This window comes from Pseudonaja textilis, chromosome 4, assembly GCF_049901715.1.
Source record: "Pseudonaja textilis isolate UNSWEBS1 chromosome 4, rPseTex1.2, whole genome shotgun sequence".
Taxonomy (NCBI): Eukaryota; Metazoa; Chordata; class Lepidosauria; order Squamata; family Elapidae; genus Pseudonaja; species Pseudonaja textilis.
Window position 1 is genome coordinate 51803480 of NC_141993.1, and position 239161 is coordinate 52042640.

The 239161-nt window shown below is 37.6% G+C and overlaps 1 protein-coding gene and 1 long non-coding RNA gene across 3 annotated transcripts; one reads left to right on the forward strand and one right to left on the reverse strand.

The window, feature by feature from the left end:
- Positions 1-26042: 26042 nt before the first annotated feature.
- Positions 26043-221594, forward strand: HS6ST1 (heparan sulfate 6-O-sulfotransferase 1). Its single transcript, XM_026701278.2, has 2 exons — positions 26043-29534; positions 214805-221594. The coding sequence occupies exons 1-2, from the start codon at positions 29017-29019 to the stop codon at positions 215511-215513; spliced, it is 1227 nt and encodes a 408-aa protein (XP_026557063.1). The 5' UTR covers positions 26043-29016; the 3' UTR covers positions 215514-221594.
- Positions 71605-84784, reverse strand: LOC148125831 (uncharacterized). Of its 2 annotated transcripts, XR_015743534.1 has the most exons (4): positions 84516-84784; positions 75357-75528; positions 74171-74383; positions 71605-73236 (listed from the first exon to the last, which is right to left on the reverse strand). It is a non-coding gene; the product is annotated as an uncharacterized LOC148125831 (long non-coding RNA). The 2 variants fall into 2 exon arrangements; XR_015743535.1 differs by lacking the exon at positions 74171-74383.
- Positions 221595-239161: the final 17567 nt, after the last annotated feature.

Below are 239161 nucleotides of genomic sequence, written 5' to 3' on the forward strand. Positions count from 1 at the left end.
TTATAAGCAATTGACAAAAATTAATAAATAAATACAAAATAAATAAAAATAATCTTCCAAGCACTCACCAAATTCAATCCTATTTCATTTTTGGTAATCAACCAAAATGTTGTTATTGTTTCCTTGTTCATTTGAGATTTATTTTAATGGGATTTCCAACAACTGAACTGAACTAGTGAATTTTTCTTGCAAAGTAGAGGTAAACCTCGACTTATGACCACAGTTCAGCTGCAAATTTATGTTGCTAAGAGAGACATTTTAAGTGGATTTCCCCTCCTTTTTACAACCTTTCTTGCCACAGCTGTTAAGTGAATCATTGCAGTTGGTAAGTTAGTAACCCACGGTTGTTAAATGAATCTAGTTTTCCCACTGATTTTCCTTCTCAAAAAGTCACAAAAGGTGATCACATGATCCCGGGGTACTGCAGCCATCAAAAATATGAGTCAGTTGCCAATTGTCTGACTTTTGATTATGGGACCATGGGGAGGTTGCAATGGCCATAAGTGTGAAAAATAGTCATAGTGTAAAACTTTTTTTCAGTGATGTTATAACTTTGAATAGTCACTAAATGAATGGTTGTAAGTCGAGGACTACCTGCATATGTTTTGACTGAGCTATGGTACGTTTCTGTTATGGCTGCAGAAATCTGGATAATCACTAGGCAACCCCAGGCATAGAGAAAACCCAAATTCATTGTTGCCATCTACTTGCCTAGACGTTTATTTTTAGATATACAGTACATAATCTTTGGATATGGAACATCTTTATGTCTTCTCGCTATTTTTTCTTGCTAACTTGTCTTGCATTGGTTGCTTTGTAGAGAGAGAAATTTATATTGGGCAAACCTAATCACTAAACTTTGTTGGTGAGTTATTCCCTTCCTAATTACCACCACCCCATTCCAAACATTATGTCAAGCCCTGCAAGACTAACCAGGGGTGGGATTCAAATTTTTAACAACAGGTTCTGTGGGCGTGGCTTGGTGGTCATGTGACTGGGTGAACATAGCTTGGTAGTCATGTTATTGGCTGGGTGTGGCGAACTCAATATCACTCACATCGAGGCACGCATCTCCTTGTCTGGCCTCTCATGACTGTAGGGATGCTGCAATAGTTGTAAGTGTGAAAAATGGTCATGTCACTTTTTTCAGTGCCATTGTAACTTTGAACGGTCACTCCACACAGGCAAAGTACCAGCAAAGGAGGGGAAAAGAACTCCAGAGATGTTCCTGAGACAGGAAGTCTAGTACCTTTTGGAATGCTTCCAGAAAATACTGTGCAATGAGCGTTGTTTATTATAGCAATTTCATGGAGTAGCCAGGTAACTTCATCATCCTTTATTCTTCAGCCCATGCTTCATGTTTATCTTTTAACATTTTCTCTAAGAAGGTTGAAAATCCATGTGTGCAGAAAAAACAAACCACTAAAAAAACCAACAAATATGCAATTTCCAATGGTTTTCCAAAGTATATATGATGGATTTACACCAAATCAGTAACAGTAACAATTATTTTTATCAATAATATTTTTCTCCTATAGAAGTTTTTGAGTGGATCCATATCATCACAATCAGTTTCTTCTCCAAAATATCTTAGCTTGCATTTTTTTTAAATGCCATATTTTTACAAATTAAAAATAACACGTATTAGCTAGCTTTACTCTTGGCCTTTAATTCTCCATTCAGATTTCAGATCCAGATTTTTCTGGACCTTTTTTTTTTTTTTTGCCAACTCATAGATAGGAGACCTGCTGGCAGGCACAAAAATCTGTATTATTAGATTATTTTTGTTTCACACAATCAGCAATGAATTGATATTTTGTATTTTTGGAGTTCCAGGATTTCTGCACAGGTAAATACTTGTGGTTGCAAGCGATTGATCCACTTAGGATATGAAAGTTGTTTCAGCTAATATTAAGGGTGCACTCTAATCCACTTTAGACATGAAAACCAATTGATTGAGTTTCTCTCTCAACCATAAAGTCGTGTGTGTGTGTGCGTGTAAATTATTCAAGAAATCTCTTGCTCTGTAAATTGTAAGGTCAGGTTTTTTCTCAGCTTCGGGTTTGGGCCTTCAGTTGTGCTACATACCCTCACCAAATTTTAACTCTCAAAAATATTACAGAGTATGACATTAAAAACAACTGGAGGGCATGATATTAGAAAAGACTAGTTATGTTTGAGCGTATAGTAATGTGGGTGAAAGAGTGCTATAGTCTTCTTATAGATGCTTAGATATAATTTCATGGGCTTCCTTTTTCTTCATTTTGCTTATAACACTGGGAAATATCATTTTTAATGTTGCAGTTATGTTTAATCCTTAGTTTGGTTTGACCAAACTCCTGTTGCAGCATCCAATATAATTTAATGTAATGCTATGCAAGTAGTCAGTCAAGAATTAAAAAGAAGCCAATACCAGGTTTTAAAGAAGTAAACAAACCACCAAGTCTTGCAAATCTCCATGTTGTCACAGGATGTTGATGATCTTACAAAATGTTTAATTTTACATTTTCATTAATTTTTAATATTGAGGTTCATGCTATGACATAATGGGATGATGCTCATTAATCAAAAAGCTTGCCTGCTCCTGATCATTTCATTGTTTCTCTTAGATGTACAAGGAAATTGTGGTGCTTTTAGATGAAGCAGAAAATGAAAGATAAACATTTACTCAGTGTCCAGGATAAATGATTTATTCTTAGTTCGAGCATGTGTTTTATATTAATGGATTCTGAAGTGATATTTATAAATACCTCTTTCTGCAGAATAGTTTTTCGTCAATTTCTTTAAAATATCTTCTCTGATACATTGCACTTGTCAAATGCATGATCTAGCCTCCCAAATGGTGGTGGAGAATTTGCTATATTCTTTCACTGATAGAAGAAGTGAACTTTTGTTCTGTATGTCTGGAAACAAATTAGCTTTATATACATAATTCCCAGGGCTCAGTTACAGAAAAGTATCTAATGACAGCAATCCTGTTGTCTCCTTTTCTCTTCTCACTGTGCTGAATAACAGAACCTGGTTACTTTTCAGTGATACTGTAAAGTGGAGCAACTTTTTCCAGGTAACAGTGGAAGAGAGGTTACCTATAAGCAGGAATACAAGTGCCTGATTGGTGGGAGTAGACATGTTTGAAATGTTGAGTGTGTGCACAATGCCATTTAAGCTTCACTTTAGGCAGTTAAATGTCTTAGGCTGACACTAGATAATTGTTTCACAAAGGGATTACAGAGATAATCATGATTACGTCCAAGGAAATGTCATGGTTTCTCTACAGAGTTGACATCCTGATGGCCTGGTCTACGTGATAGTTCTTTAGCCTTAGAATTTGTAGTGATGTCTTGGATAAAACTATAGTAACTCTGTTATCTCTGCAAGAAGGAGGGTGCCCTCCCAAGCATTTTTTTTTTCCAGCAGCAACTGAAGCTTGTCTAGCCTGAACAAAATTGCTGTGGGCTCATAGATGTTTGATCTCTGAGCAGTTTATTGAAACTGGAAAACAGCTAAGAATGAACGAATAACAGGCTCAGTTTATCCCAGGATAGACGCTAAGTGGAGCAAATATTACTTAAGGAAATGTTAAAGCCGGATGACAGGTGTACCATTTTATCTTTACATCTTTGATGTAAAGGATTGCCAAAGTACCAGCCTTCTGAAAGTGTCCTTTTTGTGGAATCATTTCCAACGCTGGCTGAATGAAAAAGAACTTTAAAGAATCATCTGTAGGCAAAGAAAAAACCTCGGGAAAAAAAGCCTTTTTGCTGATTCACTTTGACAGAAGATTGAGGAAGCATGCAAGCTGCATATATTTGACATTTGACACATTTAGTTTTAAAATTAAAAAGTATAATAAATAAAATTTGACAATATGTCTAGGTTTTTGGAAACTTGAATTATGGGACTGTGCCATTTTAATATATCTTGTTTCCTATATAGCCACTAATCTGCTCAGGTTTGCAAATCAAATGGTCTCTTTTTATTTAGAGAGCTCATTGGTTTGCTCTGACCTGTCTAGGTTAGTCAAAACATTTTCTTTGCCCTGCCAAACATAAGGTATGCTTAAGCAAGCCACTGTTGTGTACTTTGTTACCTTATGGTTGGGGATTATGGAAATTAAAATTGAATTCATCTGGAGGGAATCAGGCTGGGGAGAATCAAATTGAATGTCAGTCAAGAATTGTTGTTTTAATTTTTTTTCTTAAACACAGTTATGTATTGTAGAATGATCTCACTCCTACATACCACACCAGGTCTACCCTACTTTACCAATCCCACTGGGGACGGGATGAATGCAGCAAGTTGTATAAATACATACATGTGTGGGATATTTGGGTGTGTAGGGTGTATCTTTGTGTCATCTTTGTATAATTTGGCATCTTCAGATACTGCTGCTGTTATTAGATTATTGTTATCAGTATCATTAACCTTGGGGTGTTGACATGGCATTCTGGCATTTTTTATTTTGAGAGCAGTGCATCAGAATTTCATTTTAAGGTGTGCCATTATGTATCCAGGAAAATGACAGTAAAAGCTATTTGATTCAATTCAATTGCTTTCAGTGGTATTGCTACCCACATCATTATTATTTTTTCCTCATTCTTTCAATCAGGGCAAAAAAAAGGAAATTAATCACTTCATAATGAATGAAACATACACATATACAGAGAGAGAGAGAGACAGAGACAGAGAGACAGAGAGACAGAGAATTAAATTAATTTATTTAAAAAAATAAAAAACCCAATCTTTGTATGGCATCTGAAAGATCAGAAAGTAAGTGGGTCAACTACTTTTGAGAAAAACTCATTTCAAGGGAGCTGGTTACTGTATCTCAATGTAAGAGAACACCAGAGCAGAGCCTCCAAAAATTACCTTCAAATTGTGCCATAAAATGATGTGTTTTAGATTAATACCTAGACTTTTGAATTGGGATTGGAATTTGGGGGCTGGTAAAGTTAGTGTAAAAATGACATTAGAGTAATAGGTTCCTAACAATCTGTTCTATTTACTCCTATTACTACAGTATTTGATCGTAACTAAAGTTTGGGCTATCTTCAAGGGCAGACCATATCTTAAAACTTGTTTAAGTTACAGGATTCTTGTCAAACTGATAGATCACATGAGTTATTAATCTACTTGTTAAAACCACAAGCTGTCTTAAGCAGCATTTTGCTATTTAATCATGTAAACTGCTTTTGATATTTTTGTAGAGGCCTATCTGATAGCAAGATAATAAGGCTTATAAATAATGTATCTTTACAGTATGTCATCTTCACATTTTTACTGAGTTTTTCTTTTCAGAACCTAGTTTATTTTGCCAAAAGTCCCCATTTAATACTGCCACTGAATTAGTATGCCTAAGAGAAAAGAATTATGTTCCTTGAGCTCACTCTGGGAAGAACAATGCGGACAGAGGAAAAACAAATCAGCATGTATACCAATATCAAGATTCGAATAAGCATAAATATAAAGCATAAAACATAAGCATAAAGTACAGAACTGTAGACAAGTTCATTATGCATGCATGCCAGTTTGGCCCTGCATCAATGATCAGCCCACTCCACCACCACAAAAAAAGCTGTCAACTATAATGCCCATATTTAATCAGCATTAAGATCAAATACAATGAGTCATTACATGGTAGTTTGTAGGTATAAGTCATCTCTGATGCCTGCACTAGCACCCATTCTTGGCTCTCATACTAATAGTTCATCTGTGCCATAAATTAGAGAGATCCATATATTATTTTGAAGCAAGAAGGAGTCCAGTATTTTTTAGTACATCTTTTTATATAATATATTTTATTAAAGTTTTAAAATACAAAGATAAAAAACTACGGTAATACAAACTAAGAAAAAAAGTAAAAATAAACGATTAAAACTGCTGAGAAAAATAAAATGCAAATATAAAGAAGTCACTTCTTCCTTCATCAAGGCAAGTAGAAACAATTTCAATAACTTATCAGCTTCTCTCACACTTCAGCAAAGAATGTCTTCTTTCCATGTCATCTGTAAACAAATTCTAAAGCTTTGTCATTTAGTTCTAATCAGCAAAAAGTTCTTTACCAGAAATAACAACATATATATATTGACAGTAATCAAATAGATCAGTTACATACTCCTTTCCTTACTTTTAGCACAGTAACTTATCATTTACTCCAAAATTACAATTAAAAATCTCTTCTTCCCGTATCTTATCTCTTATTTATAAACAAAGGTCTCTTATTTATAAAACAAAGGCCTGAATGATGAGGCTTTAAAGGCTCATCATTCAGACTTAGTATTTTTTTAAAAACGCATTAAGAGCTACCGGAAACAACATATTAAGAATCTTTATCTTTAATCCCTTTTTAATCTTAATTATTTTAAAATTAATAATTTTAATCTTATTTCATTCGATATTTTAACCTTAATGAAATAAGCTCATTTTGTAATCCTTTCTTTCATTTTCAACACCATAACATCATTTTTTCTGAAAATGTAAAATAAAAAATATCCTTCTTTCCATATTCTATCTGCAAACAAATATTTAAAGCCTTGTCCTTTAGACCTGCTGAAGAAATATCCATTAAGAGCTACTAGGAAAAATATACCTATTAGCATTGATCACATAAGCCAACTTTATATTTACTCTTTTGGTTTTAAAAATCTTGATGTTTATTCCCGGTAAACAGTGACACAACTGCTGATTTCTTTTCATCTCCTTTTTGTTTTTTCTCAGAAAGTCCTTCCTGACAAGATTACATCTCTTTTGTAACTCCAGGATAAGAAAGTTGTCCAAGTCACTCTTCTGATGTATTATTTCTGTGTAACTTTTAACTATTAAGACTTCAACCAGTTTCATTTGTAGATTCAGTGTAATATCATTTTTAAATCCAAATCAAAACCAGTCAGCTTCTCACTTGTATCCACTTCTATCTCTTCTTTAAACCCATAAAAATGGGTTTAAAAGAAGACAATTTAGTAGAAAACAATCTTAAGAAATTTCTGAGTGCATTGTTTCCAAATATCTGCAAATTCTTCCAAAGTTGAAATGTTTTTCCTATGCTGTGTTACAGTAGATGGTCTCTTCTCCTTTAATTAAAATCTTTATTGTTTCAAGTTGTCTCTAGTGTCCATCCTTCAAAGTTTCTTTTCATATTTTTTTCTAATCCACAACATTTTCCCGTAAGATTTATTAAATTTAGATTTGAAATCTTTACATATATATTTAATAAGATTTTAATTATAAATAATCAAAATATTATTTCCAATTCATCTGTCCTCTTAGTCCATTTATAATTTTCAGAAATCAATGTTCCAATCAGCCTTCTGCTGTATATTTCAGAATAAAAATTTAAATTCTTAAATTTCCATGAAATTTCTTTCCCTGTCGATTGAAGAAAAATTACCTGGCATGAGGAAATTTCTGATTCTGAAGGTTTTGAAGCATCCAAAAAGCAATTAACAAGCAATTTCCTAAAGTAATTAAAAGAGGAAGTGGGTGAGTTCACTGCCCATTTGAAGGCTCAAATGGCTTGGGCAAAGCTGATTGTTCCTCAGCTCCCAGATCTTTAAAACCTTATGTCAAATTACAGATTAACAGAGTTGGAAAGGACCTTGTAGGTTATCTAGTCCAACCACCCCACCCAAGCAGGAGATCCTACACCAGGGGTCCTCAAACTTTTTAAACAGGGGGCCAATCCACGGTCCTTCACATTGTTGCGGGGGCAGACTGGCTGTGTGGGCATGGCTATGTGGGCATGTGACTGGGTGGGCATGGCCAATTTAGCAATCTTGCCACTTGCCTAACTTTGAAGCAGCTTCAGATTTCTTAAAACTCAGGAAACTCAATTTTTGCAGCAATTCTCCTCAGGCCCAAGAAGCTTACAATCAACAAGTCTCTCTCCTTCTCCCTCTCCCTCTCCCTCTGTCTCTCTATGAGATGAGGACAAGCTGTTGCTTAGGCAGGGTGGTTTCTGGAAACATTCAGGATGGGCTCCAAAGCCACGATCTCCCGCACACTCCCTTCCCTTCCCACTTAGGGCAGGTTCTGGAAATACCCAGGAAGGATTTCGATTCCACCATCTCCCACGCACTCCCCTCTCTCCCTGCATGCACCAGTCGTCCAGCTGCCAGTATCACCCCTCTGCCAGCTCGCCCTCCCCTCATCCCAAACTGCACGCTTCAGCCTTACTGTTACAAGCAACAGTGAGCAGAAGTATGCAGAAGTGCAGCTGCATTCTGCAAGGTATATATTAGGACAACAGCTGTAGGAGGGGTGATGAGGGCAGTGGGAAAGGCCAGCCAAGCAAGGAGTGGGTGGGAGGCAAGAGACGGGGTTTAATCCCACCACTACGTGGGCCAGATAGATTGTGTCAGCGGGCCATACACAGCCCATGTGTCATAGTTTGAAAATCCCTGCCCTACACCATTTCTGACAAATGGCAGTCCAATCTCTTCTTGAAAGCCTCCAATAAAGAAGTTCCCACAACTTCTGAAGGCAAGCTGTTCCCTTGGTTAATTGTTCTCACTGTCAGAAAATTTGTCCTTATTTCTAGGTTGAATCTCTCCTTGATCAGTTTCCATCCATTATTCCTTGTCTTCTAGTTACCAATGTTTTACAATCTCCTTGAGAGGCACCTCTGTGTAGAACACTTGTGGTCTTTCCCTTCATCCAAAGAGGAATTTTGAGGTTCTCATTCATTTGCAGCTCCCTATTCTTCTATGATTGTCAGTTCCACTGAAAGCAGAGCCATCTTCACTTCACCATTGTTATCGAAGAAGTCCAGGTTTGTTTTAATACATCTGAACACACTCTGAGAAGACAATGATTGAGTCTATTTAGTTTGAGTTTAGCATATTAAAAAGTCATCCAATGGTGGTTTTTTCAGTAAACTATACTCAAACAGACCATTATTTGGCATAATAGACAAATCCAACCAACATCAAAAAGAAAAGCTGAATAGCATCTTTTGAAAGACAGATTTCTTGTCTTTCTATTCTAAAAGTATTTGAAAATGACTGCAAAATGTCAACGGTATTTTTAAGCTAGATTCTGTTATTTTTTTTGCCATGTTTCAATATAAGGCACTGCACAAATGAGAATTACAAATTCATCACAATGCATCATGTAGGAAAGCAAAGTTTGAAGTAGGAACTACAAGAAAAGTTAAATCCTTCCAAAGGTTTGTGTTGTCCTCTTTTTAGAAATGGATGTTCAGCATTTTTCGTATCATTGTCTCCATTTCAAAAACAAGAAATTCTGCCTTTGCCCCTTCACTTTCCATTTTATTTTTCTTCTTCCACAGGCATGTCCTTCTGTCAAAAGTGCACAAAGGACAACGTGTCTGCTTTCCATCTGAATGCCTTTCACTTTCTACAAAGGAAAGGAAAAAACAAGTAAACATCGCATTTAGAAGCACATTGTGCTTTGCACCCCACCAAATGGACAGTTGTAAATTGCTCCCACTAAAGCTTTTGCATGGCTACAGAATCTGAAGTGGAGGCCCACCAAGCATTGTTCAGGGTTTTGTGTGTGTTTGTGAGAGTTGCTACAATTTACATCTGATGGGAACATCTGCTGCCATAAGACGTGTGCAACCATTTCTCTGCAATGCTTTTTCCTGAATTTTTCTCCATATTCTCCTTTCAACTTTGGGTGAGGCACACACTGTGCCATTTTATTTGCTCTTTAGCATATCTTATCTCCCTGAGAGCCTCCTTTGCTAATTCTAGTTGAAGCATGTACCTTCACCATCGGTATTCATGAGTTCTCAAGTGGCTATATAGTGCCAATAATACCATGCTATGGCACTGAGGGAAGTTATCTAAAATAATAACAATATCTGGTAATGTTCAGTTGTACATTGTGGCACAAAATGAATAAGACCAGTAAAATTAACTTAGTCAAAATTTTAAGGAAATAAAAATGGCTGCTTTTAATAGCTGAAGTTTTTAACCTTCTTGATTGAGTTAAGAATTTTAAAGCTGAGCCCACAGCAGTGGTTCGGCCGACGATCAGCTGAGAGCTCCGATGATCTGCAGAGAGGAGAAAGAAGAGAAAAGTGCAGATCGGCCCTCCCACCTGCCCCTGCGCTTTTCTCTCCTTTATCCTCTTAGCTGATTGGTGCAGCAGAGCCTCAGCTGGTGTTTGGAAAGCTGCACACATGCATGCACACACACACACACACACATGCGAAGTGCGTGATGACCAACCTGGAGGGAAACTGGTAGAATCCCACTACTGGCCCACAGTTCAAGAAAGGCTGCTCTTGTCTCAACTGGGTCTAAAAGAATGGGCTTTGAGAAAGCTGTCCATATATACTAGAACCAGAAGAATCTTTCTCTTCTACAATCTTCCCACAAAGACTGTCAGTGGTTGAACTCCTGCTGTAATACACATTTCTACCTGTTGAATCAACTGCTCCCTCATAAATGATCAGGACAGAAGCATGAGTAAGTAGAACCCTGGCTTCTTTGAGTACCATTTGATGCATTCCACACACATATGAGAAATTTAAAATATTACTGTATCACATTTATTGGGACTGTGAAGACATCACTGCAGTTCCTGCTATTCCATGCACCCAGTAACTATGAAAGCTGGAACTTGCATAAAGAGGACCTTGAGACTAAACATAACAATTTTGTAAACATAGCCCACATGCAACGAGGCTAACATAAAATATGGGCGCAAGCCCATATTACAAAAGAATAAGAGAGGAACATTCTTCCTCTGTCTGATAAACACAGACCATGCACACAGCAAGCCCAATATGAGGAATGGGTGTCAGACTTCTCCCCTTGCAACAGTTAATTTAAGGTACAAGAACCTTCAATCTCTGATTAAAAGTATTTAATCAAATTGGTTCTAATTCAAGTTCGTCTCACAAGAGCTCTTAAGCCCCTTGCCTATCACAGCAAAGAAAAGCAACTGGTTATAAATCACAAGAAAACCCCCAAGTGACAGTCTTCTCCAACAGCACTGAACTTCATAGGTGGTAATAGACAATTGGGTTGTAAAACAAGTTAAGTGTTTTAAATATCCAGGAATCATTTTCCAATCCTCTAAAAGAAGGTAGCTCTAGTTAACTTTGCCTCTGACTTAAAGGACTACAGCAGCAATTTTAAGACTTTATCACACACAAAGAGAAAAATTTATTTTTTCAGCTTCAGCTCCTTATATTTTAAAATGAATGCAGTCAGGTTTTTAAATTGGTTACTCTGGACACCTAGAATTGAGTCTTGAGGTTACATTTTTAAGAACAGTAGCTAAACTCTGACAAGCAGTAAAATTCACTTGGCTAAACCCTAATTTGATTCTACCTCCAACTGAGCTGCTTCCTCAAATAACGTCTGATAGGTATGGATCTACTTAGTAGAAAAGCATCACAAGGAAATTGCTGTTCTGTGGCCTTTCCCATGAACTTCTGTTGCATTCTTGTATTGAAAAAGCTAAGAAGGTCATTAAGCAGTTGACTTAATGATACAGAAATTCAGAATGACCTCAGTCATGTTACAAGGATTTATTGGTCTTCAAGAGTTCTCCAGAGACATTCTCTCATAGACTATCTATGACTCTTACTTATTCTAAATATTGCTGGACATTTACCAGGGGCCATTTCAATGTTCCCTTCCACAATTTTAAAGGGAATGTATATAATACTCTAGCTTTCCAAACAAAGCAGGAGAGATTGACATGACTCTGATATTCAAAGATTACTTCAGCTCAGATTATCCTGAATAATTTTATGTAAGCTATTTATTGGCAGATATAGACCCTAATATGTTATATAGTACCTATACAGTTGTAAAATTCTACTATTTGGCAACAAGAATTCAGCAGAACACTGTACTATCATAGTTTTCATGTCCTGGCTTCAGCAAAGGAGATAAATGCCCATGCAACTGGCAAGCTAGATGTAAACACAGTGCGGGCACTTGGAGACAAGACTTGGAGGGGTGCTGGGATAGAAAATATTGTGAAAGAGGTTTGGTTTAAAAATGTAGCAAGGCAGGGAAATAAGGGGAGGCATGAAGAGAATGTTGACATTGTGGTTGGAGCAATGCATTTGAAGCTTGTGAAGGCATCAGGAAAGCTTAGCAGGAGAAACAGCAGCAGATGGGTGGGAAAGGTGGCAGAAGCACAGTGGGAAGCAGAAGAAAGAATATGCATGTGTGCATGACAGCTTACTGGAGGCTGGAAAGACATTAAGCCAGATCAGTCAATCTGTAATCTCAAAACCAGTTGTGGGATTCAAAAATGTTTACTACAAGTTCTGACTTCCGGTTTGAGCTTCTTCGGCGACTGACCCAAACTGCAAAGACTTTGATCCATGCTTGTTGCTGGAGTGCCCCGAGCCGGCTGGTTTGAGGGCTAAGCCACCCTGTAGAGGTGGTGAAGAAGGGGGAAACTGCCTGCAGGGTTGAGGAGAGCCGCATCTCTCCTCCCCAGCTGGCCATTACTCCCTTTCCCAAAGGTGGTTGTAGCGGTGGTCAGAATTGGCCACCACAAAGAAGAACTCAACCAGAAAAGAATGTGCGGGAGGAAGATAAGAAGAGAAAGTTTTAGTTGACCGGGTCAAACAGCAAAAGCAACAAATAAGGTACCCTGGAATTTAAATTTAATAACATTGTTCTCAAAGAAGATTTTGAAGCTGCGAAGGAGAGAAGGGAAAGGATTAGGGTTTTTTTTTCTTCCCTTACTTATACTGACAGCTAAGAGACTTAAGCAAGAAACTGAAAAAAATCCACTTTGATATTAATAGGCATCTAAGCTGAAAATAAAAGTCAAAGGGAGAACAAAGATTTCTGGATATTTAAAAGTTTTTAAAAAGCAGGAAAGGAGAAAAAAAAAGAATAAAAGGGCAGGATCTGGAAAAATGGAGGAGACTGCCTGGAACTAAGGAATGGAACTGTAACTAAAAGGAACTTACAGTGAAATTTTAACAAGATTCCTCAAAGATACATTTTAACTGAAACTTGGTAACAAAATAATAGAACCCTGGGAAGAGAAAGTGGAAAAAAGAAGCAAGAAGAAACAGCCTTGGATTATTTGGATTACTTGGTGATTTTTGGTTTTTGCATCTGGATAACTAAAATTAACCGGGTGGTTGTTTAAAAGTTTTTAAAATGGTATCACTCTTAGAAGAACTGAAAACGGAACTTTAAAAATGGAAAGAAGATGCACAAGAAGGGAGAGGTTCTTTTGGCTTTGTATTTCAATTCTTAGAAATGGAGATCTGGAACTATGAGAAAAACAACAAGAAGAAGCTTGCAGAACAAGAAGATTGGGACAAAGAAGAAGCCATCTTTAATGATCAAATAATTTTAAGTGGGGGGGGGAATAAAAGGGGGGAAAGAGAGTGAAAGGTTTAAGACTAGAAAAAACAACCAAAAAGAAGAAGAAGAATTTGAAAGATAAGTATAATATTAGAAAGCAACAGAAGAGGGGATTACAGATGAGAGAGTTAGAAGTAGAGAGATGAGGGGGTAAAAAGGGGAGGGAGAAGAAGAGGGGGAAGAAGGCAAGGAAAAGAAGCTGTAAAAGACAGAAACAAGAAATGGAGAATCAGGGAAAAGATATAAGGATTGTAACCATAAGTTTGTTTAGAAATAATGGGTGAAAATTTAAAATGCAAAAGGGATTCTGCAAAGGTACATAAGATAGCATTGTTATATTATAAACAGAAATAATTTTAGAAAATATGATTAAAATTATGGATAAAATATTTACTGTAAGGTAGTTGAATGTTTGGTAATAAATAAATGAATTAAAATGGTTGAGAGAATTAAATGGGAACATTTTTAATTATTAGTAATGATTTATAAAAATATAAGTGAGAAATATGGAAAAAAAAGAATTAACTATGAAAAGTTTATAAGTGTTCCCAAGGAAGTATGATATTTAATTGAAAAGAAATGTTAAAGATGTTAAGATTTTAATGAATATTCATGATAGAATTGAATTGGAATGGAATGTGTGCTTTATTTACATATATAAATTCTGCTTGGTACATTCTTAAAATAAAGAAATATGTATATATATATATATATATATATATATATATATATATATAGAGAGAGAGAGAGAGAGAGAGAGAGAGAGAGAGAGAGAGAGAGAGGGCACATTCCATTCCAATTCAATTCTATCATGAATATTCATATATATAATATTCATATATATATATTCTTTTTAAGAATATAGTGTGTATTTTAAGAATGTACCAAGCAGAATTCGACTGGAAGTTATGTATTATATTGAATGCTATAATCTTAAGGGTATACATTGAAGCTTAAATAAGAGTTTGAATGGATAAAATTAAAAGATATAAAGGTGTCATACTCCAATTGGTAACTTCAGGGAAAAATTTGTTTAATAAGAGAAGATAATATGAAATTGAAACAGGACAGACAAAAGTATAAATATAATGATTTGAATTGAGATGAGATAATTAAAATAAAGTTGAGAAAATTAAAAGAAGGGGAAACTATGTAGAAAATATAAAACTGTAATAAGATATGGAATAGAATATAAAAATGAGCATGAAATTGAGTTTGGTGTCTGTATGAAGAAGTGATAACCTGGGACCACGCTATTTTCAAAAAAGATGTTTTATGTGTATTTTGTTTTTGTGAAACCCCAAAAAAAAATTTCAAAAAAAAATGTTTACTACTACTTCATGGGTGTGGTTTGGTGGGTGTGGCTATGTGGTCATGTGACTGAATAGGCATGGCTATGTGGCCGTGTGACTGGGGTGGTCAAAAGACAGAAACTCACTTTCTGGAGCAGGGGGTTGGACTAGGTATATTCCAGCCCTGGATTGCTGTGCTGTTTCAAAGCATCCTCTGAAGCTGCATCTAGTGGCAAGGTTTGCGTTCCTTCCTTCCTCTCCTTTTTTCCCTCCCTCCCTCTCTCCCTTCATCCTTTTCTTTCTTTTTCTTTTTTTCTTTCTCTTTCTTGCTTCCTTCCATCCCTTTCTTTCTCCCACCCCTCCCTCTTTCTTTCTCTTCCTTTTTTTCTTTTGCAGCGCCCCCTGTGCCCCGTTTTTGGCCTAGTGGGCCTCAGGGAAGCCTGCTGTGAGCAAAAACAGGCCACGGGACGGTGCAGCACCTCCTGCACCTCTGTGGGCCTAGTGGGTCACAGGAAGCACTTGAAAAAGCATTTTGAAGTGAGGGGGGGAATCAGTTATGCCGCGTGATTTAGATTAGCTAGAAAGCAAGAAATCCGATGATTTCCTGCTTTTTAGCTAATCTAAATCGTGCTGCACAGCTGATGGTCACCCAGTTGATAGTTGGAAATGCCAGTTCAGCTGAACCTGGCCTAACCAGTAGAATACAACCATTGCACAAAACAGTCCATGTCTTGAAAAGTTTCAAGGAAGGAGCCCAGAGACTTGGTCAGGAATGTGCCATGGTTGGAAATGTAACAGGAGTCCAGAATAAGAATATACAAAGTACAGAACCAGACGCCAAAGTGGGCTTTCTCTTCCTTGTCAAGCATGCATAGCTGAAGTTTTTCTTGCTCAGCAGCTGCCAATAATGAAGTACTACTAGGCTTGTTTGCATGATCCGGGTCTGGCTGCTTACTCACAAGGCATTTATTTTTATAGGTGCGGGATTCCAGGCCAGGAGTGTGCTTCTTAGCACCTGTGTTGGCTAAAGATGGATGAGTGATGGCCGAGAGAAATCTGAGAGGGTATCAGCATTTAATTCAGTGGTGCTGAATCTGCAGGTGCAGTGCCCAGTGAGATTTGATCTGCCTGCATCTTCTAGCCTGGCTCCATTAATACTAATGTGAACCATGTATTACATAAATACAGGACAATTTTATACCACCCTATTGCTTTCTAATGCCAACCCTGCAATAACATACAATGTGGTCAGGTTCTGGACAGCAGTGCTCAAAATTCGTAAGATGTTAATATGTGCTAAATACTAGATTTAATGAGCACTTAGCTCTCTATGTGCTTTTGTACCTTAATATATCTTCCATATATTAATCATTTATACTCTTCTATATTCCTCTAACGTTCTCTTTCTTTTAGATTCTCATTTCTAAACATGCATTTAATTTCAGGGGTCCTTGGTGTTCTCTGAGCTTGGTTATTTACCAGCACTGATGATGTTTGGGTAATGAAACATCTGCAAGAAAATAAAGAAGCTCAGAGAAGACCAAGGACTCCTCATGTCAACCCTGATCTACAAATATTCTCATTTAATGGTATTTAATTTTTAATTCATGCATATTTTATATTTTCTGGCTTTTTATAATTTGTTTAGATTTTTATTTTTACTCTTGATGCTTTTCTAATGACTGAACCCAACCTTCCTTACGCTAGCCTGGAAAGATTTCATTTGACCTATGTGTTATGGCTTGACTTTAGGTATTGTCGTGTTCATTCATTTCTATTGTTTGTATGTCAGGTTGTATTTTGATGCAAGAGCCTAATAAAGTATACTCAATTTGATTAGAGAGAAGATAGGGGTTATAGCCCAAGAATTTCAGAGAAAGTCCTACTTTCAAATGAGTTTCCTATATACAAGCAATTTTAGTCGAACAAAACTTTCATTTTCTCCTGATATATGAGGCTAGAAGCAGGGGTGGGATTCTACCAGTTCGCATCTATTCGCTAGAACCAGTTGTTAACATTCTAAGCAGTTTGGAGAACCGGTTGTTAGAAGAAATTACTGTCCTAACCCTGTAAGGAAGGAAGGAAGGAAACATTCTGGTGCTGCTTACAGAAACTGCCTCTCCGTTAACCCTTATTACATTCTTGGTTGACTTCCTGTCTCAGAAACTTCTCTGGAGTTTTTTCCCCTCCTTTGCTGGTACTTTGCTTGTGTGAAATGACCATTCAAAGTTACAATGGCACTGAAAAAAGTGACTTATGACCATTTTTCACACTTATGACTGTTGCAGCATCCCCACAGTCATGAGACGCCAGGTAAGGAGATGCGGGCCTCGATGTGAGTGATATTGAGTTGGCCACACCCAGCCAATAACATGACCACCAAGCCATGTCCACCCAGTCACATGACCACCCAGCCAACCCACCACCTAAGCCACGCCCACAGAACCAGTTGTTAAAATTTTTGAATTCCACCCCTGGCTAGAAGCCTCTTCTTTGATTAAGGAGAAGCGTTCCACATCTATTTACTATACTGATAATTATCATTCCTTTCAATATACAATGAACAAAGTAATTTTTCATAAAGTATTCAAGCAGATCTTTTCCTGTTGTGGTCCAAAGCAATCATGTGGCCTATGATTTTCAACTTCCTATCCCCCTAAAAAAATCCACCCCATATTTCATCTTTCCCTACTGCTCTTGTTGTGACCAGCTAGACAGTCCCTTACTCCTTTCTGCCCCATCATTCCCTCTCGTCACTGTGGAGGAAAAGGGAAAGTTTGAGATGGAGCACACTTTGGTTTCTTGTCATTGCTGGGGCAGACAAGAGCATTTCATCTCAAAAGAAAGGCTCTTTTGACACTGATTGCTCCTGGGAAACGATGACAAATGTCATGCATCCCACCTGTACCATCACTTCCAGGTACGATTTTTCAAATTCCCAGGTCCCCCAATCATACAAGGTGGCAATCTATGGCATCCTAACTTCTGAAGGAGGAAAGTCTGGAGCACCTGAGTGATATTGTGCTAATCCTATAGCAAATCCTGAGGGAATGTTTTTGTTTGTCTGTTCCTTTGTTTGCTTACTACATTTGTAACTGCCCTATTTCAAAAGGTCTTATGATGGTATACATTTAAAATAACAGGCACAATGACAATTAACAATAGATCAATATAACAACAAAATCTATAAAGCCATATATACCCAATGTCAAACAGAAATCTAAAGTTAATATGAATACACCAGCAACACAGACACACACACAAAGACATCCACAGATACCCACAGACACATCCAGACACACACACACACACACACACACACACACACACACATATAAATATACCTAAATAGAGCGCTAATGAATATATGCCAAACCTCAAATGTTTTTCAAGCTCTTTTCAAAGGTACCAGCTGGATCACTAGTGAAAAGCTGTTTCATGATGAATGTTGTCACCCTCTCCTCCCAAAAGACACCTCTCTCTCTTGCTTTCCCCATATAAGTCATGGAGAAGAGAACATGCAGTATATCCCCTTGAATCAAGTTTACAATTTGGTACTAATCAAGTTTTGCCCCTTTTGAAATAAGTTGCTGTACAATCCATATATCAACCCATTTGTAAGTCAATACTAGCATTTTAATCGTACCCAGAAACCTAATGGAGAGAAATGCAACACCCTCAACAACAGGTATTATATGCAAATAGTGGTTCTGATCCAATACAACTCAGGAGCTGTGGCTCCCCGTTTGGGAGAAGTTGCCTGGCTTAGGCACCCAGGTGAACAGGGATGGTTCTTGTGGATATCTTTCTGCCCTTTCTCCTGAAACATTAGTTTATATGGCAAAGGAGTTGGGCTTGTAAATAAAGAGTTAGTTACACAAGGCCAGAGGGGAAAATCTGACTAGTTGATGAGGGTGGGTAGATTGTAGAGAGTGATGGTGTTAGGTCCGTGGGAAAGGAGAAACTGAAGACAATGCATTTTCTACTATTGTGGGAAAGAATGCAGAAACACTGTAGCCTTTTAAGGGGAGGTGGGAAATTGAGAACAGGAAAACCAGATTTGAATTGGCTAGAGAGCTGTGCAAGAAAAGGGGTAGAGTAGTTTGAAGAGAGAGAGAGAAAGAGAGAACTTCTCTGTCAATCAGTGCTGTTCAGTTGTCTTACTTAGCCATTAATCTGCTTGCAATAAAGATTAGCCATGACTTGATTCCTTGAGAAAGCAGCCACAACTGAATTCCTGAACAAGAAGGTCTGACAATAAAGGATCTGGCTAAGGTTAAGAACAAAATAGTGACTATAGTAGCTGAAAGAGGGGGTTACCACACAGTCTAGGGGATGGATGTGATATTCAGGTAATTCAGAATTACAGAATGATGATTCTTTGCAATAGTATTAGACATGTACATAAATCCCTACTCCCACCCCACACACAAATGCACAATTCTAGAAACTGAACTGGCACAACAGGTAGCAACATCTAGCCACCCTATTGATTCTGAAAAACCTAATCGTGGTCAGACCTGATTGATTGCTGAATAGGAGAAATCTTTCAGAAAATTCCAGAGCCCTATATTAAATTCAGAAGTTGGCAAATATTCAAAATAAAGCAATGACAAACTACTACTATATTGTTACCAGGAAAATAGCATGTATTGCATGTGTCCAAATGCTGTGGTCATTTGGAGCTTAGTTTCATTTAAATTGGGTCTTCCTGTTTACATACCAAATATCTTCCAGCACTTCAGCAGACACTTCATTCCAGACATTGAACTGGAAATCACAAGCTTTCTAGTGGTGATTTGTATTAATTGCCTCATTTTGTATAACAACATCCCCACTTTCTAGCTTGCAATTGAGTCTCATAGCTTACACCAACTTGGTGCCATCTAGGGGTGTTGGATTATATCACAGGTCACACCCCCAAAGAGCAAATAAAACTGAAGAGTATAAATCTTTTCCTATTGGCAATTTCTTTCTCCATGCCCCTGCTTATTGAAGTGGATTAGAACATGCCAAAGAACTCTTTTAATTTGATTAAACATTAATTAGGAGCAATTTGAATATTGTAAATAAGATGGTTTTGTTGTTGTTCATGTTTCATGTTTCTTAATACTCAAGATCTGATTTCATGCTATATAAAAGGGTGTCTTTAAATGCTTAACACAATCACATCTACAGAATGAGTGCGGAAAATCCCATAATTTTATAACATCAGCTGGTTTATAAACATATCAAAATTATTGCTGACAGTGCTGCCCTCATGCTCTGCAAGCCAGCACTACACAGACTTTGGAATTCCAAGAGTAAGACTCACAGGTTGATCTCTTGTTTCTCAGATACGAAGCTCTGCCTAATGAAAGGAAGGGAGGAGTTTCTTCAGGTCAACCTACCAAGCAAAAACAAGCAAACAAACAAACCCTACAGAAGTAGATTTCCCTTCTGCAACTTCTTTCATGAAGACTCTCCATTTAATTGCTTATCAAAACAATTGATGGTCAGTCAAATACTAAAATACTTTACATTGCTTAGATGTTGAAAGAAAAATTACAACAATATATCTAAAAAGCATTGTAACAGGCAATTACAATGGTCAAATACTAACATTGCAATTCAGCGTGCATGCACACACACACAAACACATTGCAAACATAAAATCTATAAGGGTCTTGGTAACTTAATGTCTGCCTTTGCAAGACAGTGGATCTTACTGCTACAAAATTAACCTGATTTGGAGCTATTTGTCATTAATGACATAATTAATGCTGTGTTTGTTCAGAAATGATATTTTCACACATAAGAAACATACAGTATATTAATCAGATACATTACTTATGCATATGCTCTCTACTCTAGTTTCTATTGCTCCTTTTAATTTCTTTTTTTAATTGATCTATATTAATTGATCTATATTAAAATAACTTCAGTTGAGAACTGTAGCATGCCATGCTAGACCATTGTTTCCCTCTAAGAACTATTCTGTTGTTGCTCAAGAACAACATTGGACATTGTGTGTGTATACGCATTACAGTACTACATATCCATTTACAGTACTCTCTGTTCCTTTTATCCTCTCTCATTCATTTCCTTCACTTTCAGCACTATTAGCAAAAAGAAAAGAATCGCTGGGAAACACTCAGCAACTGCACAATTCCAAGGACACCAAGTGCTGTGCGAAGTGGTTATTAATTTATGGGAAGAATAGGAAGAAAAGGCTACAGATTGGACCACCATGGCTATGAAGAGGCACTTGCCCGTTTACACGGGCAGCAGGCAATCAACTGTTTTGTGTTATTTCTACTTGTATGCAGTAAAGATCCTGCTGAACAGCGTCTATGAGACTTCTGTTGAGTCCTAACCTAGAAATGGGAGTAGCCGTATAAACTCAGCTCTGCATTTATTGCTGGGTCTGGTCAGGATTACAGGTTCCTGCTAAAATTACCTGCAAGTGAAACCTATGGGGCAATGCTGTGGCTTTCCTTTTCCTTCAACTCACAACATTTTAAGCTTTGGCCTCTCTTTCTTTTTAAATTGTAACACTTGATTTAAGGATCATTATGCTCCAAGGAAAATTTTCTTTTAACAGCTTCTGCTTTTATCGTTTTTGCTTTTGCTTACAATCCATTTCATAATATCTATGTACTTTTTGGACCTTGGAAAAGCATGCTGGGGAACCAAACATTGTTAGCAATAGCCCCCCCAAAAAACATACCTGTTTTTTATTTCATTTATATTTTATTACACTTAAATGGAATTAATTATTGGAGGTTTCCATGGCAATCCTTCTTAAACTATTTTCCTTGAACTATGTTCTGTAACCTGAAGATGTTCCACTAACTGATTCCAAGTTCCAAGAAAATATTTCAGTATGCAAAAAAGCATTTTATCATGAATGAAAAGGAAGTGTTGGCACATCGTGCCTCAGACTTCATATTGAAGCAACCAAAAGAAAAAGAACCATGATTAAAAGATTTTTTCAATAAAGTTCACAGAGAATATGAGTTTTAGGTGAAAAAGCACCAAAACACCTATCCTTTCCTTCAGCATAACTTAAAATAGTGGAACCAATATCAAATATAAAAATAGGCTCAGTTTAACCAATTTTATACTTCAGAGATGAATTAAGTATGCCAACAAGTGAAAAATCAAATATCTTATTAAGATTTATAATAAGTGTGCAATGTAAATGGATTGCCCTTCCCACAGCCCAAAGGTTGATATTGCAGCATTGGAAAAATAAATGTATGGCCCAATTTATTCTGTAGATTCATTTGCCACTTGAGAGCAGGATGTCTACAGATATAGACTTTGTATGGACAAGTAAGATAAAACATGGGACTCATTTATACAAACTATAACAATCTTGTATAAATGTATTAGAAATGTAAATGTGCTTGGATAATAATTGCATTAAATAACTATATATAGACCTGTAACTATTTACAGCTAAAATGATACATTATACTTTTTTATTTTTTGTTGCATTATTCCCGACTCTTAAAAGAACTCCTTCAATGTGTTTTTTTAATTTTCTTTGACAATGCATACATATTTATCTTTGTGTTTTTTCCATTTCTGTCATTGCTTTAAAAGCAATAAAACACTAAAATATAAGAAGTGTATAAAAATGTAAGGAAAAACAAAGAATACTATATGTTTTCAATGTTTCTTTTATAAAATGAACTGTCACACTGTGTACCACATTGATATATAGTTTTATGCCACAGTTTTGAAAAGTGTAACAAATCCTGCTCTAAGAACTATATTTGCAACTTTCAGGATTCTCCTATTGTATGGCTTTGTTCTAGAAGGATAAATATCCTGTGAGGCTGCTCTGATACTTTTTCCTCATATCCCTATAGTCTATCCTTACAGCTGTTCCAAGCCTAAATAAAATAACATATCTAGAAGATTTATTGCCTTTTCTATGCACTGGCTATAACTTTTATTTGCTGATTATTGTCAACAGAATACCATGTATTTTGACAACAACTTTCCAAATCAAACCAAAAGCTCTGAGCATTTAACATACTGATGCCTTCTATAGCTTCAGATGAATCAAATCAATGTATGGAGTGAATCAGAAGGTAAATGTATTAAACAGTATTTGTCAACAAATTTAATAATAATCATGCAAATGAGTGGTTAGGAATTTGAAAGACTAAAAAGGAGATTCAAATATAATCCATTTTTTCCAGCCACCTACTTAATTTCTCCAGCTATGGGTTTCATCCAGATTAAGTTTAAGTTCACAAGTGGCTCAGCTTCTTGCTAATAGCTACAAAGCTTTCATCTTGAATGATTTGCTGCACTTATGTTTCCTAGAAATTTATCCTTACTTTATTGGGTAGTTTAAATGAATGCTTCCCAAGATGAACCTCGTGCCCCAGAGTCCAAGTTTAACATATTTACCATATTCAATTGTTCATCTCCTATGTTCCAGACACACAATATCTTTCCACTTTATCCTCATAATACCAATACTACTACCTAAATCCAAATGTATTGCCTGCTGTAATGGAAGAAATAGTAGCCAAACATCTTCCTTTAATGGAAGAAATAGTAGTCTAACACTTACACCTTACTACATTGAGGAACTATTGAGAAGTGGTAACTGTGATATATAAATAACAACAGATACATCTCAAACCAGCTAATGGAAACAAACCAGAAGACAAAGCAGCATACGTAGTATAGAATAGAATATCTTATGAAGATAGAATTAGACCAAGAGGTGGACCAAAAGAATTCAGGTAGATAGCCAGAGGGTAGCCACTCTTAGCCCTTGAAGTAGCCATTTAGTTTCATGAATGGGCCTGACTTTTGGGATTGATGAGAGCTCACGAGGCTATTATTAACGGCTGCTATGCTATTTGTCCAAAGGATCCTTTGAGATACTCAGTGGACTGGCACCCCTTTGGGTCATATCAAATTCTCATAAAGATGAAACAGAAAATGTAGGAATGCTGAGGGGCCAAGAAGAAATTCTTTTCCTATTTATTATCTCCAATTTTATTTTTTTCCTCGCCACAACCAATTCTCTGTTGAGGTCTCACCAGGAAAAAAATCCATCTTATCTAAACCTTAGCGATCTATTCTATTCTTTGCCCATTCCTGCAGTATTTAGGAATCTTATAACGATGTTCAAGTCTTCAGCTTTATTTTTGCTTTGAACTTTAGGACAACATAAAATATCTCATTAAAGAACAAATTCTGTTACAAATGAAGGTTAAAAAAGTGAACAGTGTATTTTTTCAAGGCATAGTCTAGACCTTAGACTGTCCTGAATATAATGATCAGATCCTAACATTTAGCATAATCCTGTTTAACAGTAAATTAGAATCAAAGCATTGCTTCAGACTAGTTACTCAAGTAATCTTGCTAAAATAACATACAGCTTATTTAGTTTTAACACTGGAACATATCAAGAATGATATTCTTGTAGTGAATTCAAAGAAGGTTATGATTTTTTTATATTTATTACAAGGCAAATATTAATACTAATCTTAGTAGATGAAATACCTTAGGATAGAATAACATGTAACACAGACTGAAAACCTAAAATCAAGAAGCTGGCCTAGGAAATGTGAAGAGACCAAAAGAATGAGCAAAAACTTCTGATATCAAATATCCCTGACTACTGTTGAAAAAGACTTTGGGGTGCCATTTAACTTTTGAAGAGGACAAGCTAAACTTCTGTTTAAGTAGATAGACTGGGCCCATTTAGATGGAACATTTGTAGAATTGTCTTTATGTGCATATGATCCTTATACTGAATACTGTGAGGAAACAAACATCATTACCTAGGATCAAGTATTTGAGATGGGCAGTGATATAAAACTGATTATGAATATATAATCAATCAATCAATAAAATTAGTTAGCTATTATAATGCCCTTTGCCTTACACTGAAAAAATTCTGCATGCAGTAATACAAGACTTACAACAAATTGTATTGATACATTTTTATTCTGCATAACTAACCAGTTCTTGTTGGTTTTTCCATCTTTTTGATTAGTCATCAATATATTGTAAATAAACCATTTTCATATTGGTTTCATGCTTCTTATTTGTTGGTAACTCATTCTATAGTAAATACACTTTCTTACAATTAACACTCAGTGGGTTATTCTACCAGTTATGTACTTTTACAACCAAAGGCAAAACATCAATTCCACAATCTCCTTTGTGGCTCTTTATAGTCTCACATTTATTTCAACCGCTTACATAAAATAGTGCATAAATGCCAGCACTCCCCAAATCAAAACATTAACTCCCAAATGTAAATAAAGCTTATTTCTCCACTGTTTCTTCTTTCATTATGAAGATATCATTGCTCTCAAATATCGTACACAAAATGGGTACCATACCCATACACAAACCCTTTGCGTTTGTTTAAGAAAATGACATTAAATATGACATTCTTTGTGTGATTATTTGAGTACTGTGAAAGATTAATGTTTGCTGATTTGAAAAGAGAAGAGTTGCATAATTCATCATTCCTCTTCACAAGCACCTATCCAGGGCAAAAGTGTCACTTGGCCTTTGAAGAAATATGTGGAATTACAACAAATCAGTGTCAGTTTCATTCATTTCAGTTTATATGATTTATCTCATTTTACTAGCATTGTGTTTTCCCATCATATTAAACACTATGATCTAGCAAGTTTACATAGGACTGGGAATGTGTACCAGGGGTGGGATTCAAGTTTTTTAACAACTGGTTCTGTGGGCGTGGCTTAGTTGGTGGTCATGTGACTGGCTGGGTGTGGCCAACTCAACATCACTCACATCGAGGTACGCATCCCCTCGCCTGTCCTCTCATGACTGTGGGGATGCTGCAACAATTGTACATGTGGAAAATGGTCATAAGTCACTTTTTTCAGTGCCATTGTAACTTTGAGTGGTCACTCTACACAAGCCAAGTACCAGCAAAGGAGGGGAAAAAAACTCCAGAGACGTTCCTGAGACAGGAAGTCTAGTCCTGCCAAGAATGTATAATAAGGGTTAACGGAGAGGCAGTTTCTGTAAGCAACCCCAGAATGTTTCCTTCCTGCCTTCCTTGCAGGATTAGGCCAGTAATTTCTTCTAACAACCAGTTCTCTGAACTGCTTAGAGTGTTAACATCCGGTTCTAGTGAATAGGTGCGAACTGGTAGAATCCCACCCCTGATGTGTATCCGAGGCTTGGGGTGGGATGGGGGGATACATGTGGCCCTGGAATCTCAGGTCATACAATCCTGCTTTATATTTAATGATTAGGAAAGCTGAATAGGAAACCTACCAGTTGCCTATGTACTAATAGAAAGGATTTATGTTTGACATTGTTATTATATTTTCCTTCAAGCCATTATATAAACAGAGAACAATTTTTAGCCAGAGAGGGAGAGCGGGAGGCTGAAGGAAGGAGAGAGGGAGACCAAGCTTTTGTAGATCGATAAGTAGGCAAATTTTTATTACAGTTTTTGACCAACATGTAAACTTTCATATATTTTCTGCCTCTCTTTTCTACCTGACCGTTATATTGAACCTTTATCCCTATTTTCGCCAAGGACACTCTCATACAGGAGACTGTGGGGAGCTCATGCATGAAGAGGATGAGGCGTGACATTCTCTCCCCAGCCCCCACTCTGATATGGACTTGCTAGAACGTGTGGAACCAAGTCTTTTTATATGATAGAATGCTACAGATGATGCCATCTATAAACCCCCAATAGGAAAATAATACTAAAAACACTTGGCTGTCTCCGGCGTTGGTAATAATAGGCATAAAAAAATGATTTGGCGTCCATGGATCTTTTCCTCTTAGAACATTGCTAAACCTGCTGCCTGAAATTCCCAGCACTCCTAGCCAAGATGGCCTTCTCTGGGAAGGGTGTCAAATGCCATTCATTCTGTATAACAGTTTGGAGGGCTTCACAGTGGCATTACAGGATGCAAAACTATTGGGGAATCTCATCCATTTCCCCAGGACTGCACACTAATTCCAAACATAGCAGCAACCCTCTTTTAGAGGGAAGCTTGTAAAAAAATAAATAAGTAGGGAAGTTGTTGAAATCTCCAAACAGACCTTTCTTCTCCAGCCTTTAACAACAATAATACCAAAGGCTATTTTTATACAAAGTAGTCCAGTACAAACCCATGCACTGACAGCCACATTCATGTAAACTCCTTCCCCCCAATGATGTGTAGCATATTAAGAGAAGTACCGTACATTTTCCTCAAACTTTATTTTACTATGAGATTCTAGTTGTTCTACATTTTTATTATTTATTTATTAAAGTTATATGGCTGCTCATCTTGCAAAACATAGCATTCCCTATTCATTTTTCATTCTCATAATTCTGCCTTTGTGACATCAGAAGAACAACTCTTTGTGACATCACAATGAAAAGATTACTGCGATTGATGGGATGAGGCAGAGACTTGGGAGACAAAGGAAGAGGAAAATTGTTTCTCATAACATTCCTTTTCTGCTTTCACTTTCTTTAAAGACATTCCTAAAGCAATGAAAATATGCCTTCTTTAACTAAGCTGAAAGCAGTATTACAAGCTAATTTTTTAGTGATAAATTCCAAAAGTGGCCCTACTATTAGTTGGAATGAGGCAGTTGTCCAAGGCGATAATGGCTGAAAAGGCAGCAAGCCACTAGAGAAAAAAGATGGATGCCACAATAGTTTTATTTATGCCCTCCAGGGAAAGGTCTGCTGCTCTAAAAGAAAATCCTGAATACTTCTCAGGATAATTTACAGCTTTTGCACATGGTTTGAAAAAGATTTCCCTTTTCATCTCACACAAAATAATTTTGGACTAGCCATTCTAGTTTGAATCTTCAAACCATTCAATATGGGTCTGATTCAGCAATCAACTGTATCTCTATTACAAAGTAAACTCAATGAATGTGGTGGGATTCTGTCCAAAGGATAATGGAGCTCTGAATTTTCTCATTTGATCACTTATTTTGATGGCATCTGCAAAACGCAAAACAAGCCTTTTAAGACGTTTGTTAAGTATGTGAAAGATCTCTGGATCGAATCATGCCATTCATAAGTACAAAAATAAAAATGCTGATTATAATTATTAGAGAAAAGTGTCTTTATGGATCATTCCCAAACAGCCTTCAAGAGAAACCTTTTCAGAATCCTTAACAGTATTAAACATCATTATTTGTCTTGTTCAAGATAATATTCTAACTTTTAAAGTAAAACTGCTTATCTAAATGTTGCGGGTTTTTTTTTTTAGGAACTAAAAGTTTTCTATTGCATTACTGTGCATCGGATTGTCAACCAATTCCTGAGTTTGTAATGAAGAATGGTATATAAATTTTCAGATAAAGATGACTGCGGTAATTGACTTTCGGGTCTCTTTTGATTCATCGTTCAGTTTCATGCCAGGTAAAAGTAGCACCTGTTGAAGAATCGTGCAATTGTTCAAAAGCTCTTGAGAAGGAGGAGGGCAACCCGAGAAGATAATACTGTAGAACCTGGATCCCGGGGTGGGTCTTCCTTTAATTAGAAAAGCGAGCAAAATAGATTTCGCGACTGAAGAACAGGCGGTCCCTTCCTTTCTCCTGGATCTGGAGCGGAGGGGGAGAAGCGAGATCAGATCGCCAGTTCTGAATTCAAGGGATATCATTGCTCTTGAAGGTGAAGATCGGTAACCGCGCTTCCCCATTGGTAGGCTTTGGTTCTGTAAAAGAGGAAGTGGAGAACTCCCCAAAACATCGCAGCCGCCGCCGCCGCCGCCGCCGCCGCAGCAGCAGCGCGCGCACGCCCAAAATTTCTACGGGCGGGCGCTTGCAACTTCGGAGCCTCCAGAACTGCTGCCTTTGCGGCGTGCCCGTGTTTGCTGCCGCCGCGACTGCTCTCCCGTCTCCAGTGCGCGCTTGGAGCTGCTCAGAGAAGTGAGTGGAGACGGCGCTGTGCATGCTGGGCTCAGATCATGGTGGGGCTTGGCAATAGGAAGCCAGGCAGGAAGGAGTCGAACTAGCGTGCATCGGCGAGCGAGGCAGCGCTAGACGGAGGGCTTTGCGGATCGTGTGAGCCGATCGGCTGGCTTGATTGGAGCTGGAGTGAAGAAAGGGGAAGCAAAGTCCCGTAGGCAGAGGCGGGACGGGGCTGCGAGGGAGGCGGAACCGGGGGAGGGGGTCATTTGGAACCGCGCTGTACGCGCCCCCCTCCCCCGTCTTCGCCTCCCCCTTTTGCCGATCTGACTGAAGGAGAAGAGGAAAAAAAGGAGAGGGGCAGGGAATCCCCGCTTCTTGCAAAGGGAGGCGCCGGTTGGGTTGTCGGTGCTGGCGCGTGAAGCAAAGCCGAGACAAGAGGAGCGTATTTCGGCGCCGCTGCCAACCCCTCCAGGAACAGCCGCCGCCGCCGCCGCCGCCTCCCCATTGCCGGGAGATGGTGGCATATGAAGCGCGCTGGAAGGACCATGGTTGAAAGGAACAGCAAGTTCCTGCTGATCGTGGCGGGGTCGGTGTGTTTCATGCTCATCCTGTACCAGTATGTGGGGCCGGGGCTGAGTCTGGGCTCGCCGAGCGGCCGCTCGTACCAGGATGAGCTGGACCTCTTCCCCACTCCGGACCCGCACTACGTCAAGAAGTACTACTTCCCCGTGCGGGAGTTGGAGCGCCAGCTGGCCTTCGACATGAAGGGCGACGACGTGATCGTCTTCCTGCACATCCAGAAGACGGGCGGCACCACCTTCGGCCGCCACCTGGTGCAAAACGTGCGTCTCGAAGTCCCCTGCGACTGCCGGCCCGGGCAGAAGAAATGCACCTGCTACCGGCCCAACCGCCGGGAGACCTGGCTCTTCTCGCGCTTCTCCACGGGCTGGAGCTGCGGGCTTCACGCCGACTGGACCGAGCTCACCAACTGCGTGCCCGGCGTCCTGGACAAGCGAGAGAGCGCCGCGGTCAAACCTCCCAGGTGAGACGGGAAGGGGAAGCTCCTTCGCGCAGTGATCTCTTCCCCCCCCCCCCATCACGTCCATGTCTTTTCCATGTCTTATTTATAGTTCTCCCCAACTGCGGACCTCTGTGTTTCTTCACTACAACCTTGTTAGGTGGGCTAGAGGCAGCAGTAAACCCCAAGGTCAGCCAGTGAGCTTCAGGCTTCTCTGAGCCTGGGTGTTGGGTAGAGGGTTCCCTTTGGAGTTCCCTTTGCTAATCTGATACTCTGACTACTATCTGTACTTCACAAGTCACCCGATGCCAGGAGCTTCTTGTTGAACCTCTCCAAGCTTGGCAGTTTCCATAGCTGACTTATGCCAACTACTTTGCTCAGCAGGCTGATGGCTGAGGGAAAGATACAGTTAGCCCATGGCCCAGCTGGCCCCTGACTCTTCCAGCCAAAGCCTTAGCTTGCAATTTTGCTTCGCATTTACTGCACTGTTGTGACTCACTCTCACTGCTGGCTGCTTTTGTCATCAAGCTCAGAATCAAATGTTGAACTGTTTCTCTACTTACCTAGCTCCCTGTTCCATTCTCATTCTCCCCCCACCCCTCCTCTGCGTTTGCTCTGCCCTCTGTTCTCAGCGTGCAACTTAGTCCTGAGACTTGGTGTTCAGGGCAGTTGGTGCCTCTTTCCTCTCTTCTTGCCCATTTATGAGACACACATTAGGAAGCCCCCCCCCCCCTCATTCCTCTTCATGTGCTTGTGGAAGAAAGGCGGGGGGGGGGAGTTGCACCTATGGAATTTCTGTGTCTCATGCAGCTGCTAAGCCTTTGAAAGGAATGAAGGCAGAAGGAATTGTATCAATCCCATATACTTGGCCTGCCTTTCTCTATATTGTGCTCATTGACCCCATAGCCCTTTCTTTTCCATATATTCTAGTCATCCACAATTCATGCACAAATTGCCTTCTGTTGGAACTCTTCTTTCCTGCTTTAGACACTCTGGAACTGGCTTTCCTCATATAAAATCTCAGGATTTCCCTGAGATTTTAACTCTTTTTCTCTCAGAGGTTTAGTGTGTACCTCATCAATCTTACTGTAGCGGACAGGGATCCTGAGAATGTGTGGAATGTATGTCCATTACAGTCAGTCTCCATTCACCCAGAATAAGGGGCAGAAGTTCAGGGTCCCATTTAAGAGCTTTCAGGAAAATGAGTAGCTGAAGGTTGTTGGTTTTCTTTTTTTACTTTAGATGTGAAATGCTACCTCTTGTCTACTTCATTTCGCACATTTTAACAAGTTCCCTTCATTTGATTTGGGGTTTCACGCATGTGTACATGAATAAGATATGAATCTTATTTCTCCAAATCTGGGTCTTTGTCAACAATAAAGCTTTCCATTGTTAACCATTGACGGTGTTAACCCTTTTCATTCTCAAAGCTATCCTTATTTTTCTGCATTATGGCACATATAGAAGAAACACTAAGAATGACCTCTTGCCAGATTCCTCTATATCTTTTATAGACTTTTGTTTTACTTTTGGGGGGGGTGTGTGTGTTAATATTGGCTGCTGTCTTTGTACATGTTTGCTGATTGAAATAGCTCTTCTCTATTATCCATTCCTATCCAGTTAATGAATGCCAGGCCTAATTCATAGAAATGCACAGAATTCTTGTTTGTACATAGTTATTTTATACCTGTGCTTTTTAGCTAAGTAACTTTTCTTTTAGGTTGTCCTGTTGATCATTCGTGCATTTACCCTACATGCCTGCTGGATTCTCCCCATGTTGGGGGATTCTCCCCCATTTTCCTTTTATAGATGGCATTAATCTTCTTAAGCATCCTTTATTCCTGTCCTAGAGACATATCTTTTTCTCGTAGCCACATTAATTCCTAAAACACCTTTCATCTTCTCATTATGGTTTCCTTTTTCCTGGATTGCCAAGGTTTTCGGAGGTAGATAAAAAATCCAGCTAAAAACATTCCACCCTGTTATATTCTAGTCGTCCACAATTCGTGCACAAATTGCTTCCATCTACAGTCATTTAACTTAAAGGTTATCTGTATGTATGTACTGTATGTATGTATGTATTCATGTATGTATGTATGTATTTGTGTATGTATGTATGTATGTGTGTATGTATGTATGTATGTATGTAGTATCTTTTGGCCTGCCTTATGAAGTGATTCAATTTTTCTCTTCCATGATGGGTGTTATTCTTTAAATCATCTGAAGTGCTTCTATTTCCTTACTATCATGTTAAAAGATTTATTGTTTGCTTGGCAACCTATCGTAAGTCATTAATTCCTGCTACTTTTTAGAGCCTTGCTCTCAAACACAGCTCCCCTAGTGCCATACAGTTTTATGTTCATGTGTGCGGTCCATATATATTGGTTGTATCCTCTATAATCCTTCCAGTGAGTAGGGAGTCTTCGGAAGCAGAACAAAGCATATTTGTCTTATCTCTGCTGCACAGCCCATTTATTTCTCCCCACTTTTCCCCATTTGTTAGACTTGTTCAGCATGGGATACTGCGTGCAGTTATTAATTATGCGTATTGATTATTCTGTTGTTGCTATCTTTTCAATGCACCTTGGTCAAATTTTGATGAATTGTTCTAATTGCCCTATAATTTGATTTTATATAAGCTGACTCAGGAATATCATATCAAGAAACTTATCCAAAAGAGTTCCCTTTCTGCAAAGACAAATATATGTGAATACTGGCATCCTCTGTATACATTGCTACTTGATGAAGCATTGTAAATGAATAATCGTTTCATGTTATTGGAACTTTTATGTTAACCCCCCCCCACTCCTAAAAAAAACCCTAAACAAACAACTTTGGTTTGCAAATTATCAGTAGATAAAGTCGATTTATGGGCAGATATTGTTGCATGTTTCTCTTATTTAAATTTATACTTAAATCCTATTCTTACATGGCTTTCCATTCTTAGAACAATGAAATGCTTGGATAGCGAAAAGCCAAGTTGCAGGTTTTGCTGTGTGTTTGGGGATAATAGTGGCCCAAAATTGTTTGCTTTGCCTGAATAGACTTAAGGACTTTGGAGCTATGTTGAATCTACAATGAAGTTTACAAAATAACTGATCAAATAGCTTGTTTTTATAACGAGTCTCGGTTTTTCTTTTCTCTGGGATCTAATGCTATTAAGATCATTTTCTAGGGGTTTAATAATAATAAGTAAGCATGCATAAGATTGCAGTCCTAAATTAAAATATTGCCAGGTTTACGATTTCTCATGTACACATTCAGATACTGAGTTTGGCTTATCCTTTTAACCTTTTTCATGATGTCCTGAAAAAAATGACTGTATTGAAGCATCAATAGCATTATGGAGGTTTAGTAATCTTATTGCTCCAAGCCATCCTCAATGAATAAGCATCATCCTTGCCATTCATTAACTCTGAACTGGATAGTGTTTTGTATATTAAGAATAAACAAGAATTGTTGACTGACTTTGTAATATTGCTGTGTCACGTAGGCCTATTGTATAGTAGTTCAATTTAGCTTGTCCACAAAAAGATAACATTTCTCCTGCCTGTAATGAAACCTGGCTTCATAAACAAGAGCTGTTTATGTAAAACCACTGGTGAAGTAGATTTCCTTTGTAAGGGATTCATTCTTGCGTTATTTCCACTTACAGTGGTGGCTGTATCGTTTCATTTTGCCGCTTTGAATAATGTATCTAGGGTAATGGAACAACCTATGTTTTCATGTCTGGCACACATTATAGGGCCTGCTGGGAGCAGGAAAATTCATTGGGGGATAATCTTTTATTGAAACAGCTTCTGCCATTGAAGTATGCACAGTATTTTGGGATTCCTGGAGCTTTCATCTGGTCAATGGAATTCTGTTGCTGTTGACAATTTTATTTCGAACAGCAGCAGAAATATTTGTCCAGATGCATTTCACTTAAAGAACTCTTTGCTTGTAGTCCTTAAGCAAACATATTGGAAAGAAAGGATAGGATGTGGGTGGTTTAGTAGGACAGGATTCCATATATGACTGCTTGAAGGGACATCAATACTTGAGTCTCCTCAAATACACCTGCTGGTCCTACATTTTTGAATTGAGATATCAGTCTCTTCTGTTTCCTAATTTGCTATTCAGTAATGCGGAAAAGCTGTATTTCTGGAAAGAAAGGACTCGTGCTTCCTTAATGCATCTTCTCAGTGTCTTACAGGTATTCTTGAAGGTCATTCACTAGTGCTCATAAATGCATACGAATCATCAGCTAAAAGATTATTAACCCTGGAAGTAGTGCCGTTTTAGCATTGCTAAGTGTATCATTCTACATTCTGGGAGCTTCTGTGCACTTTCTGCATCCAGAATGCAACAGCTTTTACAGTTTTCCTACTCCAGGTTGGTCTTGATAATAGCAATACCTTTTTCACAGAGACACTTGAATTGATTCTCCTCTTTGTTAGGCCTATATAGTGGTATCACACTAACCTAATTGTTTATTTTTAAGTGTTGTTTTGTTTTGGAGAAGGGGGAATATTGTTAGACAATTGCAGTTCTTACATTATGCTAAGAATTATCATTTCTTTACTCTGCAGATTTTTTTTTTTAAGAATAACACTGTGACTTGCTGGAGTGAGATTATTTAAAGCACATTTGGTGGTGTTGTACTCTTACAAAGTAGCTGCAGTAATGAGCATGACAAGTCACAGAATGCTCATTTGTTAGAAATGCAAACTAACCCCCGCCTCCCATATTGCCTATCATTGCAGATTGGTATGCATTTGGGAAGGGTTACTTGCCTTTTTTTCTGGCTGCACAGCATAGAGCATGCTGGGCTGGAACCATCCATCATGTTGAATTTCAAAGAATATCTGTGGGCCCAATATGGGGTCCATAGACATTCTAAATAATGAAGATGCTGAAATCTGGTACTCTGCATTAAGAATACTGGTATCTTGCCCTTGTTTTGCATTAAAATGATCTTAATAAAATTAGCATCAAGGCACATTCATCGGCACATTGATCTCTATTTGATATGAGTATAGGTATGGAATTACATAGGGCACATAGGACATTTCCCAGAAATGTCATGCAACAACCAACATCCCTCTAGCATTAGGCTTGAAAAGCCCAAAGCAATATGTCCTTTAAGCTGTGAAAAAGGTGGGGAGAAAAGCACTGGATTTACACAGTAGTGAGTTGAGAAGGGATTGATTCTTATATTGAGAGAAAGGAATCAATTTCAAGTGACTTCATCCTTGTATGCAATGAAGATTCTTACCTCGCCATACCATATTTCAGTAGTTTCTGCTAATTTAGAGACAGAGAATGCCTGCATGAGAACATGCTTCCAGGGGTTCTTCAAGATCGTCTCCTTTCTGCTGTGCTCTGCCCTAAGCAGACATGAATTCCAAATTCCAGTTTTCTGTTTTGCCATACTTCAGGCATAGTTGAAAATGGACTCAGGCACATTTGGTAGCCTTGATTCCTCCTTTCAGGGGTTATAGTTTTCCTTCACAGAAAAGACAGGGAAGTATGAATCTTTTAAGAACCATGGGATTCTTAATTCAAATAAGCCTTCTAGACCTCAAGTGTAGCTCACTTTTTCTCAGACATTGCTGATTTGCAGCATATGTGTTTATTATGGTGATTAGGATAGTAGGACTCTTGGGGAACATGACATTAAGATTCTCTCCCCCCACCCCCAGCAGGTATTTTTCTTCATGGGGGGGGGGGACGACGACGACATGAAGAACATCCATTTTGGTTTGTAAAGGATTGACTGAGCATTCTTCTTAAACTCCTTGGAGCAGCCAATTGATATGGATTGCCATATTTTGCTGCTGAAAACAGAATATGTCAGTTTTCTCCTATGCTTTCTCTCCCACTTCCTCAGTTTCTTAGCTTCCTTCTCCCTACATTACCCTTTTTAATTAATGAGTTTCTGTCACAGCTTTGCTTAATCTTGGTTTTGTGCTCTCATTAACAAAAATCTGTCGCAAAAATCTGCCTGCTGAGCCTTTCATAGAAGTTCTTATTGCTGGCAAAACCACTGGGAACATCTCCTACATATCAATAATATCAAATAATAACATTATTTGATATAAATAATATCAAATAATAACATTAATACCACTAGTAAAAATAAATCTATCAAATGACAGCTGTCTGATTAGAATTGCCCACAAGGATCTAAGTAGAAATAAATTCCTCTGGCTAAAAGCTTAAATATTGGTAAATGAATCTTATCAAGTTTTTCTGGCAAACAGTGCTTTGTTCATTAAGTCAGAAGGAACATTTGTGGCACATTTTCTTTGAATGTTGTAGGTGTATTTTCACAGCTTGTTATCATTTTCTCTTTTCTTGCTGCAAATTTATTTTCTGTCCATTTAGAAGCTCCAGATGAATCACTTCCAAAAAACTAGGCTTTTTTTGGGGGGGGGGCGGGGCGGCGGCAGGGGAATCTTACATATGCAGCTCATATATACAAGTCTAGGCTCATCCTCTGCTGAGAATTCTGAGCAACAAATTTTTATACTGGATGGGGAAACAGCAAGTTGCAACTCCAAATTTCTTTTCTTGCAGTCTTCAAAGTCATCTTCTGCTGCAAATCCATATTCGTTTTTGTCATTAAAAATTATATCGGTGTATAACACAGAAAAGATCCAGATCTGTTTCTTCCTCTCTAATATTTTTTTTTTTAAATTTTGGGAATAGAATGAAAATCCTAACTTTATTCTAAGTCTTGTGCTTCCTTCTTCAGCTTCTGTTTAGTTTAACTGATAGATTTCAGGATTCTAAGAAAAGTCAGATTGATCCAGTGAATTTACATCTCGGCAGTCCCACAAATTAGGAAGTAGAATTATTTAATTTCTCATTAGCATACTGAAGTGAATTGCATGTTTACTGTGGACAACACACTAATTGTTATTAATGTTGAAATCAGAACTGGCCACAAGCTTTTAATATTAAGTAGGGGTAGTGGCCTTTGGACCAAATATAACCCCAGCATTGTATTTGCCTCTGCAGCCCCCTAAGATTGCATTACTGAAAATCTATGGCAAAATGACCAAATTTCAGTCAAAGTTTAGATCCGTTTGTAGTTGGTGTAAGGATGGAAATGACCTGACATTTTTAACCCCGTTTCTAGTATTGTTACATTGTTACCAGGTGGTTCCTGTGGACTTTAAGATGATTTGGAAGCTGAGTTTTTGCCCTTGCTTACTCAAACTTTTGTCTTTCTGGATTTACAGGCTCTAATGATTCACTTACGTGTCTCAGACCATTTTAAGTATTGTTCTTATTTTTGAATATGAAGCTTCAAAGATAGAATCATCTTTCAAAAAATTGGTTTCATCAATGAATAAAATCCAGTCTTTCAATTCACAGTTTTAATTTTTTTTTAATTATGACTTCCCTTAATTGGACTGAATTTCAAGTTATGTGTTGAAAAAGCACTCCATAAATGACTCCATAAAGTTCCGAGGATTGCACAGAACAGAAGCAGAAATAAACATTCCTGTATTCCACTACCATCTGTACACATCAATCTCCAAGTAGCACTCAGTGAAACTTATAGCGGCTTCCTGTTAAAGCCTTTGTTTCTTCCCAGTTCTAGTTTTTTTTAAGCATTGCGTAAGTATGCATTCATAAAGTATGCATTGAAAAATAGTTTTTGCTTCCTCTGTAACTTCCTTAATTTTGAGCTTTGTATGCATACTTGCGCCATTCTGTCACAGAATTCAGCTGCTGACCTAGGGAATTTCTCACTTTCTGTAAAAGTGAAAGAAACCTGTGCTGATTCTCCTAAAAATAAAAAGACTACTACAACTACTATTACTACGAATATACCTATATATAAAACTATTGCTACTAATACAACTGTTAAGTGTATTTAGAGTCTTCAGAAAGAATAGTTTTCATAAAGTAAATACAGTAATCTGCAGGCTGTGAAATTCTCAGCCCCTTTTTGAAGCCTTCTAACTCTTTCCTAATGAATGGTATTGCATCCGCTGAGACATTACCCTATCCTTTAAATAGACAAATTGGCAGGGAATGTAGCAATAACACTGGAGAACACTGTTCCAGTTGGATGCCAGTTTGGGGGTTGCGCGTTGGGGATTTGGAAGAAGTAGTGTCAAGGTTGATAGCTTTTGGGAACTACTGAGGGGCAGAATTAAAACAACTGCTGGAGGTTTATGGAAGTACATGTGGTGGTAGTATGACATGCTGAAAGTCAAACAGAGCGCAAGAAATTATCCAAGATTGCAGAAAACTTTAAGGCTAAGTGGGGATTTAACTTAAGAGTATCTTTAAGCAGATGCTAATTCCACTGAATAGAAAATTGTTAATTTTCCAGTTGATATTTGATCTCAACATTAGCATGACCACTGGTTAGAGTCAGTTGGAACTGTGGCCAATCTAAATGTGCTCTTTTCTGTTGAACTATGCTGAGGTTCAGTCTCCCATTTCCTTTGCTTTTTTTAAAAAAATCTTTAACTGTAATGTACTTGCTACTTGGTCTTTTTGAACTTCCCTTGATTTCTTACTACTTTATTTATTTAATTCATTGAGAAGTGTTTCTTGATTGGTCATAAAATCCAGTGTAAATTAATTTATGATAAACTCATTTTTCTCAACCTTATATTCAGGGGTGGGATTCTACTGGTTCAAACCGGTTCTATAGAACCGGTTGATACGGTTCTGTGCAGTTCAGAGAACTGCCAAATCATGCCACTGGCTGGCCCCTCCCCACCCTCCCTGCCCAACTCAGTCATTTCTTATCTTGCATGCGCGCCATACAACTTTCCTGTGTTGTGCCTTCGCCTAATTTTTGGTAAGTTGCTATTTTTCCTTTTTGTTCCCCCTGACGATCAGCTGTTCAGACTATCAGCTGTGCCGTGTGATTTAGAAATCGTCAGATTTCTTGCTTTCTAGCTAATCTAAATCAGTGTTGTGCTGCTTGCCTTCTCCCAGGAAGCTTCCCTGAGGCCTAGTCAGGGGTGGAATTCAGGGGGTTGTGGGGGGAAAAATGGCCTGAGAATGGAGCTGAACCTTCCTTAGAACTGAAGCTTCTATTTTTCAGTACAGACTCAGGCAGCAGATTACAGAAAGGTAGATCTGTGAGTGACTCTGATTCTGCAAGCAACTCAATCTGCCTGCCTGCTTTGCCTGATTTTGGGTAAAAGTTGCTCTTTTTATATATATAAAAAATCAATATTTACATACATGGTGTGTTGTGAGTTAATTTTGTGAGTTTGTTTGCTAGAAAATTTTATGAGTTTGCTTGCAAGCAAATTTTATGTGACAGACTCAGGCAGCAGATTGCAGAAAGATAATCTGTGAGTGACTCTGTGATTCTGCCTGCCTACTTTGCCTGATTTGGGGTAAAAGTTGCTCTTTTATAAATAAAAAATTCTATTTTTACATAAATATTTACAATATTTACATACAAGCCACGCCTAGCCAGTCATGTGACTTCCAAGCCACACCCACAAATTAGACCATGCCCACAGAACTGGTTAAGAAATTTGAATCCCACCCTTGCTTATATTCTCCAGATGAACAAATTTCAATTCCCATAACTCCTTAGCCATGATTGATTGTCAAAAAAAGTAACAGAAGTTGACGCCCAATATATCTTGAGGAGCATCAGAATTAAGGAACTGTAAAATATTGTGAAATTTCTTCGGTCAAGTGGGCACAATTGGGGTTATAAAGTCTTTATGACAAAAATTGCATTTGGAAATCCATCCTTGTTTTACGTAATATTTATGTTATTCTTGTAATTGTTGAATAGTTAGATCTATATCTGCTTTTTCAGATGGGTAAATTTGAAGCTGAATTTGCAATAGTGTATCAGATGTGATAATCTTTTAAAGTCATGAATAACAAAGGAGTGCTTGGATTCTCCTCCACGGCTGTTTTCCAGTGACTATTGAGGGTGGGAGTCATTGTTTTGATAGAATCAAACCAACTGTCTTTGTTTTCAGTCCTGATAATTTTTTTGAATATGGTGATACTCAAGCTGGCAAGGAGATAACATTTCCGCTGGATACTTCCAAAGCAACGAAGAAAAGAGCAACACTGACCTTAATAAAAGATTGGAAAGAAGGTTGCTTGTTACCACAAATTAATTTGGTTCTGAAACGAAATATATTTATTCATGAACTTGGCATAGTTTTTGCAAAACATTTCCCCTTCTTCAGTGGGAAAAATTTTAAGAATATGCTTCTCTTACTGAGATCAGTGGGATATTTAAAGTATTTAACTGGCTGAATAATGCTATTTTTCTCCACCGTCCCTGTGGGAACTATAATAATTGATTTGTCAATGCAATATCTGGTTATTTTAATTCTCCAGGAACAGCTTTTTTCCCTTGTTTAATTTTCAGTGAAGAAATTGGAGCATGAGAAGGAAATAGATTATTTTTTTAGACAATCCTTTTGTGGAGCATTGCCATGTGGCCACAATACAAACGATGCAAGAGCATATATGTTGGAATATGTCAGATGTAAATGTTTTCAGTGCTATACAGCTGGGCAAAGAATGGATCTAAAAGGGTATTGCACATTATAGTTGTGCTTTTAAAGTTGTAGCACCGTTTCGGCAGAATCTCATCAGAATCTCATCTGCCATCATCAGGCTTCTGTATTGTGTTCGTCTGTATATATAATTATGTTGAGAGCCACATGAGAAAAAATGATCCAAACTTGTTATATAGGGGAAAAAATGTCATTTGTACATCCGATTATTTTTTTTTCATTAATTTAACCTTTTTAAAATAAGATTTCTTATTTAAGCATTTATGCATTTGTCTGTGAAACCAACCTTTCTCAACTTATGGAATGGAACAACTCTTCATGTTTGTGGGTAAATAGACATATATTTTGTTGAATAGGGCACAGTGTTCAGATCTGTCAAGGTCCTTCTGGATCTTGAGTCTTTCTTCTAATCTTCTTCCTCCCAGCTTGGTGTCATTTGCAAATATGATGAATTCCACTTTTATCTCCTCATTTATGAAATTATGAAAGAGTACTGGGCCTAAGACAGAACCTTGGGGTATCCCACTGCATGCTTCCCTCCATGTAGATGTAGTTCCATTGAAGACAACACATTGAATGCAATTTGTTTGCCAGTTACAAATCCATCTGATGGTGATACTGTCTAACCCACATTATTCTATTTTACTAAAAAATAGGTTGTAGAGTACTTTGTCACATGCCTTATTGAAGTCTAAATATAGTATGTCCATAACGTTTAGCTGCTCCATTGTTTAGTTACTTCGTCAAAGAAGCAGTAAAATTTGTTTAGCATGGTCTGTTTTTGACAACCCATGTTGGCTTCTAGTAATAGCTTTGCTTGCTACTAAGTGTACACAAATCCATTTCTTAATTATCTTTACCAGTATCTTCCCAAGTATTGATGTCAGGCTTATTGGTCTTAGTTTCCTGGATCCATTTTTTCCTTTTTTGAATATGGGAACCACATCAGCTCTTTTTGAGTCCTGTGGTAGTACCTTGGTGCTCCATGATCTTTGAAAGTTATGATTCAGTGGTACTGAGATCACATCCTCCAGTTCCTTCAGAACCTTGGGGTGTAATCTATCTGGTTCTGGTGATTTGAACTTGTCTAGATTGAACATGTATTGTTTTATCATTTTCCTGCCTATTTTGCCTTGAATTCTTAATCTATCTTTAATGGTCAGTAGGTTAGTGAATCCATTGTTTCCTTGACTTTTTTGTTTTTTGTTTACATGTAAACAAAAGGGAACAGGGGGTTCTATATGTAACCATGTTGATTTCTTCATGGAGATCTTATTTTTCTTTTTCAATGGTGTTGTGCTAGACTGGGTTTTTATAATCTCATTCCCAAACTCTCTAAATTTGTTGAAATCATCTGTCTTAAATCCTAAAATACTGGTTTTATTTTATTTTATTGTTTGTGTCTGCATTATATCGAATTCCAATATGACATGGTCACTCTTCCCCAAAATTCCCACAATTTCAAGTCATTCTATTATTTTATCTCTATTTCTAAGAATTAAGTCCCATATAGCTAACATCTAGTTCCCTTTTTTACCTTTTAGGAGACAAAGTTATCTTCTAGTAGTGTTTTTGATCTCCCTCTAGGTCAGTGATGGCTAATCTTTTCAGCACCAAGTGTCCAAAGTGCACGTACGCATCCCCCAAATGCAATGTGTGCGTGCACCCCACACGTGCAGCCCACCCTGTGCATGTGTGTGCAGCCCCCACGCTTGTGTGCATGACCCCTGTGTGTTTGACCCACAGATGCACTGCAACCCACGTGTGTGCCCCACCCCATGCATGCACATGTGACCCTGTGCAAGTGCTTCGCCCCTGCACATGTGCCCCCCATGTGTGTGCTTCGCCCCTGCACATGCATGCACGAAACCCACACACAACCCATCCCCCATGAATGCACGGCAGAGACCCGAAGACCAGCTGGCTGATGGGAGGTGCACACATGCACGGCAGAGCTGAGCTGGGGTGACGGCTTGCATGCCTAGAGAGAGGGCTCTGCGTTCCACCTCTGGCATGCATGCCATAGGTTCTCCATCACAGCTCTAGGTGCAGAGGTTGTGTCATAGTTGATATCAGGATAATTAAAGTTTCCCATTACTGTTGCAGTGTGCTTCTTACACACCTTAGCTAAGTGATAACGAAAAGTTCATCTATTCCTTCTGTTTGGTTTGATTGATCTGTAGTATTCACCTATGATGGGTATCAGCAACCCGTAGCTCCAAAGCTGCATGTGGGTCTTTGGGTCCTCTGCTCCGGCTCCCTGGCTCATCACTGGCTGGCCCCGCCTCTTGCCCTTCCCTCACAAGCACTTATCGCCTGCCCTGAGAAGGGAAAGGTGGCGGTGGCAGATGGAGACTCACTCCATATTCCAGAGCGGGAGTGAAGCGCCCCTCTACTTGCCTCTTCTTCTGGCCCTTGTTGGTGCTGCATGCATCTCCGCTGCTCTGGAAGACACATGACTTTCTCTCTGCCCAAGGCATTGAATGGCCTTGGGGCTAATGCCACTGTTCTTATGGCCTCCAGGGCCTGCTCACTGCTCTTGCAGTGCCTTATGCAGCACACTTAAATTTAGTGTGCTTCACAATGGGGGAGACTGCATCCCCTCCTCCTCCTGGAGCCCATTACGACGCAGTGCATTGACTTCAGCTGGGCCGGGCCAGGCCAATCTCTTGGGGTGGAGAGAAAGTTATGCGTCTTCCTGATTGGCCGATGTGTGCGCAGCACCAAGGGCTGGAAGAAGAGGCAAGTAGAGGGGCACTTCACTCCTGCTCTGGAATATGGAGTGAGTTCCATCCATTGCTGTCTCCCTTCCCTTCTCAGGGCAGGTGAAGAGTGAGTGGGAGGGGAGGGCAAGGGGCAGGGCCAGCCATTGGTGGGTTCAGCCAACAGGAAGCCATAGCAGGGGGACAAAAGAGTTGCATTTATCTGGGAACCTGAAATGACTCTTGATTTAAATCATATGGTAGAAAAAGAAAGAACATCAGCAAAAACAAAAAACAAAACCCCCCACAACCCTCGCCTGTTTTTGGAAGTGGTTCAAGAGGGAACACACACATACGCATACACATACACATACACATATATATATATGAGATGAGAGAGAGAGAGAATTGAGAGAGAGAGATGAGAGAGGAAGGGAGAAAGAGAGACAGATGAGAGGGAGGGAGAGAGAGGTGAGAGAGAAAGATGATAGAGAGAGATAAGAAGGAGAAAGATGAGAGAAGGAGTGGGATTCTATTGGTTCTGTCTGGCACTGTAGAACCGGTAGCTCTGAAGAGCAGCAGACACAGAACCGGTTCTGTGTCTGCTGCTGTTTGGCCCACCTGCGCTCTGGCTCTTACCTGTCCTTTATTTCTTGCTTTTTCACCCTCAGTTGCTTTGCATAGCACAGCTGTGGTTGAAAAAGCAGGAAAAAAGTGCTTTTTCAAATGCTGTGCACCAGCGCACAGTGCTGCTCAGCTGTCTGGGTAGCTCAGCAGTTTGTTAATTGCATGTGTGCATCAGGCATGCATGTACACAAAGCGTTCATGCACGCGCGACACATAACCACTGAACTGGTAGTTACACCATTCGGATCCCACCCCTGGATAAGAGGGAGTGGGAGAGAGAGAGAGACAGACAGAAAGAAATGAGAGAGAAAGAGGGAGAAAGATAGAGACAGAAAGAGATACCTGTTTCCCAGAGAAAAGAATTTACCGGGAGCCACAAAACCTGGGTAGGCGTGGCTGTGGGGGAGTCATGTGACTGGGTGGGAGTGAGTGATGTTGAGTTGGCCATACCCAGACAGGTTTTGTGGCTCCCAGTGTTTTCTTTTCTGTGGGAAATAGGTCCAAATAGCTCTTTGAGTGTTTAAGGTTGCACACCCCTGACCTATGACAATATTATTGAATTTTCATTGTTGTTGCTTTGCATTTCTATGTAGTGTAGCTATCTCTTATATATAAATCAACTCCATCTCTTACTTTATTATGCCTGTTTCTTTTGAACAATTGAGTCCCTCAAACTGTATGGTTCCCCTCATGTGTTTCATCCCACAAAGTTTTGGTAATGATTACAATGTTTATACATATATGTGCACTCATGTGCTTTAAGTTCATCATGTTTGTTCTTCATACTTTGAGTGTTAGTGTATAAGCATCTGACTCCTTTTTGACTGACCCCGTGTTTACTTTCTACATCTCCTATTTTGTGTTGGAGTTCCCCTTCTTTCATGCCACTTGGTTGTTTGTTCAGAGATTTATGCTTGGCATTAGTTTCTAAAAGTTGCACTCCCTCAGCCCTTCAGATAAGGTAAGACAGTTGATTTCCAAAGATATTCTTCCTAGTTATTGTGAGGTATTAGAGTTGAGGTAGCCCATTCCCTTGCCAGAAGTTCTCTCATCGTCACCATCTCCAAAGTCAGTGGATAATTTCAAAAGTTCTGTGTTCCCTGATTGTATGTCTACCTTGGGAGCACAGAAGAAAATACCACCTATGCACCCATCTCTTTGGCTTTCATTTCTAGCTGCTCATAGTCTCTTGATCCAGGAGCATATTCTATATTTTCCTTTGTGTGATGAATTTTAATGTTAGTATATCTTGTGCATGCATTACTTTGGAGATGCAACATCTGATTTCTCAATAAAATTATATTACAAAGGTTAATTGCTGCTGAAAGTAAACAGCATTTTGAGCAAAAGACTAAAAAGGGAAATACAGTTTTTCTCATAGAGTAAAATTTGTCTGTTGTCAGAATCAAGATTTCTTACAGATACTTGTCTGGCATATCTATAATATGAAGGAAATTATAGCTTGTTATAATTGGCTGTCTATTAGCAATTATTACATGTATGGAATGCTAGAAATATTTGAAAGCATTATTTATACAAGCATGTGTAATAATTCCATCAGAACTGTAGTTTGGAATATGTCTGTTGTATGCTTAAGTGCCTCTTTATTGTGCTTCAAAAACAATTATAGCTAAGATGGTTTGTGAAAAAATTCCATAGTTGAGTTAGGACCAACTCAAGTGTTCCCAAGAATTCTTCATCAAGCAATAGGAATGAGGAAAGAAGAAAAGTTAAACCAGATGTTTCAGGCATGCAGTGTGCCGTTCAAAGATGGTTGCAGGAATGGATTAATCAGGAATGGATGCAATTTCCCTGATAAATGGTGTTGGAGTTCAAAAAGCTTGTAAAATTCTTTTGTGCCTTTTTGAGTAGGCCTAATAAAGCATTATCCAATTACAAATTTGAGGTGTTTTGATAATGGTATGTTGGTTTATTTTTAAAATATATCACATTGCTTGTAAAACCCTGTTTCGTTATATCATAGTCTCTAGAAATGTTCAAACCTTTTTTCCCTAGATGCCTTCTGATTAAGTTAAGCTGTGTGAATGTTTCTTTTCCCTAGGAAGGATTGTGTGGCTCTTGTCTTGATCTTAATTGAAAAGTGATTTGCTTTCTAGCCATGCATCTTAAAGCATTCTATACTGCTGATGGCTTAGTATTACCTTTGGGACTGTTGATCTGTACCAAGTGCTAACCAATAAACTTAAAGGAATTTTGATCAGAGTAGTAATACAAGAAGACCTCAACAATTGAACAGAGGGGAAAAGTGCTTTCTCAATATGGTCCTTGGAGGTGAGTAGATGAGACAATTATCTTTAACCATATATTCTAAACAGTTACATCTCCATATGTTCTCTTTAATCACAGCTATTGAATTTCTGTCTGAATAGTTGTTGATTTTATATAGATATCTGAAATGTCTCTAAATTTACTCCACTCTGTCCTCTTTTGTGTTCATGCTAAGCTCAACTTAATAGCTGAAAACCCCTTTGGAGATGCAGTTCTTGGCAAATGTCTTTCATCTTTAAGAAGAAAATGGTGATTTACAATTAGTAATTTCATGTTAATATCACATCTTATTGCATAACTCCAGCTAATGAATTACAGTAGTGATTCTTAGATTATGCCTTAGTATAATTTACAATAGTACATTTTATTCGTTGTATTTTTGTACTTGTAAAAAAAAATCCTGTTTGCAAAGTGTTTGTTTTCATAGCTATATAAAAACAATAAAGAAATATAAATATATGCATTTTAAATGAAATAATAAACTTTTTGCAGTGACAGAAGTTTTAAATATTTTTTTATATTAAACATAGATAAAATTTACAATATTCACTAAAAAATTAATATTCTGATGTTTTTTTATAAAGTTAAGCAATTTCCAGAATAGAATTAAGTCCAACAGTTTGAAACATTTTAATATTGTATTCAGCACCAGAAAGACTTGGACGTTCTCTCTACACAAAGCATTCAGACAAACAAAAGAGAGCCAGTTTGGTCCAGTGGTTAAGACACCAGCTGGAGAGGGCAAGACTTGAGTTCGAACCGCACCTTAGCCATGAAAGCCAGCTGAGTGACTTTGGGCCAGTCACTCTCTCTCAGCCACCTCACAGGATTGTTGTTTTGGGGAAAATAGAAGTATGAATATGTTTGAATATGTTTGACACCTTGAGTTATTTGTAAAAATAGCAAAGGCAGAAAATAAATAAAACTAAACAATAGATGTTTTGAGCACATGTTAAAAAATGAAACTGATACACCGTAATTTCAAACAGCATCCTGAAAGTCTATGTGCAACTTATAAATGTTTTAAGCCTGGCCACTCTTGCCATAAAATATTATATAGATAGGATTATTGTGTGTGTTTTTCAGAATCTGGTGCTTTGTTTTATTAAATAGCCTCATAAGGCCATGGAAGCAGCACCCAAATGACATTTGGTCACATTTTGTTTTGCTTCCAAGTCCTTTCATTGCCTACCATCTATCTCGGGCAATTTCCCTTACGCTGTCAAATCTTGTCAATACAAAAGCTATCTGTGTGCATGTTGGGGTGTGCATGTGCATTATAGATCTGTGGCCCTTTTCTCCCTTTAGTAACGATTGCTGCTAGGAGATTAGTGACAGCATTGCAAACCTTGGGGTGGGGAGAAAGAGATCAATGTTGCATTGCTGAGACAAGCTAGGGGAGATTGCTGGCTCATCAGTTCCTGGCCTCTCTCGCTTTTCCTAATGGAAGCAATGGATGGTCTTCAGCAAAAACATTAAACTGTAATCATAATCGGTCAGCTATTCCTTCTGCTCACATACTTTAAATCAGAAAAGACAGGATTAATCTTACCCTTCCTCCTTCCTCTCCCCTGGCTTTTAAAGCTCCTTTTAAGTGGGTTTCTCCAGAGGAAAGTGGCAACTACAAATTGGGTTGCTGCATAGGAAGCAAGAATGAATAGTTTTATCCTGTCTAAAGCTGTGCCTGTCTGCTGAAATGAATCGCTTTCTCAGAACAAACATGTTTAGTGCCCCTTGTCAGGGCAACTGCAAGCCAACTTCTAGAATCCTCTGGTTTCTGGGGAAGGCCTGTGAATACGCTTGCTTTCCTAATTCAACTAACTAATTAGTTACTCTGTCATTATGTCTCAGACTGACAGAAAATGTAAGGGTGAGTTTTATTTTGAGTGTTGGGATATGAATGAGTGCAGTGGTTCTGCTCTGGCTAGCCTGGATTTTGTTTTTCTCTTATGTCATTATGTGGATGATGTGATGATACATAAATGACAAGCCTATAGCCTACTGATCGCTCACCCAGGTTTTTTCCCATCAGCTAGACCAGATATGCAGATCTGAGACCCCAAAACTTCATTGGCTCCTGCTCATGTACAGTCTTGAGGCTGCTCAGATTTTAATCAACTCTACATTTCATATGATAAAAAATAAAATGATTAAATATGTAGGAAGTTCTCAGGTGAGCTGCATTTTAATGATTGAACTGTATTTTCATTACATTTTCATCAACCCAAATTTAATGTTTATTCTGGCTCTGCCCACCTAGCTTTTCAATTTTACTTTGGTATACCACTCAAAACCAAATGAGGTCTCAGGTAAAAAATTTCCATGTGAAAAAATGGCAGATATTTGTACATGTCGAGACATAAAGTTAAAAGAAATGTTTACTTCCAACAAAATATAGGTTAGTGTCACCATCCTGTCTTTTTCTGGTGGATCAGTGTTAAGCCACAAAACTAAATTACGCTTGGATAGCATTTGGTCAGTATCTAGAACGATTGACTAAGTATACAGTGTAGCTCACTTTGTTCATTAGATTGTTTCATTCAGTGTTTTCTTTCTTCCAAATTAAAGTGGAAGTAAAGTAAATTAAGTCAAATTTTACTTACAATAATATCCTGACATCTCTTCCCCCACCCCTGCAAAGAACAATAATCTTATAGTAAAAGAAAACTAGAATAGCCAACTGATCAAATTGCTCTTCGGGGTACATAGGAAAATCCAACTTTTCTCTTAATAGACAACATATTATTCTAAATACTAAGGCTTAATTTTAAATTGCTTTTCAATTCTCATAAGTGGTGCAGAATATTTTCTAATAACCTCCTCTCTAGTTGCAGTCCTCTGCAAATTCCGCATCATTCTCAAAGCATCTGTAGGCCCCTGAGAGCATTTTGGCGGGGGAGGGGCTGCCAAATCTGCAGAGGAAAAGGAAAAGGCAAAGGCATGAGCCCAGAATCTGTTTCATTCCTGGAAAGAAAATAACGATTAAGCCACATCCTTATGTTTCTATAAGTAAGAACCAAATCTTTAAGAAAAATATTCAGAACATTATTGACTAGTAGGTCAAATACATTTCAAAGTAATTATTTATCTCTTTATTGATCTTGGTTTGTTCCAAAAAAAGCATCATTCAATAAAATTAAAGACTACTAAACACTGTACATTATGCAAAATGTACCTAAAATCTACTTACTTGGTTGTATTTAAATGTTTTAAACTAATACAGGTAGTCCTTGAGTTACAACCCCAATTGAGCCCAAAATTTCTGTTGCTTGGTGAATTCAATGAATTTTGCCCCATTTTATGACCTTTCTTGCCAGAGTTGTTAAGTGAATCATTGCAGTTGTTAAGTTAACGACATGGTTGTTAAGTGAATCTGGCTTCCCCACTAACTTTGCTTGTCAGAAGTTCGCAAAAACTGATCACATGATCCCGAGACACTGCAACTGCCATAAATATGACTCAGCTCTGAATTTGGTCACTAAATAAACTGTTGTAAGTCGAGGACTACCTGTATTTGAAAAGTGAAAAGTAGATTTATTTACCCTTTTATTATAAATTCAGCTTGTTTATACATTCATTTCTTCACCAGTGTCCCAGTTTGGAGTAGTGGTCAAAGCACCAGGTTAGAAAGCCGGACACTGTGAGTTTTAGTCCTGCCTTAAGTGTGAAGGTAGCTGGGTAACCTTGGGCCAATTACTCCTTTCTCAGATACAGGAAGAAGGCAAACCACTTCCAAAAATGTTGCCAAAAAAATGGCAAGATAGATGCCAGGAGTTAAAACTGATGTGAAATCACAGTTTTTTCTTTATATTCATTAGCATGAGCAGTAATTTGATTTGATCTGATACTCCCCACCCCGCCAAAAAAACCAAATAAGGCATCCAAGCAAGGATGTCTGCTTTTTTCCATTTTATTCTATTTTGTTTTTTCATTGTATAACATACAGTATTAAGAAAAAGAATATTTCCATTCTGAAGGTCAAAAGATAAACCCTGCAATAAATTTGTTTTGAAGCTGGAATGCTCATTTTTCATTATGTCCAAATCAAGATGTACTCTTGTAATTTAAATTAAATCATTTACTCAATAGCTGGTTTTGAAGTTATTTTCATAAATCTTTTGTTATATTAAACAACATAGAGTGAGTTTCAAAAAGCTTCCAGACTTCATATCAGTACGGTAGAATTGTCTTTGCTGCTTTCTTAATTTACCTGATAAATACATAATAAAATTGAGTATTCAACAAATCTTGTAATGTAGAGATGATGCAGAGAAAGTGTGAATTTAGTTCCCAATCACTAATCATTACATTTCTATAGAAAAGCAGTTATTTGTCTCATCTACAAACATCTTTATTATGGTCATTGATCAAAACCATATATAGTTTTGTAAACATTTATGTGACCGTATTTAAGTGAGCTCATTTTTGTGAACTCAAATGGAAATACATAAACAATTGTAATTAAATTAGGACAAACTAAGCTGTTCTTTCTGAGAGTCTGTCTCAGTCAGAAACTGTTCTGAAAACTTCTTACATCTGTATTACTCCACAGAAGCTTGGATGAAATTTGCTCTGTCCCACCCACCACAGACATTCAGATCTACCACTTCCGATACAATTCATTTATTTAAATTTTCCTCCCTTCTATTTTCTTTTTATTTAGTTCCATGCTGAGGAATGACCTTGCTTAGTGTTAGGGTCCACAAGAAAATAAAACCAAGCTGTTGTTTCAATTCGCATTCTGGACTGGGTTGTAAAATGTTCTGTTTCCTGATTCCATGCTTTTGGTGTTTTCCATTGATCATATTTAAATGGATTATAAACAGAAAGAGGAAAAATACTGACTAATATAACATTTACAGCAATTGCTAGTTTCTTTTTTGTAGCTGAAATTTGCCTAACTTTGTGCACAATTAATAGGAATCAATTACGGTGCTTTTATGAAAATTTGAAAAATGTCCCATATAGTAAATATTTTTTTTGCTGACATGGCCCAGTTTGAAAGCAACTGTCCCCAACTTGTTCCTTCCTGATGCTTTACTTTGGTTTTACTTTGTGAAAGAGGATTGAACCTAAGGCTTTTTAGTGTGGAAAACCTTGATGAAAGCTGATCACTAATTCAATGCTATAGCTTCCCTCTTTCTCTTTAGAAGCTCCAGGTAAGGAACTTAAAGCACTTTAACAAATCATACTAAACTTTGGAGTCAGGCAATGTCTAAATTTAATGAAATAAATATCTATACTCTGTTCAGTTTTGCTTTTTCTAAATGTGTTGTATGAACAAAAATATTTTGATGGTAAATTATGACCAATGACAACAATCTGTTCATAGGCCAGTATTTCTGGAACAAACTACAAAAGTAGGTGGCACCAGTAAAAAAAAAAATCAATGTATTTAATTTTAATTTAAAGTACAATTAAATTAGCTAAGTATGGTTTATATTATTATCCTCCATATATCTTCCTTCTTCTGTTGTCAGGCTAAAATCACAATTCAGCAGAAAACTTTTGAAGTTCCCAGACCATATCCAAGGCTATTGGGGACTGTATGGCCACCTAAAGGTTTCTGCTTTATAATTCAGCTGGTGAGCTTCATGATCTCTTAGTTGCTCAAAGACAAAAGCTGATACTCTTCCATCTCTTATTTTTGCCTGAAGCAGGTTGAGACACTTGAGTTCCATGGAATTTGCCTTTTGGAACTTGGAAAGGGAATCAAGACAACAGAAAAGCTGTTGTTTTTTTCACGACTTTCCATGCAGTAGGCACAGGTCAGAACAAGCAAAAAGATTCTTTTCAATGGATCAAATTTTTCTATCCACATCTTCCCTCCTAAATTTCATAAGAAGGATAAGAAAGAATAAGAATATGAATGGTGGCTATTACAAGAACTGGTTTATTTTGTTTGAAATAGAGAAACCAGGATAGTCAAAAGGAAGAGTGTATCCTTATGAATCCTTTCCCTGTGGCAGCATTGACTTTATTCTATAGTGTGTAGGGGAAAGAAAGCAAGATAATGCTTCCCAGGTTCCCACAACCTTAGGGTATTCATTTATCTCTCATAAATAGATAAAATATAACAGTTAAAGATTTCTCACACCTCCAGTGGAGAGTGACAAATGTTTTTTTCCTTCTTTTCTGTCCTTTTGAAAGACCTGCATCATACTGTACTTTTAGAAAGTGTGTGTGGAGTGAAGTGCAAAATCACTGCAAGCTAAGCAGATTATTTGGTTCATGAACAGCAGTTGCCTCTTGATAAGCCCAGGGCATGTGTACAGTTTATTTGTGCCAGGTTTCTGATTTGAGAAAGCATCCATGGAATAAGTATATCTCAAACCAAAATGGGCCATGTCCTCAAAGAACATAGTCTTAAAAGGTGCTGTAGAGTTGGATGGATCTGTAAAGTTGATTGAAAGTTATTTCTCAGTTATATTTCAGTCTTTTTAATGCTATATTTTTATAAATTAAAAATGTTCACTTAGAGATGACAATAATGAAGAAATTGACACCTAAGAAATGTAGGTTCCAAACTCAGGGAGAAAGAAACCAGATTGCTTGATCAGGATTGTAATTGTAAAATTCGCATTATTTTCATTAATAAGAAGTGAGTTGAAACGAGATAGAGTATGAATTTTATTCAGTATTCAGAAACCACCAGTCCCTTAGCAGGAATGTTGCCTTTCTCCTTGTACATCCTCTGGTTGTGCTTATGAAACAGAACTTCAGGCACAGATGCAGGTCTTATAAATTCAGTCTGACGGGCAGAGTGGATGGAATTGTTTGCTTGGCCTCCAGCTAGAAAAGCCACAGATCTCTACTGTAGGCTTTGCAGCACTGAAAAATAAATAAAATAAGCCATTGCGTTTGTTTAGTATCTTTGCATTTCTCATGCATAAAGATCTTTTAATCTTGGTCATGGTAATTGAGCTGTCGGTGGAAAACTCAGACAGTAAACTTTTTAAGTGTAGATTTTTCTGTTGCAGTAGGTGAATTTAAGCTTAATTATATATTAACCGAAAATGATATTTAGTAAAAATGTATTTTTGCTTTAAAACTGTTTTTTCCTTTATTTCCCCGAAAATGTCACTGTGATATAAATTACTTTCCAAAACAATAATGTAATACTTGCCTGGATTCCAGAGCATGTTCCTGCCCATAATATATAGTGTTCCTTATTGGTAAAATAATTTATCTATATTAAATGTATATCTCGCTTTTTTTTCTAAATAAATTCAGTTCAATTTACAACATTAAAACAAGATACAACGGTTGGATACCTCTCAATAGAATTTTACAGGTTGTAGTTTCCAAGCAAGTTTCATTAGCAGCATACTGCAGCTGTCTAGTCTGGAGGTAGCTAGACTAATCATGGAAGTCTAAATGGGAAAAGGTTCATCACCACTGGTATGAATGAACATCAATGTTCATTCAGGAGGCACTTCACCCTAATAGATAGCACCCAAAGCCCAGTCACATTGCTAGCTGGCTATTTCTGTTCTGTTTTGACTTTGTTGTAGCTTATCATGTCCTGTCTAATTCTTCATACCTAACCTTAGCATCAGATTAGAAAGAAGGCAGATTAACTGCATATTGATGCCCACATGTTTAGATTACTTCAGATTCCTATAGAACAGGGGTCATCAGCCTTGTGGACCTCAGGGACCAACAAACTCATCATTTTAAATCCCATGGACCAGAAACCCTGGGAAAATCCCCAAAAAAGTCTGCAGGAAAATTCCCCACCCCGTTTTTCTACCAATCGATCATTCTTTATTTGGGATCACAGGATACTGTCTCCAGGTCCATTCTCAGGGAGAGGGAGGGAGGGAGAGAGAGGGGGGGAAGAAGGGAGAGACTTTTGGCTTCATGCAAGGAAAGCAGAAACAGCAGAAGTCTTTCTTTCTATCCCCCAAACTCCGCCAGAAATGAATCTTTGTGAGACTTGTCATACTGGTGCAGCCTCTTGGAGCAGGATACCTTGCAGGGTCCCAAAGACTCATTTCTGGTGGAGTTTGGGGTAGAGAAATAAAAACCTTTGCTGTTGTCCTTGTGTGCAGCCAAAAGCAGAAGAAGAAAGAAATAGAAAGAAGCAGCCCGGTGGCCAGGCCAGGTGCGTGGGGCGCGTGCGGCAAATTCCCCCCTCTGCCCTTTCCCCCCTCACCCCATTACCTTGTGTGGTTCTCAATACAAGTGATGCAGTCCATGAGGGTGGTGCAGCCTTGTGTCCCAGCACAGCCTGGATTGGGGGGGGGTGCTCTGGGGGTGACATTTCTCTGTGGACCACCAAAATTTGCTTGCAGACCACCAGTGGTCCCCGGCCCACTGGTTGGCAACCACTGCTATAGAAGTTGATGAGCCAAGGAGACAAGATGGAATCATTCAGCATCCCATAAAGGCAAGAACAATAAATCTCAGTAGTTTTCTTTTCCAGCTGTGTCTTGATATGTACACAATATTATTTGAAAACTAAAACCAGAAGCTCTGAGTTACTTGCTCCTTTCCTCTTAGCATTGCAATTGTATCAAAACCTTCAACTGCAGCCATATATTTGTATGAATTGAATACTAACTTGAACTTCATGAGTGTGTGTGTGTGTGTGTGTGTAAATTCTGTCTTTTCTAAGAATCTAAGGAAACTTAAGAGGAAAGAGATTCCAAACACAGCATCCTTAAACAGGATAAATCTTAGTGCTGCTGTATATATAGGCTGAAAAGCTTGTTACTGCTCCATTAGCATTTATTCTGATTATGGAAATTTGAGGTGGTCACATGAGCATAGATGTTTAAATGTGAGTAGATCACGTTTAATTATAAGCCTGTTCCCTATTAATGCTTGTGCAAATTGAATAGAACTGCCCTAAATCACAAACAATAAAAGTCTGTAGCACCTCAGAATGTGTCAGAAAGTGAAGTCAAATCATAGCAATTGATATAAAGACCAATGTAAATATTTCTTTTTCTTGTAGCATTATAACAGTTGATCTACCAAGCTTGCCTCCTTTCTGTTTGTGCATCTGCTACATCCATTACAATGCAGGTATGGGGCCATTCTTTATCCAATGCTCCCTATACTGCCTATGCTCCTGTTTTCATTTTTCAGTCCTTTAAATTTCATGGCATTCTGCCCGCTATAATAATCCTTTTCTAAGAGGCAATAAGGACTTTCACTGTCTTGTGCCAAACAGAGCTGCACAGCTGCCATCCAGTTGTTTTATTGTCTGCAGAAGCTGCACCTAGCTAGTGTTTTATGCCATTCAATGATTGGGACACGCATGCTGCAAATGTGCAGGAAATAACTTTTTATATCTTCATCATAAAAAAATAAAAACAACTGCATTGCCTCTTTGATTTAAAGCCATTCAGCAAAGTCTTGAGTTCTAAATGGATTTTACTGGTTTTATTCTCTTCTTTTGTGCCATTCCCACATCTCTTCCTCCTCCTCCTGATAAATTTCACCAGCTTTTTTTTCTTTTAAGGTGGTTGCTGGGAAGCAGGTTTCCTCTAGTAGTATTTGGTCTACAATCACATCATGAAAACATAGGAAAGGTAGACAGTTTATGGCCTGCAGGCACAGATGCTTCCCTGTGGCCCTTCTTATTGCCCACTTCTTAGCTATAAAAATCCTGATGAGTTCTAGTTGGCCACAATAAATTAGAGTTCCTTTATCTCTTTTGTGGCATAACTTGTGGTGATCCAGATATTGCAACCCAGGTTTGGTAGCCCAAACATGGTGCCCCAAGAGGAACTGTGTTAGAAGAACAGCATGAAGGAAAGGAGAGAAGAATGAGGGAAGTGCTACCAGCGTTGCTTCCTTCTTTGCCTCTTATTGCTTCCAAATCTGCCTTAGCAGTAGACTCCTACACCAGAAGCAAGTCCTTGCAGGCTCTGGCAACTCACTTAGCCATTGCTACTTGTTTCTCTGTTGTCCTTAGGGTTCTCTTTCTCTTCCTTTCTTACAAAGGAGCTATGGCATTCTAAGCAAATCTGCAAAGTCTTAACCACCGATAGATGGCAGCAAAGAAAAACCAGCTTTTCTAGCTGCTATCTCCTGATGATTGATCAGTTTGTAACCAATATATGTTGAGCCTTGTCTCCTAACTTTCTAGCTCATTTTCCTTCAGCTGCCACAGCCTGTATGGACCTCATGCCCTCAGTTGTAGCAGCTTGAGGGGTTTGGCACCTGAATTTTCAGTTAGAGAGCTGCAACTGAGATACTTCCTTTGGGCCCAGAGAGTTCTACTTATGGACCTGGTCTCCATAATTCCCAGTCGCAAAGCTATACCAAATTATAAGATCTGTAGTCCAAATACACTTTTAGTGAAGGTTGAGTAATAGGGTGACAAAAGTTAGGCTGTTGATTTGAGCTCCAAGCTTGGCAATTTGGTTGCAAACATTTTGTCACCATTTGAAGAGACATCGTCATGGGACAAAAGTTCTGGCTTGAAAAAACACATATCATTTGGAGTTTGTAGGTCTGTTTTACTCTAAATTAAATTTGCTTGCTCATTTCCCCTTGAGCAAAATTACCGTAATTATCTGCAACTAATACTTCCTGGATTTACTATCCAGAAAATTTGATCACTGTGAAGCAAACAGTGCATTAAAAAACACATGTACTTAACTATCTTAGTGATAAACACCTGATAGGTAGCACGAATGGTAGCTTGTTCATTGGACTCCATTGGAACTTTCTAAAATTTATTTGGAATAAAATATTTTTTCAGGATCCCTTTCTGAGTCACTTTTCTAATTACTAAATAACAGTAAAAGACTTAGTGTTCTTTGCATAAGCCTAATAGTAGTTTCAGCTTGCTTTGTTTAAATTTATACTGTTCTTATCTTTAGAGCTCAAGGAAAATAGAAATGCTGTTTTGTAATATATATGCAGTGTCCTACATATTGTCACTGTACTATATGTTTAATTAACTTACCTTTTGTCACTGAAAGGCAGTTAGAAGGATCCATAAAATGTCACAGTATGTTACATTTATTGCAACAAGAAAAATCAGTTGATATTGGCTCATCATAAAGCAGAAGACTCTATCCAGAAATGTTTTAAAGCGCTTATGGAATGAATTTGGCAAGAGGAGTTTGTCTACACTCATAAAGCACCTACTAAGATGTTAGTCCATATTACTGCTTTGATTGGTCACATTACAGAGCAGTTTTTTCCTCAGCTTGGTGCATTACAGATTATTAGGTTTCAGCCCCAAATGTTTTAGCTAACAGAGTTAACAACTGGCTGACAATCCAGAAAATTGAAGACTAGTAGTCTACAGTACACCCAGTGAGTTCCAATAGTGGAAGAAACCAATATAAGGAGCTTGATTGCTTTGGAAACTGCAATAAGCTATAATAAGAAGGGAGACTCTGTTAGCTACAGTGAGCCTAGGCCATTTAGAATTTTTCATAGCTCAAAAAAGGGTTCTGCTTGAAAGATGAAAGGGTGATATGACAGACTCAGCTGCTCAGCTCCATTATTGTTTCAGAGCCTGTTAGGAACTGATGTGCTCTGCTACATAATAGCTATGGTTTCTGACCATTTTGTCAAAGACAGTCATAAAGTAGTGAATTCTGATTGGGTGTTAAAGCCATGAATGACAGAAGACTTGAAGCAACTGCAGCGTGTTTTTTTCAGAATGAAGGTTTCTTTCTAGGATTCTAGTGAAAAATACTTTTGGTAGTCAAATTACTAGAGTTTCCTATTCAATGATCAACTGGCTGTGGATCAGGGCTTTGGGATTTGCAGAAAGGAACCCAAGCAGATGGCGAGCAGTTTTATTTTAGCAGCAATTTGGTGACTGAATTTCTACATTATCTTCACCTATGAAACAGTTTGGATGGTTTTGAATTAATGTTTTATGTGGACTCAACTAATTATTGTTAAATCAACTAGCCATGGTTAAACCATGTCAAAGCAATGTTGTCAAGTCAGGTTTTGTGATGTTTTCTCAAGATAGTGCTCCAAGTAATTTACATTTATTATTGAATACTCGTGCTTGCTACCATGGGTATATATTGTACCCATTGTAAACGACAATTTGTAAAGATGAAGTTAAAGTCAGCATGTTAGTTTGCTGCTGAGCAAAGTTGTTCATCAGATATCAAAGACGCAATCTTTGATTATTATTAAGTTCAACAATATCCAATCTTTATTTAAATAATCAAAATATAAATAGTCATTCAAAGCCACAAGGACAATTGATGTTATACCCACTACTCATAGGGTACAACCACATTGCACTAAGAAGCTATTAAGAAACTTATCAGTTTAGCAGCTTTGCTATCTTATCCTTACTCTTACCTAGTTTATTGTATCTAAGATGGAGATTAACTAGCTGGAATATCAACATGAAGAACCACTAATGTCAACAAAAAGATCTTTGTTTTGAATATTTTTAATTAGAAAATAGCAGCATTTATTTGTATTGATGGGATGTTAAATATATTCTAATAATATGGAGAAACAGTCTCCTGATTTGGTACAGAATATTTAACCATAAGTATTTCCAATTAGATCACCATCATTAAAAAAATATAAGCCTACAAAATATAGCTTTCTTTGAGCTTTTAAAGATTCGGTTGCAATCTTACATCAATTGCCTAGATTTTGGGTTTCTGCATTGATAACAGCTTACAATATTGCATTGACTGCAACAAGCTGTATGAGGAATAATCATGAAACTGCTCAAAAAATGAGCAGCTGGGGTAGGAATTGCTTGTTTTACTTCTATTTTGATGTATTTCTGGAGAACATTTAAAATAGCAAGGAAATGGAAAGCAAGGAAGAATTTTTGAAATATAGGTAGTCCTCGACTTATGATCACAATTGAGCCCAAAATGTATGTTTCTAAATGAGACATTTATTAAGTGGGTTTTGCCCCATTTTATGACCTTTCTTGCAACAGTTGCTAAATTAGTAACACCAATGTTAAGTGAATCTGGCTTTCCCATTGACTTTGATTGTCAGAAGATCACAGTAGAGGCAAAAATATATGACAAATATGAAAGCAAAAAATTCCATATATTATATAGGAAGAAGGTTTTAATAACTTAAATTTGTCCTGCTTGATCACAATATCCTTCTATGTTGGTAGTATTCTGATAAAGCTATTCAATCTACTGTTCTTCAGCAGCCTAACCTATGAAATGTTAAGGGTGATTCAACAGTAGTGCTGAAGCTTTCTATCCCTGTATTAGAAAGTAAACATTCAAAGTTTCAGGGTACCAAGCTGGACTGGGTATTGTCTACTTTCAGGGATGCAAGATTGTAGTCTAAAGTTTATGAATATTAAATCTTGGATCATGTTGGGAGCCATGATCCTCCCCCCGGTGCACATAAAATATATTTAAAGTGGTTACATTTGATTTTATGTAAAAAGATAATACCTTTTTTTAATTTTTATTTTATTTTTCTTCTCTGTTTTCTAATATATTGTTTCTGGTGATTTGGGTTTCTGTCCCTCAGCCTCTAAGCAGTAGAATAATTGGTTGCTTATGTACAGATGGTGTGTAGTTACAAGGAAATTGATCAGATTTTTGTTAATCTCATTTGGTTGGTGTTTAGGAAAACTGAGGTGCAATTTGATCTGGGTGATGGTCAGTGTAATTGCAGGTGTTTGGATAAGAATCGTTTCCATAAAATTCATGACATAAATTAAAAGGTTTTTAGGCAATGGAAGTAATTGTGGCATCAGCATTCAGCAATGATGTGGCACAGCTATAGATATTGCCCAAATCTTAGATTAATTCAGCAGGTTATTTTGAACCATTTTAAATTGGTACTGATTTTTTCTAAATACCAGTGTGTGCAGTGTTTGTCCTGGTCTCTTATTCTCTACTGTCTATGCAATCAAGGCAACTTACAATAAAATAAAATAGCATTTGGGTTTAAATAGCAGTTTTCTAAAACAATAGCTTCTTTTTAAAACACTCATTAGCATAAAAAGTATGGTAAGGCTTGAGGCTATTTTATAATCAAATTGCTTAATAGAACAGAGTCTAACAATTGTGTCATTGAATTTGCTTGTGTACATTTGCATAGTTTTTTGCAACATTTTATTGTATTATGTCTTGATCTCCATGTAGCTTTTCTTTCCCTCTCTCCTATTTAAAACTCATTGCAAATTTACTACAGAAAGGTCATAATTCTAATCATTGGCGCAGTGCAGTAAGTTGGAATGTATATGAGAGCCTGCATCATGGTGGTGATATCTGCATCTAATTCCTTGATGTGTCTCTGCAGACCTACAAACTTCAAGCCTTGAGCAAGATTTGTAATATGTTTTCATTATTTCTTCTTACCCTCCTCCTTCTCATTAAAATCCCAAGATCTACCATCTGGACTCTGTTTCAAAAAAGGAGGAACTTAAAATTAAAGAATTCTGAGATCAGAACTTTGTTTTAAATGTCAGAACTGAAAGAAATTCCCATTCCTTCTGTATGAAAGACAATTTCCAGTTAACTCCTTTGAGTGGGTGTTTTTTACTTCATGAGTGTCATTTAAGTTGGTGAAGAAGAGTAATTTTATCACAACTATTGTTAAGTGATTGGGAATCAGAAATCCTGGTTGATTTAAATAAATCTATTAATAGATCTAGATCTGTCCAGGCCTGCACCAGAAACTGTTATGCATTATCCCCACTGAAATGATTAATGGAAAGTAAACAGGTGGGGGGAGGGGGGAGGTTGGTAGCAATAATTGTCCAGCAATCCAAACAAAGACATTTATTGCGACATAAAAGCATTTATCAGCCTAACCCTAATCCAGTACAGTACGTGTACCACAACATATGAATTAGATCTTTAAAATGTTTCAGGGCTCTTAAAAAAATAGATATGGATAAAAGCCAATGAATTATGCACTTTTGTATTCTTCAGCATTTCCTCTTGCACCTTTGAGTGGGTGTTTACTAGCTGTGCTTAAATGATTTATTAATAACAGTTGCTAAATATCTCAACAAGTTATTTCAGGCACATGCGTAGGAAACATTTAGAATGTCTCAAGTTGTTCTTCCTTAAAATAAAAAGGAAGTACATGTGCAGTTGGAAATCTGTGTTTTTGTTTTGTTTTGCCTTGTTTTGAAGATGGGGAAGGAAACGTATTCAAGTTTAAGGGTAGGAGATGCGAAGAAGGTTCTTGATAATGTGGCATTTTGTTACATCCTTTGTGCCAGATGTTCCCTGACCTTGCACACTCTGGAGACAATTAATACATTTTGAGTTATTTTTTCTTAGCAGCTGTTACCAGGATTGTCTGAACAATTAATGAGAAATTCCAATAATTTTAAATCACAACATTTAAGGCAAATTATATGAGCACAGTCAAAATATCACTGGTTATTAGAGTTGGAAAGAGAAAAAAAAACATATGGACTCTAGTTGTTTGCATCTGTGCTATTTAATTGCTTAAGACGAATTCCAAGAGCAGACTCTAAGATAATGTTCCTTAGAGCAAATCATGGGTGACTCATCTTTGCTGTGATTAGAATCATAACAAGGAGTTGATCCTGTTTTGGCAAATATTGCTGCAAACTTTGTACTCCCAATTTTTAAAAAATGTCTTACTGCCAAAAAAAAAAAAAAAAAACCCACACAAATTCCTTCATTGAATTTTTTGAAAATGTAAAAAAATTAAAAAGTTGGTTTAGTAAAATGGACATTTTTCACATTATTTTGAAAACCATTTCTTTCAAAGGTATGTTTCTTTTTGAAGTTTTTTTTTTCATAAATCTCAGGATTAGAAAAGGTTATTTAGGGCCTTGAGTCCAACCTCTTGCTTTGTGAAGGAATTCCAGATCAAAACATCCATGACAGATGGCTGTCTATCCTCTGCTTAAACACACCAAGTCCACCACCATTCCGTGTAATTGGTTCCACTGCCAAATTGGAATCTGCCTTCTTATAACTTTAAAACATTAGTCCATGTCGTGCCCTCTGGGATGAGGCCTTGGCCTTCTGTGTGATTTATTTTTAGGGGTTTGATTTATAAATTTCTGTCCCTGATCAGAACAGGTTTATGGCAATTCCTCTGCCCCTTCATTAGCACTTCCCCTACCAGCCCACCCTCTATTTTTTGGAAGCTCTGTTAAGGGTTGAAGAAACTTGAAGTATGAATATATGATAAATATGTTTATCACAGAGGATAAATATGTGATAAACGTGTTTATCACAAAGGAAACCTGTGGCCTTTAAAATTTGAGGAACCAGCATTCCATTCTATGGACAAAGTCTGTTCATCTAATATTGAAACTGAAGCCAGCTTTTATAATGTTTGTGAATAATCTCTCCTTGTTACCTATATCTAATATTTCTATGAATATATATAATATTCCTCTAGATATCTCTATATTATTGCATTTCTTTAGTTTTGGTGCCTCTGGTCTTTGGAGAGCAGTCTCTTTCTAGAGAAAATCTGTGGCCCCTATGCTGTTTACTTGGAAGTATTTAAAATATTGTATGGGGCTCAATATATTTTGAAATCAGCAAGAATGTGGCTTGCTTTTTTATTATTACTTGGCTTTCTTTTTTTAAAAAATCATATACATGCATACATACTGCCATTTCAAAACCAAAAAGGTGCTTTCAGGGTGTTGGGGGTGCTATTTTGCCTGCAGCTCCTTAAAGCTGATCAGTCCCAAGAGAAGGTGTGTCTGGTTTAATCATTTGCCTTATCACTTCTGTTTTGCTTTTGAATCCAAAGAGCTGCACAATCCTGTTGTAAATAATACTTGCTCTGAACAGTAGCTGGCTAAAACCAAGTTTTACCATTAACCAATGTATACACATCTTGTCGTTTTCCTCTGGGCTTAATAGAAGACCCACGCAGGTCAAGAAAGGTTAAAAGGGCTTCGTATAATGCTTTTGGCATTTCAAAAAGGAAGGCTTATATATCAAAGGTAATGCATGAGATTGATTTGCGGGCGAAGAGAGATCTATGGCTCATTTCCCCCATTGTGAAGGCCTTGGGTTAAAAAGGTTTCTTAAGTCCAGCTTTAGCTTCTAGGGCACCCGTAACCAACCACTGACCGAATACAGCATAGAGTGTTTTGGTGAGTTTAATAGCTCATTTCCTCTGTTGAACAGAAGGGGGAAAAATAATCAGTTGCAAAGAGAAAGAAAAACAAACTGTTAATGCTTTAATCACAGTAACACCAAGGTCATAAATCTCAGAGGCAGGTAAACAGTTGTAGGAAATACTTAGGAAATACACGGATGAGGAAAGTAAGTTTTTGCAAGAAACATAAAATTGTACAATATGATTGTGCACTTGAGATCATACACATAAATAATTTAACTTTCTGCTCTTCATTTGTTTTCCATCCTGGTTAAGGGTACAGTAACTTAAGGTAGAATGCTTGAAGCTAATCTGAGGATTTTTTTTTAAGTGATGTCAAAATATTCTTTATGTTTGGAAGTAGATAAGGTAGAAACTTGATTTGGAAGAAGGTGAATTTTATTTTTAAAAGTAAAACCTTATTGTTACACTTCAAATATTCATATTTTATGTTATTTTTGGAATCAAATGGAAATGGAAAAACAGTCTCTGTATTCAAAAGATAACATGCTCATTAATGACTACATTGGACTGAGCAAAAGAAATGTCTAAACTTTTAAGAGCTTCTCTGAAAGAGATCTTTCCCCATTTGTGCTTGAAAAGTAATAAATGTGGTCAGAGATTTAAAGTATTTGGCTCATGCTGAGACCATCTGGGCTGATAGGGTTTTGTTCCGTTTCTCTGTGATCTGAACATCTGACAGGTTTTTCTGGAGGTATCCTCAATTTTACATTGCATCCTAACACACACACACACACACACACACACCAACCATTTACTTTAGAACTGTGGAAGCCGTCTTGGGTTCTCTCATGTTGCCATGACAAGTTATGTACAAGCCCACCAATTCTAGAGAACAGGACTTCTTGCTATTTCCAATCTGAATAGGAGAAGCCAATAGATTGAATTTGGCTGGGTATGGCTGGCTATAAATAGAAAGAAGAAATATTAGTGAAAACATAACGTGGGAAAGTGACCCAATGAGGATAAAGAGTTTAATTTGACCATGTCTTCTTTGAAATGCTTGGCACTCCCCATAAATTTGTGTGCCTTATTTAGCATGGAGGTGAGGAAGTACTCTCTTGATCCAAATATGTCAATGTAAATTGAATCTTTAAATGTTTGTTTGTTTGTTTGTTTGTTCATTTATTTAGCACTATTTGTATGGCTGCCCTTCTCACAAAAGCATGACTCTGTGGCATATTGTTGTGTTCTGTTTCCTGATACTTTTTTCATATATATTTCTCTAGGTTTTGTTAGAAATTGAGATGAAATTGAGATGAAATTAATATGAATGTATCTAAGGAAGATTATTTCTGTGTAGAGGTTATCATAATCATATAATTAATTCCCGTGCAAGGGAAAAATAATAGATATAAACATGCAGAAGTCATACTGACGTCTATTTTTCCATTGATAGGCCTACTTCAAAGTTCTTTCATCTTCTACAAAACTGTAATTGTAAAAATTATGTTCTATTTTTATGCACAATAATGTGTTTAAGTGTTGACTTTCTGTTCTCACAAAGGCATGTCTGTGGAGCTCAGGCGTCTGAATATTTTATTTGAAAAATAAGTTATCTAAATTGTAATTAGGTTCACATTCTTGATTTGGTGATCATTTATGAGCATTTTGAATTTAATTAGATAAAGCCATTTAAAATGGATGTAAAAGAAAAAGGACATTTGCCAGTTTTGTGGCCTTCCAATTTTGGCCCACTGGTGAAAATTTTAGTCTTTGGATTATGTCTTTGTGTCTTAATCTAGCAATTTATGAATCCAGTGTCCTATTTATCTAAAACAAGCTTGCTCTTTCTTCAGCATTGAATTATGCCAGTAATGGGAAATGAAATTAGTAAATAACTTAATATCTCTCCTTTAGGAAATTGAACAAGACAAATCTGAAATCGAATATTGTTATTCTTCTTTATTAGATAAATTCTCCCTCTAAGTTAATTGGCCCAAGTTAACAAAACACACCATGGGCCTCAGCTTCTTTGGCAATACTATTGTTACGATAAGATTTCTTCAGAATGTAAGCATGGTTTAGTTTTAGTGCTTTTGAATCTCTTGAGATCCTGAACAATTATCTAGAATTGGAAGGTGTCATTTAGTCCAGTTAGTCCTTCTGAGTTCAGGAATCCATTCCTAGTATATGGCTTTCCAATCTTTTTTTTCATTCAACCTGGAAATCGTGAGCAATACTTCTTTGGGCATTCGTTTTCACAATCAAATTTGCTTTTTGGGTTAGAATTGCTTTTCTGATATTTGGTCTGAAACTGCCTTCCTAATAACTTGAATTTGTTATTTTGTTCCTTCATTTTGGAACAATGAAGAACAAGCCTTGACCTCATTCTATGTAACATCCTTTCAGGTGGTTTCAGGAGTGCTATATTCTATCTTCTCAAGGGAAACACTCTCTCTTCTAGGATACAAATTCTGATTAGTTTTCTCTGGATCTTTTCTACTTGTGTGAATCGTTCTTGAAAATTTGTGCTGAACTGGATAGAATATCCAAAGCAGAGTCTGATTAAAGCAAAATAAAATGAGTTACAACCCATGACTTTATTCTGGATGTTATATGAGTTATATAAGCACATATAAAGAAGTTGTTCTGAGACTTATAGTTGCAGTCATTGGGCTTTGGGTTTGAAAAATCTGTTTGGCACACAATTTTTTAATTTTTTAACTGTCATTGCTCAAGAAGCCAGTTTCAACTTCAAATTTGCGAAGACATTATCTTTTGAAAAATAGGTCTATCAGTTACACAATCAGTTTAGAATGTTAGTTTCACTTTCCAGAAGAAGGTAGTAGAAATCAGCATTGCTTGCAAAATTCAAGTAAATAAATTATTGCATCATCTTCATACCTTTGGCAAGTTACTCACCTTGCTGATTCCAAATGTGTAAAATAACATAAATTCTGGGTTTTGGGGAATGTGACTCAATAAAGGGCTAAAAGAAGTAAGATTCATAAGTAGCTTACAGCAAGTAATTAACACCATTTATTCAACATCTGCGATTGAGTATATTAATTGATTGTTAATCTAATTAATGTTTAAATACATTAAATCTCTTTGAACACCAAAGCATGAACCAAAGCCATCATAACTATTATGACTGTCTCACCTAAACATATAAAACTATTTTCTATTCATTACTTCCAAACATTCAAATACAATAAATTTTAAGCTCTTTATTATTGTCATTGACAGTTGATGACATTTTTTGAGCTACTTAAAACATAATACCTTCTTTCTCCTCCATGCTGCATCAAGAGCCCAGGATGGGTTGACTCCTTCCTATGACGTCATAGCTGAGTCTGTACTAAAATATAAAAGCCAGCCCCCGGGAGAGACCCCAGGTTTTGACTCAGCTCCTTTCAGTCAGTAGCTGTGTCTCTGAAAGCGTTCTGTTAGATAGCAATCACCAGTGATCTTCAGTACTTTTTTCCTCTCTTCAAGCAGCTCCCAGGGATCTGGACAGCTGCTGTTCCAGAGAGCAGCCCCCCCCCCTCTTTCTCTCTCTCTCTCCTGCAAGTTGGGAGCAGCTTTACAGAGCTCTATGCAGACAATCTGGGCAGCGTCAGCAGACCTCCCCCATGCCTGCAGTTTGGAGGGATGTAAACACGATTGGCAAACTGATAAGAGCTCCAGCCAGCTGATTGTGTAGCTGGTTGCTGTGTTTTTCCTTTGCTGACTTCGTTCGGGGGTCTGTATAGCCTAAGGAGCAATTCCTCAATCTTGGAGCCTGTTTTCCTGTAGTCAACAGCCATCTTGAATTCAAGCCTTCCACCACGAGCTGAGCGGCCATATTGTAAACCTGGGGGCCATTTATACCCTAATGGGCTTAATAGAAAAATTTCTAAACAGCTTCTTTCCAACGCAAGAGCCTTTATTTTACAAATGGAGCAAGATAAGGCTCAGACAGAACTCCCCCGCTCCCAGTGGAACAATCTCTTAAGCCCAATAGGAGAAAAAGACGTAGGCAACGCACCCAATCAGTCCAGAGGGAGGTGGCTGCTAAAATCAAAGCTAAGGCTCTAGCCCCTAAGAAGGCAACTCAGGCTGAATTGAGGGCAGAGAAGCGCAGACATGCGCAGTTCGACAGAACTATTCAACAGAAGGGAGTGCAACTACAGCATGTTTCAGGTGATACTCGTGGGCCCCAACCAAGCCCTCCCAGGGAGGAGAAGTTATCTATGAGCCTTTTCATCCTCCATCCTGGTCACCTGAGGCTCTTGCTGTACAGTCAGATCCTCAGGATTTAAGCAGATCTGGGCCTTATTTCCAACAGGCTTCTGTGCCCTATGCTCCTCCCCCTCCCTCCAGGCCTCGAAACTCTCCTCAATCACTCCCACAGCAACGGGCCTTCAGCCCTCTTCCTCTACCTTTGAGCATAGACCAAAGGATATCCAAGATGTAGTCTCATCAGCCATTAGGCAGGGAGTGGCTGAAGGCTTCAAGCAAATTCTTCAACCTCTGGAAAGGGTTCAGGCCCTTCTCCCTTCTCAATCTATAAGTTCCTTGCCTCATCATCCTGATTTACACAGGCCTCAGGACCTCAGGGTCCATTCTTCTCTACCAGAATGGGAGGAAGTTGATGAGGAAGGAAGGCCTTCACCATCTGAACACATTTACTCTTCTCATTCAGAGTGTGAAGAGTGTGAGATTTTTGACCAAAATCTTTCAGAGGAAGAGGATTCTCGCCCAGAGCAGACATCCTCTGCATTGGTCTTCAAACCTACTCTCTTCAGACCATTACAGGCCAGAGGAAGTGGCTCCCAAGCCACAAGGAAATCCCTCTAGCCAAGGGGATTCACTCTTCTCCAAGCCTGTAGTGCATGCAGAGGTTTTGCCTTCTCCCATTTTGTTTCTGGACATGGTCAAAGAACAGTGCGCTTCTCCTTCGGCAGGTCCTCGCCCATCTTCTCTAGATAAGCATTTCTACAATGTTGGCGCAGCTCTGGACAATGCCCTGGCATTGCCTTCTGTTTACATTCCAGTTCTGGCCTTGTCTCGTCTTCTGGCACTCCCACAGAGCCAGAAGATATCCTGAAACCGGATGATAAGAGTTCCGAACAGACCCTCAAGCGCAATCACCAGGCTGCTGCTTGGGCTGTTTGGGCTTCAACAGCAGCATCCTTCTTCACCAGGGCATCCATACGGTGGCTGCGCCAACTCCAGAATAGATTGCCTGCTTCTGACTTTTGGTCTCACCAAGACCTTAATAAGATTATTGCAGCGGCGAAATTCACTGTGGATGCTACTCTCAATTCCACCAAATTTGCATCCAAGGCCATGGCATCTTCTGTAGCAGCAAGAAGACTGTTATGGCTCCGAAATTGGCAGGCGGAGTCATGCCAAAAATGGAAGCTGGCTTCAGTTCCATTTGCAGGCGATAAGCTTTTTGGTGATGCTCTGGAACCTTATCTCATTGAAACCAGAGATAAACGTAAAATTCTCTCTTCCTCTGGGAAGAAAGCTGATTATCGCCCTGCTCCTTATCACCCTCCTGCCTTCCGAACAGAGATCTCATCTCGCTTCCCCCGCTCTCACAGGCCATACTCCCAATGCCAAGACCAATGGGCAGAAACATCTGGCAGGCAACAACCTTCTACTGGTAAATGGCCCTTTCGGGAGGAGGGGGTCATTCCTTCCGTTGCTCTAAGTAATCCCTCGTTCTCCCCACCCATCGGAGGTTGCCTAGCCTTCTTTGCCTCCAAATGGGAGGAGTCAACGACGGACACCTGGGCACTCTGCACTATTAGGTCAAGGTTACAATTGAACTTCCTAACCCTACTCCCCCCAAAAGTTTTTGATCTGTCCTGTGTCTCAGGACATTTCCAGGCAAGCCCTCATGAATAAGGCCATTCAGCACCTTCTTGAAATCAGGGCTATTCCACTTGTTCCCCCGTCTCAATGGGAACATGGACTTTACTCTTCCCTTTTCATCGTTCCCAAAGCCTCAAGGGGGTGGCGAGCCATCCTTGATCTAAAATTTCTCAACCAATTTATAAAATACAGACAAATTAAAATGCAGACTCTGCATTCTATTTTAGAGAGCGTTTGGGAGGGCAACCTCCTCTCTTCCATTGATCTCACTGAGGCTTACCACCACTTCCCAATTTGGCCTCATCATCGCCAGTTTCTCCATTTCTGTTATCAGAATACCCATTACCAGTATCGAGCACTTCCCTTCGGCCTCTCATCAGCTCCAAGGGTCTTCACAAAGGTTCTGGCAGCATTGGTGGCATCTCTGCATTCTATTCCAGTGAGGATCCAATGCTACTTGGACGACATTTTGATTCTTTCCTCTTCCATCCTTGTGACCCATCGGGATCTGCAAATTACCCTGTGATGTCTCCAGAACCACGAATTTTCCATCAACACCAAAAAGAACCATCTCTTTCCTACAACCAAATTGCAACACTTGGGAGCAGTCATCGATACCATGTCGGTCCAGATCGGAACAGACCCTTCCCATAAATTGGCTAGAGCTCAGAGCCATTTTTCTGGCTCTCAAGCATTTCAGGCAATCAGTGACCAGCTCTCATGTTCTAGTCCTTATGGACAACATGGCCGCAAAGGCTCATGTCAACCGGTAAGGGGGGACGAGGTCCAAAGCCCTCATGGGAGAGGCTCTACGGTTGGTGTTATGGGCAGAGAAACACCTGTTATCGATCTCGGCGGACCACATCTCCGGGGTCGGCAACTCCCAGGCCGACTGGCTCAATAGGAGCCTAGTCGACCAGGCAGAATGGTCCATTCCTCCATCTCTATTCAGGGATCTTTCCCTCAGATTCGGAACACCAGAGGTGGATCTTTTCTCCACTCCTCAAAACGCCCAAGTCACCAGATTCTTCACCAGGTTTCCTTGCCAGGGAGCGGAGGGGCCCAATGCTCTTTGATGCAGATGGCCCAAGGGTCTCCTCTATGCCTTTCCCCCGCTTCCCATTATTCTGGCAGTAATTCAGAAGAGGTTGGAGGAACATGCGGAGCTCCTCCTGGCACCCTATTGGCCAAGGAGGCCCTGGTTTGTGGACCTGGTCAACCTATCGGTGACTTTTCCTTGGAGGATCCCTGCCCATCTAATCTCCCTTCACCAGGGAGCCTTGCTCCACCCAGAGCCCCAGCGGTTCAAGCTGACCATGTGGCACTTGAGCGGCAGCGGCTAGAGGAGGCTGATCTTCCAGAAAGGGTCATCCTCACTATCCTGGCTTCTTGCAAACCTTCTAAAAGGCGCATCTATGATGCCACCTGGAAGGCTTTTTCCCGATGGTGCCTCAGGGAGAGTCTTTCTCCTGCTTCAGCCCAGTTGGCAGAAGTTCTTAGCTTCCTTCAGCATGGGCTGGAGAAAGGTTTGGCCCCCAGCACCTTCTGCAGGCAGGTTGCAGCCCCCTCCTAAGTCCTTTCATGGGGTTTGTTTCCTTCCTTATCCCATCACACTTCAGTCAGGAGATTTTTTGAAAGGGGCTTCCAACCTGCACCCTCCGGTGGTTCAAAGATATCCTTCCTGGGACCTTCATTTGGTCCTTAATGCCCTTACAAAGCTCCCCTTTGAACCCCTTAGAACAGTGTCTCTCCGTTTCCTGACTCTGAAGGTAGTGTTCCTTGTTGCCATCACTTCTGCCAGGAGGGTTTCCGCGGTTGCTGCTCTTTCCATCAGACAGGACCTTTGTTCCTTTCATGATGATAGGGTTGTGCTTCATCTGAACCCCTCATTTATTCCAAAGGTTAACACCTGGTTTCACAGGTCCCAGGACATTGTTTTGCCTGACTTCTGTCCTCCCGCACCATGACTTAGAGTGGCAGTGGCACAGGCTAGACGTAAGAAGGGCCCTTAAAATATACATTAAGCACACTTCCTCCTTCAGAAAGTCAGAAGCCCTGTTTGTTTCCTTTTTCCTTTCTCACTTGGTGCACAAGGCCTCTTCTCCTACTATTAGCAGGTGGGTCAGGTCTTGCATTGAGCAGGCCTACAATGCTGCGGCCCTTCCGGTTTCCCGAGGTCTGATGGCGCACTCTACCAGAAGCACAGCCACTTCTGTTGCCTGGGCGACCCAAGCATCCTTGGAGGAGATTTGTCGTGGGGCCACGTGGACATCCCCGTCTCCTTTCATCAGACACTACCGTCTGGATACTTTTGCCTCGGCGACTGCAGCCTTCGGCAGACAGGTGCTTCAACGAGTGGTTCAACAGTCAGTGTGATGAGCCGGACGAGGACCCGCCCGTGGACATGCAAGCTTTGGTATGTCCCATCCTGGGCTCTCAATGCAGCATGGAGGAGAATGGGTGTTGGTAGAAGTTACCATGAACACCCTTTCTATCTATGCTGCGAGAGAGCCCAGCCCCTCCCTTGATTCGTCCGGAGAGGGTAAGACATATTTCTGTATTTATTTTGGGCTTTCAGAGACACTTTTCAGTCTGTCAAGTATCTGCGCCAAAGCTGGGGTCTCTCCTGGGGCCTGGCTTTTATATCTTAGTACAGACTTAGCTATGAAGTCATAGGAAGGAGTCAAGCCATCCTGGGCTCTCTCGCAGCATAGGTAGAAATGGCGTTCACGGTAACTTCTACCAATGCCAATTCTTGATGACTTTTGATATACTTGTCAAAATATGTTCTTATTGCTCATCATAAAGGAACTATTTTAAAGCCAGAGAGTTATGATTATTAGCAAAGCTTGTAAATACATTGCTTTGACCCAATATTGTTGTTGCCTAGACTACTGACAGTCACTTATGCTTAAAACTAATTCTTAAAGCGTCATCTCCTTTTATAAATGGCAAGGGCCTTCAGCCTGTTGGACACTTCTAAAAAAGATTGGATTTCCAGTCCCAGAATGCCAAGACAACATAGGATTTGTGGTTGAACATAATTGGAAGGCTCCAATTTCTAGAAAACTCTTTTTTTTTTTGCGGCATGCAAAATAGTTTAATAAACAGCTTTACATACAGTACCTTACAAATAGACAGTGTATTTGCAAATTTAAATATTTTTTAATGTACAGTGGCTTGTACTCTTATCCTGTGGAGGTTCAAGTTTATTGACCTTCATGTACGTAGTTCTCACACTTTTATACATTTTGCCAGCACTGAAACAGTCTGGGAGGCCTTAAGCTTGATATTCCCTTGCTACCCTCAATAATGCAGCCTCTCTTGAAGAATTAGTATTTCTTCTTTTTAAAAAGTATTTTATTTTTACAAATTTCTGTACAAATTTTTATTTTTAATCTTCTCTCTCTTTCTCTCTCTCTCTTTCTCTCTCTCTCTCTCTCTCCATCTCCCTATCTAAGAAACAGATAAAAAGATAACATTTTAAATATTTTGTCACCAAGGTTTTTATTGTAAGAAAACTAGACTCATCAATATAAATACGTCTCTAGAATGCAACATGTGTATGAGCACGCCCATACACAGTATATGCGTGTATATGTATACACACATACGCACACACACAAGGACATGTGTGCATACCTCTAGAGGTGTACTATAGCACTGGATGCAGCAATAATGCAGATAAACTAAAAGTAACTGGACTTGGCCCAGATTTTTATTTAAAAACCCAGCTAACTAGGCAGGCTTTGGTTTTGTTAATGATTTGCCAAATCAGAAGTGAATGCCTTTAACAGGCAATGTATTTGCACCATACCCCTTTGAGAAGGGAACTCCTAACATATTTGGGATTGAGACTATACAGACCATGCCATGTTTTACAAATTGCTCAACTATTCCAAGATTTTTGGTGTGCATAGGTTTATCTCCCTGGAATAAAACAGCATCAACTTTCGCATTTCATACTTCCTTTCATTTCATGAGAGTAAAAAGAGAGTAAAAAGGTTGGGAATGGACCCATTTTACAGCCAGTCGCCGGCGTTTTGGAGGTTCTCTTGATTCCTCAAGCCAGCTGAGGAAAGTGGGTATTGCAGACCAGACCCAGCCATTATAGACACAATATCCCTCAATACTTTTAATTGTAGCTTGCCCAAATACGGATTTGTAATGCCAATAATAGCTTTGATTGGTACCTTGCTGTATATGCATGATTATTTCCAGTGGATGGTGATGTGCAGTTTGTTTTTGCATTTTATTTAAAACTGTTTGATTTGCAGTCTTAATTTTGAGGTCTCTGCCTTGTTGCTGGCAAGTGTCTTGATAATATTCTAGACTGTCTCTTTTAAACGATTGAGTCTCTCAGCTAGAAAAAGGAAATTCTTTCACATTATTCCATTTGAACAGCAAGGCAATTTTCCACATGGTAGCTTTATGGAAATGTGCTGCAGCTCCCTCCAACCATGACCAGGACATTATAGGAAATGTATTTTCATGGAAGATTTGCTTCAATTGCCAAGTGTAGGGTGTGGTGGGGATGGCAATGTGGAGAATGGTGTTTGTTCTGTTAATGGACAACAGTGTGCCATGATGTGAATCCCTTCTGTTAAATTAAATTGGCTGCATTTCCCACCATGACCAGCTTGTCATTATTGATGCATTGTTCTTTGGCACAAAGAGCTACTGTGTGATGTGGCAAGACAAGTTCTGGAGAGAAGGGAGAACAAGAGAGAGTGAACCATGAAAGAAATATATGCATACGTATGCATATAAATACACACATACAAACTCTTATTAGGAATTGTCTCATACAATCAGAAATATCTTCCTGACTTACATGACAGCATGTGGCTGAGTTTGAGATAACTCAGAATACCCCTTCCTTCTTCGATAAGGCTGAAATGAGATAAGATGCCTGTACTATTGTTTCATCATAGTCACAATTTAGCTTCATCTGTGTTGCCAATGGAAATACTTTCCACTCTCCATCTAAGAATTCATAGCAAGCAATGTTTAACCCATCTATTTTTCCAGTACATCAGTCAAATGGAAAGAAAGATTTTTTCCATTTTGAAATGTAAATGTATATTAGAATGTTTATGAGATGTTATTTCTTGATGTATTTACTTTTTTCTGGCCAGATTCAACAGTCTTGCATTATAATAGGCCATCTCTATATAACAATCAGTTGCTATTCCTTTGGAAAACATAAAACTGTCCAACTATTTGCAACAAACTACTTGTCAAGCAAAAGTGTAAGTAAGGGGAATTATCTGCTTAGATCTGCCACTCTTGGAAACAAAATCATAGTTGAATGATGCTATAATTTATATAGTTGGGCCTAATCTGCAAAAACAGTTGCGGTTAGTTCTTTAATAAATGAGACTGGTGAAAATAGTGAGTATTAGAGGTGCAATTATTAGGAATAGCTATATATCCAGCTGTAGTTCTGTTTAAATTTAAAAAGTCCTAGTTGAGATCTGTTTTAGAAAATTATTAGTAGCTTAGACCAGACATGACCCCAACATCAGAACATTTGCTACATATGTTTATGTATATTTGTCTAAATATGTGCTCCTGATTAAAAATAACAAATTATATATACAAGGTATTTTCACAAAATCATACAAATGGAAGGTACCTCAGAGGTCATACAGTCTCAATTCCCTGTTTGGTACACAAGCCACCAAGGCATTTTATTTGGTCTCTTTTCTATGCATCTGTCTTTCCATTCTTTCTTTCTTGTTTCTTTCTATTTTTAATGATAAATTTGGCTGGTTTATACTGGTGTTATACTGGTGTTCTCAGATTTGATGAGGTTGTCCTTGGAAGCCTATGCAGATTTATTTAACATCTAAACAAGATCCAAAAATATGTGCTTCAGATTGCAAATGAGCGGAACAACAGACAACAATGGTAAAATTCCATAGTAGAATGGTGGAACAATATCTGATATTCAAAGTTACTGCCAGCATTCTATAAACAACAGACAATAGCTACATGTGTTTTCCCCATTAACCATAGTGATTAAGTCCAAGAATATTTCAAGAGTAAGGGAACTTTAGAGAGCCCGTTTGGTGTTGTGTATAAACTGAGAAAACATGATTTCTAGTCTCACCTTAAGCACTAAGTGAGCTAGGTGACCTTAGGCCAGTCACTTTTTTTCAGCCCTAGGAAAGAAGCAAACAACTTTTAAAAAATCTGGCCAAGAAAATTGCCAGGATTAAAATTATCAGGAGTAAAAACTGACTCAAAAGCGTGTGCATCCACACATACACACACAAGGGGAAGGGTTTACTCGAATAAGGTTTAGATTTGCAAATGCATAGCCTCTCCTGAAATGCTTTAGGTGCTCTATATGACTGTCAAAAAGACTGAATCAAAATAATAATTATTGTTGTTGTTGTTATTATTATTATTATTATTGCACCTAGAAGGCCACTCACACATATATAGTTCAGCAGTTAACACCAGTTAACACCAGGATGCAAACTACAGGATCCTTGTGTTCTTAACACACAAGGTCTATTGTGTGTGTCTTAAAACACAATAGCTTTTATCAGTGGACAGGATCTCTCTATTTGTACCAAGAAGTTGCAACTTACTTGCCATTTCAGTAACCTACAATGCTATAGAGCAGTATTGGAGCATTATAGTTCATAACTGTGTCAAGTGGCTTGCATTTCCCTAGTACTAATCACAATGCCGATTTTACCCATCACCATTTCAGATGAACTCATTGGTTGAAGGAGCAAAGACTTTAGATTCAGAAAGCAAAAGAAAAGAAGTGCAGATGTATGCAAAAAGGACAACAGTAATAAGCTTACCATGCATGAGAAGAGAAGGTGAAATAGAGGGGAGTCCATATTAATCTGGAGCTGGCCTTGGTGCTAGGGGAACAAAAGATCTGCATTTTTCACCATTTCAAGTTTATATATAGTTGAGCTCTTCACTGACCATTTGTCTTTATCTTTTTCATCTTGCCAATAATTGAGCTTGCTAGAATATTTGCAAATACAAGATGTGAGCTGAATTGTCAAACTGTTGCCTTTCCTTCTTTTCTGCCAGACGAGTGAATGAAGTGCTATTTAAATTTTTCAAAAATGCTTTGTAGAATTCAGAAGTCAGTTGCAATATGGGAGGATTATGAAAACCTTAGCCTAATTCTTTCCTCCTCCCCATCCTCTAAGGCTTGTCCTCACATTAAATATCTGCTTGGATTGCACCCAGAGTGTATAATCAAAACAAAGTTAAGACTCATTGAATCAATGGGATTTAAGTGTTTAATTGTGCATTCAAGACCATTGATTTTGATGGGGTTTAAATAATCTCAACTCTCCCTGATTGTGCCAAAAAGAATTTGCAAATCTTACTCAGATTGCATATTTTTATTGCATTTTTTTTAAAAAAATGCCTATTGAAACAAGGATCTACTCTACTTAATATCACTGGGGTGATTTTGACAATTTGTTGACAGAGGCAATGGATTTCAGTGGCTAATTATTCCTGACCAGTTTTTAGCATGCCTTTAATTGTTCCTCTTAAGAAAGAAGAGAACAAACAGCTTCAGGAAACAATCTCATTATTATCCAATTCATTCCTTCTCCAGACCATGCTATAATCAGGCTAGATGAGAGAAGAGGCATAGATTTGTTTGCATATTATGGAGAAAAGCAGAAATGTGCAATTAAAACTATGCACATTCTGTATGGACAGATGGTTGCATTAATTTTAATTAAGTATATAAATGGGACTTAATAGATATGATGTGTCAGATGTCATATAAGTCTTACTCCTGAAATGTTAATATATACTAAAAAGTGTTCCAGGGAGGGCAGTTATCCTTGTTCCTTAACCAATATTTTTAATGTACAGAATTTTATTGTGTGACAGTGCAAAACAAAAGGCTAAAGAGAACAAGCCTTGAATGTTGACAGAGTTGTTTAGTCTCTATTGAAGTGCTGAAAGATAGGATCCCATTCTGATCTTAATCCTATATCTCAGTAATCTATACTAGGTAGACTTTAAATTGGAATTCTGTCAAAAATCAGAGGACTGACTTTGAAGCCAGCTGTGTCCTTCATAGTTTTTCATTCTATCAGGTATAAGGCGATGAAACCAGTACCTTTCTTTGTGTGATGACATCTAAAATATTTAGGGTTAAATTATTGTGATTATGTGGTCAATAACAGACCCTGACTTAATCCTTAAAACTAGGTGTGAAACGTGCACTTTGTATTATTAAAAGAGACAGAAGGTGTAACACAGCACTTTTCTTGAAATGATGGATTGACTCTGTGTAAAGGTAAATTGGGATCCCCCTGAGGAAGAACAAAGAAATATGTTGGAAGTAAGAAAGATCTAAAAGTCTTCTAAATCCATTCTCTGAAAACAAATGTAATCAAACTTCCTAAGCTTTGCCATGTGAAATGTAATAATGTTTAGCAAAATCTTTGTAAATTCAGACCCAAGGCAGAGGGAAGGCCCCTTCCCCTCACTCTGCTATTTGTTTGATGTTACAATTCAAATTTCTGGGTTAAAAACAGAGAACAGGAATTCTAGTCCTGCCTTAGGCACAAAAACAGTCACTCTGTCAATCTGGGGAAGACAGTCCTGGCAAGCCACTTCTGAAAAATGTTGCCAAGAAATCTGCATGGACTTGTTCGTGCAGTTGTCAGGAGTCAAGACTGACTTCAAGGCACACACTATTTTTGACTAGAGAAATATTATCACAGTTGATTTTTTAATTAAAGTCATAAAATGGAAGGATTTTATACAAGGCTGGGAAGCTTTAATCCATTTATATCCACAATTGCATATTTAAAATGCAAATGTAAAATTCCCATCCTCCTAAAGGATATACTGTATTTAGAAGATTTAGAGGGCCTCTTGGTGGAAGCCTATGTCACAGCCAGCTGTTTTCACCACTTTCCCCTCTGTGAGAAGAATGTAAGTTGGGATGACAGGGACATGGCAAGCGAATATACTAGAACACTGTTTCAGCCACATCGGAAACACAGAGAGAACAAAAACTGGTTCTCTGTGAACCAACCCCTTTTGATGTTTGAAGTGTGCCTACACTGACATGCTGTCATCACTGTGCAAGTGCCAAGTGTGCTTTCTGCAGCAGATATAGGGTATAATCCCCATGTGGTACAACTCAGCACTTGATAAAGCTTTTCTGGCTACTGAGTCATGTAGGATTTCTAAGCTAAAGGATCTATGGGGAAACCTGAAGTCTTGCCAAATGTGAGGTGTCCATTTGTTATTAGCATTAACATGCCTAGCTTTCCTATAAATTGTTTGTTTTGGTGTTTCTTTTTTCTTTGACATAAACAGATTACGCTGTCCCTGTTATTTAAATCATTGATATATTGGTTTATCTATAGGCAGCAGATCAAAATCGGTTAGTAAGAAATGACCAATATGATCTAAAAAGGAAACCACAATGCACATTATGGAAGCATAAAGATAGAGCATCTTAAAATAAAAACACAATAATGTAAATAGTATATCTCTAATGGGGATATGTTTTCACCAAATAAAAATAATAAGAGAAAAAGCATGCTCCGTCCCTAGGTTTCTGCCTCTCAGTAATAGTCACAGGGTTTCAAAAGTTGAATTTGAAATTTGGAAATGTTGCAGAAGAGGCTTATCTTCCAGAATGATTTATTTTTTCAAAAGACAGTCTCTGTTATTAAAATGAAAGTATTTAGCTCAGCTTTATGAATGTCAATTTAGTAGAGTTTTTGTTCTCTTATTGTTGATGACTTTGCACAGTTTCAGTGACTAGCCAGTGGCAAATTAATTTGATTTTACAAATAAGAAATTGAGACTGAAATAACTTATCATTTGAATTGAAAGTGACATGACACAATGAACATATAGTACAACTTAAGTCTAATCTAATCTTTCTTGCTCATATTACACACACACACACACACACACACACACACACAAAGGTACTCATATCTTTCTTTCTTTTTCAGTGGAGAAATTTTGCATTTGCCCTTGAGAACACAAGCACTGTTGATAGATGTACAATATATTGTATGTCTACATTGGCTCTAAAGGCTTGTATCCACATGATTATTATTTGGATAGGAGGAGGGTCTTCAGACAAAGGTGAAAACAAAATTGTCAGTTTCTAAAGTAATAAAAGCAAATTGAAAAGTATGGTAAATACAATCTTAAGGAAACAATGGTGAGATCAGTTTAGGATGGTGGTAAAGATACTGAGAATACAACATGGGAACGTGGAGACAAAGACACATTTAAATTACATTAATTGGAAACAAGAGTTAATTAGAAAAATACTTAACCATCTCAAGCACATAGCTTTTTGTAAAAACTTTTAAAAATGGAATAGAACACTACAGTAATGTCATGTAATTAATCTTTTCTGATGAGGATTTTAATAGCATCAAATTGTTATTGTTTGTATGTTTTATAAATCACTTTAACACCCTTTATTCATGCCCATTTGTAAAAGTCTGAAATTTAATTTCAGATACAAAAAGTGTAAAATACAACACTGGTTTAGTGCAGAGTTTAGTTGGTTTAGTTAAGATATGGCAACATTGTAGAAGTGAGCAATTCCTCCCTAAAAGTTCTTTTCCAGCTCAGATTGTATTTTTGTATTTCAGTACAGTAATCTCCTTTGGGGCTTCAAGGGCTTGGAAAACATGTAGCGCTTTCTGGGGGGGGGCAGTATTCTAAGGAAATATGCTTGACTGGGGTTTCAGCCAGGTCTTCCCCCAGTACTACTAGCTATAGTGAATAGCTAGATAGTGAATTCAGTGGGATTCATGATGAGAGACATCTGGACTCTCTTGCATATTCAGTGACATCATCATTGAAAATTCAGCAGGGTTCAAATTTTAGGGCTGTGTTCAGTAAAACCCAAGGTAGTTGCTCATTTAGCAGAAGAGTCTCTCCCCTTCCCTCTCCCTCCCTCCCTTTCCCTCTCCCTTAAGTGCAGTATCTCATGATGTTTCTATTGGATGCTTCACCGGTCTAATTTTTTCTGTAATTTTTTATTACAGAAAGGCCACTTTCAAGGAGGTCAAGAGTTTTGGAGGCTATGTGTGTTGGTGTGTGAGAGAGAGAGGGAGAGAAAGAGGAGGGGATATTTTGGTTGGCAGTTTTCTAAGTCTTCTATCCTAATGGACTACCAGCATGTAGGGAGATTTATTAGAGTTGATCAATCCCCTATGATACTCTTGTTCTTGTTGGGCTGTGATGGCTTCTGCTACCTTAGAGCCTAAGATGGTTCTGATGATATGATTCTAAGATGGGTTCACTAATCATTTAAGATCCTAAGCCAAAACCAAATAAGGTAACAAAATATGTAAAATAAGCCACAGAGCTGAAAGAGTCATTCAGGGAGTATTTCTTTATGCCTGAAGCATTGAGCAAGAAAATCTCCTCAAGGGCTTAAGACAAGGATAGATGTTTTAGTGACTGAGCACCACATTTAATCATGGTGTGGATTTGAAAACTGGGACAAGTGAGGGGAATAACAAATAAATGTGGTCGAATAATATATAGGGGCCAAGCCAAGGTTTCCTATTTCTGAAGTATTATAAGCTTGTTTTAGAGTGTACACTTACGTTATCATGAATTTTATGCCTTAAAATAATAATTTTAAAAACTCTGCATAATCAAAGAGAGCTCTATGCTGCCCCAAAACCTGAAGTTCTTGAACCCCTCAGCATTATCATTCCTAACAGGATAATTTCTTACCTCCACACTAATGTCTGGCATCAGCTAGTTTTTCAGTGCAATTTACCCAGTAATCTGAGAATCAGATATAATTAAACAGAAGGATTCTCTCTCTCTCTCTCTCTCTCTCTCTCTCTCTCTCTCTCTCTCTCCCACCCCCACCCCCACACATTTTGACCAAATATCTATCACAGGAAAGGATGAATGATTTCTTTCCACTTTTAATATTTTATTCTTAATTTTGACACCATTCTAAAAGGGTATCTTTTTATCTCAAGCATTCTGATCTGACTAGAGTGTCTTTTGCAAATGCCATGAGCTCAGAACATCATGATGCATCCAGCCTGCGGGCCACAAGTTTGACAGCCCTACTCTAGAACTACAAGCTAATAGAATTTCTATTACTTTGTCCCTGTTATTTCTGGTGGTAAAACTAAACTTCAGGACAAACACCCACCTGTCACAAAAAAGAGCTTTGTCTTTATATAAAGGAGATAAAATGTCAAATTAATTTGTATTTTACTCTGTTTTAATAGTCATGCTATTACCATGATAGATGCTTAGTTAATAGCCTGCAATGTAAAAGTTCTCCTTCTAGCCCATGGACAATAGTTCTGGTATAGAAAAAATAATTTTACAGAGGTGATAGAGACCTAGAGAAGTACAAATGGTTAGTGTGAGATTCTTGGACCTATTGTAGTTGGACTGGTGCAGATCAGTTATGATACTGTAGCATTCAGTATGGTGATGCCAGATTCAGTGTCTTAGAGCCTAGGTGGTGTAATGGCATTGGGTTTAAGAATTGGAAAGATCCAAGTTCAGGTCCACTCTCACAAGAAGAAATTCAGTGGGTATCTTTGAGTGAGTCACTCTCTAACCAAGACCAAGATATTTGCAGTGGGAATAAAATGAAAGATTTCCCCATGGACTCCTAAGAAAAAGTAGGGGTATAATAAAAATAAATTTTGTGACATGCATAACAACATGGAAAGAGGGCCCATTGTAATGTTCTATATGGAAATGGGAACACGTCTTTTCTGATGCTAGCATTAGAATAAATTAAGCTAAATAATTGAGCTCAGTGCAATTTGCATAATTTATTTATAAAGCTTTCCTTAGCAGAACTATAATTTTTTTTGCTGCGCTGATCTATTCTAGGACAAATCTTTTAACCTTCAGTCTTGATCACTAAACTAGAAATAATAATGCCTTACTTCAAAAGCACTTGGCCCCTTTTAAAAGTACTGTAGAAGTCATTAGCAATAAGAATCTTATTATAGACCCACCTCAGTGGGAGTTGCTCATTTAGTCTATTGGTATCACATGGCAACAAGGTTAGCTGAGTGCAGAAGACTGATCCAGTCAAAGTCAACTGCCAATAATTACCTACAACAGAGTAAGAAGTGTGTTTAACTTGTGCTTAAGTGCTTTATTGGATTGCAGGAGAAAAAGAGCTTCTGTTTGAACAACCAGGGATTAATATGGTCAGATTATGGTCAAGAGAAATAAGACTGATAAGGGCAGGCTGCAAAACAAATGAGTTAAATACTTCAATTCATGCAAAGGTTAGAACTATGGTTCTCTATTGCCAGAATCAAAGTGCATATGTACTCTGAAATGAAAGTATATCGTATTTTATTGTTCTGGAGATATTTCAGAAGATAGTTTGCTTTCCTCTGCATTCCAAATTGCAGCCTTCAGTTTTCTCTTTGATTAGTGGAAGCTTTTAAAGGGACTATAGTATAGCCTTTGATCTTTTACTGTTGTTTACATGTGTGCAGCATTTGCATTAAGATTTTGCATGTAAAATTGATGCTAACATATACACTTCATCTACTGCAGTGTTTTTGAAATGGGAATTCTGGGAGTTGAAGTCCTCACATCTTTAAGTTGCCAAGCATCATAGAATGGATCTCTGTCTTTCCTTTCTCTCTGCTATGTTATTTTTCACAAAAATATCCAGTTAAAATATTTTCAGCTCAGAGTTCACAGGGGTACAAATAGTCCTGTTTTCTTAGTAGCTATAAAATGCACTACCTCCACAGAAGGGAATCTTCATTGAACCCTAATATAGTTTTCCCTAGCCAAGATATTGTTCAAGTACCTAGACCATGGGTGTCAAACTCATGTCATCATGTGACGGTTTGTGACATTTTTCCCATTCGCAGAGATGGGGTGGTGTGGCCAGTGCGTGACACATCCAGCCCACAGGCCGCCAGTCTGACATCTCTGATCTAGACCTCTATTCATTGCAAATAATTCTTCCACACATTGGAAAAACTCCCAGATTTTAGAGGATTTGTTTACTGGCAAATCATTGATTTTGAAGTCTTTCCTGACACGATTTCCTGACATCGTTACACATTTAGACCTTGCTTCTAGTCCTCACAGCTACCTGGTTGAAACAGTCTTGTAAATTACTATTACTGCAGGTGTGTTTATGTAAACTCTTTAATGTTGTCAGAGTAACATTTTCTCTTTTAAAATAACAAATTTCTTAGAAGCTCTGCCTTCCTTTGGAGACCTTTACCTAAACAGCAGGGAAAGAAAAGTGCTTCGACTTTTGCTGTTTGCTTGTATGGGATGGAGGGGAAATGTTAGAATTTAAAAGTGTGTGAAGTCAATGCTACATTATAACTTTTTGCTAAAACATTCTCATGAAGAAAATAGTGAAACATCATCAAACATGGCACCACACTGGATTTTTTTCCCCTCATATTTCATAAATGCCAAGATATGATATAGTAAGCTGCAGATTAAATAATCTGCTTGCCTTTAACACAATTCTGTTTAAGGCAAGGGTCTAGGCAAACTTGGCAAGTTTAAGACTTGTGAACTTCAACTCCCAGAATTCCTGAGCTAACATGAGAGGAGGAGGAATTCTGGGAGTTGAAGTCCACAAGTCTTAAAGCTGTCAAGTTTGAAGACCCCTGGTTTAAGGCATAGTAAATACTGTCCTACATCTGCTTTAACTATTTCTCAAGAATTTAACTAATGCCCATCATATTAACAGTTTAAGCTACATTATGAGCACTGTACAATGTGGGGAATCATATTGTCTTGTGGTCTGTGAAAAATTGATTCCTACAATGATATTAAACTCCTAGTCCAAAATAATATTTTTTCTTTCTTCCCTTTACTCTTTCAGACAATATCTAAAGCATATCCATTCTCCAAATCAATTGAGGAAGTATTCATTTGTGAATTTAACTCATTCTTCCCTTTAAAATTGTAAAGTTTAATCCCACTCATGGCTAAGAAAGAAGGCTTTAACTGCTGCCAGTAGCACATGTGCCAGAAATACCATTAACTCTAACCAAGTTATGTTGGAGAGGATTTATGAGAGGTGAAGCTGCGACTCATAAAATTAGAAGTGTCTAATCCCAATAATATCTATTCATTAGGACCCCTATTTATGCTGATAGGGACTCCCATCTAATTAAGTATATACAGGAGTCCCCTTTCAGAGACCAGAATATATTTTAGCGATCTTCTGTCCTTATTCCTGCTTCATTAAACTTTTTCTATCAAAAGAACCAAATTGCATACTGTATAATAGACATGGCTAGAAGCTCTTCTTTGTTTCCTCTCCTTTCTTTTATAATGTAAGCGCAGGAGACACTTCAGCACTTGGGGCTTTGTCTGGCAATAAAGGAATTTAATTTTTTGTCCTCCGCTGTGCCCTTATTTGCCAATTGTTTTGCAAAAGGTGATCCTTCTGCTCTGTTTCCCCTCCCCATTGATCTTGTTTCATTGCACAAAGCTATATGAAGCCTGCGGTTCTGAGTTTAGGGTTTCAGCCGTGGAAAATGTTAATGAAACTCCCTGGTATTCATTTTTTTCTCCTTTTGGGATTTGTGTGTGTGTAAGAGAAGGCAGCATGTCAGAGACAAAGACATACACAGCATTACCCTGAAAGATATACAAATATTGCTTCCTGAGCTGTATTTCAAACACTATTCTTACCATTGCCATCATGCCTAAAAAGGAATTTGCGCAATCTTTTGGAAATTTCTCATGAAAGATTATGCTGTCCCAACTGTCATTTTTGGAGGTTCCAATCTTACAAAACAGGGTGAAATATCAACATTTAAACATGTGCAAAAAAGTCTAAAGAGTGTAACAACTGCCTTATATTATCATTTTTTTCTTCCACTTCCATTTTTATAAACAAGCAGTATTTCAAAGGAAACCCTTAAGACAGCACCCAACTTGATTTTCATCCTACTGCCCTTTTAGAAAAAGTCCAGTTTCCACAATACCTGGAAATAGTTGCTTTGAAACCTCTTCCTACAAACTATCTTATCTGGGAACTTGTAGCAATGTAGTTTGGTGATAGTGGAAGGATAGATTGGAGCTTTTCTAACCTAAAGGACTAGTTGTCAGAACAGAAGTATTTTCAGAAAGCAAGCAAGCAAGAAAATAATCCACACAGTGGTTACAGTTTTCATGTTGAACAGCACTTCCCTATTAAATAATTAACCAGCTTCAGACTCAAAACTACTGACCTGAAACATGACATGCCACCAGGGGCACAAGTCTCTGTCAAGTCAGGGACAAATCTGCGAAGCTCTGTAAAAGACAGCAGTGTGTTTTCCAGTGCATTTTAGTTCTTTGGACTGCTGTATTGAAGCTTTGCCCTTAAAATGCTTCTAAATGTGCTTTGTAATAGAGAAATTTTGGTTCAGTAGCTCTCTGTAGACAAGTAATTGTATTTTTATATGTGCATCAGCATTACTCTGAATCTTCTGTGAAGAATCCATTTTATTCTAGAGGAGTTGAGGATGGGAAGTTTGCATAAATAAAAACAATGTTCCAGGTGGTAGCCAAGGGTGTGTGTGTGTGTTTGTCGTTCTGGTTTTGTAAGGATATCATTGATTAATAAACTAAAGCCAATTACTACCATTGTGATTAAGATATGTAAAAAGCCCATTTGGCTACCATATCACTGCCTAACTAATTTACCTACAAAAGTATCTATACTTTTGGCGTGGGAAAAATATGTTCCTGAAATGTTTCCATCTTATAGCCCAAAAGAAATCTGTCTTGTATGCTAGCAGTTCCTTTGCCTTTCAAAGTGTATTAATTGTCCTACATAACTTGAATCTCTCTAGAGTTTCCTTTGATCCATAGGCTAGCATTAAGGATTCTTTTACCTGTTCTATTAAAGTCTATGTACGGAGCCATGAGGGCCTTCTTGCTCCTTGTTTTGATTCTTACAGTCATCCTTTATGATAACTTCAGTGACTTAGGTAAAATAGAAGTCTCTCCACTCCTGTCCTGTCCTGTCCAACACTTTACCCCACTACTATGTACCATGCTGAATGTGCCTCGTACAGACAGTACTTCTGTTTCCTTGCAGGAAGAGAAGTTAGCATATTTAGACCTAAATGCCCACATTCATGACCTGCATGTTTAGTCTCAAGAAAGACAGTGGAGGAAGAATAGGATAGCAGTTTGAAATGATACTACACGGAAGAAGATCAAGAGCTATTTGTCATTTCAGAGAATGGGATGCAGAAAGCTCCCCCACCCAGGTTGCCCACCAGACAACCAGATGGGAGACCCTATTTGTGAGGTTGGGCTTTCGGGAACAGATGGGACTGCTATTTCTGTACCAGCTTTCCTGCTGTGTGATGGCATACTGTCAGCCTCCCACATAAACCAGATAGGAAACACAACTTTATTGTAAGGCTGTATTAACAAATTTTGCAAAAAGTACAAATATCCTGCCACCAATTTTAACCATCTGAACAATTAAGGAGGGTTCTTCCTATGTTTCTTTCTCTAACCATCAAGATACTGAGGATTCTTGCCTCTCTTCTCTGATTGTTTCCTTGGCAGTATCTCTTCCTTTGTTTCCCAAGATCACCCACATGTTCCATTACACATGTTTATCTGTGCAACTTGATTCAATTATTAGCCTGGCAGTTTTCTTCAGAATGCCATCTTGGTCCTTGAGTCTGGAATGGCAATTATGGTCCTTTGCAAATTATCAAGAGCTTAACACACAGTATGGAGCACCTGTTAGATCTGTTTTATTTAATCTCAGGACAGTGGTGACATGATATGGAATTGGAGGATGTTTTTGTTTGTCTTTTGTCATGGAAAGATCACTCTTTCTATTGATTGATTAGAAGTTCATCTTGCCCACTCCTTACTACAGAAAAGTAGATCTTATCTATCCAATCTATCCCAAGTCTGGGTTCAAAGGGCACTTGGTGGAATTTCCAATAATTTGGTGCACAGTTTATCTGTGGGCTTAGTAGCCCATGGAATGAGAAGGTGGCAATGGCTTTAGACTGGATTGTGCCTGCATAGCCTTTTTCTACCAATTCTGGAAGTCTCTGAGTTTGTTTGTTTGTTTGTATGTTTGTTTGTTTTCTGGGAGATGAAATAACAGAAGAAAAATGCTGGAGAAAAATGAAGAGCAAATTCAATTTGACACCGGTAGGGTCTTTGTTAGAGACTACAGTGTGGCAATAAGAGTGACAAAACAGAAGTATTTTGCTACTCCTATTACTTCCACAGACTGTTTCCAGTCACCTTTTTTAGATGACTTGCTCCTTAAAAAGGACTGGACAAAAAAATCACCCACAGAGCCGTAATGATAACTTTTCATGGATTTCTCAGATAACATTACTGGATTTACAGTAATTGAACTGTAGATTTGGACTCTGGTTTTTCAGCTCCTACAGAGATGGATGAACTCTAGTCTAACATGATTGGCCTGGGAACTGAATAGTGTCCTTAGAGTTGTGAATATGTCCATCTGCATTTTAAATACATTTTCCTACTGGTAAGATAAGGGCTTTTGGAAGGTAGCAGGTGGCTGGATCCAAGCAGTGAAGTCATCTTTAAGAGAAATGATAATTCTCTGTGCACATAAGGAGGTTCTCAAGACTTCTCAAGACACCATTGCTGGCTCCAACCATCCTGGATAACCTCCCAAGTTTGTCGCATATTGCAGCTTCAAAAGTTCTAAGCTAATTATTCTCAAAGCTTTCAGTCAGATTTCAGTATGGAGATCGCACTGGTCATGCTTGATGATTAGTGAAGAGGCTGGGGTGTTGCCTCCCTCCTTGAACTCTTGCATCCCTCAGTTGTATCCTTCTGGATCACCTCAGGATTTGGAAGTGGGAGGCACAGTGTTGTAGTTCTTTCTCCAATGAGCTGCTCCGAGCATCCAGCAGTGGGAGGTGCTTAGACTTAGGTTGGCTAGGCTGGGCTTGATTGATAGGACGCTCCTCCTCCTCCATGTACTCCTCCTTAGTGTCCCCAGTTTTAGCTCAGCCTTCGTGAAGAAGGCAGTTTGGTTGCTTCCTTGGCTGGACCAGGACAAATTAAACAGGTTTGAATTACTACGTAATACTCAAATTGACAATTTTAAATTATTACTCTGTTACAATTTGAAATTGTTTGGCAATTCTAAATTATAACTCAAATATAATTCAAAAGTGTTTATTCTAATAACATTCCGACAGCAAATTGGCAAGACTTGTGTCATCACGGCAGCATCATGTGATATATTGTGACTTTTTCCCCTTCTCTAAACGGGGTATGGGTGTGGCCAATGCATTACGCATCTGGCCCACAGGCCATGAGTTTGACAGCCCTGTTCTAGTTAGTGTTCATGGGGAGAAATCAAGTTCAAAGCCTTTGTTCTGGTTAGTGCCTCAGGATCAAACATTAGTTTCATATTTTTTAGATTAACCTCCCATTGGTTGACAAGAACAACACATTCAAATTCATCGTTCCAAATATAATATGAACTAATGTCACTTTAATCTTCAATATTTAGCTCTTTATCAAGATAAGTTATTGGTTTTAAAATCACAATAATTTTTCCAGCTGCAACAGCATTACCCCCAATCCAACCAATAAATGCTTAAGCTGTATAAACTGCCAAGAAATGTTCTCAAATTGATCAAATCTAGTGCTAAGCTTGAAAAACATTTTTTAAATTGTGTTATCTAAATGAAGCTGCTCCAAAATAATCATATTATGATAAACCCGGGTTACTTTCCCAAAATGCATTCTGTGTTTTATTGGTTGGGTTCATACAACAAGTTAAGCCATAACAGACAAGGCCACGTCAGGGCAGGCTTCATTTGATATAAAGATACAGGTTCCTTCTCATTTTTGTTTGTTTTAATGCTGGGAATTGAATTTGCATTGGGTTCTTGCTCTTATAGGACATGACTGTGCCTTATTTTATTTGTCAAAGCTGTCATTCAGCTTTAATGGGATGAAATTAAAGAAGCTGCAAGTGGGCAGTAAGAGCTCGCATGAATGCTGTGGAAAGAATGGGCTTTCATTCTCACACAAAGTTCTGTCACTAATATATTATGAAATACTGTTTGTCTGAAAGTATTCCCATCCACCCACCCCCAGTCTTCCTTCCCATAAATTGAAAATATATCAGGACAAAGCATTTCAGCCCATTAAATTTGTTGGGATGTTCAAAGAAATTTGAACCAAAAGGTCTCCTGAGACAAAAGCATCTGTGGATTGTTTCTTCCACACCATCTCCTGGACAGTGTTAGGTCAGTCATTGCTAATGGGAATTATTTCTGCTGCTGAACTACAAAATGATGAGGAGAAGTCTCCCCCCCCTTTTCTTTCATTTTAAACATGGATGCTGAAACATGGGTGCTTCAGACAGCACTTAGAACTTCCCCCTTGCTGACAGAATTTGCTTTAAAATACTGCTGATCTTTCTTATCTTTCTGTGGAATTAATTCAGCTAGGATTTTACATGTGTCTTTTATCCCACCAGACTGCTGTATCATCTCTTTTTAATTACAGATATAACCTCTGTTTACAGCTAAGGGATTTAAGAACAACTCTATTTTTAAATTACTAGGGATGTGGTATTCAGGGATATGGTATTCATAACTGGTTTCTTTGGGATATGGTAGAAAACTATCTACCTTCTCTTAAGCTTGTTATACCGAGAGAGACCCATTGGAACAAAAAAGACAATTTTGCCTTTGCATTAATATATAAGTAATGATGCACATTATGCCATCTGTCTTGCATTAGTTAGGTTCATACATTGCTCTAAGATGTACTATGATTTATTTGTGGTTTTAATTACATGCTATGATATTAATATTAAAGTTTATAAACCACGTATTAAAGTTTAGTGGGAATAATAAATGTTCATACAGCATAAAACAGGAGGGTTGGATTTTTTTACTGTTAATCTACACATTTATCTGAGAATTTGGGACTCTGGTATGTTTGTCTAATCCTATAGTATAAATTTGGCCTTTTTTGAATTTGTATGTTGCCAAATGCTTGCTTATTAGAAAAATTAACAATATTTTCCATAATTTTCAGTGAAATGGCTAATTCGTTTTGGTGAGTTACACTGACAATAAAGTAACACTGCTTTGTTACATGTATAAATGCTGAATAGCTTCTTTTCAACATTGGTCATAACACTTCACCTTTCCCTTATCTGAAGGCAGTGGGCTAACTTTAGGTGCATAGGACAGCTCCTATAGAAATCAAATCCCCAAAATTTGCTTCTAATTCCAGAATTTATCTTTCAACGAAAATAAGCAACCTTCAAAGTAATGATTTCACTGTGGCTGTAGACCAATTCTGATCCACTGCAACATCTTTAGTACAGTACTAGTTCCAAACATACAATTTTAGATTTATTGCATAAAATCCATCTAACCAACATAATGATGCCAATAATTTGAACAACAATAAATAAAAGTATGTAGATGAAGGAGAAGAATGAATCTTTGAAAAAAGTGACATGCCACATTTCCTGAATATTTTGCTGTGTGGATTGTCCATTTCCTGATTATTATTATTTTCATTAAAAATATGTTTTACAATTATTATTTTTTAAAATAATATTCCAATAGGCTTGAATTGTGAATAGGTCTGAATTATGAAATGTTTTTCAGTAATGTGTAGTTGAAGATTGGCTGCTGAATGTGCTAAGAACTTGAGATGATGGAAGAAAAACATCTGTGAGAATAAATAGAATGCTTAGCAAATGTTTCAGTAAAACAAGAGTATGTGATTTCTCCTTACTTGATCAATGTATTAATAGAAAAATGGATAAAGAATGTTTGTGACAGTAATAGAAGTGTGTTGGTTGGGATTGGGATGAGGGTTAGCATGAGTGCATAAGTATGTTGTAACCGGATGATGCTATGTTGCTGGTTGAGAAGCAGAATGACTTTCCCCCCAAAAGCTAATAGTTTGTATGAAGCAATGAGGACTACAGATCTGAAAATGTATATATCAAAAACATTAGTGATGACAGAGAATATGACAGAGAAAATGGAATGAACGGTAGCCCTTTATAAATTGAGAAAAACTACAGTAAAAGGATGCATTTGTAAAATCTTGATGGAGCGTTTACTAAAGTTCAAAAAATTCAATCGAAAAATTCTAAGATGTGCAAATGTGACTAGAAAGGTATTAGGTGGTAAATAGTCTGCTTCAAGTGAATGTTTCTCTGAAGTAATCAGTTGTTACATACTTCTGTTAACAACATGGGGATGGGCATTGGTAGAAGTTACCCTGAACGCCCTTTCTATCTATGCTGCAAGAGAGCCCAGGATGGGTTGACTCCTTCTTATGACGTCATTTAGCTGAGTCTGTACTAAGATATAAAAGATAGAAAGGGCGTTCAGGGTAACTTCTACCAATGCCCATTCTCCTCCATGCTGCATTGAGAGCCCAGGATGAGACATACCAAAGCTTGCATGTCCATGGGCGGGTCCTCGTCCAGCTCATCACACCGACTGTTGAACCACTCGTTGAAGCACCTGTCTGCCGAAGGCTGAAGTTGCTGAGGCAAAGGCATCCAGATGGTAGTATCTGATGAAAGGAGACGGAGATGTCCATGTGGCCCCACGACAAATCTCCTCCAAGGGTGCTTGGGTCACCCAGGCAGCCAAAGTGGCCGCGTTTCTGGTAGAGTGTGCGTCAGACCTCGAGGAACCAGAAGGGCTGCAGCATTGTAGGCCTGCTCAATGCAAGACCTGACCCACCTGCTAATAGTAGGAGAAGAGGCCTTGTGCCCCAAGTAAGAAGGGAAAAGGAAACAAACATGGCTTCTGACTTCCTGAAGGAGGAAGTGTGCTTAATGTATATTCTAAGAGCCCTTCCTACGTCTAGCGTGTGCCGCTGCTTTGGAAGAAATGAGAGGTCCAGACTGAGGATAACCCTATCATCGTGAAAGGAATAAAGGTCCTGTCTGATGGAAAGAGCAGCAAGCTCGGATACCCGTCTGCCTGAAGTGATGGAAATGGGGAACACTACCTTCAGAGTCAGGAAACGGGGGGCTCAAAGGGGGGTTTCGTAAGGGCATTAAGGACCTCATGAAGATCCCAGGAAGGATACTTGTGAACCACCGGGGGTGCAGGTTGGAAGTCCCTTTTCAAAAAAACTTCCTTACTGAAGGGTGATGGGATAAGGAAGGAAGCGAACCCCATGAAAGAACCAAGGAGAGGGCCTCAGTCTGCATGCGTAAGGTGTTGGGGGCCAAACCTTTCTATAGATCATGCTGAAGGAATCTAAGAACCTCTGCCAACTGGGCTGAAGCAGGAGAAAGACTCTCCCTAAGGAACCCTCGGTAAGGGCCTTCCAGGTGGCATCATAGATGCGCCTTGTAGAAGGTTGGCAAGATGCCAGGATAGTGAGGATGACCCTTTCTGGAAGATCAGCCTCCTCTGGCCTCTGTGGCTCAAGTGCCACATGGTCAGCTTGAAACACTGGGGCTCTGGGTGGAGCAGGGCCCCCTGGTGAAGGGAGATTAGATGGGCAGGGATCCTCCAAGGAGAAGCCACCGATAGGTTGACCAGGTCTGCAAACTAGGGCGCCCTTGGCCAATAGGTTGTCAGGAGTAGGAGTTCCGCACGTTCCTCCAACATCTTCCGAATTACTGCCGGAATGATGTGAAACGGGAAAAGGCATAGAGGAGACCTTTGGGCCATCTGCACCAAAGAGCATTGGTCCCCTTAGCTCCCTGGCAAGGAAACCTGGTGAAGAATCTGGTGACCTGGGCGATTTGAGGAGTGCAGAAGAGATCCACCTCCGGTGTTCCGAATCTGAGGGAAAGGTCCCTGAATAGAGATGGAGGAATGGATCATTCTGCCTGGTCGACTAGGCTCCTGCTGAGCTTGTCGGCCTGGGAGTTGCTGACCCCAGACATGTGGTCCGCCAAGATCGATAACAGGTGTTTCTCTGCCCATAACACCAACCGTAGCACCTCTCCCATGAGGGCTCTGGACCTCGTCCCCCCTTGCCGGTTGATATGAGCTATGGCGGCCATGTTGTTCATAAGGACTAGAACATGAGAGCCGGTCACTGAGTGCCTGAAATGCTTGAGAGTTAGAAAAATGGCTCTGAGCTTTAGCCAATTTATGGGAAGGGCCAGCTCTGACCTGGACCAAGGTCCTGAGCTATCTGGCTCTGCATATGGGACCCCCAACCCAGGAGGCTGGCATCGGTGGTTATCTCTAGCCTGTCTGGGACCCTGAAAGGGAGTCCCTTCTAGATTAACGGGGAATGCCACGAATTGAGAGATCTCCGGATTTGTGGCGAGAGCGGGACTTTGATGGATGAGAGGCCAGTTCCTATTCATTGGTAGGGAAACAGGAACCTTTGGAGTGGAGAGGAGTGGAAAAGTCCGTGGCTCTGGAGATATGACAGGGTAATTTGCAGATCCCGATGGGTTGCATGGATAGAGGAGGACAGAATCAAAATGTCATCTCAATAGCATTGGATTCTCACTGGAACAGAACACAGAGATGCCATCAATGCCACCAGAACCTTTGTGAAGACCCTTGAAGCCGATGAGAGGCTGAAGGGAAGTGCTTGATACTGGTAATGGGTATTCTGATAACAGAAACGGAGAAACTGGTGATGATGAGGCCAAAAGGGGATGTGGAGGAAGGCTCCATGAGATCAATGGAAGAGAGGAGATCACCCTCCCGAACGCTCTCTAAAATAGAATGCAGAGTCTGCATTTTAATTTGTCTGTATTTTACAAATTGGTTGAGAATTTTTAGATCCAGGATGGTTTGTCCCCGTCCCCCCCGAGGCTTTGGGAACAATGAAAAGATGAGAGTAAAGCCCACGTCCCCATTGAGACGGGGGAACAGGTTGAATAGCTCAGATTTCAAGAAGGTGCTGAATGGCCTGTTTCATGAGGTCTTGCCTTGAAATGTCCTGAGAGACATGGACTCTGAGACTGGGGGAAGCGGGATGAGGTCTCCACTCGAAAGGCAAGAGGGTGATAAGGAGCAGGGGTGATAGTCAGCTGTCTTCCCAGAGGAAGAGAGAATCTTACGTTTATCTCTGGTTTCAATGCGATAAGGTTCCAGAGCATCGCCAAAAAGCTTATTGCCCGTGAATGGAACTGAAGCCAGCTTCCATTTACGGCATGACTCAGCTTGCCAATTTCTGAGCCATAACAGTCTTCTTGCTGCTACTGAAGATGCCATGGCCCTAGATGCAAATTTGGCGGAATTGAGAGTGGCCTCTGCAATGAATTCCGCCACTGCAATAATCTTATCAAGGTCTTGGTGAGACCGAAGGTCATGTGCAGGAAATCTAATCTGGAGTTGGTGCAGCCACTGTATGGATGCCCTCGTGAAAAAAGGATGCTGCTGTTGAAGGCCAAAAAGCCCATGCAGCCCTGGAATGTCAACAGAAGGCACTGCCAGGGCATTGTCCAGGGCTGCGCTGACGTTGTAGAAACGCTTATCCAGAGAAGATGGGTGAGGACTTGCCAAAGGAGAAGCACACTGTTCCTTGACCATGACCAGGAGCAAAGTGGGAGAAGGCAACCCCCCTGCATGCACTACAGGCTTGGAGAAGAGTGCATCTCCCTGGCTAGAGGGATTTCCTTGTGGCTCGGGAGCCACTTTCACTGGTGACAGCTTGGCAGTGACCAGGGCCTTGCTGAGTAATGGCCTGAAGAGAGAAGGACTGGAGACCAATACAGAGGATGTCTGCTCTGGGCTAGAGTCCTCTTCCTCTGAAAGATTTTGGTCAAAGGTCTCGCCCTAAATCAGGGTGATGAGGCAGGGAACTTATAGATTGAGACGGGAGAAGGGCCTGAACCCTTTCCAGAGGTCGAAGAATTTGCTTGAAGCCTTAAGCCAATCCCTGCCTAATGGCCAATGAGGCAACATCTTGGATATTCCCTGGTCTATGCTCAAAGGTAGAGGCAGAAGGCCGAAGGCCTGCTGCTGTGGGAATGAAGGTGGTTTCAGGCCTAGATTGAGGAGAGATTCGAGGCCTGGAGGGAGGGGGAAGAGCATAGGGCCCAGAAGCCTGTTGGAAATAAGGCCAGGATCTGCTTAGATCCTGAGGATCATATTGTACTGCCAAAGCCTCAGCAGACCAGGATGGAGGATGGAAAGGTTCAAGATAACTTTTCCTCCCCTGGGAGGGCTTGGCTGGGGCCCGCGGTTATTACCTGAAACCTGCTGTCCCTTCTGTTGAATAGTTCTGTTGAACTGCCTCTCTAGGGCTGCATGTCTGCACTTTTCTGCCCTCAACTCAGCCTGAGTTGCCTTCTTAGGGGCTAGAGCCTTAGCTCTGATTTTAGCAGCCACCTCCCTCTGGACCGATTGGGTGCGTTGCCTATGTCTTTTTCTCTTATTGGCTTAAGAGACTGCTCCACTTGGGGGGGAAAGCTCTACCTGACCCTTATCTTGCTCCATTGTAGAATAAAAGGCTCTTGTGATGGAAAGAAACTGTTTGTAAATTTTTCTATTAAGCCCCTTAGGGTATAAATGGTCCCCGGGCTTACAATATGGCTGCTCACCTCGTGGTGGAAGGCTTCAATCCAAGATGGCCACTGACTATGGGAAACAGGCTCCGAGATCGAAGAATTGCTCCTTAGGCTATAAAGAGCCCTGAGCGAAGTCAGCAAAGGAAAGGGCAGCCTCTGGCCACACGATCAGCTGGCTGACGCTGTTATCAGTTTGCCGATCGCTTTTTAGACCGCTCAAACCACAGGCGTGGGGGAGGTCTACAGACGCTGACCAACTTGCCTGAACAGCGCTCTGGCAACACTGCTCCCAACATTGCAGGAGAGAGAGAGAGCCCTGCTCTCCTGGAAGAAAAGCTGTCCAGATCCTGGAAGCTGCTGAAGTGAGGAAAAAAGGTACTGAAGATTGCTGGTAAGTGCTATCTACAGAACTTCAGCTGGCTGACATTGTTATCAGTTTGCCGATTGCTTTTTATGACCGCTCAAACCGCAGACATGTGGGAGGTCTACAGACGCTGCCCAACTTGCCTGAACAGTGCTCTGGCAACAGTGCTCCCAACGTTGCAGGAAAGAGAGCCCTGCTCTCCTGGAAGAGCAGCTGCCCTGGGAGCTGCTTGAAGCGAGGAAAAAAGGTACTGAAGATCGCTGGTGAGTGCTGACTAACAGAACGCTTTCAGAGACACAGCTACTGACTGAAAGGAGCTGAGTCAAAAGCTGGGGTAACTTCTGGGGTCTGGCTTTTATAACTTAGTACAGAATCAGCTAAATGACGTCATAGCAAGGAGTCAACCCATCCTGGGCTTTCGATGCAGCATGGAGGAGAATTGGGCAAGTCAGGAGAAATGGACAAATATGTTGCATTCAGAATATTGCATTGAAGAAGTATATGCAGAAAAACAATAACAGATGCAAATGAATGTGGTCTGAATACAAAAATAAATATGAAAAAATATGTTGAGATGGTTTAATCATATAAAGAGAATGGATTAGGATCAAATTGCAAAACAAATATATGAAGAAATAATAATAAAGTGGAGCTGATGAGATATTCAGAAAGAGAGAATTGGGAATTTAAAGGTATTGAATTAATATTATGGATGAAATGGAAGTACAGATGGAGTGCAAAACAAAGGTATGGAAAGGCATAGTGCATGGCTGTCAAACTCTATTGCGTCACGTGATATCACCTGACGTACTGCTATGTCTTTTGCCTTTACAGAGGCAAAAGACAGGGTTGGCATGGCTTGCACATGAAGTATCCGGCCTGTGGGCCACCAATTTGATACCCCTGGTATAATGAATGGTGTTTGTGTCAACTAGCTTTAGCCCTTTTTCTTACGTCATGTCTTTAATTTCTTTAACTTACTATTTCCTTTTCTCTTTGTATAACTTTGTTTACTCTGACAAGGAAGATATAGCAAGCCATGGTTTAGTTCATCTAGGTCTTTCTCATGTGCAGACATTTGATCATTAGATGGCCTCAGAAGGAAGAAAGACATTCTTAACAATCCAGGTAAGGGTAGCAACAGATTAAATCAGACTTTCAATAAGGAGTATCAGGTATTTAAAGTCAGCTAAATTAGAATAGATTAGACTACTCCTGAAGTGTGGAAAAATGTAAAATATGCATGAGACAATCAGCCCAGGGATAGGAAAGATAGAAATGGTATGCATTTGTTTGCTTTGCTAGGAGAACATTTGTTCTTTCCCTCACTCTTAATCTGTTAAAATAGTTCTGAGCTCTCCTTTGAAAGGAGCAGAATCTTATCTTGTTTCCCAGATTAAGCTGACATGATGGCTGTAGTGTCTTCCTCCGTCTGTCACTTCCTCCTTTGATGACTGGAAACTAAATAAATAAATGCCCCCTGCTGTGACAGGTTCTCATTAGCTTGTGTACTTCCATGCCATCCAGTAAAGGGATGATGAACTCAGCACCTGTTTGTAAGCCAATCATTTTATAGGCATAATCCAAGATCTGACTGGATAGGCTAACAGACAGGACTAAGTCAATCAGGATGTGTTAATCACAAATTATACAGCCTTAGGCCTTAAAACGAAATCATTTTAAAAGAAAAGTAATTGTGGGTGTTCTAATTAATTTAGGTTTTTTTCCCCAAATCCTGCATGAGGAAACAATGGAACAGTCTTATGTGAAGGAATAGAAAGAAAAGTAGAGAATGGTGGAGCTTTGGCCCTTTGTTATGGAGACAATTCTAAATGGAAGGATGTTTCTGCATTGCCATGATTACCATTGTGTTGGTAATTTCCCTTCTGCAGGAAACAACTAATAAAATAGAGCTTGGCATAGAAATCCATGGCATCATAACATGCTGCCATATGTTTTATATTGCTAGATGTTGCTACTGATATGCCCCTGGCTGTCTAGCTGCATAATGCAGGATTATAATATGCAAAAACTGAAGTTATCTTTTGAAGACAATCTAGCAATTGAAATAGCTCATAATGCATCTGTGTTTTGAATGCCTTCAGGATTGCCATGAAAGCTTTGGTGAGTTCAATAAGGGAGAACAATTTTTGCTGATATTTTCTGTCTAAAATTTTCAGAAGGTTAGGAATTACCTTTTAAAAACTGTAGAAAAAAGAGGTAATTTGCAGAAATCAACTCTGCTCATAAAGGCACTGACTGGAGTGAAGAGGAGCTTTCTATTAAGCAGAGGACACAATTTATACATTACATGTGTTAGATTAACAAGACCATTTTCTCCTACATTGTCTCACAGAAGCTGCCATCAAGCAAAATATATTTCTATTTGCACTAAATTATCTCTCAAAAGCTGCCGGCATACTACAGAATATTTCATTATGACATAAGTATTTGTCTTGGATTCCCTGGTAAAGATTTATTCTTCTGCCCTGTCCTGTCCTTTACCTCTTTTCTGCAGACAGAAATCCTTCTCCAGCCTACTTCTTTTTATAGAACAATCCACAGATTATATAAGTATTTTAGTATCATTTCTGCATTAGAAATAGCATTAGACATTGCCATAACTCTGAAATAGACAACAGCGCAGTATTTCTGCAACCAATAAAACAGTATTTTTTTTTCAAATTTACTTTTGAAAAGAGAGACCTTGAAATTGGCTATGTTTCTCCAGATTAGGAATTAATCCTGTTATTACCTAAACTCAGTACCACTGTAGTTAATCACAATTAACAATGTATTGCTTTCCATTCATATTTAAATTTAGTTAGATCAAAAGTTTTCTGTATTTATTGTATACGGATATATATTGAATAGAAAGCATCTCGCTCACCAACATCTTTAAATTTAGCAACATCCTAATGTTAATCTTTTTTAAAAAAAATCATTTAATTGAACCTTGAGACTTTCATCAACTTTGAGACTTCTGCCTTTTGTCTCTAAACTAAAGTAGTCTCAGTTCTCTCCTTTGTTCTTTTCCTGCTCCTTTTTTCTGTTCCTCTCACTTCTGGGAAAAATTTATGCTAACTGTTAAATTCACTCACTAATCTCCATGCTACCCAGACATTAAAAACATCCCTACACAAACTTTTTCCAATGATGTTAATGATTGTCCCATTGTTTCTTTAGTTAGCTCATCTAATGAACCTATTCAATAATGTTCTTGTGAATTTCATGTTAAATTATTGGGATTTTATATAAATAATTTGAAATAGTTCAAACTAAATTTCAGTTTTAATCTACTGTTAAAATATTTCACTCATTAAATATAATGCAATTTATCAAATAATGAGCTAAGGACTTTTTGATTCAAAAGAAATCTGCACGTTCAAAGGTATTTTACCCCCATTACTAAAAACAGTGCTATTTCAGTCTGGTAGATTCTGCAGAAGAATAATGAAGCAGAGAGAAGACATTGACTCTTCCACTATGATAAGAATATAATAACATTTGCTTGATTTTGTATTAGATGAATTGGTCAATGGAAAAGTGTTATTTCACTAAGGCCTACCCTGTATCTTTTATAGGGAACTATGGACCTATTAATACCTCAGCAAAGGACTGTGGTTGAATTCCCTTGTTGTAGCCTCACAGTATTTCCCTATTTATGCCAACTTGCCCCTGCTCCCAAGATTCTGGGGCTCTTCCATTTCCCTAAATATTCTGTAAAAGGAGGAAACTTCATGCTGATCTCTTGCATATTGGCAGAAAACATTTTGAAGTCTGTCTGCCATATACTGTAACAAAGGGATTGTGTTGATCTGAGATAGATCACCACTGAAATTATGGGGGACAGTGTTCCTGATTTGTGGTGTTTGGGTGGGTTTTTGTGTTGGACTTCTATTGTAACTTGTCCAAGTTGAATAGAGCAGAACATGTCTGTTCAATGAATGACCTTGTGATTTTTGACAGGGAGACCATTGAGATGGTTGGGAAGGAAAGTTTCTTGGTGATTTGTATTGTATTCTATTTGTATTCCAAAGCATAGGACTGCCAGTTTCATTTGGCCCTTATACTGCTTGGACACAATTTTCAGTTTATTATGTTCAAGCAACTCAGTTGTTTTATTACAGCCTTTGCTGTTCACATCTGTTCCTATTGCCAGAGCAGCACCTGCTGGTTAAAGAGAATATAATTGCTTTCTGGGTTGAGAGCTGACTTTTCTGAAAGCTCATATTTTTACCATCCCATGTTTGCCTGACCACATACTTCCTTATTTACTTTTTCTATTTATTGGCTGAATCTGTATAATCTGGGAAACTGCTGGACTCTTCCTCTTTGCATACACAATTACTTACATGTTTAGAAAAGGGGCAGATGGAAGAAATACACAAAGCTGAATATTCAGAGTGATTAAAGATTTGTTGATATCATTGCATCTTTTTATTTTGTAGCTGGATTTTTTAAGAGTCAGTTTTTAAATGTCATTATGTGTCAGGCGGGAAAAATCAAGACCACACATGAAGTTCCAATTAAACTGATTTATTAGTACTCATGCCTATGCACAAGAATCTATTCAACACTTAGCACTATTTTGGTCTAGGTAAGGGTTAGTGGAATTCAAGAGTAATTAGACTTATTGTGTGGCTAGGAAGTGACTCTACACTGATTTCTCTTTTGACTGCATCCCCAGCCTCTGCCACTCCTTCTCCTACAGTAACAACCCTAGCATGACTTAGTTCCAGTGGTCGGCTGCTGTGATCACCTGCCCCTGTGCTATCCTATCCATATATAACTAACTTTTTAGCTCGTTCCTCCCACCCACACTGCCCAACTGAGTTCCACACCATGCCTGATGTACTCACCAGAGCTGCCTGAGTAGATTAGCTGCATGTTTGAAACTGCGTTTCAGCCCCAAAGAGGCGCTCAGTGAACCTGTTGTTAACGTAAGTGCAGCCCACCTCTGCATAGTTCACCTGTTACATGGCTGTTAATAAAAATGGAAGTTCAGAGCTATGGTAATGTCTTCCTAGTCTAGACACTCTTGGAATTCCAAATCCCCAAATAGCTGGAAGATACCATATTAGGGAACGCTGTTTTGGATAATCAACAGTAGATGCTTTAATATGTCAAAAGAAGAAGTTAATTGAAGCTAGAGAAATAACCCTAACTCTCATAAAAACTGGCCAGCTTACATAATTTGAACAACAGAGCCAGTGTGTTCATTTGAGACTCCATCCAATAGGTTACTATGTGTGCCTTGTTTCATTCATCTATCACTTTTGACCTTCTACCCAACTAATCTTTGCAACTAGCATAAATGTGTGCCTTGGTATTTCTAGCTGCCTTGAGTCTGTCAGTACATAATAATCAAACTGAATAAATATTTTAAATTCCTAGGCATCAACATAATCTTTGATGTGTATGTCACTTGCATCTTGCTATTTACTTTAAGCCATTATCTGTTCAAAAACCTACAATGTTGAACAGCAGATATACCAAGAAAACAAAGTTTGGAGGAATTAAATTAAAAAATAAGAGTGAATAAGAATTTTAAAAATCTGAGTAAGAATGGTTCATTGAAGTTCTAGTCTTCAGCCTCATTATATCCTGTTTCTTAAGAAATACAGATTATGTAGCAAGTATATTTTGCTTTTTAAAATATTTTATAAGGTTGCCAAATTCTTTTATTTTCAAGTGTTTTCACTCATCTAACAGCAAATATATCCAATCATTATTCCCAGTAGCAAGCTCTAGTCAAGGCTGGTTTATTTTTTAAAGTAGAATATTCTAAATAGTGTTTGCTATCCAATGTACTTGTACCCTGAAGTATGTACTTAGTTGTACGAAAGCTCTAGAAATATTCAACCCCTTTCAAATACACATTGTAAATAGGTCTGTGAAAAATGTGGAAAAATACCAGGCTTACAAAAAAAAAGTTAGTGTCAACGTAACTAAATAGCTAAGTGGGATATGATTAAAGAAACTGAAAATCAAGATCCTGTGTTCAAATAGATGTATTTCCCTTTGAAGTTCTCCAACCTGAGGGAGAGATAATAGGAATAGGCTCAGCTTCTCTGGAGAGCTACTAATTGGTAAAGCCTAAAAGAAATAGCAAAGGAATCTAGTTGTATTTTAGGTCATAGGGGGACCAAGTTACTTGACGATATATAATACCCAAGTCAATATAATGTCCAGGCTTTGTGAAAAGTGAGCTTTCCCCAAAATGTTGCTTGAGATTCTGCATAACTAAACATACTTCTAGTCAAAGAAGTATGTTTGTTGTAATTCAGCACCTCTGGAGGGCAACAGATTTGGAAAGGTAGACATTATGTCACTTAGACTGGAGAGAATGTGTATTGGAGTCTAAAGGAGATTGCAAACTAACCACAGACTTTCTCTGCTGCCCTAATTTGAAAAGCAACCCAAATATTCAAGGAGAAGGTGAATGTTCAGGAAATCAAGTTGGTGAAAGTAAAGTTTCAAAAACTAAAATTCTTTTTCTTGAGCATTGAGAGCATTTACTCAGCCTGTATTCTGGCTGATTGTGCCGAATAAGAGAAAGACTAATTACAGGCAACTAATTAACTTCAAATAATGTTAAAATCAAAGATGTTAGCTGTGACTGAATTCCAAGACAGTAGGTCAACAGCTGAAAAATGCTATGATGAAATATCTCCCAGCATTTGTCTGAGCTGGGCCAGCCAATTGTCCTGGAATCGTCTGTGGTTTTGAGGCTATGAGGGAGCTGTATGAGGCTTGCCAAATTCCTTTATGCTTGTGACTGAAGCCAGAACTAATACTTCTAAAACATAGCAGCCTTGTCCTTGTTATGGAAAAGTGTTGCCTTTGTAGACCATTCTTCCTTTTTGCTTTCCTTGTCCCAGCATCAATCCTTGGCTGCCCAGATACCCACAGGGCTTTTGTGCTTCTGCATTTTACAGCAAAATAAACAAAGAACAGAAATGTAAAACTTTCCCTTTCTCCCTTTTTAATGGGTGGGAAATCTTCCATATACTGCGAGTTTTAAAAATGCTTGCCACCTCTCTTGGGATATTGGTATGAAGAAAATCGGCAATTAAGACTGCTTAATTATTTTGTCATTTTCAAGCTGTCCTTTTAAACATATGGCAGAAAATTGGTTCCTGTTGTGAATCAGTTTCCTCCTTCATTTACTTCTTTGTTTATTTTTCTTCATTACACAGTTCTGCCTCCTTTCCTCCCTACCAAAATTCCTTCTTAAAATCCTACAGAGCAGTGTTTCTAAACCTCAGCAAGTTTTAGATGTCTGGACAACACCCATCATTCTCCATTGCTGAGACTGACAAACACTGCTACAGAGTGACTCATAACGTTTACTTCTATGTCAGTGACTGGGACCTTGCACCCCAAATGTGTGCAACACTAATTCCACTAAGTTATGGGAAAGTGTTGCGTTTCCACTGCAGATTAAAACCAAGGCCAGGCATCGTTTGGGAGTGTTGAGAATGGAGGGTAGCGTTCCAGTCCATTCAGAAGCAGGTTAGTTGAGCAGGGCTCTCCTTTGTCAAGGCTCAGTGTGTTGATTAGGTCACACATTGGTGCTTGTTCTGAGTAATATTGAAACCCTTGAGAAATTCCTTTGCTAAATGAGGGGAATGAAAGGAAGAAGAGAATTGTTTTGTGGTGTGTGAAAGGAAGGATCCAAAGTCTTGTTGAGACTGGCAGTAGAAGGTCAACTGTCTCCTCTGACCTTGAACTGCCTAATTGATCTTTTAAGACAGTTGTCTGCATTGCCAAAGCTGACTGAGGCTAATTGACTACTGGCCTCCGAGAAGTGCTTTCTGCTTCTAAATCATTATGTTCTGTACACTATACACTGACACCTGTCTTATGACTAACACATAATATGACATTCTGTTCTGGTTAGTTTTTCTTTTAAGTATATATAGAGAACATAGACTCCCAATTCTGTACAAATGAGTTTTCATGCTGAGATTTCATGCATAATTTTAATAGTAAAGTAGTCTCCCGATTAGCCTCCTTTATAGTGCACACTCTGACGTCCATGCCTCATCCAGGCATCCAGCCCTAGCTATATACCTTTCTACAAAACATATACTTCTCCAAATGTATAAAGAGTAGACGAGCTCTTTGTAGCTTAGTATTTCTTTTATTAATGTTATCTTCTTCATTCTCATTGATTTCTAGGTTTGTTTCTCTTTTTCTCTGTAGACTCTTCCTCATAATTTTTCTCATAAGACTCTTACTTATGTTGACTTTTACCAAACAAATGGATCTTCCTTAAGATCATGGATTTTTCTGTTCACAGATTGTTGATCTACAACTCCCAGCATCTTTCATTATTGATCATTCTGGTTGGATACAGATCCCTATCCTTACTTTCTAAATCATCATGGTCAGGCTGTATTTTTGATTTATTTTGATCAAATTCATATATCTAAATAAATTTGGTTTTTGACTGGGAAAGTTCAAACACTTTGGACTCTAAATATTTACTGTGAATCAGGTATATGGATTATTTAAGAAACCACAGTTAAAACAAATGTGGTTTAGGGCAATGAGTAAACCATTAATACTGTGTGGCATTAATTCTGCTATTTATCACATGGCTCCACCAGGGATTATTCTGCTTGATAACACATTGTGAGAAGTATATTCACCTAGCTTTCCTAGCTGAGTGAAAGAAAAAAAGCAAACAAAAATTAATGAATGTATGCCTATTTATTAATACAATATTTTTTTTTAAAAAGCACAACACCATTCCTTTTTCTTAGGACTGCAATGGTAGTGGAAATTTTTGGTTTTATATGTAGATCTTTGGCTTTGTAAAGAGTTCTCTATAATTTAAATATCTGAACAACAAAAGCAAAACATTAAGACAGACTGTCAATTACTTTTCCTAGATCAGTGATGGTGAACCTTTTTGTGTAGTGTGCCGAAAGCGTGCGTGCGTGCAATAGTGTGCACATGCATGCCAGCACCCACAAGCAATGCGCTCTGCCCCCCTGCACATGCATGCGCAATATCCCCCTTACCTGCACTGCGCATGAGCGTGCCTCCCAGCTGATTTTCAGCCCATTTGCAACTGTTTTCGCCCTCCTGGGGGCTCGAGGGAAGTAAAGAAATGGGCCCATTTTTTGGCCTCCAAAGGCTATAGAAGCTTTCTTCGAGTCCCCGAGAGGGTGAAAACAGCCTCCCCCATGCTCCACAGGCCCTCTGGAGGCTGAAAATGGACACTTCCAGTATTTCCAGAAGGCCCGTTTTTCAGCCTCCTGAGGCTACAGAGATTCCCCTCGAGCCTCTAGGAGGGTGAAAACAGCTTCAAACAGTAGAAAATCAGTTGGGAGACGTGCACGTGCACGGTGCAGGTAAGTTTGGCTGGGCCTCGCGTGCTTGCACAAATGGCTCACACATGCCATAGGTTTACCATCATGGTCCTAGATATTCCATGTTGTTGCCACCTTAGGTAAAGATTAATAGATTTGATAAATGAAGCCTCTCTTAATATTTGACATATAGACACCAATTCCTTCAGAGATTGCAAAGAAAAGGCCTAGCATTACCATGCTTGGTAGGTTAAATCTATAATTATGCACTATTCCTTTCAGCCTTGCCATGTTATTCTTCCCTAAAGCAACTAATAATTACTTGAAACCTTTTCTATGTTGTGAACTTGAAATGTCCCCAGGAACAATTATATGGAAATATGTACAATTGGACTAATACAATCATAGTTTCCTGGTGCAATTTGGTGCATCTCAACTATTTATTTTTCAGTTCTTACAATTAGAGAAACTCTCTCTCTTTTATAATCCAAATTACATTATTTGTTTTCTAGACAGATGTGTTCCTGGAGAAAACCAGGAAGCATTGCGCTGCATAGAATAAAAGTCAGAATTAACCAAATTAAAACGTTTCTCAGAAAATGTGATGTGAATATTATTGGAGCTTTCAAAATCATTTTCTTTTGCCACACACTATCGACACTCTGAAAATTGGTTTATTTACATTTACAAGGAAGTAAAATGATTGCTGTTAGTAACCTGAGAGCGTCACATTCACAAAAGTAGGCACTAGTGGGAAGGGTGGCAAATCACAATGTGTACATATAATGATTGAGTGATGGAACTACCAATCAAAGGATGGCCATGGAAGGCATCTCATTGCAGCTGGAATTTTTCCTGGAAGTTGTCTTCTTGCCACTTAGTCATCAAAGTACATGATTATCAGCTCTTTGAAGTAGGTTAGGTCATAAAACCAGCAAGCAAGGATTACAGAAATGCAATTTTACTGCTGTAAGGTATAATTACAGATTCTTGAAAGCCTATTAAAGTTTTCGTCTGCCCTCTCTTATACCAAACAACACAAGGCAGGATTATTTTGAGTTTCTTTTCTCATACTTTCTCATTTCCCAGAACTGAATTGTGTGTTATTTTGCCCTAACTATTCCTGCATTCTTCTTTGCATTCCTGCGCACTCTTCTACAATGATGGCATTATCATACAAATTACATGCCTAATGTATTTACATCAGACATCATGAGGTCATTACATAATTGCAGCAGTTGGGTAATGATATAATAACGTGTGTTATTTTAAAGTCATTGGGGCCTTGTTACAGATGCCACTGAATTGGAGGGGAGGCTGTATCAAATACAGGCTTTAGCATTCTAAGCATCAGATTTGGAAAACTGGATGAAATTAGCAGATATATTTCTACTTATCAAGAGATGGTGGTATTTTCCCATTACTGGTTTAAAACAATGGCGCCTATCCTTGTGTAGGCAAGACAGTGTTCTGTTGTGATTAAGGCATTTAACTGGCATCAGAGAAACCCATGTTTAGATATTTCTTCAACCATAAAAGTCCCCTGAGTTCTCGTTCTCCCTCTCTCTCTCTCTCTCTCTCTCTCTCTCTCTCTCCCTCCCTCCCTCCCTCCCTCCCCTCCCTCCCTCTCATTTTACTTCACAGAGTTCCTGTTGAAGAATAAAATGGAAACAAGTGCTTTGCATGACATCTTTAGTAATTCAGTGAGAGGCAGACATTTTTTAATGTAATTATTTGTAAAAACGTATATTATTTCTTCCTATCCATTCATATCATCTAGCAAAATATGTTTGTCCCCTTGAATCTCATTCAGAATGTTGCACAAACCTTCCAAAAATAATTTCTGGTTCTCCCATTAGCATCCTGCTTAAGCTTAACTCATGGATCCCCAATAATCAACTGTAGAGTAACCTGTGTGTAAATTGGACAGCTGCAGTTTGTTAAAAATAAATAATTGATGAGATCTATTTTCATATACATCTGCAGCAACCTAAGTAACACTAGTTCATACCTTATAATATACATTTTAATTATTTCATAATTAAATCTACATGTTTATTTTCAGTATTCCCTGCTAACGATAAGATCAGTTGCCAATATTGTCATTAATATTTTTAATTTGTCATCAGAATGACTATTGGTTATTAATTTTCATTTTTATTTTTATCTCTCTCTTTTTATATATATTTTCTTCTGATGCAAATTTCTCAACTTGTCTCTTGATGGATGAATTTAGGTAAGTCTGTTCTTGCTGTTTTACAGTTGAGTAATGTATACTGTTATTATCAAAGAACAATTAACATATACCATATTAATGTTCTTCCTATGTATAAAAATCTGTATCAGAGTTAATCTGTATATGAAATTTGTTTAGAAGTCTAAAAACATATTCTTACATACATACAACACAGTACACATATTATTTGGCATATTTTATGCAAGGGTCAGTGGGTCTGTGCAAAAAATCAATCTTGTAAATGTGTATTCCTGACTAAGAAGGCTAATTTATGCAATTAACAAACAATAATACACAACTATAACTAAAAATAGATACAACTTTGATGTTAACTCCCTTTCATTAATAAGCATGCATATTTAAGTGCCTATATGTCTTAGACCACGGGTGTCAAACTCTCGGTGTCACGTTGCCATTACATGACGTTTTGCGACGGTTTTCCCCTTCATGGAGCTGGGATGGGTATGGCCTGCATGTGATGCATCCAGCCTGTGGGCCAGCAGTTTGACACCCCTGATTTAGACAGATGCTAGAAGTGCTTTCTGGAAAGAAACCCTACAGGTACAGTCATAAAAAGAAAATAATGATATAAGACTGAATATGTGTATCAATGCCCAAAATGTAGGAGGCTCTATTAATTTGATATTGTTCCTCTTTCCATGAACAACAATAATAATGATGTACTAATCTTCCAGTTCAGATTTCTAAATGTTGTCTCTGTCTTTTTAAAACTTTTATTATGCCACAGTGAATTAAAAGGCAACTGGTTTTTATTACTTCTATTCACTGAATTGTTTGATATATATTGCTTGGTAGTCTGCATATTAAAGCAACTATGTAATAGCACAAAGTAATACTTCAGATTTCTTAGTCACTTTTGTGATATTCATGTGTTGTGGACAAACCTGAATGTTAGAAGGGTTCATATGTGAGTAGAAAATTCCAGGAATTCATTCCCGACTTATCAATTATCTTGCCTTCATTCATGCAGTATTTCCTCTGGATATAATTTGTCTGTTAAGAAAGGTGGGTTACCTTGCAGATTTCTTTTAATAGTCTTCTATGGTCCATTTTCTCTACATGTATTGATATTATAATTCTCAAAGAAGCAAAGGTCTGATGAATAATTTACTCAAATCTCCAGCCCTGTATTTCATCTTTGCTCTCCTAGCTTTGCCCTTCTGACTTTTTTTTTGCATCATTTGGGATATTAGCTTCAGCAAGTATAACAAGAGTTGCTACACATTTTTCAGATCTGACAACTGCTGTAAATATTCAACTTTAGAAAAGACAAGATTTATCTACTAGATTATACTGCTATATTTTGAAATCATAATAGAGGGCTACGTGAAGATTGGTGAAGCTGTTAGAGTGTTAGTTAGCTGTTGGGGATGCCAGAATGCTTAACGGCCATCATAGTTGAAAATGCATTCCTATATGAGACATCCTCTGGACAAGGATTTGTTTAATTCATATAGACTAGAGAAATTAGCTTGTAATTCACTCCTTGAAAATTATAGGCTATTCATAAGGTTGCTACACATAACAGAAAATATTCCAAGTTTTTTTCTTCTTCTTCTTCTTCTTCTTCTTCTTCTTCTTCTTCTTCTTCTTCTTCTTCTTCTTCTTCTTCTTCTTCTTCTTCTTCTTCTTCTTCTTCTTCTTCTTCTTCTTCTTCTTCTTCTTCTTCTCCTCCTCCTCCTCCTCCTCCTCCTCCACCTCCTCCTCCTCCTCCTCCTCCACCACCTCCACCTCCACCTCCACCTCCACCTCCTCTCTGAAGAATTTTTAATCCTATTTTCTTATATTAATATTGTATGTTTATGTGTGTATGTTCATGTGCAAACAGAAATGGCAATCAAAAGAGGAAAAGACTAGAGGTAATATAGAACCTTGGCTAGCACCAGACCTTTACAATGTAATGAAAAAGTAGAGGTGCAGTTAAACAAAAAGTAATTGGTCAAGTTAACTTGCAAAATTTCTAATGTATTCTTTGTCATCAACAATATCACATCTTTTAGTCCATTGTTGTGATGAACACAGTGATTAGAAGAAGTCTACAGAAATATAATATGAACCATTCATCGATATATCTACAAATATTTTCATTGATGCTATTTATTATTCCTGCCTTCAGGGTATTCCAGGGCTATTTAGAATAGAATTTATAGAATTTGTTTGAATTATTGCTATCAGCTACATTACAATTGTTACTTCCAATGTTTTTGTATTATGTTATGAGGATTTAAATAACACCAGAGATGTAGAAAATGTCTGTTGAATGAGCTTATTTTTTGGAAATATAAGGAAGAATGGGGAGAAAGGCAAGAGATTTCTGTAAAATCTATCCTTAAAATATTTCTTACAAGATTGAAGTCTTAGAAACAGAAGCATCCTAGAGGATATGGATACATTCAGGCAGGCTTTTTATTTCCATTAAATCAGACAAATGGGTAAAACTTGAATGCTGCTGGATGCACATTCAGTGATCATCATTCTGCCTTCTTCAGAGCTGTACATCTCTTCAACTGAACTAAACCAACAAGTTCCTTTCCTGTAGATCTGTCACTTTTTCAACTATTGTATCACTAGTACATGATTTCTGTGTTTGATTAGGGCTGAACTTCTTGTACTACAGCTGAAGTTCTTAGAATCTCTGTTAATTCTTCTGAACTTTCAATTAATGTTTTCCAGTACTTTACAAGCAACTGTACAACATTTATTTATTTTTATTTAAATGTCCATTTTGTGACACCTTATAGCTTTATTTTTCCATAAAACATTTATCTTGAACCATAATATTGAATATCATAGATCTGTGATGGTGAACCTATGGCACATGTGCCGGAAATGGCATACAGAGCCATCTCTTCTGGCACGCGAGCTGTCGCCTGAGCTTAATTCCACTGCATATGCACGCATGACTCCTGCCAGCCAACTGATTGTCAGGTATCTGCTGTGCATGCGCAGGAGGTGAGATGCATGGGAGACATGAGCATTTACAGGGTCACGGGACACATGGGGGGGTTGTGCGTGCATGCACAGGGTCACAGGGGGATCACATGTGCATTGTATTATGGGTGCAGGCATGCATGTGCGCGCATGCATGCGCACACATGCACTTTCGGCATGTGACGAAAAAGTTTAGCTATCACTGTCATAGATGAAAGAATACATAAAATTAATACAAAATTAAGTCAGTGTACCAGCTGACTTTAAAAAAGGATACATGGAGGCTAAATAAAAAGCTATTGTGCACACTTCCATAACTTTAGACTAAATAGGGATACTTTATTAAGTTAAAAAAAAGGAAATCTATATATATAAAAGCGAAATACCATTCACACATCATCACAAAATCTCCAGAACTGTAAAGCCTACAAACTTGAAATTTGGCACATATAGCAATTTCACTTAGACTTATATACTGCTTTACAGTGCTTTACAGCCCTCTCTAAGTGGTTTACAAAGTCAGCATATTGCCCCCAAGAATCTGGGTCCTCATTTTACCCACCTCGGAAGGATGGAAGGGTAATCACTATTTGCTACATAATGCATAATTCTATATTTTATCAAACTGTAAGCTGCTCAGAGAAACCTCAAACCGTGAGATGGACAGCAAATAAATTTAATAATAAAACAAAAAATAATTCCAATAAAATAAAAATAATTCTGCTAGGAATAGATCAGCTAGTTAAAGCCATCACACACAAAAATCTACCCCTTGTCTTTTTATCAGATCTTGACAGATTTTCTGCCTTTTCATTTGAGACAAACTACTGCCTATGAAGATATTTAATTTTAGAGTCCAATTCAAATGGTAGCTTCAGGGTGGTCTTCAAGGGCAGCCCCAAGTAGTTCCCAATGCAACAGTCCAATCATGGGATGATCAGGGCGTGGGTTATTGTCTGAAGGGCCAAATGCAATTTATTATGCAGGAATCAGTTCCAAACAGAATTATATGGTTGCAAAGACAGGATCTCTTGATTCTATTCATTTTCTGTTTACTTTAAACAATATTGTCTGTTGTTTGATAATTCAATGCAAACCAGACCAGCCACTCATCCTGCAAGTGTTCTATTGTGTCATTTATTACTAGACAATCTGAAAATATATAAGCCTAAGTCTAGTAATACTAGGTAATACTAGGTAATACTAGGTAAAGAACATTGATGATTTGCAGAAGGGGAATAAAAAGGATTGGAGGGAGCATGCTTTGTAAGACCATCTGCTACTGTGATTTGGGCTGTCTATATTTAAACCATGGCTCTAGCTCTTACTACAGGTTAACAAAAGCTTTTAAGTAGGGTAGCTAATGGGTCACATGTATCGTTCTTGTAAGGTTAAGACCCACAAGTCATTATTTGTAAGGCAGTGGGGGATGAATTGTCACTGGAGTGGAAAAACATTAAATCAAAATGCAATGCCACATGGGACTCTATTGTTTCTCAGCATTATATGTTGTAATGAAATGCAACATTGCTGTTGCTTTTCCCTTTAGAATTTGAACTCTATTTATAAGGCTATCAAGAACCTACTAATTTTAAAGTCACCTGATATTCTCTCAGAATTTCAAAGCTGAATTTTCAGACTGGAAATAATTGTTGATTTCTAAATCAAACTATCGGAGGTTCCCTTTTGTTTAATTTAGAATTATTTTTATGTAATCAGTAGTATAATGAGATATTGAATAATGTGTTCCATATCGTCTAGACCAGTTGAATGTCATTTTGTTCATGATGAGATTGTTTTGGACATAGAAACTAGATAAAAGTTGCCACGAACCACTAGATGACTGACTTATGAATTTAGTAACAGACAACTAAATAAATAAGCATATACCCTGGAACATTCCTGCTGTAGACAACATGAAGATTTGGTTATGTTCCTTAGACCATGTTTTGTTGTATATCTGGATTCCTGAAGAAGTCTTTTTGAACTTACCTGTGTCTTGACCCTGTGTACAGTTTCTGGATTATGTCTATGCTATTGACCAGATAAATCAGATTACTTATTTGACTCTATGAGATTTGTACTAATTCCTGCCTCTCTCTTGCTTTCCCATTCATTTTATTGCCATAAAGTAGAATGTGGGCCAACAATGTTAATAATTCTCTTATTTTCAGTGGGATTGCATTTCAGAACCCAAAAGCAATTACTGAGAAAAGCAATTCGTAATATTTGCTAGATAATCTAGCAACAGTTTGAGATAAATCTGTAAGTGTTTTCTGGTGAACACTGGTGGAATATCTTTAATATTAGTATGTATAATCCCTTCATATTACATTATACTGTAGATCAATCTATTTTCTGCAGACTAAACTTCAGCTCTGCGTAAAGTATAGACATCAAGAATGTTGGGAAATCTTAGAAAAAGCTGATTATAAATTATGCCTAGCTGTTGTCGCAATCTGTGACACCAGATGAATATTCATATCCATAAGGACTCTTAATATATCTGCTTCTTTTGAGGAAGTCTAATCCAGAGGTGGTATTCAGCAGGTTCTGACCAGTTCTGGAGAACTGGTAGTGGAAATTTTGAATAGTTCGGAGAACAGGAAAATACCACCTCTGATTGGAGATTTTACAGTATTCTTTCCCTTCCACGCCTGCCAAGCCACGCCCACAGAACTGGTAGTAAAAAAAATTGAATCCCACCACTGGCCTAATCCCATTCACAATAGATAAGTTTAGGATTCCTTGCAGTGAGCTGGCTTAGATTCAGCTTATCTGTTTAGCTTTCTGATACACAGATAAAATGATAAAGGCAGCAATACAGAGTGATTCACTTAGTAAAATATTTTCAGGAAATGGACTGAACTTTTGTCCATTTATTGATCTGCCAAATATCAGTATGTCATGAGATATTGGTCAAATGTATCAGAGTCCACAGCATAAATAGTGAATATATGAAATGCAAAAATCTTGTAGATGCCATTTTCTGGAATTTCACTTAAAACTGACTTATACTTGCAGATGCAGGAGAGTTTTCTTTCTACCCAATCCATGTTATATTCCTTCTTACATTCCAAAGTTCTTGGAATACCAGCAGAAAGTAAATGTTTATATTTTATCAGCTCTTCTACTTACTTAATACATTACTTTAATAAGATACCATTGAGTCAAGCTAAATTCTGGCTGATTGCATGAACAAATTGCTCGTCTTACTCTAGTCTAGTTTCATTCTATCAATCCTCCTTCCTCTACTTCTTCAATCTTGTCAAGAATAATCATTTTTGTTCATTATCCACTTACAACGCATGCTCAAAATGTGTAAGTTTATACTTCTTGTTGTTGACTCAAGAATATTACACAGGATCAACCAGTTGGTTCTTCTCATAAACCATGGTACTCTTAGTAACTTTCTTTTGGTTAGTCTTTGTAATTCAGCTCTCTCCTGTAACTGTTTCTTATAGTTCAAATTCACAACTGTATATTATCACTGAAAAGAACAGTCTTTTAACAGTTCTATAGAAATATTTTGATCTATCATTACCTTCCCCTCTAGGATTAATCTGTTTACTTCTTGAGCATATTATCCGTCTTTATCTATGACTGATCCCAAAGAAAAAAACACAAGTTTTCACTTCTTCACTATGAACTTTCATTAAGAAAACAGAATTATATTACCTTTGTCTTCTTAACATTTAACATTAATCTGTACTTCCACTTTCCATTTTTATTCTGCATGTGAATTATTTTAGCTCATTGTTACTTTCAGCTAAAGTAAGTGGTATCAATTGCATATCTCAACTATTAGTATTCCAGCCCTATTTTGATTACAACTGTCATCTTTTCTAATCTTGTTATTTTTATAATATATTCACTATATACATTAAGGAGATATGAGAACAATATGCATCCTTGTCTCACTCTCTTTCTATTCTGAATAGCTGTTTTCAATGTTCATGTGGGGTTTTATTCCTTCTGTGGCCATTTATAAAGAGTGAATTTCTCTATGAAATGGTGGAGTCCTCCTTAGTTCCATATTTTAACCTGAAATTGCAAAAATGTCTTACATGGAGTTACAGCAGAGTTCCCCAACATTTCCGGTTTTGCAGACAGGCCAGGAGGGGAGAGGAGATGGTGCCATGCTATGCAAGCAGCCAGTAAGCATGCACATGCGTCCGCAGCTCCGTTTGTGCGGGTGGTGTGCACATGTGCCTGCCACTCAGTAAATGGAGTGCATGCGCTCCCCGCTGCTCGTGCAAGTGAGTATCCACGTGTGCGGAGTCTCCTCGGCCATTTCCACACAGTTGCAAACACCTCACAGCCCACTGGTGGGCCACAATCCACAGGTTGAGGACCCATTTAGCTACAGCACAGTACAATAAAATATAGGCGATTCAAACTTCCACTGACAATAATTTCAGTGAGCTTTTCCAGTTGACTTTCCAGTTCAGTCATAATATACAACAAAGATATATTGATATATTAAATACCTTTAATAATATATAATTTAGAAAAAAAATCAATAAATTATAAATTAATATAAACTGAATTCTCTGTTAAATGTGACAGTCTTTATAAAAACTGTATGTTGAAACTAGACTGTTTTTTATTTTAAAAAAAAATGCTTGGAAGGATGTAAATTACTTACATATTCTCTTGGAAGCAATTACATCTCAGTAGGAGTAGATTTGTACTGTGCAATGGCTAACAATGGGTTGTTATGAACACAGATTTTATCTTACAAGCTTCTTCCTTATAGTTGTAACATGCAAAGATTCAGAATCCTCCTTTCCAAGAATGTAGCAAAAATAACTTGCTATTTATTTTGAATCCAGATAACTAGACTTTGCTCACAACACAGGCAAGGATCTTACCATGTTTCTAGAGTCTGCTTTACAGGCAAACTGTACCTGTCAATCATAAAACGTGTATACAAAATGATTTAATTGGAGTAACTGCCGGAACCCTGATAATACCTTGCATAGAAACCATCATTTTCCTAAAATATAGTTTATTAAGTTCCAGTAAAATATAAAAACATCAGGTTGCTGCAGCCTAAAATTAAAAAAAAAAGTTTTACTCTCTTGTTTGCAAATACAAAGCAAAATTACTCTTTTTTTTGAAATTCTTTCCTATAATTTAATAACCTCATGGGATTCTGTTTCTATTCTGGATGGGTGCATAGAAAGGAAGTACTTATAAAATTTTGGTGAAAAGTTTCACAAACTGGCTTAAAATTGTTCTCTTTCCCAAACTGATTTTTTCTTCTTTAACCTGGCAATGTTCCTTTTTCCTCATGTGTAACCAAAAACTGGGAAATAAATCTGTAAATGGTTTCCAACAGCTCTGATACTTTGCCCATCAGTTCAGACTAGGATTAGTATTAGATTTGGTACTTGCTGCCCTGTGGTGAATAAATGAAGATTTGACAGGACATGCCAGGATCAGCAAGCTATTTCTACCATATTTCCTATGGTTGTATCCAAATGAATTGCTATAATTCAACTAAGATAGTTTTATGTTTCTCTAAAGTATTTAATTATTTCTATAAGTAGCTCATTACATAAGTTCTTCATTGTGCTCCCAATGATTCACTATGTATTTCCAGTGGGCACCATTTGGAATGTTTTTAGAGTGTAAAGAATTGGCCCACATACAATGGAAATTTAAATTGCTGGGATGAATATCAACAGCCTCAGTTATGCTTCTGCTGATACTGTTTTGATTGCTTGAATGAGAAAGACATGGGACATGGGACACTTGAAGGTGAAAGAAGACATAATAAAAACCGGTTTAATGCCCAATATTAAGATATATACACATACATATGTTTATTTATTTATATTTCATATTTCTAAACCATCTATCTTCCATAGAGTGGGGCTCTGGCAGTGTACAATATATAATGTACATAAATGATTATTATATTTCAGTAGGCAACACCAGCACAAAGTGGAGAAGAAATTGAAATACTAACAGGGTTAACTTCCTAGGTCAGAAATTCACAGGGATGGAGCTGTGAAATAAAAAGATACCTGTTACTTTGAAAGTGCAGAGACATTATACTGCCAACCAAGTTACATATTGCAAAGGTTATGGTTCTCCCAGGCATAACTTACATATGTGTATGTTAAGGAACATTAGAAAGGCTGAAGGAAGATAAAGGTGCCCTTGAATCGTGATGCTGGAAAATATCTGAGGAAAATCATTTACTACTAGATGAAGTAAGAGCAAACTGCTCACTGGAAGCATTTGCAACAAAGCTAAAAATAAATATTTGGCATATTTAATGTAAAAGGAAGAGTCCTGAAAAGACAACAACGCTTGGAAAATCTGAAGATAGGTGAAAAAGAGCTGACAGAAGAGAAGATGGCTAGATATTTTTAATCATGAAATAAGGATGAGCTTACAAGGACTCAAGAAAACAGTTTCTGATTGACAATCCAAGTGAAATGTTGTCTACTGGGTCACAATAAATTAGAAGCAACTGAACAAACAGTGAAATGGTCTCATTTTGATCTCAAAAAATAAATTGCTGCAGAAATGTGGGAAGACAGTTGTTTTAGTCTTCACTGGTGACATCTGAAAGCAAACATAATTTTTAAGGACTCACATTTTGCTATAGGAATTGTTAAGAGATTAAATAGGGAAATGCAGTATATTTCCCACAGAAATACTACGCTAAAGATGTATTATCATTCATTGTAGAAATCACAAGAATTGTTTGGGGGGGGAAATGTAAGATGCAGCTCCTGATTTTAACCATGAACTTTGATCAGAAATATGTTAACAAACATTAATTTGCACATTGTGTTCATTTTCAGTGCCATTTGTCACCCTGTTATAAAAAGGCTGGTTTCAACAGTCTCATAATCTCATTACATTTGCAAATATTTTTTAAAAACTATCAAGAATGAAGATAATTACAAGGATGATACTGAGATATTAATTTTCAGTTGTTTTCTAATTCTTTAGATCAGGGCTGTCCAACCTTGGCAACTTAAAGACTTGTGGACTTCAACTCCCAGAATTCCTCAGCCAGCTTTGAAGTCCACAAGTCTTAAAGTTGCCAAGGTTGGACACCCCTGTTTTAGATGGTTTAAATCTGAACAATTGGCTGCCAATATGTATGAAACACAATAATCTTTACAGGGTTACTTGGCAGCAATGAAAAACCTTACTAGAACAGGACTTTTTGTAATAGCAAAAATACATTTTTTGTTCATAGTGTATGTAAAATTCATGTTCAGTTTGTTGTAAGACTCTACCCAGATAGATTACCAGTTACATTGAAGAGAAGATGTCATTTTGGTTGGCATTCAAAACTATGATGATTTTGAGTTTCTGGAAGAATGTCCTGTATATATAAAATGTGATTGGAAGATTTTGTTGATATTTCCCAGGATTGACATAGTAATGTGACATATAGCAACCCATCCAGTGGATTTCTCAGAAATCTAGAAGAATTGCTCTTGACATAGTGTGAATGCCAAATGGCACGAGGATGAGTCTGCTAGATTTTTGATGCTATTCTCAAGCAATAGACCTAAGGCTGTCCCCATTTTCTTTTTCTGGTGTGCCATTATCTGCATCCATGCACAAACACACTTTTCTTGAATTCATATTTTAATCATTGATAGAGATCTTCTCATTGCCTCCACTGTATATACATTAACCTCCACAATACCTTGCAATACCACTTGTCCTTTCTGTTTCCCCTCCAACTTGTTTCATAGCTATAGTGATGTGACACAGCTTTCAGAAGGGACTTTTAAAGAGGGGATTGCATAAACTAATAGAAAAGATCCCACCACCACCACTGATTTCTTGTGGCATAGATTTCATATGGCCAGTTGCATCAGATAGTACATTCTAAACAGCAAGCAGGATTGCTTTAATTTTTGTAGAGTACTTAATGTTTTTTAATGGAAAAAGAGACCTGAAGACGTATTAGAACTGTTAAAAACCAAGAAAGATTGAGTTATTTCCTCCTGCTACCTGTAAATTTTTAATAGATTATAGTCTCCCTTCTAAATGGATTCCTGAACATGATAAATGGTATAATTTTCAAATAATCAATCCATTTATTCATAACTGATGTTGCCCTCATTAGTCTGTATCAGTTCAGCAGATAGGTTTCTCATAAGTATCCTACATCCTTCACTTTCACCGAAGTAACTCATGATTCTTCATATGATCATTCAACCTCCTGAGTATAAATGTGCATCCTTTTTGTCCTTGTGATCATTTCCCATAGAATGAAGACACTATCCATTACATTTTTCCATTCACAATTTCTTGTAACACATTTTGTCACCCTCAGATTATATCTTCCCCTCCCTAATTCTGATTTCCAGATGCTAATAACCCAAGCAAATTTGCCAAAATTCAATTTAGGATTTTATCAACTCAGTGTTTACTATATTAAGAAGTAGTACTTTCAAGGAGGCTCATAGCAGCATGAAGAAGCAATATAGACATTAAAGATATGAGTGAGAAAGGAACCTGCTTGTTTATGGATTACTGCATAATTACATATTTTTAAAAAGAAGAATGACTGACTTTCCTTTCCTTACTGCCCATAATGCTGCTGTTAATAGATCTGGATTCATGAGCAATGAATTTTAATAGAATGTTTGGGCTGGTTTTTTCAATATGTCAAATAGAGTTTTTCTCTTAGCTAATCCTTTTAAGTGGCACACTAGTGGAAACATGAGTTGTTAGAAATCAAGCAACTGCATTGCTGGAAAATCCTTACATGTTCAGCATCATAATCATTTTGGAATCATAACACACCCCAAATGTTATGCCATATATTGTGAATATGGTAAGATATTACCTCTTCTACTGGGTGGCACTAAATTGCTAATCATCCATAATTTTCTTATATAGTCTAAGGAGAGCTTCACAGTGGAGCCAAAACAATTCCCAAAGCCAAACTAATAGGTTTTATGCAAAATGATGGCTGAAATTGTAAAACCATTTCTGTAGAGTCTGATTGGGAAAAATGTTTTAAAGATATAGGTTTATAAAGGTTTTAGGAATCTACTGGGTACTTTTAGTCTCTGGTATTGTTTGCATTATACATTAGCAATTTTTTAAAAAGAAAACTGAAAAAAACATTTTTTTATCCCTATTGAAAAAAGGAAGTAATAGGCCCTGGCATAAGCATCAGTAGACATAACAAGACATGAATTATTTAAATGCTTGTTTTTTAAAAAATTATCTTGGTCATTCAAATAGGAATAGAGTTGGTCAACACAGTGATAAATGTAAGACACTGATTCTTTTAAAAGAGAATATGTGTAACTCACAGTTGAACTATGGTTGAACTCCTGGTGCTGTCTGAACTTGATGGTTTGCTAGCAGATGTTTCATTACCCAACAAGGCAACATCTTCAGTGCCCTGCTGATGTCACCTAGTCGGTAACAAAACATAGGCAATACTGATTTTTTTTCTGGTTTTTTTTTACAGAATTAAGGAGGATCTATTTCAATAAGGATTGAGTGTTATTTGGAACATGAAATTGTGGAAGACTGACAGAAACATCTTTTTTTTTCAATATTTCTGATATTAATGACATAACATTAATTAAAAATTAATCTGGCAAGCCAGTTGTTCAGAAGGAATTTTCACCACTTGCTGCAAATAAAAAGATGACTAACCAAGTCTTGTTGACTCCTTTTCCACTACCAAGTTTTAAGTCTGTAGGTTATTCTTGCCAAGATGAACTGAAGAAATATTTTGGTGCCAAATCCCACAAACTGAGTTGGAGTAAAAATAAAGTCTGGCTGTGGAATTGAATGATAACAGAATACATGTATTGTACAAGGACTCCTTGACTTACGGCCTTATTAAAAGTTACAATGGCACCCCCCAAAAATGACTTATAATCATTTTTCACATAAGTGCTGCACCATCCCCATGGTCATATCAATCCTTGCAGTAAACATGGAGCTGCAATCACCTCTCAAAAAGGAAGAAATAGATAGAACTTGAATGGCCCAATTAATAGCTATGGAATGAACTGCTCTTCAGAACATATGACAATGCATGACATAACATATGCCAAACCATGATTCGTGTGCCAGTGGGACATTATTTGGCATTGCCATATGTAATGAAGAGCAGTTCATTCCACAGCTATTTCTTTGGCCATTCTATTTCTTCCTTTTTCAGAAGTGACTGCAGCCCTATGTTTACTGCAAGGATTGATGTGGCAGCTATCCAAATGTGGTTTGGAAAAAGTCAATGTTGGCTTTTGCTTTAGCCAAGGTTGTGGGAATGGATGGATTTTTAGCAGTCAATGGTATTAAATCCCGCTCAGATAAGAATTTATCAGTGTCTGTATGGGGGGAAGCAGAGGATTTTTATTATTAATAATACCCATTATATTACCTGTTGGGTTTCATACATCTAGTTATAAATCAGGTTCTCTCATGTGGTCTCAGTACTCGGCATGGAGATTCATTGTGTCATTTGTAGTATAATCCTACATACTTATAATTACCCAAAATTTGCCTCACTATTTTCAGAATAGGGCAAAATTCACATAGGCATATCATGTTAGGAATTTTTTTTTAAAAGCCTCAATTTTTGCCAGGTGAAGTTTTTTTTAAAATTATCTGTCTGTAGGAGAGACTAGGTGCATGGTAATCCTAATCCAAATCAGCCTTTGATTGTCCTATGGTTTAAAATAAAATAAACTGAAAATGCAGAACAATAATTTTTTATAAATCATTCAGTTTTTATCAACACTGAAAACAGCCAAACCTTCAGTGCCCTTCAGACAAATATTTCATGAGAGCAATGACATCAGTACTGGGGACAAAGTCAAGAAGTCACTTGCCCATACTTTTCAGTGTCTAAAAAGTGGTGGACTGTCAGCTATATAATTGTGGCTGCCATCTTGAATTTTGTAGATGCTCCTTAATGATAAGGGCTTTTGAAAAAGTTCCTGTATCCTTTGCAAAGTAGTTGATTTGAGCTGCAAGCAAGTATCTCCCCTCCCACCCACTTTTCCCCAAAGAAACCCAAATTGCTGTGAAAGACTACATTTGACTTTTGCTTAACAAAAAATAGTACTGTGGAACTTGGCTCCATTACTGATGATAGAAATCCAATTCTGAATTACTGAAAACTATTACATGCCCCTGCCTAGAGTATGACTTCATTTTGTTCATAGAACAAAAATGTTCTTCTGTATCTTTGCACATTAGTTTCTCTTGCAGATTTGGATTGCAAAAGAAATAATGGAGTAAAAATAAAATGTATTTTCTGTTCTTCATAGATGCATTATCAACTTTATTGTTGTATATGGCATTTCACACAAAAACTAGAAGCACTGATAGCATATCTGCTCTACACAGAGCCATATTCTTCTTCCAGGTAACAGATAACAAATGATGCAGCGATTCCAAGACTAGTATTTTTCTATAATATCTGTCCTTATCACCTGTAGCCTTATTGTTTAAAATTTTAGTCAGTTGTCAGTTGGCTTCCTTCATGAAAGATAGATTTTTTTCATTGCTTGCAGGTAACTCCTGTGAATGACATAGGCAGGTCAGTGCATAATGAGTTTATTTTTGCTTTGACAACATAAATAATCAATCTTGGTATCCATAAATGTGTTAAGAAAGATCAAAAACTGTTTCATGTGTTTCTTATTAAAGTAAAAGGAATACATCTAGATCATGTTCATCAAACTTAAACGGCTTTGAAATTAATGCAAAAAAGTAAATGAATAATTGATTTCATTGGATACTGTGACAAACAAATTTAGCCTAAATCCAATCCAGGGTAATTCCCTAGGATCCAGTGCTATGATACTGTTTTCCAAAGTTGTTAATATTTTTCTGGGGTGGATTGCTTTTTAAGTTCTGATGTACCCAAAGTATCTTGCTAATTTGCTTGGGATAATGAAGAAATCTTCAGAAAAGTTGAGAGTGTATCAGTTTAGCAAGAGTTCAGATCAAAAGCAACGATCACAATGAAACAATGGTGTGGTCATCCCAAAAGTGCTTTTTCAAGAGGCAACTGGACTTTCTGATTAGGGTATAGCTTCTTTGATGAGAAGCGAAAGGTCTTCAAAGACAAACCATAAAGTCCAGTTGCCTTCAAAAAAGCATCTTTGGGGCAACCATGACCTGGATGACTGAGAATCTCCATAGACATGATATAGTCATTAATTAATTTGGAAATCAGCAAAAAAAAAGTCAGAAATCATGAACATATGATTGCAAGATGCTGCAACCAAGTTATAAATGTGAGCTGGTGGCCAGGTATCCAAATTGTGACCATGTGTCTGCAGGGGTAATGCGATGCTACATGAGTCATGAGTACAGGTTGTAACTCATTTTTCATTTACTCAAGACCATTGTACGTTTGAACCTTCATTAAACAAACAGTTGTATCACAAGCAGTCGCTGATTTATTACAGCTGTTTGTTGCAGTTCACATAGAAGAGAGGTTTTATGTGGGCATACCAAGAGGGAGGCTCACTATATAAGCAGAGGCATAGCTAGACACAACTATCTCCTGTGTGTGTGATTTGCAAGCATCGTTTGGGCGCTTTCATGGATAACAAAGTCTGCAAAATGCAGCCCATGGCCCAGCACTTCCATAAAGTGTTGTGCTGTTTTTAGAGTTTCCATGGATGGAAAATAGTAAAAGTAATAGGTTGTTGTTGTTCTTTTTTTTTTTAATTATGTGTTTGAGGCTTTAGCCAGCTCACCAAACCATGAGTTTATAAAAAGGTAAAGATTTCCCCTGACCAACCATGTCTGACTCTAGGACACGGTGCTGATTTCCGTTTCTTGGCCAAGGGAGCCAGCATTGTCCGAGCACACTTCTGTGTGCCAGCATGACTACATACCAAAGGCACATGGAATGCTGTTACCTTTCCACCGAAGTGGTATCTATTTATCTACTCGTATTTGCATGCTTTCAAACTGCTAAGTGGGCAGGAGCTGGAGCAAGAACCGGAATTCACCCCATGCCTGGTATTCAGGTCTCAAACCCGGGCTGTCAGCTTTCCAACTGACTAGCTCAGCATCTTTAACTGCTGAGCCATCACTCCCACCAGCTTGTACTACGATGTTTTTTTCATGTTGATTGCTATTGCAGTTTTTTTCTTGCTGTCCCAAAAAATATCCTATTTAAAATTCCAGCAGTTTTCTTTGTTAAAATCCAATTTAATCTACATCATAAATTGTTGCAATAATCAAGACAAGAGAGAAAGGTGTATTAATTTATATTGTGACCCTAATTATAGGTAATGTCACCTTTCTGATACATATGATTCCTGTATCACATTTTTATACTGTATAAAAAAAAGCAGGCAAAGAAATAGTATTATTATTATTTATATGAAAGACTGGCTGTCAAAAATAAATTGTGCCCAGAACTACTGCTTCCTTGATACAGCAGCACACAATTGGCTTTCCTGTTCCTTAGAGTGATTGTTTTGGCACTTGTAAAAATGCTAAAGAATACTATGTTTGTCCTTCCGGCTTCAGAAATGGGATAAATTAACCTTGGTAGTGATCTCCAGTGTCAGAATAATTCATGTCATAAGACTGTACCAAAAACGTACCTTAGAAAACAATAACAAATCAAACATTGACTCAAAGCTGGCATGTCTTATGGTCCCAGCCTCTATTTGCATTGTGTTTTCAGGTGGGTTTCTAAGGAATATTCTGAGCCAAAGTAAATTAACTTGTTATAATGAATGATTCCTGAACAGGATGTTTTTAATGTAACCCAACATTTTCTTTAATAATTCTTCATAGGGTTTAACCCATTCTTCAAAGAGTTTGAATCTCTTGCTCCTTAAATATGCAGTGTGTGAATTTTTTCAAAATCAATATTAAATGTTTACTTTAGAAACCTTAACAATATTTTTGGAAAGTATTATTAAGAACAGGCTAAGAAGTGTAACAAGTATGTATGTCACATTGTTTCCAAATAGTTTAGCTGATATTTCAAAAGTGTTTTTTAATTGACCAGAAATGGCAGACTGCACAAAAACTGTGTTTTATAGAAGGATTAAGTCAGATTATAGTTATGAAAGGGTCTGTGTTCACATATCACTCTAGACTTCATAGTAATTGTTCAGAAAAACCACATCAGCATTCCTCCTCTTACAATATTCTGAACTTTAAGTCAAATAGTTTGGATGGCTGTCAACCAAACCATCAATTCTCAATCATTTCCCTGGGAAAACTGGAACATGTTAAATTGTGCAAGATTGCACTACAGTATATGATCCCGAAATTGATAATTTGATAAAGGAAGTTATAAAAAAAACAGACTACAAATAGTCCTTGACTGTTCAGATTTACATCAGCCCTGAAAAAAGTGAGTTTTAGACTAGATTAGATTAGATTAAATTAAACTAACAGAGTTGGAAAGGACCTTGTAGATAATCTAGTCCAATCCCATGCCCAAGCAGGAGCCTGTACACCATTTCTGACAAATGGCAATCCAATCTTTTCTTGCATGGACATATGACCATTTTTCATCCTTAACAACTGTTGCGGCATCCCCATGGTCATGTGATTAAAATTCAGGTGCATGGCAACTGACTCATATTTATGACAGTTGCAGCAGTCACTTCCTGGAGTCATGTTGTGACCTTCTGACAAGCAAAGTCAATGGGGAAGCCAGATTCACTTAACTTAGTAATGTGTTACTAACTCAACAACTGCAGCGATTTACTTAACAACTGGTGACAAAAAAGGTCATAAAACATGGCAAAATTTACTTAACAAATGTCTCACTTAGTAACAGAATTTTTTATGGTCATAAGATGAGGACTACCTATAATGTGGATATCCATTGTTGTGTCTAAACCTCTAAAGATATAAATGGATTTTTTGGGTGATTGGTGGAAATTGAATTAGTGCTCTCAATCTGGGCAGTTATTGACAATTCCAGGCCTTAAGCTACTAAATTGTTCTATTAATAGTGAAAGAAATTACAGGGAGGTTTGCTAATCTTTCTGTAACAAGCGTCTACTAGTTCAAATTCTCTGTTAACAATGTAGTTGTTGATATATGAAAGATATAAAGGGAAGCTGATGTTTATTAAATCTGTTAGATTTCTCACCCATTTTGTAGTTTTAGTAGTAATTCATTTGTGGGGTTAACAAATCATGATGGAAACTGTTATCCAATATTTCATCATGCCTCATCTCTCTCAACAGCTAGAATATGTCTTGGATTTTCATCTGCATTTACATTTCAGATGTACATGTGAAGCTACTACTGCTTTTAATTTGTCTTTGCCGTAAAAGAATAAGCTTATTTTGTACTAGTAAAAATCATTAGAATTTAATGAGTTAAGCCTGTTAAATGGAATTCAGATGTATATTTATCGGAACAATAGGAACAATCCACATGAAGAATGATCATGAAGATAAAGGTATTTTTAAATTTCTAAATTTAATTAAATTAAACTGCAATTAAGAAAAATAGGAAATATAAGGGTGAGATAAAAAGAAAACAAAATATAAGCAGTGATAGGAGATACGTTTATTTTCAATAATTGCTCAACACAGATAAGATATATCTCTATCAAATTTTGGAATATCTCTGCTGTGTATTTTAATTTATTTATCTCTATTTTTCTCATCTGTTTTAAGTTCAGATGTTACACTTCAGTTACACTTCAGTTTAAAATTAGCCTGATTTTCAAGGCAGATGTTGAAAATAAGACATATTTCAATACAACATAGAATCATATTGTCTTTTTAAGCACTAGGGTCTTAATTAATTTACTCTATTTTAGGAAGTAACTGTCTTTTCAATTACACTATTGATTTTCCTGCAGCGTTAATCATTGATGGAGATATTCAGAGTTAGGATGGATAAACCAGTTGATTTTAGACTCACATGTTTCATTAATAAATATTTTCTGAGCTAAAGTGTTTCTTCATTCGTCCATATAAGAAAAAAAAACTTTTGAACTTTTAAATTATTTTTAAAAATTTTATAAAACAAATGTTTTGCATTTTTTGTTATTTTACAGTAAACATTTATGTATACATTTTCTTTAGCATATCAATTTTGCTATTTTGGGGAACTGAGATATGGGATGCAAATTTTTGAAGACACTGAAAGATTAAGGTATAATTTGAGTCTCTGGATGAATCTAAAACTGCGAGTCAGAACAGCTCTCTCAAAAATAAGAATAAGCGCAATCCTTGAATCTTTGCCAAGATAACAGTGTTCTTACATAGCTAAATGTCTATGGAGATTCTCAGTCATGGTTGTCCCAAAGGTGCATTTTTCAAGAGGCAACTGGACTTTCTTGTTTTCCTTTGAAGACATTTCACTTCTCATCCAAGAAGCTTCTTCAGCTCTGACAGGATAGTGAGGAATGGAAGGATTTATAGATTTATATTCTTCACAGTCACTTGCATTCTTTTAGAGAGTCATTGAGACAGTCCTTTCCACAGTTCCAAGAAAGCTCCACACCCATTTGCACTACTCAGGTGACCTTGAGGACACAGACAACCCACTTAGTGGCCTCAATGTCTCTCTAAAAGAATGCAAATGACCAGCTGTCTGCAAGGAATGTAAATCCTTCCATTCCCCAACATCCAGTCAGAGCTGAAGAAGTTTCTTGGATGAAAAGTGAACCATCTTCAAAGAAAAAACAAAAAAGACCAGTTGTCTCTTGAAAAAGCATGTTTGGCACAGTGTTCTATCATAGGTATACCTTCAGAAACACAAAGGGCAAAAATATTTCGTAAACCCTAGAAAAGAAAGTAGTATTCAGAAAAGATTCAGGTTAGCTCTGCCCTGATCCACTAGGTATAAGAGGGAGGGGAGGAAAACTATATCTGCAAATTTACTGTAGACCATTTCAATAAAGTATAGTTCTAATCTTCCAATATAATCAGTTTTGTGATCTGGTCTAGGTACATATGAAGCAGGGTGGTTGAGTAGCTTCTTTAGAAAACTCCTGCAAAAGGACCCTAAATTGCCATTCTGTCTGATCATTGTGTAAATATAATTTACTGTATTAAAATTACTCTATGCGCTTCTAAACTAACCAAAAGTCAGTTAACATGCACTTCTGATTCATGGCCTTAAAATCAAATTAATATCCAGCAACATAAATATTCTGGGGGTTTGGTAGAGACAGATTATGAGAAACTCATTGCAACACAGGTCACATAACTTGCATATTTGTGGACAGGGTTGGAGCAGAAGTACAAAAGTTTTGCACCATGATTCATGACAGACATTTAATCATTTTCACATCCTTGCAGTTTGTCCTGGATGTTATATCTGATAGTAGTAATTCTTAAGTGGCAGATTTAACTGAGTGTGGATGTACAGTCATACTACAAAAATAAATAACGAGGATTTGTATGTGCTTTGTTTTAACCAAGGTCTTATTGAAACAGTAACCAGAGCAATGTCACTTAAAGTTGCCAAGTTTGAAAAACACTGTTTTATAAAATATGGGCAGCCCTATACATTTTTCTAATAATTTTATAATAAATACCATTCTTGAGATCTTTAGTGTGTCGTTGTTTGAAATATTCAAGAAATTAATATTTTCTCATGGCATCCATCCATTATAAAAGTCGAGATGACTGCTGCAATTCCCCACTCACCCCACTCACTCCTGTGTTTTCTTGCTTTTAGAGAATTCTATACTCACTTATTCTTATAAAAATTATATGAATTATAAATTATTCCAAGTGAAAAGCTAACTTGATTTATAAGTTACATGTCTAATATGCTTACTGTCATAGTCTGGCACCAATTAAAAAATGTAGTAGAGATGGTAAATGTAAGACGTACTGTATGTTGGAAATAATTCTCCTGTCGTATGCTGTAACTGAGCAGAGAAGACAGACTACAGCTACATTATAATTTCATAGTATAACTGTTAACAGCTACTGTAGGATAGCACTATAATATAATTCTAGTGTTTTGTTCCTAATGGATTAGGGTTTCTGCATCTGCAATTTGAACAGGACAGGACATGCTTGAATGATCCATTAATCATCAAGTAGGTATCCAGATTTTAGTTTAGCATCCCAGATTAACTCAGTATAGTTGATTATAATTGTTTGTTGTGTGAAACCATAAAATAGGAATAATTTGAATATAGGACCTGTTTGGTCTAGTGCAGGGGTGTCAAACCTGTGTCATCACAGCGGCATCATGTAACATATCACAGCTTTTTCTCTTTTGCTAAACTGGGCATGGGTTTGACAGTCCTGGTTTGGTGGTTAAGGCCCCAGACTAGAAACTGAGAGATCATAAGTCCTAATCTCCCTTAGTCATGAAAGCTACATTGCGCAGGTCACTTAGCTCACCTCACCTCCCAGGGTTGATATTATGAGGAAAAGGGCTATTAAATATGTTCACCAGCTTACGTTGTTTATATAAAAATAGTGGGATACAAAGTGAATAAATAATAGGGAATCTTCACTTAACAATTGGCTGTTTAACAATTGCTTGAAGTTACAATGGCCTCACAAAGGTCTTTGTGGCTTATAAAGCATATCCAACCATTGTAAAATATCACACACCCCTTCCCCCACATTTTGAGCATTTGGCAACTGCCTCACATTTATGACATAGATTTGCAGTGCTTTTTGCCATTTTACAGCAGAAGATGGTAAAAATGCTCATTGGATATGCTGGATTTACTTAACCAGATAGTTTGCTTAACAACCATAGTGACTCACTTTCTGACCATTGTAAAATCAAATCAGATCATGTAGTGACCCATTTAATGACCATTCTGACTTATGGCTAAAATTCCAGTCCAATTGTGCTCATAAATTGAAACTACCTGTAAATCAAGATTCACGGTGTATTGCTTGTTACTAGTTCTAATTCTGTTTGGTTCTGCAAGATACTATAAATCACCAGTTAGTTATGCTTATCTAGAGATAAATCTAACATCCATGCTTTCCCACCATTTCCCAATCAAAGCATCTGAAGATTGATGAGAGACCACAATACATGATGTATCTTATTTGAATTCTTAATGTTGCACAGCATATATATTTTAATCATCGCCCATCTTGGTAAAATAAATGGAAAAGGATAGTTGGCAAAGGATTGAATAGGTCCAGAGCCTATTCCCTGTAATTTTCATATTTACAATTCCCACAAAAGGTAGCCTCAGATTGAAATGTTTTTAGTTATAGACATAGTTAACTTTCCCCATGGATTCTCCATACATATTTCTAAAGAAGTGTAATTTGATCAAATTCAAGATTTGATTAGTTCCAGCTGTTGAAAGAAAAGCCAGCTAATTTTTGTTAGAATGCATGTTCTCTTAGAAATTAGAAATAATAATATAGGAATTCCTTAAGTGATAGGTCCAAGATAGATAAAAATCTTGCTAGACATGTTGGCCCCGTAGAACAAGAAACACGTGTTCACAGGACAACTAGCATAGACATGTCTGTGATCATTGCCCTTATTCATGAAGCTCCACATGTGTTTTTTATATTCCTACCTGGAAATAATTTTCATCTACATCATTGGAAAAGCCCAAATTATAAAGCTGTGTATTACATTTTAAACAGTAGTTGGTCCAAATAAAAAGGCAAAGTTTGCCTTGTTTTGTGTTTCAAGGCCTAAGTGACAGCGCTAATGAGAGGAAAGATTCCTGTTCTGCTTACACTTGGCAGTGGAATCATGTAAAATCTAGGAGGCTGCTAGGCTGACAAGCCAGGAGATGAAAGAATAAGTAACAACTGCTTTGAATTATTCAGTCCTGGGCCATCAAGTACTTTTGACCCTTCAATTGTAGCACATTCTGAATAATTGGAGGTGGGGAATGCCTCAGGGATATAAAAAAATACTGGTATCAATCTTTTACAAAGGTTTTTCAGAGAAACAGATTTTGGCTGAATGTTTGAAGAAACATGCCAATAATTAGAACACTTTGGATGGATAGTCTTGGTTAATTAGGAGCTCTTTGCTGAAAATATTGAAGCAAGGTTTGGACAGTCTAGCTGGATAATATCCTACCATACACATCCTGCATTAAGCAACAGATTAGACCTCCAATATTTTTTCCAACTCTAGAGTGACAAATGTCTATAACGGCAGTTCTACTGAATTGCCTCCGAGAGATTCTATATTTTACCTTTTTTTGTGCAAGAGAAGGAGCAACTGAAGCTTTCCTTGTCTGTATATCATGAATCTCTAGATTGCAGTCTGACAGTTTGTCTACACCCAGCTTCATTCTTCCATTTCCAATAAAAAGGAGGGTACATGCTTCTTTAATATCTCCTGCGTTTATATTCATGGATTCTAAATTATGAACACTACCCTTCAAACCCTTTTGGTCTGTAACATACATATCTATTACTTTACCCTCTGTGTTCTCTCCCTCCCCCTCCTTCTCCCCCCCCTCCCTTACCAGCAATTGCCCTTTCTATAGGCAACTTATTTTCTTGGTATACTCTTAGTGAAGGGTTAAATCTTGCATGAGTTGCTTGAAGTGGCTAAAGAGTTGGCACCAAATGTGGCTGGTTTTCAGGTTGCTACTAAGGATATGAAACCATGAAAGAGCGATAAATGACATTTCTTTTTCCATTAATCATGCATAGACCATGTATGTAACCCAAGGTTATGATACCTATCTTGCAGCACTTTGCAAATAATGGCATTGCCTTGCTTTTGGGTTTCAGAGATTAGAATTGGGCGTAAAAAATATTCCTTGTAGGCTACCACTTTCATATGAGGAAGACTTTTTACATTTTGGCAAATAGATAACAGAAATGTGTACACAGAATCTGTGGGATACATATTGCATTAACAAAATCATATTAAGGGAGAATGCTAGACTGTGAAAAGTACAGTAGCTGATAGGGAGAAAGAATAGTGGAAAGAAAATAAGCCTTAGCAAGTTGGTTGAAAGAATGTGGAAGTCTTAAAGTGCTAATCGCAGGGGGAGTATGAAAAGGTATTTGAATATCTGAAGAAGAAAGGCAAGTGCTAGAAGCCACATGACTAGAAATCCCAAACTCCCAGCAGAACAGACTTGTAAAATAAAACAAGATTTCCCAGGCACCAGTTTAATAGGCTATCAGATTGAATGGCCCAGTTGGGATAATCCCTACCTCTCCAGTTCATTGGGAAGAGTGGAATGTGAAGTTGGCTTTCACTAACTTTTAGAGACTCAGAATGCCAGAAGAATGCAACTTAAAATGATTGCAAGTTCCTTTATTTCATTTCTTTGCAAATAATATTTTTGTCCAGTTTGCACAAACACTGATCAAAATCTTAGTGCAAAAACCATTAAAATTCAAATTTCTTGGAATTTCATCTCTGAGCCTGTTAAGTGAATGTTTGGAAATCAAAGTCATATTCTTTCTCTTCTTTTCTTTAAAGACAACAAATTACAGTACTCATTTTTTTTCTGTTTTGTATATCTTGTGTGCTCATGTTCTCTTGCTACTTATCAAGCTAGATCTAATTTACAATTATCCTGGCTTGTGCTTGTTCTTTTTTTCTTGTTTTTTTCCTTTTTACTTTCTTCTGTCTTACAGTTTGACTTTATTATCTAAGCCATGCCACGGTAAAGAAACCAGTTTTCAGGATTCTTTTGCACTGTAATGCAAGCAGTGGTGGGATCCAAATTTCTTAACAACTGGTTATGTCAGCGTGGCCTAATTTGTGGGTGGTCATGTGACTGGCTGCGCGTGGCTTGGATGACCATGGCTTGGTGGTCACGTGATTGACTGGCAAACCAAACAAGTGGTCCTCGCTTAATGGCGGGTTGCTTAGCAAGTGTTCTAATTTGCGACTGACCTCCCCAGAGCTACTTGACCTGTTTTTGGAGTTTTAACAGCCATGCACACACACACACACTCCCTTCTAAACCTGCTATTCTATGATTCTGCAAGGATCTCCTGCTGGAGCAGGGGTTTGGACTCTTAAGATGACCTCCGAGATGCCTTCCAGCCCTAGATTGCTGTGCTGTTTCAGAGTCTCCTGAAGCCAGGGTTTGTGTCCTTCCTTCCTCTGCTTTTTTTCTCTTTCCCTCCCTCCCTCCATGTATTTAGCCATCCATATATCTCATTCACTTTCTCCTCCCTCCCTCTCTTTCTTTTTCTTTGTCTCTTCCTTCTATCTCTCCCTTTCTTTGTCTATCCCTTTTCTTCCTTTTGCTTCCTTTCTCTTTTCTCTTTCTTTTTTTTCTTGTCTCTCTCTCTCTCTCTCGCTTCCTCTCACTCCCTCTTTTTTTCTCTTTCCCTCTCTTTTTCTCTCTTTCCCTCTCTCTGTCTCTCTCTGTCTCTCTATGGCTCCTTACCCCCCTCTGTATTTCTCTCCCTCTCTCTGTCTCTCTCTCTCTCTCTGTCCCTCTCCCTATCTTCCCCCCTCTCTCCCCCACTCTGTGTGCATGTCTCTCTCTCTCTCAAAGCCACGGCTGGGCCAAGCCATCAAGCTTTCCTTGGTACTCTTCACTACTTCTTTTATTTCCAGACTGGCTGAAAAACAATTGACAGCCACAGTGGGAGTGTCCCTTCGGGCGACCTTTCTTCTTCTCCTCCTCTTGTGACTGGCAGCTGTGGCAGGTCCAGGAGGGTACATATGCATGTGGAGACCCTCAAACGAGCAGCCACCCGCCCTGCGCCCGGTTTTGCTGTGCTTTGGCACTTGCTTGAGGAGCATCTCCCTGCCAGTGTGCACCTCCCAGCCCCACACAGCCACCGGTTGCGAGAGGAGGAGGAGGAAGGTCACCCGAAGGGACCCTTCTACCACAGCTGGCGATCATTGTTCAGCCAGTCTGGATTCCAAAAAGAAGAAATGAAAGAAGTACAGCCGTGGCTTTGAGAGAGAGAGAGAGAGAGAGAGAGAGCTAGTGACCTGGCCACTTCACTATCCTTTGCCGTTGCCCTTACCTTCTCAGGCCCGGCAGGCAAGGGAGGGTGAGGGGCAGGGCCAGCTGCTTTGGGCAAGGTGAAGAGGCGGTGACCAAGCACGGGTGAGTAGAAGCCTGGGAGCAGTGGCTCCTGGCTCAGCCAGCCTGAGGGACTTTGAGGTCGGATGGCCTAGAGTGGCTGAGATCCAAGTGAACATTGCACTGTGGGTTCACCTGAATGCCCACTTCTTTGATATTGGGTTTACGGAGCCACAGGGTAAGGCCTGGGCTGACGTGTGACAGCAGCACCTTTAGCTGCGTTCGCTTGTAAGTGTCCAAATAATCCAGCAATTATTTGGACACTTACAAGGAGGAATCGCTCAGGTAGACCTCCTCCCTTTGCAGTCCTTCTCCTGCAGAAAATGGCCATTCCCTGAGCTAAGATTAGGACTATTCCGAATGGTCCCAGTTCGGTGCGGAGAGGGCAGCTCCTCCTGACAATCCCCCTTTCCCCCGGTACTCTGATTTCCCTCCACCTCCTTCTCCAGCTTCTCCCTCAACTTCGAAATCATGATGCCTGTTGCTGACACAGGTGCAACCGGGTGGGTGTGGCGGGGCCAATCGGGGTGATTGTTCCAGGTCCAACAAAGGGGCTGCAGGTGGGAGAGGGAAGGGGTGGCAGGCAAAGGGGCCATGCGGGCAGTAAAGTATCATGCTACTTGGTTGCCCACCCCCACCTCTGCCCTCCACTGGCAAGGCCCAGAGCTGCGGTGAACCTGAGCTAAATTTCACTGTACCAGAGAACATGTGGAGAGGCTGCTGGGAAAGCAAGAGAGTTTTTCCTGGCACAATGAAAAGTTTTCCAGTTCCCCTCCAATAGGGAAACAGGAGGTTCCGGGTGGCAGAGAAGCATCCCAGTTGAATCTTGTTTCTCTCTGCTGCCTGGAGCTATGCCAGGAAAGACTGTCTTGCTTTCCCAGCAGCAGGAGAACATGAGCCTCTCCACATGTTCTCCAGTACAGCAAAATTTTGTTCAAGTCCCCACCAGTCTGCATCTCGCCCTCCCCCCCACCCTGGATTCACCGCAGCTGCTGGGCCTTACCTGCTGAGGGTTCGGGCGGTGGGCAGTGGTGGCAAAAGGCAAGTGGGGTATGGGGGGAGGAGACCGGCAGGTAGGTGAGTGGGCCCCCTCACTTACCCAGGGAAATCAGGCAGGGCCACAGCGGAAGGCATGCAGCAATGGCTGGCCTGGCGGGTGGGCAAAAGCAGTCTGCAGGCGATGCTGCGCATGTTACGATAAGGACTGACTGGGTGCGGAGGGAGAGGTGGGCGGAGAGGGGCGAGGCCAGCCAGTGGTGCGATTTGCCGGTTCTCCAAACTTCACAAAATCATAACCGGTTCTATAGAACCAGGCAGAACTGGTAGAATCCCATCCCTGAATGCAAGCATTGGGGTTCTGTTTTTTAGAATTTATGCAGCCCTTGGAAAGCACCCACTTTGCAAAATCACTGCCAAACTTTTTGTGAAGGTAGCAAAGGGTATTTGGAAGGAGCAGGAAGAGGAAAATAGGAAAACTGGCCTCCAGAGCTTATTAGGCCCATTTACTAAAAAGAAACCACTGCTACTGCCAGACTGAACAGCCTCTCCTAATTAAGCACAGGAAAGGGGCGTTGGTTCTTACCTGATACGCTTCTTTTCGTAGAGCTGTTGAGAGTGTCCAGGTTGGGAGGAGCTCCAGTCTCGGCTCACAGGCTGAGCTTGAGATTGAGGCACGCCTCTCACCATCACGTGGTCCTCCGGGCGCGCCCCAGTTTTGCGAAGACGAGAAGGAAGGTCCTGTTCTCATCTTACTCAGGAAAAAATATTAGTTTGCTCGGTCGAACAGCAGGGTTTCCCACCAGACGGCCTACGGGTGGGGCTGGACACTCTCAACAGCTCTACGAAAAGAAGCGTATCAGGTAAGAACCAACGCCCCTTTTCCATAGAGCTGTCTCGAGTGTCCAGGTTGGGACATACCAAAGCTTGGCTAGTCCTGCGGGCGGGCTCCCGTCTGGAATGGGACCTCTCCTGGAACCCTGATGACCCGCTGGAGGGCACGCCCAACAGGAGAACCCCTCGGAGGTTGGAATGCCTCAACGAGAGGGCCTGATGAAGGAGACGGGGCTGTCTAAAGGTAGCCCTGCCGGGATGCCACGGATGCTTACTGAGACCGTGGGGCAAGGAGACTAGGTAGAGCGGCCAAAACCTTGTCAGGGACCCGGCACGAGGAGCCCGGCAGAGGCGAGGATGGAAGTTCCCTGAGAAGACCTAGCCAGAGTGAGGGAGGCGCCCTCAATAACCGGAGGGTCACCTTGCAGGGTGGCGATGGGACGCCCTAGGGTGTTATGGGATAGACCCTGTTGGGAACCCCCTGAGAGAACTCCAGGTCAGAGTGATGGAGGGGAGACGTAAGGAGTTCCCAAACTGTGACCTGTGCTAGTGGGGACCAAGTTTGGTTCCGCCCAGAGCGAGGCGGTCGGCCCTGCTCAAGAGCCAACTGACCGAGGACCGCCCCAGAGGGAACTAAGGGTAGTAGTGAGGACCAGGGCAAGGGGTCCGTGTATCTGGATTATGAGGCTGTGGGCGGGGCCCAGAGAAGGAACCCCAGCTAACATGGGGTGGAGATAAATGTGTTGCCGCCAGATGCCCTGGGGCAAGGTGAGGAGGACAAGGGTGCTCCAGACTATGAGCCTGCGTCCGGGAGCCGTATGGTCTACCGGGAGTCTTGGTATGGAGAGGTAAGGCAGATATGAGGATTAGGCTTCCCCAACGGTTTGGGCAAGGCTGAAGAGAAAGAGATTTTGCAGGAGTTAAGTGTCAGAGTGGAGCCAGACTAGGCGAGAAGCCTGAAGAGGATTGGCTTTCTCGCTCTCCTTCTCCTCGTTTTATACTTGTTTCTTTCTTTCTTTCTTTCTTTCTTTTTTTTTTGGGAGGGGCAGCCGCCTGGGGGCGACTGCATTATCGGAACGACGGAACAAACCTCTCCCGGATCCCCGGGAGGGCTTCCTGGACGAGGTGCCTCCGGACCTGTCTGGTTCCGATCGGTCGGGAGGCCTGTAGGGAGATGATTGGTAGTACCTGGGGAAGGAGGAAGAGCAGGAAGAACCTTGGCGAGAATTGGGAGAGGAACCTCTGAAATCAGACCTCCTAGCAAGAGAAGGGAGATATTTGCGCTTGTTGCGGGTCTCGGCCAGGAATGGGTCGAGAACCGGTCCAAATAGCTTCCCCAGAGATGGGGGCTGATGCTAGCTTAGCCTTGTTTTTACGCCCGCCTGCCAGTGGCGGAGCCAGAGAAGGCGACGGGCAGTGACCTGGGACGAGATGGCCCTGGTGGAGAATTTTGCAGCCTGGAAGGTGGCGTCTGCAGAGAACTGGCCGCGCCAGGATCTTGGCAATATCCTGGTGCGCTCTGAGATTAGCTGCGGGGACGTGCTGCTTGAGCTGCTGGAGCCACTTGATGGAGGTTCTGGTGAAAAAGACGCGGCCGTGGAGGCCCTGACCGCCCAGGCATCAGAGAGATGAGCCCAAAATGGAGGGCGCAATGACGAGGCAATCCCCAGCGGCGGCTATCACCCAGGAGAAGTTAAAAAGGCCCGGAGGCCACAAAGAAGTACCTGGGAGAGGCAGGGAAGCATCTCCCTGGGTTAGAGGGCGTTCGTGGGGGAAACGGCCAAAGAACAAAACCAGGCAGGAAAGAAACGATGCAGCTTCGCACGGAGCGAAAAGGCAGCAATCGGAGGGGGGCAGCGCCGAGCGCTGGATTCTCCCTTAAAAGGATAGTGAAACAATTCCCCTTAGAAGAAAAAGGCTCCCTAGGGAGCTCAAACCTCAGTTTCCTGCGCTGTCTGAGAGTCCAAGTTGATCAAAAAAAAGAAAACACAAGGTGCTAGAACGACCAGGAGCAAAAAGAAAACCAGCCTGACTGCCACGAGGCTGAGCAAAAAACTGGGGCGCGCCCGGAGGACCACGTGATGGTGAGAGGCGTGCCTCAATCTCAAGCTCAGCCTGTGAGAGCCGAGACTGGAGCTCCTCCCAACCTGGACACTCGAGACAGCTCTATGGAAAAGCAATGGGCCAGTTTAATTGATCACAAGGTCCCTGCTAGTGGTGGTGGAGATGATGATACATACATACTTCTATTTAGATTCAAAGGAATAAAGTTCATAGAGGTTAGTAGCAGAGATTAGTTCTGTGAGCTGCATAGTTTTAAAAAAAACCTGCTTTCAAACATGTTCAGAAGCAGTGTAGATAGTTTCAGTTTCATGACCTCAAGACTAGATTATCATAGAGCTGGAAGGAACCTTGGAGTCTGCTAGTCCAACCTTCTGCCCAAGACATGAAGAAATTAATGAGAGTGTTCTGAAGAAGTAAAGATGAGGGATGTTCTCAATAAGCAGGTGTTTATCAGCTTAGAAAAATTCTTGAAGACTGCGGATATTTCTATAATAGCAGAAATCAGAATATTATAGCAATAGAGCACTGCAATGATAAGACAAACAAGTTGTAAAAGTTGAACATTGAAAAAGAACAGGAGACACATGATATATGGATTTGGAAATAGTTGCTAAAAGTAGCAACAGTAATAGCAATAGTATTTAGACTTATGTAGCGCTTCATAGTGCATTACAGACTTCTCTAAGCACTTTTCAAAATCAGGATATTGCCCCCAACAATCTGGATCCTCATTTTACTGACCTTGGAAGGATGGAAGGTTGTGTCACCTTGAGCCAATGAGATTAAACTACTGGCAGTTGGCAGAATTAGCCTGCAATACTGCATTCTAACCAATGCACCACCATGGTTCTTAGTGCCACAAACTATTGATCAGTTCTAGATAAAATAAAGACTAGTTTAGTTCTTTGAGGTGAGGAGAAAACCAGGTATTGGACACTTGCTGAGGGCACATGATGTGCTAGAACAAATGTGCTCTGCAAGATTATGGAGAATAAAAGAAAGAAAAGACAATGGATAAGGTAAAAATATGGGATCAAAGAGATGACCTGTATGTCCATTGAAAGTTATGCATTATTGCTAAGGAAAGGTTAGAATGATAATCACTTGACTACACTGTAACCAGAGCTGGGATTGATTGGATGGTACCTAACAAATTATGACAAACTTTACCATAAAATGCTAGATGTCGCCTAGATTAAGAGCCAAAACAGCCCTATTTGGGGAAGGGAGTATTTTGTGGTGATTTTAAAATAGAAAATAGTGTTCCAATTAATATGAAAACCCTCCTCATTAGATCATACAGATCCAGTCCTGGCATATGCATTTCATGTCAGTCTTCTGTCTATTAATATCAACATTTAGCCATTATGTTGGCTTTGAAGCATATTCTACATGCTGTAGCCTTCCTGTATCATTACAGTGCACCTTCTTAAAGCATATTTTGTCCATTTTTTCAAACAAGCACTTAATCAAGATGTATATTAATCAGGTTTGTCACCTGCTTTGGCTTCTGTTTTTAAAGCTACTGATGAGTTACTGCATACTGATTTCAATATGCCACCTTTTCATATCACAGAAACACTAGAAATATTTAGGTCCTTTAAGATGCTCCATTGCTAAGAGTTTAAGAATATCAGAAATCTGCCTGTTGTCCTACAATATTTAGCTTATACACAATTTGAATAAATGAATAAAAAAATCCAGACTACCTGAAATTGTATTGTCTGGCTTCTGCATAAATCTGCAACTTTGAAAAAAGTTGTTATTTCATTTCCAAAAAGAAAGTATCATTTGTGGAAGGCAAACAGTTCCTAACTAACAGGCATCTTTGCTTGTTCAGAAGGCATCTTTTGACTTGGACATGTGACATTACAGCAAATGTGAATATTTTAGTTGCTGATTGTTAATTTTATTTATTTACGCCATTGTGAGAATAATAATATACAATCAGGAAACCTGTATACCTAAATATAGGCTAAGTAAGCATATAGTCTCCTAGGAAATTATATTTAAGAAGTATGTAAATATTCTTGCTTTACAAAGAATACATCTAAGAAAGGAATTTAATATTTATAGTGTTACTGATTGTTTCTACTTCCTTTGCTTTGGCCAGGTTCATAAATCAAATTGATTGGCTTGTTTGATAGGTCTTGATTTAATCCCCTAAAATTTCCTTACAATTTAGCCAGCAGATCATACTTGAATAGGATCCTTAAATAAACTCTTGAGTTTTGAAGTCTTTTGTATCACTCCAACAAAGAATTGCTGCTTGTCCAAGTCAAGAATTGCTACCATACTTCATTTGCATAGAGCAAGGATAGGCAAATCCATGTGCTATGCTGGGGCTGTTGGGAGTTGAAATGCTATATCATTTGAATGGATATAAGTTCCTTATCCATCCTTATAAAGTGTTTTTCATAAGACAACAACATAAAGCGTCATAGGTTTTAACTCATTGACAAGTAGAAACTAAAATGTGTTTTTTATTAGTTTCATTGTTGTCTGTTCCTCAAATAACTGTTCTTAAATTAATTCTTTTGCCTTTACAGCTAATCTGAGCTATTTTTCAGACATCAGATGTGTGAGGTGTCACTACTGTTAGCAGGTTGATGAGTTCCAGTCTGATCGGTGTTCTAAAACAGTGTTTTCAGAAAGCCAATTTATTTTGCTCATAACTTAGTAAGAAAGCAGTGTTTTAGATTCTTCTCAAGGGGACAAGCCTGTCAATCAAAGTGACACAGACAATAATTACTGCTTCCTTCCCCTGATGCTTCCAAAACCAGTCTCTCTCTTTCTCCAAAACAATCAGTTAGTGCTACCAATATAGACAGTCTATTATCATCATGTTGGTTTGCAGTCTAATTAAATAGATTCTGTTACACTTCTTCAGGTCTATCACCTTCTACACCAATGGTCCTATTTGTTGCGTGTGTGTATGTGTGTGTATCTATCTCTGTGTGTGTGTGTGTATACACATACATACATACAATGTGTGTGTACATAGTCTATATCTATCTACCTATACACACACACACTAAATGTGTAAGTATATATTAGATAGGTAAGTAGGTAGGTAGGTAGATCAGATATAGCTATATAGATATAGATAAAAAAGCAGTCAAACAGGTTGAGCTAAACATTACACTAATCTTCAAATTCCTCTGTTAGCTGTTACTATATTTAGCATATAGAAAGTCCATAAACAGTTTCCAGTCTCTTATAAAGCTGTCTAGTTCGTTATCTCTAATCAAAGCTGTTAATTTCATCATCTCTGCTAGTTCAGTCAATTTCAAAATCCATTATTCAACAGTAGGCATCTCTTTCTTTCCAATGTTTGGCAAGTACAATCCGTGCAGCCGTCATCATGTGAAGGAATAGCACCCCAAATTGCTTTTCAATTGATTTTCAGTTGAAAATCTGATTCCTGATTTATGAGTCTTCCTGGGCCACACATCTGTGATCCAGAAAACACTCTAATCAAGAAGCTCCTACAGCATAATAGCAAGAAAAGGAAATCCACATCTGGCTTGCTTTAAATTATTCCTTATGTCTCTGGAATCTTTTTTCTTAAATCTGCCTGCCTGAAGGACACCAGAGCCTTTTTGTTCTATTCAGGTTCAAAACTCTCCCTATTAATCCTCTTCAAAAACTAATAAATGACAAAGGTAGAGTGATTTGGTTCCACAATAGCAAGGGAACCCTTAAACCTGTCTGCCCAGAATTCCCAGTGGTTAGCCTCACTGGCAATGAACATCCTTTCCTTGCTGCCCAATACATTACACTTCACACATAAAATTGGAAGAAAGAACTATGATTATTCAAAAGAATTTAAGAGTTATATGATGGTAGAACTGAAAATATCAGTAGCGGTACATATGTGCCAAAGCTGCTGACCTACCTAACTAAAGAATTGTAGTTAAAAGCATCATTCACAAACCTGAAAAGATTAAGTACTTTGGAACATATAAAGTCATGTCTCTGAAATCAGTAAGTTTTAACACAATTAAGTCTTGTTACGGCCAGTCTTTGAAATGTGGGATACATGCACAACTCAATCACAAGAGCTTCATTGAGTGGAAAACTTTTGATTGATTGCTTCAACTCTTTTGACTTCTTTCAATAAGCCTTGAAACTGATAATTGTGGAAACAGAATTTGATAGCTTAAAGCCAGGAGCATTCCACATTTTTAGCATGGGATATCCTCTTAATTAGCCTAATACCATAGGATTAGCAATTGAGGAAGTAACACTTCTCTAAAGCAGTCTCTAAACAGAGCTGATTAACAACCTCCAATACCAGTCCACCATACTTTGGGCTGCTAGAAATTATAATTCAGCAACATCTGAAGAACTAACAGTTACTCTTTTGGAGCATTAGATAGCGATCTTTTGTTTTCCGTAACAAAAATTCTATAGGTTCAGTAATTTCCCCACCCTTTTATAACAAAATAGGTAGTGTGATTAATGTGATTCAAGTCATTTTTATGAAATGATCTTGCTGCAAACCCGTCCCCTACGTTTTGAGACAGCTCTCTTGCCTGATTCTGCTTCTTCAATGGAAACACTTAGATTTAATTATTAATTTGTAGTTGCGTCTACAACAGCAATCCCCACAAACTGTCAATAGAGTTTTCTTTCTCTTCCCTGCACCCGTCTTTCAATTTCTTACAAGAAGCAGTATCTAATTCGGTTTATTTTTGACTACAGATAGATGTTGCTGCTGGGCAAAATCGGAGGCTGGAAATAGACAAACAGACCACAAGGGTTAACATTATCTTGGCAGTAGCAGATTTTGTTTGGGTGTAGATAATCCCATAGATTTTCTTAGGTCAGATATGTGAGGGCAGTTAGGAAAATATGATCTAAATCCAGCAAAGGAAGAGAACGCTAGTTTTTTTAAAAAAACTAATTCTCATGAATGAAGGCAAGCTGATTCTACCTGAATATTATTTGGTATCAGAGGGAGGGAAGCAAAATGCTGTCAGGCTCTTAAGATGCTGTTACTACAATCTATATCGATAGAGTTCCATTAAGTTCTGTGGATTTACTAACTCTGTTTCCTAACCTGTCCTGGCTTAGCTCAAAGTGTTGACATTGGGGTTGCAGATTTTGTCATTATAATCTCTCTTCTCCAGTTTATGTCTGGAAAGATAAAGTCAGTTATCAGTTTCCCTATACCAAATACTGATTTGGTATTGCCTTAATCTGAGGGTGTTTTTTAAAAAACATATTGCACCATTTCTTGTACTCTCCTCTTTCATCTTTAAAAAAAAGGTTCCTTAAACCTTCCTTGTTTCCAGCAATCAAAAATATACCAACATGTTTAAGATATTTGATGTTTCACCCACAATATTCTAATCACAATATAGTCTGCATATATGATAAATATATAAGTGTACTGCTTTTCCAGTTTTGAACCATTGAATAGAATAGAATAGAACAGAAAACAGAACAGAACAGAACAGAACAGAACAGAACAGAACAGAACAGAACAGAACAGAACAGAACAGAACAGAATAGAATAGAATAGAATAGAATAGAATAGAATTCTTTATTGGCCAAGTGTGATCGGACACACAAGGAATTTGTCTTGGTGCATATGTTCTCAGTGTACATAAAAGAAAAGATACATGAGTCAAGAGTCAAGAATCATAAGGTACAATACTTAATAATAGTCATAGGGTACAATAAGCAATCAAATCTTACTAGGAAACAGTCAATATAAATCATAAGAATACAAGCAACAAAGTTATAGTCATACAGTCACAAGTGGGGGGGGATGGGTGCAAGGAAGGATGGGAGGATTAATAGTAATAGTAATGCAGAGTTCATATTTCATTCCATATTTCATTCTAAATTCTTTGTTAGATGAGATAAAGAGAATATGTTATGGTCAACCCAGACTACAGCCTTGAATAATAGATTTTAAAAATGGTATTTTTTTAGAATTCCTTTACCTTTTCCACTATCCATCAGTTGATAATCTTGGTTTGTCTCCACCTTTTCTGATTTCATCTTGTACATGAGATAGCTCTTGTTCAACTATAGTTGAAGATCACAATACCTTGGATATTATCTTACTAGAATATAATATGTGCAATTGTTCAGTTGTTTGAGCATTCTTCAGCACTCCTTTTTTTAGTACTAGAATATAAATTGATGTTTTCCATTTCCACTGTTGTGTTTTTCATTCCACTTTATACACCATAAAGAACATTCTAACCACATTGTTTTGTAATGTATTAAATAGCTCTGTTGTAGTTCAAAAAACCCCTTCATATTCTGTCTTTCTTCTTGACTTTCTCTTATGAAAGAATGTTCATTACATAGTCTCAAAATTCCTTATCTGCCCAGCTGGCAGTTGAAAGAGTAATGAGTAGAGATAAATAATAAACACCACCAGCAAAAACTTGGGACTTCTAGTTAGAAAGCTAATTTAAAGTTGAAGCATTATTCTCTATTATAACTTAACAAGCACACTCAGTGCCAATGGCACTTCTGCAACAGTTTTCTATCCTAATCATTCCAATTCTTGCAGCTTCCAGATGTGTTGGAACTACAACTTCCAGAATTCCTTGCCAACATGTATTATTGCTCCAACATATCTTGAGGATGCCAAGTTGGAGAATTAAAATTCTTCCCAAAGTGCATGTTTGTATCATCAAAGAGTTAGTAGGAAAAGCTTTTGGTAGGCATTGTTACATTGAGAATTAGAAATGTTAAATATTCAAAAAGAAAGTCTACTGGCAATACCATAAAATTCATATAAATGGCAATGAAATGAAATGCCTGGCTGACAAAACAGTGAATGCTGTATTATTCTAATCAGATATGTCTTATATAGATTTGGACCATAAGCAAAAAAATATCCCAGATTTAAATAAAAGTGGTGGCCCATTATTTACCTGGTTGAATTTTACTGTACATGTTACATTCCCTTGAAGCTGGCAAGTCTTCCAGAGCTATATGGCTGGGGATATGAAAAGCGCTTAGAAGTTGTTAAAATCTCTCCCATACCAAGAGAAATATAGTATGAAGTAGTGGAAAATTGCTTCAGTAGTAATATTTATTATATTATATATTTTATAATTTATATTATTATTTATATATAATAAATATATATTACTTAAATATATTTCATATACCATTGCAAATGTTAAAATAAATAGTTAGCTTCAAAATAAAAAGTCATATCTGTTTCAGGAAAAAAGAAAGCTTTAAAAAAAACCTAAGGGATCCTTGGTGCACTCTGAGCTTGGTTGTTTTCTTGTATTGAGTGTAATTATGTGTTTCACTACCAAGCCAGTGGTGGTGGGATTCAAAAATGTTTACTACTGGTTCTGTGGGCATGGCTTGGTGAGCGTGGTAGGGGAAGGATACTATAAAATCTCCAGTCAGAGGTGGTGTTTGCCGGTTCTCCAAACTACTCAAAATTTCCGCTACCGGTTCTCCAGAACTGGTCAGAACCTGCTGAATACCACCTCTGCAAACCAGGTAACATCATCTGTACTAGAAGGGAGTGGGTTTGCTCTCATTTTATATACTAGTGGCTTCTCCTGTCAATGTTGGTAGAAGTAGTCACAGTGGTTCCTTGATTAGGCTGCCATTTACTGTTAGCTTGTTTGTCTGAGTTTGGTAATTCCTTGATTGGGGTATTGTTTGCTTTTTGATTGTTGGTTTAATGTAAATTTGGTGTTAGTTTCTGCTTATCTGGGTGTTGAATGCTGGTGAGAAGGTTGGTTTTTTACTTTCATTTTTGGCTTTTTTAATTCTCTCTTTTGAATGGTGTGCAAATTTGGTTTATCTCTCTGAGCCTGTTGATGATTAATTTCTCTGAGTGCCAGGCCTCCAGGAATTCTCTAGAATTTTTGGATTTTCCTTGGTCTAAGATGCTTAATTTCCTATTTGAAACTATGATTATTTTTTTCTATGAGTTGTGTAATTAAGGAGTTTCATCATGTCTTCTCGGTGCTAGTTTTTTGCCTGTTTGTCCTACAAAGTGGCTGTTACAGTCCTTATAGTGTTTTGTAGATGCTTTCAGTTTTCTTCTGGGGGCTGCTGGGTCTTCTGGTTTACATCTTAGGATGTTTTGGTGGGCTTTAGTTGGTTTATGTGCTATGGTGATGCTAGGTGGTTGTAATATCAATTTTGTTGGAAGATGTGTATAGCTGATCTGTTTTCTTTTGTTGATCTTGAGGGTTGCTGCAGTGTTTGTGCTTGTCTAAATATGCAACTTCTTGTGATAAGTTGGGTTGGGTGGTAGCAGAGTACTTGGATGGTATGGGTAGCTTTACAATATACTTGTGTTTCTAATTTGCCAGCATTGCCTCTACTGATGAGGATATCTAGAAAGGATAGAATGTTGTTGTTTTTCCCTTGTGAATTTTATTTCTTTGCATCTGTTGTTGATAGTATGCTTTGTATGTAGTTGATACTTTTTTATTATGACAAAGGTGTCATCTACTTACCAGAGCTATACTAGGGTTGTGCAAGTGGGAGTGCTATAGATTCTAGGTGTTGCATTATAGTCTCTGCTATAAATCTTCAGAGCAGTGTTCCCTTAAGTGTTCCTTTTATTTGAGGATATATTTATTCATCCAACTATAAAAGTATGTGGTTAAGCAAAAGTTGACAATTCTGGGTATTTCAATCTTAGTGTATTTCGTTAGGTTGATTGTGTTATGTAGTAGTGCTGTCATGGATTCTTTGGCTAATTCTAAGTCTATGGATGTAAAGAATGCTGTGACATCAAATGAGGCCATGATTTCATTCTCATCAGTTGCCAGATCTTTAATTCTTTGGAGATACCGTAGTGAGGAGATGATGGAATGTTTGCTTTCTTCTGTGAGGTATCCAACCTTTTTGTCAATTCGTTAGTGATAATGAAGGTTGGGCTCCCCAGGAATAATACAATTGGATGAAGAGGTATAACTAGCTTGTATGTTTTGAGTTATCCATAGAAGTGTTGTAGGAGGGATCCTCTGCATTTCATCCACAACTTTCTTGATTTGACCTTTCTTGATAAGTTCACTTTGAGCTTTCTTGATCTGGTTGTCTAGTTTCTGTTTTGAATGTTTTGGCCTTTGTCTTCTGGTAGAATGATGATAATTTGGGGCTTCTTTAGTTTTTGAGGGCTGATCTGTGCTGTGCTTTGCTTTCAGTTGGATTGGTTCTGATCTTCTGGGTCTGTGGTATGATAGTTTGTCTTATGCTTTCTTGGATTATGGAAAGTGCTGCAGTTTTAAATGCTCCTTCTAATACTGCAAATATTTGATAGAATATTTGATATAGAACAAATATTCTCTTCTATCAAAAACAGTTAATTTGCAATTTTGAGGTATTCCTAGCAGATCTTTTTTGAAAATTATCTTTTAATGAATAGTTGAGAAAACAGCAAATTGAACATGTATGGACCACACTAAAACTGAGAAGGAGAAACCTTTTGGGGGGGAGATATAGAAAAAAACAAGTCTTTTGGTGGTTCACAATCTGTGTGGAGTATTGGCAGACAAACAGCTTTGAGTCGAAGCCCAAAACATGATAAACAATGACTTAGCCTGTTACGACTATGGTAAATAGGAAAGAACTTTGAAATCTAGTGCTCAATAAAGAAACATCTTAATAACAATTGGGAAAAACTGGTCAGTGATGCTCCCTTATCTTTATTAAAAACTGCAATTAGGCTTGGTGTGGGAAGATAACTCTTGGGTAACATAATAGAGACAGTTGAAATAGACATACAAATGGTTTGGGTTTGTACACTGCTCAAAAAAATAAAGGGAACACAAAAATAAGACATCCTAGATCTGAATGAATGAAATATTCTTATTAAATACTTTGTTCATGACATAGTTGAATGTGCTGACAACAAAATCACACAAAAATTATCAATGGAAATCAAATTTAGCAACCCATGGAGGTCTGGATTTGGAGTTACACTCAAACTTAAAGTGGAAAAAACACTACAGGCTGATCCAACTTTGTCTATTCCACTTGCACAACAGCATGTGAAATAGATTGTCAATCAGTGTTGCTACCTAAGTGGACAGTTTGATTTCACAGAAGTGTGATTGATGTGGAGTTACATTGTGTTGTTTAAGTGTTCCCTTTATTTTTTTGAGCAGTGTACATTACTGTAAGTTATAACATGGTTGGTTTGGGCATAGCATCTTCTCTGAACAGTGACATTCATCATTTATAACTTAGACATATGTATCCAGCCAATTGTGGCTTATTCAAGAGAGAAACCGATGATATCAAAATCCACACAGTGCAAGGTGTAGTCCTGTTTTTGGAGTGTGTCCCTATGTGCGCTTTCCAAGGACCTGCAGTTCTTGACATACATGGATGCACCTTGTTCACCAGCGCATGCAGAAACTGTTCTGTGTCTCACTTAAGAATACTTTCCAGTACTGCATTAGAATAGTCTTAGAGCTTTTTGTAACTCTGGTGTGATCTGACCATTATCCTGACTTTTACAACCACTTTTGGGAGTGCACATATTGAAGTACTGCTTCTTTCAAGGGTTGGGTTAACAGAAACCTAGAAAAGTCTCCCAGATGAATTAACTTGTTGGAGGATCTGAAGCTAGGATTTTTTTTTTCTCCCATTGCATCGCCTTTTTGTGCAGTGGGGAGGAGGGACTACAGTCTATCAGTTCTAGTGCTTTTATTTTTTGATTGTCAGGTAGTAAATTCACTGTGAAGATGGTCTGAGGGTTGCACAATGCATTCCTCTTCCTATACTTAGTGACTTTTGATTATGGAAGGGGAGGGAGCTGGAACCAGTTGGCTTTTCTTTTCTCTGTCTCTTAATTCCAGGCAACTGTCACTCACTCCTTTACTTCCATTGTATGTACCTAGTAGCGGAACGGATGGTAATTATGCGCATTTAAACTGTAGCACTTTTCTCATGCTGAAGTTACTGTTGCTTCTGCCACACTTAAACTAACTTTCAGTTCCCTTCAAAACACCTGACAAAATGCTCAGTACTTTTTTTTTCTTCCTCACTGTTAATTAAAATGTCTAAAGAAACTGCTCTGTTCTCTTTCAGGTTTATGTCTGGCTCAAACTTTGTGAATAATCATTAGATAAACATATTTTATCTGCATAACTTCTTTCATCTTTTAGAAATAAATATATTCTTGACATCTTCTAACTTTATGAGATGTGTGGGTTTAAATCAGCTTCCCAATCTTGACATCTTCCAAATATTTTGGGATTGCGGAGCCCAGAATTCTCCTCCAGTGTGGATAATTGTTTTGTGTGCATACTAGTTCCTAGGCTGTAATAATTAATATCATTATGACACTTGTTCCTACTGAGATCTGAGTCCAAAGGGATCCATTTTCCTTCCCTGGTCGGTATCTACAAAATTTCTGGTACAATCATTTCATAAATTCTACTACTATTTGCAGGCCATTTGCTTTCCCAGTGTTTAGCGTAAACCTTCAAGGATGTATTTACAGCTGTCTCAGCTGGGGGACATTTTTACTGCAGAGAGTTGTATCCAGCTCTTTCAGAAAAAGAGGGAGATGATTCCTCCAGCACTCCTAAAAAGTGTGCTGTAATAAAATATTGCAGCATAAAGCCCAGTTGTATTCCCCAAATGTAATGGGACACATATTAAACAGCTGATTACTGTAAATAGGTGATGTCAGCCCTTTGATGAATATTAGAATGTTGAGGTAATATAAAGAATCATCAGTTGTGTGAGCTATGATGTGGCTCAGAATGAAACAATGAGAAGAAAATGCAAGGAACGAGCTGATATAACGATGCTGCTCAAGATGCTGTAATCACTTAGATTCTAAGGGAGGCTTGCAGAGTCTCTATAACTGAATCCAAGTCTGTTCAGCATTCAAATATGGGCCTATTATCTTTTTGAGATCACCAAGGAACAGTTGAAGGTTATTCACTTTCCTCGCCAGCCATATTTGCATTGAGTGAATCTTGCTGTTCTTTTCTGTTGTCACAGAGAGAGGAGGCAGGGTAAAAATAGGAGCAGCCCTCTTCCTATTTCTGATAGTGCTGGGCCTCCGTCAGGCAGCCCTAGATTCTTCTTCCCCCGCTTCTGCTAGGCAGGGTGTAAATGTGGCGTGAAAGCAGTTTAAAGGGCCGGGCCTCTCTCAAAGACAGCAGGATATCTAAAACAGTCCCACATCCCCAGTGGGTGGCTGTTACTGGCAGTGTGCTCCCTTAGGCAGACTAGATTAGCATTCCCTTTTTTTCTGTTAAATCAGCAAAGAGAGTCTTAAGTGACAGCTGTATTAAAAACAACAGTGCCCTCTGAATGTGATTAGAAGCCATCTCTGCACCAAGGTTCATGACTGTAGAGTCCTTTCAAAGTACTCAGCTGCTTCTTGAGAATTCAAAAAGAGGAGGGGGGAAGAGAAAGATTTTCAGCTTCCACTTTTTTAAAAAATCTGTTTTTCACAAGTATTTTTCTTTTTCTACCTCTCCATCACAGCAGGATATTTTTCAGTCTGGATATCCAGTTCTCCCTTCTTCCTGGTATAGTTTGTTATCTGCTCAGTATCTCTTTTCCTGAATGTTTCATGGTATCAGCTGGGAGCAGGGTAGGATGAAAGAGGCATAGATTCCAGACTCCCACACTTTGCCAGCAGCCTTTGCTGCCATTGCTGCTATCAGGCTGGTAGAAATATTTTAAGAAGCCAAAATGCCTTTGTTCTTTTTAATCTCTCCTGCTCCTTGCTGTCCTTCAAGCTTTCCAGGATATTCAGCTGCATGGCTTGGTTGAACAAAAAAATAATGCTAGAGCTTTTATCGTTAACCTGCTCAGCTGCAAATCTTCCCACCCTCTTTCAGCAAATTCACACATATATTTGCATGTGTAATAAGCTGTATTCTTCTGTCTAGAGAGGTGCTCCTGAAACATTGTACTGTATAGAAAAGAAGGCCTGTAGAAATTAAGTATGTGCAATTACATTTTTCATATTACATAAGATAGAAATGGACCTATCATATGGCTTTTTTTGTGTTCCCTGTAACTGACAGGTTTTATTTTATTATTTGAATGGGAGGAGGGTTTTATTTAAAAATACCTCACCACGGTTTCTTCCAGTATTTTTAGAATTATACTGTTGAGTTACAGCTTTTTCTTCATATTAATATTTCCCATATCTTTTAGCAGTTTACATTTTCTGTATAACCTTATTATTTAATTGTCAGTAATATGTTTCCATTTTAATTTTATTGCTTGTTTATTGTTTGTTTTAGGTGGGAGTGATATTACAAAATTGTTGGCTATAGCTATATTTTGGCATAAGATGCAGAATAGTATAATTTGGGGTATTCTCCTCCATGCTGCTGCGAGAGCCCAGGATGGGTATGATTCCTCCTGATGACATCATCAAGCTGAGTCCATCTAGTATAAAAATAGCAGCCTGTGGGAGAAACCCCCCAGCTTTGACTCAGCTTCTTTCGATGACCATAAGCTGGTGTCTCTGAAAGCAGTTTAGTTAGACAGCAAAAGCAAAAGCTATCTTCACCATTGGAATAGCTCCTGGGGAACCAGTGCAGCTGTGCCTTCAGGAGAGTGGGGCTCCACTCTCTTGCAACACCGAGGATTCTATGTTTCTTCATCCAAGGAAGGCTATAAGTAGGGAGCAACCCTTGATCCTCCCCCACACTCTTCCCTCAGCAATTTCGGCCGCCACAATCATAAAGATCGCACTGGCGATAACCGTGCCTCTCAGCTGATTGTTAAAACACAGTTTTCCCTTTAATGCCGATTTCGCTGTTCAGGGCTGTTTACAGCCTAAGGAGCAATTTAACCCCTGAGTAGCCTGTAGCTCTTGCAAGCGGCCAATTTGGAGGCTTCTTCTTCAAAAGAAAGAAGCGGCACATGACGAGTGGCATTTTGAAAGCTTCTTCTTCAAAAGAAAGTAGCGAGCAGCCATTTTAGGTGGCATCATCCCCCAAAGGCCAGCTTTTACCATTCATAAGCTCCTATTCAGGCTACTGCATAGGCAACACATAGTGAAAATCGCTTGCAGCACCTTTATGTCTGTTTATGCATACTATGGATCAAGACAAGGTCCAAACAGAGCCTTCAGGCCTGATATCTCAAGGTTCCCAAGCTGGCAAAAGAAAGAGAAGGAGACAGTGCTCCCAGTCTGTTCAAAGGGAGGTGGCGGCCAAGATTAGGGCCAAAGTTTTGGCCCCTAAGAAAACATCTCAGGCTGAATTAAAGGCAGAGAAACGAAGGCATGCAGCCTTAGAAAGTCAGTTCAACAAAACTATTTAACAAATGAGGGGTCAACTACAACAGGCTTCCCAACCAGCCAATCATCTAGTTGTTCAGCAAGCTACTTCTAGGGAGGGGGAAGATGCCTCAGCTCCTCTTAGCCACCTCCAAACCTGGTCCCCAGAGTGACCTGAAATTCAACCAGGACCTCAAGACTTGAGCAGGTCAGGCCCCAACTTCACCCAGACTCCTTGGGATCTTTCTTCTTCATCTATCCCATCTGTGTCCCAAAGCAGCTCTCGATCAAGACCAGAGGCCACTTTTATTCCAACAGCAGCAGGCCTTCGCCCCCCGGATCCTCCATCGAGTGGCAGATCTTCTGACATCAATGAAATAGTCTCCTTAGCCATCAGACAGGGTCTGGCAGAAGGGCTTCAACACATCTTCAGGCCTTCAGACAGACCTCAGCCTTCCTTCCTGGCTTTTCCTCTAGCTCAGATTCCCGCAAGGGGACTACCTCACCATGTAGAACAAAGGGCCCATCTTACCTATGCGGAAGGAGTGGACCTCACTCAGGGAGAGTGAGGAATCATCTGAGTGCAGCCCCTCCCCTGATTCTGATCTGGAAGAGGGAGAAATCTGGGACCCCAACCTCTCAGAGGAAGAGGAAGATCTGAGCCCTGATCAGCCTCCTTTGGCTTCTGTATTCCAATCTGCTTTATTCAAACCTCTCCTACATAAGGCACTGGTAACAGCCCAGGTATCAGTGGAGGAAATTGCCCCCGAGCCTCAAGTGGTACAATCGGGGCATGGGGATTCCCTCTTCTCCAAACCTATTGTTCATTGGAGGTCCTTCCTTCCCCCAACATCTTTTTTGACTTAGTCAAGGAACAATTTGCCTTCCCCACTCCAGGCCCCCACCCATTGTCCCAAGATAGGCCGTTCTACAACATGGGTCCTTCCTCAGCTATGGCTCTGGCAGTTCCCCTAGTAGATGCCCCAGTTGTAGCCTCCTTCTCCGCAAGCATTCCAACTGAGCCTGAGGACATACTAAAGGCAGAGGACAAACACTCCGACCATCAAGCCTCGGCTTGGGCCATCCAGGCCTCGACTGCTGCATCATTTTTTACAAGGTCTTCCATCCGCTGGCTACGCCAACTTCAAAGCCGCATACCTCCATCAGACTATAGGTTGCATCAAGACCTCAATAAGATCATAGCAGCAGCAGAGTTTTCAGCAGACACCACCCTTAACGCTGCCAAGATCTCTTCCAGGGCCATGGCATCATCAGTGGCAGCTAGGAGACTGCTATGGCTATGAAATTGGCAAGTGGAGCCTCAAGGGAAGTGGAAACTAGCTTCTGCCCCATGTACCAGTGAGAAGCTGTTTGGAGATGCCCTTGACCCATTTGTTGTTGAAACAAAAGACAAAAGGAAAGTACTTTCATCAACAGCAAAAAGGGCAGACTTCCGCCCTACCCCATACCAGCCTCTCTCATTCAGACTCAAAAACGCTTCTTGTTTCTCCAGACCTCAGAGAGTGTATTCTCAGCGTCAAGATCAATGCCATGAGGCTACCGGCAGACAACAAGCTGCGGGTAAACAGCCCTTTCGTGGGGGAGGGGGTTGCTCCTTCCGTCGCTCTAAATAATCTCTTGTTCTCCCCTCCCATTGGAGTTTGTGTGGCCTCCTTTGCTTCCAGATGGGAGGAGTCAATGACAGATGCCTGGGTACTCAATACAGTAAGGTCGGGTTACAATTAGAATTTCTATCACCACCCCCAGAAAAATTTCTACTCTGCCCCATTTCCTGGGACAGGTCGCAAAGGGCACTTATGGAATCAGCCATTAGTCACCTGGTCGATATAAGGGCCATTCAACCAATTCCTGAATTACAACGTGGATGTGGGCTTTATTCTTGACTTTTCATGGTCCCTAAGGCCTCGCGGGGTGGGGGTGGCGAGCCATTGTCGACCTAAAATTTCTGAATGAGTTTATCCCATATAGGTGCTTCAAAATGCAGACTCTGCATTCTATTCTGGAGAACGTTCGGGAGGGCGATCTCCTCTCTTCCATTGATCTCATGGAGGCTTACCTCCACATTCCCATCTGGGCTCATCATCGCTAGTTTCTCCATTTCTGTTACCAGAATTCCCACTTCCAGTATCAGGCCCTTCCTTTCGGGCTCTCCTCTGCTCCAAGAGTCTTCACAAAGCTACTGGCAGCATTGGTGGCTTCGCTCCAGTCTGTTCCAGGGAGGATCCAATGCTACTTGGATGACATCTTGATCCTGTCGTCCTCCACCCACTCTGCCCATCAAGATCTTCAAACCACTCTCCATTGCCTCCAGTACCACAGTTTTTCCATCATCTCCAAGAAAAGCCATCTTTTCCCAACCACCAGACTGCTCCATCTTGGAGCCATCATCCACACAACTCTGTGCCAAGTTTTTCTGTCTCCAGTCCGAGGGCAGAGCTTTATTGAGATCATTCGACAGCATCAACACACTGTCTCCCTGTCACGGTTGTCCAAAATGATCTCATGCATAGGCATTGTTCCGTGGGCACGGCTACACTCATGGGCTCTACAATGGTTCCTGCTTTCCTTTCAATGAGCAGGAACCACCCACACATCTACCAAGGTCCTGCTCTTCCCAGAGGTCCGCCGTTCCTTCAAGTGGTTGCTTTCTCCAGCCCTTTCGAAGGGTCTCCCATTCAAGGAACTGGACAGACTGATCACCACCAATGCAAGTCTCTTGGGTTGGGGAACCCACATGGAGGCTCTCAGGGCTCAGTTAGACAGGACTGGGCCCATAAACTGGCTAGAGCTCAGAGCCATTTATCTAGCCCTGAAACATTTCAGGGACAGGATAGTGGGGTCCCATGTGCTAATGTTGACAGACAACATGGCTGCAAAGGCACACGTCAACCGGCAGGGGGGCACAAGGTCCAGGGCCCTCATGAGGGAAGCCGAAAGGTTGGGGAGGTGGGCAGAGAGACATCTGCTGTCTATCACAGCAGACCACATCTCGGGAGTCGACAACTCCCAGACCGATTGGCTGAGCAGAGCCCAGTAGACCACACAGAATGGTCCCTTGCCCAGTCCATTTTCAGGAATCTCTCCCTCAGGTTCGGGACCCCAGAGGTAGACCTCTTTGCCTCTCCCCAAAATGCTCAAATAAACAGATTTTTCACCAGGTTTCCTTGTCAGGGAGCGGAGGCTCTCATGGCTCAATACACTTCGGAGCAGATGGCCCATCGGTCTCCTCTACAACTTTCCCCCTCTTCTCATCATTCCAGCGGTCATTCGGAAGATGTTGGAGGAATGGGCAGAGCTGATTCTCCTAGCCCTCCATTGGCCCAGGAGACCTGGTAAACCTGTTTGCAGATCTGGTAAACCTGTCTGTAGCCACTCCCTGGAGGATTCCAGACCACATGATCTCACTACATCAGGGGACACTGCTCCATCCGGATCCCCACTGGTTCAAATTGACTGTGTGGCGCTTGAGCAGCAACTGTTAAGAGAAGCCAATCTCCCAGACCAGGTCATCCTTACTGTCCAGGCATCTCATAAATCTTCTACAACACATATATACCATGCCACCTGGAGGGTTTTTTGTCATTGGTGTCACAAGGAAGGTCTCTCTCCTACAGTAGTGGGGATACCACAGGTCCTCCATTTCCTCCAGGATAGCCTTGACAAAGGTCTGGCTCCTAACACTTTACGCCGTCAAGTAGCAGCTCTTGCTTCAGTCATCTCCTGGGATTCCTTTCCTTCCTTGTCCCATCATCCTTCAGTTCAGAGATTCTTAAAAGGGGCTTCCAATCTCTGCCCTCCTGTGGTTCACAGGTTCCCATCCTGGAACTTTCACAAGGTCCTCCAGGCCCTAACAGAAACTCTCTTCAAACCCCTCAGAAAGGTGTCCCTTCAATTCTTGACCTTCAAGGTGGTTTTCTTAACAGCCATCACTTCAGCTAGAAGGGTGTCAGAGTTGGCTGCTCTATCTATACGGCAGGACCTCTGCACTTTTCATGACAATAGAGTTCTTCATTTAGACCCTACCTTTGTACCCAAAATAAATTCTGTATGCCACAGATGCCAAGACATAATAGTTCCTGATTTTTGTTCCCGTCCACACCATACCTTAGAGCGCAAGTGGCACACTTTAGATGTTAGAAGGGCTCTTAGAATTTATATCAAACGTACTTCAACATTTAGGAAGACAGAGGGTATGTTTGTATCCTTTTCCCCTTTCCACTGGGGGAACAAGGCCTCTCTTTCCACCTTAAGCAGGTGAATCAGGGCTTGCATCGCACAGGCCTACAAAGCCAAAGCTCTGCCAGTACCACACGGTACCACTCCACTAGAAGTGCTGCAACTTCAGCTGCCTGGGCCACCAGGCACCCCTAGAGGAGATTTGCAGAGCAGCTACATGGACATCCCCATCTCCGTTCATCAGACACTACCGCCTGGACTCTACGCCTCCACAAGCACAGCTTTTGGCAGACGGATTCTTCAGTGAGTGGTGCCTACTTCGGAGTGAGAGACCGGACAAGGACCCTCCCGAGGACATGAAGGCTTTGGTATGTCCCATCCTGGGCTCTCGCAGCAGCATGGAGAAGAATGGGCGCTGGTAAATTTACCTGAGAATGCCCTTTCTATCTATGCTGCTAGAGAGCCTAGCCCCTCCTTTGTTGCATCCAGATTGTGGTGAAGTATGTTATGGTTCACGATTCTGTTTTGGCTTTCAGAGACACTCACTAAAGTCTGTCAAGTACCTTCGCCAAAGCTGGGGGGTTTCTCCCACAGGCTGCTACTTTTATACTAGATGGACTCAGCTTGATGATGTCATTAGGAGGAGTCATACCCATCCTGGGCTGTCTAGCAGCATAAATAGAAAGGGCGTTCTCAGGTAAATTTACCAACGCCCAATCTTTAAACAATGTTTGTGACCCAAGGATTATTCTTTGTTAATACTACAACAGAAAAAAGAGAGTCAAGTGACTTCAGTTATTTTCTCTTGTAAAAAAAATGAATGTGTATTTCTTTATCCGTATATTTTAAAAATAACCTGAAGACCATGTAAACTATTATGTTTTATTTCTAAATTATATTTGTCTAAATCTACCTATGACATATAATACATATATAACATGCAATACCCTAGTCTAGAAGACTTACACTACAGTGGACCAGATTTTTATCTGGGATAAATATCTCAAATAGTTTTCACAACTCACATAAAAGTTTGCTTCAAGTGACATTTGAATTAATTTTGTTTGGTATTGAAATAACATAAATGGAGGTATATGACATAATTTACATCAATTGTGGATTTTACAGATATTGGGGCTTCATAGATTCCCCCTTTCTCTTAATGGCCTGTTAAATTGTGTGTTTCATTAGTGCTTAAAGCAATATCAAAATGTGAAGGTCAGGTATGACATGAATGTAGCACTCTGTGGGACTCCCAGATTACTATAAATCATTGTTTACCATTCTAATTTGCTGTAGCCTCTAAGATTGGAAGTATGGTCAAACTTTGGTCTATAGACCCATTGCAGAGGAATAAACATAAACCACTTGGTGCCTCTTATAATAGCAAGAAAGTCTGCTATAGACATTCTTAGACAACTCAGACAACGGCTTTATGTTATAAGGTGCAGAGACTTTGGAAAAAGCCCTGATCTTGTAGATGGGAGAAACCTAAAGGCAAACATTCCATATTGTTGTCATCCCTGGAAACATCTAATGAGGAGGTTCGAAAGCTGAGTGTCTTTCCCCTTTGTTCTATATGTATGATGAGAAGGAAAAACCTGGTGGGAGATGTAATACTCATTCATGTTCAGACCAAAGCAAAAAGGGGATGAAAAGACTACAACTCCTATGGGGCTATAGAGCAGTGGTTGCTAGATTTCCAACAATTTGTCATCTTTAGTTAGTTTAGTATATGCATCTGTCCTCAGGGATGGATGGCCTGAATAGAAATAAAGTACTAGGCACAGAAAACCAATTGGCAGCCTCTTTACTTACTTCCATTCTGTATGTCATCAAAGCACTTCAGTATTTAAGACCTAAGTCTACAGTTTCTTATGCTGCTGTTTGAATTCAAAGCAATTTCTGAGTGAATGTTTGCTTCTGTTTTGTTTCCTCTCTGGAATGTCTTGCTTCCTAGATGGATCTGCTCAAAGAATTTATTGTAAAAAAGGCAAGGGGAAGGAGAACTCCGCCACTTAATGGCTAAGCTCATTATTTTACTGCCTCATTTTAGACATGTTAACATATTGCTTCTCACTATTATCCAGCTTGAGCTGCACATCCCTACAACTTAACTCGTGTAGCTAATTGCTGTGGCTAAAAGAATCAGAAGGAATAGGTAATAATGCTAAGTCACTTCAGCATCTTTTGTTGAAAGCAAGATTATTAAGGAGAGTTTGTCTGAGTGGTCTTATTGCTACTGTTTAGTTACTGATTGAAACTAAAGGAGATTGAGATTCCTCTTTAGGTGGGGTTGGAGATATTGGATTTTCTTCCTTTGGAAGGAAACAGCCTTCCCCTACCTGGTGCCCACTGGAAATATTCATACTGCAATCCCTAGGATTCTTATCATAGAAACTGAGTCTGGGGAGTTGCAGTCGTAACATCTAAAGATTGCCAGATTAGCAAAGGCTGCAATAAAAGTCTTCTGATATAAGCCTTTCAAAGAAACAAAGAAAGAAAAAAAGAAGTGGCCACTATCGTGAACTTGCAAATAAAATATTATTCACTTTTGATCTTAATTTTGTTCCAACGAAGAAATGGTTGGTTTGGATTTTACTTATGTATATTTTATTATGTGCAAATGTGTCCCAAAAAGATCTATGGCCATCCTAGTCTTTTAGTTTTGCTATGACAGGAATAAAGATCTCCTCTTTGCTCAGAGCTTTGTGTTCATTAGTAAACATATGACCGACTCATAATTGTTGGTTCTCCACTGAAACTCTATTAATGAAAAGCTTTTCTTTCCAGTGCAAAAGCTTTTTCTCACTAATGACCAGTTTTGCTGAAAGCCCATAAAGCCATTAAGTTATTCCATCTTTAGTAATATGGAAATATGGTACAATATTAACAGCCATCTGCATATTAATGTAGGGTAAGATGGTTTGCTTCTATTTCATTGTTTTCAGCACTCCGTATAATTATGCAAATAACCAAAAAGTTTTTCGGAACATTCAGGAGAAATTGCAACAAGGAAGGAGGTTTGGCAATCTCTCCTGAATTCCTAAAACTCCTTCTTTCAAACTAACTAGTAGCACAACAGGAAATTCTCGTGTAATCTTCTATGGCTATTTCCTTGCTAGCAACTTAAAGCACAACTCATTGCCAGAGAAAAGAATGAACTCCATTCTGGTTCTGAAGCAGCATTATGCCAACTACTGTTAATTTTATTACAGCTCCTGCCCCCTTCTTGCCTACTCCTTCCTCAGTGATGTTCTATCCATTTTGGTCAACATCTTTGTTTAATGGAAATCATGCATAAATCAGGATGCTGTAACAAAGAAAAGTGAAATTTTTTGAGTCTACCCTGACCCTGTAATGATGTTTGCGCTATTTAATGTTTCCTTGAATTAATACTGAGGACTTGCACAGAGAGTTCTAGCCACCTCTTCCTCATTTTATTTGAGTGGCCTGCGGTACTTCAAAAGATTTGAAAATTTGATTGAAAAGTCATGCTGATACGATCTTGTAAATCAAAGCTACAGAAATTGACAAAAAGTCTCTAGGCATTTGGAACAATTTAAGACAAACTTGATTTTGAAATGTGGGGGAGAAGGAAAATGATATTGAGATCTGCTTATAACTGCAAAGGCAAAACTGGAAGAGAAGTGATGGAGTAGAGAGGAGGCGCCATAACCATATGTCTTGATGTGCCATTGCTTGTCGTTATATACGGAAGCACCTCACCTGGCCTAGATGCCCTGAAGAGATGCTGCAAAATAGCATAGATTATATACACATTATTGAGTAAGAAAAATGCCTTTAATCTGAAATGTGAAATGATGACAGAAGACTGATTCTGGACTGAAAATTAGAGAAAACTAGCATGGGGATAAAAAGCTTCAGGGAGCCAATTTAATTTGGCAAAGGATTGAAGTTTCTCTTTCCTTATTCCTAGCATTTAGAATATTAGGGTGGGTGTATCTCAAAAGAAGAAATCCTGTAAAACGTTGGTGCTATTGCAGCATTTTAGATCCCGGAAAGAGGTAAAGTGAGAACAGACATCTGGCTTTCTTCAGCACTGTTTTTTACCCAAATGAGTTTGAGATGAGTTCTTGGGAAAGGAGGAAGTACTATTGATGGCTGTCAGCAATGCTGTGATGCTACCCATGTCCGAGCAAGTACATGCATACCACTCAGTACTCAGTTGGAAGGAATTTGGGCTTTTTCCGGGACCTTAATAGAACCTTTTAAGGAAAGTGAGACTTGATTTATATAGAGAAACTGTCTTTGATCAGAATCTTGTAAACCAGAAGAGTTACTCAGGATATACATCTCAACTTTCTGAAGACAAATAGGAATACCAAAAAGAAGAGAATAAATTGCTCTCATTTTCATCACTGGAGGTAGGAAAATGTTGGACAGAATTAAGATACCAGAAATAGTTGTACAAAACAAATGACAAATAACTGGATAACCAAGATAGGATTTCCTCGTCCAAAGGTCAGATAAGACTATTGTGTTATTTATTTAAAAAGTCAGAATGGGAAACAATTCAGAATAGAATTGGAACGTATTATATGAAATTTAGTGCCTAAAGGTGTAGACTTCTTTAACTTTCTTATACCAAGAGCAACAAAGAGCCTTAACGTTTCATTCAGAACAAAGTGTACAAATAGACAGATTAACAAGTTGCTTCGTATAAATCATTTTCTGGCTTCTTTTGTTTCCTAAAATGCTAGCGCTTGGTCTCTGTCTGAACTTGTTAGACTCCTTTCAGAAGTGAATTAGAAAGGAGCTGGAATAGGTGAATGAATGTTTATCTGTCCTCACACAAGTAGAACTACAAATCTAGAAGTCACTCTTTAAAATCCAAAGTCTTATTCTGAATAACATACAATATTAGTTTGATTCTTTCAATTTTCAGTCTTCAGACATCCATTGTAAATAGATCAATCAACCTATGTCTTTAGCAAAAACATTCTAAAGATAGATACAAAATACCAAAACATGTAATTGCTTATGATTATAGCAAATATGTCAGAGGAAATGGTTCCGCTGCTTATGTGCCAAACAAATTAATGTCAATGCAGCCTATAATCACAGTATATTGAAAATACAATCACATTGTAAAATTACCATGGAACAATACAAATATACTGTGACCTTCTTAGTATTATATCTAGTAGCTATAAATCTGACAAATGTAAGTTTCCTGTAGATGGAGAAAGGTTGACTGGACTTTAGAAAGCACATGCAAAGGCCTTATGGCTCCAAAATGAAGCCATTGCTCTCCCTTCCTGAAACATGATATCATAATCTCTGGAAGGCAGGTGGAGTCTGGGTGAATAGTGAGTGGCTGTTTTTAGAGTAACTCAAGAATATCTTCTGATGTTGGAGTTACATTGGGGGTAAAATAGCTGCACCAGTTTTACTGAAGCCCCATCTATTTTTCACAGTATCACCTTCTATTGATTCCAAGGTTGAAGCATGGTTTTCAATACCACAAAAGATCTCACTGTCTTGAGTCACCACGGCACATCACAACTTGATTTTTGCTTTCATTAATGCATATAATTGTTGTTCAGGTTACTAAAAAATAACAAAATAATATTGGGTTTCTCCTTTGTAGATGGTGACATAGAGCAGTCAGACCTGTTTAATTAGTTCATGGCCTTTATTTTAAGTGAGGTTCCAGTTTTAGGGCACATTTAACTTGTCTAGATGAACCTATTTATCCTTAATGTGACAGAAAATGAATCATGAAACCATGAGTTCAATCTTCCTAGGATTTTCCCTCTGTTCTTAGCTTTTTTTTTTTCCTGCCAAACTTGGCTGAGTTCACTCATGACATTAGCATCATCGTAAATTGCACTTAATAATAAGCAGCTTGCATCTTAAGTAGGATGTATTAACTGGCTACAAATCTTGGTTTATAGGATCTCTGCATGTATTAAGTGAGATGAATTTTAAAGAAAGTGTATTGTTTAATTATAATTATGATATAAGCAAAGGAAACTTCATGCCAAAAAGAATACTTTTTTCCCATCTACTAACTGTTAAGAAAAACCAGTTTGTGAATCTTTCTTGGAGAAATACCGTGTGTCTCATATAATAAGGCCGGGTCTTATTTTTTTTTGAGCCCCGAAAAAATGGCTAGGCTGTCTTTTCGGGGTTAACTTAATTCCCCCCCCTTGCATCTTTGGGCAGGTGGGTGGCGATGGCTTGGATGTTGACCTCAGCGTTGGTGGGGCACTTAGTATCGGGGTCAACGCAGGCAGCACCATATCCGGGTGTGCAATAAAAGTACTTCCTAACGGCAAGCCCCCCCCCCACCATTCCCCCCCATTTCACATGTTTTAATATAGGCCTTAATTTGGGGGGAGGGGCTTAATTTCATTTATTGCCTATAAAACATGCTGGGACTTCCTATTGTGGGAGGCCGTATTGTTGGAGAAACAGGGTAGAAACCAAGGGGTAATCAAAACCCTGTTTTAAATATTATTTTGTTTTCATTGCTTTGAACCAATTTGTTTATATATAACCTTTGGGTTAATCAGATTTATCTTTATTGGATTCTTTTCATTGGAAAATGCTAATGGATTACTCTTTTAACTCATTAAAAATTATGTGAATAAACTTGTTCTTTTCACTATGTCACACTTCTTTCACTTTGTAGTGCCTGTAGCGTTCTAAAATATATACTTTGCAGATTATTCATTGGACACAAGGGAATACAAAACAAAACAACCCCCTAAAGTGCAAGTGCCAATTACTACAATTATATTCCTTTTGCCTCCTTTATGGGAAATAGAAAAGGTGCCATCTGTTTTGTCCTGAGCACATCTTGTTAATTAATATATATCTTACTTAGACTACTTCATTAGTGTCTTATTATTCTCCTAACACAGTCGCTGCCATCTACTTTTCACACATCTTCCTCTCTGCTGACTTCTTCTAGATTGGATGGCAGGTGGCAAATAAAAATTGGTCCCAGTTTCTCCAGGATTTTTCAACAGATGTAGATCAAGCATTATGAGCTTCTAATAACGGTGTCTCTAATATAGATGTATATAAATTTGCATGGATGAACCATATTATTCAACTTTTTATATTATTCAATATAAAATCATTATATATGATTTTAATTTTTACATGGGCCATCCTTTTAATTCAAAGGAAACAAGCAAAATGCATCCTCTCCTTTGTTGCTGACCTTAACAAGGCAAAAAAATAAGTTTCTATAATGTGCTTATGAGCTTCCTGCCTAGAATAGAAGTTTTCTTGATTCTCTATATTCCACTTGCAATACATTTGCATCCTCTTACTATCAAGTTGTTTTCTTGAGAAAGTGAACCAGAATGATGTGGTAGGCCAGAAAAGACCCAGCTTTGAATCCTTAATCTTGGACTAATTTTTTTATGGATTCATACTTACTCCAGATAGTCCTCAACTTGTAGCCAGTCACTTAACAACTGTTCAAAGTTATGACAGAGTTTTTAAAAGCTATATTCAACTTTTTTTGAAATTAAAAACTGCGATGACTCCTCCCACCCTCATGGTCACATCTGTGACCAACTGCGGCATCCCACAGTCAGATGACTGTAATTTGTGACATTTTTTTGCAATGTCTCACATTTTTTGCGACTTTCTGACCAAAAATCTCCTGAATGAATAGGCTGGATTCTCTTAGCAATCCCATGATTTGCTTCATGATCATGTGATTCACTATACAAACACAATGAGTCACTTTATGACTGCCATAAAAATGGTCACAAAATTGAGTCCAGTCACATGGTGCCTTAATTTATGACTGCAGCAATTTATAACTGAAATTTTGACCTCTATCATAATTGCAAGTCAAGGACCAATGCTACTATTACGGTCATGAAATTCAGGCATGCTCATGAATGCACAGGAGAGTTCTCCGGTTCTTCCAAATGCATTCCCTTCACACACACACACACACACACACCGAAGACTTTTGGTATAAAATTGCTCCTGCTGTCCCTTGGTTTAAGACCTGTCTCCAGGTGGTTGCTTAGCCTCCATTCTCTTTTACATGTCATGCGAATACGAGATGTCTGTCTCCAGTTTTATTGTCTCCAGCTTTGTCACCATATATCAGTCCTTTCTTCATCCTAGCAACAACCGCTTATCTCAGCCTAGCACTCTGCAGATCCTAGCCTCAGCCAGGCTTCTGCTAAGCAAGCAGACAAGCACCTACAAAACTAATTATTTAATGCCAGATATATTATCTACACAACAAGCTTCAGGTTACAATAAGCAATTAGTGACTCCAGCACCAAACTCACTTCTGAGAGCTTTGTTCCATTGTGATAGTCCAATCTTCAGTCTTTCATTCATAGATGCTTATGTATACGGATGTCTCTGGCAAGAAGAGGTGAAAGCTGTAAATGGCAATTACTTTTTATTTATTGGGAGTTTTGTTTAAAGCATTCAGATTGAGAAGGAGCACATGCCTTAGATAAGGCAATTCCTGTGAGATAGATGATGGTTCAGCTAACTAATGGAAGAAAAAAAGTTCAGACCAGTAATGAAGATGAAAACCCCCACCAAACAATATTAGGAAGAAATGGAAACCATAACGTTTTCTGAAATATTTGTAAAGAAAATAATTAATGAGAGAAAATTATTAAGATAAGGACCTTCCCCTCCTTTATACATTTCAGGAGATTTAATATTATTGTGAAAACATGATTATAACCCCCTCCCCTTGAGATGGATGGCAGAGGGATGAAGCCTATTGGAGAAAATGTTGTGCTTATTGCTTATGGCTTATTGTATCAATTTATCAGTAAGAAATATCTTGGCTAAGCTTGCCAGTTCCCTAAATGTGTTCCAGTCTGATTTAGCTGTCAAGCAATTCAAAGTGATCTATACCAGTGTCCGTTTGTTTATGTTTTTCACTCTAAAGACTTTGCAATGTTGTAAGAGGTCTTTACTTCAGCTAAGGAACAGGGAGCAAGGAGTGACACTGATTGACTATGACTGGGTTGTAATGATTTCTCCTTCAAGATGGAGTTGGAAGGCTAATATACCAATTGTGAAATTAGTAATATTTTTCCTTCTTATTCCATTCTTTGTGCAAACCATGAGCCAAGGATATCATATTATTATATAGGTATTGCATGGTTGCTGAGTCTTAATACTCTGGAGTGCAGAAAATCTGTCTTTCCCTTTAGGCTAACCCATTGCCTTTCTCAATCAGTCACCGCTGACATTCCTTTCTTTGTAATAGTGGAGAATATCTGTTGCTAAGAGTTGAGTTGAGTTGTGGGTTCTTAGTGTTCTATAAGCTTGCTTTTCTTCCTGCAGACATTTCATTACCACCATAGATAACCATTCCCCTACACACTGATGATGCTACCTAGTCTGGCAATGAAACAAGCAAGGTGACCTTTGGATAGCTCTTTCAAAAGCCCAGTCAAGTTAAGGGGATTGCTGATGTGCGATAGCTAGGGAACTTCCTAGCTAGGGAACTTCAGTTCTCTTTCTAACTCAGCTTGGTGTACGACTGAACCTAGCAAAACCTCAACTTATTGGAAATATGGTTCCAAAATAAGTTATAATATGTGTGAACATGCACATCAGGGTAAGTAATACCCTAAGAAATAAGATGGACAGTTTTTGTAATGCTGAGATCTGTGAAAGAACGTAGTTACACATCTTCAATTTCCCAAAATATTTTTCTCCTGTTGGCCTGTTGTTTGCCTGTTACATGAAAAGTATTCTCTCTTGAAATCATGTCTTGGAACTTAGTTAAAGAATGGGAAACCAGGGAAACTGAAATTCTTAGATTATTTGTACCCTGAAAATGAAAATACTCTTTAACCATGCCAGAGATAAGGTAAGGGCATAATTCCGCTTATTCCATCCATGGGAATTTCACCAATGTTCAACATTTGGGGAGCAGGAATAAAGCTACTTTGCTATCAGAGTGAAAAGCAGTAATAAAGCAATGCAAGGGAAATATGCAGTACTGCGCTTAAATATTTTAGCACTATTTAGGGCCAAATTATACACAAATAGGAGCTAAATAGGAGCCTCTGTGGCACAGTGATTAGAGTGCAGTACTACAAGCACTACAATTTGGCAATTCAAATCCCACCAGGTTCAAGGTTGACTCAGCCTTCCATCCTTCTGAGGTGAGTAAAATGAGGACCCAAATTGTTGGGGGCAATATGCAGTTTATCTGTAAACTGCTTAGAGAGGGCTGTAAAACACTATAAAGCGGTGTATAAGTCTAAGTGCTATTGCTATTGCTAAATAATATTTTGTAAAGAGGAAATCTGCTGTAGAAGACTGAAGCTCAATTTCCATTCCACCCAACTTTACCTTCTTGCATGGAGTTGCAAAAACATGAAGTGTAATTTGCTCAAACTTTTTGCAGGATTAAAGGTGCCCTCATCCTCCTTTCTAATCTTAGCAATTTAATTTTTGAGTTGGCTGTCCCAATTCAGTCATAAATATGCTTTTTTCTAACACCATTTTCCATTCTTCTACCGCCCTTTGGGGTAAGCCAACATAAGAATTCTTAGCATAACTCTTGCTTCTAGCTTCACTAAAGTGCCCCAATTTGACCAAGCCAACAAATAGTACTCCTGGTTATTTTAATTTTTGCAAAATATCATTGGAGAAGCCATACAATAAAGAACATGTTCTTCCCTCATTTCTAAGAACGGAGAGGCTTAGTGGATTAATCTGTGTTCTGGGACCATGAATCAAATTACAGGACAGGATTATTATTAAGACTGAGGCTGCTTATCAATTCTCTGATGGGAAATTTGTCCATTTGATCAGAGCAATAACAGAAAGTGTCTATAGCAAGTCTAGTTTTCAAAGATGTGGGAGAGGAGATATGGCTCTAGTGACACAGAAGATTATCTTTGTAATGTGAGCTTTTCCTTGAGGTAAATTTTGCTGTGTCAAACTTATTGAAGAAGATTTCAGTGTCAGTTTTGTAGGGTTATTTTATGCAATGCTTCCATTTCTGTTGGAATCCTTTTGTGTGGTATGCATGTTTCCTCAGATAAATATAAAAGAGTAAAGGAACCCATTTCATGCCAATTCAAACTATTGGTACAACTGCCTTGATACTTTAATGTCCAATTAGTCTTAATTCTCCTTGATAGAGAATCAGATTATTCCAATTCCCGGATTTTCCTCAGTAAGTTCCCTTGGCTATGGACATGACAATCATCCTATGATTCTGTACTTTTACTGAAGTGAAGATTCGATCCTAGATCTCCCTGGTTGCAATTCAATCCTTTAAACACTGCACCCCATGGAATCATCAAAGCAGAACATTAGGTTGGGTTCTTTTTTTTCTATCTTTATTTCTGTTTCTTAGCATTAGATGTGAAGACTATAGGTGACTGAAGGTTTTCCCATCATGTTTATATCAGAGAGAAGAAAAGGTTTCTCTGATTGATATTTTTATTTAATGCCTATATCTCTGGTATGAAATAAAATATTAAAGATGTGTTTAAGGCACCATTCTTGTCTACAATAATCTGAGTTTGCCTAAGAATCTTGTGTCAGGTCAATCCAAGTAAAAAATGAAGGGTTGAGTGTCTAAGGATTTAATACTAGCTGGAAGCCTGACATGGTGTATTTAATATTGCACCTGGTCTGGCATATGAAAAGTTCCAAATATCCAGAATATTGCTGTTTCAAAAGCACAGCAGTAATTTTGGCACCAGAAAAAGCATAATCATTCCTCTTTACTGTCACCAAACACAATTTGGCTGTGAATTCACAGTTTACAACCCAAAGCATTCATTTATGGTCTCTTTTCAAGCAGACTTACATATAAACCTAACATGATAATCACTTCCGTTTGGAATAAACCTGAATGAAAACAATAAACAAGTTTAAAATAAATTATGAGTTCTCTCTTTGGTGATAAAAAAAACCTACGGTAGAAAGCCTCCTTAAAACCCCTAGTATTTTTCCTAAAGTTATACAGTTAGAAGAGGTTATTTAGTATATCATGTCCAATCAATTGCTCAGTGCTGGAATCTAACAGACTCTCCAACTTTGCTTGAACTTATCCCATGAAGATATATTTAGGTAATAAAGTTCCATTTTCCATCTCTTTTAATTGTGAATAAATTTTTCTCAACACTTTAATGAATGACATTCCTATGTTCATTATTCCAAGTCCTGCACTCTGAGATAATAGAGAGGAGATCCTGTAAGTCATCCATTCAGTATTTAAAATGTAGTGTCACATGGAGTCTTGTTTTTAAACCCATCCATGGGGCTAGATTGATATCAATATCCATTCAATGTTATTCATGGAAAGATTGGCTCAGATACCATTCAGTCAAATCTTGCTGGCAAATTGATAGGGTTTTTTTTCAAGGTACAATTTCAGATGCAAACATTCAGATGCAAACATTGATATTACTTGTTGACATCAATCACCATTAGTAATAGATGCTCAGTTTGAAAATGTGTGGGAGTAATTTTGGTTTACCACAAAATTTCTTCCTACCAGAATAGTTTTATGGACATTTTGCAGACCATATCAAAATACTTTATTATGTGAAATAATCCAATAACCGAGAGAATAGTAATGTATTGGAGAATACTTGATGTAATTTACATAACACTGTTAATGTAAGATGAATCTTCCTATCATGTTCTCCTATATGTAGTAAAGACAGGAGAATAGATAAGATAGAACTAATCTTTACTATTTCTGGCATAGACATTGTCATGGAAAGCAGTATATAAAATCACAAACGCTGAATATAATTGCAAACTCTAATAGAGTCTTTAGCTTGGCTTCCTTCTGTTAGCACCTTTTTTTTTTCAGTTCCCACTAATATGTAGAGCCATTCTTGTAGTTGTAGTTAAATGAACGCCATTCTCCTGGCATTTTGAACCATTTAGATTTTTTTCTTCTACTCAGCACCCCTCACCTCTATACCTTCCCTTCTCAATGCAAACATGAAAATATAAAAGTTGCTAAATATCTGCTTCTATGATATTTAAATGGGATGCCATGCAGAGAATCCCTCTAGGTAGCTGCTTTGGTCCAAAGCCAAGCCTGCATTTGTTATACTGAGAATTAATTATAATGCATTAATATGTAACATGTGGCATTATATATCTATCTATATTGCCATTATTTAGCGATACAGTGATTTATTATGTTTGGTATTTGCATCATGTTCACCATAGTTTCACAAAAAACCATAAATGATTAATTAATCTGCAAAATGTTCTTATTAAAAAATTATGGCCCTTTTTTAAATACTGTAAAATTATCCACTTTATGCATATCCAGAACAATGAAAATTGTCTTTTGTAGCATGCGCTTAATATTAGAAACAATCTCATTCCCTCTTTTCTTTATTATCTGATTATAATTCCCTTATAAAGCTTCAGTTTTTCATTGTGCTTTATACCCATTGGAGTTCAGCAGATTAAGTTCATTTAGGATACTGGCTAATATTAAAAATCCAAATCGCTATTTATCCAGCACATTTCCCTGTAGTCAGTTTTTTAAAAACTAAGCATTTGTTGGAAGTGTCAGCCAGGCTAATAGATAATGCTGAAATTTGTAGTAATTAAAAATGCTACCAAAAGTTTGGTTAGGAATACCTGTCCAAAGCAGAAAGATCCTCTCCCATTTGCAAAGCAGTTTCTCCCAAGTTGGCATCCCAATAGATGTGCTGAATTACTTTTCATTAGCCCAAGCATAATCAGAAGAATCAGGCATTCGCTACTAGCAATAGTAGCAAAAATAATAAAATATTCATTGCAACATCTGTAACTTCATTTAATGTTGAACAAGGCCAGCAAAATGAAGTTCAAAGTGCCCTTAAAACAAGGGGACAAATTTGAGATGGACACAGAACCTATATTTACGTAAAGTCTACATTGTACAGGATTAAAGAGATTAGTTGTTTTCTTTCCTGTTTTGTTTCACAGTTGGCAATGGAACTGAAGCAGAATGGAAAGTTACCAGAAAAGTATTCTTATAATTAGCAGAAGTTTCTTAGCTTAATATGATATTGTGAAAACCAGAAAATTGCTGAATCTAAGTCTAAGAATAATGACCTATGAACTAGATGTGTTTCTGTAAACAGCTAAATGGCAAGGGTGGATATGGAAAATAACAGATGGTGTAAGATAAGTATTTATATGCTGAATTGTGCAAAATGGCTAATTAGACTTACTTCCCCCTTTTGTAGTATGCTGAGACTGGGAGCTGCATAAAAGTAACCCCTCAGGAATAGCCGGGGGTTCAGAATTTGCCATGCTAATGCTCTGAACCTTTTGCGCAAATAAACCTGTATTGTCCTACCCTTCGTGGTCTTGTGTCCTGATTTGGAAACAGGATCTGCTGCAACAGAACCACACCTGGGTGTATCATTCCATCTCTTGCCATCTATTAGAGCAGCGTTTCTCAAACTTGACAACTTTAAAGATATGTGGACTTCAGCTTCCCAGTCAACTCAATGGTTGAAGTCCAGGCTGAGAAACACTGAACTAGAGAAATGGATTCGTCTCTTGAATTAGTGTGTTAACCACCAATTGGAATTTCAGGAAACCAACTATCTTATCCATTGGTGGGTGCCCCTATTTGCATCCTCAAACAAGAGAGCCAGTTTGGTATAGTGGTTAAGGCACCAACCTGGAAACCAGGAAACCATGTGTTCTAGTCCCACCTTAATCATTTGGGACCAGTTACACTTTCAGATCAAGGTTATAGGAATATTGTGGGGAAAATAGCAGAAGGATGAATTATTAGGAAGGTTTGCCACCCTGAGGTATTTATAAAAATAAGGAAAGGAAAGGAAAGGGCAGACCACTGCCATAAAGACATGCAACCAGTCAACCATATCGCAGTATTTTTTCCTATATGTAACCCATCTCTGATTGTTCTTCCACCTGCTATTCCTCATCCCCATTTCTCTAACTGATGGAAGGAGCCACAGTGATTGAACCTTAGAGCTTGTTCTCAAGTGAAATTACTATTCTTGCAGGCAGGATTAAGCCATTAGAAAAGCCAGGGCACAAGCAAGCCTTGCAATATGCTTGAAATAAACTGTCCCCCAAACCAGTTTGTACATCTTTACCTCTTTTCACATTTCCAGAAACAATGGCAAAAGGCCTTTATTATTTTTTTTCATATTAGTCCTTTATGTTATCACAGAATCAAGCAATACCTCATCATAAACTATTTTCCTCTGTTATGCTGTCACTCACAGAAATAACTGCAGATTCACAGAACTATACTTTATTGAAAGCAGTTGGGTTTGATTGTTTCTTGATAGTCCTGGCCCAAGAAGCCTGTTTCTCAAAGAGCAGTGCAATGTTTCTGAAAACCTTAACTTACAATATTTTCTTTTAAGGTTGTGACCTGTTTGCAATCCAAATTTTTCCCCAGAAGTTTTCCTTTATCCTTTTATCCTTACGTTTTTGGAGACAGTTCTCCCCAAGTGGCCAAATGCCTGAAGAGAATATTTGCCTTGTTTAATTATCAAATGCAAATATGCACAGATAGATAAATTTGATTGAGGAATGGCAGAATCTAAAATGTGAGCATACTAGGAGATGCAAGAGGGTGCATTTCTCTTATATAGATATATTTCTTAAGGATCATTTTGAAATTGGATGCATTAACCAACAAGTACCAGAAGAATGATATAAAATCTCAAAAACTGGTATAGTTAGTAGTATCCATATTTTTAAGAGAAAAGCTTATAGCAAGGATAATACATGGCAATATAAACCACTATACTTGCATTCCATCTAAAAACCAGCTTAGGTGGTGAATCTAAGATGGGAATGAAGGGAAAACTATGAGCCACTGTAGGAAAAATAAGGGGTTCAGCATGTTTTGAAAAGCAGCCACTGAGGACTTGTATATAGAGTCACTGAGGAAATTTGTAAAATTTTCCCTTTATCTGAGCCCTTTTCCCTAAGCACGGTTGAATTACAGCCTTAATTGTTTGCTCTCCTTGCTCTGTGCCATTTTTATTTTTTGCTCTTTTTCTTTTTTCCAGCTTTGAGTTAATCCCCTTCTTTAGGCAGTAGACTAGAACTGTGGACAAATATTCCAAATATGTCTCATTGGAACATAGCTTTGAAGTATATAGAAGTTAACAGACTTCTTTAAAAAGTGCTGCTTTTCACATACCATAACTTCAAGAGAAGCCACCGACACCAAGAGGTCAAATAGCAAACGGTGACCCAATGGCCTCCAGACTGAAAGGCTTCAAGAAATAAAGATGATCTTTTAATGGAACAGTTTTTGTTCAAATCCTCTTACATCTTTACCCACTTTGAAAATTCACATGATGAGTCTACCCATTTTTTAAATTTGTCTTCTTTTTTTCCACCCAAGTGATTTTGCATTTCTGTGTGCTACAATACCAACTTTATTCAAAACAAGTTAGATTTATTTGCTTATAAGTCAATGGCAACTTGTGCCTCAGGAGCATTAGTTGTTGTCTCTTAGCTTTCCCAAGACAAGGCCAGAACTGTTCAATTTTTTTAAAGTTATATTTCATTGTTCAATTAGAAAAGCTAGTATTTGGTTAGCATAACTTTGCAGAGTGTAGTATGTTGTGCCAAATATGTAGTTTCAACGTCTCTAGTATAATTTTATGCATTGTCGGTTTCCCAGTTCCCAAAGAATAATTAATATTTTAGGTTGCTTTGATGCAAAGTTCTTATATCATAAAATATAACTTTCCAAGGGTTGCCTGGATATATTTTTAAAAAGCAGTGTTCAACCAGTTATATATTGCAGCCTAGACACATGCACAGATTTGTCTATGAAATCATGAGGAAGCAAGCTTGATTTGAAGGAGATTTACTATTGATATTTACTTATTTAATTAGAATTTGTCAATCAAAAACAACAAGAATAAAATAATAAGAATACAAGGACAGGGACGATAGGCACTTTAGTGCACTTATGCACGCCCCCTCTACTAACCACTTAAGTATGATGTAATGTCCACGGAAGTCAATATGTGACTGAAACTGAAAATTTGTAGCTGAAACAACTGAATCAGGTAGAGCATTCCAGAGTTTGACAACTCCATTACAGAAATCATATTTTTTACTGGGGGATTTGGGGATTTGTTAAAATGACGTGTCACTATTTACTATCCCGAAAAGAGAACATTTAGTAGTTTGTTAAGCCTGTTCAGTATTTAACGTCAAAGCTGCTGTCTTTGTTTATTTGATCATTAACAGTTTCCTGATTGCCTCTGGTCTCAGCTTTGTTATAAACATTAGGGCCAGTTAAAACGTGGAAAAGTGATACTTTGCAAAGTGTCTTACTCAAGCAAATTTCCTTGAAGCATTAAACAACTATATCCTCATGAATGTGGACATGCCTGCTTCAAAATTGGAGTATTCCCACAAGTACTTTTGCTGGGAGTGCCAGCAGCTGTGCATGCTCATGTCCATATAGGCAGCCAGAGAAAAATGTCAAAATTACAGCCTTGTGGAAAAGGTGGCCACTTAAATCATCACTGAGGGTTACTCTGTTCATGTCAATATACCTGGGAATCTCCCTTTTTAATGTTTTATAAAATCCTTTAAAACATGCAAATAATGTACTCTGCTAGATTCATAAAGAAATAATATTATGGGAATGGTTTCCTATGAAAGATAAGCTGAGGTTCTGTTTTTGATTATGGCTGAAGAATGCAGGTGCAAATGTCTAAAAATCAAGCTTTGCCACTGAACTCAACCAATTTTATTCCAATTAGAGTAATTTTAATGTCTCATACCCTCTTGATTTCAAATAGACACTACTTAACTAGGAGCTAGATTAAGTTTCCTCTTTTCCATAACAGTAAACAAATTTCAGATGGTATTTCAGTTAGCCTACATAAATCCAGGGCTGAGTCATTTGGATGAAAGTGTTTTTGTGCTATTGCCTATCCTCTGAGTCATGGTGTAGGTGTGAGTATTATCCTCAACCTCCCATATCTTCCATAGAAATGTCACTTCACAAGTATTTAATGTCTGATTTGTAGAAGAAGTATTAATGTCCTCATTAAGGGTCCATGTTACCCAACTGTACCCTATAACTCTGCTAACTGTGATTTGTTGCATAAAAGACACACACACAAACACACATACACACTTTTTGTAACAATAAAGTGCACTTGTTGTATTTCTCTGAATGACAAAACTTGACTATCCACATACTTGCAAAGATTGTTTAAACAGGCTTGGGGGGAATCCCAAGTATAAAATACTTTGCATTGTGTGCAAGGTTCTTCATACTAGCTTCCCAATCATTGCCTATAAAAAAGATTTCCATAAAGAATTTTTTTATAAAATAAAATAAAGCATGAGCGAGCATGAGTCAAAGGAGATCCTACTGGTGAGTTAAGGAGACCAAGGTGTTCACTTGATCATTTGGTTGTACTTTCCTGCCGTATTTCCAGATCCATTGTACAGATTTATCTGAATTTACATAGAATTAGAAATGCAGCAAGTGCACTCTATTGCAACAGAAAGGGTATGTGTGTTTCTTTTATGCAACAAATCCAATCTCTCTCTTTCTCTCTCTCTCTGTATACACACACACACACACACACACACACACACACACACACACACACACACACACACAAATATATATAATATATATATATATATATATATATATATATATATATATATATATATATTTGTTTTTTCTCCGTAAGATTGAATCGGACGTCACACATCACTTCAGGCTCTGTCTCCGCACAGAGCACAGAAGCCTGAAGATGATGAATGAGACTTCATCAAACGCTGCTAGATACTCGAATCTTACGGAGAAACCAACAACCAAAGATCCACATACAAATACCACAGAACCTCAGAAAACATATATATATATATATATATATATATATATATATATATATATATATATATATATATATATATATATATATATATATATATATTATTCAGCTTTGTTTTATCATTATCATTGTGCTTTTAAAGTTGTAGAATCTCATCTGCCATCATCAGGCTTCTGTATTGTGTTTGTCTGTGAATCAGACTTTCGCAGCCATTTCTGTTTTAAATTTGGGGCTAGCCTACTGCTGTGCCAGAATGGTTTTTTCTTCAACCTGATTGGTTGGGAGTCTTGGTCTGTGTTTATTGGTCTTGGAGTTTGCTGTGTTCTGCTTGATTGGTGTTTCTAATATCTTCTGTCTGTTTTGTGGCTTTTTTTGTCTTGATTGGCTGGCAACATTGTATTTCCTGTTTTGGAGGCTTTTAGTGTGGCTTGGCTCCGAGTAAATGAACGGCTATCATTTATTAGGAAGCTAGGTTTCATCTGGGTGCCTGGTTGGGGTGTATTTGAGCTGGAGGTATGGGGGGATCTGTTTGTGCCCAGGTGTTTGCCTGGCTTGTGGTGTGGAGATTTTTTTGTTTGTGAATGCAGGCTTCCAAATGATTGACAGTCTGGTGGAATCATCTCTTCTATTCATGCTTTCAGGTCTTTTTTCAATCTCCATGGCTTCACTGATAATTCTGTAGCTGGGGTTTTCTATAGTGGCTAGGGTTTTGGGGCTATTGAAGTTGATGCTATGACCTGTGGCTTTCATGTGTTGGACTAGTGAGGAAGTGTGTTCCAACTTTTTTACTGCATTTTTGTGTTCATCCAGGTGGGTACTTATTCTTCTATTGGTCGTCTTCTTCTATTATGCATCATGCCTTGCCACATACATTGGACAGACCAATAGAAGGGTTGCCAAGCTTCTGAATTTTGACCATGTGACCTTGGTGGTGCTACAATGGTCATAAGTGTGGAAAATGATTATAAGTCACTTTTTTCAGTCCGTTGTAACTTTGAATGGTTACTAAATGAACTGTGGCAAGTCAAGGACTACCTGGGTTTGTTGTTTGGTCTTACCAGAAAAACAGCCTTTCTGAGTACCAATCCTTCGGGTTTCACTATAAAAACCCTCTGAAATGGAGCATGGCAGTACCACCCTTCTATTTTCCAGGCTAATCCCTAAAAAGGTGGTGGCGCGTTTTAAGTTGCGGTCTTTAAGCCCCTTTAAGGTCTTTTAAGTTTTAATTGTAACTTCATTTCTTCTTCCTGTACTTTTGCCTACATTAAAAAATTAAAACCAGAGTTTTTGGATTAAATCAATTCTGTTTATAAATTAAGGGGTGGGGGGAGAGAATTAAAAGGATATCAGACTTAATTTTGAAGCTCCAATTCAGAGATTGGGAAAAGTGAGTTGTGGTGGTTGTTTTTTTGACAAATTCCATAATGGTTTAATGCTCTCCATTTCATTTCCCCAACTCAGCAACATTCATTATTTTCCCCTTGTAAATTGTAGAACAGCTGAATCCAATTTCTTGGGAGATTACCATGAAGCAATTAAATGAAGAATCTTCTAAAGAACAACTGCTGCTCATGTTGGGCAGGGTCTATTATATGCAAGATATTGTTGGTTCTTTGCAGTTTGAAGGATAGTTGGAGCGGTCCCAAAAGGGCAAGAGGGCATCCTTTAACCGGTGGGATGAATCAGGATAAATAGGGTGGCTGCTGTTTCCCTTCCCCACCCTTCCTTACTGATTCAGATGTTTTATTTGTGTGAGAGACATACATGCATATTTGATATAAGGGAGTTGCTGCCACTTAAATGTAACATGTGGAGCACTTATGACAGGAAGGGGAAAAGGCAGGCAAGGATGTTTTAATGTTTTTTGGGTTGGTTTGCGTATGTTTTTGTTTTTGAGGCAAAGAAAAAGGAAACATGCAAGCCAGTCCTGTTGCTTTTAATGCAACTTTCCAGGTACCTAGAACTGCTGATATTTTGAAAACCTTCCTATTTATCCAGAAAATAGGATAGATCTCTGGGGAAAAAAAATCTAGCTTTGTTTTAAAAAGTACCTAAAGATAGGTGGACATCAGCCAGTGAAAGGCTGACAGAAGTGCCCTCTGCTTCTTCTCCCAGACTCTTTATTGCACTTGCTTCTCTCAGTCATCCTTGGCAACCCACCGTAGCATACATCAAGGAAGAGGGCTGTGAAACACCAAAAATATATTGTCAGTCTCTTGGGATTCTCAAAAGCAATAGAACATTCAACCATGTAAATAAATCAGAACTTTTTCTTGGATTCAGCAGAGCTGGGCTTCGGCTGCTAGCAAGCTTGTTGAACTATCTTCCCCAATGTGTTATCCTCCAGATGTCTTGAATTTCATCTCTATTAATTCCTAGCCTACTAGGAATGCTGTGAATTGTAGTTCAAGTTAGAAGCTGCAAAAGAGCCTCACAAACACTAGACAAATTAAATGAAAATAAGTTTCTTTCTTTTCTGTTTCTGGCTGCTTCAAAGAAAAAAATGATAGAAATTCTGCACTTCCTGCTAGACATATATTTGCATTTCTTCAAGAGCTGTTCAATAGGAGAAAAATGATTCAAGGATTTGGTGTTGAAAGAAGGTACATTATCCTCAAAAGGACAGCGTGTACCAACATGATTGATATTTGAAAGTATCAGATGTATTAATATATTACATTTTAAAAAATAAAACATATACAGTCCCAATAATTCTATATTAAATAAATTAACTCTTTTGATATATTTTCATTAACTGCATCATTTGAGTCAATGGACAATCTTTTAAAAAATGAGAAAAAGATTACATTGATTTATGATACCAGGAGAAAGAAAGGGAAGTGAATGCTCTAATAAACATTCTGCCCCAGTGAGTATATCCCATATAATTCTTCCTAGTTCTTAAAAATAAATGGATACGTTTCTTTTGGATGACAACCAACATTCAATGTATTGGTGCTACATAGGACATTTGAATGGCATTGGTAGGTGGCTATAAAAAGAGCAGGGCTCTGTTTGGTACTAGGAGCTAAAGAAAGACTAGCCCTGTTAGTAGTACTTGGTATAAAAAGCATGGTTTATAAAAAATATCACCCAAACAAAAAAAATAATGTATTTATCATATAAAATAGGTCCCAAATTCTAATTAACAGTTCTAGCAGTTTTAATAGTCATGTCATAAAGAAGAGTTTATCTTCATGTTAATATGTTTAATTTTGACATTGTTATAATGCATTGTTGTGAGGATACAAGAACAGTAAATGTTACAGTGTAAAGTTTTTTATTTTTTAATTAAAGTTTTAATGTTTTTTACCTTTTTTGCAGCTTTAAGACACAAACAGACATACAGATTTCACTAAAAGAAAGTAACTGAAAAACCTAGTACCAGTAGCAATATCCACTTGTTTTCAAGAAATTTTCAGTAATTATTTATTTTATCTAGATGTGATGTTGGATACATTATTGAGGAATATGTCCCTGAATGATGTTTTAACGTATATAAAAAGAACTAGAAGATAATATGAAAAAAAATTGTTTAAGACTGTCTTGTTTTCAGTCCTTCCTAAACTCCAATTGCACTTTCTTCATATGATGTTGATTCCATACAACAGCATGGAATTTGGTTTTCAGAAAATCAATATTATATATATTTGCCCAAGGAAATCAATACAATACATTTGCCTCTTTGTTCATCTGTATTATAACTAGGCATATTTCCCACAGGCATATTTTTCTTCCGCTCTGGCCCTGTGACTGACAGGTTCATATGCTATCTCTGAGAGAACAAAATGTATACTTTTTCCATGATGCCATGTTATACAGGGTCAGGGTGCCCTTGAGGGTTGGCAGAACACATTTGAGCAAGCAAGAATTGCTCTGTGCTGTATACTAAATGTTGCCTGTGAAATTAGAGACATGCAAGAGGCATAATGATTAATAAAATTTAGGAACTTTGAAGCTAGACAGCTTGTAGATTTATCACAGCATAGAATACTATTGGCAGTGTCCTAACTCTTGACTGCAGCTGCCTTGAATTATTCATTATTCTACTGTTGGAAAAAAGCAAATCTGTATGATCCATTTGAAAGCCGAAACAGAAAATAATATACTGGAAAAATTATTATTAAACTTTATTATTCAGATGTTGTAAACATTTTGTCTCATATCATTATTTTAACAATTGTCTTTATTATTTTCTTCCCCACATCCTTCCATGATGAGAAAAGAAAATACTGCTTACATTTGGCAAACTATCTTATTTCCCTTTGACAGTTAAGAGCATTTCCATCTTGAAGTCCTGTAAGACAGTTGAATATTGTGAATTATGACGTGGCTCAATGAAGCTGATTCCAAATTGCATATGCTCAAGCAGAAACTGATCTTTTTCTGAAAGTTTGCCTTTTAGATGAACCTTTAAATGTTGCTCAAGATTCAGTTTTGTAAAGATAGAATTTTGGCTCTCAGCATAGAGCTTGGTCATTGCCAAGAAATAAAGCAGAAATTCAGTTTAGCTATTTACATGCAAAATCTTTTTGATTCATTCCAGTACTAATACTCATTTTTCATCAGATTGTAATGTACAAGAATTCTAATTTCCTCTCAAGTCATAGTCTTAAGAGTAAAGAGGAATAAAACAGCAGATTTTTGTATGCAATCTGTGTGCATCTATATACATTACTTGTTACAAGCACAACGGTAGAGTGAAATAGACCAAGCAAAAGCAGAATAGTCTTCCTTATGTGATTGGGGAGAGAACAGCTCAATCTGCAAATTGGGGTTACTGGATGTGGGAGGAAAAATGGGTTTTATAAAGATGCTTGGGGATACTCAGGAAATTTATATCAAGGAACTGTATTTTCGCCATTTCTGCTAATTTTGGTCAGATCTTACAATGTTTGCTGGGCTTAATAAAAAATGTTGAGGCAGAATAAACAAGAAAGAATTGCTGGCTATTGGACATAATGATAGCGTTAACTGGAATACTTAGGCCATCAGGGCAAACTCTTGGTATATTAATCCAAATTAATGGATATTTTCTAGATAATAGAACTTCTACAAGAGCATTTTCAATAAAAAGAAAAATACAGAAGGTAATATGGAAAAAATAGTCGTTTTCTTGCCATGTAATCCTCATTTATAAGGTTTATAAGGAAATATCTAATCTTCAGTATGTAATTGTCTTTCATTTCAGTGTGTTCATCTTTTCAGGGAGGAAGGGAGGGAGAATTTGTTTATTCTGAGGTCCTTCTTTTGGAAGTTTCCTGAATCTAAACGTTTGAAGTCAGCTCAGAGGGGAGGGAAAGCCCATACAAAGTTCTATGCCAATATGGCAATTCTCCATCTCTGAAAACATTGCCATTTTGAATTTAGAGATATATCTGCATGCTACCAATGCTTAGCTCTGACTCTTAATCTAGAAATTTGTTAAATATTGTCAAAATAGACTTGGTGATGTGAGACAGTGTTGTTTAGAAAAAAACCCAATTGTTCATTATTTTGTGAAAATGTCACTGTACTAATTAAATAGCAGTAGGCATGTAATTAACTTTATAAGGGATTATCACCAAGAAATTATGGTGCTGTTGTTAAGGGGAGAGAATATTAGTTCTTTTCTCGATCAGTAGGAAACTTAGGACACTCTTTGGAAGTTGAAGTTGGTGTGTGTTTTGCACGTAAATACTTATATTATAAAGATACAGCAGCATGCACACACCAGCCCTAATTCTAACTTTTAAAAAACTTCCAGTTAGTTATTGCAACAATCTCCCAAATTAGCTTCCTCTATCAATTGTAATAAATTTTGCTTGTTAGTTGATTCCACTATTTACCAGAAAAATGCTAGATTCTCCACTGTGAATTCCAGAGCATCACAATTATTAATTTCTGCTTAGTATTTGTAGAAATAGCTGGTTCTTCTTTACAATTCAAAAACAGTTCTTATGTATTTACTGTTACTCATGCTTTTGAATTGTTGAAATACAACTTTTTTAAAAAAAATGGCTTTGCAGTTTTTCAGTTTTGCATAATACAATCCAATTTTACCTTTTGATTACAGGAAAAATGCAAGTGGGGCAATTAAATTAGCATTATCTGGCTGAAGTGAACATTTTCAGACTAATTAAATTCATTCACTTCTTCTGTAGAGTTTTATAGGATTATTTGCAACACATTTCTTCTGAGTGTGGATGTGTTCCATTTCCAGGGATAATTTATCAAGATTAAATCCCATGCTCAAAACTCATCTTTCAGCTTGTGGGGAATGGGCACTAGAAGGGGGAGTTTTGTTTTGTTTTTCAAACAGGAAACATTAAGCAGGCTTGAGATGGGAGGGTTGCAGATTTTTGAGACATGAAAGTGTCATCTTAAGCTCCTGCCAAGCGTACATGTTTATTTTGCCCTAATCCTTCCCTGGCTCCTTAAAAGATGTCTAAAAATGTTGACTCTCCCCCTCCAGTAGTATGCCTGAGGACACGGGTGTCAAACTTGCAGCATCACGTTGTGACATGATGTATTGCAACTTCCCCCCCCTCGCTAAACAGGGATGGGCGTGGCCAGTATGTGACACACCCGGCCCGTGGGCCGCAAGTTTGATACACCTGCCCTAGGGGAATGCCTTTGTTTATACAGCCTTTCTTTAAAATGTGAGATTATGAACTGAACTGGTTTATTCCTGTGATATTTAAAGATGTGTAGTGTCATACTCTGTGAGGATTAGGAAAACTTCCCCTGTACAGAAGTTAATTTCCAAATATGAGGTATTGTTTCTTAGATTGCTTTATACGGTGTCTTAAGGGTGAGTTTGATTCCCTATTTTCATTCTGCATTTTAGGGCAAACTTCAGTAGGAGAGACATAGAAATGGCAGTCCTATTAAAGCACAGGCTGCCTGTTTAACATTCATCTTTCTTCAGCTAAAAGGTGCTTTAAGCAGAGACTCTGCAGCCTGGAGCACTTTAACTTTGACATCAGTGCCTTTGGTCTTTTTTGTAACTTTCAGGTCTTTTTGTTTCACTTGTGTATAGTTTGAAAATAAGCCTACAAGTCAATATGTGCTTACAGTTAACAATATAGGCTCAGCCTGACAAGTTGCACATCTCCATTATACATGTCATTTAGAGGCTCAATTATATTAGTTTTAAGATATGGCTATTTTTCTGCCACTACAAAAGCAATCTTCTTGGGTAGGGCCCACTTCCCCCCCAACTTTCTATGGTTGGAGCGGGGCAAACTATGATAGAGGTATTTTTACCATGGTAGTATTCCAAATACTGGGCCAACTTCTTTCTAACAATTCAAGTAGACTGCCCCAAATTTCCAGAATAAAGTGTGACTCAAGGAAAATGTGTTTGTTCATGTACATGTGCACAAGCAGAATTGCACATATGCTATATGCAGCAAGCTGTCATCATTTCCACTCTCTTTTATCTTCAGCCATTTCTTGCAGGATCTGAGTGTGATGTTAACTTTTTCTTATACTTTCCTATTTCTACTCTTTAGGATGAAGCCTTCCTGGTTAATATAACTAGACATAATTAAAAACAAGGGATAGATCCGTTACGTTGGAAATGTAAATTAAACTATAAAATAAGATCGTCAACAGTAAAGTGCAAGTATAAACCTGTAAAAACGTATATGACTGAAATTTGGAGTTGTTTTTTTTATTGTGCAAATGGAAACTTGGAGTGTTTGCTTTGTTTATTTTGTTTTCATAAAAATTGATGGCACCTGGTAGAAAAATCTGTAAATACGGAAATGAATTTTTTAAGAAGCTAAAAACACAACACTGTTGTAAGATATTTAGAGTTAGGTTATAATTAACATCACTGAGGCTCAGCTTAGAAAATATTCCAAAATACTAATTAAAGGATCAGGAATGTGCCCTCTCTTTCCTCAAACATATACATTTTTTCTGGAATTCCTTAATAATATCAAATCAAGCAGACTTTGGTTTGTTCCCAGCGCCAATTTAAAAGTATAGTTTGAAATAGATTTGTAACTTGTGATTTGGAAATTAGCACTATTTTTTCTGTGTGATTCAGGCATCCTAGCAGATTATGCTTAAGATAAATCAGAAATGAGAAACAAATCGTTATGTTAGGCCTTGAGCTTATAGCGCATTCTATCTCTTAATGCAAAATAAATGGCAAATATCACTCAATCTTCCTCAGGTACTATTGCATACCAGCACATCTATAATCCCTTCACCATCTGTAATTGTATTAGCCAGCCCACATCTTACAAATGTCAGAAGGAGCCTGGTTGCACTTTAAATACCAATAAAGTGGATTAAAAGGCATAAGTTTTCGTGAGTTACAGCTCACATTATCAGCAAAATTAAGAGTGGCTAAACTGATTTAAATTGAGATGAGGTTGGAAAAGGGAAATGAGAACAAGATAAGACAGTGGTGCAGTTACAGGTTATATGTGAGACAGATTAGAAGTAGCAATAGTGATATCTCTTAGACTTACCTATATATCACTCCATAATGCTTTACAGCACATTCTGAGCAGTTTACAATATCAGCATATTGCCTCAACATTTTGGGTCCTCATTTTATGGAAGGAAGGAAGACTAAGTCAACTTTGAAGTTGTCAGGATCGAACTCCTGGCTGGGGTGACTGAAAGTCCTGACAGAGAAACATCTGCCACTACCTAGGATTGCACTCTGAATCTTCTGAATAGGAGGTGAATATCTTCACCACTCAGCCACCATGCCACTCAATTTCTCAATCAATCATGTTAGCAAAATTTCTTTTCTCCAAGATGCCTACTTTGAGCTCTCAATGACTTGGAAGACTGAAATGCTCTAATAGCGCTTATTTTGAATTCTGATATCAAACTTGTCTGTTTGACCTACCTAAAGTCCATAGGGGCATTGCTGACAGATGATGGGATATATAATAAGAGAAGATAGAGGAGTCTGTCAAAATGTCTCCAATCTTGTGTGTGTAGTTGTTGGGGACTGCACTGGTTTTGTTGATATAAATGGGGATAAATATCTGGGTTTGTTGCAGAGTTTGATTCTCATGTAAGCATTCTGTTCTCTTTTGTTCCTTTTAAATAACATTTAGTCGTCTGAAAAAGTGCTACTAAATTTCTTCTACCTTCCTTAGATTAACATGGGTGTCTTCCTATAATTACTCCAAATATTATTGTTGGACCACTTGGTTCTGTTTCATCTTCATTTACAGGAAGATTAGATATATGAGAATCAAAAGATTTCATAGCAAATGTTTCCAACCTAAAAAAGATTTAGTCCCCTTATTATTAATGATACCTACGCATCATCCATAAAAGGTTTTCAAGTTTCTTCCAAATTGTTTATGAGCATCATTGGCAGTGATGGCTTTGAAATTACAACATCATATATAAATTGATGCTATTTTCCCCTTTAGGTTTCAGTAGATAGTATGGCTTTTTAATGGAAATCAGTATTAATTTAATACAATAGATAAGAAGCTTTTAAGAAGGACCAGTAGAGGCTTCAGATTTAATTAAGAGATGTACTACTACATGTGCTTGATTTATATCTCTGTGCTGTTATGCATGGATAAATATAGTTGCCAAATTCTTATTTGTGTGACCTATTAGCATCCAATACATTATCAAGGTCAGGCAGCCCTGAATATATTGAGGAGGCAATGCCAGAAAGGTTAGTAAACTGAAGTAGACCATTGAAAGAATGAGCCATGTCCTCCTGGTAAAGAAAAAAGAAAAAAATCAAATGGGATCCATTGTGTTAACCAAAGTACATTCCCATTCCCTATTTAGTTTTTCAGTTCGTTCAACTGATTCCAGATTTGGAAGCTATTTATCCCACTGATATCTCTAAAGAAAAGGCTGATGTACGATCTAGGTTCCCAAAGGGCATGAGGAGCCTGAGGGATCATAAATAGATGGATTGATCTTAGGTCAAGCCAGACTTGAAATTGGGGGATGGGATGGGGTAAGAGTTGATCATTAACAGAGTCAGAGAAGCATGAAAAGGGATTTTAACACAAGTTACAGTCAGAAGTGCTTTATAAAACTCCCTTTTTGAGGTTGTCATTATTTCAAACCTTTGTTAAGCTAATGATCATAAGTCAAGGACTACCTGTAATGACACCAAATGACAGCTTTAACACATCCAGCGATACCTTTGTCACCATCAAACAACAACATCTACCTATCTATCCCAGATCCTTAAAAAGGACTCAATAGGTGGATAAAAATGACAAATCCAATCTAAATATCTGGCTGACTATGTGACCAACCATATTAATAATGTATAAATCCATTCTAGCAGATTCATTGGTATCTACATTTTCCATGGGCGTATGTTTTATATATATCAAGATGCAATTCATTCAAATCAATAAAAATACAATGGGTAAAGTGTTGGAGCCATGCAGTAAGTACTTGCACAAATATCATTTGGACTTCTCATTACCTTGCTCCCTTCCTAATTGTGGTTTGCTGGGGAAATATAAATTATTAACGGACTGTGAGTGAAGTCTTGGAGTGACTTTGCTTAAGGCTGTAAATTAAACTGTAGGCTGAATGGATTCACCATGCACCACCATATCACCTCCCTTCCCACAACTCAGCTAAGTAGCATAAGTCAGAAATAAGAGAGATGCACACATTCTTCTTTCTCTGTACAATTGCTACTTCCCTGAGCTTTATTCTTGCTTTATGTTTGAGCGCCTGAGGCAGTTCTGTTTCACTGGTGTTTAGCAGATCAGAGTTCAAGATCCTTTTAGTTCCAGGTCACCATGTCAAGTGCTATGGCTTGCAACAATATTTTGAAGGATTTAACTTCTTAAAATTTACTAGGGAATAAGCATAGCAATTTAAAGAGGCCCGCCCCTTCAATCAGCTTATTATTATAATGTATATTTCCTGCTAGAATAACTCTAGAGTTTTGAATGAACCAAGTCATTATTATTATGGTTAGTTACATAGTCAGCCAGATGTTTAAACTGGACATAGATGTTTTCAAATGTTATCATGTAATTTTAACATGGGTTGGAGCACTGGCAATGATAGTTTTAGCATTAGCTTATCAGAATTTTAGGCAAAAGCATTTTCCATTTTTGTTGCTTGAGTTTTTTAGCTAGAAATACCTGAAACATTGGTGATAGTAATCTATGCTACTAAAGTGTGCTTTACACAGAGCTGCCTTTAAAGAGTTTTTAGAAACTCTACTCTGTCCAAAACGCTAGTAGGTGAGACCCACTACAGTCATATAACATTTATGCCAGTAGTTTTCCAGGATGGGTTCATAGTGCTGATTTTGACTTGTCTTGACTCCCAGGTTTCTTCAGGATCACTCTCTCCAAGTGGTATTTTCCTGTTGTGTACACATGTCACATTTCCCTACATTTGTGAAATAATACGACTAGGAGCCAATATGTAGCATAAAAGGGACATGGAAATGATATCATTCATACTAATCATGTTTGTTATGAGCCAGTAAATTTCTTAGTAAACTACTTATAAGTGAAGGCACAAACTGGCTGATTGGTGGTGAAATTAATATAGTTTAGTCTCATTCCATTTCTTTTGACTCTCATTCCCCAGTTATAAGGTTTGTGAAATAATACGACTAGGAGCCAATATGTAGCATAAAAGTAATGATTCCAGAGTTATATATTGTCAACAGATGGTACTGTAACATCAAAAATTCTTACATGTTCCTTAAATGTGTTCTTTCACTTCATTTTCACTTGATGAGAAATTGCTGTGAGAAAAAGTTTTGTTATTATCCTTCATGAAAAGGAAAGCTGTAGTGAATGGTTGTCAGTGGACTTTAAGCAATGCACTATGATTAAACTTTTTATTGATGAAGTATTCCCTTTAAATGAAATTGAAATTTATCACCAAATGCAGGTTATTTATGGTGGTAGACAGGAGTATTGTATGTCACCGGACCAAAAAAATAAAGATAGGTAACTAGGAAGAACTGACTTGTGTGATCAAGAACAAAGTAGATGACTGGTGACGGCAACAGAGAAAGTTTGATGAATAAGGGCAAACAGTAGATCATTCAAAAGAAATTGCTATCAAGCTCGATATTGATGTTCCTCAGTATTGGAAGACTTGTGAAAGATGGGCTCCTCGCATGCTGGAAGCAGAGAGTTGAAATCTGCAAGAACAAAAGCTTCAAGAATTGTCAGCAATTGTTGCCACACTATGAGAATGAAGATGAGGGATTTTTTCATAACATAACAGCTGATGAAACATGGGCTAATCATTATGACCCTGAAACAAAGAACCAGTGCACAGAATGCCATCACAAAGCTTCATCTGTTAAAAAATATATCTTAACCCAGGCTTCAGCAGGAAAACTCACATTTAAAGGTTTTTCAGATGCATCTGTTATTATTACCTTGAATATCATCAGTACCAATTCAGAGCATTGCTTTATAATGTACAGAATTTGAAACAATGATTTAATAGAGTTCAGAAGCAGAAGGAAAATTTGCTGCAATTTGACAACTTTCATGAGTCATCCAAGAACCAATTACCAAGTTGGATCTGACTGCTTTACTCCATCTGCCATATAATCTCAACTTGGCACCATACACCTTCCATCATTTCCCAAAACTGAAGTAATATTTTTCTGGGCATATTAACTCTAAAGTATTGGAAAAGACCCCCAAGACCTGTTTAAAGGTTCCAACATGTGAAGTTACTTTGTGGTAGTTTTAGTAGTTTGTCCTTCATTAGCAGAAGAGTGTAGTGAATGGTGCTGGTTATATGGAGAAGTAAATACAGGTAACAAAAGAACCAATTTCAAGAATTATTTTCCTGTTTTGTTTATTAAAGTAACTATATTTTGACTAAAGGGCTAGGATTTACTAGATTGCTATAGTGATTAAGGCACTTGATTAGAAACCATGATGGTATGAATTCTAATCCCACATTAAGCACAAAGCCAGCCAAGTCACCTTGGACCAATCACTCACTCCCACCCACCCCAGGAAGCAGGAATTAACAAACCACTTCTGAAATCATGTCAAGAAAATTGCAGGAACTAGTCCAGGCAGTCACCAGGAGTTAAAAATGATTGGAGGAAACCCTCCCCCCCAAAAAAATAAGATATAGGAAGAAAATGTAAAGTTATACAGGTGGAGGGAGTAGTTTAAACTCAACACTCTTAACTGGAATATCTTGCCTATGATACTTTTAAAGGTGATCTGAAAACTTAATCCTGTAAACATGGCCCCATTTGGCTTCTTAGTAAATGATCTGCAAGCTCATCGAGTCTCTTTTCCAATTATTATTCTCTAATAATTTGAAACTGCATCTTCTGAGACTTCTGACCAGTTTAAGCAACTCATCTGATGCTTCTTCCATAGGGGTTTCTATCCTAACTAAATAGGCAGGTATCCTTCCCTGCACAGAATTGGTCTGTGAGCATTTTGTTGCTAACAGCTTTGTTAAGTGAGTTGTTAGAGCATTCACAGACACAAAGACATGCTGGCTCAGCTAATCAATCTCAGATATTTCACTAGAGTATATTGACAACTTGCTTGTCCATCAGTTCATCAGACCATCCTAGGAAGCAGCAATAGCAGTATTAATAGATCACAGGGTTTTTTTTTAACCTGAGCCAGTTGACTGCCCTGTACTTATTTATACCTCTGCCAATTTATTCAGGTAAAGTATATTTCTGATTATATAGTGAGACAGAAGTAGACTAGCCATTTCACGAAGTCATTTCATTTTTCAAACAGGATTTCAGAAGTCCTGTGGTTGAAAATATATTTTCTGATTGGAAATGTGTATAATAAAATTGGATGCATTTGATTTCTTTTGCTAACCAAAGTCTCACTGTACAACCCTGACTTGTAGTTTTAAGCCTATCATTCTCTTCTGTGGGTAGTCTCATAATTTCTACCAGTTTTGCAGAGATGCTGATTTGATTTGTCAGTCTCTGAATAAAATACAGGCTTGTCAGTTGTGTACAAGTTTCTTTTGTGTGCTTCACTAATTAATTTTAATTCTTTGCTGTTCGTGTATAGTTTTTTAGCTTTTCATCTGGGTGGTTTTTAGTTTTTAGTTTACTTCTGGCTGTTGCACAGTGCAATTCACAGTTAATACAAGTGCTCCAGAAGAACATTATCCTGCTTTCACAACAGTTTTCTGAGACATACTGTAAGTTGTGGATGCAACTTGGTACTTTCACTGTTGTGAATTAAGATCTTTCTTATTATTTTACAGCAAGAAAATAGTGTCTCAATATCTGGCCAATATCTACCTAGATTTCATGTGCTAAAAGCTGTAGGAAGCATATCATTTTCACTTCATCTAGTCAACTTCTAGAGGTGATCCCTACATACTTTATTACTGATACTATGCAATCTTCTGCTCCATTACTTATAATCATTTATCATACTTATAAAGCCACCTCTTCATTCCACGATGCCCTTGTTAGTTTTATATTCCTAAGGGGTTCCAGCTGAATAAGAAGAGATGTCCAAGCAACTCTTCAGAAGCTCATATATACAAAGAAAGCAATATGTGCCTCTCTGAGGAGTGATGAATTATTCAATGATATAAAAGTAGCAGTCCTCATTTTAGAGAATTTAGACTCTACTCCCAGGATTCAGGCAAGATTCCAGGAAATTCTGTGATGACAGATAGATAAACAAAGAGTACTGAGCAATATTCAGCTTCCCTTGCTAAGTAATGATAGGAACAGCTATATGCCTTTTTTCATATTTGAGTTTGAATATCCTATTCTTGTATCATTGCTAGTTCTATTTCCAGAGTAGAATGTCATTCAGTATCCTCAGTATGGTGTTCCCTGAAGGAGGTTGTAGGAGGGGTAGAGATGAAAAGCAACAAAATGGAGCATGTGACATCATGTGATTTAGAATAATTTATTTTAGACACATCTGCAAGTACCTGCTCAGCTGAGAAGCTCTGGAGCCTCTTTTTTAAATAACTGTTTTCCAACAGGATAGACTTACACACCACAAGAACAAGGTCTGCTCATCTCAAATAATGTAGTATTTGAGTAGTAAACTGCCTTAATTTCCTGCCAATCCAGTTACTATAAAAATCTAGAAAATTCTATTTCAGTACTTCAGTCAAGAGCTTAATGTTCTAGATTAGCTAGTCACTCACAATTGTTATTATAATAACTGAGAGGCAATAAAGAAGAATTAGAAGTTATTGATCTTAGAGGTCTGTGCTAGGTACACTATCAGGGAGACTTATCAACTGTGCTACCAATATCAGGAGAATGTGGTCATTGTTAAAATACAAGGTGGCAGAGAAAAAAATCTCCCACATCCCATTCAGAAAACAATGCATTTTAGAAGGCATAGTGAGGTGCGGGGGGGGATCTTTTTGAATTAATATAGATACGTTGCTGTAGGAAAAAAAGTAAAAAGGTTAATGAAACAGGGAAGCACCACTTTTTGATGGAATAGAAAGTGAAAATTGTTCTTACTGGTATTCTAAATAGTCATCTAAGTAGTGCTCAAAAGAGGCTGACCAAAGCTTTTGGAAGGCTAGCTTGCTAAACGTTCTGACATAAGCCAGTCACCCTTCTTCCAGGCATTAAAGCAGCTCTTTGGAAGATTCATATTGCATGAGTGCACACGCATTGCTCCTTCACTGTCAGCAGAAGAGTAGCATTCAGCTAGTAGGGGAAATCTTGGAAGTAGCTGTGCTAAGTTTTCTGGAGGATACAATTGCTGAAACACACTGTGGTACAGTAGTTCAGCTTGGGACAATGTGCTCATAAAGTGTCTTTTAAGAAAAATGAAGTTATGAAGAAATCATGCCAAGCATGATGAGAAAAAAGCCATTTGTCATCACTCCTTCTGTTATCCAACATCACAACAGCAATGAATTGACAACCTCAGGAAAGTCTAGCATTTAAAACATTAAGCCAGACTGTTTTGGAAGAAAAAGAAAAAACATCATAAATTTTATCCATGAGTAGAATTTTCTACAAGTGGTATTTATACTAACTAAATAAGAAAAGTGTGTGTGTGTGTGTGTGTGTGTGTGTGTGTGTGGTGGAGGGGATTGTAAAAAAATCAGGTGCAAGGCGCCGCAGTGATAAATCTTAACACAGATCTTAGTCTTAACATACCTACTGCATCACTGTTCCCATATACATGGGTAAATACTAGCTGTAATGAGATTCTGAGATTAAAATGTGAAAATAATATCATTTTGCCAAATACAGCATACATGGAGAATACAACAGTCCCTGATATGTGCAATTTCCCATTTATGTGTGGTTTAAAAAAGAAAAGTGGAAATATTTTTGAAAGTACATTGGTGCTGAATAAGTCGACTTCTTGAATATTTTGTTAATACTCCAAGCACTGTCCTGTCATTAGAGTTCCACAGATATACTTATATGACTGTAAGTTCAAAAATATTTCTATAGTGACAAACAATTATTTTCATTTAGTTGTCCAGACCTGGTCAGCTAAACTTTCACCCTGTGAAGGCCAAACTCTGAAAAAAATCTCTTTCTGGATTTCAAGCTCTTATGTTCTAACATATCAGTTTGACTATCAGATAGGAAATTGATTGATCTGTATGTTGTGAAAGTCACTGTAATGTACTAGGCATAATACCAGATCTTGGTTCAACTCTCCATTTATCTAAAGAGCTGGTTCTTATGGCACCTTGTTCCCAATCTAAGTTTGAGAGGTTTAACATTTTGTAGATTTATTTAGATTCAAATTAAATTGTAGTGAGAGGACCATACATTCCACTTCGAGAATTTCCTGTCTGAGTGTAATTGGAATGTTGAGAGGAGGCCGAAAGTTGTTCACCCCTCCTTACCTAAAGTGTAATGTAGCTGTATTTACATAATTGTCTGTTTAACCATAAACTTTCCAGGTTGTGCATTTCTCAGAGTTTGCAAAATTATATTTGGAAAATCAGATGTGTTTATCCTTGTCAACTACAGGATAAAATAGAATCACACAGTAAAAAAGAAAAAAGTTTTCAAATTAGTTTCTTTTTAAATTAAACTTTTTCCTGTGGCTTATAGTTCTTGGCTATCTTTTTCTTAAACAAAATAAATAATACCACTCCAGTGGTTCATTTCAAGAAAATATTATCTCCTGGAGCCATCTGTGCTGCAGTTGAGAATAAGTCTCTGTTGACTTCATTTGGATGGAAACAAAAGTTTTGATCATGTTTTTACAATAAACATTGAAAATTCTCCTTGTGACAGCATGTTACTCCATTAATAAAAACAGACATTGTACTGTATGCTTGTTTTGGAGTGAATAGCCACCATCTGAGTAAATGTGTTTGGAGTTTGGCTTTTGATTATTGCTGAAGTAGAGAAACTCAATTTGTCATTTTTACCTAATCTAAAATAGGCTAATAATTCCATATACGAAGTGTTGTCTGTTTCTTCCAGAATATGGATGAGAGGGAAATTACTTGTTCTTTCTAAATGACAATCCTTTGAGGTATCTAAAGGAGACAGAAGTAGTAATTACAATAGACATCAAGCTTTTATCTGAATAATTTCAGTTGGATGAATATGGCAGAGAGGTTTTGAGCAAGGAAGCATAGATGAATATTTCTATGCAAAAAAACTACAAGGCCAATCAGAACATGTTATGAGCAACAGGAATGTCAAGAACTGTCTTTTTCTCAATCAAGTCACAAGCCAATACCAAGTCTAGACAAGATTAAGAGAACAGGAGATTAATTTAACAAAAACACAACATTTTCTAAATTAGATAAATTTCCAGGATATACCTTGGCAAAAGAGTTAAAATATGATACAATTAAAATATATTTTCAATAAACAATATTGATCCATAAATACATTTAGAAACAGATAAAGGTTTACTGCAAAGGCTGCAACAGTGACTACTGCTGAATCCAATAGCCCTAATTTCCAAGTTTTGCTACATACCAATCCCTGGAACACCACAGAAATAATCAAAGTTTCAAAGGCCAAAATAGACTGAGAGGGGAGGGGAGTTGTTCCGTGATTGATTTCTTAAATGTTGTTTTTATCTAAAGCTGCCTTTGGGGGCTCCCAAATTTGATTGGAATAGTGAAGAAGCAATTTTTAATCTCTTCTCTCAAAACCTTTCTCTATTTAAATTGCCTCCAAGTTACTGTTTCTCATATTGTGGAGAACATTGGTGTCAGTACCTGTATACTTTCTGTTACTGGGCTGTTACCAACAATTTAGATCCAAGCAAAATCCACACAAGGGAAATTAAAACCAAAATTTTCCATCTCTCAGCCTAAGCTACTTTACCAGGTCGTGGGTTGTAGGGCAGGATGAACAGGTTCTGTATAGGCTATTCTAGTTCTTCAGAGAAAGAGCAAGATAAAAGTTCAAACGATCAATAAAACACTGTGTTCATATTATACTACAGCAGAATGATAAATGATTCCAGAACCTGTTAAACACAAAGACTTTCCTTTTTTGCAGAAGATATTTTTGACTCTATTTGTCAGCTTTCTCTGTCATTCAGAGAAAATATATGTCAAAATGAACAAATGGCATCCTTTTGAATAGCCATGCAAAACAAGCTAGGGCGTTATTATGCAACGCAAGCACATCAATGTATTAACCAATTTTACACATGAGTCTTCCACATTCCCTCCCTTTTAATACTTTTTTGAAGGGGGTTGTCCCTGGGCTTTGGTGTTTCTATTTTTCTTGCTTGAAAATATTATAACCTGATTATGTTTTTCATTCTTCCCAAATGCCCAATGCCTGATTTACACTTCTTAAAATCTCCTGATGGGTAAGGATGAATTGAATAAAATTCATGATTCAAGGGTTTATATATGCAACACTATATTCTGTGAACATTTATGATTTCTTAACTGTCTACTACATGAAACATAAGAAAAAAAATAGAATTCAAATTTTCATGTTTACCAAAAAAAGCCCCTCACAGAACAGTTCAGAGCAATCAATATGAAAAAAGGCAAAAAATGGAATTTAAAAAACCTCACATCATTTTCAGAGTCACCAAAGGCAAATGCGTGGGAGAATATATTCTACATGAGACCTTCTTAAATTCAGTTATATTTGCATCAGACCACGTCCCACATGATCACAAGTGTGATCACTAGTGTGATATAAATGGATTTTTGCAATCGCCAACAAAATTATTTTGCTAACATATTGGGGTACCAAGTATTTAATTAGAAGTACCTTTTTGCAATGCAAGGAAGATATTATTTCAATGAATCATGAAATATGAGACCCAGAAATTAATAGATATTTGCTGAATATCAGTCAGATAGAGGTAGAAGACGCGACTAGACTTTATCTAAAGAAAAAAATAGTGGTAAAATGTGGAAGGGGTGCCTGTTTAAGAATCCCAGTGCATGCATTAGAAGAAACTTTACTTAATAAATGTTTATTATTCCACAGAGAATATTGACACTCATTGGATATTTCACCATGATCTAACCAAGTTTAGCTTGGATATTTAGTTGAATCAGAAAAGGTTTTTTACGAATTGTAACAAACAAACCTTTATTTATTTAAAAAAATAGACACATACCTGGTTCTTGGCCAGTTTTAGGTTTGAGTCTAGACAGCTTTATACTTTTCATTTTGAGAGTTCTCTTGAACTTAAAACTATGGCTAGATTTGTAAATGGCACCTATGCCAGTTTTCGCTCTGCCTGGAGTAGGAAGCCTTGGAGATGGTTAAAGCTGGACTACTATATAATGAACTTTCCATAGGTCTCCTTTTGTAAACTATTGTTGCAAATTGTGATGTAGTTTTGTGAGAATTGCATTGACTTCAAGACAATTTCCAGGAACAATTCAAAATTGTGGTTTTAACTGCTGAAATCCTTTATGACTTGGCTTAGGACTGTCTTCTTCAAATATCAGAGAGGCTGGGAGTGATACTTTGCGTCCTCTTCCCTTCTTCTCCCCAGGGATTCACTTGCTTCCAACCTGTTACCTTTTAAGAAAACTGTGGAATCTACTTTACTCCACAGAGTATTTAATGTTTAATTTGCTACCATTGGGATTAGATACCAGCAGGTATTTACTGTTTTATTCATCCTTATGTTTTTACTGATATTTTATTTGCTTTTGTGGTGCTTGTTACACTTTTTAGGTGTGAAATAACTAGGAGTTTTATGTATAATATATTTTACACACACACCCCTCAGTAAGAATGCAAGCATTTATATCAAAACTAATTGAAAAAATGCCTGGGGCAAAAGAATGTTTAACCTGGCAATGAACAGCATCATTGAGGGCTGCTGGCACTTCCTCTTGGTCAGGATTGTGGTAAATGAGTAGAGGTTAAAATCTCAGGTTTCTGCATGCTGTAATGCTGATAAAAGCTGGGAATTTGGAAGGAATTCATATAGAAATAATTAAATATGAGACCTTAAAGCAGTCAGCAGTGCATTTGACACAATGTGTCTAAGCCCTTAAAATTCAATTAAAGCCTTCTTTTGCCCTCTGAAATTAATGAATGTATCTTTGAATTATTTCAGCTCTATCATTTTGTTTGTCAGAGCCTACAGCAAATTGCAGATTACTGAGCAGAAGCATAACTAGTCATTTGATCTAGAGCTGATCAAGCAAGAAATGTAGGTTTTGTATAACTTAAATGGTTTACATCAGCCTTCTTTAACTTGATGTCTTTGAGTCAGTTGGCTGGGAACAATGGAAGTTGAAATCCACAGTATCTGGAGGACTCCAGATGAAGGAATGCTGCTTCTAACTGCCAAGCCAGTTCTGCAAAAATTGACTCATATTTGAAATAATTTATGTTGTACCATTGGCACACTTTTCCATAATATAGATAAACTCTTCCCCACGTTACTTTAATAGTTTGAGTTTTTTTTGCTTTCCTAAGCAATGTTTGGTGCCTCTGTAGTTTAATTGTTACCTAAGATATGTTAACAATGAAGTCATTGAAATTTTTAAAAGTTTCAGATCAAACAGGTAACAAACAGTTTGTATTTGGAAACAACTGGCCTCCCAAGATCCCACATATGGACTGATTTAATGACTTCATAAATGTTTCTGGTAATTTTTAAAATTAACCTATAATTGCATAGTTGCTAGTTGTTTTATTTTTAAATCTATTTTTTAAGCTGTGCTATTGCAACATTTTACAAGGTTCATATTATCATGAGATGTCCATCCCTTCAGTGTATCTGGCCTGTTCATTTCAGTTCTGCTTCTTATTTATTTATTCTGAGTCCCTAGTTGCCTTGACTGCTTGTACTTATCCTGGGACTAATCGGGAGATTCTTGGTGCTTTTCAGTTCTGTATCTTGTATATTTTTATGTTGGCCTCTGCACTTGTCTGCAACTGAATAATATGAGGGATGTTGCCTCTCCTCAGAGCGTAGTTTCTCAGGGTCAAAGCAAGCAAACAAAATAAATATTAGCATAGAGAGCTCCAGTCCCAGTGCCTAATCACTATATTCCTTACATGGCATCTTTGCTGTTGAAACAATTGAGCACTAAGAAATATGATTTATTCCAAAGGATCCATTACTCAAGACTTATTATGAATATAAAAATATTTGTATGATAATTGAATTGTAGCTGTTTCTAAGCTTTCATTTATGTAATGGTCAGAAATCTCTGTTTTGGGGCAATTTAGAAGATTAATTGAGATGAGATGTAGAGGCATATATGTTTGAATGAATGAATGAATGAATGAATGAATGGCACTGAAACAATTAAAAATAGATCAAAGCAAATACTATTTTCTAAAGGGATAAAAAGAATCCAGGGGGAGACTCTGAACTATCTGATCAAATTAAGGATAATTTACACAATAATAAAAAGTCATGTTAGGAAAGGCAAGAGGATAGCAATAGAGAAAGTGCAAAGGACCACAAGTGATGGCTAGCTTGTTGCTTGAGGACTAGTTAGGTGCATTTTTTTCCACTCCAGTTCTAAATTGGCAGATGTGCAGATATACTCATGGGTTAGCTGGCTAGGCAGTGTTCTGGCAGTCAGGGGGGCATTGTGTGTATCTGCCGTTCCATATGAGCAACTAATTTAATCAGTGGAGAAAACACATATCCTTTAATTTAATCAAATCGAGGAAACACTTTCAGCTTTGACCCCTGTACAATTTTCCAAGCCATTATTCTCCTGCCTAGCAATCTCCCAAGCCTCTAGTTTGGCTGCTTTTTCTGGAACAAATTGATTATTTTGCCAAGGTGCCATAGTAATGTCAATGAAAAATACATAGCAAAATTAAATAAGCATAGAGAACCAACAACTCCAAGCTACCAGTGACAAAGGGAAGGAAGAAAATGACCCAATATCATTCTAACATTTCCTGCCCATCTGAGGCCCAGGGTTAGCTGCAGTGTAGTTGTTCCCTCCTCCTCCAAAACTGGAGGATTTTGTTCTTCCCTTCAGTCTAAACTCTTTCAGTTGAAAAAAAAAAAGTTGTAACCAACCAGCTGCCTTTACACATTCTGTTCCTCATGCTATTAATATTTAGACCTGAGGTAGAATTATAGGAATCAATAAAGGGAATATCTGAACACTTCCATTCTTAACTTTCTCGGCATTTTGCCTTCAAAGGAAATAAATTATGTTACAAAATAACAAATATGTAGTGACTTAGTAACTTGGCAATATGTAAGACCTCTTTCCTGAAGAACAACTCATGGCTGCAGTATATCATCAGGACCAGAAAAATATTTCTATAACTTGAATCCTTAACAATTGGTTATTTTTATTCCGAAACATTTGGGTCCATGTGAGTAGCTTTTTTAACTTTTCTCATAGAGAAAAACGTGTTCAGAGGTTTGCCCTGGTTCAGATGAACTGGTTGTTAATTTTATGGCCAGTTTGGCAAACTGGCAAATTCCACCCCTGGCTGGCCCTTCCCACCTTGCCCCTCCCAGGTGTCCCCATGTGGCCAATTTTGGATCCCAGGTAAGTGTAGGGCCTGCATGGAGCCCAGGGAAAAAATGGGCCACCCAGAAGGCCAGAAACTGGTCCATTTCTGTCTCCAGAGGGCTTCCAGAGCCCAGGGAGGCCATTTTCACCCTCCCAGAGGCTCAAGAAAAGCCTCTGGAGCCCAGGGAGAACAAAAATGGCCACCCCGCCATGGTACAGAAGGCAGACTAGGCCACGCCCACCCGGCAAACAGGCAGAGAACTGGTTGCTAAATTTTTTGAAGCCCAACCCTGAATGTGTTATGGATTAAATCAAAATTGGTCTTTCATATGAATTTCTTCTCAAAAAAGTCTGAGCAGAGGCATTAACAGCAAATTTTATTTTCCTTGCATGGCTATTTCTTGGGAGAATAACTTAATGATTTTGGATAATTTTATTGTCACTTTGAATGTACACAAATCAGATATATTAAAATGAAATTCTGTTGCATATAGATTTGACAGATTTAATGCAACTTTGCTGACCTCTGATTCAAGACCTCCTTCTCTATTTCATTGGCTAGCATAGGAATGGAGTCATAATACCTCCCCCTAATACTCTGGTGGGCACAAAGCTGCAAAAGATAATCATAGAGAGACAGCTTCCATAAGGATGAGTTGAATGAAGCCCCAGACAATATAGCAACCAACAGTGGTAGACAGTGGCCCCATCGACAACAAATCTCTCATCGTTATATTAGATGTTTTTCAAGTGATACAATTGGTTTATATCAAGTTTGAAAGTGCAACAATTCATGTATTAATAAGATTTTTCAGTGAAAATCCTGCATATTTATAATACTACTACACACTGGAAAGTTGACCAAAGTTGACCAAAATATATTTAAAATGCAGGCTATAAAACAACAACCTGAACCTATAGGAAAAAACACCATGTGAAATAGAATTTTTTCATTAATGTGAGCTATTTTTTTAAAAAATGGAAAAACTTCCTTTAAAAGTATATTGTAAGAGAAAGAAGGTAAAGGTAGTACCAACAATGATAAAAGCTTTGGGTGCAATTACAAAACTTCTGGAGCATCATTTGAACACCTTTGGCATTGACAAGATCACCATCCGTCAATTGCAAAAGGCAGCTTTACTTAGAACAGGTTATATCCTGTGATGATACCTTCAACACTGTTGAACAACTACATCTGCCTATCCCTAGACTTTAGGAAGAACTCACTAAAAATGGCAAGTCCAGTCAAAATATCTGGCTGTATGACCAACCATAATAATGTCATGTGCTATACTTGCTATGCATCCAACCAAAATGGAACAATTCACTATAGCCAACTCACCACAGTCAACTCATCTTGGCCAGTTCACCGCAGGACAACTCTACATGGCCAAGTCTACATGGTCAACTCTCTACAGAACAATTCAACAATTCAATTTAATTATTATTTAAAATAATTTTAAAAAATATTTTAATTTTTATCATTCACATTTCATTTTGTCCCTGCTTGCCCCTTCTCTAATTATTCTATTTCTTCAATATTATTGTAACTCATATCCCGCCGTCTTGCCCCATGTCGAGTTCACTGTGGCAAGTTGCCACAGACCGACATCCAACAATTAAGCTGGAAATGAAAGTCACTGAATTCTTTGTGAATGTGCTCTTTCTTGATTATTCCTGATTGTTAAAGGCCTACTGGAATCCTAGGAAGAAACGGGGTGATTTTTCTGTCATATCCAGGAACAATGTCTTTTGTTTGCACAAAATATAAGTTGTTCTGAATGAACTGCACAATTGTATTGACATTGTAGACAAAGTTACCATCAGGAATGGGACACTACCTAGATTTAGTAGCTGCAAGGAATTGACTTACAGAAAGTGGGAACGTATTTTTATAGCTAACACTCACACCAGCCTCCAAACTACCTGAGGTAGTTATCATTGCCACTTCTGCTGCTGCTGTTTCTCTCCATTTCAGATTCTTCAGCCGAAACTCTGCCACTTATAATCCCACTATAATATGCTTTCTTTCAACATATTTAAATGCTATTGTTGCGCACTCATTCCAGAGGAACTCTGCATAGGCTGTGATAGCAAGCAGTAGCAATGTATCACAAAATTGTAAATGTTAACGTAACATGAATACCAATGGCAGGTCTTATGATAGTGTAACATGCCAAGAAATCCCCCTGGGGGAAATTTACTTGTTTGGCTTGATGAGTGCCCAGTGTTGCTGGCATAGCACACAGTTGATATCCAGACGTGCCTTGACGCCAGTTGGTTCTGCTCATCAGTACTTGTCATAAGCTCCCTGGCATTTACTCTCCTAGAGCTGAAACGTGTTCAGGAAATAGAAACAGATTAAACCTTCTCTCCCGTCCCCCACCCAAGCCAATTATATTCACTTCGGCTTGTGACCTTACCATGTAAGACACATACCAGCCCCATGAGAACTGAAGGAAATGCATTGTGTTACTATGAAATGCTGCAATCTTTTGACTCTTGGAAAAGCACTGGAGCATGTTCCCACAGTGCAATTTCACATCTGATTATCAAAGTAACGAAAGTGCCATCTAGTGGATGTTTGCTTGAGTGACAGTATTTTCAATTATCTTTTGAGGTATAGTTAGTTCCCACATCTTTATTATTAATTCTATTCTTAAATACATTGACTTTGTGAAATTGCATGGAAATAAAAGTCGCAGAAACAGACAATAAAATTATAAAGTCTATTCTAGAGTGCACCCTATTGAATCCAGTGAGATATTTTTGAATACAGTTAGTAATGAAGTTGTAGTCAAACCAATCCAATTTCTGTCCAAACAATGTATTAAAACATTTGTATGCAAAATAGTAATTTTGTTTCGGACTGTGATTAATAAAATGTTATCTGAAGGCACAAGATATGTGTGTGTGTGTGTGTGTGTGTGTGTGTATTTCTACTTGCTTAAAAATTTAGTGCAAAAATAATGAAGGCAGGTTAAGATAATAAAAGGCAAAAGAAATTATCTTCTGGAAATTTCTGATGTTCTAGAACAGGGGTGTCAAACTCACATCGTCACGGCGGCATAACTTGATGTATCATGTTTTTTTTTTCCCCTTCGCTAAACCAGGCATCAGTGTGGCCAGTGCATGATACATCTGGCCAATGGGCCGGGAGTTTGACAGCCCTCCTCTAGAACTTGTGAGTCCAAGGAAGTAATCTAGTTATTGATAGGAATATCAGTGTCTGGAATCAAATAACATGTTTACAATTCATTACACATTGTCAGTCTTCTCTTTTCCAGCAAGTTTGTACCAGAATCAACCAGCTGGTCTGCATCTGTTCAATAATTATATAAGTACATGAATTGCAAGTGAGGCAAGGAAACAAACTTAATGAAATATTTTTATGCAACTGAACAAAAAGCGTCATTTTCTTTTCTGTTTTGAACAATAACTGTTAAGGAATTGCATGTATCACTTCAAAATGTCTATAGAAGAAAGAATTTGTATCCAAGTAAATTATATTGCTCTGGTTCTTGTTAAATATCATGCAGCTATTTTGTTCCATACAGGTGATCTGAAACTATGTAAAATTAAAAGGGCAAATATGTGAATGAATCACTTCTGTATTTCAACCTTCACTGTGCTTAAAACTGTTTAGCAACTCAATTTTGCCACTATGTTTCAGAAAACTTTGATATGATGATTCTTAAATTATCTAATTTATATACTGTATTTGACCATTGATTAATTTAGATAATTCCAAAGTACGAGTTGGCATAAAGCAATTCATATTCTGTTCAAAACCGGAAGCTTTAATTTCCAGACAAAATATATATTGGTATTTTCAAACCGTTTAAGTATTCCATGGAAAAGGAGGAGGAGGAAACTATAGTATACTTTCTGTATTGAGTATACATTCAGAAAGCAATGGCCTTTGTTATTCTACTAATCCATACCTTTATTAGGATCAGTTCACAGTTTGTTTATATCTATTTGCCTTCTGAAGGAGTCCATATTTTTCCATGACATTTTAAAGGCATAGTTCCAGCCATTGTTTTGAACATTCTGTAGATATGTCCCTTTATTTTAACTGGCTGGCTGAAAAAACACTTCTGTACTTTTTGCTTAGATTACATGACTATTGGTTGTTCCTATTGTTATCATTTATAGTGACAGGTTTCTAAAGTGCAAAGTGTATCTCTTCGAACCGTACTCTCTGCATCTTGCTTCTACCAAAAGATAAGTACCACTTCTCAAGAGTTACAATGCTGTTTCCACCAAGTCTTGGTGTGTTCATCTCTTTTATATCAGCCACTTTATAAAAAAGGTCATGTGGATTTTAATTCACTAAACTCTACAGTTTAGCTTTTATCCGTATTAGTTACTTTGTCTGCATCTTGCTTCTACTAAAAGATAAGTACCACTTCTCAAAAGTTCCAATACTGTTTCAGCCAAGCCTTGGTGTGTTCAACATCCACTTAAAGAAAATTCATGTGGATCTTAATTCACTAAACTATGCAGTTTAGTTTTTATCCATTTTTGTTAGTCCATATGCAGATTCCTAGGCAATGTTATTTAGAAAAATTGTCCACTTGTGGTGATCAGTCCTCCCTTCTTAAACCACTGCAACAGCTGTCTTAACTATTGTGCATTACTGTGTATTTCAGATTATTGTTCCTTTATAATAAATCATTCAGGAACATTTCCTAGCCTTAGAGGAAAGATCTGATTTACACACCATCTGGCAAATTTATCCATACCCCTCCCTCTTTGTTTTATTACAGAATGGAATATTTTAATTTGACAGAAACTGATACTATGACAACTAGGATTTCTGCAGTGGAATCTAATAAGTAAATAAGAAGTGCTCTATAATATCTACATCTGGCTTATATTTATACTTGCCCTAGAAGAGGGCAAGTATAAATATAATCATTTAATCATTCATTAATATTCAGTTTAAAAGATGGAAAAATAAAACCTTGAGATAGTTACCTAGGGATCCTTAAAGAAGTCATGCAAAACAAGAGAGATGGCAGTCCGTATAAATCAGGGGTCCCCAAACTTGGCAGCTTTAAGACTTGTGGACTTCCATTCCCAGAATTCTCCAGCCAGCATAGCTGGCTGGAGAATTCTGGGAATAGAAGTCCACAAGTCTTAAAGCTGCCAAGTTTGGAGGCCTCTGGTATAAACTGTCCTTCTTATTACTAATTTGTTTCTCTTGGGTTTTTTTTCCCTTCGTTACTTTGAATGTTGGGCAACTTGCATGGCACCTTCATAGATTTTTCTCTGTGTTGTTCTCTCAGTATACCCTGAAAGGTAGAATTAAAAGAAAATGGCCTGATTCTCATATTAAACCATGCTAAGCCATGGTTTGTTTATTCATAGCTAACTGAATATATCACAACTGTTGTAGATCTCACAATATGCCATTGTTATGCCAAGTCCCCAAATGTTAGTTTATAAACGGTACATTATCTGGATAAACATAATAAAAGCAAACAAACCACATTATGGTTGAATAAGATGTATGAATCTAATCAGTGTTTCAGCCAAGGTCACATATCGTGGCCTTAACTGAGCAGTCTTAAACTTTCTCAAAATTTTGCTCCCAGATGCTGTATTTTAGACAGTAGCTTCTATTAGATTCAGCCACTGGTCAGGATAATAAGAGCTATGTGTCTTTGGAAAGCTTCAGATCGAAGAAGGCTATTATACCTACTACCTCGCGTCCCTTTCATAAGCCACTCTTTTCTCATTAAAGGTAAAGGTTTCCCTCGCACATACCTGGTAGTCGTTTCCGGCTCTAGTCTTTTCTCATGACTGCATGGTTAAGGATGAGACCCTATCTAAATCATTGCCTAGTTCAGTATTTATTTGAGTTGGAACCAAATTATTAAGTGTGGAAACAGTATAATCTTATAGGAGTTTAGAATTCCGTAGGAGTAGATATAGTCATCTATAGCAGAACATTTACTTGGCACATTATATACTGATTATTGTGGCACAATCTTTTTTATGTTTCTGGTCCTGATTTGTTCATTAATCTAAAATGTAAAGAAACGATTTGCATATGACAGAAAATTGGATTGTTTAAAACTGGAGGAATTTTGTGAGGAACTGGGAAGCCTCATTTTATTTCTATAGTAAAAATTGTATCATTGAAATGGACCAGGTGTTATTGAAGCAAGTTTGTCTCCTGATAACATATCTACAAACAGTTCAACATCTTGTCCAGACTTTGGTAATAACCAGTAGGGTATTCTACTTCTTTGACCCATCCATCCATCCATTTTCTGTTCCTACTACTTTCATTAGTCTAGTGAGCATAATCATTGTTTTTTTCCAGAACGTTATTTACTTGCATCAGATAAGCAAAGTATTGCCGATCATTTTGGCATAGCTCTTACTTATATTTCTACATTTTGGAGTGATCTATTATCAATAAAGCACAAGTCGATTTCCTGTTTGTTCTCTTTTGTTCTCTCCATCATTTTAGCAATCTAATCTCACATCCTGTCTTTTCTGTTCATTTGGCATTTCTTTTCCCATATATGACTGTCCTTCTTCATAAGATTTTAAGAAAAACTTTGTTTGAATGAGAAATTAGAGTAGCATTAGCATACTAATGAACACTTAGTAGCGCATGCTCATTTGCCACTCTCTTCTATGGGATAGATAGATGTACCAATCTCAAAGCCACAGTTTTGCTTTACATTTGTGAATACCTAGCACTTAGCACTAGCTGTTTTTTTCTTCTTGCAACTTTAAGTGGCTGAGTATTTGACACCTGATCTATTGCCAGTCGTATCTCACTTTCTAATGGAGTCAGTTCCCAAACTCTTCCAACAAATGTTCCTGTCATTCTATAATCCCCCTTTTACAGAATTTCAGTATAGCCTTTCCAGTTTCCTTTAACTTCATTTGCTTCTGTCAGATCTTGTACGTGATTACGTTTGAGTAATCCTACCTTAGCTGTACATTTTCCTGCAATTTCTTTAATCTTCTCTTGAACTATCTCTCATGTTTTTACTTATTATTTTCTCTATTTTTTGACATTATTGATTGAGCTATCTTTCCTTGTCCTTTCATACTTAACACTGAAAGTCAGTATTCAGTCACATTCATCTATATTTTTGTCCAAGGCTTTCATTTTTCGTCTTCCCCTAGCTATCATGATGGGTTGTTATGAAAGCTACTTGGATCTTTCTTCTTTGAAATTTTAGAAATATTTTTCTGTTTCAGTTTTCATGAATTCTCATATCTTTCAATTGCTTCTTTGTACTCTATTGCATACTCTAAGCATACCGAGTCTACTCTTTGCATTGATCTTATATTCTATGTTCTCTAAATCATCCTTTGCTGACACAACTACTTTTTATAATTATTTAAATTTATCTTCTATATTTGGTACCACTACTGTGGTATAAATGGAACATTGGAATCAATGTGGACAACACTGGAATCAATGTGGACAACCCTGGAATCAAATAGAGACCACAACAGGGATATAAGAAGTTCCATTATAGTCTACAGTGATCTTGCTTAAAATAAGTGTTGGAAATATAGAGTTCTGTTTGCAAACCTCTGTTAATCTAGAATCTTCTATGTTACCTTTATAAAGCTAAATCTCCCTGTAATTCCAAATTCTATTTTTTCAACTTTTGCATTCTGATTAATCGTTGTTAATATTACATCCTTCTTGAATTTACAACAAAACACCTCTTGCAGTTTACTACTCAATTTGTCACGGTATCTATGTTTTTGAACTAGATGTTGGAGAATGTTGTAAGAATACCATCAATAACCAAAGAAATCAAACAATCTAGATTTCTCACTAGAGGTGTAAATAACCATGCTCAAATTATCGTAATTTGGGCATATGAAGACTCAGCTCCCTTGAGAAACTGATAATGCTGGGAAAGGGGGAAGCAAAGAGAAGAAGACAACCAGTAGCAAGATGGATGGGCTTGGTTTTAGTGGCAAAGAGTGCATAGATGAGACATGAAAAGACCAGGTTGGAAATAAAACATCCTGGGGAAAATCTGGATATGTGTCTCATAGAGTCCACATATTCTATCAAATCAATATACACTGATTTTGTAACCAAAAATCAAACACTACATTTACTAGAAAATAATTTATTACATATTTTTCCTTTTAATGTATTAGCTTTATGTGTTTTATTTTTATACAGAAATCTGGTCTATGACTATAAATAAAATTTGATTGATACTTTAATTATGGTCAGAAATCTTGAATTCCTATAGAACAAGTATATCTTGCCTTTATTGGATTAATTTGTATCTTTATTTATTTATTAAACAAATTTACCTAGCCATCCAACTCACATGGATGACTGGGTGGTTTAATATTAAAATCACACATAAAACTCTTAAACCATCCCTCTATAACAGCAACAGCCTAATCAAATTAATCACATAGTCGATTCTATCTCCGTTCAGAATCCCCAAGCCCACTAACAAAATCACATTTTGGGGCTTTTTTTAAAAAAGCAACAGGATGGGGTCTAACCATAACTGTGGGAAGGGGAATGATATTCCTTAGAGTTGGGATCACCACCAAGAAGGCATTTTTTTGTGGTCTACATGTGGATTATATTCAAACAAATAGTTATGTAGATTTAAGACATTGCCACTGTATTCCTTAGTATGTTCTCATGCTTTGAATCATATACTTATTTGATTTAAAATAATCTCTTCCGGTCTACTTAAATTCACTGATACCTCCAAACATTCCCTCACTATTTTTTAAGTCCTTGAGTCATGCTTGTCACATGAAAAATGCATCATTTTCCTTGGTTCATTTTTCTCACATTTTCCAATTGTATTTTTAAAATAAGCAAATCTTTCAATGTTGACATTGTGTGACATGCAGCTTTGGTCTGGTTACCTATAGAATATCTTAACAAAAATCGAGCATTGTTTCCCATTAATTATTGTAATGCTTTCCAATCTTGCGGGGGATATCTGTCACCCCAAATCATTTAAATGTTACAGTCCCAAGGGAAGTAATATTCTTCCTTCTCAGTTTTTGGTGTATTAGCTTATTTACACTTGGTCTTAGCCGCAAGGCCAAGAAGCAACTTATTTTCACTAGTGTGGTTTATTTATTTTTAGATAAATTTCAATTTCTTCATCCTCAGAAATATTAATTAATATAAATGTATTTACAACCAAGAAGATTGGAAGCCACTTCTTTAATTGTAGAAAAGTAGGCAGTGCTGGGGACAGAGTTAAGTGCATCATTAGAATTAGAATTTAGAATAGAATAGAACAGAACAGAACAGAACAGAACAGAACAGAATAGAACTCTTTATTGGCCAAGTGTGATTGGACACACAAGGAATTTGTCTTGCAAATGCTCTCACTGTATATAAAAGAAAAGATACATTCATCAAGAGTCAAGAATCATAAGTTACAACACTTAATAATAATCATAGGATACAATAAGCAATTAAATCATACTAGGAAACAGTCAATATAAATCGTAAGGATGCAAGCGACAACGTTACAGTCATGCAGTCACAAGTGGGAGTGGTGGGTGGTAAGGAGTGATTAGAAGATTAACAATAATAGTAGTGCAGACTTGGTAAATAGTTGAACAGTGTTGAGGGAATTATTTGTTTAGCAGAGTAATGGCTTTTGGGGAAAAACTGTTCTTGTGTCTAGTTGTTCTGGTGTGCAGTGCTCTATAGAGTCGTTTTGAGGGAAGGAGTTGAAATAGTTAGCTTAGAGTCATTGCATTTTCACAAGCAGTCCAATCCATCCTGAATTGACCCTTATCTTGGCGCCATTTAAGTGTTGAACTTTAGTTGACCAGATCCTGTATAGATGTGAATAAATCTTCTGTGGTGCAGTCTAGTAAATAATCCTAATTCTTTGCACCTGACAATAATCTTTTTTTTCTATTTTCACTATATATTATTTCTCTCTATTATCTTTGTTCTCTTTTATGATTTTTATTTTGCTAAAACAAATTTTAATAAAGCCTATTTAAATAAATAAAAATTCTGTCCTTATCATCCACTTTAATCTTTTGTATAGCACCTTTGACCTGATGCTATGCAAACAGCAACTGGACCAATGTAATCTGCTGAATCAGAATGTGGCCTATGACAGTTTTAGCCTGTTTTCAGCAGGATATGATCTATATCAGAAGAGTCCATTCATAAAACTGTTCAGCATTTCATATAATAAAAAAGTCATTTTTAATGTTGCCAGGTGTACCACTACTAAATCACTCTTCACTAAATATGCAGAAGTCAGTGGCTTCTGGTAATGTTAAAAAAGCATAGGAAGGAGGCTGAATGTATTTTTCATGACCTAAAGCAGGGCTGCCAAACTCGATTTCACTGAGGGCCGCATCAGGGTTGTTTTTTTACCTCAGGGGGCTGGGGTGGGCATGGCCAGCTCGATTCACTCATGTCCAGGATGCCTGTAGTGGCCTGAGTGCTCTGCCAGTGAAAACAAGCTCCTGAGCTCTGTTTATGCAGCCCTCCTGAGTTCCATTTTCACTGGTAGAAGGTTGCAGGAGGCCATGGCAGATGAAAACAGAGCTTGGGAGCCTGTTTTCACTGGCTGAAGCACCATGCGCCGGTCCTTTGCTGTTTCCGGGGTGGCCCCTTGGGCCAGATCTAAGTACCCTGCAGGCCGGATCTGGCCCCTGGGCCTTGAGTTTGACACCCCTGACCTAAAGAAACAGGACATATTTCTTCTCCCTTTTGTTCATTTCTTTCATTTTCTTTTCTTTTGTTGCTTTGTATAAAAATACAAGGAAAATATAAATATATGGGAAATAAATATATGGGAAATATATGGGAAGTGTTATTTTTACTGACAGTAAAGGCTTTTGATTGTGTAGCAAAATCAAGAAACCAAGATTTTAATGAGCACCTTCTCAGAGGAAGCACATTTATTTATTATCAATTGTTTATTTATGTGTGTGGGTAAATGTGAAATATTGAAATAGAAAAGGTGGTTGATGAGAGAGTGGAGAAAAAAAATGGAAATTGAATGTTGTGATTTTAAAAGATAAAAGAGACTTCTAGAGAACTTAACATTTATCAAGTACAGTATACTTTTGTATATGTAGCGTATTTATTGCCTCCTTTGTTTATTTAGAGTATTTATAACATAATGTGAGACTGTAATGAACTGAGAATTCTTCTCATTTATGAAACAGTGTCAAAAGGTGGAACAGTGGCAAACAGTTCCAAATATAACTTTTTTCAAACTATTCCAAATATATTCTTGGCAGGCTATTCTGTCAAAATAACCTTTAATAATCTTTGCCCTATATGGAATGCACCTAAAATATCTCCTTGATGTAGTGTATATAATATATGTCAAGTCACACTTCTTTCTTGGCATACAGTTATAATGCAATTAAAGTATCAGCTGGCATTTTAGTTACTTTCTTCAAGGCAATTGCCATGTCTTGTCAACATCTTCCATCTACTGGGAATTAGTTATTCTTGTTCCTTTCTAGCCATCATGTATGATTTCATATGGCATATGGCTCTATGGTCTTGGAATATACAAAAAATAATCAGGTGAATTTTTTTTAAAAAAAGATGGACATATTTTAGCAGATTGCTAAATTTATATACCAGGTGTGAGACTCCATTTAAATTGGTAGGCTCCCTGATTTCATGATCTCATGCACCCTTCCATCCATTCCATGCCTTCCCTCTGCACGCACAGATACTCCTCTTTCCAAGTCTTCCCATGCCTCCCTCACATCCTCTAACACCCCTTTGTGCTCTTCCCACCCAGGAGCAGCCACTTACCTGCCTGCTGGGTTGCATGCAAGCTGCCTGGAACTTATAACTTCCTGCTAATTTTCTCACTGTCCATAATCACACATGCCTAAAATATGTGTAATTAGGAGCAGAACAGAATTGGGAACACTGGACAAGGTGTTTCTTTCAGTATGGTGTACTGTAGAACAAAATGTGATTTGTTTGCTTTTGGCTTAGTGCAATATGTGAACTCAGACATTATTGGTTGCAGATCATGGCTTATGGCTACATATTTCTGAACCTAGCCAATTTCAATAAATCCTGATTACGCCAAACAGTGTAGATTATCTTAAATTCACTGCCATTATTTCAGATAAATGAAGTTATTTGGAGAATATCATGCCTTACAAATCCACTGTTACATGACATGCACAAAGAATGTTGGAGTACAGTTCCTATCATCTTTACATAGCATATTCAATTGGGAAGATGGAAGTTGTAATTGAAAATAACCCACTGACCTCTGGTGAGAGTCTTCTCTTTAATGACTATGATGAGATATACTAAAGATATCCTATCCCATTATTTGTTTAGCAGAGTGATGGCTTTCGGGAAAAAACTGTTCTTGTGTCTAGTTGTTCTAGTGTGCAGTACTCTATAGCATCGTTTTGAGGGAAGAAGTTGAAATAGTTTATGTCTGGGATATGAAGGATCTGTAAATATTTTCACAGCCCTCTTTTTGACTCATGCAGTATACAGGTCCTCGACTGAAGGCAGATTGGTAGTAATTGTTTTTTCTGTAGTCCTAATTATCCTCTGAAGTCTGTGTCTGTCTTGTTGGGTTGTAGAACCAAAACAGACAGCTATAGTGGTGCAGATGATAGACTCAGTAATTCCTCTGTAGAACTATATCAGCAGCTCCTTGGGCAGTTTGAGCTTTCTGAGTTGGCCAAGAAAGAACATTCTTTGTTGTGCTTTTTTGATGATGTTTTTGATGTTAGGTGTCCATTTTAGGTCATGTGATACAGTAGAACCTAGAAATTTGAAGGTCTCTGCTGTTGATACTGTGTTATCTAGTAGTGTAAGAGGTGGTAGTATGGGAGGGTTTCTTCTAAAGTCTAACACCATTTCTACAGTTTTGAATGTGTTCAGTTCCAGATTGTTCTGCTTACACCATGAGGCAAGTTGTATAACCTCCTGTCTGTATGCAGATTCGTCATTGTCTCAAATGAGACCAATCACTGTTGTGTCATCTGCAAACCAATATTTTAACAGATGGATCATTTGAGTTGCAGTCATTGGTATATAGGGAGAAGAGAAGTGGAGAAAGTACACCGTTTTGGGGGACCCCTGTGCTAATTGTACAGGAATCAGGTGTGATTCTGCCTACCTTCATCTGCTGCTTCCTGTCTGTTAGGAAGCCATAACTTGTTGCCATAACTAAACAAGAATTCTGCAGGTTTTGAAGCAAGGACCTAACATGCACCCAACTGCTGACTTCCTGCTAGTTTCTCCATTGACTTTGCATGTTGGAAGTTGGCAGGGAAAACCGGAAATTGCAATCAGGTGACCACAGCTCACTGAAACATAACTGCAAGGCCACAGGGATGTTGGGTCAGCTAGAATTCCAGGACCTATTGTAAGTCCCACTCATTCAGTATCATTGTAACTTTCAATGATCATAATCATACTCAAGTGTTACCTATATTTTGATGGTTTCTTGTTATGTGAATAGTAGTCATAGTAAGCCTTCAGGATAATGGGAGATGGAGAGAAAAGTTTAAACTTTTTCTGCTATCACTCCATATAAAAAGTAGTTTTCTTGAAACTGCTGCTTGCACTTCAAGGAATTTTCCTACCGATGCCTTCAATGGAGGTGTCTCCAATAAATAAAAATAGTGCCATAATTTCTTCCTGAAAATGGCTCTCAGTCACATTGTACTATTTTAAAATGTTTTTCTCTTCTGTACATTTTTAGCACAACATGCTAAATATTTAATGTTAGGTACACCAAGTGTCTATTCAAAGAAAACTGGTAGGCAGACATTACATCTACCTAACCCAGAGATGACGCAGAATCCTTGTCAATCAGATCTGATTGAATCCTGTGATTAGAAATGAATTGATGATAGATTTAAGAAACAAGACTTAACATAAAATAGAAAACAGAAACAAAGTAATTAAATTCTAATACATAGAATTTCAGTATTTATATCACAAAGGTCAGTAACAATGGAAAAGTATTTGGATTCTGGATTATTGTTGTGTATTCCAGACTGGTAGTTTGAGGTTGAGAAGTCTTCTGATTTGAAAAAAAACATCCACTTGTCAGAACTTTTAATATTGCAGTGATCAGAATCTATGTCTGTCTCTCTTTCTCAATGAAACATTTCACATCAGTCATTACTTGTATGTATTCCCCTGATGTTTTCATCCCTCTCTGTTTGGTGTTTCATAGCATTGATAATTTAATCATAGCAGCATCCTGCTTGGGAAAAATGAATAATTGTTATTTTTTATTTCATATATTTATTTGTCAAATTTATATGACTGCTCATCTAGATTAATTAAATCATATAACTTTGGTTTTTAAAACCAGGATGTAAACATAATTTGATGTCATAGGACAAAGTGGACTATGAAATCTCCATAATGAAAAGCTTGTGATAACACAATACAACATGACTGTTTTATTTGTATTAATTTTTGCTGAAGTTTTAAAATGTCATTATCATACACTAACAGAAGAAAATCATACACTGTATGTATTCATAAAATGGTATGAAATTCAAGTTTAAGAATGACAACTATAAAAAAGCAAGGGAAAAAATATGATCAGAGATCTTTTAGCATCCTGTTCACTTTAATCCCTGATCTTTGCAAAAAAAATAGGAGAGAAATTGAAGGGGGAAAAACAGTCTAGAAAAGTAGAGAGAAAACAACAAAATGTTTTTTTAACCTTTTGGATTTGGCAAATTCTCGCTAATTTTCCCCTCCTGGATCAATGCCATTTATCTGTAAAAAATACAAGGAAAGAATACAAGTTAATAAAACTTTTTCAGAAATCCTAAAAGTTTGAAATATATGTCTCAGAACAAAATGTTTACTTTCCAAACCTGTGCAGATCTAGCCCTGACATGTCATAATTTGCATAACAGCATTGGTATTTGTCAATATGTACACAAATAGTATGATAATATTTCTGCCCAATTACACGGTTCCCCTATTTTATTTTGTTTTGTTTCCTTCAAAGTAATTATGCATAGACTAATAATTGTGTCTTATTTAGGTGTTAGTGATTTGTTTGATTTTCTTAGATAAAAGTTTATCAAAGTAGGCTTTTAAAACAAAATCCTAGTCATTCTCCTTGAGTATAAATAAGAAAGCAAGTTTAGGCGTGTATTTTTAGTGGATCCATTGGAGCATGAATATGAAATACCCTTGGGTAAGCCGCTGTGAGAGCCCTCATTATGAGCTCCTGAACATAATCATTTAAAGTTACAGCACCATTATTGAATTCTACAAAAAGGAAACCGATTAGAGCAGGGCCAGAGCAAAGAAAGTTGGAAAAATTCAGTCAATGATACAAGACAAATAATACAGTAATATATAACGATACCAGGCATAAAACATTAACTCAAAATGTAGCAGCCTGATGACTGGCACAGCAATCCTGGCATTACAGGATAACACTGACTTTGGTTTCACTGTCATAATTACCAATAGGCTTCTGAGCCCAATTCAAATAGGATGTGACTAAAAAGCTGGGAAAGATTTCACTCGAGTATCTGGCTCCACCTTGCCAAATTGAGCCTACCCATCTAGTTCAAATATCTTGAGGGAATTTGCAATTTGAATTCCATGGAATTTCAATTAGACGGAAGGCCTCCTGTGAAGGGATTCCCAATCTCTGGGACATATTTTCCCCGAGGATGTGTGTAGTATCTTTGCTTTCTGCAAATCAGGTTTTTTTTTAATTCCACTTTATTCCTAATTGGTTTATCAAATTATGGCAGGATATCTCGGTATATTTGATGGTGTGGAAAGGGTCTGAGTGAATCGTGAGTCCGGCTAACTTCATGGAGAGTCAGTTTGGTGTAATGGTTAAAGCACCAGACTGGAGACCAGGAAGTCAGTGAATAATAATCCTGCCTTCAGCAAGAAGCCAGCTGAATGATCTTGAGCCAATCATTTACTCTCAGCCCTAGAAAGAAGGCAATGGCAAATTGAAAAACCTTGCAAAGAAAATTGCAGTCAACACTGATTTGAAGGCAATATACTGTATATACAGGCAGATTTTTTAAACATTTCATTGATTTATCATATTTATATTATTTATATAGCTTTCTTGGCAACACCACAAAAGCGGTTTGGCATTTCCTTTCTCTGGGATTTTTTTTTTTTTCAATTTCCTAGTGCAGGGTTGAAAGAATGTGACTGGGCACCCTCCTGGCTTCTATACCTATGGGAGAACCAGAGTTCAGGTCTGGATTAGACTCTTAATCCAGCACCTTAACCACTCCACATACTGGCTCTCATACTTGGCATTTATATACCGTTTTTGCTTTAATCTGTTATGATTGCTATTTCCTAACTTGTTATACATCATTGTGATAGTCTGCAAATATAGTAAATTAGTTAGTTATGCAGAACATTCTATGTTTTTAGAAAATATATTATTTTTTTACCAAAGTCAGCTTTGATAAAATAGAACAGACCAGAATGATTTCTGTTGCTTATCTGTAATATCATGCGTTTTCAATATTGTGCATGCTATAAATTAATCTATTAAGATTACAATGTGAACAGAAAATTCAAAGAATTTATTTGGTTAAAAATTAGGTTACAGTTCAGGCATCTACAGTTATAGAAGTTACTTTGGGTCTGTCTATGTGAAGCATAAGTTATCTAAACTGTGTTTATTGGGCAGTACTGCATAATCTAATATGTTCAGTTCAGATATTCCAAATGTGTTCAGTTCAGGTATTCCAGGAGATTATTTATCCTGAGTCCCAGTGTCTCTTACTGTCATTGGCCTTTTTCCCTTTCTACTGTGTCTTCTTACAGGATCTTTGTATTGAATTGTACTAAATAAATGTACCAAATATCACATTTTTCTCTGTTTGATGGCCTTTTTGAGGCTTCTCTCAGATTTCAAGTTTTTTTTATCTTTTATAACTGCAAAGAATTCTCAACATTCTCCTTAAAAGCCACATTTCAAAGATTTTCTGGCTGTTCTCCCCCTTTCAGGATACTATCCATGTTTCATGACATAAAAGAGAATTGACTAAACATAGCATTTGGTCATTCTTAATTTAAATACATTCCCTTTCAAATCCCAATATTATTTAGTTCTTTAAACATTTTCCTGCAATTTATGTTGATATTTCATTAGTGTTCCCATTTGTCCTGATTAAGTGTTCAAAATAGACAAAGTTTTGGTCTTGCTGGAGGAACAACACTGATAATTTTTATTTGGGAAGGGTCTTCCTTCCCCAAGATTATTATTCCCTGGGGGTTTGTTATACTTGCATTGACATATCCCATAACCATTGGGATATTCATAGCCTTTACTAAAGAAATGGCTTTTTGCATTGTGTCATAAAATTCTTCTAGTTCTCAGTCTGAGTGGTCTCCTAAGGTACATAAATCTGTAGTTTTATTATACTGAAGGATTTGGCTGCAGTTTTGATTATTATTATTCTGTCATTTATTTGCCAAAAGCCCACTGTGGCTTATCCTGTGTTCCTTTGCGTGACAAGTGATTTTTGATGAGAAGTACCACTACAATAGATCATTTATGTTTTTCCCTCTGTATCTTTCTATTTCCTTTCTTATTGCCGTGTACATTTTATGTATATAATAATATGAAATATGTCACTTGATTCTTAATGCCAAAAGAACTGTTGAGTGATCACAGATCAGTTGAGTTCTACTGAATTATACTGGCACTGCTTGAAACTAGTACTGTGGAGCCTAATGAAAAAGGAATCTATATGATTCAGATAATGTAAACCTTAAAAATTAATAAGAAACAAATAATATTATTAACTGTCACTGGATAAGTAAGATGGGCTGCCAATACATTTAAATAATAAAGTAAAAATAGTTATGTGCACCATCTTAATTCTCACATACCTTTTTTCTCTCTTACAGGAAGTTTTATTACATCACTCTGCTAAGGGATCCTGTGTCCCGTTATCTCAGTGAATGGAGGCATGTCCAGCGAGGAGCTACCTGGAAAACATCCTTGCACATGTGTGATGGCCGGACACCAACCCCTGAAGAGCTGCCATCATGCTATGAAGGCACAGACTGGTCAGGCTGTACTCTTCAGGAGTTCATGGATTGCCCATATAACTTAGCTAACAATCGCCAAGTGAGGATGTTGGCTGATCTGAGCTTGGTAGGCTGCTATAATATGTCCTTCATACCAGAAAACAAGCGAGCACAGATACTGCTGGAAAGTGCCAAGAAAAATCTCAGAGACATGGCCTTTTTTGGCTTGACAGAATTCCAGAGAAAAACACAGTATTTGTTTGAGAGAACTTTCAATCTAAAATTTATCAGGCCATTCATGCAGTATAATAGCACAAGAGCAGGTGGAGTGGAGGTGGACACCAAGACCATACGGAGAATTGAGGAACTTAATGACTTGGACATGCAGCTGTACGACTATGCAAAAGACCTCTTCCAACAGCGCTATCAGTACAAGAGGCAGCTGGAAAGGATGGAGCAGAGAATAAAGAATCGGGAAGAAAGGCTTCTTCACCGATCGAATGAAGCACTTCCCAGGGAAGAGACCGAAGAACAAGGACGGTTGCCTACCGAGGACTACATGAGCCATATTATAGAGAAATGGTAGCATTGAAAGAATTTTATACAAAAAAAAAAACAAGATATTAGTGTTTCCATTACAAAAGAACATGGAATTTAAAAAAAAACTTATTTAAAACAATCTGTAAAACAGAAAGTAGAATGCTTCTTTAAACAAAGGGTCTTTTTACTGTTTCTTACAAGACCAATGGGGTTCTTAATAAAACAAAATAAAAATAATAAAAAAGTGAGCTCAGAGTTTAAAATGCACAAGTGTAGTCCCCTAGATCTGAGGCCAAATGTCACCTCATTTTTCATCTCCTAGATGCAGATCTAGACATCATAAAGAGCAGCTTTGTACCACTCTTCTCCATCGGCAATGGCAAATGAGCTTCAAAGAATCAGTGTTTTCCTCCCTTGTCTATATGAGATGTTCAATGGTGAACATCATAATAATGGCAGTGAACCTGCCATACAGTGACTTGGTCCCAGATTCAGCTGCTTGACGTCAGATTGAAATCATGGTTAAAACAAAGGCAGAATATGTAACCAACAGCAGTCAAACTAAAAGGAAATTTTAAAAATAGAGAATAAGAAACATTCAGAAAGAGACTGGACTACGAATTGGGGACTGAAGTTTGGATTACATGGCACTGGTGTTTTGCATGCATACATTCACACTCATACACTCTACATTATCAAAAAATGGTGAATCTGTGCACACATTTTCTCAGCCTTTGTTAAAGAATTAAATCCCTTGTAAAACTAACTGTAAGTCATCTCATCACAAAGTGGTAAAATATCGTTTCCTAGAGAAAGACTGGCTGTGTATCACTCCAATAAATTTAAAGAATATGATCAACTGAGGCCAACATATCCCAGGCAAACTCTAAATTTTCATTTGGTTGTTGTTCTGCTCATGATGGAAAATATTCTTCCCCTCTGTTTGGATGTTGATTTAATAAGACACAGTTATTATTCAAAGTGATTGTTCACTATTTGGCATTACATATTGTCCATTGCTGTATAGTGACTGCTATACAATAAACATTAGATCATTATAAGTCCTAGGTCAAATGAGGCTAACTTAAAATTTAATGAAGTAATTCAGCTCCACTGATTGATGTCAGGGAGATTTAGATGCAACTAATTTTCACTAGATAATATCTACTATTTATGGGAGCGCTGATGTTGAATTTAAGACACTGCATTGCATCAACATATGGCAGCACTTGGCTGATCATGTCTGAGCTGAAAATCTAAGCAGGCTCAGGACTTAGGAGTGTGATAATATTAGAGGATACTAAGGCTTTAGACTAGATGAGAAAATTGGGGGAAAAATAGTCCCATAAAGGTGGCACGTCCATACTATTACCAAAAAAATCCTGCATGGATGTGTCCTTATTTACTTACTTGAAGGAGACTTTACTTGTCTGTCTTGCTTTCTTATTTTTGAGCAAACAAGAGAACTTGTAAGGCTTAGTTGTTCTCACTTCAAGCTCTGATTTTATAAGCCTTATACTTATTGAACATTAAAAAAAATCACAATGGCATACATTTTTTTTCTTTTTGAAAGCATCCAATTATCATTTACTGTCTCTCCAAAAACCTGTCTCTTTATTTTCTAACCACTTTTATATGTTTTTAAACAGTTTTATAAAATGAGAGTCTGAAGGAAACCAAATTGTGTTTGTCATTATGACTTATTGTTTCTGTTCTCTTGGATACTGAGTTAAATTGTAGATAGTATTTGAATATGAAGGTTGGCAGCTGATTCTCAAAGATCAGGCTCACTCTGCATCATAGAGAGAAGCTAATGTATTTGTTCCACATGATTTTCAGTACAAGAAAGTGTGGCACTTCCTTGTGGTTCTGTATCTTAATATAGGTAGTACTTGACATAGAGCTGTTCATTTAGCAGCCATTCAAAACAATGACTTACAACTGGTCCTTGCATTTGCAACCTTTGCCGCATTCTCCATGATCACTTGATCAAAATTCAGGCACTTGGCATGTATTTACAAAAGTTGCAACGTTCCTGAATCACATGATCACCATTTGCAACCTTCCAAGCTGGCTTCCAACAAGCAAAGTCAATGTGGGAAATTAGATGCATTTAAAGAATTAATAGTTTTTAATAATGCAGTGTGATTCACTTAATAATGCAATGATTCGCTTAACCATAGCAAAGGTTAAAATTGGGTGTGACTTAACAGCTGCCTTGTGTAGCAACAGAAATTCTGTTCCCAATTGTGGTCATGAGTCAAGGACTTCCTGTATTCTTTCTGACAGTTCTCAATGTATACTTCATGTCCTAAGATTTAGTCTTCTTCCAAAGGAGATAACCTAATTAAGCAACCTACTATATATGCTCAGCTTGCTGCTTCTATGTTTCATCCACAGGACAATGAGAATTATTTACAGTGATAATAGAAGGAAAACTTGATTTAAACATAACCTTATCCATCTATTTCAGTGTTTAATACGAACACCAAGTGACCTGTAATGATCTACATCCTAAAAGACACACTAGTTCTTAAATATAAGCATTTGGCAGCTCAGTCAGTGCATGTTCACAGCTCATCAAAACTAAGCATTTGAATATAATTGGGGTGGGGTGGGAGGACTTTATATCCCTAAATCTTAAATTTAGGGATTAACAACGGTCTGCTAAGTCTCTGGAAAACTCTGGACTTTTGTAACAAGTAAAATAAACTTTTTTAAAATTGTCTGCCGGCAAAAACATCTGCAGCTTTTGACATGCGGAATATGGAGCTTCACCCAGAGTGTTTGTCCTGTTTTTATCACTATAGTCTCACAAAAATGCACTGCAGCAACTAATCAATATTCATAGTGTGAACAGCAGAGAGCCTGTTCTGTTAGGCTTTGTACAACAAACAGCAAGTTTCTAGGGCTTCTTCATTGTGTGGATAAAGATAAAAGGAAAGTAGTTTTTGGGTGTTTAAATTTAATTTCCACAACAACCTTGATAAAAAACCTTAATGGATCTGCCTGTGATTATAGGCTTTCTCCAATATTTTTGTTTGATGTTTTTATCAGTAAAAGCTAAGAAAATAAAAACTACTGAATATTATTGTCAGCTTCAGCGCCAAAGTGAGTGAGTATGTGGTCATTTTATTCTTAGATCACAATATACTGTACTTTCTTGCAGCAGAGGGGAAATATCAATTTCATGGCCTGTCACAATAGTTCAGGTGTCCTCCCAAATTTTGCTAAGATATTATACAAAGCCATTTGTACAAAGATATTTAAGTTAATCAAAATCATTTGGACTAAAGCATCTAAGTTGGACCAAAAGAACTGAAACTACAAAGGCAAATAAGCTATGATTGGTTATAAGAAATAAAGGAAATCAATTCAGAATTTTTAAATTATTATAAGGACAATTATAAGGATATAGAAAAGAAAAGAATGGATGGGATTCTTAACACTAAATGTGACTGTTTAGAAGAATTCATTAATATCATGGGAATAAATTTTATATTGAGTGTGACCAGATAATTCAAGAGCAGATTAATGATACTGTAAAGAAAAAAAATGCTTAGTTTAAAATCCTTTATCTACAATATATCAGGACACTTTTATTGTAGCTCCTTGTTGTGTCTTTTCAACCTCCATATAATCTGAACTTTCCTTAACTCTTGAAAGGAGCAGTTTATAATGTCAGCAGCGCTGGTACTGGGGGAGTCTAGAAAACATCTCCTGTAGCTATTTAAAATCAGCATGCTTACTTAGTCAGAGCAATCACTACAGAAGAAATGTTATAAACATTTCCAACAGCACACATCCTTCCTCCAGCAGTCCCTAGTGTTCCAGGACATTGACTCTGGACTTTTAGCAAAAGAGAATTTTGCAGTACAGACAGCACATTAGCTCAATCTTCACTGAAATTACTTAAGAAATTATTTTCTGCAGAAGCCTTCTGAAATGAGAACTGAATGGGGATTCGTGGAATAATTTTGAGGCCATAAACCAGCTAAGTATTTTTCATATAACACAATGTATTAGATTTCTTGTCAGTCTGTTATGACTGAAAGATTCTTTCCAGAAACAGATACAATTAATAAAGCTTTCCAATTTGGAGTACACTGGGATTAGACTGATGGCAGCTTTCCCTAGTGAAATTTCTTAACAGAGAAGAGTAATTACAAAAGATGAATTACCTAGTTGAATGATTAGTGCTCCCTCTGTTATTTTGGGACTGTATTGTGGCATCTGCACTCAGTCTTGTGTTCTTATAGCTCGTAGTCCTAACAGTGAAAACAAGCAGAAGTATATACCTCTATGTATACCAGTTGCTAGGTAACAATAGGAGTTGACTTTTCTAGAATTATCTAGCTCATTGATGATTGGGGAATTCTGGAAATTGAAGTTTATACATCTTAAAGTTGTTGAGGTTGAGAAACACTGAGCTAGCTATTAGGAGAAACAGAATGGACTTCTGGCCTGATCAAGTAGGAAGATTTTTATTCAGCTGCAGTATGCATAAGGGTTGACCTAGGATTTTGCATAATAATTATTAAGAAAATTTAACAAAAAGAAAAACTAGTGGTTCTCCATTTTTGGCATAAAATTGCTTAGAACTATTACGTTGAATGCAAAGGACTGCCAAACATCCATGCTATTATATGAGGTTGAATTTACATTGCTTTTTTTCCAATTAGAAATACAAGACTTTTAAGATGAGAGACAAAGGGGCATCAGGAGGCCACTGAAAAGTCTTCCTTATGAGTTTAGGCTCTCTTCCAGTTTGTGTTTTGACACATGCAATTCACATTCACACAGATGTCTCCAATCCACTCTAATCCTTCACCTGGAAAACCATAGATTATGACTAGCAGTCACATAGATATGTGCTAGTCTAGCTTAGAATGGAAAGGGTAAGTTTGTCCATTTTAGTTCTAAAGCATCTAAATTAGAAGTGAATAATTTTACACCTGTAGATGATTCACAAATTAAAGATAATTTTGACAGGCATACGTTGCTAACTTGAATACTACAGTCCTCTATTACCATGCAATTCTTTATAACTATCATGAAGGTAACAAGCTGCAACGTTTTCCATGATTGGTCATAGAATATCATTAGAACCATTGTTCTTTTTGTTGTTCACAGTCTATTAATCATATATATTAATATATAATCATATATATGATTGCCAACCAAATGATTGTCTCCAAGAATGGGCTGCATGCATTCATAGGCAGATCGATTGAGGTTTTCCTCTCAGCAAAGTTTTGTGTTAATATCTTTGATTTCTACTAAATCCTGAAGTGCATCATGGGAAAGTGCTCCACCGTGTGATTCCTTACCCCATTCTGTCCTATAGTTCCTGCTTTTTCTCCTCTGCCTTTTTCTCAGGTGCTCCCTCCTACATGCAGAATGCTGAGTGCTAAGCTATGAAAAATAATTGTTGAAGTTATTTGCAAATGATGATTTGATTTGTTTTGTTGGAATATATTTTAATTTAGTTGTGTTGCTGGTTTGAACTGATTTTCAATTGTGCTTTACAAACTCATTTAAGGTTTCATATCTGCGCCAATGCCTCTGCAAATTTTGGTGAGTGCTAGTGCTTCTATCAGCACAACTGCAATTGAGTGAAATATCATGTTAATGTTACTTGCTTTATGCAAACTGCTTTTAATTTCACAAAGATGTCTAAGTTGCATTAAGAAGCCGATGAACAAACTATTCCCAAAGATCTATTTCCTCTCCTTCATTTGGGTGATTTTCTCCAATAAACTGGTACTTTGATCTTTCTAAGCTCCATTTTTCTCTCCCATTTAAGATCTCAAACAGGTTCTTCTTATTAACACTGAGAGCATCTAGCTTCAGACCATTATTTTCCAATGGACCAACTCTATAAAATCTGCATGTTTGCTGCAGAAATTAAAAGCAATGTTTAAATTGAATCAAATAACTTCTAAAGCTTTAATATATTTATTTATAGCTTCTTTTTTAAAAAATGTTACAAAGGCAAAGGATTATGTTCCTTTTCTTCATCTCAGTAACTGCTACGAAAACAGACAAAACAAAATAATAGTCACCTAATTGTTTCTGTCTAGATCAAGACTGGACCTTAGCAAATTAAATAAAGCGTACAGAAAGATTTTTGGCCTGCTGTTATATTTTGGATATGTGCATTCTCCATTGCACCATATGTCTATGTGCCATGTCATTGATATTCTAATGTCCTTAGATCTGTTCCATGGGAAGAAAATTGCTCTCAGTTTGTGGAGGGGAAGGAAAATAAACCTATTATAAATACAGAATCTTCCTTGCAAGGGGGAAATCAGAAGTAAACAGTGTCTAATTTTCAGATTATAAATCATTACTAACCATTAGATTCTACTATTTCCTGTATAGAAGTCAAATTTGAATTTGACTATGAGCCTGTTGCTTTATTTGTATGTTAAATTATCACAATTTAAAAGCAGTTTTTAGAAAAATCTTAGCTTACCAAGTCATGGAGCCTGGTTAGCATAACCTGACTTAAATTTTCAAGCTTCCCCATAAAATGATGTGATTATTTATTTTATGAAAAAATACTATGCATGGCAATTCTTGAAAGATGGCTCAATATCCAAGGAAGCTATAATACACCTATGCTTTCTGTTGGTCAATTTAAAAAGAAAAAAAAGAATGTCCCAGCAAGATATTATATATCATGGACATGTTAACATCTCAAAAACAAGAAATTAATCTCCCTCCTGCTGTTCTGGCTGCCAAAGCTTCTAAAGAAAAAATGCCTTAAAAAAAAAAAAGCAAAGGCTGCTTCTACCTCTCTACAACCCAAAGTCTCATTAGTATGAAACCACCATCTGGCTTGCACTAATGGTTACAAGCTCATTGCACAGGAACAAGAGTCAATTAATAGCTGCTACTAGATATTTGCACAAAAGAGGGTGCCCATGCTCTCCCTTACTAAAAGCTCCCATTGGGACCAAGCACTGATTTCTGGTGAAAAAGAAACATATACTTGCTGTGCAGCATCTAGTCCACATTTCATAAGATCACAGCCTAAAACAGAGTGAAAGTCAAAACAATTTGCTTCAGAAGGAGAGAGTATTTCTAATAATGTTAGGCTTTGCAATTTCTCAAATCTTTTCTTCCTGCATGAAAGTGACTTTTTTATTAAATTCCCAGGATGCCTAAGAATTTCTTCCTTGATTTTTCCAGGTGGAGCATGATAGCAAAGAGATGACAGAAAGTCTTACTGCTGACTTTGTTGTTGTTGCTTTTGTTATGCATTTTTCCTTCACCATATGGCTATTCATGCTTTCAAACTGAAAAGGCACCATGGGAAGAGTCCCCTCAGGACATACTTTAAAATTTAATGGAAGCATGGAAAGAGAAGGCAGACCATTGGAGATAAAACTCTATAAGAAAAAGCAGAACAATTCTGCCAAATCTCTGCCCAACTCTTGACTAAATAAAAAGGACACCCCACTCTCCATGAGAATGTAATGGAAGCCCACTTCTCCTTTGAAAGAAGACATTTAAAATAGGTTCTCTTTCATCAAACTGGTGAAAGCAAATTCAGGAGAGTTTTTATATGTGTAGTACTAATTTGTAATAAAGACAGAACCAAAATAGAAGCGGCTGTTTTTAAAGGAACACATTTCAGGAAGAGAAATGTGAAAAGGCAATTTAATTTACATATAAAATGCAGCAATAAAAGAATCAGAAGTACTATATGAGTCATTCAAACACAGCCTATGTTCTCTGAGAAAGCAAGTCACCTCTGTTCTGTGCAACAAATGCTAGTTGTTCAATATTCAGGAGTGGCTTCATGTATCTGCACAAGATTCCTAAGCCTTATAGTGAAACTGTAATCTCATTGTTGCACATATGTGTACATTTAACTCAAGATGTGAATGCAACCATGCTCTGATTAAATAAGCTTGTGAGATCATGACTGCTCCATCTGCAGTTGCCAGTGCATTTAAAACTTCTTCAGGCTCCTAAATCTATCCTAATCTAAGTTAGGATAGCAGGAATTAGAGGCAACAATTTTCATCATACTACACTACTTTCAGAGTGGTGATAATCAAATATAAGGCATGGTGTTTGAAATAGCAGGATAGATTTACCATGAAGAAGGGAAGATTGCTGGGAAAACAGTGACTTCAAAGCCTATTCTTTTGAAGACTTGCCTGAAGAAGCAGGACTAAACTTCGCAGCTAGAATTATGAAAGTAAAGAAAGTTCCCAATTACTTGAGTGTTAAGAAATTATATAATGCTACAATTCTGTAGTGAGTTATTATCTGGAAAAAAATGCTCAGTGAAAACAGTTGCATTCCCAAAATAATTTTCCACATTTGGATTCATAATAACAGTAAACCTTTTCTAGTGTAGTCTGTCAGCTTGCCTTTCAATTCTGTAGGCAGGCTTATAACATTCAATCCATTCTGCTTTCCCATCACACCTTATAACCAACTATGTCTAGAGTCCCTCAAAGTCATAATTATATTACAATGATGTATTGATAGAAAACTACAAAGATATTGGCACATGTTTGACCATTCAATTATAACTCAACACATCTAACTTTATTTATAAGATATATATGTAATCAAGTCTCCATTGAAGACAAATAAGTAGAGACATGAGACAGACCTTCAGTATGTTTATTCTCAGGCTGGGCTTACATCAATAAATTTAATACAAAAAGGATGAAAAAAAAACCAAGATAATAAAAAACAACATTTCAAGATGATGAGATGGTGCCAGAAAAGTTGAACAAAGGCATTGTTGCTAACCCCTGTTTCTCATCATACCATCAGTTAACAAGTAATAGAAACATGAGGTTATCCCTTCTTCCATCTTGCTCGCCTATCAATGTCCCACACCTGATCACTACATTGAAATATCACAATTCCAATTGTCATGTTTTATTCACTTTTCAATAATTCTTATATCAATTTATATTTTTTACTTCATTTGGAATTTAAATAACCATTCTGCCTTCCCCTCAGTTGCCTATTTGCATGTTCTCCTTGTTATTTTAAATGATTGCAAAGAAGAAGATAGTATGAAAGGCATGGAAACATTCCCAACCTATTATTACCAAACCAGTAGTTGTTTCCATTGTAGCCTGTCTAAAATGCAATTTAGATATACTTTGAATAGTTAGGACAGCTAAGATATTCAAAGCTGAACATGGTCAGATGGTTTGGACTATTCCAACTATCATGCTTGACATTTCATTTATTGATGGAATAAGAGGAGGCTGTAGAAGATTTCCAGGCTGGGGAGGCAGCACAAGCAAGATTTATCTGACGTTAACCAATCAATTTCAACTTGATAGTTAGCCTGAGAGCCAGAAATTGAACCGTTGAAATGGAGAGAGGATAAATGTAGATAGGCATGATGACATCACAAGGACATTCAAAAAGACAGAGATCGCTTGTGACAGCCATACACTCTGTCTGGCATTTTGATAAAGTTTCTTTGTTATGACCTTATAGCCAGAAGGTGCAGTATATTCAAGGACCTGTTTCAAATATATACAGACACACACAGTGCCAACTTCTTACCTCTATAGTAGAGGTAAACATAAAATGCAAGAAAGCAACTTAGCAAAGTATGAGAAATCATTATAAGGATCACAAATATTAATCTAATTCTTCAGTTACAAATAAGATGAACAGAACAAATCCAAGTAGAAAATCAAGCAACCTGGCAGTATACATCAAAGACCTGACCACACGGAAGAAATGACAAATATGCTTTATATTCTCATCCAGCATATTTTTCAGAATGGCATAAATGTCATCTGACATTTCCTGTAAAGGCATGAAAAGAGCTGACGGCTCAAGGACTCTACTTATACATGCCCACAAGGGACTATGCACTGATGTAGGGGAAATATTTTTATAATGCTCCAATAAAGTTACGGATGATAAGGTGAACAATAGGGCCAAGATCAAGGCCCAGCAAATTGTAAAACTATAATGAAAGAAAGGGTGATCACACATGACCCTTTGGGGGAAAAAAGTCCATGGACTGTGAGATTATATATTAGGCATAGGCCATAAGTCTCAAACTCAATTTCATTGAGGGCCACATCAGGGTTGTATTTGACCTTGGGGAGCCAGGGTAGGCATGGCCAGCTCAACATCATTTGTGTCTGGGGCACAACCTGTGGTGGCCCAAGCGCTCTACAACAGCCTCCTGCAACCCTCTGCCAGTGAAAGTGGAGCTCAGGAGGGCTGTAGACGCACTGCGGGCCAATCCTTTGCTGTTTCTAGGGTGGCCCTGCAGGCCAGATCTAAGCAGCCCTTAGGCCAGATCTGGCCCCCTGGCGTAGGCTGATTTGAAAATCAATGTCTCTACCTGGCAGAGGAAATGCTTGACAAAATCATCCAGCCTGCAGACGCCTCTGCCAAAATCCAAATAAATCCTGAAGTGTAAATGCCTCCACTAGTTCTGTTAACTTTTTAAGGCTGACTGAAAATGGGTTAAGCCACCTACAAGAATGAAACAGCAGACATCTTCCTTTTGAATAATCGATATGTGCAAAAAAGATGTAAAAAACATCCCTGATTACATAATGCTTTATTGCAGAGGTGTCAAACTCAAGTCCCAAGGGCCAAATCTGGCCCAGGGGGTGCTAAGATTTGGCCCGTGGGGCTGTCCTGGAAATAGCAAAGGACCGGCCCATAGTGCCTCTGTCAGTAGCTCCTTTCAAGTTGTTCAAAATCCATGATTATATGGTTGTTGTTGGGTGTTTTTTGTAAATTTTATTTGAGTTTTCACAAAGAAAAAAAAATACAAATAAAACATATTTTTTGAAAGTAGCATAATCCCGGGTTACATTTCTTCATACAGACACAAATTCAACTTCATGCTCATTTTTATGTTCTATTCCATATGTTATTACTGTTTTACATTTTCTGCATAGCTTCTCCCCTCTTTTAATTTTCTCAATTTTATTTTAATTATCTCATCTCAATTCAAATCATTATATTTATATTTTTTGTCTGTCCTGTTTCAATTATCTATTATCTTTTCTCATTAAACAAAATTTCTCCTGTAGTTACTGATTGGAGTATGACGCCTTTATATCTTTATATCTTTTAAGTTTATCCATTTAACTCTTATTTAGGCTTCAATATATACCCTAAAATTATAACATTCAATATAATACATAACTTCCATTCGGATTCTGCTTGGTACATTCTTAAAATACACACTATATTCTTAAAAAAAGAAAAGATTATAAATGTATGTAATTAAAACAACACATTCCATTCCAATTCAATTCTATCATTAATATTAATATTCATTAAAATCTTAACTTCTTTAACATTACTTTTCAATTAAATATCATACTTCTATGGGAACAATTATAAGCTTTCCATAGTTAATTCCCCCCTCTTCATTTATATTTTATAAAACATTAACTAATTAAAATGTTCCCATTCCTTCCTAATTCAATTTTCTCACTTATTTTATTTCACTTATTTTATTAACAAACATTTCACTAAATTACACTCCCTCATTTTAATCATACATTGTTTCCAATTTTCTAAAGTTATTTCTATTACTAATGTAACAATACAATCTTATTCTTGAACATTCTTGCTATTCTTGTCAGGGGAAAATGCCACCTGTAAAACATCTTATACAAATTTTCTTTATATGCTGTTGACATTGTCATTTTATAATTTTGAGACCACAATTTTTGCCATTTCTCTAAATTGATCCCATATCCAAGATTCTTCCCCCCAAGCAATCATAGTTTCTTTAACTTGTTCTTCTTCTAGTTTAATTTCTAATAAATATCCATACAATTTTTTAATCACCTTTTCATCAGTACCTGTCAAAATCTTATCTTAGTCAGTCAGTTTATCATAGAAACCTTCTGTTTTAGAATCTTTATCATGCCTTGAATGTATTTGCACATATGAAAACCAATTCATCTTTATACCTTGTTCCTCTAGATTTTGCATAGATTTAAGTTCACCCTTTTCATTCAATATTTCACCATATCTAACTGTTTGTTCTTTTTTGTATATTATAGGATACGAAATGCTTCAATAGTCGATAACCAGACTAGAATTTTCAAATAACATTTTCTTTTAATCTTCTCCCAGTTTAACCACAGAGACTCCCGTATATAATATCTCCATTGTATAAATTTTTAAACACCACCCAATTAATTTTAGTCATTCAACTGTAATAACCAAGAATCCAAAGATCACCAAATAATCCAAATACACGCAAGCTGTTTCTTTTTGCTCTTTTTTTTCACTTTCTCTTCCTGGGGTTACTGTTTAGTTACAAAGTTTTGTTTAAAATGTATCTTTTAGAAGTCTTGTTGAAGTTTTATTGTAGATTCTTTTTAATTCCAGGCAGTCTCCTCCCTCTTCCAGATCCTGCCTTTATTCTTTTTCTCTCCCTTCCTGCTTATGAAAAAAAAAATTAGTGTCCAGAAATCTTTATTATTCCTTTGACATTTTGTTTTATTTTCATCTTAATTGCCTGTTGATGTCAAAGCGGATTTTTCTGATTTCTTATTTAAGTCTCTTAGTTGTCAGTATAGGGAAGGGGAGAGAAGAAAAAAACCCAAACCTTTCCCTTTTCACTTTCCTTCGCTGCTTCCGGCTCTTCTTTGGGAGCGATGTTATTTTTTTGTAAGTTTAAATTCCAGGGTACCTTAGTTGTTGCTTTTGCAATTTAACCTGGTCAGCCAAAACTTTCACTTCTTATCTTCCTCCTGCACATTCTTTTCCGGTCGAGTTCTTCTTTGAGGTGGCCATTTCTGACCACTGCTGCAACCGCCTTCGTGAAAGGGAGTAATGGCCAGCTGAGGAGGAGAGATGCAGCTCTCCTCAACCCTGCTGGCAGTCTCCCCCTCTTCACCACCTCTACAGGGTGGCTTAGCCCCAAAACCAGCCAGCTCGGGGCGCTCCAGCGGCGAGCCCAGACCGAAACCGCGCACGATCGTGGATTTCTGTCTGTCACCGAAGAAACTTCAAACCGGAAGCCCATGATTATATGTTCTAGCTACTGTATTCTTTGCAGTATTATTTATCATCAAACAGAATAGCAACAATGGTTAATTGTCAATAGATTGATAATCACATCCTTGATTTATGCCCTTGACACATTTTTTTTTGACTTTAATTCTTTTCATTTCCTATCAGATTAGCCAACTATACTGTTCAGTTAAAAGGAAACAAAATATTCCATTTTTATAATTATCCATCTAAAAGATGCTTTAATACTGCTAATGGAACAGTATACAATAATATGCTTTTGCTTTAGATAATTGAATAAATAAAGAAAAAAATTAAAATGTTGACATGGAATTTGGTAGAGGAAGAAAAGCGGTATCTGTTTTTATAACAGGGTTTAGCATTACTTGTAAAAATAGAATTCTCAACACTTACAGGTACATTTGGAAATGTCCTAAACTGAAATCATGCTTTTTGTAAGAAAAGCTCTGTCTTTAATTTATCATACTCTCTTGAAGGTTCCAAAAAATGTTTATCTAACACAATTCTATTCCACAGACTCAGGACTGTTTATGAAAGTAACAAAAAAAAAATCCCTATAAAAATTATCTAGAGTTGATTCAATCAATCAATGAGTCAGTCAACCTTTATTTCACTCAAAGCCCAGTACAATGAAATAATTAACAAACTAGTTAAAGGTAAAAGAGAAGGGCCATGCTTAAAATACAGGCTAAAAGAATAATACAGATAGTCCACAACTTACAACAGTTCATTTATAGTGTTCAAAGTTACAACAGCATTGAAAAAAGTGACATAGGACCATTTTTCACATCGATTGTAGCATCCCCATGGTCACGTGATTTTACATTTGGATGCTTGATAACTAACTCACATTTATGATAGTTGCAGTGTCCCAGAGTCATGTGATTCCCTTTTGCAATCTTCTGACAAGCAAAGTCAATTGGGAAGCCAGATTCACTTAACAACTCTGTTACTAATTTAACAACTATAGTGATTCACTTCACTGTAGCAAGAAAGGTTGTAAAATAGAGCAAAATTCACTTAATTGTCTCACTTAGCCACAGAATTGTGATCGTAAATTGAGGACTACTGGTACAGAATATTATTGTCACTATTGTCACCCCTGTAAGCTATGTCTCTAAGACTAAACTCCCCCGCCCCCCTGATGTTATTGGTCTAAATTTCTAAAAACTAAGGTATAAAGTGAAAAATCTAAGAAGTTAAAATAAAGCAGGGGTATCAAACTCGCAGCCTGCAGGCTGGATGTGTCATGTGCTGCCCCCACCCCCACCCCCATTTTAGCAAAAGAGAAAAAAGTCACAATACATCACATGATGACAATGTCATGACACGAGTTTGACATCCCTGAAATAAAGTGATATCTATCTATCTATATATTTGGTATTGTTCAAATGTTAGCCATTATTATACTATATTGAGGGGTGAGATTTAGTCATCTTAAATCAGTTAAATCTTATACATAGTAAATGTCCCCCAATATTGATCTATAATACTCAAAGCCCCTTTAGAGTGTCTTGAAGAACATCAGAAATATAGCCTCTCCTGGGATTTCTGGAAACTCTTTCTAAGAGTTCATATTCCACTGACAAAATCAAGCATGATCAGGCAATCCCTAAAGTGATTGAAGCACTTTATAGTGGAAAACCAGCATTCTCACCATAGTCTCAAACTTACTAGCAGTCAATGAAGTAACCAAAAAATAGACGTTAAAATATCAGTTTCCCAGTATAATTTCCCAAACACGCATCAAATGCTTTGATCCCATAAATATATTACAGAAAGACTTCATAAATTATAGTTCCCTTTGTCAGATGCCTTAAATAATCCATTAATTTGATAAAAGCATATTTACAGATGTACAGAAGTAGGATGGTGCAGTTTCATACAGTAGTACCGAAATGCTAGGAAAACTCAAGAGACACAATTAGCATATTACAAAATGATCCAGAACTGCAATATAAAATTAAATTATACACCTAATAACTTAAAAGTATTTCTCACATATCATAAGGCCTGGCATTCGTGTGTTTCGGCCTATCACAATTATTTGTAGCTGGAACTGGCATTAATTTGTTTGTGTTGCCAAGAATCACAGATGATAGCAATAAAGAGCATCTAAGATTTTTGCATCTCTCCCTATTTCTACGTGTGTGTCTTTGTGCCCTTATAATTTCATTTTTTTAAAAAAAAAATCCCAAACATTAGTCAAGATGCAAAGGGGGTACTATACAGCAGTGCTGCAGTACTTTTTCTTGTTGTTTTTAAACATACCTATGGAAACACAAAACCAGAATTTAAACCTTGCTTTAAACTTCAACCAAAGGACTCCTTTACCACTTTGGGTACACAGACTGTTAGGACTTGTCCTTTCCAGCTAGTTACTTAATCCTGGTACTTAATTCAATAATAATGAATTTAATTCAAGTAAAAGAAATGAATAGTAAAAGCAAGGAATTGAAGAACTATTTCCCTATATGAAATGTACTGTACATTGTGATGCAATCCTTCTCTATGATCCCATTCATTCAGTGAAGGGGAACATTCCTGGCCTAACAGAACATACTAACCATAATTTTCATGTGAGCTAATCCAACTTTTTTCTTCCTAATGTTTTCATGGAAGTTCAAGGTCTGTTTCTTTGTGTGTGTGTTTTTTTAAGTTCAACATATTACCAACTAAATAAGACCTCTCCTGACCCAGTTTAAAATTAGCTGATTTGTACCTCTGCCAGATAATCTTACTTTTTATTCAGACACTGTTTATTAAGGACAGAATCTTTGCTAACAGACAAACAAACAAGGGCTAGGTAGGGCTCAACTTGAAGCAAGGAAATGCATTTCTACTCTGGGAGGTATTGTTTCACTGGAGGATTCCTATGTTTCTGTTTTCTTTACAATGTAAAACAGACTTATGTCTATTCCATGTGCATCGCAATAAACTCACACAAAGAAATGTATGGAGAACCATCACTTATATTATTGCTGGGATAGAAATAGTAATCCTGGCATGATGTTCATAGGAAAATTGTGCTCAAGTATTTGTGTTCCTATTTTACATTTCTTCTCTAGGTTTATTCTCAACAAGGATATTTTGATTTGACATAGAAAGGACAAAAATATTTTAACTATGTAGGCAGAATGCAAAATGTTAGTAGCATTTGTGGTAAGTGTAAAATTAGAAGCTATGTTTGCATTGTCTTCTTTCTTAAAATGTTTCTTAGTTCTGTTTGGGTAATTCATTAGGTGTGGGTGTCTTTTTACAGAAATTTTGAAAGATTAATTGGTTGTGTTCCTTTCCATTCTTACTTTGAATGGTGAATCAGTAAATCATGTCTTGCTAAAAGCTTCTAAAATTGGTCAAAGCAAACTGTGTTCCAGAATGGTTTTAAGAGTATAATTATCAGTGGGGACAAATATTTATGCTTCCCTCTCATGTTTATCATACTTATTTTTCTATACAAATGCTGCAGACATTGCTAGGGGTATAACAAGAAGAAAATAAAAGAAATCATGAAAGGGTTGAAGGACAACAAATGCTTCTATTTTCAAAATTTTATTCAATATGAATTTAGAGTCAATGAAGATTATTCTTCTGAATTAAATTGTATTTATTTCAACAGGATTTTTCTTAAATACTGCTTCAAGTTAGAAACATGTTGAAATCATTACTAGAGTTATCTATATCTTGTTTAAATACTTCACTAAACTATCAAGCTCTTCACTGGACTTCTGCTGGCACTTCCGTCGAGGATGGACAGAGACTGAGATCGTGCGCGACTTTGATCCGTGCTTACCCTGTTGGAGGGGTCCCTACAGGACTGAACCATCAGACCCACCTCAGAGGGGTGGAGGAAAAGGGGGAGACCACCAGCTGGGTTTAGGGGAGCCTCATCTCCCCTCCCTGGCTTGGTATACTCCCCTGGAAGACTGAGAGAAGCAGCAGTTTTAATGGCTGCCCTGAAGACGGGAAGCTACCGGGACCTAATTGTGTGCTGGAGATGTGAAGTGGTGAGCGGCGTGTATCCAGACAAGAGAAGCTGAACCTTTTATTTTAATAACCCCGAAAAGCAGAAAGAAAGATTCCTCGCTTAAGAGTACAGCTGCTAAGAGCAGCGAATAGAAAACAAGAGGACAATATAAGGTAAATAAAAATCTGGACTACAAAAGAGCTAAAATGAAATTAAGGACAGAATTGGGAATAATATACAGAACCTGGCATTAATAAGGCATTGGATAAAATGCTGAACTTGCTTGGAATTGATTATACTTTTAAAAAAAGCCAATGGTTGAAATGCTTAGAAATTAACATTAATATAATTGGAAAAAAGGGGAAAAAAGAACTTTGAAAAGTGGAAGCGATATAGAGCTCCACCTAATGGTACAAGGCAGTTTTTCCTGGATGACTTTATGGAAAATTACTGATCTGTTAAATGTGTGAATGAGAAAAGACATGAAATAAAAGACTTTAACATAACAAGAACCCCGGAAGCTTAAAAGGAAAAGGGGAAGATTGCAGCAAGAGGACAAAGGAAGGCAATATCTTGGGACTGTTGAGGGTTGACTGTGCAAAGAAAACAGAAGGTCCAATAAGGAAAAGAGATATAAATGGAGTCTCTTGGCAAGGATTACAATTAACTTTAATAAAATAAAGAATAGCACAATTGATTAAAAAAATGGAAGAAGCAAGCAAAGAATTTAAGTTGGAACTGCAAACTGTGAAAGAAATGATAAAAGAAAGAAGGGGTTTATTGGACAAACTGGCAAAAAAAGTAATGCAATTTATAGCAGAACAAAGGAATTCTAGAGAGAAGGAGCCAAAGGAAGAGGGAAACAGCCAAGATGGACATGAAGATTCAGAAGCATTGCCAAAAGACACAAAAGGAACTGAAACTAAGACATTGACGACAGAGATAATGAATAAAAGAGAAAAAGCTCCCAAGAGTAAGCAGAAGAAGAAGAAGCTGTACAAGAAGAAATTTCAAAAAAGGGAAAAGGAAAGGGGGGGAGGAAAGATGGGGGACTGGCAGATGGAAATAAATGTAATATTAGAAGAAAAAAGAAGGATAATGAGGAAAGGCCAGGAAAACTTAGTAAAGGGAAAGGCTAAAACTAAGAGAAATGACAAGGCCAAGAGATTTAGAGATAAGGGTTAGATATAGCATAAAAGGGGGACACCACATGGGAATGTATTTTATTAGAAATGCAGACTGTGGAGATTTGAAGTTTATAACTTACTGGGAATTACCTTAAGATTATTAGATAATTATAGATGAGAAAAATGAAGATGGAATGAGTGATATTAAGAGGGTTCTATTGTTATTAATCCTTTCTTTTATATATACATATCCTAAAATATGTTAATGTCTATTTAAATGATATTAGAAAAACAAAGAATATGATAACGGGTGAAAATATGGTATGTTTAAAAAGTGTGAATTGGGGTTATATAAATGCTATAATAGGTTGAAATTGGTCAAAGGGAAGTAAAAGGGGAAATTAACTCTGTTTTTATTTTATTTTTTTCTTTGGGGTATACATGAAATAAAAAATACAATTGATTATACAAAGGCTATGAGAAAATAGAAAATATAATGAACTAGAAGGGATTATGTGGGAATGTAAAATATTTATAATGAATGAATTTTAATCAAAAGCAGGGGAATGAAAATTTATTAAAATTATATAGGTAAATTTTGGAAACAAAGAAAAAATATGAAATGATTATATGAATATCTCTGGAATAGATATAAGATATATTGTAGATGGGGGGATATACCGCGTGGATTCTAAATGTATTTATTTTATTTTACTTTTACTCCTTTTTTCTTTCATTGACTGTCTAATTATATATTGGTCTTGAGAAAGTTATAGATGATAACAATACACAAGGTAACATAAAATAGGTGGCAAGCTGAAAATGAAAATAATAGGGGATAAAGAATTGAAAATATATATGAGGATGAAATGATTTTGATATTGAATTAATGAATTGAAATATGAAAGGAAAATTTATCTAAAGATTAGTCGAATGGATAATAATTTGAAGTGATATTAATTAAGAAAACTGAAAGTGTAACTATGACTATGTATAAATATTGTAATCTGGAATCTCATTGCTCACATGAAGAGATGTGTAAAAAAAACTTTGGAGAAAAAAAAGCTCTTCACTGATACTAGAAGTGATCATTTACAAGGGACAATGATTTTATGACACTGATGAAGAAGTCTGAACTCTCTGACTGTATTAGGGTGAATGAATCACAAAGTTTCCTCATGAGTTAATTAGAAAGTCATTTTCCTAATATAATGAAGTTGTACTTGATTACATAGGATTGCTGTGGCTGTCAGATTTATTACATTTCCAGATGGTCTGCTGAGCAACTATTCCACCCACTCTCCACAAAGTTTTTTCACCATATTATGAGGTGAGACTATAAAGATATAACACCAGTCAGCTTCTATTGGATTAATACTTCTTTGAGAATTGCTTCTAACTTGGAAGGAGGGAGGAACCTCAAGAAGATACAATTTACCTTTTGGGACTACAATCAGTTCCACATCACAGATGATTAATTGTCTGACAAATGACAATGAATTAACTTAGACAGAGGCTGTTAGAGCCAATTCTAACAAAACATTATGATTATTAAAGACAATTTGTCCCTTAGATCAGTGAGAACTGTTCAGTTCTTAAACTGGCTGCTTATCATAAGGACCATAAATTGCTTAGGAGGAATGAAAACTGAGGGGTGGAAAAAAAGTTTAGATTTTCATAACAAAAAAAAAAAAAAAAAAACAGGATGTTTCGTTTATGATGTTGGCACATGATTGTTAGGATAGTTGTTTATTTTATTTTTCCGGGGACCGACAATTACAAAACAATTCTCCCAGATTTGGTGCATTTCATAAGATGTTAACCACTGTGCCTTCTCTCTCCCATCAGGATCTAATTATGTCATTGCAGAATCATTATTATAAAATGAATATCTTCTTAGAGTTATTGTGCTCCTGCCTTCTAGAAGATCTTACCCACTGATGTGAAGTTGGCCACAGCCCTCCTATCTTTTCATAAGGGCCTAAAAATGTGGCTTTGCAGACTTCCGGGTTGAGCTCTCCTCGCTGATGGACTGTAGATCACAACTGTCTGTGGCTATGGGCCATGCTCTTTCATTGAAGAGCCCCGATCATTGTGATTAGGGGCTGAAGCTGCCTTGGAGGGGCAATGGAGTAAGGGGAAGCTGCCAGCCAGGTTGAGGGGAGCTGCATCTCCCCTTCTGGGCTTGGTCTTTTTCCCCCCAAAGACGACTGAAGCAGTGGTCCAAAATGGAGGATTCAGCTGGACTAAGTTTTGTGCAGGAGTGAAGAAAGAGGTGGATAACATCTGAGCCGGGACAATTGGGTGAAACAACCAAACAAAAAGTACCCCGGGATTAAGGTAACATTGAACTTTTAAGAAAAGGAAAGTGAGCGGCAAAAATACAAAGGGACAGGAAAAAATAAGAAAATAATTTTGATAGCTAAGCGGGCTTCGAACCGGGAAAGGAAGAAGCTGGAACTAAAGACTTAATTAAATTGAATTAAAATATTTTGGCAATAAACAGGCATAAAATAAAGCTGAACTTAAGATTGTCAAAAAATAATAATAATAAAATTTACAAATTGGAAACTGGATTGCGTTGGAATATTGAGGTTCAAAAAAGCCTAAATAATAAAATAGGGGAAAAAGGTGAAGACTTTGTATAACGGAGAGTGCCATCTTGTGGGCAAAAACTTAAATTCAAACAAAAGGGAAATCATCCTGTTTCTTTACGAACTTGTGTTGATACAATGTTAAAGAAATATTGAAACAAAGTAAGAATCTTAGAAAGTGAAAGCTGAACCAGAACAAAGGAAGAAGCAAGGAAAAACTGACAGGGATTGCTTGATGTTTTTGATATAGACCCTGGGTTGGAATAATTGTGAACTTTTGAAAACTTGAAGAAGAAAGAAGGAAAGTAAAAGTGTTTTTTGTGGATTTCAACGATTATAAAATATAAGAGTGTGTAATGATGATATCTCTTCAGGAATTAAAAATGGAACTTAAAAATATGAAAGAATTACTACAGGAAAGAGGTGAATCACTTTGCTCTGTGTTAGAAGAAATGGAAATGGAAATTGAAGAACAAAAAGAACTTTAGAAGAGGAGGAGTCAGCTCAAGGAGAAGCCATCTTAAGTAGACAATTAACACAAAGAATACTACAAAGACAAGGGGAAAGAAGGAAGGCTAAAAAGTTGAGATTTAAGAAGGTAATCAAAAAGGGGAATACCTGTGAAATCAGGAGAGGTAGAAAGATGCAACAGAAAAGGGGAAAGGAAGATATCAAGAAAGAGAGGGATATAAATTGGAATGAGAAAAGATATGGGAAAATGAGGGGGAGGAGAGGCAGTAAGAAACAGGTGCAGGAAATAAAGAAACACGTAAATAGTAAAATGATGAAAAGAAATTGTTTTTATAGAGATGATGGTTGATGAATTAAAAAGGGGATTCTGCAGGGTGACAAGGGGTAACAAGAATATATTTGCAATTAAAAATACTTAGAAAATAGGGTAATATAGATTATCAAAGGAGGAATAGATACTGATAACTCTTATAAGATGAATATACATTTTTATTTTTATCTTTAAAAGAAAAGTTAAGGTCTATTGAAGAAATTGTAACAATTGAAATGAATGTGAAGATGTTTAAAAATGAGGTCAATATCAGTGACCAGGAATTAGTCAATTTTTCCCTTTTACTCTTTTGAAATTAGAAATTAAGGGGGGAAAATATATCGCGGAATCCAAATGAAAAGATGTAATGATTATTATTGTAACTACTTAAAAATAAAGGTTTATTGGGAATTAAGATGGGGGAATAAAGGTATATTTTAACCACTGAGGTGTCACACTAAGCAGTAAAAGGGGGGGGGGACCTATGCTTGTTTCTTTGTCTTTTGTGTTAAAACTTGTATTAATCTAGAATTTATAGAAAGAATGTGAGATGAAAAGAAAATATGACAGATTAAAGAACTATTTAAATAAATAAACTAATACAGAGTATTAAAAGAAAGGAGAGACATTGGTAACCTTTTTAATTAGGCAAACATGTATTGTTATTTTCTTAAAGTAAATATTAAAGAGTTATATTTGAAATAATTGAAATGAAATGAAAGGATGTTTGGATTGAGATTAATGTAAGAGATTAGGATTAATTTGCTTGTTTTTCTCTTTTCTGAAAGTTTGGAATGGAAAAGGTAATAATAGAATTAAGTGTGCATATATGAATGTATAACTATTGTCATATTTGTATGTAAAAGTGATGATCCGGAAATATGTTGTCCACTAAAAAGAGCTTTTTGTTTTTATGTGAAAAATTGAATAAAACTTTTTTTTAAAAAAATATGGTTTTGCCAGTCAGCCTGGGGCCCCAGTGGATGAGCAGCGCAATAGAGGTGGTTGATTAATAACAGATCCCCGCTCCCGCCCCTGCATTCCACCCCACCCTCCCTATTTGTCTTTGGAGTTAATATTTGATTTTAACTTTTTAATTTTTAACTTAGATGTAACTGTATGCTACCTAGACTTACCCTATAATAAGATGGGCAGCCAATAAAATTTATAAATAAATAATAATAAATACAACTGGTACATAATTATTATTCAGTATTTGTGATGATCCAATAGATTCTTGGAATTCTATGTTGAGGAATAGTGTCTTTCTCTATGTTTATTCGAAGCACAATATTTTCTGTTAGCTAAATATCCTGCCTAGGAAATTGCCCTTATTGTTTCAGTCACCTATTTGATCTGGCAATGAAAGACAGATACCCATGATAATTGCTTTTTACTAATTGTGCTAGAAACAAAACACTGCCTCACCTTTATAATATCTGAATCACCTCTAATACAGAAATGCTCACTTGCATTGCACAGAAGATATCATTGCTAATTGGGCTCCCACATCTCAATTTCCCAACCTCTCAATTTCCGGAATTGCAGGTACATTCTCCTGGATTGGAATGCTCAGGAATTCTCAGAATCATAATTTGTATCTGGAATTGTATTTGTTTCTGCCACCCTGCAGACAGCTATTTCATAGCAATGCTCTACTATTCCATTCGCCTTTTTCTTCATTGCTTCATTATAATAATTGGTGCATATTTAGCCTTATGTTAAAAGAGCAAGAAAAATAGAAATGCAGCTACTCCACCATTCATATTGTGTTAACTTGGTATTTCAGTATTAAATATAAATTACAGTTAGTTGGCTTTCACTAATCATCTGGAAAGTATCTTAAAAGTATCAATATAGAGACCTCATTAGATTTTTATTCTCAGGAAAAATGTCCCTCCATATTTGTAATGAATAGGCTATTATAAATCTCACCAATTTACATTAAATATCACCAATTTACATTAAATATCACCAATTTACATTAGAGCTCTTAGTATGGTTTGGCAAATAATATACATCTCTGCATTCTAACAAAATTGTCTCTTACTCTGGGAGAAATAATACCAAGGTGTGCTAACAAATTTGCACATTAAGGCATTGTTTAATTTCACAATCAAAATTCGGTTCAACTAAATTTCTTTGCTTTATAAGGTTCAGCATAATATATGTTCTCAATCTATCATTGATCCATGTTTA

Coding starts and splice junctions, on each gene's coding strand:
- HS6ST1 (XM_026701278.2), top strand. CDS start 29,017: ATGAAGCGCGCTGGAAGGACCATGGTTGAAAGGAACAGCAAGTTCCTG. Junction 29,535..214,804: donor GCCGCGGTCAAACCTCCCAG/GTGAGACGGGAA, acceptor TCTCTCTTACAG/GAAGTTTTATTACATCACTC.